The sequence below is a fragment of the Mesoplodon mirus genome (assembly GCF_964341445.2).
Source record: "Mesoplodon mirus genome assembly, chromosome: 15".
Lineage (NCBI taxonomy): Eukaryota > Metazoa > Chordata > Mammalia > Artiodactyla > Ziphiidae > Mesoplodon > Mesoplodon mirus.
This window is the reverse complement of record NC_138991.1, coordinates 61,532,586-61,777,184: the sequence shown is the minus strand read 5'-3', so window position 1 is coordinate 61,777,184 and position 244,599 is coordinate 61,532,586. Positions and strand designations below refer to the sequence as shown.

General features: G+C 47.2%; 5 protein-coding genes and 1 pseudogene across 8 annotated transcripts; 2 read left to right on the top strand and 4 right to left on the bottom strand.

Moving 5' to 3' along the window:
* Window positions 1-3,463: 3,463 nt before the first annotated feature.
* SEC14L5 (SEC14 like lipid binding 5) lies at window positions 3,464-40,271 on the top strand. The gene is made up of 16 exons (XM_082644061.1): window positions 3,464-3,521; window positions 4,232-4,346; window positions 19,117-19,266; window positions 19,685-19,816; window positions 22,183-22,311; window positions 22,888-23,080; window positions 26,664-26,776; window positions 28,919-29,108; window positions 30,665-30,753; window positions 30,847-30,917; window positions 32,511-32,682; window positions 34,013-34,147; window positions 34,920-35,054; window positions 35,512-35,739; window positions 37,091-37,269; window positions 39,558-40,271. Exons 2-16 carry the CDS (start codon window positions 4,284-4,286, stop codon window positions 39,661-39,663), a joined length of 2,085 nt encoding a protein of 694 aa, XP_082500187.1. The 5' UTR covers window positions 3,464-3,521; window positions 4,232-4,283; the 3' UTR covers window positions 39,664-40,271.
* A 5,646-nt stretch (window positions 40,272-45,917) lies between these two features.
* On the bottom strand, window positions 45,918-54,845 carry NAGPA (N-acetylglucosamine-1-phosphodiester alpha-N-acetylglucosaminidase). 2 transcript variants are annotated; one of them, XM_082643473.1, is made up of 11 exons: window positions 54,749-54,845; window positions 54,203-54,661; window positions 53,064-53,203; window positions 51,987-52,095; window positions 50,788-50,916; window positions 50,097-50,302; window positions 49,945-49,992; window positions 48,775-48,903; window positions 48,483-48,614; window positions 48,334-48,397; window positions 45,918-46,704 (listed from the first exon to the last, which is right to left on the bottom strand). In XM_082643473.1, exons 1-11 carry the CDS (start codon window positions 54,832-54,834, stop codon window positions 46,494-46,496), a joined length of 1,713 nt encoding a protein of 570 aa, XP_082499599.1. In that variant the 5' UTR covers window positions 54,835-54,845; the 3' UTR covers window positions 45,918-46,493. The 2 variants fall into 2 exon arrangements, with proteins under 2 accessions (XP_082499599.1, XP_082499600.1); XM_082643474.1 differs by having other exon boundaries at window positions 54,203-54,658.
* Window positions 54,846-66,311: 11,466 nt separating this feature from the next.
* On the bottom strand, window positions 66,312-71,179 carry LOC309816444 (UPF0764 protein C16orf89 homolog). Its single transcript, XM_082643938.1, has 5 exons — window positions 70,992-71,179; window positions 69,649-69,784; window positions 68,885-68,989; window positions 67,334-67,420; window positions 66,312-66,569 (listed from the first exon to the last, which is right to left on the bottom strand). Exons 2-5 carry the CDS (start codon window positions 69,782-69,784, stop codon window positions 66,481-66,483), a joined length of 417 nt encoding a protein of 138 aa, XP_082500064.1. The 5' UTR covers window positions 70,992-71,179; the 3' UTR covers window positions 66,312-66,480.
* A 346-nt stretch (window positions 71,180-71,525) lies between these two features.
* Window positions 71,526-83,635, top strand: ALG1 (ALG1 chitobiosyldiphosphodolichol beta-mannosyltransferase). The gene is made up of 13 exons (XM_082643935.1): window positions 71,526-71,798; window positions 72,734-72,811; window positions 72,947-73,050; window positions 74,685-74,833; window positions 76,316-76,405; window positions 76,742-76,852; window positions 77,603-77,724; window positions 77,907-77,945; window positions 78,267-78,326; window positions 79,077-79,187; window positions 80,297-80,411; window positions 81,748-81,823; window positions 82,938-83,635. The coding sequence occupies exons 1-13, from the start codon at window positions 71,594-71,596 to the stop codon at window positions 83,067-83,069; spliced, it is 1,392 nt and encodes a 463-aa protein (XP_082500061.1). The 5' UTR covers window positions 71,526-71,593; the 3' UTR covers window positions 83,070-83,635.
* A 117-nt stretch (window positions 83,636-83,752) lies between these two features.
* Window positions 83,753-96,763, bottom strand: EEF2KMT (eukaryotic elongation factor 2 lysine methyltransferase). 2 transcript variants are annotated; one of them, XM_082643936.1, is made up of 8 exons: window positions 96,620-96,762; window positions 94,684-94,746; window positions 92,711-92,791; window positions 92,000-92,101; window positions 87,450-87,583; window positions 87,071-87,366; window positions 85,730-85,879; window positions 83,753-84,010 (listed from the first exon to the last, which is right to left on the bottom strand). In XM_082643936.1, exons 1-8 carry the CDS (start codon window positions 96,713-96,715, stop codon window positions 83,910-83,912), a joined length of 1,023 nt encoding a protein of 340 aa, XP_082500062.1. In that variant the 5' UTR covers window positions 96,716-96,762; the 3' UTR covers window positions 83,753-83,909. The 2 variants fall into 2 exon arrangements, with proteins under 2 accessions (XP_082500062.1, XP_082500063.1); XM_082643937.1 differs by lacking the exons at window positions 92,000-92,101; window positions 92,711-92,791 and having other exon boundaries at window positions 96,620-96,763.
* Window positions 96,764-101,663: 4,900 nt separating this feature from the next.
* On the bottom strand, window positions 101,664-132,356 carry LOC309816757 (ectonucleotide pyrophosphatase/phosphodiesterase family member 7-like; annotated as a pseudogene). The gene is made up of 6 exons: window positions 132,108-132,356; window positions 114,737-114,883; window positions 105,641-106,267; window positions 104,401-104,426; window positions 102,973-103,189; window positions 101,664-101,851 (listed from the first exon to the last, which is right to left on the bottom strand). The product of its transcript is annotated as an ectonucleotide pyrophosphatase/phosphodiesterase family member 7-like (transcript).
* Between the last annotated feature and the right edge of the window lie 112,243 nt (window positions 132,357-244,599).

Below are 244,599 nucleotides of genomic sequence, written 5' to 3'. Positions count from 1 at the left end.
GCCTTAAAAGGTTTTTTGCTTTATTTTAATTTAGGTATAGTTATATAACATAAAATTAGCCATTTTAGGGGCTTCCCTGGTGGCACAGTGGTTGAGAGTCTGCCTGCCGATGCAGGGGACATGGGTTCGTGCCCCAGTCCGGGAAGATCCCACATTCCGCGGAGCGGCTGGGCCCATGAGCCATGGCCGTTGAGCCTGTGTGTCCGGAGCCTGTGCTCCGCAACGGGAGAGGCCACAGCAGTGAGAGACCTGGGTACTGCAAAAAAAAAAAAAAAAAATTAGCCATTTTAATGTGTACAATTTAGTGGCATTTAGTGCATTCGCAGTGTTGTGCAACCACCACCTCTGTGGAGTGTAAAAACATTTTCATCACTACAGGGGTTATTTTTGAGGATTAAATGTGTGAATGTTTGTAAAGCCTTCGAACTGTGCCTGATACAGCACGTGCCAAGTAAGTGCTCAATAAACTGTAGGAGTGATTGATAGGAAAACGGAATAGGAAGCACGTGGCAGGTGGTGCTATTACTAATTCGCTTCCCTTGGCTGGAGGAGGAGGGAGTTAGGCTCTCACTCCCTTCTAGGCCCCATTTTCCACTTTGAGCTCTCTGTACCCACGCAGCGGTCGCACCCCTTTCCCCCCACCCAGTGGCCTCCTCACCGGTTGCGGGCAGGGGCGGCGCTGACGGTAGCCGGGAGACCTGGAGCCTCCCCACAGTCTCAGGGCCTCTCCTCTGCTCCTCGTGACTTTTCTTGCCCCCAACCCCTGCATCTCCCACGCCAGCTCCTACTCCCCCAAGCTGCCACCTTCTGTGGCCAAGAAGACACGAGTGTGGTGGTCAGGATGATTCAGCCTGGGTGGAAGAGAATAATAGGAGCGTGAGCACGCCCACAACTGGGAGGAGCTCTTGCGAGCGGACCTCCCCCACTTACGAGCGTACCGGCTCCCTCCCCAGGGCTGGCATTTACTCCGAGCATCCTGGGATCCCCAGGCGCTAGGAATGACCTCCAAGATCCCCCCTACACTGCCAGGCCTGTCCGCTTAGAAGAACCACTTGGGGAGCTTGTTAAACAAGCACGTTCCCAGGTTCTTCGAGCAGTGCACGGGACTCTGCATTTCAACATGCACCCTGCTGAGGGAAGTCTTAGGAGCTGGAGATTTTGGGATAGATTGCTCCGCCCCACCTTTCCAGGTGTAAACATCCCAGTTTGTGGTTACTTTGCGCCAACTCAATGCCTTTCGAGCTGTAACAACAGCCAACAGTGTGAATGCTCACTACGCGTCCTGCACTGACGCCCAGGAGGAGCATGAGTTCCCCTAATGAACCCCGGGTCCAGCGATACACCCCGGACTCCCATCTTCCGCGACAATTCCCCTTGGTGGCGACCCCAGGAGCCATGGACTGTCGTTTGCTGCCACCTTGTGGCAGGGATGGGAACCGTGTGCTCCGTTTCCATTCTTGATAACCTTAACCAAGAAAACGCACTGAGTACTTACTGTGTGCCATGCCTCCAGTAAGATCCCGCGGATGCAAACAATATCCTGACTCAATCAGGTTCAAAGGAAGAATCTTCTCCTCTCTCATTTCTCCTTCACCCACTTTGTCTGCTGACCTCCCTTCAGGAATGGAAAACATAGCCAACTCCTAGCTGTGAGGGAGGCTGAAAAAGTGGATATCTGGCACTTACAACTTCTGTTGTGGTTGGTAGATTGGCGAGGGGAAAAAAATAGGTGGAGAACTGTCTGTTGGTAGCAGGTCAACACTGTCACCATCTTGTTTTGTTTTGTTTTTAATTGGGGTATAGCTGTTTTACAATGTTGTGTTAGTTCCTACTGTACAGCAAAGTGAAGTTGAGTTCCCTGTGCTATACAGCAAGTTCCTATTAGTTATCTATTTTATACATATTAGTGTATCGCCATCTTGTTTTTATTGTTGTTATAATTCAGTGTCATGGAAATGAAACCATATAAATTAAAAAAAAAAAAAAAAAAAGATCCCGCGGATGTGGGGCAGATGAATAAGACAGACACGGTCTCTTGCCCTTGCGGAGCTCACAGTCTCCTGGGTCAGACCAACAAATAAATAAAATGAATGAATAAATAAGGTGATTACAGAGTGTGACACACGCTAGGAAGGAAGCAAACGGGCTCTTTATCACAAGGTGCAACGATATATTTGCTAAACAGAGCGCTGTCTCCCTGTACACACTCTCCCTGCCCAGAACTGTGGGCCACGCAAGGGCAGGCAGCTTGTCTGACTCCCTCTTGCAAATGGGTGAAGTCACACAGTGCTGGCACATAGTAGGTGCTTAGTAAATGTCAAGTGAATGAATACACGGATGACAAGGCTGTCCAGAGTCAGCTTCTTGGCTCCTCCAGGACAAACAGATGGGGAGAGGGAAGGGAGGGCTATGGAAGGAAGGCTGGGTCCCCGGGATCCTGGGAGGGCCGGGAGGGTTTACGTGTGCGCTAAAGTGAGAAGGATGGGAAATCGTCACCCTGCCGGGGAAGCCCCAGTCCACCCTGTTTTAAATTGTACCCTCACTCCGCTCGCTTCTTGAATCCCTTCCCTGGTTTTTTTTCACCTTGGTATTTTCCCCCATCTCACATAGTACTATATATTTTCCTTATTTATTTAATGTCTGTCTCCCCCACTGAAATGTAAACTCTACGAGGGCAAGGATTTTTTACCTGTTCTGTTCACTGATGACTCTCCAGCGCCTAGAAAGTCCTGACACTTTAGCAGGAGCTCTGTAAAAGCAAGCATGTGAATGAAAGATGCACGTTGGCGGCTTAAGGCAAGGCCAAAAGGGCTCTGGGGCGTAGCCAGTGGAGGGAGCCGACTCAGAGCCCAGGCGGAGGGGGTTGACCCGAGTTAGGGAAGGGGCCAAAGGTGAACTGTACTAGGGCCAGCGGGGCTGGGCGGGGCAAGGGTTCGCCTGGGAGCAGAGCTAGACTGGGGTTGGAGCCATGGGGCGGGGTTTTCCTGGGGCTGAGCCTCCCCCGAGGCTGCGTGCTTTAGGGGCGGGACCCTATGGAAGCGTGGCCTGCATGAGGAGTGGCCAGCCTGGAGAAAGGGCCGGGGTGGGGGCGTGGTCAAACAAGGATGTATAAAGTGAAGGGAGGGGCTAAGGCTGGGGTGGGGCCAGTCTGGGGCGGGGCCTGTCCAGGGGGTAAATTTGGGCGGGGCCGGGGCTGAGCGGAGTGGGAGGGCGAGGGCGAGGGCGAGGGCGAGGGCGAGGGCGAGGGCGGGGGCGGGGCCAGGCCAGGCCGGGATCTCCGCTGTCCTGGGTCCTGGAGGGCTCCCCCCTCCCGCAGGCCCCTCCCTGACCGGCCCGGACGCAGGGTGTGCAGGTCAGGACGCCCCACGCTCGGCGATCGCCGGCCCGGACTGCAGGGTCCAGCGATCGCGGTTGCGCCCCGCCCCAGGTGCTGCGCTCTGAGCCAGGCGACCGCGGGGGATCCCGGCGGGCTCAGCTCCGTGCTGCCGCGGGGCTGCGTCTCGGAGACTCCGAGGGCTAGGGTGAGTGGGGCTTCGGGGGACCTGTGCGTGCATGCGTGTGGGCGCATGCATCAGTGTGTGTGCGTGTGTTTGAACCTCTATGCGCATCCTAGAGGGGATGCTGTGTGCGAGCATGGAGTTGAGTAGGTGCGTGCTCCAGGGAGCTGGGCGTGTGTGCAAAGTTGAGTGCGTATGCAAGGGCGGTCCCGTGTGGGAGGGGAGTTATGCATGTGTGCGCGTGTGTGGCAGAGACAGTGCGTGTGAAATTTGGTGAAGACTGTGTGCGTATGTTAGGGTGTCTTGGAGGAAAATGGGAGGGCAGGTGCAATGATTCTTTGGGGGACTGCAGGGTCGGGACGCCCATGGTAAGCTGTGGGGTGCAGTGGGTGAATGAATTGTGGGAGTGTAAGAATTGCAAATGTGTGTGTTTCCAGGTGGGTGGCTTTATGGGGTTTTCCGGGGGCCCTCAGCATGAGGATGGAGGAACGTTTGGGGGTACTGATTGCTCCTGAGGAGTGAGTGTGGTCCGGGGCATCGAGTAATGGACAGGGCAAGTGTTTGGGGCATAGCCCAAAGTAATTTGGGGATCACATCGGCCCCTTTGCTTTGAGGGCTGGGGAGATGTGCGAATGAGGCCAGAGGGATGGGCCTGCCCCTTGCTGGGGGAGCAGTGGGCAGGGTTCCTGCTTCCCGTGGAGGGAGCTGCTCCCTCACCAGATGCCCTCACCCAGGCTCTGTGCCCATTCCTGCCTGGCTGGCTTCCGCTGGTGGTCCTGCGAGAACATGGTGCAGAAGTACCAGTCTCCCGTCTGCGTCTACAAGTACCCATTTGAGTTGGTCATGGCGGTGAGTGACCCCTGACCCTGGGACCCCTTGTGTAACAGTTGGAGGGAAACAAGAGGTCAGCTATGATGGGAGGGAGACGGAGACCCTTGGATCCCCAGATCAGAAGGAATTAATGAGCTACTCCACTAACCTGGTGGGTCCAGCTTCTAACCAGGCCATCCCACCTTTCCCCACAACTTCTAGAACCCTTGCCCACTGACCCAAACACAAGGTCTTTCTTTCTTTTCCTTAATGAAGCTTATCTGTTTGCATCTTGGTCTCCTTTGTCAGAAAACAAGGATATCAGGGGCCAAGCTGTTTGCTGGCTGTCGTTTTGTGTACTGATAGTAATAATAATAATAATAATAATAATAATAATAGTACATATTCTAATGAGGATGATGACAGCAGCCATTCACTGAGGGTTTGCTAAGTTTACATACGTTGTTTTGTTTAATTCCCAGAAGCTCTTCTTATTCTCATTTTACCTCCATTAAACCAAAGCTCGGACAGGTGAAGGAATGGCCTTAAGTTCTGTGGCCAGGAAGAGGTAGAGCCGGGCTTGGATCCGCACGGGGGCGGCAGGGGGGATTCCAGGGCCACAACACCCCCCATGTCCTCCCTCTGCTCACACCCCCTCCCCTCCCCTTCAAGGAAGCTGAGACCAGGGGAAGAGGGGGCGCGTGTGGGCAGGAAGGGTCTGGGAGCAGTTGTCTAACTATGCAACATAGGATTGTCTCCCAGGCCCTCCTGGACCAGTAGTCTGTGCACCGTGGGGCAGGCGCTGGGGACAGGCAGACGTGGCTTTCCTTCTCGGTGCCAATCACTCTGCCTCTCAGAGCTTTCCTCCCCAGTAAAACAGAGGCAATGCTATGGGTTGTGGTGAGGAGTGAATGAAATAGTGCCCGGTGCCTCTGGCTCAGTGCCTGGCACACAGTAGGTGCTCACTACATGCAGCTGTCCCTGTTATTACACCACATGGTGTTTTAAGTGATTGTACTGAAAGTGTAAGAAATACCAGAATCCACCCCCATTGTCCTCATCCCACCCTTGGTTGCTTAATCCCAGCCTTCTTTCCCAGGACTTTCATATCAGCTGACGGCTCTGTGTGTGTGTCCTCCCCTAACCTAGTCTATGAACCTACCTACGTATGTGTTTACAGTCGCATAAAAGATGAAAAAGCATCATTGCAGTAATCCATACACGTCGTGCTGTAATGTGTAGACGGTTTCAGGTCAGGAAAGAAGCAGGAGCAGGCCTGGGCTTGTACTGACAAGCTGGGTGACCTTGGGCAAGTTACTTAACCTCTCTGAGCCTGCACTTTCCGCCTCTAACATGAGGATTACGTGGTTTCCAGATCTGGGGGTCTGTTGTGGATTAATTGAGTCGACACACGTAAAGCTCCCGGTACAGAGTCTGGCACAGACCAAATGCTGTTACTGTTATTGTTACTGTTACTGCGTTGTTGTCTGTGGCTGTGTGACTTTCCTTCATTTGTAATGGGGGTGGGACACCCCAGAGACTTAGGGATGTGCAGTCAGAAGGGCTGCGTCCCTGCCGTTGCCTGGCTGTGCTCTGGCTGTGTGTCTTTAGAAAGTCACTGAATTTCTCTGAGCCCCATTTCTTCCTTTGTGAAATAGGACTGGTTATATGCACCTCATAAGGTTGTAATTAGGATTGAAGGCGATTATAGTGCATGTGTGGCGGGGGGGGTGGGGGAGGGGAGGTGGCCAGCACAGGGCCTGGTCTATACTTAGTGGACAATAAATGGCAGCTAAATATAAATAATCATCCTCTGTCTAAGGCTCCAGACAGCTCACGTATTCTGACCCTAGGATTCATTCATTCATTCATTCATTCACTCAATAGAAGAGAGACACTGTCCCCACTTTTCTGGGATAACCTATGGCCCAGAAAGCCATGAAGCCAAGAAGCTGAGACAAACGACTATAGAATGGAAAACTAGCAAATTTTTATTATTGCATGGGCTTAATAAATGTAAATTTAATTTAGTATGTTTAGGATTCTCAAAAAAATATTTACAATCATTGCATTTTAAAATAAAAATGTCCGCTAAGACTTAAGACTTAGCACTTAAGACTGTATTAATAGGACTGTTGGAATATGTGAAGTGTATTTTGTCAGCTTTGAGTTCCATAATTGACTCAGTTTACTCCCCTAGCTGTTAACAATCTCTAGGGGCTGATGGATAAATGCTTGTGGGTACAACAGGAAACAAAAGTTTTCAGATATTTATTATCTGTATTGTACTAATTTGTCATTTGTATTTTTCAAATACTATGTCGCCTTATCTCCATACAGTCCTTGTTGGTGAAAGGGCCCCAAACTGCCCCAACATTGTCGACAAAGCCACTTTGCCGACTGTTTACAAAACATCATTGTCCCCAGAATAGCTGCATAACTCAACATAACTTGCTCGCTGTGCGGGCACAAAAGGGTTTTTCTGCACTTAATGTCGGTCTTTGTTTCTCAGCTAAACACTTGCCCTCAGTTTGGGTCAGATGCCAGGGAAGTTTCGGATGAACTCAGCTATTTTGACCACATCCGAGTGACCAGACAAGCTGGCCTTTTGGTTTTTCTGTTTAACAAAACTGACTTGAGAATCAAAGCATCCCTTCACTTCTTCAGAAATCCACCAAACCACCGAAGTTCACAAACCACTGAAACTGGGTTTGTGGAATTGGTTATAAAATAGTACTAAGGCAACCTTTCTAGATCCAGCTTAAAATTTTTAAAAAATGATTTCTCTCTTTCATTTCAAACATGTAACTAATCCACTGAATGGGTATCTCTCTCCTTGGGCCAAATTCCTTGACATGAGTTCTGTTTCTGAAGGATGGAATTCTAGGGACCTTTGCTTTCTCCTTTTTTTTTTTTTTTTTTTTTTTTTTTTGCGCGGTACGCAGGCCTCTCACTGCTGTGGCCTCTTCCGTTTCGGAGCACACACAGGCTCCGGGTGCGCAGGCTCAGCGGCCATGGCTCACGGGCCCAGCCGCTCCGCGGCATGTGGGATCTTCCCGGACCGGGGCACGAACCCGTGTCCCCTGCATCGGCAGGCGGACTCTCAACCACTGCGCCACCAGGGAAGCCCGCTTTCTCCTTTCTTGATAGTATTCTGTATTATTGGGTTCAAAACAATGAGCTTGTATTATCTTGGTAAGCAGAGGAATACAATTAAGACAATGGAGGCAGCTGCCTATCCAGGGTTGGAGAGAATCCCTTGTCCCTTTGAATGTGGGGTCCCCGAAGGTGGGGGGTCTTTGTGGAGATACCAGTATGTAGAACACAAAGACCATGTTTTGGACTGTGGACTGTGGTTACTTGAGCCCTGAAGGCCACTCTCTGGTCAGCCTACAGCCCATTGTGAATGATTTCCAGCTCATCTGGGCTCTTCTCCTGAATGGGTGGAGGTTACGAGCCAGATCCTCCAGGCTGGGTCCCTGCTCCAATTTCTTACCTGTGAAATGGAGATAAAAAGGCCTCTGCTCATCAGACAGCTGAAGTGAGGATTAAGTGAAGGGACATGTGTACCCGGACAGAGCCTGGCACGTTGTTTAATGCTCATGAAATATCCCTTAAGTGTATTATTATCATTTATGGTTTTAACAGCTTTTTTGAGTTATAACTCACCTGCCATACAATTCACCCATTTAAAGGGTCCAAATCAAAGGTCTTTAGTATATTCATAGAGTTGTGCAACCATCACCACTGTCAGTTTTAGAACATTTTCATCACCCCAGAAAGAAACCCCATACCCTTTAATCATTATCTCCTAAACTTCCCCATTCCGCCAGGCCCTTGACAACCACTAATCTACTCTCTGTCTATGGTTTAGCCTATTTTGGATACTTCATATAAATGAAATCATACGCTATGTGGCCTTTTGTGACTGACTTCTCTCAGTTAGCATAGTGTTTTCAAGGTTCATCCAGGTTGTAGAATCTATCAGTATTTCAACCCTTTTTGTGGCTGAATAATATTCACATTATGTGGATAGACCACATTTGTTTATCCATTCACAAGCCTATGGACATTTAGATTGTTTCAAGTTTGGGGCTATTATGAATAACGTTGCTGTGAAAACTGATGCACAAGTTTTGGGTGGACCTATTCCTTCCAAAGAAACCCCTGCTGTGAATGGTGGTTGTTATTCAGAATATTTAGGCAGATTCTATTTTAAATTTTATTTAACAAACATGTACACAGCACCTACTAGTTTTGAGTCCATTCAAATATTAACTCATGTGCTTCTCAGAACTACCCCATGAGCTAGGTTCGGTGGGTAACCCCATTTTACAGTTGAGGAGACTGAGGCACAGAAAGGATGAGTGGATTATCCAAGGTCACACAGCGAACACATGGCAGGTGTGGACTTAGCTGCAGGCAGTTTGGCTCCAGAGTTTACATTTCAAACCATGAGCTCTGCTGTTTCTCAGGGCTGAGGATCTGAAGTTATTGGGGTGGCCTCTGGGGCGAGTAAGCCGTCCCATGGGGCAGTTACCATCAGGACTGTGTCTGGAATGTCCACACCCCATCAGAACCCTGCAAAGGAGAGCAGAGCCAAAACCTACAGTCCCTGGCTTCTTGGAGGGCAGCTGATCACAACAGCCCAGAAAGGTTTAATGAACACTCTGTGTGCCCACCCCCTCAGGCCAGCTCAGAGGCAAGTACTTTAGTAGCAGCCTCAGCTGCAGCAGAAGAGGAAACTGAGGCTTAGAGAGGTTAAGAAGACTGTCCCTGTGTCAGTGTATTTGTTTGCTAAGGCGGCGTAACAAAGCATCACAACTGGGTGGCTTAGAACAACGGAAATGTATTGCCTCCCAGTCCTCGAGGCCAGAAGTCCAAGATCCAGGTGTCAGCAGGGTCGTGTTCCCTCTGAAGGCGCTTGGGAAGGATCTGCACCAGGCTTCTCTCCTGGCTTCTGGAGCTCCTTGGCTTGTGGTGGCATAACTCCAGCTTTCACATGGTATGTTCCCTGTGTGTGTGCACTTCTATGTTCAAATTTCTTCTTTTTTTTTTTTGTTTGTTTTTTGTTTGGCCACGCCGTGCAGCTAGTGGGAGCCTAGTTCCCCGACCAAGGACTGAACCTGGGCCCGCAGCAGTGAGAGTGCAAAGTCCTAACCTCTGGACCGCCAGGGAATTCCCTAAATTTCCCCTTTTTACAAGGACAGCAGTCATCTTGGATTTATAAGGACATCCTAATGACCTCATTTTAACTTGATTACCTATATAAAGACCGTATTTCTAAATGAGGCCACATTCTGATGTACCCAGGGTTAGATATCCAACATAGCTTTTTTGGGGGACACAATTCAGCCCATAACTCTCAGTCAATGGCATAATTAGTAAATGGCAGAGATTTGTTTTGTTTTGTTTTGTTTGCGGTACGTGGGCCTCTCACTGCTGTGGCCTCTCCCGTTGCGGAGCACAGGCTCTGGACGTGCAGGCTCAGAGGCCATGGCTCACAGGCCTAGCCGCTCCGCGGCATGTGGGATCTTCCCGGACTGGGGCATGAACCCGTGACCCCTGCATCGGCAGGCAGACTCTCAACCACTGTGCCACCAGGGAAGCCCCAGTGGCAGAGATTTGAATTTAGGGAATCTGACCCCATAGCCTGAGCTTGCAGCCAGACATCCTGGATTCTGTCTCTGAAGTTCAGTAAACATCTGTGTGCCAGTGGCTGAGGTGGCTTCAGAAATGACCTGACTGCCTCTTGTCCGTCCACTGCCCAGGGGTCCCTGTGGGGCTCAAAGCCCTGTGGTTTCAGGTCATCTCAGATTCTGCAAACCTAAAGAAGGAAGATGGCATGGAGTAGAATTTCCTAAGCAATAGTCTGGCTGTGCATCCGGAAGAAAGGTTATAGAGGTGAGGGCTGTTGGTGGCAATTAAGTGTTAAAATATTTAAAGACCTGGACTTTGTATTGATAAACAGCTTGTAATTTAGCAAATGGGTTATTAAGAAGGAGCAGCCTCTGAAGGTAAATCCTTGCAGCCCAGACCAATGGCAGGCAGTTAAAGTTGGAATCGTTGTTATGGATGTAGTTTTAATAAAGCAGCTGGGGCCTTATTTAAATGAGTTTAAATTAGTTCCCTGGAGCCTGTCATCTGATCCCGTTGCTAACAGATTAAGGGAAGCAACATTTTCCACCCTGGATTTCTTACAGGGCCCTGACAGGCTCTGATCTGGGCTGGGAGAACAGAGGTGATCCACTGCCCAGCAAAGTAATCTGATTTCAGAGGGCCCTGAAATCAACTTTAGGCCCTCATTCATTAGTTTATGCATGCGTTAATTCTTGCACGTATGCATTCCACAAATATTTATTGAGTTTCCACTGTATGCCAAGCACCGTGCCAGGTTGCAGGGGCTACAGACTAGGTGATTCTTAGCACTTTTTGAAATGCGTCATTATTCTGTTAATTTGCTTGCCTACTGGTTTATATGGAATTTGCTTGTTTATTTGTTTATATGGGTCTTTTCATTACATTAAGCTTCAGAAAAGGGGAGACCTGGTCTGTCTTCTTCTCATTCTGTCTTGACCTGGTTCTCCTGACATGACCCCTTCCTGCCCTCATAGACCTTGCAGTGTGTGTGTGTGTGTGTGTGTGTGTGTGTGTGTGTGTGTGTGAGAGAGAGAGAGAGAGAGAGAGAGAGAGAGAGAGAGAGAGAGAGAGGGTGTCCAGGCAATGTCATGTAGCAGAATTTGTAATTGGGGCAGAACTCGTTTCTTTGAAGAAATGAATGTGGCTTAGTTGGGCCCCTGTGATTTAGAAAGTGGCTGGCGGGGTCAGTTCATTTTTTCAAGGACTTTGGGAGCTTGGGAAGGTGTGGAAAGTGGATTGGAGGGGGGATTTCCATCCCAGAGGTGGGGAGAGCTTGGGGAAGCAGAGCTGACCAAGGCTGGGTGCATTTCTGAGACACTTAGAAAACCTAAAATAGCATTTCGGGACTTCCCTGGTGGCGCAGTGGTTAAGAATCCACCTGCCAATGCAGGGGACATGGGTTCGAGCCCTGGTCCGGGGAGATCCCACATGCCTCGGAGCAACTAAGCCCGTGTGCCACAACTACTGAGCCCACGTGCCACAACTACTGATGTCCACGCACCTAGAGCAGGTGCTCCTGCAACAAGAGAAGCCACCGCAGTGAGAAGCCCATGCACCTCAGTGAAGAGTAGCCCCTGCTCTCCGCTTTCTAGACCCAATGCAGCCATAAATAAATAAATAAACAAACAAATAAATAAATAAATTTATATAAAAATAAAATAGCATTTCCCTCCCATCATGACCCTGACACAGCACTAACTGTCAAGACACTCTGGGTTGGCCTCGCTGCCGCCCTGCCTCTCCCTGAACCATCAGGGGTACCAGCTGATCCCGGAAGTCCGTGGGTGCAGAGCATGTTCAGAGGAGGATTGTTCCCCACTCCGCTCCCCACGAGTGGGTAAGAAGCCACAGCAGGCTTTTGTGCAGTGCCCTGGCCCAGCGGAGGGGCTTCACATTCCCGCAGGGCCAGAGAGGGCAGACGTTCCCCTGGCATGACCTCACGAGGAGGACACCAGGTCCCAGCCAGGCAAAGGGAGGCTGGCTTCCTTCCTTCCTCCCTTCCTTCCTTCCTTCCTTCCTTCCCTCCTTCAGCAAATATTGGCTGGGTGTCTGTGGTGTCCCAGGTGTGCTACGAGGCCACTGGGGAATCCAGTGGGGAAGGAAACAGACCTAGAGACAGAGGCATTGACTGTAAACAAATAAACACAGACATGATACCCTAATCCAAATCACAATCTGGTAGGGCTATAAACCATCCAGAAGATGGCTCACCCTCTTAAAAAATTGTGGTAAAATATACATAACACAAAATTAACCATTTTTAGGGGCACAGTTCAGTGGCATTAAGTGCATTCACATTGTTGTGCAACCATCACCACCATCCATCGCCACAGCTTTTTCATCCTCCCGTACTGAAACTCTGTCCCCATTCAACACTCACTCCCTGTTCTCTCCCTCCCCCAGTCCCTGGCAACCACCATTCTACTTTCTCTCTCGATGAATTTGATGACTCTAGGGACCTCGTATAAGTGGAATCATACAGTATTTGTCCTTTTGTGTCTGGCTTCTTTCACTGAGTATTATGTTTTCGAGGTTCATCCATGTTGTAGCGTGTGTCAGTGCTTCATTCCTTTTTATGGCTGCATAATAGTCTGCTATATGGCTGGACCATATTTTGTTTTTCCCTTCATTTGTCAATGGATATTGGGGTTGTTTCCACTTTTCTGACTACTGTGAATAATGCTGCTGTGAACATGGGTGTACAAATATCAATTCAAGAACCTCGTGGTTTACCCTTGTCCATTAAAAAAAAGAAATCTACTATATGGTGACTGGCACTGTGCTAAATGCCTTACACACCTTATCTCCCTTTAATCTTTGCAGCAACCCTTACAGAGTCGGTGTCATTGTCATCATCATCATCCTTTTCTTTCTGAGGAAACTGAGTCTCAGAGAAGCTAAGTTGAGGTCACCCTGCTGGCAGGTGGCAGAGGCAGTGTCTAAACCCCATGCGTTGTCTCTGCCACTTCACCATATCCCAGCCTTGCCCCCTGCAGGGTCCTTCTGACTCTTTGTCTTCATCGTTTTGTCTCCTGAGCTGCCTTTGACTAGAGTAGCAGCAGGTTTCTCAGCTACAGGGCCATCTGGGTACAGCTGTTTCTATAGACTGTATACAGCAGTCATTTCAAAATGTTCCAAAGTGATGTTGCCCTGGTTCACCCATGTCCGCTTGCCTTCATCAGCGGGGATGTAACTGCTGCCATCGGGTGTCTGATGGCTCCCTCAGCAACTCTGAGCAACTCTGCCAAGAGCTGGGGGATCCACACAATGAAATATTATTCAGCTGTGAAAAGGAATAAAGCACTGACACAGGCTACAACATGGATGAACCTCAGAAACATAATGCTCAGTGAAAGAAGCCAGACACAAATGGCCACGTATTGTATGATTCCATCTGCATGAAATGTCCAGAAAAGGCAAATCCATAGAGACAGAAAGTGGATTAGTGGATGCCTAGGGCTGGGGTGGGGGGAAAGGGGAGTGACTGTGATGGGTGTGATGAGACGTTTTGATATTAGAGAGTGGTGATGGTTGCAAAACTTTGTGAATGTTCTAAAATCCACTGAACTGTACATTTTAATTTTTTTTAAAAATATTTATTTATTTTGGTTGTGCCAGGTCTTAGTTGAGGCACACAGGATCTTTGTTGCGGCATGCGGGATCTTTAGTTGTGGCATGCGGCCTCTTAGGTGCGGCATGTGGGATCTAGTTCCCTGACCAGGGTCGAACCTGGGCCCCCTGCATTGGGAGCGCAGAGTCTTACCCACTGGACCACCAAGGAAGTCCCTGAACTGTACACTTTTTAAGAGTGCATTTTATGGTATGAGAATTATATCGCAATTTAAAAAAAGAGTTGGGGGAGCTGAGAGGATTGATACTTCTGCCCTGGGGTCTCCCAGGCTTGCGGGGGAAGCTGGGGGTGGACAAGAAAGTCCCCTGAGGAGTGTGACAGGGAGGGTACACTTTGTGCAATGGTCACGGTTGTCAGTGCTGACTAGCCTGCAGCACGGAAAAAGAAGGTGAAGTGTTGGGCTAGAATATGTTGGTGTGGTTTGGATATTCTTTTCCCACTTTTGGCGGAAGGTTTGGGGTAAGCAGCATTCCAGCTTCCTTTGAATTTGCATGAGGAAGAGCAGGAAGGAAGGAGGGAGGGGAGGGGAGGAGGGAGCAGCTGTCAAGTGATTAGCAGAAATAGCTTTTCTGTACTTTATAGAATCTCACTCTTTTTTAAAATTTAAATTTATTGAACAAATGCTTATGTAGAACGAACCATGTGCCAGGCACTGTTCTCAGCACTTAACCAAAACAGACTCCTTTATTCCCCTGATGGCTCAGTAAGGGAGCTACTTTTCTTATTCTCCTTTTAACAAATGAAGGAAGGAGGGAACTGAGAGCTTGATGACTTGTTCAAGGCTACAGAGCTGGTAGTAAGCAGAGTAGAGATTTGAACCCAAGCCCCAGAGTCCACACCCTTCATGGCTAAGCTACACTGTCATTCACTCCTTTATCATGTAATGTCTATTGAGTGTCGACTGCATGCTAGGCATTTTGCTAAGCACTAGGGATTCAGGGCTGATGACTTTTTACTTCAGCAGTTGTGACACGGGAAAGAAGGAAAGAGGCACAGCTGAGCACTCATTGGGAGGTTTCATGATTACTCCCCTTTATAGAGTAATCATGTTACAGACTAATCATGTTCTCAGGGAGAAACGGGAAGTACTGTGCTCCAGGTTACCCAGCCTGGAGATGGGCAAGTCTGGCTAGGAATCCAGGCTCCCCTTTCCACATGCTTAGTGTGTTGACGTGGATTTTTGCAGGATGGGCAGCTCATAGGAGACCTTCAATAGAAGTTTCCACTGGCCTCTGCCTGCCCCAGCCCTGTCCCTGCCTGGGCAGGTTCTGGGCCTTGGACCAGCTCCCTTTCTGAGCTGGCACATGTGGGTGTCCTTCTCCAGTCACTTGACGGAAGGGCTGAAACCAAATCCTTCTGCTACCCTGTGTCCCTGAGGAGGCCACAGCATGTGTTTGTCCAGCTGGGAGAAGCTCAGGCCTGATTTGTGGGGATAGCAGTCAGCGTCTGAGGCTCTCAGGTAGGGATAAAACTAGCTGTGTGAGCTGGTTTCCAACACAGGGAGGGGCCTGTGAACTACCTGATCCTGTAAGACCCTGTCACCTGCCAAAGCCAAAGGGCCCCTGATCTGAGGGTTTTGGGCCAGCAGGATTCAGAATTTCCAAAACACTGACATTTGTGATGTAGCCAATGTCCCCTGAGAGGCAGGACTGGGAGGTTCAGGGCTGGGGGCTGGGTCAGATGGGCCTGCAATCCAACCCCACCACTTACTGGCCCTGTGATGTCAGAGGCAAATCACTCTGCCTTCTCGAGCCTCAACTTGCTCATCGGTAAAATGGGGAAATACTAGTTTCCATCCCAACAGGATGTCATGAGGACAAAATGGTGCAGTCAGTCCTCTGTAAATGTCACCATAACAACGGTGTCCAACACCAGCCCTTACAACCCCAGGGAATCTCTGGCTGACAGCCTCTGACTCTGGAGAATTAGCACTGGGTTAGACTCCTTATTTTGGGGCCCCCTGCCTTCCAGATGGAGCCTGGGCTCTGGGGTCGCCCCAGTGCTTGGGGTGGCACCATTGTTGAAACAGCAGTGCCTTCCCCCACACAGTCAGGGAAAGCTGTGTCCAAGAGCCCGTCTGCTGCTGATCAGCTCCGCCGTTATCTGGGGGTGCCAGACGAGGTTCTTCCAACAAGAGGTTTGTAACAACAGGAAGTTGGTTAAGCTCGGTTGGCTGTGTGCACTGAGCTAACAGTCTGTCATTCTTTTCCCTGGACCCCTTTCTTGGGGCTTTTTGGGCCCTTGGCAAGTTTGCATTCTTTCTTTCCTTGCCTGTCGGCTTTTCTTTGTTAGCCCTAGTTAGCCCAAGAACTGAGATGGGCACAGGTCTGAGTTCAGTGTCGCAAAAATCACGTAGCCCAGGCCTTGGGTATGCCATGTGCAAGCAAGTATATGGTTAGAAGGTGCCATAAGTGTTACCAAGAAAATGACCAGGACAGAGAACAGTACAGGAGGCAGCCTTGCAGGGATGAAGGTAGGGGAGGATGTCCCAGGAAGGGGGGCTGGCACAGATGAGTCCCTGAAGCCAGAACATCTCTTGAGCCTACAATCCAGGTCTCCTACCTTCTGGAAGCCCCTGTGACTCAAACCTCTCTCCCCCTTTGATGTCAAGTGGATTGATTAGTGTTCCAAGAAGAGGGAGCAGCAAGTGCAAAGGCCCTGTGGCAGGAACAAGCTTGGTGGGTATATTGGATTCCTGTGGCTGCCATAACAAAGTACCACAAACTGGGTGGCTTAAACAGCAGACATTTTTTACCTCATAGTCCTGGAGGCTGGAAGCCTGAGATTAAGGTGTCGGTAGAGCTGGTTCCTATTGAGGGCTGCAAGGGAGAATCTGTTCCATGCCTCTCCCCTAGCTTCTGGTGTGGCTGGAAATCCTTGGTGTTCCTTGGCTTCACCCCAACCTGTGCCTTCATCTTCACATGGCATTCTCTCTGTCTGTGTGTTTGTGTCCAAATTTCCCTGTTTTAAAAGGATGCCAGTCCTATTGGATTAGGGGCCTCCCCGCTACTCCAATATGACTTCATCTTAATTAATTACATCCACAACAAACCTATTTCCAAATAAGGTCACATCTTGAGGTACTGGGTGGGTTAGGATTTCAACCTATGAATTTTGTTAGGTGTGGATGACACACAGTTCAACCTATGACAGCATGTTCCAAAAACAGCAAGGCTGGAGCAGAGAAAAGGAGGCTGCAGTGGGAGGTGGGATGGTGGAACAGAGTAAGGAGTGTAAGAGTAAGAGTGGGATTTGTCCCGGGCACCCAGGCCTGTTCTGAGTATGTCGTTCCATCTGGGGAGCAGGAGAGAGACTGCAGAACAGAGGAATTGGAGATGCTCAAGGGCAGTGTGGCCACTGCTTGGCAGGAGTTGAAGGACTGAGGGTAGAGAAATCAAGACACATGGCCCCGGGGGAAAATGCCTGGGCTGTTTCCAAGCTGCTGAGCAAGGGGTTCCTGAGGTAGCAGGGGCTGGCCGGCTTGGGATTTAAATCCAGGTTCACCATTTTGCACTGTGTGACATTGGGTAAGTTACTTAGTGTCTCTGGGCTCCAATTTCCTCATTTGTCAAATGAGGGCGCCATTCAGAGGACTAAATGGAAGAAGGCACACAGCTGGAGGAGCAGAGTCGAGGCCTCACTGTGTGCCAACTGCTCTGAGATGTGATCTAGTGACATCCTTACCACCAGCCCATGTTATAGATGATGAGACGGAGGCTCAGAGAGGGCAAGTGACTTGCCTAAGGTCACACAGTGAGAAGGTAGCAGGAACTCAAACTGAGCCTGACCAGTTCTGACACATGCACCCCTTTCCCTCCATAAACTTTCAAGAAAAGGTCAGCATCCCTCTGCCCATCACGGAGGTGGGGCAGAGCCCAGCTCCTCTGGCTCTCCCTCTGCTCAGAAGGGGCTGGGAGGGTGTTGTTTGCAGTTCTTGCAAATGTGCACTGTGCCACCATTTGAGTCCTGTTGCCTGGAGAATAAAAACCCTGGGTGCCTACTATGCTCCAGGCTCTGCGTGAGACACTCAACCTGATATATACCCATTTTCCAGATGATGAAATGGCTAAGAGCAAAGAAGGGACTTGCTTCTCCTGGAGGTGGAGCTGGGCTTCATGCCAGGCGCCTGACCCCACCCCAAGCTCTGCTTACTTTGCTATGCAGCTCCTTCCTCAGTGGAGAAACGCCTTCCTTTGAAAGAGGGTTCAAGGCGGCCTGAGATGTGTAGGGGAGACACACTTCTCAGGGGTCCTCCCTTGCCAACCCTGAGGCTAGACCCCCAGGAGTGCCATTGTGCATTCTCCCCTGAGGAGAGTTATTCTAACCCTGGTGTGTTTGTACAAAGCAACCAGCCTCTACACATGGAGGCAGCCCTGTCCTCCTGACCCTGGCGGACGATGCACTGGGCTGGCCTCGTGGGGCCTTGAGTGACACCAAGAGCACCAAGCATCTCTTCTTGTCCGTCCCGCGCCTCTGCCCTTCTGAGCTGAGTGGTCCCGCCTCCCTGCCAGGAGCCAGGAGGGATGGGAAGGAGGTGTGTGTCCTCAGATGACGGCACTATTTTTGGAGCTCACTTTGATCCTTGATTCTGGGACACGTGGCCGTGACAGGCTCTTGGAGCAAACCCTGCTTGAATACAGTCAGCCACGGATGCTGGTATGCCCCCCCGGCGGCTCTGACCCTGGCAATTCTGGAATTGAGCTCTCCAATCTGGATGTTTTTTCTTGCTTTTACTTGCCTAACTGCCCTGGCTAGAACCTCCAGGACAATGCTGCATGGAAGCAGCCAGAGCAGACATCCCTGCCTAGTTCCTAATCTTAGGGGGAAAATGTCAGTCTTTCACCATTGAGTATGATGTTAGCTGGGGTTTTTGTAGGTGCCCTTTATCAGGCTGAGAAAGTTCCCTTCTATTCCGAGTTTGTTGAGTGTTGTTTTTTATTTTTTTTAATCATGAAGGGGTGTTGGTTTTGTCGATTGTTTTTTTTCTAAAAGATATCTTCTTTTAAAATGCCCCAAGCCATATTTAAAATAGATAACCAACAAGGAGCTACGGTATAGCACAAGGTACTCTGCTCAATATTCTGTGATAACCTAAATGGGAAAAGAATTTGAAAAAGAATAGATACATGTATATGTATAACTGAATCACTTTGCTGTACACCTGAAACTAACACACTTTGTTAATCAACTATACTCCAATATAAAATAAAAAATAAAAGACAAAAAAGTAAATAAAATGCCCCAAGCTAGCCCACTCTACCTTCCCAGGGCAAAAACTCAAATGTAGAGTCAAAACGTGATTTGCCAAGTCATAGCTCAGGCACTCCTGTGTCACTGCTCTAGAACAGGTGTTAAGACGGTGGTCTTGGTAATACAGGCAGTGGTCACTGCTCTTTCCACAGGCCAGGACACTCTTCTCTTCTTTGGATACCCCCTCTCGGAATTGAGACAAGAGCCCAGTGAGGGCTGGAGGGAGAAGGGTTGTGCTCTGGCTGCCCCCAGCCCCCTTGGCGCTCACCCCCGCCCCTCTGTCCCCAGGCCTATGAGAAGCGCTTCCCCACCTGCCCGCAGATTCCGGTCTTCCTGGGCAGCGAGGTCCTAAGCGAGTCCCGCAGCGCCGACGGGGCGGTGCACTTGGTGGAGCGGAGCTGTCGGCTGCGCATAGAAGCCCCGCGGCTGTTGCGGAAGGTGGGCACGGAGGGGGTCCTGAAGAACCAGGGACCCCGCAGAGGAGGGGACCGGACGGATGGTGGGAGATGGCGGGCGGGGGACCTGGGACCAGGGGGTGGGTTCAGGCGTTGGGGTGAGTGTGTACTGGTACCCGGAGGGCGTTCTGGGCTGGGGGCCTCCCGTGTCCAGGAGAGACGAAGGCCGGGAGGCTGGGCTGAGACTGTAGGAGGACCAGGGCCAAGAGGGAGTCCCGGGGTCTGGGAAGTCGGGGGAAGGGGGAAAAGTCGGGGATCCGGGCTCTGGCTGGTGGGCAGGCGCGGGGCGGGGGGCCGGGGGTCCCGGGGTCCGAGGGTGACAGGCGCCAACCCTCCGGGTTCGCGCCCCTAGCCGCCACCTCACGTCCAGCACGCACGTCCCTGCTGCCCTTTCCCTGCAGATTGCAGGCGTCGAGCACGTGGTCTTCGTGCAAAGAAACGTCTTGAACTGGAAGGAGAGGACTCTCCTCATCGAAGCGCACAACGAGACCTTCGCCAGCCGCGTGGTGGTCAAGGAGAACTGCAGCTACACGGTGAGCAGCGGGCTGGAAGCCCCGATATGTATGTATTAGTTTAAGCAGTCTCAAAAACTGCTTGGGACATACTTACTAAAATATTATTCGTGTTTATCTGAAATTCAAGTGTGACTGGGCATCTTGTATTTTATTGGCTAAACCTGGCAACCCTGCCTCCCCACCCCCTTCATGAAACTGTGCCTCAGTTTCTTCACCTGTAAAATGGGGTTAATGATTGTACCTACCACATAGGTTGTGGTGAGGATTAAATGAAGTAAAATATCTGAACCCCTTAGAACAGTGCCTGGCACATACTAAGTCCTGCATACGTGTTAACTTTTTATAAAAATTTTTATTGGAGTATAGTTGATTTACAATGTTGTGTTAGTTTCAGGTGTACAGCAAAGTGAATCAGTTATACATATATCCACTTTTTTTTTTAGACTCTTTCCCATATAGGCCATTACAGAGTAATGAGTAGAGTTCATGTTAACTTTTAATATAATTAATGATAATTATTATTCTCCAGTACATACTGATTGAGCACCTACTATATGTCAGGCAACCTGACAAGTCCTGGGCACCCAGCAGTGGACCAATCTGCCTGACCATTGCCTTCATGGGACTTCCATTCCAGTGGGAGACACAGATGAGAAAAAAAAATCAATATATACTTACAACTTTGTCACAGTGCTAAGAAGGGATCCAGAATTACAGAAAATAAGAGGAGGTGACAGTGTCTTAGGTAACAGTGTCCCCCAGGCCTCTCTGAGGACATGCCGCTGAAGCTGAGATCGGAAGGATGAGAGGGCTGGGAACAGAGTTCTGGAGGAGGAAACAGCATGTGTGAAGACCCTGAGGTGGATGAGTGAGGTCTGAGAATGGGGGCTGTGGGGGCTGAGTACTGCTGGCCTCGGGGCTGCAGTGAGGAGTTTGGAGGCATTTGCTGGGATGAACCCAGCTCTGCCACTTTCTTGCTGAGTGACACTGGGCAATTGCTTCCCCTCCCCGGGCCACCCTTCCATATCTGTAAAATGGAGACAGCAGAAGAACCCACCTCACTGGGCACTGGGAGAAGCAAATGAGGTAATGTAGGTAAAGCCCCTTAGCTGATGCTACATCCCAGATGGTTAGCTCAAGGTGGTAACTCCAGGGTAAAAAATGTGGCCCATTACAGGTGTTTTTTTTTTTCTTTTTTAATTGGTTGTGCCGCATGGCTTGCAGGATCTTAGTTCCCCAAACAGGGATCAAACCTGCACCCCCTGCAGTGGAAGCGTGGAGTTCTAACCACTGGACCGCCAGGGAAGTCCCCTGGGTGTTTTTGATGTGTCTTTGCCCAGCCTCCTGTTCGGGAGACCTTGCCTCATTCATCTGTCTGGTCCCTAGACACTTTGTGTGGTGCCTCGTATACAGCAGGCATCCAGTAAATGCTCACCGCTTTTTCCTTCCACATTTTCAGCTCCTCTTGGAGCCTACTGGAAACTGAGTCCAGGATGTTTACCTCTGGGGAGGTGTTGGTGGTAGTTTTTTTATGTCACTTTTAGTGTAGTGTTTCTTAGAGTGAGTTCTGCTAACAGCTGGTGAGCAGTATCACCAAGGCTGCTTGTAAATAGAGAGTCTAAGGCCCTACCTTGGACCTGTTCAGCCCAGGCATCTGCATATTTAACAGATGCCCTGCTAATGTTTCTGCCCACAGAAGTTTGAGAGGCACTAAGCCTGGGTCTGCACAGTAGCTCTGTCCATGAAATTTGTCTTTGCTTACATATATATGCATATTTACTTATAATAAAGATATGATAGGGCTTCCCTGGTGGTGCAGTGGTTGAGTCCGCCTGCCGATGCAGGGGACACGGGTTCGTGTCCTGGTCCGGGAAGATCCCACATGCCGCAGAGCGGCTGGGCCCGTGAGCCATGGTCACTGGGCCTGCATGTCCGGAGCCTGTGCTCCACAACGGGAGAGGCCACAACAGTGAGAGGCCCGTGTACCGCAAAAAAAAAAAAAAAAAAAAAAAAAAAAAGGTATGATATATAAATACATATTTTTAAAATATAAAATATAGTATTTATGTATAATTTATTTATAATGGTATATTAAATATGTTATTTAAATATATCACTATGTATGTACAATTTTTAAGGGACGGGAACATTGGTCTCACTTTCTTCTGGTCCCTCCTGAGAAGACTCTCTGTTCTCTAAGGCTTTAGACCTTGCATTGTTCTGGGCAGGGCCCTTTGGTACTGGTGCTGCCCTTGGGTGTTGCCAGGCTATGACGTGCTGTCCACTGCATGCTCTGGCTGGTCCAGATCTCCAAGAGAGCCCCCTGGGGAGGGCATGGCATCTCCCACACTGAGACCATGTCACTGCCCCTGCCTGGCTTTCAGGTCCACCCTGAGAATGAAGACTGGACATGCTTTGAGCAGTCTGCCTCGCTCGACATCCGGTCCTTCTTTGGCTTCGAAAGTGCCTTGGAGAAGATCGCCATGAAGCAGTACACAGCCAACGTCAAGAGGGTAAGAGACGGGTTCCATAGGCCATGCAGAGGAAGATGCACAGACCTCAGAGCCTGCGGATCCCGATCTGCCACCTCAAGACCCTTAACCTTCCTCAGCCTCAGCCTCCTCATCCATAGAATGGGTATTCTAATCAAAGTCATATCACATGAGATAATGGATGGAAAGCACCTGGTCCATAATGGGGTCACCATAGTCATTGTCCCAAAGTTCCTAGGCTTGGGCAGTGAACTCTCTGGACAGAGGGACATTGTGCGCTGCTTGGTTTAAAGATCTCAGACCCATCACTGAGTGGAGGCCTGTTAGTGTAGTGAAACAGGTGAACTTCATTTTAATAATAATATATTTTATCCACGTGTTATCAATATAAAACTTATTCGCGCGCTATTTTACATTCCTCGTTTGGTACTATGTCTTGGAAATCCGGTGTGTATTTAACACTCCCAGCACGTCCCTTTGAACTGGCTGAATTTCAGCTGCTCAGTAGCCACATGTCAGGCTGGCTGGGGCCGGAGCCGGGTGGGGGAGACTCCCAGGCTGAACTCCGCGGTACTGATGTGTCTCTCTGACCTCCAGGGGAAGGAGGTGATCGAGCATTACCTGAATGAGCTCATCTCCCAGGGCACCTCTCACATTCCCCGGTGGACACCTGCCCCAGTCCCAGAGGAGGACACCCACTCCCAGGCTGGGCTGAGGGATCCTGGCTCCCTGGAGGTCTGCGGGCCTGGCAGCGCCCAGGGCCCTGCTCCCGAGATGGTCAGTACTGACGGTAGGTCTCAGCCAGCCAGCCAGGTCTGTTCTGGGGTCTGCAGCGTGTTTGCTCACTCCTGGGGGGGAGGAGGTGGGGGTAGGGAGAGTTGCCAAGGGTCCCCTTGGTGTTGGGACTCAGCTTCCTCCCTCTCCCGACTGCTTTGCCTTCTCTGTGCTCTAGCCCAAGAGCCAGAAGTGACTTATTTCTAGATTAGGAATTGACTGATCTGGTGCCTCAGGGCTGCCCTTTCCTCTGTTTTATTAATATTCTATATTAAATGAGTAATGCATGATCATGGTAGAAAAAAATTGAAACTGCTCAGAAGATGTGAAGTAGGAAGTAAGACTCCTTTCTTCTCACTGGAGGCAACTACAGTTTTTCCTGAAATTATCTAGGCATATATACGTACATAATATGCACACACACGTGTATACACTCATACACACATGTGTAACCTACATTGAACAAATGAGAGCATATATACATTCCATTTGATATTTTGCTTTTTTTCACTTACTAATGTTGCTTGAACAGCTTTTTGTATCAGTGCATGTGTCTTGGCACTTTGCAGTATTTTGTGGTGTGGTTGCACCATTATTTATTTATTAATAAAGATTGATTATTTATTATTTTAGTTTTTTTTAGCTAGTCTCCTATTGATGGACATGTAGATTGTTTCCATTCTTTTTAAAAATGCAAATAATGTGGTACCTCTTTGTACTTAAGGTTTTAAAAAATATTTTCATGAGCATATATATATAGCATATAATTTTGAGTTGATTTCCTGAGTCAAATGTTATATGCAACTAAAATTTTGGTAGATTTACCAATTAATGTTCCCACCGAAAATGTGTAGCTGCATCTATTCCGGACTTTACCCCAGCTACTCTGAGACTATTAGTAAATGTTTTAAACTTCTGAAGGGCAAAGAGTGACCAATGGTAGATTAGTGGCCATTTCTTTCTTTATGAGTGAGGTCGTTTTATTTTTTCATGTTTGGTGACTGTTTTTTCTTTTCTTTTTTTTTTTTTTCTGTGAATTCCTGTTCTTGTCCTATGTCCATTCTCCTATTTTTCCATCAATTTTTTATTGCCTTGTAAGAGCTCTTTGCATATTAAGGCAATTAGCCCTTTGTCATATTTCAGACTCTCATCGACATGGAAAATGTTCACAATATAATGTTAAAGGAAAAAACCTAGGACACACAATTTCACATGCCCCATGAATCCAGTTTTAACCATGTGCACTAATGCCCGCAATGACTGTTTTCTCTTTGGGGCCACTGAAGTGTAAGCGCTTGCCTGACACAGAGATATGCCACAAAAATACATCTGGGGCTGTGTTTAGCGAGAACAAAATTCATTTGTTCAACAAATATTTATTCTGCACCAACTGTGTGCACTAGATGGTTGCTGTTATACGTGTGCTTTTAAAATATTAAAAAAAATTTTTTTTTTTTACTGCACTTCTGCCCTTTTCTGTGCGCACACTCTGCGTGTCATGCCCTGTGCCCTCCCCATTTGGCACTAGGCCTTCCCTTCCCTTTCTTTCTGTGCTGTCCACCAGCAGAGCCAGTACTCAGGATGGCTGGAGGGAGGCAGGATCATGCCCCTTCCACCCTGCTCTGTGTCACTGAGCCTTTGTGCTCAGAAGGAGAAAGGGGCCTCACATCTGCCTGGAGGCCGGAAGGAAGCTGGCGTCTACTGCCTCCCTCGTGTTTCCTCCCTCATTCCCTCCTTGCCCCGTCCCTGTCTTCAGCATCTCCGTTTCAGACCACTCTGAGGTGTTGCAGGGTCTGGGCGGTCCCTCCACAGCATTCCTCCTGACTCTGTTTACCCAGGTGGCTACTGGTGCAGTTGCCATGACCACCAGCCCTGGGCTTTTTTTGTTTTGGAGGGAAACGCTGGGTCCTGCTGCTGGATGTGCAGACATTCTGTTTGTTTTCTTATTGTGCCCTCTGCACACAAAGAACAGTCTATGCCCATGAAGGCTGCTCTTTGTGGACCATCTGCACCCAGGGCTGAGATGCTAAGATGCTGAGATGCCTCACCATGACAGCATCCGCCACCACAGCAGTTCAGAGTGGGCAACAGGACCTCAGCTCCGAGTCCTGCCTCTAAACGCTGGCACACGCTGACCTCAAACAGCCCAACTGTGCGAGACGGGATTGAACAGTGGGCATGATCCATGCAGCTCCCAGGCTGTATTTTGGGGTCAGGGCTTTGTCTACCCAAAGCCTCGAACCCCACAAGGGGGCTGGGAGGCACAGGGCAAAAAGAACTGGTACTTATCCGCTGCCTCCTTTATGCTGGGTACACCACAGGCATTTACCTGTTTGAGTTACGGAACCTCTCTTGGCCTCAGTTTTGTCTTCTCTAAAGTGGGAACAATAGTGACACCCGCCTCCCAGGGCTGTTGGGAGCTGGCTCAGATGATGCATGTCAGTAGACAAGAGCTCATATTGTCAATAATCTTCAGAGGGTGGGGCAGCTCCAGAGGGTTGGAATTTTTTTAAAAATTGGAGTATAGTTGATTTACAATGTTTTACAATGATTTTTTTTTAACAACAAAAAATGATTTATTTGCAACACAGCCCAGTCCCCATCATTTCAATACAGCACAGGAGTAGGAAAGAGTCACACTGCAATCATCACACTGCCAAGCTGCTGTACAGCAAAAATGACTCAGTTATACACATATGCATTCTTTTTTTAATAGTCTTTTCCATTGTGGTTTATCCTAGGAGACTGGATATATTTCCCTGTGCTGTACAGTAGGACCTTGTTGTTTATCCATTCTAAATTTAATAGTTTGCATCTACCAACCCCAAATTCCCAGTCTATCCCTCTCCCTTTCCCCCTCCCCCCGGCAACCACAAGTCTTTTCTCTATGTCTGTGAGTCTGTTTCTGTTTTGTAGATAGGTTCATTTGGGTCATATTTTAGATTCCACATATAAGTGATACCACATGGTATTTTTCTTTCTCTTTCTGACTCACTTCACTTAGTAAGATAATCTCTAGTTGCATCCATGCTGCTGCAAATGGCATTATTTTGTTCTTTTTTATGGCTGAGTAATATTCCATTGTATACATATACCACATCTTCTTTATCCAACCATCTATTGATGGACATTTAGGTTGTTTCCATGTCTTGGCTATTGTGAATAGTGCTGCTGTGAACATAGGGGTGGATGTATCTTTTTGAATCACAGTTTTGTCTGGGTATGTGCCCAGGAGTGGGATTGCTGGATCATATGGTAACTCTATTTTTAGTTTTCTGAGGAACCTCCATACTGTTTTTCATAGTGGCTATATCAACTTACATTCCCAGAGGGTAGGAATTACCTTGATTTCTGAGGGTCAAAGGGACACACCACTCAGCACAGTGAGATCCAGGCTTGCCCCAGCATGAGTTTTTAGAATCACCTTGGAAATGGGTTGGAAACACTAGAAGATCTGAAGACCAGTAGCTATTTGGTGAAAGGGTCACCGTGTGCTTGGAACTACGTTTTGGATTCAAGGTGGCCAGTAAGGCAAGGGTTTCAGAAAGGGTAGACCATGCAGCATCTCCTGCTGTCCTGAACCCCCTTTTCTCCTCCAGGGGACAAGCTGGATGCAGACTACATTGAGAGGTGCCTGGGCCATCTCACACCCATGCAGGAGAGCTGCCTGATCCAGCTGCGGCATTGGTTGCAGGAGACCCACAAAGGCAAGGTGGGTCAGGGCTGGGGCTGTAGTGACTCAGCCTCAGGCATGGGGGGAGGAAGGGCCAGGTAAGTAAGTCTGTGTAATTAGCAATGCTGGACACTTCTATTTGGCCTTCTTTTGTTATATCCTGTCTCATGCATTCTGTACGTAGCACTGACAGCATGGTTTCCCATCCTCGGCATAGTTGACATTTGAGGACGGACAGTTCTTTAGGGGGGGCTGTCCTGTGCACCATAGGGCATTGTGCAGTGTCCCTGGACCCCACCCATGAGAGGTCAGGAGCTCTTCTTCCCCAGCTGTGACAACCAAAAGTGGCTCCAGACATCGCCCATGTCTCCTGGGGAGCACAGTCACAGCACAGTCACTGTGTTCACAAAACCATGCATACTGTCCTTTTCTAAGAGATTTAATGATTTGCGAGGGTTGATTTTTGACTGCACATGGACTTTGCCTTTAGACTCTAAGCCCTACATGAGTGTCCACCATGCCTGTAGGTCTCAGTCACGGGCCTGACCTTTAGCTCTGTTGAATAAGAGCTTCCAGCCTAGTCGTGAGTTGCTTGCCCTTCCTCCCCTCCCCCCACTGGGGGGCAGACAAGGGAGTTACTTTAGTGTTGGGCTGGGATGTAACCTGTTTGCCTGTTTCCTCATCTGTAAAATGGGTACAATGTGAGCACACCCCTGCCCCCGGAGTGAATTACAAGGAACAATCCACTCCGTGTCTGGCTCAGCACAGCACTCAGGAAAGTGCACTTTTTATGGGGGCTGGCTTTCCCTTGACTGTTGATACTTGCCTGAGGGAAGGAAGAAGAGTGGTGGGCTTTAGCTTGTCACCTCTGCATGTTAGTTAGAGTCTGGGTTATATGTGTTAGGAACGCAGCTTGAATCAATCAGACAAAAAAAGCGGAGGTAGGGGTTTAATTGGCTCATATAACAAACTGTTAAGTGGGGTGTGTTAGTTTCCTGGGGCTGCTGAAACAAAATACCACAGACTGTGTGGCTCAAAGCAACAGAAAGTTATTCTCACGGTTCTGAAGGCCAGATGTCTGAAATCAACGTGTCGACAGGACTGGTTCCTTCTGGAGGCTGGGTGGGTTGGGGGGAATCCGTTCCATTCCTCTCTCCTGGCTTCTGATGGCTGCCAGCAGTCCTTGGTGTGTAGATACGTCACTTCCAGTCTCTGCCTTTGTATTCACGTGGTCTTCTCCCCTCTTTACATTCTGTGTCTGTGTCCAAATTTCCCTCTTATAATAAGGACAGCAGACATTGAAGTAGGGCACCCCCTAATAGAGTATGACCTCATCTTAACTAATTACTTCTACAAAGAGCCTATCTCCAAATAAAGTCACATTCCGAGGTTCTGGGTGGACATGATCTTGGTGGGGCACAATTCAACTGACCACGCAGCCTGTCTCAGGGATGTCCCGAACCAGGACTTTAAAAAATATATATATTTATTTATTTATTTGGCTGCGCTGGGTCTTGGTTGCAGCATGCAGGATCTTGTTAGTTGTGGCACGTGGGATCCTTAGTGTGTGGGATCTAGTTCCCTGACTAGGGATCGAACCCGGGCCCCCTGCATTGGGAGTGCGGAGTCTTAGCCACTTGACCACCAGGGAAGTCCCATGAAACCAGGACTTAAATGCTGTTGGAACCCCTTAGTTCTTGTATCCGTTTATGTCTGCTTCATCTCCTCAGACACGCTTCCTTGTTGAGCTTGGATCTGTGGCTGCTTACAGCTTTGAGTCTCCCCTTTGCCTCCGTAGAGAAAGGGATTCATGCCCGTTCTTCAGATTTAAAATTGTCTAAATGCTCTGATTCGCCTGGCATGGATTTTGTCCACCGGAGGCCGTGGGAGTGGGGTCCTGTGATTGGCAATGCTAACTAAAACCACCGTTGGTGTTGGGAAGCGGGCAGGAAAGGCAGTTCCCCAAGAGAAAAGAGATGTCACCCCCAGCACAGGAGGGGGAGGTTAGGAAGCCCAAACTCAGACATTCACTGCAGTCCACCTTTGGCTGCGTCGTGGTTGAGTGTAACGTCCTTTTCCCAGCTAACTGTTTGTCAGATAAGACAGGAGACTCATTTTCCAGTTTCACCGCCCGGCTTAGGGAATTCCATGCTAAAGGCTTTCTCCTCCTTCTCTTCTCAGATCCCCAAAGACGAGCACATCCTTAGGTTCCTGCGGGCTCGAGACTTCCACCTGGACAGGGCCCGGGAGATGCTGTGTCAGTCCTTGAGCTGGCGAAAGCAGCACCAGGTGGACCTCCTCCTTCAGACCTGGCGACCCCCTGCCCTCCTGGAGGAGTTCTACGCAGGGGGCTGGCACTACCAGGACATAGGTGCGTATCTTTACCTACATAACATGGAGTGTACACTTGGGTCACTGTCGAATGCACGTTGAATGCCCCTTTTCATCTTAGCATCTTATTATTTTTCCTTTTGGCTCTTCTGGGCATCTGGAGATGCCTTTGAGGTGACAACCCAGCCGTGAAGGCAGAGCTGGAATAGACGTTTGGGTGGGAGACAAGATGTTTCTCCCAGGGGCTGGGTCAGCCCACCATTACTTTTTGGCTCATGAATACTGACTGCATTAGTGTCCTGGGACTGCCTTAGCAGATTACCACAAACTGGGTGGCTTAAAGCAATAGCAATTATCCTCTCATTGTTCTGGAGGCTAGAAGTCCAAAATCAAAGTGTCAGCAAGGCGGTGCTCCCTCCGAAGGCCCTGGGGGAGATCCTTCCTGCCTCTTCCAGCTTCTGGTGGCCTCAGGTGTTCCTTGGCTTGTGGCCACATCACCCCAATCTCTGCGTCTGTCTTCACACAGCCTCCCCTCTCGGTATCTCTGTGTCCTCTCCTCATCTTTTAAAGACCCCGGGTCACTGGATTTAGGGCCCACACTGATCCAGCATGATTTCGTCTTGAGATCCTTAAGTAATCACATCAGCAAAGACCCTATTTCCAAATAAGGTCGCATTCTGAGGTTCTGGATGGACATGAACTTTGGGGAGGACACTGTCCAACCCACTACAAATATCATCTCTGGATTTTTTATTAATCTGCCTTTGACGCCAGTGCCTGTTATGCTTTTCAATGTCCTTTAGTTAAAAATTCATATGTATTGATTAGGGCAAGTGCTTGAGTCTCCTGAAGAACCAGTTGACACGCTTGCTTTCAATATACAGTCGGTCTGTGTTATTCATGGATTCTGTATTTGTGAATTTGCCTACTCACTAAAATTTATTTGTAACTTCCAAATCAATACTCAGGGCGCTTTCACTGTCCTTCACGGACAGAGTGACGAAAAACCTGAGTCACCCGACGTGCACATCCATCCCCAGCTGAGGTTGAACGAGTGTCCTTCTGCCTCCTTGTTTCAGCTCCTACTGTAAATGAGTATCCTTTCTGCAGCCTATTTAGTGCCTTTTTTCCCTCGCATTTTGTGCTTTTTTGCGTTGATTTCGCATCGTGCAGAAGCACTATGTTCCTAAGTGCAAGAAGGCTGTGATGCACCTTCTGGAGAAAATTCATGTGAGATAAACTCCATTCAGGCATGAGTTACAGTGCTGCTGGCCATGCGTTCAATGTTAATGAATCAACAATGTAAATTAAACAAGGTGTCCTCAAATAGAAACACACGCAGAACAAAGTTACATACTGACTGATCGACTGACAAAAATGTCACGACCAGAGGCTGGCAGAAACTTAACCTCCTATTCCCCCCTTAGAAGCAATGGTTCTGAGTTCCTTGATTCAGTGTTCGAGGTGACTTTATAGAAAGTAACTACTGCAAATAACAAGGATTGATTGTACATATATAATATATACGAAGGATTATGTAAAAGTATGTAATTCAGTTTCCCTTTTGTCCTCCACTTGCTCGGCCCCGCCCCAAAGATGGCCGCCCCCTGTACATCCTGCGTCTGGGCCACATGGACACCAAGGGCTTGATGAAGGCCGTGGGGGAGGAGGTGCTGCTGCAGCATGTGAGTTGGGGTCCCCGCTCCTGGGAGCCCCCGGGGTTGCCTGCGGCTGGAGCAGCCAAGTGAATATTCACCAGCACCTTCTCTGCTTTCCAGGTTCTTTGCGTCAATGAGGAAGGCCAGAAGCGGTGTGAAGGGAACACAAGACAGTTTGGCCGTCCCATCAGGCAAGAACCCAGGCAAACTTCCCCAAACAGTAACAACAGCCGAAGTTCACTGGGCATGGGTGCCGTGCCAGGCAGCCTGCTAGATGCTTTACGGAAATGTCCTCACCTAATTCTTACAGTGACCCTACGAGGCAGGGACTCTCAGCATCCCTGTTCTTTATGGAGGGGAAACTGAGGCTCAGAGTGCTGAGGTCATCCAAGGCTGCTGAGCAGGGAAGGGGCAGTGCTGGAGTTTGAACCCGGTCCTATCTGGCTCGGGCTCGCGGACTTTCTCCCCGTGCCATGCAGCCTCCTGGACTTGGCTTTTCGAGACCAGCGCTCCCACCCCAAGAGCCACCCTGCCAGTGTCCCAGGCAGGCAGACCTCGCAGGTGTCATGGCACATCCAGTGATCCACCGCCTCCTAGGGCTGCCCCAGACTCCTATTCCTGAGCGGAGTTTCCCACACCAGTCCTTACAGTGGCATTGCCCCCAAAGGCACTTAACCTTTCTGATCTGTGGCTTCCTCTTCTGTAAACCCTTCCTAGGGTTTATGGCTTATCAAAAACAATGACTTAATGGGAATTCCCTGGCAGTCTAGTGGTTAGCACTCTGCGCTTTCACTGCTGGGGCCTGGGTTCAATCCCTGGTCAGGGAACTAAGATCCCGTAAGCCATGACTTTAAGAGGTGATGCAAACACCACATAGCACTTCCTGTGTAGCAGGGACTCTTCCAAGCTCCTTGAGTCATGTCACCTGATCACAGCCTACAAGGGAGGGACAGGCAGGACCTGCTACTGAAGTTTTTATCCTGAAATATCCTGATCTTTGTGCAAATTAAGTTCCTTTGCTATTTAGAGCTTTCCTAAAGGGGTGTCCATTGGGGTTGGAGTGGGGAATCGATAATTCAGCATCCTGGCCAGAAGCGGAATGCCCCCCAGATGGCTCAGATGACAGGGTGTCATGAAGGCACTCCTAGGAGTGGGCGGGCAAGGTGAAGGGAATGAAGCTGGATTGACAGGCTCCCAGGGACCACTTGCTGCAGCCAAACAGTCATTTTCCTAATGAATTGGTTCTAATGAAATGGAGGCACAAAGAGGTTAAGTAACTTAGCCAAAGCCACACAGCACATGCCAGAGCTGGGACTTGAACCCAGGCCATCTGGCTCTGGAGTGTGTGCTCTATTTAGCAGTCATCATCTTTTCAGCAATTAGTAGTAAAAACTGGCTTTTAATGAGCATGTGCTATGTGCCTGTCCTTGCAGAGAACTTTACATAGACCATCTCATTTAATCCTGACAATGGATGAGATGGGGACTGTTACTGTGATTGCCACTGTCCTGATGAGGAAGTACCTGTGTCACACAGCTCTCAGGCACTTGAATTTGGGTGCTTAGCCTCGGTGTGCACACTCAGAACCTCTATGCCACGTGGCCTCCCCACGGTGGCAGGGTCCACAAGAGTGCCCTGTGGTCCCTGCCCCTTCTGCTCCCAGCGCTGCCTTACTGAGCCTCTCCCTCCATCCCTGTCTGTGGGCCCCCAGGTCCCTGAGGATGGTGTTGGGGGCCCTGGGAGGTGGCTGAGCGAGGTGGAGTGAGGGGGCATCTTTGCCGCAGCTCCTGGACCTGCCTGGTGGACCTGGAGGGTCTCAGCCTGAGGCACCTGTGGCGGCCGGGGATAAAGGCCTTGCTGCGCATGATCGAGGTGGTGGAGGACAATTATCCTGAGACCCTGGGCCGGCTGCTCATCGTTCGAGCCCCCCGCGTCTTCCCTGTGCTCTGGACGCTGGTAAGAAAGAGCAGGAGCCTGAGATGGGAGGGGGTCCCTCTGTGAGCTGCTCTGCCCAATTATCCTGCATTGTTTCCTCTAATTACCAGCTTTATTGAGATATACTTCATTTCCTATAAAGTTCACCCTTTTGGGAGTTCCCTGGTGGACTAGTGGTTAGGATTCCGGGCTTTCACTGCCATGACCCGGGTTCAGTCCCTGGTCGGGTAACTGAGGTTCTGTAAGCTACGTGGCACAGCCAAAAAAACCCCAAAAACAAAAAGTTCACCCTTTTAAAGTACAGAATTCAGTGGTTTTTAGTATACTCATAGAGTTGTGCAACCATCACCACCAGCTAGTTCTAGGACATTTTCATCACCCCAAAAAGGAAGCCCCGTCCCCATTAGCAGTTCCTCCAATGGCCATGTGACAATCTGCCAAGAAGCAGCAGCAGTGATAACAGAGCTCAGCTACAAACACGCATCCTGGTGTTTGAGATGGATCCTTGTCAGTTATTTGCGCAGTATTGCTGTGAATCTACATGCATTTTATTTCATTTTTATTTTTTAGATTAATGTTTTGGAGTATAGTTGGTTTATGATGTTGTGTTAGTTTCTGCTGTACAGCAAAGTGAATCAGTTACACATATACATATATCCATTCTTTTTAAGATTCTTTTCCCATATAGGTCATTACAGAGTATTGAGTAGAGTTCCCTGTGCTATACAGTAGGTCCTTACTAGTTATCTAGTTTATATATAGTAGTGTGTATATGTCAATCCCAATCTCCCAATTTATCCCCCCCCATTTCCCGCTTGGTAACCATAAGTTTGCTTTCTACATCTGTGACTCTGTTTCTGTTTTGTAAATAAGTTCATTTGTACCACATTTTTAGATTCCACATACAAGTGATATATTTGTCTTTCCCTCTGACTTACTTCACTCAGTATGACAATCTCTAGGTGAAAAGGGATTTCTGACTCACGCTACAACGTGGTTGAACCTTGAAAACATGACACTCAGTGAAAGAAGCCAGTCACAAAAGGCCACATGTTGTGTCATCCTATTTCTATGAAATCTCCAGAATAGGCAAAAAAAAAAAAAAAAAAAGCGTATTGGTGGTTTCCAGGGGCTGAGGGGAAAGGAAAGGGGAGTGACTGCTAACAGGTCTGAGGTTTCTTTCTGGGGGGAAGAAAATGTCTTGGAATTCAAGGTGATGGTTGCCCAACATAGTGAATGAACTAAAAGCCATCGAATTGTTCACTTTAAAATGGTTAACTCTATGTTCTGTGAATTACACTTCAATTAGAAAAAAAACAACATTCCGTCTTCCCCCATCTCCCCCTCTCAGATCAGCCCCTTCATCAATGAGAACACCAGGCAGAAGTTCCTCATCTACAGTGGCAGCAATTATCAGGGTCCCGGAGGCCTTGTCGACTACCTGGACAAAGAAGTGATCCCCGACTTCCTCGGGGGAGAGTGCCTGGTGAGGCCCTAGTGGGCCCTGCGCTTACAGCACGGGGAGGGGCTGTGGCCTCGGAGAGGCAGGGCTGTGGATGGAGGAGGCGGGAGGAGGGCAGGCCCTTTGTGTGTGCTCTGACCTGGGGAGGGCCTTGCTGGCTCTTTGGGGCAGAGCTTGTCCTCTCTGAAGGAGGGGCCTGACCTTGGTTCTTTCAAACATAGGGAGCGAAACAGAAGTTTCCCGAAAGCTCAGAGACCAGGACAGGCAAAGGCTTACCCCTCTGTATTCCCATCCAGGACGCTGCTAGGCAGCAGTTAGAGTTTAGCTGCTGGCTTTGCACACTCTGCTGCAAGGGGAGGGGACTCAAATGTCCCAGCGGCCTGAACCCCGAAGCTGGTGTACCCAGAGGGACTTATCCCCAACCCACAGCCTCATGGCAAGGGATGATCAGGAAACTGTTTCCAGGGGAGGTGGCCCCAGACCCCCTTTTTCCCCCCAGACCACTTTTATTGCCTGCCCTGGGGGGTGAGATGATAGGCAGGGGTGACCCTATCTCATGACGGTGGGAGGGCAGGCCTTTTCCTTTCTCCAACAGAAATCTCAAACAGCAAGCTTTCATGATTTCAGGGTAAAGAAAGATGTTTCCTAGGAATTTTGCCAAGCTTACCCAGGTCTCCCCAATTGTCAGGATATGTATGCATGTTATAAGGGTGGTTTCAGGGGTCACAGAGCACCTTTCTGTGGGTCAGCCAGGCCTGGCTGGGCCCTGACTGTCTCTGGTGTCTTTGTCCCCCAGTGTGACGTCCCTGAAGGAGGGCTGGTCCCCAAGTCCCTCTATCTGACAGAAGAGGATCAGGAGAACAAAGGCCAGCTGCAGCAGTGGAGAGACACCTACCAGTCGGCCAGTGTGCTCCGTGCGGCCCCCCATGAGGTGCCGGGGTCCCGGCCTGGGAGGGCCTGCTGGGCTGGATGTCGTCATAGGTCAGGGACCCCGAAGTGGAGTCTGAGACGAGGGTTCTTGTGCCAGTGATTTGTAGAGGATGAGGGCTCAGGAGAAACCTATAAGGAGGGCGGGGGCAGAAGCTAAGCCAACAGCTGGTTTGAGCCACGGTCTAGCCCAGCCTGATCCGTGAGGAGAGCATGGCAGGGGGCCAGCCTTTGTACCCTCACATCAGCCAGCCATTGGCTGGGGGTCACCCTGCTTCAGGGTGGATCCTCCCAGGCATTTCAGACAGAGGTGGGTCTGTCCAGAGCAGTTCTTGGACTTGGGGTTGAGGCTGAGGGAATGGAGACCGGGGTGGGCACCCACATCCCTGCAGCCGACTTCCCCACCCCAGCCCCCGCCAAGCTGGACGTTCAGACCTCACCTGTCACCTGTCCCCACGTAGGTCGCAGTGGAGATTCTGGAGAGGGAGTCAGTCATCACCTGGGACTTTGACATCCTGCAAGGGGACGTGATGTTCAGTCTGTACCACACCAAGCAGGCGCCCAAGCCGGGCCCCCGGGAGCCTGGGGCCAGGGCTGGCGGGCAGCTGACAGACAAAGGCTGGGCCCTGGGTGCAGATTACAACCGTGTGGAGGCCCCCCTCATCTGCCGGGAAGGGGAGAGCATCCAGGTTCTGTTTCTTTTCTTTTTTTTTTTTTTAATGTATTTATTTTTTTGCCCATGTTGGGTCTTCGTTGCTGTGCGCGGCTTGTCTCTACTTGCGGCGAGCGGGGGCTTACTCCTTCGTTGCGGTGCGCGGGCTTCTCATTGCGGTGGCTTCTCTTGTTACGGAGCACGGGCCCTAGAGTGCGTGGGCTTCAGTAGTTGCAGTGTGCAGGCTCTAGAGCACGTGGGCTTCATTAGCTGTGGCTCGCAGGCTCTAGAGTGCAGGCTCAGTAGTTGTGGAGCACGGGCTTAGTTGCTCCGAGGCATGTGGGATCTTCTCGGAACAGGGATCGAGCCCGTGTCCCCTGCATTGGCATGTGGATTCTTAACCACTGCGCCACCAGGGAAGTCCCCAGGTTCTGTTTTTTCGTTCATTTATTCATTCATCACTCAGGACTGAGTGTCCACTGTGTGCTGGGTTCTGGGGATACAGCAATGGACAAACTGGACCTGGTCTCCAGTCTCAGAGACCCTGCGGGACAGCTGCGGGGAAAGACAGATTCTGGCAGGGCCCCATCCTCAGAATTCCGAGACTCTTGTCAAAGATGCAGGGTGCTGGGGCCCACGGCAGGAGGGCCGGCTCAGAACCTCTGGGCGTGGGGCCTGGTGTCTGTATCCCTCACCTCACCGTGATTCCTTATGCACAGTCAAGTTTTCAGAATCCAGGCAACAGAGAAACTGTAGGTCTGGGAACAGCACTCGGACATGTCACCAGAACATGAGCCACCCCTGCTGACCCCCACATTCTCCATGAGGCCAGTGCTTGCAGGTCAAACATCACCGGCCTCAAACACACATGCAGGCACGCACGCACTGGCGAGCAGTGCAGATCTTACTGGAGGTCTCCTAAGGGAATTGAGCAGACAGCTGTCACATCATACACCAGCACCCCCGCCCCAGGGTCCCACCGAACACCGCAGCCCTTTTTCAAAGTTGCTCTTCTTATAAAAACTAACACCCTCCTTTCTTGCTGTCCCTCTGCCCTCAACAAACTCTAAGCACATTTAAGCTCCCTTTTCAGGTCTCCTCAATTTGCAAATCCCACTCAGCAGGACAAGAGCTCAACAAAATCCAGGTGTTTAACCAAACCACACCTCTGTTGTCCTATAGCCGCACCCCCTAGGCCTCGACCCCCACCCCCCATCCCGATTAAGAGGAAGGCTCTCAGCTGCCAGGGATAGGGGGTAACAGCAGAGGGGAAGCAAAGGTGGCTTTGGGACACCCCAAAAGGAAGGATTTGCTGGTGGACTGGTTTAGAAAGGGTCTCCTGTCCCCTGGTGGACCAGGGCCTCAGGCGTGTGGCTGCTGTGTTTCAGGGCTCCCACGTGACCCAGTGGCCTGGCGTCTATCTGCTCCAGTGGCAAATGCACATGGCCCCTGGCCACATGGCCTGTGGCCTCCCCGGCGTGGAGGATGTCCTGATGGCCCTGCACAGCCCTGGCCCCAGGTGCAAACTCCTCTACTACTACGAGGTGCTGGCGTCTGAGGACTTCAGGTACGAGGGGCCCCGGACTCCCCTCCAGACCAGGCCCACAGCATGCCTGAGGCCACTTTCTTCTGGGCTAGGGATGCTGGATTCACCTCCTCTACTTGCCCTCAAGCTTCTCCAGGGGTGGGGCCCTGGCATGGGTGTTGTTAAACTTGCCAGTGGCTCAGCACCTTTTCGTGAGCGATCAGATCACTATGCTGCTTCAGCCTCAGCTGCAGAGCCTTCCCTTCAAATGAAACCATGGACAGAAGCCTAACATACCAGATTGATTGGTGGGGGGAGAAGGGGAGCCTGAGCCCTCCTATTTGTACCTCCCCTCACTCCTAGAATTCCATAAAACTGGGTTTGGACTGCTCTAGAACATTCTAGAATAATGCCTCACAGACAACTCTCCCCAAGTGTTGCTGTCAGAGAGACAGGGATGTGTAGTGGTTAAGACCTCTAGCACTTCCTGGTTGCTCTGTGACCTCAGGCAAGTCACTTTAGTTCTCTGAGCCCCAACTGTTAAATAGGAGCCCCTACGTCATGGGGTTGTCCTGAGGATGAGATGGTTGGCGGAAGCCTGCCCTTCACCTGAGCGTACAGTAAGCACCCAATAGTGGTTTCTGCCATACCTTGTGTTTTATCTTTTAAAAACAAGTGTGATTTTGCATCCTGCTTCGTGATATATCTGTGTAGTTTCCTTCTAAAAATGATGCTTTAAATGGTTTACCAATGAGTAAACTTGAGGCTCCAAGAGGGTATTGAGTCTGGACCCATATCCAAAGCAGAGCTCCAGGGATCCTAGGGGCACATGCAGCTGGCACAGGAAATGCTGGGCCTGGGAATTCCCTGGCGGTCCAGTGGTTAGGACTCCGCGCTTTCACTGCCGAGGACGTGGGTTCAATCCTTGGTCGAGGAACTAAGATCCCACAAGCCGTAAGCACACCCCCCAAAAAAAGAAAAGAGATGCTGGGCCAGCATCTTTACTCCAAAGGGAGACCCCACAGGGTGTCAAGAGGGTGGTGATTCTCTTTGGGAAGCAGCCTGTTCTGGCCATCGGGGCTCAGTGTGGGAGAGAGAGACTGAGGTGCAGGGGGACTCAGACACACAGACACCTGCATCTGGGGGCTGCTGCCTTCGGAAGGGCAGGTGGAGGCTGAGGGGTGGGCTGGATGCTGCTTGCCAGCCTGTCTTGTCTGGTCAGTGTGGGGGAACCTTGCTGCCCTGACCTTCAATAGTGTCAGGAGAGAAGCAGTTCAAGGCTGCTCTCAGTGGGCAACCGGTGGCCCTGGGGGGACCAGACAGATAGTGTCTGCCATCATGGAGCAGGAGACCATGTATCCACACCTGAGCACCGATAGATGCCATGAAGTTATTCCAGCCTGGGGTCTTTGCTCAAGGTCACACTCCAGGAGGTGCTAGAAGCCTTAACATAGGGCGCTGTCAGAGCCCAAGACCAGGCCCGGCACAGGGTGGGCAGGGGTGCGGGGGTGTGGGGGAGGTGTCTGGGAAGTGACATTGGAGTTGAGATCTAGGCATTGTGCACACGATCACCTGGAGGGCTCGTCAAAATGCAGACTCTGATTGTGTAGCTCTGGGGCGGGCCGGAGAGTCTGCGGCTCTGACAAGCTCCAGGAGACGCTGGTGCTGCTGGTCCCCGGACCACACTTTGAGTAGCTGGGCCCTAAGGCTGCACTCTCCAACCCGGTAGCTCCTAGCCAAAGGTAACAATTTAAACATAGCGATTAGAACTAAATAAAATTAAAAGTTTGGTTCCTGGTCACACTAGCCACATGTAGAATGCCCAGCAGCCCCACGTGGCCAATGGCAGCCGTGTTGGACGGCGCAGATATGGGACATCTGTTATTTGTCATAGCAGAAAGGTCTCCTGGACAGTGCTGCTCCGTAGTCTGGAGTGGGATTTGACTGGACAAATTGGGCAGGAGAAAAAGGCTTCTGGCAGCAGGTGCAGACACACAAGGCCCCAAGATGGGAGGCAGGTGTCAGAGGAGCTAAAAGGAGGCAGAGAGGGGAGGCTGGAGATAACGGGGTCCCCTCTGGGCCATGCTAGGCCCCCGGGTCAGGGAAGCCCCTGAATGGTAGGTGGAAGGCTGGGCTCTTCTTGGGGGGAAGAGGGTGCCAGGGAAATGGGCTGGGCTTCGTTTCTCATCACAGCTTCACTTGCTTTTCCCTCTGCACTTGCCCTCTGTGCCTGGGGCGGTTACCAGCCTTGTGGAAAGGGCCCTGGGGCCTCATTTGCACCCAGGGCTGTGTCACCACCAGAAGGCAACGTGTGTGTGCTTCCTCCCCAGGGGCTCCATGTCCAGCCTGGAATCCTGCACCAGCCGCTTCTCCCAGCTCAGCGCCACCACCTCCTCCTCCAGCCAGTCCCACAGCAGCTCCCTGGTCTCCAGATAGTCAGGACTGAGCCCTGCGGGGCAGCCTGCTCGCCTCCCACATCCACAAGTATCCACGAGGGCTGGGACCATGTGGGCTGCAGCCCTGGATCTGGACATAGCCAAAGTCGGGTTGGCTGGAGCCCCGTGGGCTCTTGAAGTGGTGAGAACAGAATCATCTCCGATGGGGCTTCGTGTACAAAAAGCCAAGGGGTGGGCTAACCACGTTCAGGTCTCGGGGCTCAGGGATGTCATCAGGCTCAGTGCCCCCCACCCCCGGTCACCTCTGGCTCTGCTTCCCTGGGGTGGCCTCCTTCTCAGGGGCCTCCTAAGACTATTGGGGTTCCCCCCATAAGCAGGAATGTTGGGTGTTCACCATAGCATCTAAACCCGTAGCTATGCCCTGGGTCCCAGGATATGCTGGTGAGCAGTTATATGAGTTACAGGCTCCATTTTGTGGGGGAGCCACCTACCCTGGACCTGAAATTCATTTTGCCAGCACATGACTGGGCAGGCCTAACCCTGACCACCCCTGACTTGAAGAGGGTGGGAAGGCCCAGCTTTTCTGCTGAGTTCCAGGCAGTGATAAAGCGGCTCTGGCTATCTTTATACTCTCTGGAGTTCCCTTTCTCTCCTGGAAATCTGTTTAATTGTAACTTTTTTGGTTGTAAGTCACCTCCCAGTGGCTTAAACAAAAAAGGGTGACCATCCATGGGTGCATGTAACTGGCCAGTGTAGGAGGACTTGCTTCAGGTAAGGCTGGATCCAGGCTCTCAATGTGTCATCAGGACTCCCCTGTGGGGTGGGGGCTATGACTTTGTTGCAGCTGCCCTGGGGCAAATCTGACCCCCAGAACCAGCTCCAGTATTGAAAGACTTTCCCCGAGTTCCTGCATGGGAGGGGCGTGGGTCTCCTCGGGGGTCTGAGGACATTTCTCCTTTCATTTCCTGGGCCCCGCAAAAAGGCAACAGGTCAGAGGTCACCATTGGCAGCCTGCAGTCTGATCTGGCCTGCTTTTAGTGTTTTTGTTTTTTGCCTAAACAAAAGGTTTAAAAATTGGGGCATTTCACACCGAAATCAGGATTTACAGCTTCACTTAAGCATATAGGAGTGTTGGCCAAACAGAGCCACTATTGCTGTGTAAAGACAACACAGCTGGGCTTCCCTGCTGGCGCAGTAGTTGAGAGTCCGCCTGCTGATGCAGGGGACGCAGGTTCGTGCCCTGGTCCGGGAAGATCCCACATGCCGCGGAGCGGCTGGGCCCGTGAGCCATGGCCGCCGAGCCTGCGCGTCCGGAGCCTGTGCTCCGCAACGGAGAGGCCACAACAGTGAGAGGCCCGCGTACCACAAAAAAAAAAAAAAAAAGACAACACAGCTGTGCCCCTGGATGGGGCCACCCCAGTCCCCACCCCTCTCTATCAACCCACCCCTAGCCCACATCACTCACTTGCATTATCTGCCTGGGAGGGACTTCACTGAAATAGCTCCACAGTCTGGGGCGAGAGACTCAGCATTACTCTCATCTCACAGCTTTGCTTACAGTTGGGGTCGTCTCTGGCTGACACCCAGAGTCGCTGGGCCTTGCCCAAGGGGTGAGTTCACAACTAAGGGGATGTCACCTCCATGCAAGCTCGACATGACAGGGCAAGGACCTACTTGCATGCCACCCTCAACCCCATACCTGGAGTAGGGGAAGGAGCTGTCCTCAGAGACCCCCTTCTCCCTGCAGAGAGGGAGCCTTGCCCACCTTTAAGGTTTTCAGTTCACTTCTCAGATATAGGAACAAAATCCCAAACTCCACATCCTGCATTAAGGTGTATGTGTACATGCATGAGGGAGAGAGAGAGGGAGGAAGACTGGAGACATTCTTAAAACTAATTGCTCCCATGTCACCAGGCGTTTATCGCTGGGAGCAATCTGCGATATTTTCAACTATCTTTAGGTGAATTTCTAGCTTGTCTCTACAAACTAGAAGCATTTTGGGGTAAGCTGCCCTGGCACTCCCCGCACACTTAGTGTCTAGGACTAGCCCCCAGTGAAGGACGGAGAAGCCTTTCCTTCACTTGAGGTTATAAGTGGCTTTTGACAAGTGGGAACCTGGATCTGCTGATTCCAGAGAGGAAGGTCGGCTATCAGCTGTCCAGACTTAGCAGCAGGAGCCTCAGCCCTCTCTTTTTGAGAGCTTGCTCTCCTCCCTCCCTCGGGAAAGCCCCAGCTCAAACAGGTTTAAGCAACAAAGGGAATTCCCTGGCTCCTGTAACTGGGATGGCCGAGGGTGGTGCTTGCTTGCTCCAGGTACGGCTGCATCCAGGAGCCCAGTGTCCTCAGGCTCGTGTGCTGATCCTCAGCCTCACCCAGGCCTCTTGGTTCTGCATCACTTTGCATGCTGGCCTGTCCTCTCCTCCACCTGCAGGGGAAGGTGGCTGCCAGCAGCCCCTAGCCTACAATCACAGGGCTCTCATCTCTAAGCCAGAAAGAGACTCTTCCCATCTCAAATCGCAGAGAAGGCTCTGACTGGCCCTGGGCAAGTCACGTGCTCACTCTTGTGGACATACTGGCCAAGAGGCTGGGAGTCCTGTGATCGACATTCCCTCCAGAAGCAACAGTGGAGTAGGGGAGGGCCAGTCACCCAACGGACAAAGGGAGCTGGGCCACAGGAGCAGCAGGTGACCACAGTGGCATCTGCTATTGTTCTTCTGTGCTGGAGGTCTCTGGGGCCCATGTTGGAGCATCATCAATCAGTAGCCACTCTTCTTACCTTTGCGAGGCTTGGGGTTAAAAATCCAAGGGAGCGCTGCCAAGCTCTTGGCTTCTAAATTTCCCCAGACCTCAGGGCTGGAAGCTCCTTGGCTTGGTTTCTTTCTCCATCTTGTTCATTAACCTATTGTGGCCAGGACAGAAATGGCCCATTAGCAATAGGACCTGCCCAGGCACTGGGTTTAGGAGCCTGGGTCGTAAAATCTCCACAAAGTGGGGTTCAAACCCCAGCCATCCTTTCACTAGCTGTGTGACCTCCAGCAGGTGACTTAACCTCTCTTTGCCTAAATATCCTCATCTGTAAAATAGGGATAGCAGTGCCTACCTCATTCACTGGGTTGTAGTGGGATGAAACAAGAGTGGCTGTGAAGTCCTCAGCCTGGCACATGGAAAGCTCCTGATAAAAGTCAGTGGTTATTCTGATTATTTAATGCTTCTCATCCAAAGACTCCAGACTTCCTGTGAGGACACCCGTCACTGTTTTACACACTGTGCATCTGGAGAAAAGTGGGAGATTAGGATACTAGTTACTTCTGACTTTCCCTTTTTAGAAACTGCTTGTGTTCTCTGGGCACATCCACTCATCTGTAAGAGCATCATTCCAAGTGGTGTTTCCCTCAACAAGCTACAGAATGTTCTCCCCACGGGTTGAGACTTTTTTTCCTACCCTGCGTCTGGAATTTCTCCTCCTGTAAAATGAACCGATCACACAGTCGGTTTCAGCCAGGAAAACACGATGTTTCTTGTTCACCTGATCGTTTGCTCCAACCAGAAGCATTAAACATTTTAGATTTGGATATACCTCTGTTGTCTACCTCCTAGAACCCTGAAGGTTTCCCTGGGTTTGTTCAAGAATTACTCAGCTGTTGTTTAAAAGACTCAAGAGCATGTTCAACAGGGGTGACATCACCCTCAAGGGGTTGCAGACTGGTTCTTGGAGGGAAGAGGGTGGCACAAAAAAATCATGTTTTTAACATATAAAGCACAAATATAGTGTATTAGTTTCCTAGGGCTGCCGTACCAAATTACCACAAAGTTGTAGCTTAAAACAGTAGAGGGCTTCCCTGGTGGCGCAGTGGTTGAGAGTCTGCCTGCCGATGCAGGGGACACGGGTTCGTGCCCCGGTCCGGGAGGATCCCGCGTGCCGCGGAGCGGCTGGGCCCGTGAGCCATGGCCGCTGAGCCTGTGCGTCCGGAGCCTGTGCTCCGCAATGGGAGAGGCCACAACAGTGAGAGGCCTGCGTACCGCAAAAAAAAAAAAAAGTAAATAAAACCAAAATACAAAACTAAACTTCCAGGTGGAGATGAAACACAAGGTCCCTGGAGGAACACGTGAACTTGGTTGTTTATATTTCTGTGAGGAATAAAAACCTGCAGCATTTTCCTGGATCTTTGGACAAGTGGCAGTCAAGTTCCTGGACATGCTGTGAAAACCATTCCCCTCCTTCCTCCAACCTGGTCACAAACTCAGGACGGGGGCTGAGTGAGAAGGGAGAACTTTTGGTGGCTTGGTGGTGGGTATTGTGGGCTGTGGGCTGATGGGTCCAATAGGTGCTTGATGAGATGTGCCCCAGGACACCGACAGACCCTGGCCTGTGGCACCTACTGTAGGACCCAAACATCCTGTTCCCTGTAGGGAATGTCGCAGGCTGGCACGGCAGCTCTCCACGCCCTGTCTCCAGGGGAGACAAAGACATACAGACCCACAGATGCATCCCTGCAGGAACTTGGAGGCTGGGAGCTGGCCTGTGACATTTCACTTCTCTGAACCAAATACTTCCTTTCTAAAGTGAAACTAGACCCGTGTTACAGTAGCTCAGCTGCAGTGATGGGTTCAGTCAGCCTCCTGCATTCCTCTTCCTTTGCAGCTTTTCATCAAGGGGTGAAGCTTCAAGAGGCTTCACATTTCTCCCTGGATCCCCATCTCCACATTCATCCCAAGCCTAAGCCAGCCTCCTGGAGGATGACACCACGCAGACCAGAGCTGTGTGTTCAGCTGTGGCCACCCCAGACCAGGCCCCAGCTAGCCCATTAGCTGATGGTAGATACATAAGTGAGCCCACCTGGACTCACTGATCCTAGCCCAGATCAACAGAATCACCCAGCTGACCTTAGAAGCAGAAGAAACAATTATTTTTCATGAGAAGCAATGACTGGTTGTTTAAAGCCACCAGTTTTGGGCTCGTTTTCTGCACAGCACTAGGTAACCACTACAGTTACAGTCCAAGATCAAGGTGTTGGCAGATTCCATTCTTGGTGAGGGCCCGCTTCCTGGCTTGTAGACAGCCATCCTCTCACCGTGTGTTCTCACAGCCTTGTCCTTTTGTGTGCTCGCGGAGACGGTGCTCTCCTGTCTCCTCCTCTTCTTATAAGGGCACCACCCTCATGACCGCATCTAAGCCTAATTTAATTAAACCAAAGGCCCCACCTCCAAATACCATCACATTGGGAGTTAGGGCTTCAACATACAAACCTTGGGGGGACGCAAACATTCAGTCCATCACATGCCTGGATCTATTTGAGGACCTGCTGGAAACAGCAGCACCTCCCCTCCCCCCAAAGCTGCTAAGCACACAGTGATATATATTCATGGGGCAGGGTGTCGCCAGGCACTTCCTAAAGACACTTCGAGGCCACAAGTTGCAAACTCATACTCGCAGGGATGCAGGTCACAGGCGAGGGAAGCCAGCTGCTGGGGCTGTTATGAGCTGGAGAGGACAGATCCAGACGGCACCAGCCATTCTCAGCTCGGACAAGTCATTGCCTCCTTGCTGCGGCGGGAGGGCATCAGCTGGGGCTTCGAGCTCTTTCTTTTAAAGAGAAACCAGAGGACTTCCCTCGTGGTGCAGGGATTAAGAATCCGCCTGCCAATGCAGGGGACACAGGTTTGAGCCCTGGTCTGGGCAGATCCCACATGCTGCGGAGCAAATAAGCCCGTGCGCCATAACTCCTGAGCCTGCACTCTAGAGCCTGCGAGCCACAGCTACTGAAGCCCACGTGCCTAGAGCCCGTGCTCCGCAACAAGAGAAGCCACTGCAGTGAGAAGCCTGCGCACCACAACAAAGCGTAGCCCCCGCTTGCCACAACAAGAGAAAGCCTGTGTGCAGCAACAAAGACCCAGTGCTGCCAAAAATAAATAAATAAATTTATAAAAAAGAAAAAGAGAGAAACCAGAAAACTGGAGTTAATCTCTTGACTTCTAAGCGTTGGTAACTAATTTAAATTCTACTAAAACACGGTGCGGACTAAACTTTCCTCTTTCAAAGTCTGGTCCAGACACCTGCAGCCTTCACCTGGGAGGTCAGTGAGACCTGCAGACTCTGAGGCTCCAGCCCAGGCCAGAATCTGCATTTTTAGCGAGCTCTTCCAGGTGATTTGAGTACACTTTAAAGTGAGAACCCCTGGATTAAACAAAATAGATAAGGGAGCTGGACATGCCCCTGACTCAGGTTAAGCAGCTCCACCTGTCAAAATCTAGGGGTTCCTCAATTCCACGATTCCGCAGATGCCGCTCCAGGGGTCCTTTTATTATATCAATTTATTCAAGTGGTAGAAAAACCCTTTTGGCAGCAGGACAAAATAGCCTGTAAACATGATTTCACCCCTCTTCCCTTTAAGGAGCTTCCCATAACAGGAAATAGAATTCTAGTTGGCAAGTTCAGTGATGAGGTCTGTAAAAAGGGGTCCCCCTTGATGTGGCCATAGTCTCTTCACCCCATCCGAGGGGGCTGGCTGGACCCTGCCACTTGGCCACAGTTCGGTCATCATGAGTTCCACTGGCAGCGGCCCCTGCCCCAGGAGGCCGGAGGCTCTTTGGCAGCAGCGGGGCAGGCCCTTGGGGGACAGGCCTCGTGAGCGGCAGGCACAGGCAGGCAGGGAAGGAGGCAGTCTCTCCAGGGCGCGCTGTACTGCTAGGGTTGCACGTGCCACGGCAGGCGGCCAGGTGAGGGGCTGAGGCACAGGTGCTGTCAGAGGCCTGGCTTGGCACGTGGGTCGAGACCTCCCAGATGGTCAGTGGCCTTGGAATTACCCCTGCAGAAGCCAGAGCTCATGGCAACGAGCCTCCAGAACAGGTCATGACGGGCAGCTGGAGGTGTCAGTCCTTGAAGGGGTTACAGGTGTCACCCGGTTGCTCCTTCTCAGCAGCCAGGACCTCCCCGTTCATCTCCTGCAGTGGGTGGTAGACGTAGGCCCCATCCAGGTGCCGGCTCCGCGCTGCCCTTGACCCGAGGAATAAGGACACGTTTGCCACCGTGCTGATCAGCAGAAGGAAAACCAGGGCCAAGGTGATGGCCAGCCAGGTGGTCCTGGGGGCAGGAGAGAAACCCCGGACGGGGACACTGTTGGGCGATTCGGGCTGGGGGTGTGCTGGAGGGGCTCCCTCCATCCCCTCACTTGGCTCCTCCACCCAGAACAGGGACACAGGGTCGGGGGCCTCCAGGGACCGCACAGGAACTGTCGAGGAACAAACGGGCCTGGTGGGGTGGAGGGCACACTCCACGCATGTTCAGGAGCAGTGGGGACAGTTGTCATGTGGGACTAAGGCCGGTGCGGCCACATCTCCTGATATTTCAAGAGCAGCCATGGAAAAAGAAGATTTTTACGTGAACGTTACTGAGTTTCAGATGTTGCTAATAAGTGTAAGTTTCAACGGGTACAGGCCACATATAACACAGCTGGGGACCTAATCTGCCCCGGGAGGCAGAAGTTTGCATTCTGTGCTTCCGGGGATGTTGACAACAGAGGCTGGGTTCTCTCCAGGGTCCTCAAAGCACACAGAGCAGGGAGGACCCGCACCCCTTCCTCCAAGGCAGGGAGCTGGCGGGGATGGGTGGGGTCCTTCAATGATCTTTTTTCCTTCACGTGAGTCTTTGTCTGAAGCCCTCAACGCAAAAGCAGACTGCTCGGGCGGCAGGGCCTGCAGCCGTGCCCCTCAGCACCCCATGGCTCCCCTTCCCTCACTGCAGGACCATGTGGTCTCACACCCGAGGCGGCTGAGCTTGGGGTGCAGGGCTCCCGGGAACCACGGTCCCTGCTCAGCTGCATTTCCCAGCACACTTCCAGGATTTTCCTCCAGGCCCCACCCGACTCACAGGATCAGGACCTCCAGGAGGGATCTGGGATCTGCGTTTGTGATGAGCTCCCAGGTGCTGCCTCCAGGACAAGGCCAAGGGGCTTTTCATTCACACCTACACCTGGCTTCCCACTTTGAGGGGACGGGGCTGGGACGGGCACCCAGGGGGTTATGGGACGTGAGAACCATGAGAAGAGAGGTTCTCCAAGTGGGGCTCCCAGACCGACAGCATTGGTTCTTGAACCCAGATTTTTTTTTTTTTTTGCGGTACGCGGGCCTCTCACTGTTGTGGCCTCTCCCGTTGCGGAGCACAGGCTCCGGACGCGCAGGCTCAGCGGCCACGGCTCATAGGCCCAGCCGCTCCACGGCATGTGGAATCTTCCCAGACCAGGGCACGAACCCGTGTCCCCTGCATCAGCAGGCGGACTCTCAACCACTGCGCCACCAGGGAAGCCCAGCTCTCTCTTTTAATACACTCCCTTGGAGGTCAAGTTGAAGACCCCCTGCACTAGAAAATAAAGACCCAACACGAGGGGTGAACACCCCCAGGTGTCAGAGAAATGACGTGAACTGCTCAGGGCTTCATACTTCTTGCACCGGAAGCTGAGAAAAAAAGCCCACACCCTGCCCCCTAGATTCCACTGGGGTGTTGGCCAGGGTCCTTCTCAGCATCTCCCTGGACAGCACAGGTGGCTGCGAGCACCACCTAGGACTCTCCCTGTGCTTATGTCAGAGAATTGTCATCTGGTGCCCAGCTGCCACTTCCTAGCCTTGCCCAGACCCTGAGCAGAGGCCACGCCTCGAAGGCAGAGGGAGGGGGGATTCCTCCCACCCCTGCCCCAGCTCCCAGCAAAGCACCTACCTGGTGAAAAGGGAGAGTTCTCCTGTCTGCAGGGTGTCCTCGGGTGGCGGGAGACACTGCTTCACTGCAAGATGCCAGAGAGAGGCTGAAGGTTGGGAGAGGAGGGGTCTGCCCCCTGCTGTCCCCGGGGAGCGTGGGAGGGGCCGTACCTTGGGAGAGGATGCTGTTCAAGGTGCGTGACCCAGCGAGGCTGCAGTTGCCGGTCTGGGGGTCGCAGGGACACTGGTGCTCACACTTGCAAGGGCTCTGGCAGCCTGGCCCGTACCAGCCGAGGGGACACTCTGCAGGGAGGAGCCAGGAGGACAGAGGTGGAGGCCTCGGTGGCAGGGCCTCTCTCTGCACTGCCGGGATGGGCCCAGGGGTGTGCTGAACTGAGCTGATGCACAAGCATCCCCTGGGCGGGGCTCCCTCCTGGCTGAGTCAGGGGCCCTTCCAGCTTACCCTGCACACAGATGTCTCCAGTGAAACCAGGGGGACAGGCGCAGGTCCCCCGAACTGGGTCACAGGTGGCTCCATTATGACACTGACACTTCTTGGCACAGTCCTCCCCGAAGGAGCCGCTGGTGCACGCTGGGATGGGGGAAGCAGGGCCTTTGCAAAATCTGGTCCTGCCCCCCAACCCCACCCCAGGCGGGGGCCAAAAGGATTGCAAACGCAACTCTCTCGCCCCAAGTGGCCCTGTAGGTTCACATGTTCTACCAACAGATTGTTCTGGAGAACTTGGTACGCGGCAGGCCCTGAGGCTGTGATCTCATGGAGGGCAGGCAGCCAGCAAGCCAGAAAGCAGGTGTCAAAGGACAAGGGAGGACACACGCTGGAGGGAAGGGACCGATTGTGGCAGCAGCCAAGCACTGAGGAGGTGGGGTGGGGAGGCCTCTGAGGACCTGACATTGAGGCTTGGAGAGCAGGGCGTGGCTGGAGCCCCCGGGGCCTGGCAGGTCACGCTGAGGAGTTCAAATTTTTCACTCAGAGCCAAAGAAAGCCACTAAGGATTTAAGCTATGGAGGGTTATAAGTGCGTTGAGCTGTGTCCTCCCAAAGATACGTTCTAATCCCCAGAAGCTGTGAATGTGAACTTATTTGGAAATAGGATCTTTGCAGATGCAATTAAGTTAAGGATCTTGAAATGAAAACATCCTGCATTTAAGGTGGACCGAAGTCCAGTGGCCTGGGGTCCTTGTAAGAGGACAGAGCGGGAGACTGGAGACAGGGGAGAAGGCTGTGCCTGTGAAGTCTGAGGCAGAGACGGGGGTGATGCAGCCACCAGCCCAGGAATGCATGGGGCCCCCAGAAGCTGGAAGAGGCAGGAAGCCCCCTCCCCCAGACCTTTCAGAGCCAGTGCAGCCCTACTGACCCCTTGATTATGGAGTTCTGGCCTCCAGAACTGTGAGAGAATAAAGTAATGTTTTAAGCCTGAGTTGGTGGAATCTCTTGCAGCAACCCCAGGACACTAATACAGTGATTTACACGTGAGGCAAAAGCATGAGACAAGAGGGAAGCGGCTTGCAGACCAGGAGGCAGGGATAAAGGCAGCTGAGGCTCACAGCTGCCAGGCTCACCCTCTCCCGTGTGCCCAGGGGGCCGGGAAGGAGGCTGGCCTGGTGGCTTTTACCTTCACTGCAGTTGGACCCTGTCCATCCAGCTTCGCAGCGGCAGCCGGCTGCCAAGACAAGACCGAGAAGGTCAGGTGAGGGCCCAGGCAGGGCTGGGGCAGTGAGAGCGGGGAGCCCGGGCTGGAGCTGCCTCCCAAAGAGCCCCACTCACTCTCCGTGCAGAGCCCATGCTGGCTGCAGTTGGCGGGGCCACAGTCCAGCTCGCTGCAGGCGGCGCCCTGCCAGAAGCGCCCCGTGCACTGGCAGCGCCCCTCCACGCAAGTCCCGTGGCCGTTGCAGTCAGACGGCTGGCAGCGGGGCTCGTGCACACACACCACGGTGGACACGCGGCGAGGACAGCGCCACATGTTGTCCTGGCTGCAGAGGAAACAGGAGTGTGAAGAGAGGCTGAAGTGCTGGCCACCCCAGCAAACCCTCAAACCGCCCCCCCCCTGCAGCCCCTGAGGGCTGCCTTTCCCTGCCTCTCTTCATTGTCCCTTCTCCAGCCTTTTACAGGTTCTTCCCATCCCTGACAATCCCTTCCACCCCAGGACCTTTGCACATGCTCTTCTGTGCCCAGAAGGCTCTCCCATGCCCACCTAGCCCCTCATCCTCCAGATCTCAGCTCATGCTTCACTATCCTCAGGTCTCTCCTGACCAATCACCCCCTTCCATTGGCCTGGGCAGTGCTGGTATGCTACATATACTTCCTGTAAGCAGCGAGAAGCAGGGATCTTGGCTCCTCCTGCTCTCTGCTGAATCCCCAGAGCTGGGCACAGAGCAGGTACTCAATATTTGTTGAATGAGACAGTCGGGGACAAGCTTGGCCTTGGACCTCAACAAGGGGGCTCTGGTATGCTTACCAGTGATCGGACGGGTAACTGGCCAAGGTCCCGTTGAGCACGAAGGTGGCAGAGCCCCCTCCGTCCAGGTTGATGGCATTGACCACTTTCTGTTTCAGCAGGAACTCCGCCATCTCCCACAGGTTAATGCTGTGGCACAAGACCAGTGCTGCTGACCTTGCCACAACTGTTTCTGGGTTAATGCATCTTACTTTCCACAGTGGACAGTATCACACACCCGCTACGGCAGGCAAATTTCTAAGTGCCCCCCCAAAAGTGTCCTGTCCCAATCCCGGGAAGCTATGACTATAACAAGAGATCACTCTCCTGATCATGTTATGATACATGGCACAGCTGTCTGCAAATGGGCACACTGTCCTGGATTATCTGGGTGGCCCCGATGGAATCACAGGAGCCCTTAAAAGCAGAGAGCTTTCTATGGCTGAGGCAGAAGAGGAAGTGAGAGAGATTGGAAATACAAGGAGATTAGATGGATTTGACACACCTTTTGCAGCTTGAAGATATACAAGAGGAGGGGGAATGTGGGCAGCCTCATGAGTGGAGAGGCCCCCAGCCAGCAATGACACAAAGACCTCAGTCCTACAACCCCAAGGAACTGTATTCTGCCAACAACCTGAAGGAGCTGGGAAGAGGATTCTTCCCCAGAAGCTCCAGATAAGCACCCTGCCTGGCCAACAGCTGGATTTTGTCTGTGGGGCATCCTGAACAGAGAACTCAGTTGGGCCCCCCTACCCACTGACTCCTGACCTACAAAGGTTTGATCTAACAAATCAGTGCTGCCTGCGCTAATTTGTTACACAGCAACAGCAGACTAGCACACTCACTTTACAGAGGAGGAAACAGCAGCTCAGAGAGGTCAAATGACTTGTCTATGGCCACAGAGCCAGCACATGGCCAAGCTAGGATTGGAACTGAGGTCTACTCCCAGCTAACTTTGTAATAATTTCCTTTCAACCCAAGCAGAGCTCAGGAGAGATGAGGCCCTAAGCTGGCGAGACTGAGAGCAAGTGTGTGGAAGATGATGAGTTCTTGGAAGTGGGACAGATCTAGGGACCCTCTGCCTGTGGGAAGACAGGGAACAGATGGGTGTGAACATCCCCAGGGAACAGCTGGAGGTCAGAAGGGCAGCTGCTGGTGGGCTGAAGTTCCTCAGAGCAGGACTCAGCCCAGGCCTAGAGGCCCTGGCTCACAGCACTCACCCCCGCTGCTCCGTCTGCCCGTCCACGTGGAAGAGCACCAGCTGCCCCTCCCGGTCGTGGCCCACGGCTGTCCTGGCTGACATCACGTTCACAAATTTGCTGAAGGAACCTGAAGGAGAGGCAGCCTGGCTGATCACTTGGCCCTTCGGGAGGCTGACTAAGCTCTACCTGCCACTTCCTGCCAGTCACTCTCCACAGAGACATCACTCTCTACCTCCAGGTCTATGCATGCAACATCTCTCTTCCTGTGCCCCGCCCCACTCAGTCTCCAAAGAGTAGCCAAAGGGCTGTTCTTCAATGTAAATCAAGATCAAACTCCAGATGAAAATGCTCCAACGGCCTCCACTGTCCTTGGAACAAAATCCAAATGCCTTACCAAGGCCTGGCATGACCTCCTTAGCCTGCTTCTTCTACCTCATCTCCTGGGGGCCCACCCCTCTGAACACCCTGCAGCCACTTTCTACTTCTGGCTGGACTGCACTTCTCCCCAGCTCTTCCCATGGCTTGCGCCTTCTGATCTAAGTCACCTCCTCCATGAGGCCTTCCCTGACTGCACAGTCTAAAACAGCCCATTTCCATATCAGGGCCATGAGGAACCTTCCCTGTCCCAGTATTCCATATCCCAGTGGTTCTCAAAATCGAATGTCAATCAGAATCACACCGGGGGCTCCTTAGAACACACTCTTGGGCCTCACCCCCAGGGATTCTGATTCTGTAGCACCGAGGCACAGGGGTAGGGGCTGAAGTTCTGCATTTATAACAGGTTCCTCGGTGATGCTGCTGATCCACAAACATTTTAGGAACACTTCTCTATTCTCTTGTTCATAGCTCCTTTCCTCTAACTTTTTCTTTCTTAGCATTTACCACTTCTTTTCAGTATACTTAATATCTATTTCCTTTCTTATATATTCCACAATGCAGGGATCTTATCTGCTTTAATCCCCACTGATCCCCAATACCTAGAATAGTACTTGTTGAAAGACGTCCCCCGCCACTCCACCGGTCCTGGTAAGAGGCTTGTTGCCAACACCCCCACTCATCACCCACATCTCATCATACTCATTGCCCCTCCCCCACCTGTTTCCTGTGTCTCATCGCACTCAGCCGCCTGACTCTCGTTAATGTAGATGCTTCCGTTGCGAATCAGCCACACGACCCCGCTCAGCAGCTGCACAAACGGATTCTCAGTGTCCAGCACCTCCTCTTCAGACAGGTACCTGGACACAGGGAAGGCATGAGATTCAGTCAACAGCAGTGGCAGCTGCAGGGAGTGCCCTCCCCCCCCACTACCCCCGCCCACCCCGCCGCCTGGCTACTTGATTCCTCCTCATGCCCAGTAACCTGCCTGGTCCTGGAAGCAATCTTTGCAAACAGTCTACGCATCCCAATCTACACTTCATTTAACAGAAACAACCATCCTCAACAGATCACAAGTCCACCTATGGCCCTCAATCTCTCAGGCCGTCACCCCAGCCAAACTACCATCTGATGCCTGCAACCTCCTCTTAATTGGTCTCCTTGCTTCTACTACGGCCCAACCAGCCTAGTATCCAGCAGGGTCAGAGCAAGCTTTTAAATGACGAAAGTCAAAATAAATAAATAAATGACCAAAGTTGGTCCTGTCCTCCTCTGATACTTTGCTCCTTCCTTCAGTCCCTCACACACACCAAGCCCCTCTGCACCTCTGAGCCTTAGTGCTTGCTGTTCCTTCTGACTGCAATGCTCTTCCTCCAGTTCTGACTCTGGCTGACTTGTGATTAATTTTCATGTCTCAACTCAAAGGTCACCTCCTCAGTCTTTCCTGATAACCTTCCCGAAACTCAACACTCTATTTACAATCTGTTCAACCTGTTTATTGCTTCACTGCACATACACAATTTGAATTAACTTAATTATCTCCCTGGGTTTTGTTTATTTTTCCTAGTAATGGTGGTGGGGGGGGGTAGTGTCCTTTTTTGAAGGTAAAGACTGTGCTTGTTCACAGCTATATCCCCAGTACGCAGCACATTGACCGACACAAAGCAAGCGCTACACGATACTGGAAAACGAATAAACTCTACAAGGAAGGCATTACTTTCCCCATCCTGAAGATGAGAAAACGGAGGCTCAGTTTGGTTAGGGGACTTGAGCACGGCGGCACGGCTACACCTCAACTCTCAGGACCTCTGCTCTAGAATCTAGGGCCTAGACAGTCACGGGACTCCCTGCCTCCTCACCCGGTGACCAGGGTTCCGTCGCGGCGGATCCCGAACTGGGCGTTCTGCAGCCCCCCGGCGCTGCTCACCCGCCGCCCGTCGCTCACAACGTTCCCCAGGCACTCGCCCGTGTCCATGCGGAAGAAGCCGCCATTCTGGGCGACGCTGCAGCCGGCCGCCCGCGCCGTCTCCTCCACGGTGGCGCGGCGCCTTGAAGCGCAGCCGCCGGGCCCGCCGGGCTCCAGCACCGAGAAGGTGCGCAGGGGCTCGGCGGCCCGCGTCAGGTGGCCGGGCACCGCGCGGTCTGCGAAGTGCGAGACGAAGATGCGTACGGCGGGGCCGCGTGCGCCGGGGTTTGAGAGGGACGGCGGCCAACTCTCGTGCTCGCGGCTGCCGGCGCGCACCCTTGTGCAGTCCCGGGCAGAGCGCGCCCGCGCGCGGGAGTAAGGCAGCAGCAAGTCATCGTCGCGGGAGGCCCTGCTGGGATGGGGCAGACCTGAGCTCGGAGTGCTGTGCGGGGGTCTGGGGGACCCCCCAACGAGGCTTGCCCCCGGCAGCTGTACTCACCCCGAGCCGAGGTCGCCGGACGCCTCACCGAGGAAGCCGCGCAGTGAAATGAAGAAGAGAAGGAAACGACCAATGGAGGCCGCCATGTTGGACTCGGGCCTCCGGTCACGTGGGCCCACCCCACATGACTCAGGACTTCTGGTGGCAGCTTTTAACTCTGAATTGCTTATACTTTTTTGGATATCCCGAGATCTCTTACTGTAATTTACCGTGTTATTTTAGAAGGGGCGGGCGCTGGGGCGGCGGGAAGTTTTCACGTTGAAAACTGCTTTATATCCAGGTGCCAAAAATCATCAGCAAACAAGCCAAAGTCTGCCACCAACTTCCCTGCCCCTGGAAGTCCTCTGTTCTCAGTCAACTAGGAGTTGCAGGTGGCAGGCAGTCTATGGCAAGTTCTGACCTTTATTCTTCTCCCTACTTAGATGTTTTTCACTCCTTTGCCAAGTTGTTGTAAGTGTAAGAGGGAGAACAAATCTGACTCCACATTAGATCTGTTTCTTTAACTTTTGTATTCTGTTGCTTTTGCTACAAGTTAAGAATGTTGCCTATAGCCTGAAATATACAGGATAGCCCATTCTCAAGCCTCTAACATTTAAAGGTATAACACGTTTCCATTCATATAGAGATAAAAAGTTGCAGAACAGAGGATAACATTTGTCCTGTTGGAGGTTTACATGAACATTGTAACCTGACCTTTGTGGGCAGCTTCAAGAACAAAGGATTCTGGCACCAAGAAGTCTGCAACAACCAACAACACCCCTTTCCCTTTTTAGTATAAAAGAGGCCTGAATTCTAATTTGGGTAAGATGGGTCTTTGGGACACTGTGTAATAGGGAAGAACCTTTTGTATTCTATTACAACTTAACCACTAAAGGCATGTTGCCTATAAGCTTAAATTATACGTAATAGCCCATCTCTGGGAACCCTGCCTCCCAGGTAATGAGCATTAAGCTAAAATACCTTTGTTTAGTTCACAGAAAACATCCTGACCAGGCCCACCTGTGAATGACTGCAGGGAGGAAGAAATTAACACATCCCCTCCGGAGGCTGATGCAAGCCAGGAAGTGTTTGACTTTGCTCCCTCTTTTTAAAAATTAATTAATTAATTAATTGGCTGTGCCAGTTCTTAGTTGCAGCACACAGGATCTTTGTTGCGGCATGTGGGATCTTTTAGTTGAGGCATGTGGGATCTAGTTCCCTGACCAGGGATCAAACCCAGGCCCCCTGCATTGGGAGTGAGAGTTTTAACCACTGGACCACCAGGGAAGTCCCTCTCCCTTTTAGTTTTTTTTTCTATTTTTAAAAATAGATTTGTTTATTTATTTAGGCTGCATTGGGTCTTCATTGCTGCACGTGGGCTTTCTCTAGTTACGGCGAATGGGGGCTACTCTTCGTTGCAGTGTGAGGGCTTTTCATTGTGGTGGCTTCTCGTTGCAGAGCACAGGCTGTAGGTGTGCAGGCTTCAGTAGATGTGGCGCACAGGCTTAGTGGCTCTGCAGCATGTGGGATCCTCCAGGACCAGGGATTGAACCCTTGTCCTCTGCGTTGGCAGGCAGACTCCCAACCACTGCACCAGCGGGGAAGTCCCTCAGTTTGTCTTTTAAAAAGTCCCAAAATACAGTTCTAGCCAAACCAGCTAACTCAGGACTTCTCCTTTGCTCACACCTACTCTTTTTTTTTAAAAAATAGATCTTTATTGGAGGATAATTGCTTCACAATACTGTGTTAGTTTCTGTTGCACAACAAAGCAAATTAGCCATATGCATACACATGTCCCCATATCCCCTCCCTCTTGAGCCTCCCTCCCCTCCTCCCTATCCCACCCCTCTAGGTCATCACAAAGCACCAAGCAGATCTCCCTGTGCTATGCTGCTGCTTCCCACAAGCCAACTATTTTACGTTCAATAGTGTATATATGTCGATGCTACTCTCACTTCACCCCAGCTTCCCCCTCCCACCCCATGTCCTCAAGTCCATTTTCTATGTCTGTCTCTTTATTCTTGCCCAGCAACTAGGTTCATCAGTACCATTTTTTTTGGCTCCATATATATGCGTTAGCATACAGTATTTGTTTTTCTCTTTCTGAGTTACTTCACTGTGTATGACAGTCTCTAGGTCCATCCACCTCACTACAAATAACTAAATTTCGTTTCTTTTTATGGCTGAGTAATAGTCCATTGTATATATGTGCCATATCTTCTTTATCCACTCATCTGTCAATGGACATTTAGGTTGGTTCCATGTCCTGGCTATTGTAAATAGAGCTGCAATGAACATTGTGGTACATGACTCTTTTTGAATTATGGTTTTCTCAGGGTATATGTCCAGTAGTGGGATTGCTGGGTCATATGGTAGTTCTATTTTTAGTTTTTTAAGGGACTTCCGTACTATTTTCCATAGTGGTTGTATCAATTTACATTCCCACCAACAGTGCAGGAGGGTTCCCTTTTCACCACACCCTTTCTAGCATTTATTGTTTCTAGATTTTTTGATAATGGCCATTCTGACCGGCATGAGGTGATACCTCATTGTAGTTTTGATTTGCATTTCTCTAATAATTAGCGACGTTGAGCATCTTTTCATGTGCCTTTTGGCCATGTGTATGTCTTCCTTGGTGAAATGTCTGTTTAGTTCTTCTGCCCATTTTTTAACTGGAATGTTTGTTTTTTTGATATTGAGCTCCATGAGCTGTTTGTATATTTTGGAGATTAATCCTTTGTCTGTTGTTTCATTTGCAAATATTTTCTCCCATTCTGAGTGTTGTCTTTTTGTCTTCTTTATGGTTTCCTCTGCTGTGCAAAAGCTTTTAAGTTTAATTAAGTCCCATTTGTTTATTTTTGTTTTTATTTCTGTTACTCTAGGAGGTGGGTCAAAAAAGATCTGGCTGTGGTTTATGTTAAAGGGTGTTTTTCCTATGTTTTCCTCTAGGAGTTTTATAGTGTCTGATCTTATATTTAAGTCTTTAATCCATTTGGAGTTTATTTTTAGTGTATGGTGTTAGGTAGTCTTCTAATTTCATTCTTTTACATGTAGCTGTACAGTTTTCCCAGCACCACTTATTGAAGAGGCTGTCTTTTCTCCATTGTATGTTCTTGCCTCCTTTGTCATAAATAAGGTGCCCATATGTGTGTGGGTTTATCTCTGGGTATTCTATCTTGTACCGTTGATCTATATTTCTGTTTTTGTGCCAGTCCCATACTGTCTTGATTACTGTAGCTTTGTGGTATAATCTGAAGTCAGGGAGCTTGATTCCTCCAACTCCATTTTTCTTTCTTGAGATTGAATTGGTTATTCGGGGTCATTTGTGTTTCTTATGAATTGTAAAATTTTTTGTTCTAATTCTGTGAAGAATACCATTGGTAGTTTGATAGGGATTGCATTCAGTTTGTAGATTGTTTTGGGTAGTATGGTCATTTTCACAATATTGATTCTTTTAATTCAAGAATATGGTATATTTCTCCATCTGTTTATGTCATCTTTGATTTCTTTCATCAGTGTTTTATAGTTTTCTGAGTACAAGTATTTCACCTCTTCAGGCAGGTTTATTCCTAGGTATTTTATTCTTTTTGTTGCAGTGGTAAATGGGAGTGTTTCCTTAATTTCTCTTTCCGATCTTTTGTTGTTGGTGTATAGGAATGCAAGAGATTTCTGTGTGTTAATTTTGTATCCTGTAACCTTACCAGATTCATTGATTAGCTCTAGTAGTTTTCTGGTGGCATCTTTAGGATTCTCTATGTATAGTATCATGTCATCCACAAACAGTGACAGTTTTACTTCTTCTTTTCCAATTTGTATTCCTTTTATTTCTTTTCTTCTCTGATTGCTGTGGCTAGGACTTCCAAAACTATGTTGAATAAGAGTGGTGAGAGTGGACATCCTTGTCTTGTTCCTGATCTTAGTGGAAATGCTTTCAGTTTTTCACCATTGAGAACAATGCTGGCTGTGGGTTTGTCATATATGGCCTTTATTATGTTGAGGTAAGTTCCCTCTATGGCCATTTTCTGGAGAGTTTTTATCATAAATAGGTGTTGAATTTTGTCAAAAGGTTTTTCTGCATCTATTGAGATGATCATATGGTTTTTATTCCTTAATTTGTTATTGTGGTGTATCACATTGATTGATTTGCATATATTGAAGAATCCTTGCATCCCTGGGATAAATCCCACTTGATCATGGTGTATGATCCTTTTAACGTGCTGTTGGATTCTGTTTGCTAGTATTTTGTTCAGGATTTTTGCATCTATGTTCATCAGTGATATTGGTCTAAACTTTTTTTTTGATATCTTTTTCTGGTTTTGGTGTCAGGGTGATGGTGGCTTTGTAGAATGAATTTGGGAGTGTTTCTCCCTCTGCAATTTTTTGGAAGAATTTGAGAAGGATCGATGTTAGCTCTTCTCTAAATGTTTGATAGAATTTGTACCTGTGAAGCCATCTGGTCCTGGACTTTTGTTTGTTGGAAGATTTTAAATTACAGTTTCAATTTCATTACTTGTGATAGGTCTGTTTATATTTTCTAATTCTTCCTGGTTCAGTCTTGGAAAAGTGTACCTTTTCAAGAATTTGTCCATTTCTTCATGGTTGTCCCTTTCATTGGCATATAGTTGTTTGTAGTAGTCTCATAATCCTTTGTATTTCTGCAGTGTCAGTTGTGATATCTCCTTTTTCATTTCTAATTTTATTGATTTGCATCCTCTCCCTTTTTTTTGATGAGTCTGCCTAAGGGTTTATCAATTTTATTTATCTTCTCAAAGAATCAGCTTTTAGTTTTATTGATCTTTGCTATTGTTTTCTTCATTTCTATTTCATTTATTTCTGCTCTTATCTTTATGATTTCTTTCCTTCTACTGACTTTGGGTTTTCTTTGTTTTTCTTCCTCTAGTGGTTTTAAGTGTAGCATTAGATTATTTGAGATTTTTCTTGTTTCTTGAGGTAAGGTTGTATTGCTATAAACTTCCCTCTTAGAACTGCTTTTGCTGCGTCACATAGGTTTTGGGTCATCGTGTTTTCATTGTCATTTGTTCTATGTATTTTTTCATTTCTTCTTTGATTTCTTCAGTGATCTCTTGGTTATTTAGTGGTGCACTGTTTAGCCTCCATGTATTTGTGTTTTTTACAGTTTTTTTCCCTGTAATTGATTACCAATCTGATAGCATTGTGGTCAGAAAAGATGCTTGATATGATTTCAATTTTCTTAAATTTTTGAGGCTTGATTTGTGACCCAAGGTGTGATCTATCTTGGAGAGTGTTCCATGTGCACTTGAGAAGAAAGTGTATTCTGCCACTTTTGGGTGGAATATTCTATAAATATCAATTAGATCTATCCTGTCTATTGTGTCATTTAAAGCTTGTATTTCCTTATTTATTTTCTGTTTGGATGATATGTCCATTGGTGTAAGTGGGGTGTTAAAGTCCCTTACTATTATTGTGTTACTGTTGATTTCTCCATTCATGGTTGTTAGCATTTGCCTTATGTATTGAGGTGCTCCTATGTTGGATGCATAAACATTTATAATTGTTATATCTTCTTCTTGGATTGATCCTTTGATCATTATGTAGTGTCCCTCCTTATCTTTTGTAACAGTCTTTATTTTAAAGTCTATTTTATCTTATAAGAGTATTGCTAATCCAGCTTTCTTTCATTTTCCATTTGCATGGAATATCTTTCTCCATCCCTTCACTTTCAGTCTGTATGTGTCCCTAGGTCTGAAGTGGGTCTCTTGTGGACAGCATATATATGGGTCTTGTTGTTGTATCTATTCAGCCAGTCTGTGTCTTTTGGTTGGGGCATTTAATCCATTTACATTCAAGGTTATTATTGATATGTGTGTTGCTATTACCATTTTCTTAATTGTTTTGGGTTTATTTTTGTGGGTCTTTTTCTTCTCTTGTGTTTCCTGCTTAGAGAAGTTTCTTTAGCATTTGTTGTAAAGCTGGTTTGGTGGTGCTGAATTCTCTTAGCTTTTGCTTGTCTGCAAAGCTTTTGACTTCCTTGCTGAGTAGAGTAATCTTGGTTGTAGGTGTTTCTCTTTCATCACTTTAAGTATAACCTGCCACTCCCTTCTGGCCTGCAGAGTTTCCGCTGAAAAAATCAGCTGATAACATTATGGGGATTCCTTTGTATGTTATTTTTTGGTTTTCCCCTGCTGCTTTTAATATTTTTCCTTTGAATTTAATTTTTGTTAGTCTGATTAATATGTATCTTGGTGTGTTTTTCCTAGGGTTTATCCTGTATGGGACTCTCTGTGTTTCCTGGACTTAGGTGACTATTTCCTTTCCCACGTTAGGGAAGTTTTCAAGTATAATCCCTTCAAATATTTTCTCAGACCCTTTCTTTTTCTCTTCTTCTTCTGGGACCCCTGTAATTTGAATGTTGGTGCATTTATTGTTGTCCCAGATGTCTCTGAGATTGTCTTAAATTCTTTTCTTTCTTTTTTCTTTATTCTGCTCCTTGGCAGTTATTTCCACCATTTTGTCTTCCAGCTCACTTATTCGTTCTTTTGTCTCAGTTATTGTTATTGATTCCTTCTAGTGTATTTTTCATTTCAGTTATTATGTTGTTCATCTCTGTTTGTTGTTCTTCTAGATCTTTGTTAAACATTTCTTGTATTTTCTCAATCCATGCCTCCATTCTATTTCCGACTTTCTGGATCATCTTTACTATCATTACTTTGAATTCTTTTTCAGGTAGATTGCCTATTTCCTCTTCATTTATTTGGTCTTGTAGGTTTTTACCTTGCTCCTTCATCTGTGACATATTTTTTTGCTGTCTCTCTTTTTTTTTTTTTTTTTTCCTAATGAGTGAGATTGTATTCCTGTCTCACTGGTTGTTTGGCCTGAGGTTTCCAACTCTGGGGTTTGTAGGCTATTGGGTAGAGCTGGGTCTTGATGCTGAGATGAGGAATTCCGTGAGACCTCACTCCAGTGAATATTCCCTGGGGCCTGAGGTTCTCTGTTATTCCAGTGGTTCGGACTCAGAGCTCCCACCACAGGAGCTTCGGCCGACTCCAGGCTTGTGAACCAAGATCCTGCAAGCCGCTGGGGTGGCCAAAAAAAAAAAAAAAAAAAGGTGGGGGGGAAAGGCCTTGGCTGTGGAGGGCGGGGCCTAAGTAAGGGTGAGGTTTAGGCAGTGGGCGGGGCCAATGCTCAGGACCCACAGGGCTGGAAAAGCCCCTGGGGTCTGTGGGGGGTGGGGCTTAGGCTCAAGGAACAGAAGGTGCCCAGGCATGACCCCCACCCCTGGTCTCAGAGGGCAGGGGACCTCACCTGGGAGCCCAGCAGGCTTCCTGGGCTTGAGTGGGCAGGGCAATCACCCTCTGCTCCTCTCCCGCTCCTCCTGGAGGGGCCCTCCCGCCTGCCTCTCCTGATCTCCCAGCCTCCCTCCTATGGCCCCAGGACCTACGCGGCCTGGATGGGGCTTTGGAGGGTGGGTACTGGCCTGGGAGCTCAGCAGGCTCCCCGGGCCGAGTGGACCAGGTGATTGCCCTCCGCTCCTCTCCCACTTTTCCTGAAGAGTCCCTCCCACCTGCCTCTCCTGATCTCCCCAGCCTCAGGGGCACTGATCCTGTCTTGTCTCCACTTCTCCTCCCCTCCGGTCCCCCTATGTCCTACCAGTTCACTGTGGGGTTCCTTCCGTCTCCTTGGGGATTAGAGTCCCCCACCAGCGGCTGGCAGGCGCCCTAGTTGTGGGGAGATGCTAATTCCGCATCTTCCCACACCGCCATCTTGAGTCTGCCTCCACACCTACTCTTCTTTTTGAAAACCTTGGTCCCCTCTTAGCATCCTTATCTGGGCTCTACAATCATTTGTGGATATGGCAGATTGAGCACCTCCTCTGTGCTAGATGCTGATGAAACAGGAGGACCGACCTGGACCTCATGGAGCTTAAATGTGAATGAGACAGTACACAGTGCAGGCGTGGTGAAAGCCATGAAGCAGCAGGACAGAGAGAGAATGATGTTGCAGGCGTGGCAGACAAGGCCTCTGTAAGCCCATTTAGACAGAGACATAAGGATAGGGAAGCAGGGACAGCTGTGTGGAGATGGGAGCCAGAGCCTTGCAGGCAGAGGGCACTGCAGAACCTGGAGGGCGGACAGAGCTTGGGGAGAAGAGGAGGATCAGGCATCCAGTAGGGCAAAAGCTGGGAGGGTGGAGATGGGAGAGCCAGGCCAGTGCCAGATCCTTCAGCACTCCAGGGAAATGACTTTGGATTTCAGCCCAAGTGAAACAGGAAACCGTTGGAAGTTTGTTGTTGTTTTTTAAGTTTTATTGAGGTATAATTTACATAACATAAAATGTACCTGTTTTAAGTGTACAGGTCATGATTTTTAGTAAATGTACAGAGATATCACAGCATCACTTTAATCTACTTTAGGACATTTAATCACCCCTGAAAGTCCTGAATGTGACTCCATTTGTATTGAACATCCAATCTGGAGAGATAGCAAGATTAGTGGTTGCCTGAGGACCGGGGTGGGGTGTGTGTGTGGAAACAGGGAGTGATTGCAAAGGACCCCAGAGGGCTTTAAGATAAAGCTGACAGGATGGGGGTTGGGGGTGTGGCCTCTCCTTGGAGTCCTCAGTCCATAGCGTGTGACAGTTTATGGTGTATGTGGTTTACATGTACTTTTCAGCTCTGAGTCATACATCTCCTGAAGATGCCTCTTTCGTTGCTGTTACCTTGTTCACACATTTGAGCAGGCTCTCTGGCTGGGAGCTCTGAGCCCCAGCAGGGCATGAAATAGAGCAAATATGTTTTCCCCACTAAGAACACGAACAACGTTTATGCATTGGTATACGTTAATCCATCGAGGGAAAGAAGAAAGTTTAAGCAGTGTACCCAGTCTTTGCCTACCATAAACTCAACTGCTTGATTACGATTGTTTCCTATGCTTGTCTCCTCACCTGACTGTCATCTCTATGAGGGCATAAACCACTGATAACACCCCAGAGGTGGTGTGGATGTTGGGTTTTCTGAGGAAACTCACAGCTAACAGTCCCCCAGCTCATCTAAGCCTCAGGCAGTGTGCAAGGGGCTTAACCTGCCCCACTTTATCAAATCCCTTCGTGAATCCTAGAAGGTGGGTATCATTATGCTATCCATTGTACAGAAAAGGAAATGGAGGCACAGAGAGGGCAAGCTACTGGCCCAAGGTCACACAGCTGTTAGCAGAGGAGGCAGCTGGCTCTGAAGCATGAGCCCTTGGGCCCCCTGCTCTCCTGCCCAGGAGGAACTTCTTTCTGGGGGGTGGGGGGCAGGGATGCATGTTTGTTTTGGAGTCTGGGAAACCAAACTTGCTCTTATAAAACCCTTTTCGAATTATAAACCAGGATCAATTTCTTCTGTCTGCACTGTGTTCTGTATCTCTTATGTAAAGTGCTATGAGGGTATTTACAATATGCTAGAGCCTGGCTTTGAGGTTTCCAGAGGCAGGAGGTTCTGTCATACGCTCCATGTGTGTGGGTGACGTTAGGGGCCCTCATCCTGCTGGGACTTGCCAGACCAGGCTTAACAATGCTGAAAGCCCAAGCCCTCTTCCACCAGCTAAGACTTGGACACACATCCTAAAGAGCCTGGTTTTTCTTTTCTTTTTTCCTATTTAATTCTGCGAACATTTATTAAATACTTCTCTGCTCCAGGCAGTACAGTAGGAGCTGGGCACACAAAGAGAGCACTATATCACCCATGCCCTAAGGTGGTTTAGCATCTGATGATAGAATCCACAAGTGCACAAGTGTCAGAATAAGGTGCCTAAAGTGCCGTGTAAAAAAAGGGAGGCGGGTGGGAGAATGGGAGAAGACTTCATGGGACAAGTGACGTTCTAGGTGAATTTTAAAGGACAAATAAAATCTTAACTGAACTGGGGGATGGGATCAGGATGGGTAATCCAGATGGAAGAAAGGGAAGAGTGAAGACCTGGGAAACACAGAGTGTCTTGGTGAAACGTTGCCGGGTTCAGTCTCCCTGACCACTGGTGTGGGAGGAGAGCGGAGGCACAGTCGCTGAGGGACAGAGAACCCAGGGACAGAGAATGGGACATGGTGACTTCAAGCTAATCTAGCTCTCGCTGTCACATGGGTTCCCTCCTGGTGGCTGGATGAGAATCCAGCCTGCATGTTTAACAGGAGACCTCAGGTGGTTCTGATGCAGGCAGCCACAGGCCACAAGTTGAGGAGCTCTTCTAGGGAGGTAGTGAGCAGTGACAGGTTGAGAAACTCTTCTAGGGAGGTCATGAGCAGTGACAGAACAAGGGAAATGAAGCCCCACCTCCACACCATGGTAAATGCTCACAGGATCCATCTTCAGTGAGGAGAAGCTGAGGTGAAAAGACTCATCCACTGTTTTCACCTCTTTTCAGGGCCCACGGCAACAGAAATCCAAAGAAGTGATTCAGGTGGGGTTTGCCTTGTAAATTTTTCTTCCCTGTTTCGATTAGGATTCCCTTTCCTTGAAAGTGACTTGTAAACTCAGGTTTCTCCTAGATCATTCCATCCTGGTTTGGTAACTCAGGCCTTCCAAAAATGAATCAGTGTCAGCCTCCATCAACGAATCCATCACAAATTCATATTAATCTTATATTACCCCCCGCCCCCCGTCCTGGCCTACCCGGCCCAACCCTATCTGATTCTGTGCCTCTCTTCGTAAATTTTGTTTGAGAGGTAATGTGGAAGAAATCCCTGAAGAATACAAAGTGCCGAGTGGGTATTAAATTCTGGCTCCTGGTTTCCCAAGGAAACTACAATCTCAAAAGCAAGTAACACTTGCCAACAAAATCCAGGAATGTTCCTTTGGGCCCGACAGTTTAAGAGCACTTTCGGGAAGGCATCCGGGGCAGCAGCAAAGAGGAATAGATAGAGGAGACCAACTCCCAAAGGACAGATTTAGAACTATTCCTCCCACTGGATTATTCAGTTGGGCACAGAAAGAGCAAAGGGTATTTTAATTCAGATTCTCAAATATGTTTAAATTGTCACATAAATATGATCATCAGCCACTAAGAGCCTTCCAGTCCGAAGACTGGGTTTTTAGCTTTTATTTTTTTTAACGCCCACGTGCACGTATCCTGAAATCAGCACCACAGACACACCTGGGCCTATAATGAGTTTCCAGGTCTTTTCCCGGACATGAGATTAGTGTCAGGGCTCCACCTGACACATTTAGATAGGCTCACACTGAAGCAGAACAGGAGGGAAGAGAAGCAAGCTGGGAATGAGAGAAACGTTGATGAGCTAGCCCCCCCCTCCCCCACCCCCCACCCCCGGCCCCCCGCCAACTGCCTCGGGACAAGCTCCCACGGAATGCGACATCATCACTATGCAGGAACAGGTAACATTTACCTGGCAGCTACTACATTACAGGTACTGTTCTCAGTACTCTACAGACATAACTGTCACAGTTGTGGAGGTAATATTGGGATAGGTGCTATAATTACCCCAAGTGAAGTTGTCTGAAAGGCTGAGGAACAAGACCCAACTCCCCACTCAACTGCACTCTAAATTTATTCATCTGCTCCGAGCCTGGGTCCATCCCAGCCCCACCTCCCCAGCCCTGCTCCCCGAGGGGATGACACTGGATTGCTTTGCTTCGGCTGCCTCCTTCTCAGGGTGTGACCCAGGCCCCAGGACTAAGGAAGGAAGGACGAAAGGAGTGCGTTTCACCTTCCTGGCGGGTGGCAGGCGTGGAACCATCCTTGTCAGTGGCTGCTGGGTGGTGTCGGTGTGGGCGGCCGCAGCTCTCAGTCTGCTGGCGGGAGTTCCGCCAGGACGTAGATGAAGCCACCCAGGGCCGTGACAGCCATGGCCATGTTGTGGGAAGAGCAGCCATCTGGGGAGGCAGAGGCCCTGCTGTGAGTGCTGGGGGGTGGCCACTGTTCCATTGGGAGTACTTTTCAGATGTTCCCTCGGCCAGCCTGGGGACGTGCGGCCACCAGAACTGTGTTCATCACTTGTCCCCTGGCTCAAAGATGCCCTCTCTGCCCTTCTTTGCTCCAAACCCCAGTGCACCAACCCCTCCAAACTACATTTCCCAGACTGCCTTGCCCACCACAGGCAGGCACAGGTGGGATGAGGGGGGAAGCCAGGGTATTTCTCCCCTTGCCCCTCTCTGTCTCCTCTGCGTCCAGCCTCTGCAGGCTCCGCTCACCCCATCTCCTCTCACGGTCCCTCCAGCTCTGCCTCCAGGGAGGACGGGGGCTTCCTGCAGTGGTTAATGTCTGTGTTTTCTCATCTTTCCTGTTTTCAACTCTTGCAGCACCTCTGAGCTCCCTATATTCAATTCTCTCTGCTGAAGTTCCTGATGCAGGTTCTGTTTTCCTGACTGGACTTTGACTGAGAGGGGTTATCTCTGTGACTTTCAGTGTGTAATACACTGAAACTTCTCTTTTATGTTCCCTTCACTGAAGACAGCATCTCTGGACTCCCCACTTTAAAAGAGGAGGGCATCAGAGACTCCTACCCTTCCCTCTAGCTCCCAAACACAAAGGCCTCCCATCCTGGCTCCTGGGTGATGCTGGGAGCCTGTTTTCCTTGAGGGCAAGCTATGTGTATCCTTTCTAGGTTTTGGTTTCATGTCTTGGGTATTTTCATTACCTGTAAATTGTTTTTCTCGCCTCTTCACTCTTCTCAAAAGATGCTGTTGGTACTGAATGGCTTTGGGTAATTCTTCATCTTCAGCACCTGAGAGAAGAATGAAAGGTGAACTTCTCAAGATGGATTTTTAAATATTACTGGCTAAGCCCCCTACTCTTCACAACACCTCAAGCAACTCAAGTATTTTCTTGAATCTGGAGGCTCTTCCGGAAGTTTCCTCTTGCCCCTGGATAGAGATACTTCCACACCACCTCAATCTGCATCTACTGATGTTTCCCAAATTGTGGTCCCCCAATCACCCACATCAGAATGGCCAGAGGAGCTCATTGAAAATGGGGGTCCGCAGCCCCTCCACCTGCTGAATCTATAGGTCTGGAGGCCTGAGAATCCTCATTTTATAAGCGCCTGTTTCAAAACAGACTATCTTATTTCAAAAGCTTTGGTCTTTGAGCATCCTAAGCTTCTCATTTGAGAAGCCAGCATTTACTGGGAGCCTTGCCTGTACCTGGCAAAAGCTAGGTGGTTTCATATGTATTATGTCTACTCCTCACAGCTCAGGAAGGTGGAGATTATTTTGCTCATTTATTTATAGACAGGAAAATTGAGGCTCAGAGAGGTGAAGCGAATTACTCCAAAGAGGACCAGCTGTCTGGTGTCACATGGCTGGAAAGGGGCTGCATCCTCTGCCTTTCCACCCTCTGCTTCTTCTTCTTCTTCTTTTTCTCTATTTCTTGTTTTTATTCTTTATTTTTTTTAATATTTGGTCACGACTCGCGGCATGTGGGAATCTTAGTTCCCGGACCAGGGATCAAACCCTGAACCTGCGCCCCCTGCAGTGGAAGCATGGAGTCTTAACCACTGGACCGGTGGGGAAGTCCCAGCTTCTTCTTTTAAAAAAAATTTTATTGAAGTACAGTTTACAATGTTGTGTTTAATTTCTGCTGTACAGCAAAGTGACTCAGTTATATATATACATATTCTTTTTCATATTCTTTTCCGTTATGGTTTATCATAGAATATTGAATATAGCTCCCTCCACCCCTGCTTCTATGTCACCACCTCTCAGACACCTCCCCTGACTATTCTGCCTAAAGAAGCTTCTCCAATGTTCTTTTCTCTCTCAGCCTGATGTATCCTTCACAACCATTATCAGAACTCGCATTTCACTTACTGGTTTGTGTAGGTGGTTTCTGTCTCTTTTCCTCTTTCCTCTTTTCCCTGCCTAGTTTCTCCAGAGCCTAGAACTGGGTCTGGCATATAGTAGGTGGTCAGGGAATACTTGATGAAGAAATGAATTTGTTAACACAGGTGCAGGGGTCCGATATCTTCCAACAAGACTGCCCCTCATCCTGCAAAGTTTTGGCTTCCAAAACTCTGAGCCTATTTCCACGTGTGTGTGCGTGCATGCATGTGTGTGCATGGACATGCATGTTGCACATCTCTCTCTGAACCCCCCACCCCAACACCAGTGCATCCTTTCCCCAACTGGCATAGAAGCCCAGCGCCTCCACCCCCACCCCTGCTCCCAGCCAGGGAGGAAGTACAGCTCACCTGGCTTCCCAAAGCATCCGTCCTGTGGCTTCTGCCAGCTGAGAATGGCCTCCAGCCACTGGAGTTTGTAGAAGTCGGAGAAGCCACCGATTCCACAGAACATGACTGGAAGCAAAGACAGGGGACCCTCTGCAGGCCCACCTCTTCCCCCTCCCCAAGGCCACCATGGTGCCACCTGCTAGAGAGAGACGGCACGAGGATGTGGGCACTCAGCACAGTGGCTGCAAGGAGGCAGCCCTGAGGGTCTGCCTTAGTAAGCAGGGGCCCCCAAACCCGGGTCCTGCCTTGTTCAGTCTGTCCAGAGCTCCGTCACTGGGTCAGATTTTGGGGGCAGGAAGCAGTCAAAACAGTGGCAGATAAAATACAGGATTCCCACTTAAATTTATTTCCAATAAACGATGAATAAAAAATTGTTAAGTAGGATTTCCCTGGTGGTCCAGTGGTTAAGACTAAGTGCTTCCACTCTTCCACTGCAGGGGACGCAGGTTTGATCCCTGATTGGGGAACTAAGATCCAGCATGCCACACGGTGTGGCAAAAAAATTAAAAAAAAGAAAAAAATTGTTAAGTATAGCCCATGCAATGTTTGGGATACATTTATACTAAAAGTGTATTCATTGTTTATCTGAAGTTCAAGTTTGTTTGGGCCTTTTATATTTTCATTTGCTAAACCTGGCAGCCCTAGTGTGTGTGTGTGTTTGTGTGTGTGGCCAGAATCAGGGACACCCTGCTGCTTTGTTCCTAGAGCAGAACGTGGGGGCCCACTGTTTTCCATGAAGAGGTCCCGGGTGGGGTAGGCATATCCGATGGCCTCAGCTCTCCGGTTCAGGTCCATCATGTTGGCACAGAAGAGGTTCACGTAGCGCTGGCTCTGGCGGAACAGCCCCTTCGTGCATTCCATCTGGGGGAACAAACACCAAGAGACAAGGAAGTTGGTGGTCTGAGCGATTCATGCGCGCTGTTACAGGAAAAGACCTGCTGTTCTGAAACGGTTTTTTAAGTGGCTGCCTTTGGGGCAGGTCCTTTCCCTTTTCCCAAAATTTCTTCCCTATCCACACTCCCAGCCTGGTGGGGCTTAGTCACTGGGGGACAGAGAGAGATGAGTTCGAGCCCCGGCTCTGCAGCTTAGGAGCTGTGCGACTTCCACCCCCTAAGTTAACCTTTGTGAGCCTCAAGGATTTTCACGGGGAAAGGGCGATGCCGATGGGAGCTGCACCCGAGGGACGCTTGTTGGGGGCGGGGGGGTGGTACCATAACCTGGAAGTGCCTGACACGACGCCCAACACTAGGGGGCGCTCTAAAGCGCTCTGTCACCGCATTCTGATTCCAGCCTAACCCCGCAAGCCGGCAGCTACAGTGCAGCTCAAAGCCTGGGCCGCGGAGTGGTTGCACGGAGACAAGGACAGGGGATGAGAACAGGCTTTGGAAACTTCTATAGCAATATGTCAGAGCAAGTTTCTATCTGCTGAATCTAGTAATCACAATAACTTTCCTTGTAACTTGGCTTTTATTGTACTTACAAAAACACTGGGCTGTGACAGCTTACAAATAAATAATAATAAAAAAATCTATTAAACAAAATCAGCAAGTCCTTTCTTGGCTAACAATTTCTGGACATTGAGTAACATTTTTGAATAGAGATAGCAAGCCCTACTTTGTATATAAATAAATATATGTTTAAAATGAGTATTTAGCGGGAATTCCCTGGTGGTCTAGTGGTTAGGATTCGGTGCTTTCACTGCCATGGCCCGGGTTCATTCCCTGGTCGGAAAACTGAGATCCCACAAGCCCCACGGTCAGGCCAAAATAAAATAAAATAAAATGTGTATCTAGCAAATCTTGTGCTTGGAAGAGTGTTTGGGCACAGAAGTGATGGTGGGGCTGTTTTGGACTTGGTTTGGTTTTCTGGAAGCAGCTAGCTACTGACTTTGTTCTAAGACCTTTTTCCATCTGTTGTTTACTGAGTTCTTTCTGCTGCTTCCCTCTCTCTTTTTCTAATGCCCTATGATCCAGTTCAGCATGCAAAGCTCTCTGTGCAACAGAATCTCACCCCCCACCCCCCACCATTGTGATTGGATTTCATGGCTGAACAATGACAGGCTACTCACTTCCGCCTCCTGAGGTCTGAAGCAGGGGTTTAAAACCTGCTTATTGGGCTTCCCTGGTGGCGCCGTGGTTGAGAGTCCGCCTGCCGATGCAGGGGATGAGGGTTCGTGCCCTGGTCCGGGAAGATTCCAAATACCGTGGAGCGGCTGGGCCCGTGGGCCCGTGGGCCATGGCCGCTGAGCCTGTGCGTCCGGAGCCTGTGCTCCGCAACGGGAGAGGCCACAACAGTGAGAGGCCCGCGTATCGCAAAAAAAAGAGTAGTTTTGATTTTATACAATGGAACCAGCCAGTATGTACTCTGGCTGGTCTCTTTCTCAACATTATGCTTATGCGTTTCATCCAAATTGTTATCTCGCTATATTTTAAATTATCTTAGAACTTTGAAGAAAAAAATGTTCCCAGACCCCTACATAGTAACAACTTTACCTTAGTACCACTAAACCTCCGCTCCCAGGTTGGAGGTTCGCGGGCCCCGGTTTAGGGAACGGGGAACCACGTCCCCGCCTACCTTCTCTCCGCCCACCTAGGAGGCTCGGTCTGCGGCTGCGGACAGCTGGCCCAGCCGGCGGGAGCGCGGTCACGTGACGGTTGCCGGCCCGCCAAGATGGCGGCTTCCTGTGCGGCCCTGCTGGCGCTGGCCCTGCTGCTGCTGCTGCTGCTGGTGGCGTGGAAGCGCTGGCGGTGGGGGCGCGCGGCCCGCCACGTGATTGTCGTGGTGCTGGGCGACGTGGGCCGCAGTCCCCGCATGCAGTATCACGCACTGTCGTTGGCCAAGCGCGGCTTCTCCGTGACCTTCTTGGGGTTCTGCAGTGAGTGCCCGGGGGCCTGGGAGGGAGGCTGCTCTCTCAGACTTTGACCCTCGGCTTTGACCGCCCCACGGGGGCCGAGGCGGGTACGCCCCTTTTCCCTCTCCTCCGTCGGGCAGCTCTCCGAGATTGGACGAGCCGGGTTGTGGCCTGGACAGCGGTTGCCAGGTTTCTGCCCAGCCTCTGCTGGGTGGGTCTCTAGGAACAGTCAGCATTAATCGAGCGCCTGCCATATGCCAGTACTGTGCTAAGCTAAATGAACTCAGTGCATAGTCTCACTTATTCCTAGTAAGTGGAAAGATGGACTGGAACCCGGGAGGGTGTGACCCCAGGGCAAGTGCTGGTAGGCACATCTCTGAGGCTTCTTTTGTCAGGCAGTGTCTGAGCCGACAGGCAACTTGTCTCCTCTCCGTTCCTCACCCTCAGCGCAGAACTCTGCAGGCAGGAGATGTTTCATTTTCGCAGGATGTCCAGCGTTTTACCCTCAGTGTGCGGGGTCAGGGGTGTCTGCTCCTCCATCTTCCCCCACTTTGACATCTTTAGAAGGTAGCTGTATCCCATATCAGGGGAAAAAAGGAATAGCACTGGTTGCCTCTGGTCCCTGTTTAGAGTCTGCTACCCCAGGGTGAGGGGCTGGAGTGAGACTTCCTAGGAGTCTCCCTATGGTGTGATAATTCCACCATCCAGGGAATCTAGGTCAGCTTGAGTGCCTACTATGTGCCGGGCATTGTGCTAAGTAAAAATGGATAAGATTCCAGCGCTCCCTCTGTGGGTGGTCTAGTGGAATCTGGACAAGAACTGGCCTCATTCTCTGTTCTGGCTACTGAGGAACAGAGAGGTTCCAAAATACTCTCCCCTATTCAGCCTGTGGGGCGGGGATCATCTGACTTTAACTTAGATCATCTTCTCCAGCACATTAAAAGGGACGTTCTTTTCAGCCTCCAAACCCCACGATGAGCTCTTGCAGAGCGACAGAATTCGGATTGTGAGTCTGACAGAACTTCAGAGACTTGCAGGTAGGAAGCAGTCAACTCCCGATATCTCTGAATCTGTGTGTGTGTGTGGGGGGGAGGGCGGGGAGCGCGGGGTGGGGGGGATCTGCAAATTGCCAAGAACTCCTTTACTAGTGATGGCTGTTTTCTGACTTGCAGTTGGGCCCCACATTCTCCAGTATGGAGTCAAAGTTGTGTTTCAGGCAGTGCACTTGCTGTGGAAGTTGATGTGCGGGAAGCCAGCAGCTTACATCTTTCTCCAGGTACGTGTCCTGGAGGTTCTCCAGCTCCACCTCCCGCTGTGAGAACCACTGTTTTAACAGTTTTCTTTACTTTCCAGTTTAAAAAAATGTACAGATTGGTAAATGCATATTCACATGTGTGTGTTTAAACTTTTAAAAACATGAGTAGGAGCCTATGGTATGTGTCCATTCTATTTATGGTACTCATCCCTTCTGTTTTTCAGTGTTTTACAGATAGTCTTATTTTGTACTTGTTACATATCTAAGTGTTTTACATGCATTATCTCGTTTAATTCTTCACAACAATCCTGAGAAGTAGGTTCTTGTGTTACCTACACTTAGAGATGAGGGAACCTAGACCCAGAGAGATTCTGTAAGTAACCCATTGTCACACAGCTAGGAAGTGCTGGAGTCAGGATTTGAACCAGGTTGTCGCTCTAGTTCTGCAGTTCCACTCTTAGCCTCTTACCTTCACTGCTTTTTAACGTAGAGAAGCTCCTTTTTTTTTTTTTTTTTTTTTTTTTTTTTTGCGGTACGCGGTCCTCTCACTTTTGCGGCCTCTCCTGTTGTGGAGCACAGGCTCCGGACGCGCAGGCTCAGCGGCCATGGCTCACGGGCCTAGCCGCTCTGCGGCATGTGGGATCTTCCCAGACCGGGGCACGAACCCGTGTCCCCTGCATCGGCAGGTGGACTCTCAACCACTGTGCCACCAGGGAAGCCCTCCTTCTTTTAATTGACTGTATTGTATCCTGATATGAGATGTATCCTAATGTATTCATTCAGTCTCATCTTAATGAGCACTCAGATTCTTCCTGATTTTTTTACTTAAAAATTAAAAAAAAATTAATTTATTTATATTTATTTATTTATTTTTGGCTGCATTGGGTCTTCACTGCTGCTCGTAGGCTTTCCCTAGTTGCGGCGAGTGGAGGCTACTCTTCGTTGCAGTGTGTGGGCTTCTCATCGCAGTGGCTTCTCTTGTTGTGGAGCATGGGCTCTATGGGCTCTAGAGCGCAGGCTCAGTAGTTGTGGTGCACGGGCTTAGTTGCTCCGTGGCATGTGGGATCTTCCTGGACCAGGGCTCGAACCCGTGTCCCCTCCATTGGCAGGTGGATTCTCAACCACTGCACCACCAGGGAAGCCCTTTACTTTTAAAATTGTATGGTGAAGAGCATCAGTGAACATATGTCTTTTGGATGGGTTCAGTTTCTTCCTTGGGGTAAATTCCTAGGACGGGAAGTGCTTGGTCAGAGTCCATGCACTTTTAAAATGTTGTGATGTGTTACTGGATAGTCCTATAGTAAGGTTGGGTCAATTTATCCCCCACTTAACAGGGAAACCTCTTCCCTCCGTCCTCAGCACCACCAGATATCATTAGGTGTTTTAGAGTTTCCATTCTGATAGGTGAAAAATGGTACTTCCTTGTTCCATTTTTTGTTTCCTTGAGTATCAGTGATCTTGGACTTCTCAGGTTGGTCAATTTTCTTTTATGACTGTTTATACCTCTTGGTGAGGAAGAGGGTCTTTCTTCTGCTTATCGATTATCAAGAGCTCTGTAAAGATAATTGACTCTTTGCCACGTACGTTATTTTTACTTGGTTTATTCTCGACTGTGGTCTGGTTTCCTTCTCTTCCTTCAAGTCTCTCTTTCCCAGAACCCTCCGGGCCTGCCTGCCATTGCCGTGTGCTGGTTTGCAGGCTGCCTCTGTGGGAGCAAGCTCGTCATTGACTGGCACAACTACGGCTACTCCATTATGGGTCTGGTGCACGGCCCCGGCCACCCCCTTGTTCTGCTGGCCAAGTGGTGAGAGTCTGGGATGAGGGTGCCGACATCGTCCCCAAACTGTGGTGGGAAGAAGAGCCAGTGTGGAGACCCGGGGAAGCTGATTCCCGTGTGCCCTGTGGGGGTGAGGGCAAGGCTGGGGAGTTGGGCTGACGCTGGTGACAAGTGATAGAAACAGGCCTGAGCAAAGGAGGGCATTTGTTGGCCCATGAAACGGAAAAGTCCTGAGAAATGGCTGACTTTGAGCTCAAAAAAGGTGTCATCAGGACCCCTCTTACGTCTCTCCACACTTCCTCCTAGAGGTGTTTCTCAGGCTCCGGGAGCCCCTCGCTCTCATCCCCACCCCACCAGGCTCAGTGGAGAGAGCAGGCCTGTGGTTGGCTCCTGCTCACCTGGCGTCCTCTGACCCCCTCTGAGCCTGGGGGGCTTCAGTACCCCGTTGTCTCAGGCTTGGGACAAGTGCTCCACTGGAGAGCTGGGGTCCCAGGTGCACTCATACCAGATACCCAAATGGAAACTGGGGACTGCTGCTGGCAGACGGGGACGTGGGTCACAGTCTGCTGCAGCTGATGAGACAGGGAGAGGGAAGAAGGGCCTTGGGAGCAGGTTGGACCTGGAGGAGGAAGCAATGTTGTGTTCTGAGGCCGAGTTATACCATCTGCCTCGGTGTGGACTTGCAGCCTCAAGCCATTGCCGGCTGTGGCGTTTCCCCTGATGAGTCATTCGTGGGTGGTGGTCACAGCAGCAATCAGTGAGCGCTTGCTGCATGCCAGGCCTCAGGCCAAGCCTTTATTCCATTCAGACTCCAGTGCTGCCCAGCAAGGGTGTTCTGTGATCGCTGTCTTTTTACAAACCAGGAAACCGAGGCTGAGAGCCCTCATGTCACTTGCCACACAGCTAATACATGTGAGCTCCAAAATTCCATCCCAGGCAGTCCAGCTCCAGAGCTTTCTCTGCATCCTGAGTGAGGAACAGGCAGTGGCACCTACACACGTGAAATAACTCTGTTCATTTCCAGTTCTTTTTCAGTCCTGCCCTGTCACCAGGGCTCAAGTCTCCGTTTGGAGCTAATCTGTTGATAACGCCTTTCTAGCATTTGCTAAACTCCCTTTGTAACACATTGGGAGCGAGCCTCAGCCCCACAGCCTTTGCAGGGAATAGTGCAGTGTGGCTGAGATTTAATAACAAGATTTTATTGTATTTCTCCTTCATTTTATGGCAAGAGAGACTGGATTTTCCATTCTGTAGTGGTACATGGTTTCTCTTGAAAGTAATTGTATTTAAGCTGAAAAGCAATCTGATTTAAAGAAAGGTGTGAGGGAAGTAATAGTACAGGTGGTAGAACTCAGTGCAAACACGGGGAAGGTGCCTTGCCAGTGACCTGATTTGGGAGATCCCAGCTCTGCGGCCTCTTCTGTATCAGAAGGTGTTGAGTCCCGTGGGGTTGGGGTGGTGGTTCCTGGCCCAGAGAGCTCTGGGCTGACCACTGATACGTCTTTTCAGGTATGAGAAGCTCTGCGGACGCCTGTCCCACCTGAACCTGTGTGTGAGCAATGCGATGCGGGAAGACCTGGCAGAGAACTGGGGCATCAAGTAGGGGCCTTGGGAGGCGAGGGGTCCCTCCCAGCACCGCTGACTCCCAGCTGCTGTGTCATGTTGCAAGGCATTGGGAGCTCCCAGGGTTCCGGGAGGTGGTTACTGGTTTGGGGAGACTGAGGGAGGAGGAAGCTAGAGTTTCTTTCCCAGCCAGCCAGATGGTCCAGGAAGTGTTCATGTTAGAAATTCTCTCTGTGCTTCTCCAAGTAATTCTAAAGCTTATTGTTGAGACTTGGATACCTAAGCACCCTTCTTCTTCTGGATACTTCTGGGTCTCATGTTCCTTAGGCCTTTCTTTGCCCCTCCGTAGAGCCCCCAATGATCTCATTGCAGAGCTGTGACTGTCTACGACAAGCCAGCATCTTTCTTTAAAGAGACGCCTTTGGACCTGCAACACCAGCTCTTTATGAAGCTGAGCCTCGCCTACTCTGCATTCAGGGCCTGGTAAGTCTGCTGTCTTCAGCTTTCAGCTGCCTTGTTTTATGCTCGCTGCTGACCTGGAGACCTAATCCAGGGGATGGCAAACTATGGCTGTAGGCCTGCTGCCTGTTTCTATAAATAAAATTTTATTGGAACACAACATGTTCATTCATTTACATGTTGTCTGTGGCTGGTTCCACACTATAAGAGCAGAGCTGGGCTTTGCAATGGAGACTGTATGGCTCCCCAAAGCCTACAGTGTTTACTCTTTGGCCCTTTAAGGAAGTGTTTGCCCTGTACTAGGCTGTGGGTGTCCTTACCCTGCTGCCAGTGGTTCCTGACCGCATGGCGGGGTCTGTGCACCTGTGTGTTCTCTGGGCGTCTCCCTTCTGAGAGCCGCTCCCTTCTGAGCCACTCTCCATACAGCTGGTCTTTGTTCCTCTCAGTAACGTGGGGGCAGTTGGAGGGGTCACAGCATCCTCATCTTAAGTCTAGGGGATGATTAGAACAGTAAGCCCCGTGAAGGCAGGGGCTGAGTCGGCGTTGTCTGCCTTGCGACCTCAGCACCTAGCAACACATAAATACAGATAAGAGAGAAAGCAAGGTGCAGGTCTGTGCCCAAGGCCTTGGGTGGTAGGGCCACCTGGTGGCTCTGACGTGGCTGCACCCCAACAACTGGGAGCCTGCGGGCCTCACTCTGGCGGGAGAGTGGCCGTTCTCGGGCCCAAGGGCCTGCTCTGTGGCAGCTCATGGGCTCTCTCTCTGCTCCTTCAGTTCAGAACCCTCGGACCCGGGCATGGAGAGGTCGGCCTTCACAGAGCGGGACGCCCAGAGTGCAACAGTGACCTGCCTTCCTGGGCGGCCAGCCCTTTTGGTCAGCAGCACGAGCTGGACAGGTCTCAGGACCCGCCTGGGCACTTGGGGCTCGTATGGGCACCTGGCTGAGCCTGTGTTCTCGCCGCTGCCAGGCGTGCACACCACACGTATTCGGGGCCTTGATGAGAAAGGGGAGCACATTGAGCTGGGTGGGGAGGCATCTAGAAACTGGCCTGTGACACTCGGTTCTCTTTTCCCGTAGAGGATGAAGACTTCTCCATCTTGTTGGCAGCATTAGAAAGTAGGTGTATGGCTGTGATCAGGAGCTGGGCTTGTTGGGGGCTGCTGAGCTGCAGGATGCTCACCTGGCCTTGCGTGATGTCCTCGGCAGAGTGTTCCTGACCCCAGGGCCAGGGCCACTGGGTGGAGGTGGCAGGCGTGAGTCCCCTTTTGGGTCAGTGAGTGACCAGCCTAGCTCTGAATTGCCACCTCCAGGAGAAGGGATCGCATGGTTGGGAGCAGTGCTCCCTCCTCCTCTCCCTTCCCCCACCCCCTCGCATCAGCCCCTCACTCTCCTGACTACATGATCTTGGTTATCATATATTTATTTTCCTAAACACAGAGTTCGAACAGCTGATCGACGATGGAGAAAGCCTCCCTCCTCTGGTCTGTGTTATAACAGGTACCCACCTGGGACCATCCCTGTTCTTGTATTAAATGGGGCAGTGGAGGCATGTCAGGCCTGTGATGTTTGTTGTCTCATTAATTCTCACCCCAACTCTGTGATGTATGGTTTTCTACACCAGCTTGACAGGGGGAGGCTGAGGCTCAGAAGGGCTTCATGGCAGGGCATGGAGTCTAGAGTTCAATCTCAGATAGCGTGACCTCAGAGATACTGAGCTTTCTACTTCACAGTGGTTTCCAAGTATCTTTTTTTTTTAAAATGAGAGTCTGCTGTCCAATGTCAAACTGTTTCCAAAGGAGCCCAGTGAAGAGAGAGAGGCAGAGGAGATTTGGTTGGAGGAGGAGGGTCCTCAGCCAGCTGCCCCACCTTGGACACTCCTCTCTTCCAGGCCCTTGGACGCCCAGGGGTGGCAGGAGCCCACTGCTCATGCTGTGCCACCTGGGGATCTGGGCAGGGCACAGGGGCAGTCTGTGTGAGAAGCTGTATTGGTGGGCACTCTGGTGCCCGGCCAGAGTTTGTCCTGGCTGTGTTCCCAGCCCAAGGCCTGCGGGGGGAACGGCCATGGCCTCAGCAGTCAAGGTGCACACCCCTTGGGGGTCGTTTCTGGAAGGGGCCTGGACGGGGGCCTGATTGGAGCTGCTGCCTGTGGGCCTTCTGCTCACGCCCTTGCAGGGGCGTCTCAGGCCTGGGGCTGGGGGACAGGGCCAGACGTGGGCCCAGTGCAGTGACTCCAGTTTTCTCTGTAAGGCAAAGGGCCTCTGAAGGAGTATTACAGCCGCCTCATCTGCCAGAAGCATTTCCAGCACATCCAGGTCTGTACCCCATGGCTGGAGGCCGAGGACTACCCCTTGCTTCTAGGTAAGAGGCCTGCAGGGGGAGGGCTGGGGTTTATAAGGGAATACCTGAGGGCAGGGGACAGAGTTTTTCTGAAGAGGGCCAGATAGTGAGTGTTTTACCAGGTTCTTTTGTGTATTCTTTGTTTTTTTAACCCTTTAATGATTTCAAGCCATTGCTCAGGGGCCCTACACATGTAGGTCTCAGGCTGGGATGGGCCCTGGCTGGACTCCTGGAGAACTAGGCTGTTTCCTGGTGTGCCACCTCCTCCCTGCCTGTTTGCCAAGGTTACGTCCAAGTGCTCTTGGCCTCCACGCCCTCCACTCATCCTGCTCTTCCAGTGGGCAGAAGGGCTGGGCGGGGCTTGGGTTGGGGCCAATTCCCAAGTCTGGGAGGTACAGAGACCACGAGGTAAACAGTGTGGACTCTCCCAGTGAGAAGGGGCCGCCCTCCCTTCTCTTGGCGTTGTTGATCCCTCGGGGAGGGCTTATTGGCTCGGTGCCTATAGGTCTCAGCAGCCACTAAGCTGTCTCCAGGAGTGGGAGGCGGGGAGCCTTTGTAGGCAGGAGCTCCAGTGGCACTGAGTGATGTGAGGTTGCTTCCTTGGCTTTATCTTCACAGCGACAGCTGGTCTGCTTTGGGTTCTTTTTCCAATTATTGTGATAAAATACACATAACAAAATTTGCCATTTTAACCATTTTTCCATTTTTAAGTGTATGCAATTCAGTGGCATTAATTACACTCACAGTGTTTTGCAGTCACCGCCACTGTCTCTTGCCAAAACATTTTCATCACCCCAAGCAGAAACTCAGAACCCATTAAGCAATCATTGCTGCGGCTTCTTTTAAAATACAGCGTGGTTAAGGAGAAAAAGGGGGTCAGTTTAAAGAAAAACATTGGTGACGGGCAGGTCGTTTTCAGAAAGAGCCGAGAGGCCAGGAGCGGCAGGTGGGAAGCACCTCCGTGTCCCTGCCTCCTGCCAGGCTGCTTGGCCAACCCCAGGCAGTCGTGCGCGGGGTTGGGGCCTTTATCACCCCCTTTCCACTCCTCCCCGCAGTCCTCGGTCCGCAGTCCTGCAGGATGTGTGGTTACTGGGCACACAGCCGGAGCTGATGGCCCCCTCCCCCTCCAGGGTCTGCGGACCTGGGCGTCTGCCTGCACCGGTCCTCCAGCGGCCTGGACCTGCCCATGAAGGTGGTAGACATGTTTGGGTGCTGCCTGCCTGTGTGCGCCGTGAACTTCCAGTGGTAGGAGCGGAAACCCAGTCCTCCCAGGGTTAGGTTCTCAAACCAGCAGCTGGGGGGGAACCAGCAGAATTGCGCGGGAAGGCTCCCTGGAGGGCTCTACCTACCCATCTGTGCGGCTCTACCACCCAGAGGGAGCAGGAGCCCTCCGGTCCCTGTGGGCGGGCTGTGCCCCACCAGACAGGGTGGCTTCCAGTTAGAGCTTGTGTTGAATAAAAATTGGAGTCTTGGGCTTCCCTGGTGGCGCAGTGCTTGGGAGTCCGCCTGCCGATGCAGGGGACGCGGGTTCGTGCCCCGGTCTGGGAAGATCCCCCATTGGGCCCGTGAGCCATGGCCGCTGAGCCTGCGCATCCGGAGCCTGTGCTCCGCAACGGGAGAGGCCACAACAGTGAGAGGCCCGTGTACCGCAAAAAAAACCCCCAAAAAACAAAAAAACAAAAAACTGGAGTCTTAGGTACTCGGGGGCTTGTGCTCACAGGATGCAATGGTGGCTGGAATTGCCCACACAGCTCACATGGACTTATTTCTCTCTCTGTCCCTTTAGTCTGAGTTCATGTAGTTGGGTTCGAATCAGTTGAATGAGTGTATTTCTGTCTCCGCTCTTCCTGGCAAAGATGGGCAGGAGAGGACATTTGGAGACGGTAGTGTTAGAAAAGATTCTAGAAACAGTGGCCCCACCATGAGCTGAGGAGCCAGCTTCTGAATGGGAAATCCAGGATGTTGGAGCCCGGGTTCAGATCGTGTTGGGATCAACCTCCTGATCACCTCTGAGCCTGCCTCCAGCAGGGTTGCCTTTTACCTGGCTTCTCTGCTGTGGAATTAAGAAAAAAAAGGCAGAACTTACTAAGAACGTTCTCACTGAAGACAGCATGTAGCACAAAAAGTCCACATACCCCTTTACTGTCCCTCCTTCCCCAAATTGGTTTGGATTTTTTTTTTTTTTGCGGTACGTGGGCCTCTCACTGTTGTGGCCTCTCCCGTTGCGGAGCACAGGCTCTGGACGCGCAGGCTCAGTGGCCATGGCTCAAGGGCCCAGCCGCTCCGCGGCTTGTGGGATCTTCCTGGACCAGGGCACGAACCCACGTCCCCTGCATTGGCAGGTGGACTCTCAACCACTGTGCCACCAGGGAAGCCCGGTTTGGATTTTTAATGTGTATCCTGCCAGGTCTTTTTTCTATTCAGGCGCCAAATCTAAGAACAGGCTTCCTGAAACCAGACTGACTGTTCCTGCCTCCAGCTTAGCCTGCGGGTGGGGTGGAGTTGGGGGGGAGCAGGTGGGCACCTTGGGTTCTGTATCTCCTCCAGGCAGCTCTCAGACCTCCCCCGATTCTCTCTGCAGCTTACACGAGCTTGTGAAACACGAGGAAAACGGCCTGGTCTTTGAGGACTCAGAGGAGCTGGCAGCTCAGCTGCAGGTAGCGTGTCTGCTCCACACTGCAGCTTGCAGGGTTTTGGAGATTCCTTGTTCCTGCAGCTGGGTGGGTGGCCCTGGGCTGTGTCTGGGTGAGCAAGCAGCGGTCTCAGAGGCTGGGCCCCATTGGGCCCCGGAGGGATCAGGGTTCGCCCCACCTGCCATCAGGGTTTATGGAGCTCACACCACACAGTGATGCTAGAGCCAGGTGGACTGTGTGCCATTTAGGGGGTGATTGGATCTGAGAAGGGAGAGTGAGGAGTGAGGGAGCTTCCTGGAGCGGCCTTATGAGATGGGTGGGCATCTTCAAAGGATACCTCTTTCTTACTACAAATTACAAAAAGTAACACATCATCATTCTTGATCACTGAGACCAAGGGCAACAGACTTTGGAAAGGCCCAGAAAAAAAACATTTTAGACTTTGCCATAGTCTCTGTCAGAACTACTCAACTCGGTTGTAACATGAAAGCATCCACAGTCTGTGGATGAAGGGGTGTGGCTGTGTTCCAATAAAACTTTATTTACAAAGACAGGCGGAGGGCCGCATGTAGCCCACAGGCTGGCGTCTGCAGACACCTTAGTTTAGCAGAGCTGGAAAGAACGCAGGCATCACCTAGTTCTTAGCACGTGGGCAGGACAGTGCTGGGTAGAGGCCAGCTTTTGGTGGAAGGAACAGCAGAGCATTGCAGAGGCAGAGGCGGGGGGCTGCTGGCAGAGCATGGGGTGTGGATGGTGAACACTGCAGCTTGGCTGTGTTGTCAGGTCGGAGCAGAGCAGGAGATAGAGCGTAGCTGGGCCATGAAGGCTCCCCTGCGCCTGGTGAGGGAGGGGGCTTGCTGGGTCAGGGACATTGGGGTCAGGGCTGTTGAGAAGGGTTAGTTAGCCAGGCCTGGTGTGGAAGCTGGGCCAGAGCGGGAGTCCTGCTGGAGACCCCAGGACACCGGTGGTGCTTCTGGAAGTGCGGTGAAGGAGGGAGGGTTTCGGCAGAATGACTGGCCTGGCAGCTGGGCTTGGGGTGCAGCGGGAGCCTGGGCTGCTGGGAAGGAGGAGGGGAAGCTTGGGGTGGAACCTGGGGTGGGGGCAGGAAGCAGTGATGAGGTAAGTTCTGGTCTTCTAGATGCTTTTCTCAAAGTTTCCTGATCCTGCTGGCAAACTGAACCAGTTCTGTAAGAACCTCCGGGAGTCAGAGCAGCTTCGATGGGATGAGAGCTGGAAGCGGACAGTGCTCCCTTTGATTACGGACACGTGACCCCTCGGGCCAACGACTGAAACTCCTGAGGTGTCCTGTGCTGGTCATCATGGAGACCCTCACGCTGACACCCCTCCTTACCTTTCATCTTCCTCCCCAGGAGCTGGCCCACACTCCCCTCCTCACAGCTGCCACTGCTGGCCAGTCCCTGGGCAAACTCTTTAGATCAGCGCCTCCTGGTGGATGGAAGCTGAAAGGCTGACAGTGGGCACTGCCTGGGGAATGAAGTTACTTTGAATAATCAGGAGTTTTTGTTGCCCAGGAAGCTGGCTCAGCCTGCTTTCATCTTTGGAGGCTCTGAATCCCTTCTCTCTTTTCTGTTCCTGTCTTATGAGTCTTTCTTTCCCCCAGTTTATGACTTTTCTGTTATTTGTGTCGTTTTGAACATCTCTGCATCCTTGTCTCCTGGTGTCTGCCTTTCCCAGCATTGCTTGGTTGTGTCCCTAATATTTTGATTCCTGCCTTGAAAACAGACTTTGCAGCCCACCGCCCTGCGAGGGCAGTCAGATGTGCCACGTGTGCAGCGGGCTTGGCTCCACGAGGGATGTGCGTTCAGGTTGGGGGGAACATATTTGGTATGTGTTTTTATTTGCACAAATGAAATGCTTATCTCTGAGCCAAAAATTTCATTTCTGATTTATGGTGATTTTCTTAAGAACTAAGCCAGCTGGCAGAGAGGGGTCTACATGCTTGAACAGTTTATGTTTTATTCACACAGTTTGTGGTTCCCGATTCAGAATTTAACATTCTTCAAACATTCAAGTCCAGTGGAAGTTTTATCAGATTCTTTCCAGGACAGTGATTTAATTTTCACATTGTTCTTTAAAACCATTTATAAATCTACAGCATTAGTTTCAGAATTGCCATCTCCGAGTGCTCTTCGTAGGGAAACAGTTTCTGGTCGTGACGAGGCACTTCTTCCCACGGGATTCCAGCCCGGCCTGGAGACAGAACATATGCGTCTCAGGATGTGGGGTGTGGGGATGGGACACCACCCTATCAGTGTGGGGCTTTGGGACAGGCTTGGGGGTGTGGGGTACAGACTACAGATTTCCAGGCCCCATCCAGACACCTGGAATCAGCCTCCAGGGGTGGGACCAGGAATCCCATTTGTAGGCAGCTCACAGCAGCCATGTTTGCTGCGTCTGCCCACTGGGCCGTGTGCATCCCTGGAAAGTCACGGTCCCGTCTGGGTCCTCCATCCCGTTACCAGGCACAGCTCAGTAGGAGCTGAGGTTTGAACCCACGTCTGCCTGACAGCTCAGCCTGGTGCCTTCAGAGGCTGGACCTGCATCAGAGGGGCTCACGTCCTCTGTGTAAGCACAGATGTCTGACGAGCCCCTGGCAAGAATTTTGTCATCAGTTTTTTAGGAATGAAAAATTAGTATTTATAAGAATGAAATACTAGATATACAGTGTGTAAGTGTCATGATACTGCCGTCCGGGTATAACATGTTAATAATAACGTTAATTGGTGTGTGTGGAGTTTCCCCATATGTGTATTAACATGACAATTATTTTTTTTTTAATAAAAATGAGCTTAAAAATGAGTTTATACTGTATATGCTGTTTAGCACTCAGCTTTCTTAAAATACGGCGTGGATATTTTTTTACATAAGCATCTGAAGGACTTGGTTATTTCTTGAGGCCAAACACTCCCTGTCAGTGGGACACGCTGTACAGGGGTGGGCGCTGGTCCTCTCTGTCAGCAGAGGCAGCTGTGGGAGAGCTTTGCTTGGGGGGTGGGGGATTGGGGCAAGCACAGGGCTCTGCACTGCTGCCTGGTCATGTGTGGGAAACCTTGATCAGGCCTGGCTCGTGGTGGGGACTGCAGGGTGGGGGTCATGGGGTGGGGGGTGGAGAGTGGGAGCTGGCTGCCTGGCTTCAGTCCATGGGTGCCTGGGTGATTACTCAGCTGCCCTGCACCCCGGTGTCTTCACGGGTGGGACAGAGGATGGCAGCACCCCGCCCCCCCAACCCCAGGTGCTAGAGGGGCTGACGCGGGTCAGGTCTGAGAACAGTGCCCGCCTGCAGCAGTGCCAACTCAGGCAGACCCCACCCCCTTCTCTAAAGCATCCCTCATTCTTCCATTTCCTGTGCGCTTGATCTAGTAACAGCAGCTGCCGTTTTCCCGAGCACACCCTTCGTGCCAGCCCTGTTCCAACTCTGAGGTGGATGTTTCTGCTGTACAATGAATGAAGACCTGGAGAGGGGTGGCCCAGCTCCACCGGGGACCCACCTCCAGAGCCTGCACCTGACTGCTGTGTGGCCAGAACTCATCTACCCTGATACCAGCTGGCATCCACCATCCTTTCCGTTTTACAGGCAAGAAAACAGGCTGGAAGCCTCTCAAAACCTGCCCTAAACACACAGTAGGACTGCTGGTCTCAAACTTCCGAGATCACTGCGTCAGCCGTCTCCTCCCCAGAGCACCAACTCCCTGGCCCTGGCTCCTCTGCTGACCTCCTGGGCGGAGGGTGGGGGGTCGTTGGCCCAGCACATTGTGGTCTGGGGCTTCCTGGCTAGTCTCCAGGGCCCCATTCTTTTAATTTCCTGATTTCTGCCTCCCTGGAGTCCTGTGTGTGGCCAGTGCAGTGGCCCTGCAGGCCTGGGTGGCATCCCCTCAGAGTCAGCAGCCCACCCAGGGGCCCGGGGCTCACCCAGCTCCGTGGTGAACAGCTGACACGTCTCTGGGTTGCGGATGGTGAAGGCAACGTAGGCATCAGGAGCCCGCTGGTCCTTCTGGCAGGCAGAGAGCTTCTGCAGGACCCCGACCAGGGAGAGGACAGTTTCTGGGCAATACAGCACATCTGCGATGAAAACCCCAGGTTACTGGAAGGGGCTCCTCCAGGACCCCAGGATGGGGGCCTCTGGGTTGTGCCGACATGGGCAGCAGGGTGAAGGCCTGCAAAGCAGCAGTTCTATTAGGTTTGTGCTGTTGGACGGTAAGAAAATTACAGGGGTAAAAAGAAAAACCCTTAGCAGAGAAAAAACTGCTGAAAGACACTGCAACACGTGAAAAATATCCAGGACTCACTGGTGTTCCTTTAAAAGAAAAAATCAATTCTCTGCCTATGGCCTGTTTAGAAGATGCTTAATGAAGCAAACCCTGAGTGCCTCAGACTTCTCGTTTCCTTCCTGTGGGGGACAAGCCCCCTCCCGCCCACCAGCCGGGCCTGCAGGGGTGAGCTGCTTAGCCTCTGTGCTCCAGCCACTCTGGACCTGGGTCTCAGGGCCATGGCCAGGCCAGAGCACAGTACCATCAGCCAGATGGGGCTGGGTGAGCACCGTGGACGGCAATGGTCCCGTTGGTGCCCACACCATATGCCCCTTCCCTCAAGGGTCCCATCCTTGCACCAGAGTGGGTGGTCCCTCCTTGTGGGACTCGTTTTGAGGACCTAGGACAGAGATGCACAGGCAGAGCCCTCGGCCTCAGGGACACACAAGTGTGCACGGAGAAGGAAGCAGGTGCTGACAGAGGTAGGGGCACCCAGAGCTCCTTCCCTGACCCTCGGCCTGGCCCAGGGCACGCAGAGGAATCAGGATCATGCCGTTCTTTGTGGTCCTGAAAGGACAAGGCTGCTGTGGCCACTTCCGCCCCCATCTGAAGACAGAGGGTGTAGGTGGGGCCAGCTCGGCTCCCTTGCTTTGTGGGGCTGCTCTGGCATATTCATTTAGGTTCTGGATGGCAACTGAGAGGCCTCCCTCAGGCTGCTGGAGAGGGACGTGAAGTCTGTCCCAGCCTTGCTGGGAAGAGCTGGTTCCTTTATAGGATGGACCATTAGCGTGGCAGTAGGCGTGGCCACTGTCTCAAATGGGAGGGCTGTGGCTTTAGGGCACCCAAGAAGCACGCTCTGTGCTTCAATGTCACCCTGGAGGCCCACACGACCCAAATCCCATCATTCCTCCCACCAGGCAGCGCTCACCGTCCCCTTCCCAGCACTGAAAGCCAGGTGGAGCTTTAGGGAGGCCACACTCCAGTGGCCTGAGCTGGGCGGTACCTGCGGCAATGACGATGTCCGGCTGGAAGGCAGCAAGCTGAGGGACCGTCACAACGTCCCAGTCCACCCGGGCCACCGTCACCCTGGGGCTCTCTGCATCGGCGGTGTCGTGTCCTGGGTGCTGGGCCAGGGCGGTGACATTTGGCTCCAGTGAGAGGCCATTGAGAAGGATGTTCCCTTGGAGCTGCTCAAGGACATGGCTGTGACAGTCGCTGAAGACGTATGCTCTGGGCCGGCACATCTTGCAAATGGCCAGGCCCGTGAGGCCGGCTCCACTGCCAAGCTCTAAGACAGTCCTGCATGATGGGGAGAAGCGGCCGTGTCTGTGATCCCCCTGTGGCAAACCTCCCTGGTGCCCAGCCCTGCACCCCCAGGTCACCTGTGTGCAAAGCCCGCTGGGTTTTCCATGGCCCACTCCGCCAGGTAAAGTGCGGCGTTCCACGTGACCAGGCCCGTGGTGCCATGGGAAATGATGGCCGTGCTCTCGGAGAGCGTGACAGAGTCCCCGGAGGGCTAGGCAGAAACAGGGAGAGAGGATTAATCTGGCAACCAGGGCAGGCGTGGATCACATAAGGAATTAGAATTTGAGTCTAAATGTGATGGGGAGCCACTGGCGGGTTCTGAGCAGGTGACACAACCCTCGTGAGCTCAACGTGTCAGTGGAGACAGAAGAGGGAAGCAACAGGGCACGTGGTAGACCCAAGGACAGTGACCCCAGAGCCCACCTAGGAGGGAACCTGCCTGCTCCGGTAGTGGGGGTGTGAGGGCCCCGAGGCAAGGCCTGAATGGCTACTAGAAACACTTAGAAATGTGTGACAATAACAGAAAACATCATTTCAGAAATAAAGGCTACTCAAAAAAGCATGAGCATAACAACAAACCAAAACATAAAAACAGATAAACCTTAAAGAGAAACAGGAAGTGAAAAGGAGCGAAATTTTAAAAATCAAAAAGAAATTAAGAGATTGTCATGGGTTCAATTGTTGCCCCCCAAAATTCATATGCTGAAGTCCTAAGCCCCAGCAACTCAAAATGTGACCTTTTTTGGAGATGAGGTCTTTTTTTCCTCTTTTTTTGGCTGCACCGTGCAGCTTGGGGGATCTTAGTTCCCTGACCAGAGATTGAACCCCTGCCTTTGGCAGTAAAAGAACAGAGTCCTAACCATTGGACCGCCAAGGAATTCCTGAGGATGGGATCTTTACAGAGGGAATCAAGTTAAAATAAGGACATAAGGGGACCCTAATCCAATCAGACCGTGTCCTTATAAGAAGAGGACATTAGGACACACACACAGGGAGAAGATGGCCATCTGCAGGCTGAGGAGAGAGGCCCGGAGCACATCATTTCCTCGCAGCCTCAGAAAGAAACAACTCTGTCAACACCTTGATTTTGCACTTATAGCTTCCAGAACTGTGAGATGATAAATTTCTGTTGTTTAAGCCACAAATTTTTAGGTACTTTTAATGAAACGAAAGCAAAGAACAAATACTAAAAATTATAATTCAAGAAAGGATTCCTGAGAAAACAGATTTGAAATGAATATTGAAAGAGTATACACTGCACCCGAGGTCACTGACTCAGAACGATCACAACCTCGAGACGTAGTCTAATAGAATTACTGGACTTTAAAGAAAAAAAATGCTTTGGCTATCTAAGAGAAAAGGGCATGTGACATAAAAGGGAAAGAAAATTAAATTATCATCAGGCTTTTGCACAATGATGCTTTATGCCAAAGAAAGTGGAGAAATATATTTAAGAGACTCAGGGAGAGAAGGTGTGAGTCAAGATTCAAGTAAAAATGGCTCAATCTGTTATCAACATGCAAGATGTCCGGGAAGGTCCATCTGACGAGCCCTTCTTCAAGAACCTCCTAGAAAATGAACTTGAGACAACCAAAATGGCTACAGAGACATCAATATACGGACCAATACAGAGACTGAAGAGAGACTACGGTATGTGCCTGAGGTCGGTAATGTTTCTGCCCGTATCCCTGGACCCTGTGATTGTGCTGTGCTTCTTGGCAAATGGACTCTGAAGATGCATTTAAGGTTACAGAACGTGACATGGGGAAATGATCCTGGATTATCCAGGTGGGCCCGATTTAATCATCAGGGCTGATGTTTGGGAGATGCAGAAGAAAAAGAGGCAGGAGGGATTTGAAGTGGTTGCTGGCTTTGGAATCAAGGGGCCATGAGTCAGGGGGGACAGGGCAGCTCCTAGAAGCTGAGAACCGAACCACCCCAGGCCAAGAGCCAGGAAGGAAACGGAATCTCATTCCTGCAGCTGCAGAAATCGCAATTGTGCCAATGACCTGAAGGGCCTGGAATGGTCCTCCCCCTGGGCCCAGTCCTAGACACCCTGATTTTAGCTCTGTGAGACTCAAAGAGGAGTAAGCAGCTGAGCCCAGCAGACTTCTGACCTACAGAACTGGAAGACAGCACATTTATGTTGCTTTGAGCTGCTAAGTTTGTGGTAATACTATGTAACGGCTCTATGATGACTATGTAGGGAGAATGAGGGTGGCACATATAAAAATTTATGCTGTTTTCAGTAACCACAGTTGGTGTGAGGGATTAGTGCTGTTGTTCTGAGATCGCTGCGTGCACGAACAATACGGGATAAGCCAAAGGCAGTTGGGGGATATCCTAACATCATCCCCATGCTCTTGAGAACCAAAATTTCCAGAGCAGAGCAGAAGAAAGGAGATAGGGATCCAATGCAGAAGAGGCTGAGTGAAAACCATTCTGATCCTGAATCAGAAACATCAATATGGACTCATGAGGTATTTTCTCTTAAAAAGTATGGATATGTATCTCCACCCATTATCCTAGCTCTGTCCACAGAAAGGCCTAGACAGCAGCAATGATCATCCCTAATGCCCAGACTGTGGTCTCTAAATATCATTTCCCACTAAAAGAAACTAGGGCTTCTTGAAGACATGGCTGATTCCAGGTCTGGGGCAGGAAACATACAAGATGAGTCTGGAAAAACTTGACATAAACTAAAGTAAGAAAACTATGAGGTGATGTCAAAGGACTCAGAAGCCTATTTGAGGGGACTTCCCTGGTGGCGCAATGGTTAAGAATCTGCCTGCCAGTGCAGGGGATACTGGTTTGAGCCGTGGTCCGGGAAGATCCCACATGCCGTGGAGCAACTAAGCGCATGCGCCACAACTGCTGAGCCTGCGCTCTAAAGCCCGCAGGCCACAGCTACTGAGCCCGCGTGCCACAACTACTGAAGCCTGTGCACCTAGAGCCCGTGATCCACAAGAGAAGCCACTGCAATGAGAAGCCTGTGCACCGCAATGAAGAGTAGCCCCCGCTCGCCGCAACTACAGAAAGCCCATGCGCAGCAGTGAAGACCCAAAGAAGCCAAAAATAAATAAAATAAAATTACTTTAAAAAAAAGAAGCCTACTTGAAGTGACTCAAAATAGCACATTTTGAGCTTCAGTAACGACACGATTTGCAATGGTTTGAACCCCTACTGGGAATGATAGGAAACCAATTCACTATCTTGAAAAGGAAAGAAGTCTATATTCTGCCTTTCCTCTACTAGCTGTACCAATAGGTAACCAAATACGGATGAAAGGAGGCATTTCCTTATAAAATTTCTCCAGCTAATGAATGAAAACAAAATGATAGAAAAATTACTGGGACTTCCCTGATTGCGCAGTGGTTAGGAATCTGCCTGCCAATGCAGGGGACACGGTTCAAGCCCTGGTCTGGGAAGACCCCACATGCCATGGATCAACTGAGACTGTGTGCCACAACTACTGAGCCCACGTGCCACAACTACTGAAGCCCATGTGCCTAGAGCCTGTGCTCCGTAACAAGAGAAGCCACCGCAATGAGAAGACCGCGCACTGCAACGAAGAGTAGCCCCTGCTTGCTGCAACTAGAGAAAAGCCCGTGAGCAGCAACGAAGACCCAACACAGCCATAAACAAACAAACAAACAAACAAATAAATAAGAAAAATCACCTCTTTGCATCCTTCAGTGAATTAATGAGTCTAAGCTTTAAGCACCCACAAGTGCTACCATGAAGAGGATAAAAAATAGATGATGTGCCTTCTAGGACCCAGGTTGTTTTCTTGCCAAAGGGGTCAAACAGACAAGAGTCCGAGTGGGCCTGTGAATCCAGCCGCCGATTTTCGGGGAACAGAGGACAGAGGAACAAGCTGAACAGCACCACGTGTGTGCGACCAAAAGCCAGCCTGTGGAAAGCTGTCCAGGCCAAACTGCCAGGAAGAGAAGGAGCTGGGGGGACCTGCGGATGAAGGGAAATTTTGAGCCAGACCTAGTTAATGGGCAAGACTATGTCCAGAGGTGCACATGGCAGTGGTACGACCTCAGAGTGCTTACTCTGAAAGAGAGGGAGGGCTGGGATGGGTCAAATAAGGGCTTTGTGGGCTGGCTGCCAAAGTCCTTGGCTAGATTGGCAGTTACCATGGTGGCTGCCTTGTGACAATTCGATAATCTAATTCTTTTGCATGGTTTTCTGTATCTTTGTTTTAAAAGGTTAAAGGAGAAAGAAAACAAAAACTGTTGTGTGTAGAATGGACTTCTGTGGGGTAAGAAGCCAGGTGACCAGTGAGAAGGCCAAGCACCAGGTCAGCCTGGTGATGGTGGCAGTGGACAGCGGGGAGAGACTGCTGTCCTGTAACATCCATCCATCAAATATTTATTGAGGTCTGAGCGCCAGGTCGCTGCTGTGCAATTCATGTGTGTTACCTAATTTAACGCCAGTCACCCCATAAGACAGGTGTTATCTGTTGAAGTGCTTGGTTTACAGGTGGGGAAACCGAGGCTCAGGAAGGTTAACTGACCTCGTCTAAGACTACAGAGCTGAGGAGTCAGGATTGAAGCCACGTGAGGCTGACTGAAGCCTGAATCAACTGTGTGTGTGGAGGAGGGCGCATGTCTCCTACCAGCAGGTAGCTCCGGTGGCACCGGGTGGGCTCCTCGGCTGTCAGGATCTCCGCCAACGCCTCGTACAGCTCGTCCAAAGGCTCCGTGTGGGTAGCCTCGTGCTGGGGGCGGGCAGGGCGAGAGCTTCAGCAAGAGGATTAAGTTGATCCTCGTGAATCAAACCAAGGTTCCACCTGCTTGCTTTTACTATGACTTGTAAAAATGGCTGGAGGATTTTCACCAAATTTGGAGGGGAGACTTGGGATGTGATTGACTTAATACAGATCACTTGGTGGGGGGACCTGGGGGGCCTCAAAGAGAGGTGTAGAGAGGGTGAGGGTGAGGTGTAGTGTAGGGCAGGAGAAATGGGATATGTGAGAGCTGGCAGGACAGAGGGAGAAGGTGACATTTCCCACACTCAGGGGCTCCTGGTAGGAGTGGGAAGGTTCCATGGGGGACCAGGACAACAGAGGAGATGCAGCCACTCCTGGAGACCCCTCAAAGCACAGAGGAAGTACCCTGGCCCCTCCTTTTCTCCCCCCCTCCATGGCTTCTCATTGGCGGAACCCAGCTGGGAGCAGTTGCCCAGGGAGCTCCCTGCTATATGGGGATCTGTAGAGCAGGCAGAGTATGGGATGGATCTGAGCTCCAACAGGCAAAGCCCACGTTTGGAGAGCCAGCCAAGTCCTAGATGCTGCCTGGTTACCAGATGGACAGTGCCCATCACTGACCTTTCTGATGAGCTCTGAGAGAAAGCTCCAGGCATACTTCACTGACGGTGGATGCTTCCTGCACAGAGGATGCTTCACGGTCTGTGACGAGGAACACAGTGTGGGTTGCTGGAGAGACTCCGCCTTAAGTCTCCCATGAGCTTCAAGTGAATACAGGGCAAACCCCAGTTATCGGATTCCTGGAATTCTGGCCCTGGGTGACCCTTATGCATCTGAAAGAGTTTAAGATATAAGCCCTTTCCTAAAAACATTTCTCAACTACAGTGGCACAGACCATGGCAGTGTTTCTAATGCCCTTTCTGGGCAGGAACATAGGGCATACGGACTCAAGCTAACACCCTGCTGTAGACTGAATATTTGTGTCCACCCTACATTCACATGTTGACTCTAACACCCACTGAGATATCAGGAGGTGGGGCCTTTGGGGCGTGATTAGGTTATGAGGGTAAAGCCCCCATAAATGGGATTAGTGTCCTTATAAAAGAGACCCCCGAGAGCTCCCTTGCCCCTTCTGTCATCTGAGGACACAGCCAAGAAGACAGCGTCTTTGGACCAGGAAGTGGGCCCACACAAGACACTGAATCTCCTGTCACCTTTATCTTGGACTTCACAGCCTCCAGAACTGTGAGAAATAAATTCCTGTTGTTCACAAGCCACTCAGTCTGTGGGGTTCTGTTATAGCAGGACTAAGACATGCCCCTTCCCAGAGCAGCCAGCAGGAACTCGAGTTTGTAGTGAGGACAAATATGGGACTGTCTGGCTCCATGGAAGGGGTGAGAGCTCCAAATGGTATATGACAAGGCAGATTCAGCACCTGCCCTCCTGGAGCTCACACCTCCGGCTGGAGTGCTGCGCTGGCCAGGACAGAGGAAGGTGGGGGCTCTGCCTGGGATGTAGTGGAGAGGGAAGGGGGCTCTGAGGGCAACACTTCGGCTGAAGCTGAGAGAAGCAGAGAGCAGGGGAACGAGTTGCAGGCAGCTGAGTAGCTTGTGCAGGCCCCCACCTGGCATTTTGGGAGGGAGGGCAGGGGACGGGAACAGTGAGAGTAGGGCCTGTGTCACATGGGACCTGCTGGCTGGAGGGACGTGATTTTACTCAAGGGCAACAAAATGCCCACACAACTCTTCAGGGGCTTGGCGGGTATTAGGTTTTAACCTTGGGGTGAAAAATCAGAGCAGACTGCATGACAACGGCCTCAGAGACGTCTGAGCTCGCAGTCCTGAACTGCTGGATCTCCTGGGAATCTTCCCTAGCTTGGCTGCATCTTCTCGACACGGTGGTCAGATGGATACTCTTGGTTCACCCTCCAGACAGGAATTCTGACCTTGGGCTCTTTGGACAGGACCAGTGGTTGGAGGGGTGTGTATGATTCCCATGCATTTGTACACAAAATGTACTCTTCCGGAGCGTTTTTTCCTTGGGGTAGTGTCCACAACTTTGGGTTTTCAGAAGGATTCATGATCCTTAAGAGGGTAGAGAGCCCGGATGCAGTGTGATGTACACCTGACCCACATGGCCAGGGGCAGGCAGAGTGGGACAGGCCAGGCAGTGGTGGTCCCTCCTCTACCCGCACCCAGATGCACCTTGGAGTCCAAACCCCACCTACAAAAAGCAGGGGCCCATCCACAACTACAAAAGACACACGGGTGGGCAAGACTTGCCTGCTTCTTTTCCCCTTAAACATAAAGAAAAAAAGTCTCTGAGCAGCTAGCAAATGCTAGAAGATGTTCCTACAGCTGTCATCTCCACTTTCTCTGCGGATGGTTTAGAAAAACATCCCCCAGGTTCCCTCCTCTCATGCAGCTTGTTGTATATTCTGATGTCTTTATCTAAGAAAACAAAAGAGCTGGAGCTGTCTGAGGTGCTCACACCCAGATGCAGCATCTTTCTTTTTAAAGGATACGTGTGCACCTGTTACATCTTCATGGGCAAATCAGGCCACTGATGCGTTCCAGTGATTCTGTGATTCTTACCTTCTGCAAAATATCCAGCAGCAGCTCAGAGCCTGAAGAGTCCCTTAATTTCTCTTCTAGGCTCTATCCAAAGAGAGAGGGGGAAGAGAAAGAAATCTCAAGGGCATTATCACAGGAACATTAAACATGCAATGGGACATGCTGGCAAAGTGCTAAGTGATTTCTCCCCAGGGACCTGGGGCCAAATGATGTGGAAGGCACAGGCAGCTGAAAGCCTGACCTTGAGAAGTTCCGGGTTACACCTGGATGAGTCAGAGAAAGAACATCAGAAGACAGACTCTTGGTTTGCATTAGCCCTGGCAGCTTAGCCTTGCCTGGGTCACAGACCAGCTCTGTGGCTGAATTGGAATTACAGGGGGAGCCAAAGCATTAACACCTGGTGGGCAACCTGAAACCTTTCCACGGCAGGTTGGCTGCTTCACTGTTCAGGTCCCGGCTCTATGTCACCTCCTTGGAAGGCCTTCCCAACTCTCCTAAATTGATACATTTCTTTGTTTTATTGACTTTCCAGCCACCATCATCTCCCCGTGTTTTCTTGCTTATTCATTTACTTTTATTTTATTATTTTATTATTTTATTCTCTGGCTCTCCCATCTAATCAGGGCTTTGTCTGTATTCTGCTGATCCTGGTGCCTGGCTTGTGGAAGGCATTCTGTAAACATTTGTTGACAGAATAAAAAATACTAGCTAACACATATTCATGTAATCCTGACAACAGCCCTATGAGGTTAAGCATCATTATACTCCCATTTTACTAATAAGAATATGAAGGCACAGAGAGACGAAGTCACTTGCCCAAGGTCACACAGCTTGTGTGGGGTGGGGCAGGGCCAGAATTCAAAGCAGGTTGTCTGTCTCCCAGGTCTGAGTGCTCCAATGCTGCTCTCAACTTCTTTTCTAGTCAAACCAATGGTAAGAATAGTTCTCACCACATGGGTGCTGTGGGTGAGCCTAAGTGAGCACTTAGCATGGGACTGGTGCAGAGTAAGCACTCACTCATGAACAATTATAGTCGATATGAATTGGGCCCACTGGATGCTGTCATGAAGGTTTAAATCTGGGGTTAAAAAATGTACACATTCCTTTCTGACGGGAAATGATCTCCCAGAATGCTAAATGGTTTATGTCAATGAAACACAAATGACTAACCTCCACTCTTAAGATGGGGCAGACCTGGGGAGGAATATATGTCCAAACTGAGTCATCCCAGTGAGTTCACCGCACTTGAATTATGGATTATAAAGGACGCAGTGTCATTAGAGCCCTGGCCTTGGCAGAAAGAAGCTGCTGCCTCGGCCATGCGCCTCTGTGTGAATGGCAGGTCCCCAGGGCAGGGAAGTGAGCTCTTTCTTCTCTTTCCTGGACTGTTTTGTACCTCCCTGTCTCTTCCATCAGCTGCCTCTGAGAGGGCTTTGTCCAATGCTGCTGACACAGATGAGAACACCCAGGCCCGAGGGGTCTGTGATCTGGTCGCTGAGTTCAACGCAGCGTGGTCTCCCGCTGCCCCGAGGACGTGGGCTGTTTAAATGAGCAGCAGCAGCTGTTACCCAATGGCCAGGATAATAACTGGCTAAAAAAAGGCACAAACTGTCCATGACCCTAAAAACCCAGCGGAAAAAGGAGTTGGGAGGAAACCCCGCATTCTTTCAATTCGTGGGACTCGGTCTGCAGAGACAGCGCAGGGCGGGAAGGGACCAGGGGAGGAGGGAGCTGGGGGCTGAGCGCAGGGTGGGCCCAAGGGTGCTTAGGTGGACCTCCTGCTCCCCGCCGCCAGCCCGCGCGGGCCCCAGCGATGCCCGGGGAACCGGACGTGATGCCGGGGCCCGCGAGGGAGCAGAGACCGCCGCGTGGCGGGGCGAGCAGGGGTGAGGCCGGAGCCCCGCCCCACCGCGCCCCCACCGCCCCCCACCCGCCTTCCGCGCTCCCCACCGCCCACCTGCCAGGGGAAAGAGCTCAGGGCGCGCGCCGCCAAGAAGCGGCGCTCGAAACTTCGCAGCACGGGCGCAGCCTCAGCGCTCTCCTCAGGCGCCATGGCGGGGCGGGGCCGGGCCGCCGCGTTGCCCGAGAGACGGGGGGAGCGGGGCTACGCCGGGAGGCGGCCCGAGGCAACGCGCGGAGCCGGGGTGGGGCTTGGGGCAGGGCCAGGCGCTGCTCGGATCCTGGGAGGCGGGGCTTAGGGAGGGAGCCAGGGTTCAGGAGGCGGTGCCAGCCGGAGGTGCGTGTGGAGGTGGGCGGGGGTGGGGTGGGTGGGGGTGGGTCGAGGCGTTGCAGGGGTCCTGGGAGGAGGGACTTGGGAAAATTGGAGGCGGGCCCTGAAGGCGGGCTCTGGGGCAGATTTGGGGCCTGGGAGGCGGGGCCAGGGTTTCGGTGGGGTGGAGTCAGGGTTTGGCGCCAGGTTCCGCTGGGCGAGGCAGCGAGAGCTTCCAGTCAGTCCAAGGGCCACGTAACCATTCTCGCTGTTCCAGCACCTTCTCGAGGGTCTTTTTTGGCAGGAGCCCTCTGGGCAGACGCGTTGTCCCTTGGGCTTACTCCTAGCCCTCCCCCGACCCCTCTGGGACTGCGCCCTCAAGCTCAGCCTCGTGTGCGGGCGTCTCCTCAGGTCTGTGGGCCGGTGGGCTCAGGCTTTCGCAGACTTTTCTCGCCTTGGTAAAAGGCACTGAGGCAAAGGTGTTGGTTGGCAAACTGCCGCGTACACGGGGGCAAGGAGAGACCGAAGAAAGCAGCAGGCCCCTCCAGGTTGGTAGGTGGCAGTTTTAATAAGTGAGGGAACTTACGAGGCATGTCGTGGGCACCGCAAGGAGAATAGGTCGGTGGGTCGGTGGTCCTAACCAGTCTTAACCAGCTTGAGCTAGAGACAGCTGATTCCAAGTTCCTGGAAAACAACTCTGGCAAACATCTTATTGTTTAGGCTACATCTTATTGTTTAGGCTACGTCTTATTGTTTAGGCTTAGAGGACCTGCCAGTCTTTTATAGCAAAAACTAAAGCGAGCTTGAGTGGTGAAGGCAGGCTACAGGTGTGATGGATTTAACAATGATTACCCTCGATTTCATTGACCTCTCAATGACGTCCTGCCTCTCCACACCCTCCTGCCAGAATCTTAACAGTTTATAGCGAGGCCTTAACGGAGTCCAGTCAGTACACCGTCCAGTATCTCCACAGAACATTGCTCTCTCAAGGATGCATTTTTGTTTTCTTTCTTTTTGGCCGAGCTGTGCGGCATGCAGGATCTTAGTTCCCCCGCCAGGGATTGAACCCAGGGCCCAGCAGTGAAAGAGCCAAGCCCTAACCACTGGACTGCCAGGGAATTCCCCAGGCTGCATTCTTTGTTTTTTTTTTTTTTTTTGCTGTACGCGGGCCTCTCACTGTTGTGGCCTCTCCCGTTGCGGAGCACAGGCTCCGGATGCGCAGGCTCAGCGGCCATGGCTCCCGGGCCCAGCCGCTCCATGGCGTGTGGGATCTGCCCGGACCGGGGCACGAACCCGTGTTCCCTGCATCGGCAGGCGGACTCTCAACCACTGCGCCACCAGGGAAGCCCCAGGCTGCATTCTTGAAACAACTTCTGTTGTGGGAACAGGGGGCAGAATGTACTTCTGAGGGCGTGGTGGGGTGAGGAGACCTTGGTTGACCGGGACCAGCTCGGAGGGTCAACCGGTCACTTCGTTATCCAACAGGTTCGTTTGCTAGAGGCGCAGCAAGCCAAGCGCTGAGGCGCTGACGTTTGCAGCAGAGAAAGGGTTTATTCACAAGGCAGCCACGTGAGGAGACGAGAAAACAAATCTCAAACCTGCTTCCCTGTGGGTGAGGGGCTGGGGTATTTATGGGCTAAAGAAGCAGGGTAGTCTAGGACATGGAGGGCGTGGGGTAAGGCGATTGGAAATAGGAAAAATGTGAGGTAATGGTCGTTTCATGCAGGTGCAAATGAGCTACAGGCATCTTCATGGGACGCTTGTCCAGAAAATGGTTAGCAGGTTCTGAGGGTGGGGTTTTTGGCCCTCTGACGTCAAAGGTCAACGAACGGACACTCCCGCATGCCCAGTTGGAGGGTCGGTGGTCCTAACCAATCTTAACCAGCTTGAACTAGAGACAGCTGATTCCAAGTTCCTGGAAAACAACTCTGGCAAACATCTTATTGTTTAGGCTACATCTTATTGTTTAGGCTTAGAGGACCTGCCAGTCTTTTATAGCAAAAACTAAAGCGAGCTTGAGCGGTAAAGGCAGGCTACAGGTGTGATGGATTTAACAATGATTACCCTCGATTTCATTGACCTCTCAATGATGTCCTCCAACACAAGGTAGGAGCCCCTGATCCCCCAACCCCAGACCCCAGTTAGGGTCTGTTTCTAACCCATAAGAGTCTTTCGTTCACCAAATACTTATTAAGCGCCAACTATGTGCCTGGCACTATCAGGCATTGAGGATGCAACAGTGAGAAGAACCAGGAGTGGTTCCTGCTCTCCAGGGGCCCAGGGTCTCGTGCGGGAAGTAGGTATTGAACTAATTATCACACAAACAAGTACAATGGCAATATGTACTGCGCCGGTGAGCACATGGAACTATGAGGGCTTAGAGTAGTAGCTTTGACTTTGCAGGGAAAGGAATCCGGAAGAAGAGTAAGAGTGGTACAGAGGTGGGGATGGGGAAGAAAAGAAAAAAATTTACTTTCATTTGACCTTATTATGTCTTGAGTGAAAAGCAGAACAGGGAAAGGCACTGGTGCTGCCTCTGGAGTTTGAACTGTGTTCAAAGTCTAATACATTTACCTTCACAAATCTCTCATAAAACTCCATTTGGAAGTGTCTTGGGAGCTAATTTGTTAAATGTGCTTGCACAAGGTAGATGAGGGGGACAGATGAAGTCTTATTACCCCTTTCGGATGAGAAACACTTGAGCCCTGCTCAGCTATGAGAATGAGAGAGGAGAATTAATTCTAATTGAATGCATTTATTCTCTTATATCTGTTCTTCCATCAGAATCACGTGAGCACAGCATCTGACACAAAAATTGTTTGCCTTATTCTGTCAACACTTGATTTATAAAGAGGGTGGACTGTGGTTATTGCTGTGTTTTTACACGGAATTAAAGGTTTCCGGGTCTGAGATGTTGCATAAATCCTTTGAGTCACAGCGTCTTGGGGTAGAAACACCTGACATATGATATGGTTGCATCTTGTCCTGAAGGAACGATGTCAGAGCTTGGTCAGGCGTACTGGTTCACCTGTGCTGTTTTGATCAGCTTTCTGCCTGCAGTAGACAGTGAACACCAAGAGGAGTGGGTCAGTTAAACTCATAAATACCACACTTTCTATTAACACACATAATAGCTATTAATTACCTTTCCTCTGAGGAGCAAAAGGGCATGTACAGTTAACAGCAGAGTAAGTGATACTGCATGATGTTATACTAAGATATTAATAAATCTAGGCTAGTCCAGCCTTCCTGATGCCATAGATGGCTAGCAGATTGGGGAAGAACACTGAGTGGGCCACACCACTGACCTGCACACAGAAGATACCTTTATCTTTGTGTGCGGGCTCTTGGTGTGGGGACAAAGATCATAAGGTAATACATCTCAGATCTGAACTTGGAAGGATCAAGGCACTGAAGGGATTTGTAATGTCCCATGGACCTCACAGGTGTGGTGTGTTCTGGTGTAAGTGAAGGTTAGGACTGCTGTTTAACATAAAATGAAAATTCCAGGTGGTGTTGATGTTTCAAGAAGCATTAGGGTATATCCAATCAGTCCTGTCAGTGGCAGAGGATATGTGTATGTGCGCATGTTATAGTAAAGATTCAGCCTCTGGATTTGAGGCTTTCTTTAATGATGATGATAAAAAGCTAATGCATTTTAACTGTATGGAATGGTTGCCTTTTAGAAATTATGCTGTGGGACTGGCCATTCACTCAGTACCTTGAGGTTTTTCCTTTATCCCTCCTATGGCTAATGGTTTCTGTAGAAAAGGACCAACTGATTTCTTTCTAAAATGTTGCTTCAGGGTGTAGAGACCTTTATAGGTCATGTTTCAACTTATAGGAAAATTTTATAGTTCAAATATAAATTACGTTAAATGTGGGCTTTGTGATGGAGTTAAGGTTAAGTAAAGTTCTGACTTTCCTTAGGCTGTTTACAGTGTTCAGGAGGCCCCCTTGCTGTTGAGTCAGGGGCTCTTTGAACGTAGAGGAATGGTCAGGATTGGGTGTGATAAGGGTTGCGGGAGGCTCAATCTCCTTATATAACTTTGGAAACGTAGAAAAAGGTGCAACAGGTCCATAGAATGCTTTGGTTGGTGGCAGGACCAGTGTTATGGGTTGAACTGTGTTCCCCCAAAAGGATATGTTGGAAGTCCTGACCCCGGGTACATAGGAGTGTGACCTTATTTGGAAATAAGGTCTCTGCAGGTATTATTAAGATGGGAGGAGGTCATACTGGAATACAGGGGGCCATAAATCCCATGACTGGTGTCCTTATAAGAGGAGAGAACACCATGTGAAGACACAGACACAGGGAGAAGTTGGCCATGTGACGGTGGAGGCAGAGATTGTGTCTACAAGCCAAGGAATGCTGAGGATCGCTGGCAACCACCAGAAGCTAGGAGAAGCAAGGAAGGATTCTCTCCTACAGATTTCAGAGGGATCATGTGGCTACCTTGATCTCAGACTTCTAGCCGCCAGTTCTGTGAAACAACAAATTTCTGTTGTTATAAGCCACCCAGTGTGTGGTATTTTGTTACAGCAGCCCTGGGAAACGCATGCAACCGGAACATAATTTTTGGGGCCCAGTGCAAAATGAAAATGGGGCCTTTGTTAAAAAAATCAAGATTTTTGAGATCAGACCAAGCTGGGGGCTGTTCTGAGTCCTGGGCCCTGTATGACTGTCCAGGATGCAAGCCCACGAGGATATCCCTGGTTACTGGGTTGTCAAAGTGCTGGACCCCTAGGCACTCAGGAAGTGGTTGAAATGGATTATTACTATGTGCACTGATCAACCACAGAAAACCCGCAGAGACTCCTCACTTTTTTTCCAACCAAAGGCCGTGAATGTCACACCAGCAACAAACAGAACCATAAGAACTCCTACGACAATCCCGAGACCGATAGCTGTGTTTTGGAGAGCAGATGCCCTCTTCATGTCTGCTCCTGTTAATAAAAAATCAGATGGTTTTAAATGATCTGATTAAGAGGCTGCTCCTGGGTCCCTGGGAAGTTTCCCATCGAGGTGCTAGTGAATATTAATTATGGAAACAAAATGTACATTTAACCCAAGAAAGTACTCACTGTAGAGAAATCTCTTAAGGCAAGTCGTTGAAAGCCTATTTACTAAACAACCTATTCACCAAATGACCCATTTGCCTAGTGACCACTTTGCCAAAAGCCAATTCGCTGAAAATCAGCTGGTGGGATGTCCTGCTTATCATAACTGGTGGTCAAACACACCTTGCCTCAGGCTCCCAGGACTATGGGGCAGGCAGTAGGGGCCAAAGAGTTGTAGCAAAACTCTAAAACGTAAAAAAAAATTCTCAATAACTTAGAGAATTGCCATCCATTCACTTAGTTTTCTGCAAAACAGCCTGCTTCCAGTAAATTCACAAGAAGATTGTGGGCAGTGGCTTGGAAGAAAGGAAAAGGGTGCAGGAAGCTGTTCTTTGTACTCCATTTCAATTAAGTGTGGTTGCTCTAAGCATCTGATAAACCATCCGGCCGTGTTCTAAGTCTCTCCCCGCAAGAGAAAAGCTGGCCAGTGTTTGTAAACAAATGAATTCCCAGAGACGCTTCCTTTCTTCCTTTATATCACCCAGATTTAGGATTTTGAAGTCTTCAGAATTCTCAACCTCATTTACAGGAACCCCTGCCCCTCTTTTTAGCCATGAGTAGAGTGCTAAGGCTTCGTTCCTCCCCTGTGAGCAGCTTTCTTTCCTCCAGGCACCCGCATGCACAGAGTTGCTGAAGGAAGGCTGCTATTCAGAATCTACAAGGGGTATCTGGGGGGCAGACTACGCATGCTTGCTGAGGCTCAGAAGGATTATCACCTGACTTCCTCTATGGAGAGCCTTCCTTTTTGCCCCAAAGGCACTATATAAAATGTCACCAACACAGCGAGGGATTTCCTACTTCTTCTGCTACCTGTTCAGAGCTGCTGATGATAATCTTGTGCTGGGGGCACTGAAGCTGCCAGGAAACAGGATTATTCTGCTTGACTTTCCCCCCATTCAGGAAACCCCCTTTTGAATCTTTTCTGTCTCAGGACACACTACCAGTCTCTTAGTGGTGGCTTTTTAATCTAACCTGGCTACTGGTCATATAAGCATTTCCTGGGTGACTGCCAGGGAGCCGTTGTCGGGCACAGGGGTAACCCCCAGGAGCTTCCACATGAAGGGGTACATGTGGATGCTGTCAAAAGGCTCAGCCAGGTGATTCTTCTTGAGATCTGGCCCAAAAGCTCTGAATATGATCTTCCTGTCCATGTAGACATTATCAAAGCCATGATCTCCTTTGTTGAAATATAATTTGCTCAAAAATAATAATAACAAAAGAGCCATTTTAGATTCCAGTCCCCTGAAAGAAAACTGCCCTTTAGTTAATGTCATGCTTGTTGGATCCAGGAAATCTTTGAAAACTTAAATGACAAGGAAGGACACTGCTGTTTGCAGTGGCAGAGAGAGGAAGGAATGGAAGATCTTTAAGGAAGAGAATAAAGAAAAACATATCCATTAGAAACAGCATTAAGATAGTAATACTGACAGTTATAATAGGCTTAAACATAGAGGGCTTACTGTGTACTGTGAATTGTTCTGAATGCTTTATAAAGTGAGGGCACTATCATTATCATCCCCATTTTACAGCTGAGGAAACTGCCCTGAGTCATGTAGTAGCCAGTGTTGGAGCAGGTATCTGAACCCAGACTGGTTCTAGAGCCAGGTATGTTTCTTAAGGCACAGAAGTGCATCTATCTATCTACATCATTTTGGGGTCAGGGAGAGGATTAGAGAGGAGGGAGTAAGGACTGTAGGTAATTGTTTAATGAATGCTGGGTAGGTTTTTGTCTGTCCTCCTTTTCAAATGACTAGGTAACATCAGTCACAGCATAGCACTGTTTATATTTTCTTAGGACCAACATATATTCTGGCATGTAAGACATGTGATGCTCTGTATATTGAAAAGTTGGTCTCCTATTTGGCTTGTTCAGTATAGAAAGCGCTTGTCTGTTCAGCTTAAGCTCCCTCACCTGTCTAAAGAAAGTGGTCCAATGGCCTTTGAGGCCATGGAGCAGCCTGTTAAGAACTGTTAAGTGCCCCCCAGTGACGGCCTCATGTTCTTTGCAAGCTCCTCAGTCCTGAAGTGAGAAGAGTCACGCCCATCAAGGCAGGCAGGTGGGTGGGAATCTGAGAAGTGGGTTCAACGAGAGCATTGAGGCCCAAAGGATTTTCTGTCTAATGGTCAGTTTTCTGGAAGATTAAACTGATCACAGCATCCTGTCCCTCAGACTGTCTGGTTGGTCACTCTGGGAATATGACTGTTTGATTAAATGTCTTAACATCCCTCTCAACCTGTTACATCATGAACCAGGTTTAAAAAGAGGCCAGTGACTATGGAATCTTTTCTTGGCAAGGCCTTATTAGCTCCAGGCCACTTGAAGTATTACACAATACCAATAAAGTGTTGCATTTTACTGTGAATGTTTCCACTAACAATAAACAATAAGCTTATGAGTTTTCCCATACCTGTTATACTCTGGACTTGTAGCAAGCTGAGTATACAGATTGCAAACATAATGTTTGACTCCTGTTCATAGCCTTAGACAAGGATTCTTCAAACTGTACCGGGGATGGTCTTCTGTCATGTGATGTTTAAACATCACCTGAACTTTGTTCTGCCATGAATTATTGGTTAGTAGTTAAAAAAAAAAAAAGACCTCACTTATGTCTCACAATTAGTATTGATTTTGGTACTTTCTTCTCTAGGCTTCCTTATTTTTTTCATAATGGCTTTGTTGAGATATAATTCATAAATGATGCAATATACCCATTTAAAGTATACAATTCAGTGATGTCTGATGTATTCACAGAGTTGTGAAACTATCATCACAACCAATTTTAGAACACTTACATCCCCCCAAAAGAAAGCCTGTACCCTTCAGCTGTTACTCCCCATTCACTCCAACTTCCCCTGGCCCTAGACAAACACAAGTCTATGCCCTGTGTCTATAGATTTGTGTATTCTGGACATTTCATTTAAATGGAATCATACAATATGTGGTCTTTTGCATCTGACTTCTTTCACGGAGCATAATGTTCTCAAGGTTCATTCAAATTATAACATGTATTGTACTTCGTTTCCTTTTAGTTGTTACATAATATTCCACTGTATGGATAGACCCTAATTTGTTTACACATTCATCAGTTGATGGGCATTTGGGTTGTTTCCACCTTTTGTTTATTATGAATAATGCTGCTGTGGGCATCTGTGTATAAATTTTTAAGGATTGCCTTTTTCTGGATATATGCAAATGGGAACCAGAAGGTGTTTTTTTGGGTCAATCTCCTGGTGATCTGTGCATAATGATCAAACACATAGGCTTGGGTTCAGACATCAGCCTTACACTTCTAATCCCAAATCACTTCTCTCTAGCTTTAGTTTCTTCCTCATTAAAATGGGGAGATAAGAGTACCTATCTTTAGGGTTGTTGGGAAGACAAAAATGAAATAACTCATGTTAAATTTTTAACATAGCCCTGGACACTTAACCTTGGTCAGGGATGTGTGTCATTATCATTGCATAATGGTAACGTGGGACAGGATGGGTTGTCTGGGATGTGGGGTGGGGGGTGGGGAACACTTGGAAAACAGTGGGTTGTGACTCATCATGCATGAACTTATGTGTTAATTTTTTTCAGAACGGTCCTTCCCTAGTGACTGCCTTCCAAATTCAAGATGGAATTTATTCATTTTAGAATCTACTCACCCCATTGATGTTATAACCAGAGTCGGCATACATCACAATTGGCAAGACCTGCTCGTGTTTGGCAAAATGGAAGCGTTCTGGAAATTCCTCCCTCTTGTAGACATTGAGGTGAAGGTGTGCATTTTTCAGCGCTTGGTAAACGGCTTCCTCTTGCCCTGGTTTGGGCAGGAGCATTCCAAAGCTGCCATAGTCTACAATATCAAACTTGACCAAGTCCCTGAAGCTGATGTAGTTTGTCAGGAGGATCTCGGTGACTTTGGGCTTCTTTTTCACAGTGGTCATGCCGTGGTCAGATGTGATGATGACATTGAGGTGCTCAGTCAAGCTGTGCCTCTCAGTGGCTTCCAACAGGTACCCGATGGTTCTGTCGATTTGCTGAGTCATTACCCTCCTGTTCTCTGTCTCGGGCCCAAAGCGGTGTCCCACATTATCTGGCTCTCCGTAGTACAGAGTCACGAAGTCAAAGTCTTCCTTACTGAACCAGTTCATGATGGTATCGATGTTCTCCCTCCACTCCGTCTCGTTGCTATCTGGGTCGGTGTACGGCTCCACCAGGGACCGCTGGACGGCCTCCCCTTTGTACTTGGCGCCTCCCTCGGGATAGTGGAATGACGCTGTTTTCCTCCCCTGCAAGTGCAAGAAGAAAAGTCTATCAGGGCCATTTCTCCTATCTTTCTCATAATGTGCAAAGTCCAACGTGTCAGCATCCCTGCCCCAGTCCAAAGGTATGGAAAACATGTGGCTTCAGAGTCAGACAGGATTGGGCTTCGTTCCTGGCATCACCAGGATCTCATGGAATCTAAAACACCGTTAACTGTGAGAAGTGCCGTTATGTTATGTGCTCCTACGAAGAAAAATGCTGCCTATGAAACCATGACACTCCAGTGACTGGCGTATGCGTTCCAATTTGGGACTGCAAAATGAAAAAAACAGTGCCTTAGAATGGAAGAAAAATGGCACTTTCTAAGCTGGTGATGGTGAGTAAGTTTAATCTCTTAGTGCTTCAATGTTCCTACCTGTAAAATGCCAAAAAATTGATGGGATTTTTGTGAGGGTTAATCCAGGTAACTTTAAGATAAAGTATTGGGCATTGTGTTTTGGCCATAGTAGGCACTCTTTTCTTTGTCTCTAGACCTAAGAAGCCACCACAAGCCTTCCCCGGTGTGTGCAGTGGACAGCTATTATGATTGCCTGCCCAGCACCCCCTCCCCTGTCTGCTGGTTTGGAGCATCTGACATCCCCTGGTGGCTCTCCTCCCTACTCTTGCTCCGTGCAAGTTGTGTTGGGTCCACATCAGGCTCCAGAGGTGGGATGTGGCTCTGGCCTGGCCAGTCAGAGGATGCTGCATCCCCTGGCCACAGCAATTGGTTCAGCCTTGGGCCCAGGTCTCAGTCAGAGCCCATGAGATAAGATCTGTGGATTTCCTCTGGGGCTGTTGGAGAGGGGAGAATCTGCCTAATTGGTTCCCATGTATAATGTTTATAAAATTGGAGGGTGTTTGTATGAAGGGGAGACTGTCATCTTGTTCCCTCTGCAGATGTCTGCTCAGCCACTGGGCTTGACGCCCAACCCAGAGGCAGACAATAGGGCAGTTAAAGGTGTGCTCGATGCTGGATTGCCTGGGTTTATCTTTTCTCTCCCACTTGGATGCATGTCACTCAGATGCTCTCCACCTCTGTTTCCTCATCTGTAAAACGGGGATGTTAATGCCACCTCGTGGGGTGGTTGTGAGGACTAAATGCATGTGGAGCATGTTAGTTAGTGTTCAATGAGCTCAGCTTTTAGTTTCCTGGAGAGGAACAAAGAGCAATGGGCCAGACTGCATGGTCAGACGAAGAGGGGGCAATGATTATCTCCTCCAGTTCCTGTCTCCTGAGGGGTCCTGAAGGTGGATCTGAAATGTGCCTGTAGACCCTAAGGTTGGGGTCTGCAGAAGGAAGATGAGATTGGAGCCTCCAGTCATGGCAGAAATGGCTGCAGCATGGGGCATGGGATTCCTTACGTCAGAGGAATGGGGTGGGTCAGCCATGAAATGCAGCTGAGTCTTATAAGGCCTGGGCAGGGCCTGGGGTTGCTGCTTGACCCTGAAGCCCTTGTCATTGGGGCCCAGTGACCTTTACCTTCTATGTCAGGCCATGGGCAACTACACAGGGCAGTAGATAACAGCCAACAGGAAAAGGGCCCTGGCCTACCACCAAGCCATCACGGGAGGAGCTGCCATCTCTTCCCTCTCCTTGTCACCAGTGCGTAAGCCAGGGAAAGAGGTATGGGGGGGCCTGAGAGGAGTAGACCATACTCCTTCTACCCCAGGCTGCTGGGGCCACCAGAGGGTTTACAGTGAGGGTAGGGAGCATGCGGGGGAGCAGAGCTTTGTCTTGGTTACAGATGAAGGATTTATTCTGAGCCAAACTGAGTCTTCAGACCGAAAGTGAGGCTGTGTTAACAACACAAGTGATTTCAAAGTCATGAAAATATTAAGTGATTTGCTCCCCAGCAGATAGCTAGATTTTGACATAGCTTGGTAAAATTGTTAGGAAAATAAAATAATTTTATGTACACTCACCAACAAGTTAACAATAAGATGGACCCATCTCACTAAATAGTTTCTGTTTTAAAGCAGCTCCTCAACCAGGACTGGCACATAGTATGAGCTTGATAGATTTCTGGTTCCATGAAAGACTGACCTGCTTATTTGGGGAGCAAGTATTTTCCTTCATCTTGGCTATTAACTTGAGGGCTGTTCTGAGACACTTCTTGTATCACCCAAGATTTGGATGTTCTGAAAAACACTGTACAGTTCATTGGCTTTAAAAAACCAAGAGAAGGGGGCTTCCCTGGTGGCGCAGTGGTTGAGAGTCCGCCTGCCGATGCAGGGGACACGGGTTCGTGCCCCGATCCCGGAAGATCCCACATGCCGCGGAGTGGCTGGGCCCGCGAGCCATGGCCGCGGAGCCTGTGTGTCCGGAGCCTGTGCTCTGCAACGGGAGAGGCCACAGCAGTGAGAGGCCCGCGTACAGCAAAAAAAAAAAAACAAAACAAAACAAAACAAAAAAAAAACCAAGAGAAGGCGCTGGTGTAACGGTGTCAATTTGGTATGGAGAACAAATTACAGGGAAGAATTGTGGGATAGTGGCACCTGGGTTGTGGCTATCTGGTCTACAAATGGGCAGAAAATTATAACTAAGCATAATGCCAAAACTTCCCATGTACCATTTGAGAGAGAGAAGCAGGAAACGAATTTGGAAGTTGTAGGGGATGCTGTTGGTACCCCACCCAGATCCCCTTACTGGGCCTGCACCCACACCCATTTCCATGAGGGTGGCTGCTAATGTCTCTCAGTTCCCTCATGTTCTGGAAAATTCCCTTGCCAAGTGGCCAAGTCCTGCCTCACCTGGGCAGGTAGGTATCCTGTACTGCTCCTCTATCCCCAGCAGCTCATGGCCAGTGACTGACATCAGGACATAAAGCCAGCTCCCTGGCTTCAGGGTGGGATGACTTGGGGGTGCAATTCATGTTCCAGTGCTCCCTGTGAGATCAGGCTGAAGCTGGTCTCCAGCTGAGGCCACATCTCACTTAGGTCCTCCTCCTGCCCTGTCAGTTTTCCTCACTCCCATCTCCTGAGAACTCTCCCTTAATACATTATGAGCACCACATCCCTGCCTCAGGCTCTGCTTTTAGGAAGCTTGACTTAAGACAGAAGTCTTAATACTAAGTACTTTGCAAGGTTCCAGAAGCTCTGCTATCCATAGCTGTAGGTGAAATATTGTCCCCTCTGCCCTCCAGATTCATTACTTATTTTGAGATCCAGTTTTATTTTCTCTAAAGCACTTTCCCCAACCTGAAATTACCTTAATTTGCTTACTTTTTTACTATCTAGTTCCCTCCTCTAGAATGTGAGCTCTGGGAAATCAGGGGCTGTGCTGATCTTGTTGAACATACTTTTCCTGGGACCTAGAACAGGCCTGGCTCAGAGTAAGTGCTGACTGCTGATTAAATGTGTGTTGAATGAATGCATGAATCATGTCTCCTTTTAGGGGTGGAAAACCCATCCTGTTCTCACTCTTGATTAACTTATGGAAATAGTTACAGAAATGCTTTCGCTTTTGGGTTCTAGCATCTTATTTGTAACCTCTACAGGTAACTCATTTTCCTTTCTGATAATAGAATTTTTATGGTTGCTTTAACTTGCAAATCCTCTAATATTTATTGCATTTCTGATTGGCATTAGACATAATTCTCAGTTTTTAGCGACGGTACTTTAACATCCATGTAAATTGACTTTGCTGTCAAGTATGGAATTGACTGGAAGGATGAAGCTTCTAACGTTTTGTAGAACATAGTTTGACTGGCTATTTTATTATTTAGAATAAGCTGACATTGACATTGTGAGGGTCTTAGGCAGCCCTGCATATCCAGTTAAGTATTTGCATGTTAAATCTCAGATGTTCCTAACTTGAAATTGTTTTCTTGTGCTGTGTTCTCAACACATATTGTTTCTTTCTTTCTTTTATTTTTATTTTTATTTTATTTTTTATTTATTTATTTTTTTTGTGGTACACGGGCCTCTCACTGTTGTGGTCTCTCCCGTTGCGGAGCACAGGCCCCGGACGCGCAGGCTCAGCGGCCATGGCTCACGGGCCCAGCCGCTCCGCGGCATGTGGGATCTTCCTGGACTGGGGCACGAACCCGCATCCCTTGCATCAGCAGGTGGACTCTCCACCACTGCGCCACCAGGGAAGCCCTCTTTTTTTTTTTTTTTTTAATTTATTTATTTGGCTGAGTTGGGTCTCCGCTGCTGCATGTGGGCTTTCTCTAGTTGCAGCGAGCGGGGCCTGCTCTTGGCTGAGGTGTGCGGGCTTCTCACTGCGGTGGCTTCTCATTTCGGGGCATGGGCTCTAGGCACATGGGCTTCAGTAGTTGTAGCACGTGCGCTCAGTAGTTGTGGCTTGCGGGCTCTAGAGCACAGGCTCAGTAGTTGTGGCGCATGGACCCAGTTGTTCCGTGGCATGTGGGATCCTCCCGGACCAGGGGTTGAACCAGTGTCCCCTGAATTGGCAGGTGGATTCTTAACCACTGCGCCACCAGGGAAGTCCCTCAACACGTACTCTTTCTTTAAAGATATCCCAAGCTGTAGTCTTAGGAAACTATGATTTTTCTCACTTGGTCCCATAGGAATTTGAGGATGTATGCTGCTTTGTGAAATGAGCTTCAGAGAGAAATGTGTGTGTGAGCATGTGTACACACAGACACAGACACACACACACACACACACAACATTTGACTCTGTTTATTTGGGACCTGTGATAAGCAAAAGTGCTATTTTCTACAGATACTTCTGAGAAACAATCTCAGCACTTAATTGGATGCAAAAGAGTGGGTATTTACTATTCTACCCTTTAATTAGCATAATCAGTGTTTCCAGTAGCAATAACAGTTGGAAAATCGCTAGTTTTACTGGGTGCATTATCCTTCCTTAGTGTAATGTTGCATCAGTGTGGCTATTACTCTTAAGTTGCTGGTTTAAAACAAGAGTTGGGGGCTTCCCTGGTGGCACAGTGGTTGAGAGTCCACCTGTGGATGCAGGGGACACGGGTTCGTGCCACGGTCTGGGAAGATCCCACATGCCGCGGAGCGGCTGGGCCCGTGAGCCATGGCCGCTGAGCCTGCGCGTCCAGAGCCTGTGCTCCACAACGGGAGAGGCCACAACAGTGAGAGGCCCGCGTACTGCAAAAAAAACCCCCCCAAAACCCGCCAAGAGTTGGTACTTCTTATGGCAAAGCCTGACTGTTGGGTTTTGTACAGAATCTACCAAAACTCTTCAGAACCAATCATTAAGGAAGGAGTTTTAGTTTGGTTTTTTCTGTCTTGTCTCCTAGTTTGGGTTTTTCTGTCTTGTCTCCTTTTTTAGGGGACTGAATTAATGTCAAAAAGCGCACGGGTTTTAGGAAGGCCTGTGAAGTGTTCATCACAGTTGTGCTTTGGTGGAGAGTATGTTTAATGGTTAAGGGAAAGGAGTTGGTTACTTGTTCTAGGGAATGGCTGAGAGGAAAGAGATGGACTCCATGTTTTTGAAATTCAGAAGTTGAGGTTGGTTCTGAGTGTTTTCATTGCTTTTCTGTATTCTGGAGGCGTCACTGAACAGAAGGAAGCTAGATGGCCAAGATTCTGTGTTTTCTCCCCCTCCCACACGTTTTTGGAGGTCGGATTATTATTCTCAGAATCTTTATGATGTGTGATAGACACGGCTTGAGCCAATACTGGGATGCATTATGTTTCTATTAATACTTTTCTAAGCAGAAGCTGACGGCACCCTCTTTCTCACACTTCTTCCAAGTTTGGAAGCTATTGTCTGGAGACCTGGCTGACACCGAGAACTGTAGCTGCCCTCCCCACCCTCTCTCCAAATCCCCTCCTGGTGGTAGCCTACCATGGTCCTGTCTTGGAAGACATGAGAATCTCACCCACATCATCCCTCTGCCATTTCACATCTTAATATGCTCTGTGGCTTTTCCATAGAGAGGAGAAACATGCTCCTAGGTTTTTATGGTTTTCCTGGGTCTCACAGTCATGGCTGTCCGCCTTTCTCTGAGAATTAGGGCTTACTGAACTTGGTGAAACATCTCAGCCATTGATCAGGTTCAGTTATCCCAGGAGCTCATTTAAAATCCCAGCCTGCTCTCATTGGAGCCTCTCTGTTCATAGCCTGACCATTAGGGAAGTCCTGATGGAGTGGATACACTCGTGGACCGTGGATGGTGGAGACAAAGGTGGTTGGGAATCCCGTCTCCTAGGCATCGTCTGCCAAGGGACACTGATTCTCATGAATCATGATGGACTCTGGCAGTATTAATGTCACTGATGGAAAACATTTTAGTCCTATTAAAGGTTAATGCATCAGTCTCCACAAAGCCTGCCTGGAAGAGACTCAGAAGAAGGAAGGAATTTTCCAATGATGGGTACAGGGCAGGCCGCCCTCCTGCAGCCCCGCCCGACAATGCAGATGTGCCCCCGAATGGCATTTGGCATTTGTCCCCCTGTTTCCGGGACGGGAAGGGTTGACCTGGGGCCGCAGGTTTGCTCTGATTACAGGAGCTTTTGCACCACCTCCTCAGGGAGCTGGCTGATGGCCCTGTCCCAGGCAGGAGCTGCTAATGGCAGAATGTGATGCACCAACTTGACATTCGCTTGCCAAACAAGTGATGTGTTGTCAGTCGCCTGGCCCTGCACCAGACCCTCTTTTTGCACAACTGCTTATGAATTCAGCAAAGAAGAAAAGCACTGATTATGAATTGAGCAGGAGGAAACAAAGTCCTGCAAATAAACGACAAGGAGACAAGAACCATGTATAAGAAAACACCAGGAAGGGAGAATGCCACCAGAAGCCTCATGCCAGTGAACAAATTCCTTAGCAAGAGAGGCCCTGGGTTTTGAATAGTGAATTAAGGAAGACTATCCAGACCTTCTTAGCAGCTAGGCAGATACAAGATTCACTCTGAAATCAATGACTAAATGCTTTGGCCACTGAAGTAATATTATGTCATGGTTAAAAGTTAAGAGCTGAACTCAGAGTGAGTTCAAATCCCGGCTCTGCCTCTCACTAACTCTGTGACTGTGAGAAGTTATGGTATCACCTGGTGCCTCAGTTTACTCATCTGTTAAAGGGGCATAACCTTACACCCACCTCAGGGTTGTGATAAATTAATATACGTAAAGCACTTAAATCAGGGCCTGGTGCATAGTGAGTGTTATGGTTGTTATTTTTCTTGTATGGACAGAGTTTATTTGCATGGTCTATGCCTCAAAGTTTAAAAATGTGACAGAAGAGGAAGGACTCTAGAGCCCAATACTTAGGGGGAGAAAATGAACCTGAGGTAGAGTAGGGTCATTGACAGGCCCCTGTGATTCTTCTAGAGCTGTGTTGTCCAATATGGTAGCCCCTTGCCTGTGTAGTATTTAGATTTAAATTGAAATTAATTAAAATGAAATACAATTAAACATTCACTTCCTCAGTCTTACCAGTCACATTTCAAGGGCTCAGTTACCACCTGTGGCTTGTGTCTTCCACATTGGACCATGCAGAATAGAACATGTCCATTATCACAGAATGTTCCATTGGATAGTTCTGGCCTAGAGCTATAGTGACCTGTAGCTGAAGTCCTGCTAAAATGGTTCAGTCTCCATTCATAGGAATGACTGATCATTTCGAGCATTTAGTGCCAAACAACTTACATGCGTTATCACAGTTAATCCTCCCAACAAGCCTATGAAGCAGGGATTCTGGCCATCCTCATTCTACAGGTGGGGCAAATCAAGCACAGAGTGGAGGTCATTGCTGAAGGTCACATAGCTGGAGAAAGGTGGAGCTGGTTGGACCCTGCTCTGGGAGTGTAAGTCCACAGACTGTTCTGAGCTGCTGCAATTACACCCCCTTTCAATGTAATGTGCACGGCATGGGCTGGGAGCACAGAGATGAAGTGTCAGGGCCCGAGGAAGCTTTGGAGCCAAGGCTGGTGTCTTGGAGGAAGAGGAGGAGGATCTGTTCTGAAGTGATGACTCTGGAAGCTCATTGAGAAAATGCAAAAGCTGGCAACAGGTTTGGGGCTGGAAGTTCAACGCACAAATCTGATTTCTGCCTTTTCAAAGCAATAATGAATGGCTGCTGGGATACTTTCAAGCAAATGTTCTCATCAGAGCTTTTCATGCCTTGAGTGGTCAACTTTGTTCCTGAGGGCTTTTATGCCTAAGTCAGAGGCAAGTGTATGAAGAGATATTTATTAAAGAGCTGCTGGGTCCAGACCCTATGATGAGCCCTGGAGGTACAATCATGATTAAGCCAACTCTGCCCTCATGGAGCCTCATCCATCCATAACAGCTAAAACTTACTGAGATATGCATTAAGTGCACATCTTATTTAATCCTTACATGAACTCTATTAAATGAGAGCATCATCATGATCCCTATACCACATTTAGGGAAACAGATGCCTAGAGAGGTTAAGTCATTTGCCCAAGGCCACACAACGTCTAACCCCCCACCCACATGCCTAGGAATGAGAGATGATGTCCCAGGAAGTCAGCCCAGGGTTTCTGGTGGTACCTGTCTCTGGGCTGTGATCCAGAGGGGGAGAATGCCATTGTCCAACCACTCAGTCTTGTTCTGTGTGGTCTTGAAGGAATACTTCCAGAGTGTCTCTTTGTTAAACATCATGTTGTGAATGACTCTGTGATCTTCGATCCAGCGACCTTGGGAATAAAGGAGAGAAGGTACTGGTAAGTTCTGTGAACGGATGCTGCCAGGGGTGTCCATGTGTTCTTAAGACCACCTCCCCCAGCATCCTTCCGGTTGGCCTACTTAATCCTGGGGCTGTCCCTCTGGGCTTCAGACTTGTTTCTCTGGGATGCAAACATTGGCAGCCACAAAGGAAGGGTCATCACATCTCACACCTGTCAGATTAGATCTGCTCCCTGGAACAGACCTGTCAGCCCTGGGAGAAGTTGGTGTTGGCTGTGGAAGCTGATGAGGGAGGGGGGAAGGCAGGGGGTGGGGAGGCCAAGTTCCTTGGGTTATTCTGTGTCCAGAAGCTGAGGACCTGGGATTTGGACACTTCCTGTGGGATGAGTTTCCTCATTTGCTCGTGACGATATAATTCTATATGGAACATCCAGTGGACCTGATTCTCAGCAAACATCCCAGGGTTTCTCCTAGGACTCCCACGGGCTGCGCTGTTTGAGGGAATGAGGAAGGATTTCCTTCTTTGTTTCTTTTTTTTTGCCATGTGGCATGTGGGATCCTCATTCCCTGACAAGGGATCAAACCTGCCCCCCCTGCCCCCGCCTCACGTTGGAAGTGTGGAGTCTTAACCACTGGACCACCAGGGAAGTCCCAGGAAGGATTTCTAGACATAGATGGGTGCAGACTTATTTCTTTCTGCTTAGGGAAAGAAGACAGATACTGGGGGAATGTAAGCTAGATTGTTCTTCAGAACATAGCAATTGAACCAGATATGGAAAAAACCCCTGTGATCTTACATTGCACCAGGGAAAGGGGACTGCACGTGGAGGCCAGTCTAAAGAGGGAGCTGAAAGATCCAAGGAGAGAGCTGAGTGTCCACTCCCTCGCCTCCTGGGAGATGAAGCCTCTGGGTGACCCTACTGACTGTAATAAGATAGTGATGATGTCTCCAATGTCCATGGTAAGAGGGACATTCTGTGACTAGAACTTGATGGTCATGGGCACAGAGAAGGGAAAAGCTCTCCATTGGGTCAGAGTCGCTGCCAGACTGCTGGTGGGTAAAGTCCCCCTAGGGTGGCCAAAGCTTTCAATGGGGAAGAAGCAAGCACAGTTGTGGTTTTATTGTTTCTGCCTTGCCGGCAGGCCTGACAGCCAACCACGAGTGGGGTCACCAGAAAGAAGTTGTGCTGCTGCCAGGGATTGGGACCTCGAGGTGTCAAGATTTGGTCAGGGATCAAGTCAGACGGTTGACAGGGGAAGAGCATGGACTTCGAGTCCATGAGAGCTGGGCGCCAACCCTGACTTGGCTTCTGAACTTGCTGTGTGAACTTGAACAAGCCTTGGTTTGCATGTGTAATGGGGGGTAGGGTCTGTGTGATGGAATCATGGTACACATTTACCATCATGCCATACGCCAGCACCTTTTTCCGAGTTACTTTGGGAACATTAACTCATCTAAAGCTCCCAATAGCCCTGTAAGGTGGGAACTATTATAGCCCCCTTAGAGCTTTCCCTCTATGCAGGAAACGGAGGCACAGAGTTTACTCAAAGGTCATGAGGCAGAGTTGGGTGTGGAACCTGGGAAATTTGATTACAGCCCCTGCTCCTCCCCACCCCAGGTAAAATTAACATAAAATTAACCATTACCTTTGTTTTTTTTGGGCCACATGGCACGGCATGTGGGATCTTAGTCCCCGACCAGGGATTGAACCTGCACCCCCTACAGTGGAATTAAGAAGTCTTAACCACTGGACCTCCAGGGAAGTCCCAACCATTAACATTTTATTTTTAAAAAATTTTATTTATTTAGTTTTTGGGCTGCGTTGGGTCTTTGTTGCTGCGCGTGGGCTTTTCTCTGGTTGCGGCGAGTGGGAGCTACTCTTCGTTGCGCTGAGCGGGCTTCTCATTGCGGTGGCTTCTCTTGTTGCAGAGCATGGACTCTAGGTGTGCAGTCTTCAGTAGTTGTGGCACGTGGTCTCAGTAGTTGTGGCTCGTGGGCTCTTGAGCACAGACTCAGTAGTTGTGGTGCACAAACTTAGTTGCTTCGCAGCACGTGGGATCTTCCCAGACCAGGGCTCGAACCCATGTCCCCTGCATTGGCAGGTGGATTCTTAACCACTGTGCCACCAGGGAAACCCCATTAACATTTTAAAGTGAACAATTCTGTGACATTTAGTACATTCACAATGTTGTGCAACCTCTTTCTCATTCTAGTACATTTTCATCACCCCCAAAAGAGACTCTACCTGCTAGCAGTCACTCCATAGCCTTCCGTTCCCATGGCCTCTGGCAGCCACTAATCTGCTGTCTCTATGGATTTACTTATTCTGGACATTTCATAGAAATGGACTCATACAATATGTGGCCTTTTGTGTCTGGCTTCTTTCACTGAGAATCATGTTTCCTAGCTTCATCCCCATCATAGCATGAATCTATACTTCATTCCTTTTTATGGCTGCATAATATTCCATTGTCTGGTTGGACCAGAATTTGTTTATCCATCCATCAATTGATAGACATTTGGGTTGTTCCCATTTCTTGGCTGCTATGGATAATGCTGCTATGAACATTCATGTGCAAGTAACTGTTTGAGTCCCTGCTTTCAATTCTCTTGGGTCTAAACCTAGGAGTAGAATTGCTGGGTCATATGGTAACTCTGTTTAACTTTTTGAGGAACTACCAAACTACTTTCCACAGTGGCTGCATCACTTTACATTCCCACTACCAATGTTCAAGGGTTCCAGTTTCCCCACATCCTTGCCAGCACTTGCTATTTTCCTTTTTTTGATTATGGGCAACTTAGCAGGTGTCAGTATCTCATTGTGGTTTTTAGTTGCATTTCCCGAATGCCTGATGATGTTGAGCATTGCACCCTGTGAATACCATGAGTGAGAGTACTCTGTTAGGGGTAGGTAGGAGCCAAATGGGCAAGAATCTTTGGAGCCTCACAAATGAATAATGGAAGGCTCTTGAAATCTACAAGAAACCCTCTTGTTGTTACAGCTTCCTGATGGCTGAGCCATGCCATCGCAGCAGACAACATGGAAGCACAGAGATAATTCACCCAGGGAGTGCTCCTTTGCCTTTTTATTTATTTATTTATTTATTTATTTTTTAAACCTGTAGTATCCTGAATCCCGGTCTGTGTGAGTCTCCACCCAGTAAAGAGAAAAATCCCTCCAGAATTATGAACACCTGCCATTTCACCTGTTCTAGTGTTTCTCCATGGTATTTTCTACCACCAACATTACAATCAATTGCGTAGCTTGTTAAAAACACAGATTCCCGGGTCCCCACTGTAGCCCTTGCTGAATTTACAGTCATGGGGTGGGGTCCAGGAGTCTGCATTTTAACAACCTCTCCAGGTGGTTTTAGTGCCCGCTGACATGTCAGAACCACTGGTTCAGGGGCTGTTTGTCATTCACACTTGCACGTGGATTAGTTCCAGCAGACTGCCCCTTGCTCCAAAATCTGGGTTGACAGTAGCCCACTGCCCCCCTCCTTAAGGGACCAGGGGGAGGGCAGGCAGCCATCAGAACCTGGATCACTCTGGTATCTGGCGAAATATGGGGGTCCAGAGCCACTGGGAGGACGTGGCAGGAGGGATTGGAGGAAGCCACGGGCAAAGAAACTTCCTCTTCCTGCAACCTATGGATTCTGGCTTCCATGCCCTGGGACCCAGAGGTCAATTATAACATCAGTTAAGTAGGCTACCCTGGGAACCAATCATAGAATCCATTTTCCCCTCAAAGCAATATTACACAAGTTTCAAACAACTAACCTAAAATGAGCTCAGGGAGCATGACCCTTCCATTCTGTGGCATGGCTCGTCCCAGAAATTGTACAAAGGGAATTGTCTCCATGGTGTTTGGGTTATTTCCACCCTGACACTTAAAGGCATGTTCTAAATCCAACTGTTGGCTGGGGACCACTCATGAGACCCAGCAGAGCTTCCACTGCCCTGTCGGTTCCTCCTTCCCGCCTCTCAGGCCTCTTTATCCTGGTCAAGGGCCAGTTATGGAACGTGGGCAAAACAAGACAGAGGAGAGGGGAAGCTAAGAAACAAGCAGCTGCAGGGAGCAGCTATCATGGTTTTACTTGAATTGCATTTTCTATTCTGGAGACCATGGGGGGACCTGGCTGGAAAAACTACGTGAAGGCGATAGTGTTGGCTGTGCCTGGAGTTCCAGAGACTGCAGAGGAGCTGGTTTCACTTGGGTCACGTGATGCTGCACAGGTGGGGCTGGGCTTGGAGGCAGGACACCTGGCCTTGGCTCTTGTAAGCCCTTGCTCTCTCTCTGGGCCTCAGTTTCCCCGTATGTAGAATGAGTGTGGTTAATGGTTTCCAAGGGCCTTTCTGGCTGTATCATTCTGAGAGTCTGTCATTACTGTCATTTCAGTGTCTGGTGACATGGGTAATTGTGCAAGTGAAACAGGAAGTAGGATGAGCTCTCCTAGTGAATGGGATTCCTGCTGCTTGCTAATTATGCTTTAATCAGGGTACAATGCATACTCCCACACTGTATCAGTTATGGCAAGGTACAGGTATTTCACCCAGCCGAGCATTTCAGGTCTGGGAAAGAACCCAGCTAGATTCAGCTCCTGATATTTATTTATTTCCAAATACTTGCACAGTGAATTTAGGAAACCAGCAAGTCTAGAGTTTGATCCAACCCCTTCCATTCCCCCTCCCTTTCTCAGATACTTTGAGCCAAGTACTGTCGTAAACTGTCTCATGGTATTTACACTCTAGGGGGCGGGAGAGAGTTAAAAAATAGAGTGTGTTGGTGCCTGCAGTACCCACAGGTATTTTCTCTTGGAATTCCCCTACTCATAGGCCCTGCTGAAAGGCAGGTTTAGGCACCGTATTTGTACCAAGTCTCTTCCCTATGTTCAGTTGGTTGGCCGGAAACCCAATTCTGTCTTTCTCAGCACTTGAACCAAGAGACACAGTAACTAACCAGCTGGTAGTGGGCTCTGCTGTCTCCCATGAGGAACCAGTAGCGAAAGGAGAAAGGTGGTCACAAACGAGGGAAGCAGAGACAAGAAAGCCCATGGGGCTGATAAGAAAGACCACAGGGCTTCTGAGAGACAGAGGAGGAAGTTTGGTTTCTATAATTGCAGTTTCTATTCCCTGATTCCCTCTAATTTGGTTCCCATGCTCATGAGTTTGCCTGTTAGAGCCTTGCCTTCTGTTTCTTACAACTGTTGCTCCCTGATGTGGCTGAGAGTAGGGCTGTGCCTTATTTATTTTGGTGTCTCCCTGGCACAAAGCAGAGATCTTTGCCCTTAGTAGGTATTCAACAAATGTTTGTTGGATTTAATTGAACAAATTCCATCCCATCCTCTGCCCCATATGTAGGCGGCCAGGTACAAACTGAACAAGTAGGAAGCAGACTTTGATTTAGTCCAAAGTCAACTTGGGAAAACAATGCTGTAGTGGGATGAAAATAAACCTATACATAATAGTTAAATCATTAAATAAACCTATAAAATAAAACTTTAGTGGAATTAAAATAAAATGCATAACCTAATATACTCAATAAGAGCATCTCCCTTCCCCCCCCAAACATTTGCTCAATTCCTACCTACTAATTTTCAGGTGGAACAGTAACTGTTTGCCAATAGACCATTTGGGCATAGACACACTTTATCATGCATTCAGTTGTTTAACAATATTTTAAGGACCTACTTGTTTCATTCAGTATTTCCTTTGAACCAACCTACCATATTAAACTGTAAACATGTCTTCATTTTCCTCCCAATTTGTGGGGTCCAGTGCTTCATTAAGTTCACATTCCCCAAACCAAAGAAGAAAGGTCTTATTAACCAGCTAGTATGAAATCAGTGAGGAAGAACAGCTGCTAAATCAAGTCAACCAACCACCTTATATCAACCCAGTGCTCCAACCTCAAGCAGACAAGCTCATTCAGACCTACAACCAAGACACTGGTGGAAAAACAGCCCCCACTGGGGCTCAAAACCACACTTAACCAAGTCTACACATCCAGAGTCCCACCCACTGATGATCCCCTAGACCTGTAATAAAAGTGCTGGGGATGAGAACAGGTGGCTCCGTGCACCAGTTGAAATTTAAAACCTTATCAACTCCTGCTGCAGACACGAGGCTTGACCCCAACACGACACCCCACGATGGGAGCCCTTTTCTGGACGGGGAAATAAGACCCTAGTGCCCATTTTACCAAACCGCTCTTGCTCATGTGTAAGTGCAGATGTAAAGTGCTGACTGCTTCTTTTTTGGCATTGCTTTTTAATTATGGCCATCAATAAATCATTCTATCCTTGAACAAGACTTGAGAATGGCCCGAAGGCAGAGGCACGATTCCTCAGGAACTAGGCCAACAGAGAATGGCTTCCTCACTCCTCACCTCTTCCTTTAATCCGCTGTCAGAAACAGAAACGTTCTCTCTTCTAGAAGCCTTGGAAGCAGACGGAAGGAGACAGCTGCACTTGCGTTCCATCTGGGAAGTCTGTTAACACACAGTTCTACCCTTGGCCTGCCTTACTGGCCACTGTCACAGAAACGGGATCTCCCCTCTCTTCTGCATTTTTTTCTCACTTCATTTCCCCCTCTTACTGGTGTAGTGGGCTGAATGGTGCCCCCCACCCCTCCCCAAGGATATGTCCATATTCTTATTCTCAGAACCTGAGAGTGTTGCCTTATTTGGAAACCGGGTCTTTGCAGTTGTAATTCAGTTAAGGATTTTGAGATGAGGAGATTATCCTAGATTATCTGTGTGGGCTCTAAGTGCAAAGATAAGTGTCCTTACAAGAGGCAGAAGAGGAGAAGGCACAGACAGAGAAGGCAACGTGACCACAGAAGCAGAGATTGGAGTGATGTGGCCACAAGCCCAGGAATGCTGGCAGCCATCAGAATTGGAAGAGGCAAGGAAGGCTTCTTCCCTGGAGCCTCTGGAGGGAACACAGCCCAATGACACCTTGATTTTGAACTACTGGCCTCCAGACTTTTTGTTGCTTTAAGCCACCCAGTTTATGGTACTTTGTTACAGCAGCCACAAGAAACGAATACACCTGAGCCCTCAGTCTCCAGTGGTTTGAGTTTCTCCTCTCATTCAAGGCCTTGGAATCCTGAGCAGTCATGATTTTTTGCTCCACTGCTCTGGTGTTTTGGGCCAACCGTTCCTCTGTGTGACGCATGGACCTGCAGCACTGGTATCACCTGGGAGCTTGTTGGAAATGCAGACTCTCAGGCCCCACCCCAGACCCACTGAACCGGAGTCTGCATTTTACCCAGATACCCGGGTGATTCATATACACGTTCAAATTTGAAAAGCACTAGTAGGAGAAACTCTAAGGTGTCAATCAGATCTTTTCTCCAAGTATCCTAGTTTCTTCATGTCAAATCTGTTAAATATGACATGGAGGTTTTGTAAAAACAGACCAAACTCTTAGGTTAGAACTGCATGCTGATGTGTTATGCATAATATGACATGATGTCTGAAATTTGCTGTAAAAGATTCAAGGAAGGAAAGAAGGAAGGAAGGAAGGAAAGGAAGGAGGAAAGACAGGGCCTTGGGTGAGGACAGTGGAACAAGACTGGCAAAATGTGGACACATTTTTGCAGCTCAGTGCTAGGTACACGGGGCTTCATTGTGCAATTTTCTCTGCTTTTTTTCTGCAAGGTGGAAATTTCCGTAGTGAAAAGTTAGGGAATATCCTGGTTTCCCAGCCTTCCTTATTTTCAGTTTTTTTCCATGAATCCATTTTTATCCCTTCGTGGAAATGGCTGGTGTTGGAGGGACAGCTTTTCTATCTCAGTCTGTGGTTTTCTTTGCTCTGTTTGTTCATGTTTATGGTTTTGCTGGCTTTCAGGACTTTTTCAGCAGAAAGTTGTTTCTGGGGGAGCAGGATGGGAGCTGATTAAGGTTTATGGCATCTTCTAACTGGGTTTCCAACAACACCTGCTGGGCTTGTGTTGTTACCGGCAGCAGGAATTTAATTTCCTTTCTCTTTCCCTACCTCTCTTACCTCTTTCAGATTTTTTGTTCACTGGCTAGAGTATCATGTATGTGACCTTTGGCTCTCTGATTTACATGTGATTTGCATATTACACATCTAGTCCAGAGGTTCTCAATTAGGGGGCGATTTTTACCTCCCAAGGAACATGGGGCAGCGTCTGCAGACATTTTTTTTTTTTTTGCACGGTACGCGGGCCTCTCACTGTTGTGGCCTCTCCCGTTGCGGAGCACAGCTTCCGGACGCGCAGGCTCAGTGGCCATGGCTCACGGGCCTAGCCGCTCCGCGGCATGTGGGATCTTCCCGGACCGGGGCACGAACCCATGTCCCCTGCATCGGCAGGCGGACTCTCAACCACTGCACCACCAGGGAAGCCTTGGAGACATTTTTTTTTTTTTTTGCGGTATGCGGGCCTCTCACTGTTGTGGCCTCTCCCGTTGCGGAGCACAGGCTCCGGACGCGCAGGCTCAGCGGCCATGGCTCACAGGCCCAGCTGCTCCGCGGCATGTGGGATCCTCCCGGACCGGGGCACGAACCTGCGTCCCCTGCATCGGCAGGCGGACTCTCAACCACTACACCACCAGGGAAGCCCTGGAGACATTTTTGATAGGCACAGCTAGGAGAGGGATGCTGCTGGAACCTAGTGAGTAGAGGCCAGGGATGCTGCTAAATACTCCACAACACACAGGGCAGCCCCCCCAGGCAAAGAAGGATCTGGCCCCAAATATCAATAGCGGGATGTTGAGAAATTGTGATCTAGTCTTTAAGATCATCCAGGCGTATTTCGCCACACTTCCTTTGCTCTGTCCCCTGAAGGAGAGGTGGACTCATGACTGATTACAACATCTTTGAGGAATTTTTACTTCTTGTAAGTTGATTTTGGGATAGAATATAAGTGACTGCTCATTTGTGCAAGTTGTGCCCTGCACACCTTCAGGGGACACCATCCACATAGTATTCATGAAAACAACCCTTTCAGAATTGCGCAGCACATGGTCTACACAGCTATAAGTGGTTGCTCCAATTTTGGGGTTGCCCTGGGGGTTCTGGAACTGGGAGAGACTTTATTTCTGGCCACCATGAGCCCTGAGCATGTCAGCGAGTGTCCTTTCAAGAAAAGAGGAAATGTGGAACTGTGAGGATGTCACTTGCATTATTCTAGGCCATCGCCTCATCATGGAACGCCTCCTCTTCACCCTGGGCCATATCCATTTGACTAGGTCTAAAATTGTCAGATTATAATATCATGGCTTTTGTTTGAAACGTGGTGGTGATGGCTTCTTATTTTCAATCAGTTCCTTGGGGGAGGAAATACAAGCTGCTGCCATAAGACTTCCTATCCACCCACTATTGGCTTGGCGGGATTTCCATAGTTTCAGCAGCATAACTTATTCTTGCTGGTCTTCAATCACTTTGCAATAAAAACTGTGATTGCAAAAATGTTCATTGTCATTACCAGTGATGGAGCAGTAAGTACAGGCTTCTGGAGAGGGAGAGGGAACTGTGTGACTTAAACTAGCAGAATGAGCTGCTCACCCCCAGAGAATGGCTTTTCATTTCTGCAAGGTCTGAGGGAAATTATGACAGAGTTCAGGGACACAGAGGGACAGTGCTGGGAGGTGTGGTCGCTGAATCCACTGGGAGCCCCTGCCCTGTGGGCAGCCTCATGGATGGAGTTAGGGTTTCCTGGGACTCAGTAGTACTCTGGGTCATCGACTGCAACTCACCCCATCCCCACGCTGTTGGGCTCAGGCTGGGTGGTAGACCACTGTGCTTTCTGCCAGTCCTTCTCCCATTGTTCCTCCCTCTGATAACAGTCCCTGACTTTCCACTTGGGACCCACTACCATCCCCCCACAATGGGTGACGTGGTTTGTGTGGGACTTGCCATTCCCCACCCTGACCTGTGGGTGGGCATGTGGTCCCAGCTTGGGTGGTCAGCATCATTCCACCCCCCACAGAGATTTGTTCTGAGAAGCAAATTGGTCCAATGAGAGTCAATCTTGGGAATTTTGTGGTCACTTTTAGGAAAGAGAAATAGAGAGAAGGAGAGGGAGAACTAAAGAGAGAGCTCGATCGTTCTGATGATATAATTTGAGGATCTGGATGGAGCCATGCCTGTAACTATCAATTAATTACGTGCTGTGGTTTGAACTGTGCTCCTCAAAAAAGATATGTTGGAGTCCTAAACCCTAGAGCCTCAGAATGTGACCTTATTTGGAAACAGGGTCACTGTAGAGGTGAGGTCCTACTAGAGTAGGGTGGGCCCCTAATCTGAGTGACTGGTGTTCTTATAATAAGATGGTCATGTGAAGACAGAGACACAGGAAGAACCCCATGGTTTGGATGGAGGGTTGGAGGGATGCATCTACAAGCCAAGGAATGCCAAAGATCACCAGCGAACCACAAGAAGCTAGGAAGAGACAAAGGATTCCCTACAGCTTTCAGAGGGAGTATTGCTCTATCAACACCTTGATTTCAAACTTCTGGCCTCTAGACTGTGAGACAATAAATTTCTGTTGTTTTAAGCCACATAGTTTGTGGCACTTTGTTATGGCAGCCCTAGGAGATTAGTATAAGTACTTTCAAATTAATAATCTTCCTCTTCCTCCTCCTTCTTCAAAATCATCATCATTATCATTGCCTTTGTCTAAGCAATAGAGAGGGTCTCCTATGGATGTGGAGACTGTGATGTGGGGTGTCCAGCCTCCATGGTCAGTCAGTGCCCCTCTTGCATCGGCCCCTAGGCCTCCAGGGTTAGACCATAATTCTGGGGCTTTCTGGAGCTCCATGCTGGGGCATCATCCTGTTATCTGTTGCCTTTACACAAAGACTGATGCTCACCCCCTGGTTGTCTGAGCCCCATCCAAGACCTATTCATGATAGGCAGAATTAAGATGGCCCCAAGATTCCTGCCTTGGATATATACGCCTTGTATAATTCCCTCCCCTTGCACATGGGTGGACCTGTGGCTGGCTTCTAACCAGTAGACATGGAAAAGTTGAAGGGATTTTGCAGATGTAACTAAGGGCCCTAAACAGTTCACTTTGAGTTAATCCAAAGGGAGATTATCCCAGGTGGGCCTGACCTCCTCAGGTGTGCTCTTAGCAGAGGGTCTGGACCCAAGCTGCCATGGGTTCTACAGCTGCAAGGAAATGAAGTCTTCCAACAATTGCATGAGCTTGGGAGAGGACCCCGAGCCTCAGATGAGACACCACCTCAGCCGGCACCTTGACTGCAGCCTTGTGAGACCCTGAGCAGAGGACTAAATTCAGCTATGCTCGGACTCCTGATGACAGAGAGATAATAAATGGGTGTTGTTCTAAGTTGCGAAGTTTGTGGTTAATTTTTATGCAGCTGTAGAAAATGAATATGGCATTCCATTTTAAGGAACTACCAGGTGCTGTGGCCAAGACCCCTGTGTGTGTGTGTACATGGAGGTGGGGGATGATGAAGGGTGGGGGATGGAGCCAGGTGGGAAGAAGAAAACTACCTTGGAGGAAGTAATTGCCCTTCTTATGAGAGAGAAGAGCAGTTTGAGCAACATGCAGACCTGCCCAGTGCCCAGCCCTGGAAGCTAGAGGGAGAACATCTCTCCCAGTGTCAGGTCTTGGGAGCCTCCACCCTAGACAGAGGCCCCACTTCCACTGTCTTGCAGGTGGTGCTGGGGACCAAATACTTGGAGGAAAACACACCCTTTATAAAGATGCAAAGATTTTCTCACGTGAAGAGATGATGAGGTGGGATATTTTGAATTAATAGTCAGCTTTATTTTTAAAATCCTCTCTCCTGTATTCTTTCCTTCATTCAAACAGTCAGGATTTTTGTTTTTCATGCTCCGAGGAAAGGATGCCATGGGAGAAAGTGGAGAAAGCAGAGACTCCTTCTGGCTTTGGGGTGTCACACGCTCAGCACATTGTGGGAGCCATGGAGGAGTTCGGGTGTAGAGGAAGGTTTGGGGGGGACCCAGGGGAGTAAGAGCAAATCTCCCCTGTCTGATTCCCTGAGAGAGGAAGCAAAGAGGTGGAAGGATCCCCAAGAAAGGGGCTGTTTGTCCTTTACTCTGGTGGAACTCCAGAGAGAAGGAAACAACCCCCCCAAAAGATCTGTGGGATTTGGGAGCAGAAAGGGCAGGAGCCTGAGCTGTGCGTCAAGCCCTAGAAAGATGACCAGACCCTGGAGACATGTAAGTGTGTAGCTGGCCATCGTCTACACTGCTTGGCCCAACAGAGATGCTCAAACAGTATTCGTCAACTGAAAGGATGAATACATTGTAAGCCCTCTACAAATTCTCCGGGAAGACTTTCTTCACCAGCATCAGGAAAGCCGATGAGGGTCCATGTGATTCTAGCTCTGGGGTGAGGGCTCAGCTGTTCACACACCTGACAGCCCCCAGGCATGGAGAGGCCCTGCTGCCCAGATGTGGACCCAGGGGGCCCAGAGTTCTGACCCTACGAGCCAAGTCAGCTAAGTCTTATGCCCAGGGCATGGCCTCTCCCTGCTGTGCTCCCTGTCTGGGACCACCTGGTCCCTGGCCCCTTGGACTCTTTCTAGGAAGCTTGGAGGGGTGGTTACGTGGCTTCTCAGTCCTGAGCCCTTATGGGAGCTGCCTCCTTGTGCAGCTGAGCTGAGAATCAGGGAAGCAGCATCATTTCCTCACCTCTCCTCCGAGTTAACTTGCCCTGAGGTGTTTGTAAGAACGCCATTTAATTAGTCGTTGGGCCCAGAGAGCCCCTTTTATCATACTTTGTGTCAGGCCTACCCCTGGAATCTGAAGAGGCCTTTGGGTGCTGGCAGCACCAATTTTTATCCATTATTTTTTCTATTACGGATGGTGTTTTTCCACACTGGAGTCAGACAGAGGTCAGCTTGAGCCCAGCTCATGAAGACAAGTGCTGGTGCTTTTGCTGGTTCTAGGGTGGCATCTGTGTCATTAATACAACATATTCAGTGTGTCTACCCGCTGCCTGAGAGCTCTGAGGATGTGCAACATTTAAAGGTATTTGGAATATCTTTGGACTACTTAATTAGAAGGAAGGACACTGGAGGGCTGTAGGCATGCTAGAGGCAAGGATTGAGGACCACTGTCTGGAACCGTCCAGGGCTGAGTTCAAATCCTGCTTCTGACCCTCAGCTGCTGTGGGACCTCGGGAGAGATTTGTACATTCATGGACCTTGTATATCTCAACTGTTCTGACTTCTTATCACTGTTACGAGAATCGAAGGATATGATGATCGTGGTACTTGCTGAGCATTTTTGTAAGCCAGGTAGTGGTTCAACCACTCGAGACAGGGGTTTTCAGGACTTCCCTGATGGTGCAGTGGTTAAGAATCTGCCTGCCAATGCAGGAGACACAGGTTCAAGCCCTGGTCTGGAAGGATCCCACATGCTGCAGAGCAACTAAGCTTGTGCACCACAACTACTGAGTCTGTGCTCAAGAGCCCACGAGCCACAACTACTGAGCCCTCATGCCACAACTACTGAAGCCCACTCTCCTAGAGCCCGTGCTCCACAACAAGAGAAGCCACTGCAATGAGAAGCATGCTCATTGCAATGAAGAGTAGCCCCCGCATTCCTCAACTAGAGAAAGCCTGAGTGCAGCAACGAAGACCCAATGCAGCCAATAAAATATATACATATATATATATATATATATATATATATAAACAAAAGACGGGTTTTCATCTGGGGGCCAATTTGTCTCCCAGGCGGCTTTGGGCAATATCTGGGGACATTCTTGGTTGTCACCGTGGGAGGAGGGTGCACTCCTGGCACCTAGAGGATAGAGGCCAGGGATGCTGTCCAACATCCCACAGTGCACAGGATGGCCCCCATCACAGAGAACCACCTGGTCCCAAATGTCAGTAGTGCTGAGGCTGCAAAACCCGTTTTAAAGCAGTGACTCTTCACCAACTCAATAAATGGCAGGTCGGTTATAAATAAGAGGGACAGAGGAACCTGTTTTTTCTATAAGGGGTGAATTAAAAAGAGGACCTTATGTACATAAATTTTGTTATTTATAGGCAATACATCCACATGGTCCAAGATCTAAAAGGATGTACAATCCAAAGTTTCCCTTCTACCTCATCCTCTTCCTGGAGGAATCAGTGTTACCAATTTCTTCTTTATTTCTTTAGAGGTCCTCTGTGCATCTATAAGCAATTGTATGCACATATATACACACATGTTATACACACACACATATGCATGCTACACATATTCTTTGCATCTTGCTTTTGTCACTTAATCCATCTTGGAGATAACTTCCTACTGGACACAAAGAGCTTCCTCAGTTTTTCTTTTAAAGGTGACAGAGTATGCCATTCTATGCATGTCCAGTATTTTACTTAACCACTCCCCTCTGGATGGATAGTCATGTTTCTATTTTCTTTTGCTCTTACAAACACTAATGTAATGAATATCTTTGTATGTACATCATTTTCCACCAAGCAAGTATGTAATGGTAGGATAGAGTCCTACAAGTGGAATTGCCAAATAAGAAAGTTTGTGCCTTTGTAATTGTATGGGATGTTGCCAAATTACGCTCCACTGAAGCTGTACCTGTTTCCATTCCCTGCTGGCGGTGAATGTAGGAGAGGTGTTGGGGGGATTTTGTAATTAAAAAAATTTGCTCTCACTGTTTGTATCTTCTCATCAGAAGCCTTCTGGGAATAAATAAAAGGTGAGTGCGCCTTACCTTACAATATTTTGTGCCCATTGTATTTTCAGCATTCAGGGACCCAGAGTCTGCCCATGGGAGATCTTTTAAGTGTTATGAAGTTAACGCCGCTGGGAAGTGGCGTTCGCCTTCTCCAGAAAAGGGCTCTTTAGTTCCTGCTTGCTGGTGCTAATAGTTCCCGAATGACTTGCCTCTCGAAGAATTTACATGTAGGAAAATCTCTCTCAGCAAATCTCTCTCTGAGCGGTTGCTCAGCTTTATTTTTTGAGTTTCTGATTCAAATGCACCTTTGAGAGTCAGGTGGAAGTGATGAAAACCTCTTCCAGCAAAAAGGCACCAGCAGTTTGCCCATGATGTCAGAGGTTCCCAGAGCTGCCCTCGGACCCCAGTTAGTGGCTCTCTGGGTGGGGGTGAGGTTCATGCTACCAGCACCCCTCCTTGCCCTGCGAGAGGGGTCTGCAGATTCCCAGCTCAGAACTGGGCAGAGCCAGTTCTGTGTGGCCAGGGGGACCCTTGTTCCTAGCCTGGGTTCTCCTTTCCCACTTTCTGACCGAGTGACTGACTGGTCAGTCACTCAGCCTTGCTGAGTCATCGTTTTCTCACCCGTGGACCGGGGACAATGCTTGCTTTGCAGTATCGTACTGGTAATAATGGAGGCAAAGCACCTGGCACAGAGCCCTGCATCAGGCTCACATTTGAGAAATGGAAGCTAATGTTAGTCTTATTATAGTGGAATCCTTTGCATCCTGACTGCCTCCTTTTCTTATTTCTTTTTCCTTTTCTTCCCCCATCCTCAAAGATTTTTATTTAATTGTTATGTGGTAGGGCCAAGTATTTTTATTTAAAAAAAATTAATTTGTTTTTTGGCTGCGTTGGGTCTTTTTTGCTGTGCACAGGCTTTCTCTAGTTGCAACGAGCCGCGGCTACTCTTCCTTGAAGTGCGTGGGCTTCTCATTGTGGTGGCTTCTTTTGTTGCAGAACACGGGGTCCAGGTGCGCGGGCTCAGCAGTTGTGGCTCGAGGGCTCTAGAGCGCGGGCTCAGTAGTTGTGACGCACGGGCTTAGTTGCTCTGAGGTATGTTGGATCTTCCCGGGCCAGGGCTTGAACCCATGTCCCCTGCATTGGCAGGCGGATTCTTAACCACTGCACCACCAGGGAAGTCCCTATTCTCAAATTTTTATTGGAGTGCAGTTGATTTGCAATGTTGTGTTAGTTTCAGGTGTAGAGCAAAGTGAATCAATTATACATATACATGTATCCACTCTTTTTTTTTTTTTTGCGGTACGCGGGCCTCTCACTGTTGTGGCCTCTCCCTTTGCGGAGCACAGGCTCCGGACGTGCAGGCTCAGCGGCCATGGCTCACGGGCCCAGCCGCTCCACGGCATGTGGGATCTTCCCAGGCCGGGGCACGAACCCGTATCCCCTGCGTCGACAGGCGGACTCCCAACCACTGCGCCACCAGGGAAGCCCTTTTTTTTTTTTTTTTTAAAGATTCTTTTCCCATATAGGCCATTATAGAGTATTGAGTAGAGTTCCCTGTGCTATACAGCAGGTTCTTATTAGTTATCTGTTTTATGTATAATAACGTGTAAATGTCTTTCTGCCTCTCTTTTAGATTGGAATCTCTTTATTTGCTTAGTGGCAACTGAGATTCTGGAACAATCATGTTCCTTCCTGTCACAAAGACCTCGTACATGCTGTTCCCTCTGCCTGGAATGCTTTTCCTTCCTCTGGACTCCTGAGGTCTCTTTCACTCGCAGCTCAACTGCCCCTTCCTCAGAGAACCCTTCCCTGCCCCTCCGAGTTCAAGTGAATTTGCCCTTGCTGTCTTCTCCTGGAGGAGCTCTTCTCTTCCTTCTTGGTGCCTCTCTGACTTGTAATGACACCTGTTGGTGTGTTTACGTATCTAATGTCTGTCTCCCCTGTTGGACCACATGCTCTAGGTGAGCTGGAGGGACCAGCTTAGGCAAAGGCCCTGAGGCCGGTGGGAGCTGGTTGGAGACCCAGGCAGGGAACCTTTGTGATCTGGAGGGAAGCTTGTGAGGGGAAGAGAGATGAGAGAGGTCAGGAGAGAGAAGGTCGGGGGCCAGGCCATGGGGACCTTCTGGATCACTGAAAGACAAAATTTGAATTCTCTTCAAAGATCATACGTGTCCCTCCAATGCACCAGTATTAAGCAGGGGAGTAACCTGATCTAACTGATTACTTTAAACTTTAACGTTTTATTTTTTTAATAAAATTCTTTTAATGAGTTACTTTTTAAAAAGATCACTGGCCACGATGTGAAAGGCGGGGTGGAGGGTAGGGTGGGCCCAGGCATTGAGGAGATCCCTTAGGAGGCTGCAGCCGTGGTCCCCATTCTGCCTGCAGGCCATGGGTTCTAGAAACGGCCCTGTGCATCCCTTAGTATTCTAAGCTAGTGCTTCTTCCAGGGGGTGACCCCAAGTGGCATTGGCTGCCTCAGTCTCCCCAGAGATGACTGAGAATCAGCTCTGTTTCAGGAACTATGGATGCGGGGTTTCCGCCCACATCATGGCCTGGCTGCAGGGCGGAGCTTACCTGGGTGGTGGTGAAGTGAGACGGGGAGGTCACTGTCACGAAGGGCAGTGTGAGGTACTTGGCCTTCATGCCCTCCCGGCCAGGTGGTTCATGTTGGGGGTGTCCACGTCCTGGTCGTAGTCCTAGCGGAACCCATCAAAGGAGATCTCAGCAGCAGCTTGTGGAAACTCTTCCTCCTGGGACGGGGTGGCCGCCGGCCCAGCCCAACAGGATGGGCAACAGCAGCGCGAGGGCCCTGGGCCCCGTCATGTCCCCAGTGCCTCACACACTCACATCGCTGAGTTCACGGCCCGCTTCCATTTTCTCCCTTTTTTAAAATCTGCAGTTGATCAAAGTCCACATTGATAATTCTGCCCCAGCTCTGCTGTGGATCAGAGCACCTGGAGCGTAATGAGTTGGCGCATTCGACGTGATGGAAAAGTTCTGGAGGTGGATGGTGGTGGCGGCTGCACAGCACTGTGAAAGCACTTAATGCTGCTGCACTGTGCACTTTAAAACAGTAAAAAATGCTAAATATTATGTGTATTTTACCACGATAAAAGAAGACAAACATTGTGAAATATTTTGGACTCTTACACGAATTCCACTGTTGTGAACATTTGGAGAACAAATTAGATTGGAGCTTTCCTTTACTCAATACAGCTTGTTTTTATAGGGAGAACAAATTACTGTTCATTATGACTATGGAAACAGCCACTGTGGATTGAGTGCCCAGAGGGCTGGGAACTGTATATACATCATCTATCCTATCCCATTTAATTTTTTTGAAATCCTAGAAAGGTTATTAGTTGAAAATTCCCTATAAGAATTACAAAAAATCGAGGGACTTCCGGGTAAGATGGCGGAAGAGTAAGACGCGGAGATCACCTTCCTCCCCACGAATACACCAGAAATACAGCTACACGTGGAACAACTCCTACAGAACATGTACTGAACGCTGGCAGAAGACCCCAGACCTCCCAAAAGGCAAGAAACTCCCCACATACCTGGGTAGGGCAAAGTGGAGAGATTCCCGCACAGAGGATCGGTGCCGAGCGGCACTCTCCAGCCCGAGAGGCTTGTCTGCTCGCCCGCCGGGGCGGGCGGCGCTGGAAGCTGAGGCTCGGGCTTCAGTCAGAGCGCAGGGAGAGGACTGGGGCTGGCGGCGAGAACTCAGCCTGAAGGGGGCTAATGTGCCACAGCTAGCCGGCAGGGAGTCCGGGAAAACTCTGGAGCTGCTGAAGAGGCAAGAGACTTTTTCTTCCCTCTTGGTTTCCTGGTGCGCGAGGAGAGGGGATTAAGAGCGCTGCTTAAAGGAGCCCCACAGACGGGCGCGAGTCACGGCTGAAGGCGCGGAGCCCAGTGACGGGCGTGGGACGCTGGGGCTGCTGCTGCCAACGCCAAGAAGCCTGTGTGTGAGCGCAGGTCACTGTCCACACCGCCCTTCCGGGAGCCTGTGCAGCCCGCCACTGCCGGGGTCCCGGGATCCAGGGGTGGCTTCCCTGGGAGAACGCACGGCGCGCCTCGGGCTGGTGCAACGTCACGCCGACCTCTGCCGCTGCAGGCTCGCCCCGCACTCCATGCCCCTCCCTCCCGCCCGGCCTGAGTGAGTCAGAGTCCCTGAAGAGGCTGCTCCTTTATCCCTGTCCTGCCTGAGCGAAGAACAGACGCCCTCCGGCGACCTACACGCAGAGGCGGGGCCAAATCCAAAGCTGAGACCCAGGAGCTGTGAGAACAAAGAAGAGAAAGGGAAACCTCTCCCAGCAGCCTCAGAAGCAGCGGATTAAAGCTCCACAATCAACTTGATGTACCCTGCATCTGTGGAATACATGAATAGACAACAAATCATCCCAAATTGAGGAGCCAGGAGTCAGTGCTGTGCCTTTGAGGTGGGAGAGCCAACTTCAGGACACTGGTCCACAAGAGACCTCCCAGCTCCACATAATATCAAACGGCGAAAATCTTCCAGAGATCTCCATCTCAACACCAGCACCCAGCTTCACTCAACGACCAGCAAGCTACAGTGCTGGACACCCTATGCCAAACAACTAGCAAGACAGGAACACAATGCCACCCATTAGCAGAGAGGTGGCCTAAAATCATAAAAAGTCCGCAGACACCCCAAAACATACCACCAGACGTGGACCTGCCCACCAGAAAGACAAGATCCAGCCTCACCCACCAGAACACAGGCACTAGTCCCCTCCACCAGGAAGCCTACACAACCCACTAAACCAACCTTAGCCACTGGGGACAGACACCAAAAACAACGGGAACTACGAACCTGCAGCCTGCAAAAAGGAGACCCCAAACAGAGTAACATAAGCAAAATGAGAAGACAGAAAAACACACAGCAGGAGAAGGAGCAAGATAAAACCCCACCAGACCTAACAAATGAAGAGGTAATAGGCAGTCTACCTGAAAAAGAATTCAGAATAATGATGGTAAAGATGATCCAAGATTCTATTTCCAAGATCCAAAATCTTGGAAATAGAATAGACAAAATGCAAGAAACAGTTAACAAGGACCTAGAAGAACTAATGATGAATCAAGCATCGATTAAAAACACAATAAATGAAATAAAAAATACTCTAGATGGGATCAATAGCAGAATAACTGAGGCAGAAGAATGGATAAGTGAGGTGGAAGATAAAATAGTGGAAATAACTGCTGCAGAACAAAATAAAGAAAAAGAATGAAAAGAACAGAGGACAGTCTCAGAGACCTCTGGGACAACATTAAACGCACCAACATTCGAATTATAGGGGTTCCAGAAGAAGAAGAGAAAAAGAAAGGGACTGAGAAAATATTTGAAGAGATTATAGTTGAAAACTTCCCTAATATGGGAAAGGAAATAGTTAATCAAGTCCAGGAGGCACAGAGAGTCCCATACAGAATAAATCCAAGGAGAAATACACCAAGACGCATATTAATCAAACTGTCAAAAATTAAACACAAAGAAATCATATTAAAAGCAGCAAGGCAAAAACAACAAATAACACACAAGGGAATCCCCATCAGGATAACAGCTGATCTCTCAGCAGAAACTCTACAAGCCAGAAGGGAGTGGCAGGACATAATTAAAGTGATGAAGGAGAAAAACCTGCAACCAAGATTACTCTACCCAGCAAGGATCTCATTCAGATTTGATGGAGAAATTAAAACGTTTACAGACAAGCAAAAGCTGAGAGAGTTCAGCACTACCAAACCAGCTTTACAACAAATGCTAAAGGAACTTCTCTAGGTAAGAAACACAACAGAAGGAAAAGACCTACAATAACAAACCCAAAACAATTACGAAAATGGTAATAGGAACATACATATCGATAATTACCTTAAATGTAAATGGACTAAATGCTCCCACCAAAAGACACAGATTGGCTGAATGGATACAAAAACAAGACCCATATATATGCTGTCTACAAGAGACCCACTTCAGACCTAGAGACACATACAGACTGAAAGTAAGGGGATGGAAAAAGATATTCCATGCAAATGGAAACCAAAACAAAGCTGGAGTAGCAATTCTCATATCAGACAAAATAGACTTTAAAATAAAGACTACTAGAAGAGACAAAGAAGGACACTACCTAATGATCAAGGGATCAATCCAAGAAGAAGATATAACAATTGTAAATATTTATGCACCCAACATAGGAGCACCTCAATACATAAGGCAAATACTAACAGCCATAAAAGGAGAAATCGACAGTAACACAATCATAGTAGGGGACTTTAACACGCCACTTTCACCAATGGACAGATCATCCAAAATGAAAATAAATAAGGAAACACAAGCTTTAAATGATACATTAAACAAGATGGACTTAATTGATATTTATAGGACATTCCATCCAAAAACAACAGAATACACATTTTTCTCAAGTGCTCATGGAACATTCTCCAGGATAGATCATATCTTGGGTCACAAATCAAGCCTTGGTAAATTTAAGAAAATTGAAATTGTATCAAGTATCTTTTCCGACCACAATGCTATGAGACTAGATATCAATTACAGGAAAAGATCTGTAAAAAATACAAACACATGGAGGCTAAACAATACACTACTTAATAACGAAGTGATCACTGAAGAAATCAAAGAGGAAATTAAAAAATACCTAGAAACAAATGACAGTGGAGACACGACGACCCAAAACCTATGGGATGCAGCAAAAGCAGTTCTAAGAGGGAAGTTTATAGCAATACAATCCCACCTTAAGAAACAGGAAACATCTCGAATAAACAACCTAACCTTGCACCTAAAGCAATTAGAGGAAGAAGAACAAAAACATCCCAAAGTTAGCAGAAGGAAAGAAATCATAAAAATCAGATCAGAAATAAATGAAAAAGAAATGAAGGAAACGATAGCAAAGATCAATAAAACTAAAAGCTGGTTCTTTGAGAAGATAAACAAAATTGATAAACCATTAGCCAGACTCATCAAGAAAAAAAGGGAGAAGACTCAAATCAATAGAATTAGAAATGAAAAAGGAGAAGTAACAACTGACACTGCAGAAATACAAAAGATCATGAGAGATTACTACAAGCAACTCTATGCCAATAAAATGGATAACCTGGAAGAAATGGACAAATTCTTAGAAATGCACAACCTGCCAAGACTGAATCAGGAAGAAATAGAAAATATGAACAGACCAATCACAAGCACTGAAATTGAAACTGTGATAAAAAATCTTCCAACAAACAAAAGCCCAGGACCAGATGGCTTCACAGGCGAATTCTATCAAGCATTTAGAGAAGAGCTAACACCTATCCTTCTGAAACTCTTCCAAAATATAGCAGAGGGAGGAACACTCCCAAACTCATTCTACGAGGCCACCATCACCTTGATACCAAAACCAGACAAGGATGTCACAAAGAAAGAAAACTACAGGCCAATATCACTGATGAACATAGATGCAAAAATCCTCAACAAAATACTAGCAAACAGAATCCAACAGCACATTAAAAGGATCATACACCATGATCAAGTGGGGTTTATTCCAGGAATGCAAGGATTCTTCAATATACGCAAATCAACCTATGTGATACACCATATTAACAAATTGAAGGAGAAAAACCATATGATTATCTCAATAGATGCAGAGAAAGCTTTCGACAAAATTCAACACCCATTTATGATAAAAACCCTGCAGAAAGTAGGCATAGAGGGAACTTTCCTCAACATAATAAAGGCCATATATGACAAACCCACAGCCAGCATCGTCCTCAATGGTGAAAAACTGAAACCATTTCCACTAAGATCAGGAACAAGACAAGGTTGCCCACTCTCACCACTCTTATTCAACATAGTTTTGGAAGTTTTAGCCACAGCAATCAGAGAAGAAAAGGAAATAAAAGGAATCCAAATCGGAAAAGAAGAAGTAAAGCTGTCACTGTTTGCAGATGACATGATACTATACATAGAGAATCCTAAAGATGCTACCAGAAAACTACTAGAGCTAATCAATGAATTTGGTAAAGTTGCAGGATACAAAATTAATGCACAGAAATCTCTGGCATTCCTATACACTAATGATGAAAAATCTGAAAGTGAAATCAAGGAAACACTCCCATTTACCATTGCAACAAAAAGAATAAAATATCTAGGAATAAACCTACCTAAGGAGACAAAAGACCTGTATGCAGAAAATTATAAGACACTGATGAAAGAAATTCAAGATGATACAAATAGGTGGAGAGATGTACCATATTCTTGGATTGGAAGAATCAACATTGTGAAAATGACTCTACTACCCAAAGCAATCTACAGATTCAATGCAATCCCTATCAAACTACCACTGGCATTTTTCACAGAACTAGAACAAAAAATTTCACAATTTGTATGGAAACACAAAAGACCCCGGATAGCCAAAGCAATCTTGAGAACGAAAAATGGAGCTGGAGGAATCAGGCTCCCTGACTTCAGACTATACTACAAAGCTACAGTAATCAAGACAGTATGGTACTGGCACAAAAACAGAAAGATAGATCAATGGAACAGGATAGAAAGCCCAGAGATAAACCCACGGACATATGGTCACCTTATCTTTGATAAAGGAGGCAGGAATGTACAGTGGAGAAAGGACAGCCTCTTCAATAAGTGGTGCTGGGGAAACTGGATAGGGACATGTAAAAGTATGAGATTAGATCACTCCCTAACACCATACACAAAAATAAGCTCAAAATGGATTAAAGACCTAAATGTAAGGCCAGACACTATCAAACTCTTAGAGGAAAACATAGGCAGAACACTCTATGACATAAATCACAGCAAGATCCTTTTTGACCCACCTCCTAGAGAAATGGCAATAAAGACAAAAATAAACACATGGGACCTAATGAAACTTAAAAGCTTTTGCACAGCAAAGGAAACCATAAAGAAGACCAAAAGACAACCCTCAGAATGGGAGAAAATATTTGCAAATGAAGCAACTGACAAAGGATTAATCTCCAAAATTTATAAGCAGCTCATGCAACTCAATAACAAAAAAACAAACAACCCACTCCAAAAATGGGCAGAAGACCTAAATAGACATTTCTCCACAGAAGATATACAGACTGCCAACAAACACATGAAAGGATGCTCAACATCTTTACTCATTAGAGAAATGCAAATCAAAACTACAATGAGATATCATCTCACACCAGTCAGAATGGCCATCATCAAAAAATCTAGAAACAATAAATGCTGGAGAGGGTGTGGAAAAAAAGGAACACTCTTGCACTGCTGGTGGGAATGTGAATTGGTACAGCCACTATGGAGAACGGTATGGAGGTTCCTTAAAAAACTACAAATAGAACTACCATATGACCCAGCAATCCCACTACTGGGCATATACCCTGAGAAAACCATAATTCAAAAAGAGACATGTACCAAAATGTTCATAGCAGCCCTATTTACAATAGCCCGGAGATGGAAACAACCTAAGTGTCCATCATCGGATGAATGGATAAAGAAGATGTGGCACATATATACAATGGAATATTACTCAGCCATAAAAAGAAATGAAATTGAGCTATTTGTAATGAGGTGGATGGACCTAGAGTCTGTCATACAGAGTGAAGTAAGTCAGAAAGAGAAAGACAAATACTGTATGCTGACACATATATATGGAATTTAAGAAAAAAAAATGTCATGAAGAACATAGGGGTAAGACAGGAATAAAGACACAGACCTACTAAAGAATGGAGTTGAGGATATGGGGAGGGGGAAGGGTAAGCTGTGACAAAGTGAAAGAGCGGCATGGACATATATACACTACCAAACGTAAGGTAGATAGCTAGTGGGAAGCAGCCGCATAGCACAGGGAGATCAGCTTGGTGCTTTGTGACCGCCTGGAGGGGTGGGATAGGGAGGGCGGGAGGGAGACGCAAAAGGGAGGGGATATGGGATCATATGTATATGTATAACTGATTAAATTTGTTATAAAACAAAAAAAAATTACAAAAAATCATTGTGGTCCAATAATAATAAAATTTACCATTTTTTATAGGTCAGAAACTTGGTTCTGTATAAAGAAAGGAAGAACATCAAAGAAGGAATAAGTAAAGGTAAATGTAAAATTAAAATGTTTGTTTTCCTTCTTTTTAGTTGATCTAACAGGTAATAGTTTGTTCACACTAGTAATAACAACAATGTATTTAATTATGTATATATCATATATATGTGTGTATATGTAAGTAGAGAAATACTTAACCTAAATCTAACAAAATATGTATGAGATCTATATGAGGAAAACTAGAAAACTCTGTTGAATGCAATCAAAGCACTAAGTAAATGGAGAGATGTTTCATGTTCAAGGATGGGTAGGCTTAGTATCATCAGAATGTCAGTTCTTCCCAACTTAATCTATAGATTCAATGCAGTCCCAATCAAAATTCCAACAAGTTATTTCATGGCTATTAACAAACTGATTCTAAAGTTTATATGGGGAGGCAAAAGACCATTCTACTCTTGTTTGTATGAGTTCAACTTGCCATTTCTTTTTTCAGGTTCCACATATAATTGATATCATGCAGTATTTGTCTTTATCTGGTTTATTTCATTTAGCATAATGCCCTCCATGTTCATTTGTGTTGTTGCAAGTGACAAGATTTCCTTCTTTTTTAAGGCTGAATCATATTTCAGTGGTGTGTGTGTGTGTGTGTGTGAGAGAGAGAGAGAGAGAGAGAGAAAGAGAGAGTATCACATTTTCTTTATCTGTTCATCCATTGACAGGCCCTTAGGTTGTTTCCATACCTTAGCTATTGTGAATAATGCTGCAATAAACATGGGAGTTCAGATCTCTCTTTGAGATTAGAAAAAAATTACCATTTTAATCATTTGCAAGTGGACAAATTTAGTGACATTTAGTACATTCACAGTGCTTTGCAACCATTACCACTATCTAGTTTCAGACTGTTTCCATCACCCAAAAGGAAACTTCATACCCATTAGCAGTCACTTCTCATTCCTCCCTCCCCCAGCCCCTAGCAACCACTAATCTGCTTTCTGTCTGTTTGGATTTACCTATTCTGGACATTTCATATAAATGGAATCACATAATATTTGGCCTTTTGTGTCTGGCTTCTTATACTGAGCACCATGTTTTCAGGGTTCATTCATGTTGTAGCCTGTGTCAGCACTTCATTCCATTTCATGGCCGAATAATATTTTTATATATCCATTCACCGGCTGATGGACATTTGGGTTGTTTCCACCTTTTGGCTATTGTGAATAATCTGGCTGTGAACATTTGTGTATGAGCTTTTGTTTCAATACCCTCTGCTTTCCACTTAAGTTTTTCAACATATTTATGAGGTGGTTTTTACTTTGTAGCTGAATAAACAGCTCAGAGAGGCTATAGAACCTCTCCAAGGCCATACAGAAGAAGTGAGGCTGGGACTGTAAGTTTAATACTTGGCTACACATTTGCTGCACACAGGGGTTTAAATTCCCCAAGGGAACAGGCTTAAGCATCCACCCATCCACCCCACATTTATTGAACACATACTATGTGTCAGGTGCCAGAGGCACAGAAGTATAGATGCCGAGGTTGCCTGTGGGTGGCTCAGAGTCCAGGGGACTGGCAGACAAATAAGGGGGGTCCTGCCAGAGGTGTGAATGGGAGGTGACACAGGAGAACAGGAAGAGGGTCCTAACTCGGAGAAGCCAGGAAGAGGAGGGCTCCCTGGAGGAGGTAGTGCTAGAATTGAGTTTTGCAGGCTGGGAAGAATTAGCCTGTTGGAAGCATCTTCACTCAGCCGCTCATCCAGATATGACAACAGTCTCCTAACAGATCTTCCTGTGGCTGCTTTCTACAGGTACATGGATGACATTTACCTTTGCAGCTTTGGAAAGATCTGTGAATTGTATAAAGATGTCACCAGTGGGTTTTCTAGTGACAGGAGGTGACAGTCTGCCTAGGTTTTAAGGTGAAGTTTTCAGAAGGTTTTTATCTTGATGTGGGTGGACTGTGGGCTGGATATCAGACCCAGATGAGATGACCCATTTCCCTCTTCCTGAAATTGCCTGAGAATTCTGTTCCAAGTATTTGCTTAGGTTGAATTTTTGGGGTGAGGAGGTGGTGTGTCAGGGGTGCTCCATTTTGTATTTGCATAACTTGGCCTCTCATTAATTAGCATGGTGTTTTGCTATACAAGGGAATTTTGTAGAATTTTGTGATGAGTATGCAGCGAAGCAGTTGAGGGTATTTTGCAGCTTGCAGGCCTGGGCTCACATCTCTGCTCTGGGCTTACATTTTACACTTGGGGCAAATCTCATAACCTCTCTGTGCCTCTGTTTCTTTCTCTGTAAAAAGGAATAATGGTATATTTCCTGAGGTTGTGAGGCTCCAATGATATGATGCCTGTTAACAGGAATGCTTACTGCTCATGGGATATCCACATGCACCCCCTAACTTCCCAGTCCCCTTGTAATCATGGGCCATGTGTTTTGAGTGGAAGCCACATCTATGACTTCCAGCCTGAAGCTTTCAAGGGCTGGTGCATAACCATCTCACCCTCTCATCCCCTGCCACAGTAAGTGTGGAAGCCTTGCATTGAGATAGTAGAGTCTCCATCATTCTGGGTCTCTGAGTGACCAAATAGAGCATAGTCCCCAGCTAACCTGTGGTGGACGTGGAATGTGAGAAGTCCGCCTCTGTTGCCAAGCCACTGAGATTTTGGGGTTAATTTGTTATTGTGGCATAACCTAGTCTATCCTGGCTAATGCAGCAGGTAAGCACTTACATGGGTCCTTAGTACTGGTAAGTGCTCAACAAATGTTAGTTACTTTCAGTACAATAATAAATTGCTACCGATAGTTTCTTTATCTGATCTAATGATGCCAATATGCTATTTTGTGCTTGGATGAATTGGACTTGGCACTCCTTCGGACACGTGGAAAAGGCAGATGATTGAGGGCCAGTGAAGCATCATTATCTTTAGTTTGCGTCCCTGGATACCCTTGGTGGCAAAGAACAACGTATGCTACTCTGGGGAAACCAGGCCTGGAAGGGAGCTGTTGTTACCAGGATCAGGACTGTCCGAGGCCAGGCGTTCTTTGGTCAGGAGAGAACTCTGAGTCCCTGGTATGTAGATTCTCCAAGGGAATGTGAATACTGGTACTAAGTAGTTTGGCTCTTTGGGAATTGTATATTAATCACTTAGGCCCTTTTAGGGACAACACATATATATCTCAATGTTCTGGAAAAACATAAAAACACATGAAACATAAAAAACAGCCAGCAGTCATGCAGCAATCCACCATGTCCACTGAAACTTCCCCAAAGTGCAACATTTTGTGTAATCAGCAGAGCTTAGTGGAGGTGGCTGGCTAGAGAGAATTCTAATTGTAGTCACTATGATGCTTATGGTCACAGCATTGCAGTGTATCTTGGTTTCTCTTTGGTGAGCTCTGGTTTGGAAGGTATAAATCCACATCTGTTTTAGCAAATATTTATTGAGCACTTTGGATGTGGTGGAAGATGAAATATGGAGGAGAGAGTAAATCTCTTCCTGGCCACTATGTTTTCAAGCTGTCCTAGTACTCAGCTGTGGGTCATGCAGGCTTGAGGGTCCCACAGTTCCAGAAGCATCTCCCACCCATGCCATTCTGGACTAGATTCTTCTTTGCCAGCCCAGTAGAGCCATCTCTGACTCTTATTTTCTTTTGCATGGCAGTTATATCAGTCACTGGGAATTGTTACAGAAGTGCAGTGCATTTTGTGAAACTTACGGTTGATCAAGAATCCCATTAAACTTTGTTAAGAACTCTACATATTTATGACATAGTTACTGGAGTGGAGATGGAGAAATTTCCAAACACATTATAGGAATCATCCCAACAGAAGGTAATAGTCAGAACTCTTGGTTGCAAGTGACAGAAACTCACATCTTACTAGTGTAGGTAACAAAGGGACTATGCTTTAGTCTGGTTTTCCCTCAAAGCAGACCTGAGGGACTTCCCTGGTGGCACAGTGGTTAAGAATCCGCCTGCCAATGCAGGGGACACAGGTTCGATGCCTGGTCTGGGAAGATCCCACATGCCATGGAGCAACTAAGCCCGTGCGCCACAACTACTCAGCCTGCACTCTAGAGCCTGCGAGCCACAACTACTGAAGCCCACGTGCCTAGAGCCCGTGCTCCGCAACAAGAGAAGCCACCGCAATGAGAAGCCCGCGCACTGCAACGAAGAGTAGCCCCCGCTCACCACAGCTAGAGAAAGCCCGCGTGCAGCAATGACGATCCAACACAGCCAAAAATAAATAAATAAAACATAAATTTATATATATTAAAAAAGCAGACCCTGAAACAAGGATGGGAGTGCAAGTGGTTTATTTGAGAGGTGACTCCAGGGAGCACCCATAAGGGAGTGGGGAAGTGATTCAAGGAAGGGAAGAAGGCCAACATGGTGATTTTTAGTTTGGGGTGCATGCAGTACTAGAATGGTGAGTACCAATGGGCTATGGGCGTGGCATCTGCAAGAGGCCTTTTGAGGCATGATTTCCCATGTCACTGAAGTCATTCTGCAGAAAGGCAGGGGTGCAGCTGGGCTGTAGGAACCAGGGACTCACACATTACCAGATCTCTCTCTCCATCTCTGTGTCTGCCTTTGTCTGCATATCACCTCAGTTTTCTCTCACTGGGGACTGGCTTTCTCCATAAGGTGAGGAGTGTGGCCACAAACGCTCCTCTTTGTCTCACTCCAAAGTTCCTGTCATCACAGAGCATGTCTATATTTTCCCAGTTCCAGTAGGAAAAACAAACCTGAGGGAAGAACTCTGATTGGCCTGTTTGGGTTAGATGCCCATCCCTGAACCAATCAACTGTGGACAGGGGGGCAGAGTCGTGTAAGAACATGGCAGCCCCCACCAGAGCCATGTGACTGGGGTAGGAAAAGGAGCAAGTTTCAACAGAAGGGAGGGGCCCATAGGCTTAAAAAAAAAGAAGAGATGTCTGTGATGAAAGGAAAGGATTAGGAGATGCATCCTGTTAAACCTGTTACTGATTGGGGCTTTGAACATTTTTTTGAATATAAAGTTTCACTGTGGTTCTTTCAGCATGATTTAGCAGAAAGGGAAAATCCTAGCATGAGCTGAACATTTCCTATGGGCAGGCTGTTGCTGTGGATTCAAATACTTATTGATTGATCCACAGATCAATTACAATGCTTCTCAAGGGATGTAAACTCTGATAGGGTCTGCTTATGATGGGGCTGAAGTCAAGCAAGAGGAGAACTGGCATGTAGGACAGTCTAATTTCTTTCTTCCATTGAGTACTGTTAAGTTTAGGTTCTTGCTGGCAGTGGATACACCTGGAGGGATGGTTGCATATAAAGGGTTGTGTGTGTGTTCATGTGTATGTATGTTAGGTATTTTCCAAAGATGAGAGCAGCATCCCACAAATGCCCTTTTGCAGTGTGATTGCAAACTCTTCGTTAAGAGGTGGAGTTTATTTCCCTCCTCTTGAACCTGGGCTGGCCTATGACTTGCTTGGACCAATAGAATGTGGCTGAAGTGAGGGTGTCTGATGTTTGGTCCTAGGCCTTGAGAGCCCTTGTAGCTTCTCTTATTTTTGCTTTCTTGGAAGCCAGCACCAAGTAAGCCCTGGATCTTCTGCTCAAGGGGCCATGTGGAGAAGGGCTCGGGAGGACGAGAGGGCACATGAAGAAAAACCAAGCTCCCAGCCACCAGCAGCACCATCTGCCAAGCATGTGCGTGAGGCCATGTTGACCTTCCAGCCCAGCTGAGCCTCCAGCTGCATGTAGACACACAAGTGAGACCAGCAGAGGAAATGCCCAGCCATCGCACAGAATCATGAGAAATAACAAATTATTGTGGTTCAAAGCTACTAAGTTTTGAGTGTAATAGAAATAGCCCACGAGGGTGTGAGCATGTGGGGTACACAATTCCCATCTGCTGAAGATCCATGAGTTCCTAGGATCCAACCCAGAGCCAACTTATGTCCTCAATGTCCTTCTTGTTTAAACTTTTATGAAAATTTTCTTTAAAGGCAATATTTTTAGAGCAGCTTTAGGTTCACAGCAAAATCAAAAGAAGGTACAGAGATTTCCCATATATCCTCTGCCCTGCACATGCACAGCCTCCCCCATTATCAACATCCCCACCAGAGTGGGACATTTGTTACAACTGATGGACCTAACACTGGCACATCATAGTCACCCAAAGTCCATAGTTTTACAGTTCACTCTTAGGGTTGTACATTTTATGGGTTTGGAGAATTCCTATGAAATTTTCACAGATTTGGACCATCCTCAGGGAAATCCCAAAGCTCAGAAATTATTTTGCCTCCTGGAATCTTCCACATGTGGTTGAGCCTTAGCAATTCTTAAGAAGGATCTGAAATGAAAGAAAAATTTAAAAAATGTATTCCTGTGGCTTCACTTTGGCAGGATTCATGTTGAGTGTTCAGCTAAGTGCTCATGTTAATAAGCCATATAATGTTTTCAAAGACTGCTATCGCCTCAGGGTTGGCAGGATTCGAATGGCCTCCCAGCATCTCTGACATACCTATAAGGGTTGGATTCAGCTGGAATGGACCCAGGTCTCTCTCTTTGGGCTAATATGCTATTTCCTTAAGGCAATGCCACATCACATCCCCTCTTAGAAATCTCCACAAATACAACCCCTGAAGCATTGACAGAATATTGCTTTAACTGAAGATTTCAGGAGAACATAGAAGAGGTAATGTCACACATCACATGGTTAAACCTCCGTCTTTTGTAAAGTTCCTCACTATATGGCCACGTCACTCTGTCCTTCCTCCCATAATTTCTCCTCTCTGCTCTCTTTAGCCACAGCCCTTTCTCCAACCACACCGTGCCTTTCAAAACCTCTTCAACTTGCATGCTTCCTTTAGCAAAATCTTTAGCAAACCTGCATGTCTCTGGGGGACCTCAGTCCACTTGACACATGTGGACATCCAGCGTCATCATCTTCACTGCTCCAGGCAGCCCTTCTGGTGCGGATTCCATGCCTGCTTTAGAGCTCATCCTATCTTCAGCTGAGCTCTTGTCTTGTAACTTCAAATCTGTTGCTCCTTGTTTGATATCCTGGGCCATGCTAAACAAATCGAATTCCTCTTTCTTACAATAGATATTTGGAATACAGCCATATTTCCTCTCTTCTCCTCTTTCCCTCCCTTCCTCCCTCCCTCATTCCCTTTTCTTTCCAGAGCAGGGGTTGGCAGACCTTTTCTATCATGAGCCAGATAGACCTTGTGTCCCTGACTGTCTCTGTCACAACTACTCAGCTCTGCCACTGTAGCATGATAAGCAGCCATAGACAATATGTAAACAAATGGACATGGCTGAGTTCCAATAAAACTTTATTTGCAAAAACACACTGCAGGTCTCGTTTTTCCTGACCCCTTGCACTGGCATATTCTCTCTAGACTGAATATCTCTAACTCTTTTGACCATTGCTTATTTGTTGTGGCTTTCATTTTCTTCTCCATTGTGGCAACCATTTTCTGAATGCCTGTTAGTTTGTCTATCTCTCTTAAAGTGTGGCCCTGAGAACAAGATGCATACTCTGCAAATGTGATAATGTAACACTCTCTCCTGCTGCATTTTGAGCAGGAGAAAGAGAGCAGGAGTGACTGTCACACTTGGAAACTCCAACTTCGTGAAAATTTGGTGGGACATCTCTGTGAAGGATGTAAACCTATTCATCCACAGGCTGGCAGGAATGAAACCAGAAGCGTGATCTGTCGAGCATGAATTTAATATTTGATGTACAGAGATCTCTGGCTTGTCTGATTGAGATTAGAAGGGGAGGTCTTGTCCACAGAAAATAATTTCTATCCCCAGGTGAGGAACCAGCAGATAATTGTGTGAGCAGAACTTCCTGAGAACAAAGATGAGGGGAAACAGTGGCGTTAGAAGAGTGAAAAGGTCAATAATTAAGGCTACGACTGTGCTGGGAGAGGAGAAAGAAGAAAATTAGACTGCCAGGTGTGAATAATGAGAAATCTGATGGAATTAGCAGTACAGGACAGACACTGAAGGCTTCTTTATTCCTCTCATAGTCAAAAGTTTTTGCTTAGACTGGGTGGGGGAGGAAAAGGCACGTATGTTGAGAATCCTGTTTCACTAAGTATGGAAAGAGGATTTTGGAAAAGGTCTCAGAAGAAAGAGAGACACATGGGAGTTCATTGGAAGTCCCCAGAGGCTGAGCCCCCTCTTGGCATGATGCAGGGTTGGGAGGGAGGGGGATGGCATTCAATCAGGTCTTTGCTTGTCCAACACAATGACCTCTTAAACGTTGGCTGTTTTCACAGCCTAGTCCAGACACTGTCCTCTGCTGTCTCTGGACTTGCTCCTAGGTTGGCCCTTCCATTTCCATAGCTTTAGCTGCCGCTCCTTGGCTGATGACCCTCAAAGGTCCATCTCTGTCTCCTTTGAACACCAGCTTACACACCCAATGTTTTTCTTTCTTTTTTCCGCTTGTCAGCAACGTCAACATCTCACGCTTAACACGTCCAAAGCCAGCAAAGGCGAACTCTTTCTTTTTGTCCTCCTCCCTCTCTGTGCCCCAGCCATGCCTTCCCCATTCCTTAAATAGCACACTGGCTACCCAGCTGTTCAAGGCAGTAAACCAGACATTGTCCTCTTTTCCCCTCTCCCATCAGCAAGTCCTATGATTCTGAACTTTATCTCAACTTGTCTGTTTTCTCCATCTTTGCTGCCAGGACGGGACATCATATCTCAGCCGGGCTACAGCAGTGGTCTCCTAACCAGTTTTCCTGCGTCTGCTCTCAACCCTTAGCAACCTGTTTCCCGCCTGGAAGCTAAAGGGATCTTAGGATCCCTGCTTTGGCTTCCCACTGCACAGAGAAAAAAATCCAGACCTTGGGTCTCCTTCAGGCTCCTGCCCACCTCTCCACCTCCTTCCTGCTTCCTCTTCTTTGCCTACTCTGCTTCAGTCACCCTGGCCTCCTTTTGGGTCCTTGGACTCAGCAATCTTTTTCCCACACCAGGACCTGTTATTCTAGCCTGGAATGATTTTCCTCTGCTCCTCCCCAAACTAGCCTCTGATCATCCTTTAAGTGTTAGCTTAAATGTCCACTCCACAGAGAGGTCTTTCCTGACCCCTTTTATAAAGAGGACTCTTTGTTATTTTCCACTTCAGCCTCTTGCTACTCTCTTCATGGACTTTATTATTTTTTCTTTGTCTCCCCCAATAGCAATAAGCTCCTCAAGGGCCAAGGCACACCTACCTTTTTCATTGTTGTGTCACCAGCACCCAGCCCAGTGCCTGACACATTTCTGGATAAATAAGTCCAGAGTGAAGGGGTAAAAAAATGGAGAGTTACTTCTCTGAACTATAGATGATGACATTAAACACCTTGTGTTTTCCTTAGTCAGAAATTATGTGCAATTAGGCATACAATAAATGATGATGATGACAACATCTGTGTCTTGCCTGATGTTCATCGCCAATCGCTACATTAGTCAGTTGTGCCTCTTTTGACAGTTCTGCTTTAATATAATGATTTGTTTCTTTTAACTTATGTCTGTTGGCTTTGTTTGGGCTCGTTAGCCTAACAAAGTGGCAGATTGTGTTGATATTTGCTCTATTATTTACAATGTCATTAACTTTAAAAATGCCTTTGCTTTGGGGAAGAAGCCCTAGTTAGGACAGTGTATTAGTCAGGATGGTTTGGGTTAGCTGTTCTAACAACAATCCCCAAATCATAGTGGCTCAATACAGCAAGGTTTATTCTTGGTCATGTTATGTGCCTAGTGTATGTCTGGGCATTTTGGGGGTAGTGTGCCCATTCTTAGTCACTCAGGAGTCCAGGCTTTTGAAAGTTCCATCTGCATGTGTCTCCTTGATAACCAGCACAGGGGAATCTCACAGTCTCTTAAGTGTTCTACCTGGAAATGACATGAGTTACCTCTGCTCATGTTTCATTGGACAAAATAGATCACATGGTCATGCCTAACTTCCATGTGCCTGGAAGGAGAGCCAAAATATTTGTGAACAGCCTCATTGGCTGCTCCCATCAGTTACCAAGAAGAACTCACTTAAATACAGTTACTTATTTGTGATTCCTCCCAAGTTCTGAAGCGAATTCTAATCCATTAGCCTTCAGAAGATATGTTCATTTCCAAGCTCTTATTGGGCACTGTTTTGTTTCAGAATGTCAGACTTAAGACTGTTCTTGGAGGACAGTATGGTGTAATGGTTAAAAGCAGGGATCTGATGTTAGTTTGCTTGGGTTCAAGTGCTACTTCTACTGCTTGTTGGTTGTGTGATCTTTGGAAAGTTTCTTTACCTTTTTATGCTTCATCAGTAAAATGGAGACAACAAGAACAACAACAACACTATGATCATCTATCCCTATGTGGGTAGCCCAGTGATGGAAACATATGGGTTCAAAGTACTATTTATTATTATTATTGGTTTGCGGGGTTAGTTACTAAATTTTGCCAAAATTAAGAGTTCAACAACTTTGAACACTTGGTTGGGATTTATCAAAGGAACAGGTTTCTGAAGAGTAAGGATTAGGGAGAGGGGCAAAACTTAGTTGGTGTTTTAAAGATTGTGGATTTTATTTGTACAGACTTGGGGCTGAGTTCTATCTCAAGTGCCAGATAGTGAGGCAGCCTTTGCTAAATTCCATTGCTTTCCTGGGCTTCAGCCTCATCTATAACAAATGGAGTTAAGAGCATCCATTTTTCAGAGTGGAGATAAAGATGATTAAGTCAGAGGGAATGGAAGTAACTTCCATCGATGATCAAAAGTGTTAGTTTACTTCCATATTAAATTTCTATTACTGGGTAACAAATTACCACAAACGTAACTGCTTAAAATAGCACCTGTTTACTATCTCACTGTTTCCATGGGTCAAGAGTCTGGGCAGAGCTTAGCTGGGTCTCACAGACTGTAATCAAGGTGTCAGTCAGGGCTGGGGTCTCATATGAGGCTTGGGGTATTCCTCCAAGCTTATTCAGTTTGTTGGCCAAATTCAGTTTCTTGTGGTTGTGGGGCTGAGGCTCTCAACTCCTAGAGGCTGCCCCTCTCCACAGGTGGCTCACAGCATCACCCTCTGTTTCTCCTTGGAGGCCAAGGGGTGAATCTCTCTGAAACTTCACTTTCTTTAAAGGACTCCCCTGATTAGGTCAGGCCCACCCCGGATGATCTGTCTTTTAACTCCTGGTAGACTGATTAGGGACCTTAATTGCATCAGAAAATCCCTTCCCCTTTGCCACATAACCTAATCACAGATTCTGACCACACTCAAGGAGAGATTATACAGGACATGGACAACAGAGGGTGGGAATCTTGGGGGTCATCTTAGAATTCTGCCTACTGAAACTTCCTTCCTCCCAGATGAGCAGATATTGGTGGGGGAGGAGGGGTTATCACAGATGAGCACGTCCCAGAGGTTGAGAGAGCCTGGTGTTGGCCTAGGATGGAGGAGGCTGAGAGGTAAGTGTGAAAAACTTTGTCCAATTTGTGCTTTGTTGGGGCCATGCTTTCCTAACCAGCCACATCCAAGGTAAGACCCGGTTGTTTAGATTCCTTTTCTCTCTTCCTCTCGAGGCAGTGTCTGCAGTCCCCTAGCCCTCCCCCTCCCAACCTAAGACCCATGAGCCATGAGCTGGAATCACGAGGTGCCATGATCAGAGATGCAGGTGAGCAACAGGTGGGACCACAGGAACAGAGCAACACCCTTGATGCTTCTTCCCAATGGCTCCGCAGACTACCAGCCAAGGAAAACAAGTCTCGGATGAAATAAAATCCAGAGGGAAGACGAATTTTAAGTGGTGATTTTTTTTGGAATCTACCAGATGTCAGAGGCTCTTTGAAACAACACAAATGCTGTCTCAGTTCCGCAGAAGGAGGCCCAGAGAAGCTGGTGTGAGGTTCCGAGAACCAAATTACCAATCACCTGTGCAGAAAAAGTCTCTTCGTGCTCACGGGGCCATGGGGTACACTTGATAACAAGTGATATAAAAGTCAAGGTCGGCTAGACGTAAAAAGCCACTAACCCTGAGGTCTCTAGGTTCTTCTCAGCCAAAGCTTGAGTGTAACGAGGTCATTGCCAGGGAGCAAGCTGAGAGGGTCACTTCGAGACCGCTTTGGGCTGGCCTGTGACAGATGCCCACAGCTCCCCTAATGGAACTGCAGGGAAGGAAACACCTGGTGACATCTTGATCAGCCCCAGAGCCCCCTTCCCTCACTCTGCAAATGCAGCTCCTTCTGGGCTTTGAAACACACTCAGTACTTGTCAATAGCTGCCCCACAGAAGGGACGGAAATTACTTGCTTGTACATCACTGCCAGGCAGGATGGGGAAGGACCCTCCTCTCTCAACAAAAAGGGTGGCATGATAGAGTAAGGTGGAAGGTCAGTTTGGATTATGAAGTATTCTTAGAATTGATGCAGCTCCAAAGGAGGAGGCAGGTCTCCAGCCAGCCTGGGTTGGGAATGACATTGATAAAGCCGCTGTCACCCGTGGGATACAGATTAGAAGAAGCCTTTGTCCTCACCCGATGCTAAATGGGCTGCCTGTGTGATGCACTAGTATTCAGAGTGGGGAAACAATTGCAAAAGCCCACGTATCATCAAGCTTGTTGATAAATGTTAACGAGACAGGAGCAAGCACCGAGATGGGGCAGTATTGATTAAGAAAGGAAATAAAAAGTGCCGAGCAGTTCCTGACATTTTGTTTAAAGTGTCTCTTGCCACAGCATACAATCCTTGTAAACCTTTGCTGTGATACATGTTATTGTCTCCCCCTCTTCTTCCCCGTTCTCTGCCTTCCATTCATTCTGTTGCTCATTCATTCATTCATTTAACAAATATCTGAGTTCCTACATACATATCCACATATCCACATAGTGCTACATACTAGAGTTAAAATAGTGGACAAACTCCCTCTGGGAGTTTATGGACAGTGATAGGAGAGATACTCTAAAAGGCAACTTCAAGGCATGGCATATAGCTTGGGAAAAGACAAGGGCCCCTTAATGGGGGACTTGGGGTGAGAAGGCTTCCCAGGGGAAGTGATGGCTGGGCTGAGACTGAGAAGGGGGCCTGGAGGAAGAATGCTGAAAAGCATCCCTGCAAAGGGTCAGGGGACAGAGCTTCCCAAGGTTATGGTGGGCAGCTGGGATGGGCAGGGAGAAGGGCAAGAAATGAGGCAGAGGGAAGCGTGGTTAATGTTGTGCATAGTGGGTTAAATTGTGTCCTCTGAAAAGATATGTCCGAGTCCTAACATCCGGCACCCCTGAATGTGGCCTTATTTGGAAATGGGGTCTTTGCAGATGCAATCAAGTTAAGGTGAGATCATACTGGATTGGGAGCAGGGAGTTCTAATCCAATGACTAGAGTCTTCACAAGACAAAGAAGAGGGAGATGTAGATCTAGAGACACAAAGATACAGGGAGAAGGGAATGTGTGATAAAGGCAGAGACTGGAGTGATGCAGCTACAAGCCAAGGATGTCAAGGCTCGCCAGGAGCCACCAGCAGCTGGAAGAGGGAGGAAGCAGTCTTTCCTAGCGTCTTCAGAGGGAGCACAGCCCTGTTGGCACCTTGATTTTGGACTTCTGCATCCAGAACTGTGATAGAATTAATTTCTGTTGTCTTAAGCCAACTTGTTTTCTATAGCAGCCACGGGAAACCAACACAGAGGGGTGGAACGTGTGTGGGGAACATACCTGTTACTCCAGTTTCTACGAGGAGGAAAGCCGTGTAAACACCAGAAATGTGATACTGGGAGGTGCCAACTCCATTGCCCACAGGGCTGGATGGGGCTGGGGGCAAACAGAGGCCCCACCAGGAGGTACAGCCACCCCTCTACTCCGGTTGACTGTGCCGTGTGGTATGATTTTTTAGTAGAAGTTAGAAATCAGATTTTTAAAAATATGTGGAAATTCTCATTTAAAAATATTGGCAGCTAGTTAACAAAATAAAAACAGTGTTCAGGCAAACAGGTGTGCAGCTCTGATTTGGACTGTGGTCTAACCATCTGAGACCTCATGAGAGAAGTTTAAAAGTAAGTGAAATTATCTATGTAAATTGCCAAACACAATTCTGTTTGTTTCAGGACAGTATAAAATTGACCAATTTCCCATTAATATGGAAAAAAACATATACTGGAGAAGAGCTGGGTGCTATCTCCAGGGAGACCTGAAATGAACCTCACAGAGACAGCAGAGGTCTATTATCCCCCCACCCCCAAACTTTCTGAGGCAGGGTCCCTCCATATGAAGAGAATTTCAGGCCCTATTCTGAGGACAATGGGACCTCAGACTTTAATGTGTACATACAAATCACATAAGGATCTTACTAAAATGCAGATTCCGATTCAGTGGGTCTGTGGGGGCGGGGGAGGGGGGCTGAGGTTCTGCATTTCTGACGAGATCCTGAGTAGGTGCTGATGACTGTGCTGCTGGCCAGAGGACCTCGCTTTGAGCAATAAAGTTTTCAAGGCACTGTGCACATCAGAGGAGAAATTCCTCAGCTCTGGCATGCATTGAATGTAGCCTGTCTGCCCACTGTCTGGAGACAGATGGGGGGATAAGCAGATAAGGTGGGAACTACCTTCACTTTCAGATGCAGCGGGTAGGGAGAATCGCTCAAGGTGACAGAAAGGTTTGAGAGAGGTTCTTCTTGCTGCCTTTGGCTCAGGAGATGGAGCGGGAAAAGAATGAGTCTGATAGAGAGGAAGCAAACGCATCTGGGGAACCAGCTGCCCTCCCCGGACCAAATTCTGAGTTCGTCCTGGTGGAACACTGCTCTCTCTCTTTCTCACCCAGGCCTGTGGCGTCTGGCCTCTCTTCTCGTGCAAACATTTTTCTTTGCATTCCTGGAAAAATTGGACCCACACACTGAATCCACCTTCGGGCAGTTTAACTTGCATGACCAGCACTTACTCAGCAGATAATCACCAGCCTCATTAACCTTGGCTCATTCTCAAGAGGGTTTTTTTTTTTTTTTTTTTTTTTTTATCGGGGGGAGAGTTGGTGGTAGTTGTGGTGGTGGTGGAACTTATGAATTATTCTTGGATAATTTCTGGAGTATGTCGGGAGCAGGGTCATTAATTTTGTTGAGTCAACACAGCTGGTGTTCCAAGACCTGTTTGTTGGTGTTGTTGATGTGTGCATGTATGTGTCTCATGTGAGGTCACATGTACACATTTGTTTTAAAGGCTGACTAGTGACCTCTCCCTGGAGGCGTCTCTTACCCACCTGGTGTTGCCAGGAGATACGAAAACTAATGCCTTGGGTTTTATTAGCATTGTGTTTCTCAAAACAGGGTACTTTGTCCACCTGCATCAAATCACCTGGAGAGTGTGCTAAGGTGCAGATTCCTGGGCACCATGAGGGACCTGCTATATTAGAATCTCTGGTGCTGGAGCCCAGGAATCTGCATTTTCCCCAACCCTCCCTGGTAACTCTGATGTACAGAATCTGGAGAATCACTGCTATAGGTGAGACTCACAGGGTTCTTTCTGCATGTCTGCTGGGCCATCCCACCTACCTTTGGGTGGTTGTCTTGATTATACTTGTACTTTATATTACAAAGCACTTGTGTTTCTCCCGGATCACTGGGTTGATGTTCTAAATGAACACTGTGGCCCAGTGGAGTGACCTTTGCTGCTCACATTCATGTCCTCATGTTCTGTCGACAGCCCTGGTTATCAGCTGGGTGGGTACTCCCTCAAGGCGCCAAAGCTTGTAGGTGGTGGAGTCAGGATTCCACCCCTGGCAGCCTGGCTTCGAAGTCTGCTCTCTTGTCCACTATAGCATATGGCTGTTGCAGATACTCCTGTGTACACAGATCTTCTTCTTGCACCCATGACCACCTGCTTGCTTAGCTGTACGGGGGGTAGACCAGATGTACCAGGAAGTTACAACACCGGGAACATCCTCAGCCAACCACAACACCGGGAACATCCTCAGCCAACCACAAGCAGCTTCCTTCCAGAACCCATCTTCCTTCCACTTCAGGAGACAAGGTTCTGAGACTTGCTCCAGGTCGTTTCCCTGAGTTTCCCAGTGTGACTGAACCCCAGTTGCCCATAGTAGGGACCTGCTCATCACACCTCCTGTATTGGCTTCCTCACTGTCTCACGTCCCTACTCCCCAGTTGTGCTTCTTAGGGTCACCTCCCAGATCAACTACTTGTACCCAAACCCTTATCTCAAGGGGTCTGCTTCTGGGACATCGTCTGCTTAAACTGCCTTAAACATATCATCTCATTTAATCTTCACATCAGCCTTGCCCAGTAGGAACCATCATGCCCCACTTTATAGATGAAGAAATGGGGGCTTAGTGAATTGAAGCCACTTGGCCAAGCCAGGACTGGAACCCAGGTCTGTTGGCACCAATGCCCAAACTCTCAGCCTGTACTTTGTACGGTGTTTTTAGGTAAGTGGTGGGTGGTATGTGGCGTGTGTTGGGTTGGGCGAGTTCTGATCTTCTCTTGCCACACCCACCCCCCTCCGAGCCAAGAGGGCATTCATGGTGCACCTCTTTAAACTTACAGTATGGATAGAGGAGGCAAGAATCCTGACATCAGGCACCACACCCCGTGTTGAGCCAGTGTGCCTACCTTGGGCCCAGCTTACTTGTGTCCAAGCCTTTTGATAACTATGTGGGCTGAACTTGGCAGAGCGAACCCCAGGCAAGATAGACTTTCTGGTGGAGCCCCCCGCTCCCCACTGCCCTTGGCCTAACCACTGCCGCCAACCCCCAACCCCTGTGAGCAGACCTCTGGGACCCAGCAAAATCCTTCTGTCAAAACCGACTTTTCCTGGTTGGAAGGCTTGCAGGGTTTTTGTGTTGATCGATTTCAAGTCTGTGATCTTGTTTGTGGCTGCCTGGGTGCTTCCCAAGGTCTACCTTCATGTTATAATTTTGCTTTCGAGCCCACAGGCTATTCTGCCAAGAGCAGAATTTCTATTTTAAAAAAAGTAAATAGTAAACCACTCTGGAATGGTAATAAACTTCCAGAGTCTCCTGGGGTCCAGTCTCTCACTTGCTCATTTGTTGAATTCAGCAAGTTCTCGGGCACCAGAGGTATGAGGCAGTGAAGTCACACAATCACTGGGCAAATATCTATGGAGTACTAATATTTGTGGGCCTGTGAATGTGTAATCACATTGGCGAGAAGTGCTATTGTGGAAAAGAATTGGTGATTAGAGAGAGAATAAGAGTGGGCCAAATTTTATCACTGTTACTGGGTTTGTTGTATAGATTATTACAGAATTTATAGATTTCATAATTAAATCATTATAGATCTTGTAATTATTATGCATAATAATAAGTATAGATGGTTCCCCATGCTTAGTAATATAAAGCATGCATACACATACAAATAAGTGGGATTATACTGTATATATTATTCTTCAATTTGCTGCTTCTTTTAATCTAGAATATATCATGAACATCTTTCCAAGACAGTGCAGAAAGACTGCCTCATTAAAAAAAACTCCTGGTGACAGAAACTTTCAAACATAAACAAAAGTAGAATAGTAAGATGAATCCCCCTTTACCCAACTCAACAGTGATCAACTCTTGACCAAACATGTTTCATCTAGATGCCCCCTCCATCCGCTTCCCCCCTTCCCACATTATTTTAAAGAAAATCCCAAATGTTGTATCACTGAATTTATAAATATCTCAGTATACCTTATTCCTCTTTAACTATTATTTAATATTCACTGATAAACATACCATAACTTATTTATCCTGTCTCATCTCGATGGGCATTTCAGCTGTGTTTAATCTAGGTAAAGACACATTTTCTAGTTGCAAAGTGAATTAAATGAAAGTATTTTTTCCTCCTCTGAAGGGGACCTTACACTGAGGACGCAGACTGCCTAGACGTGTAAAATGACAGCTCACTTCGTTGTTGCCTCTTGCCATTGCCATCCCAGACCCAGTGGAGAGGAAGGAACAGGTCTCTGAGCCAGGAAGGAAGGGAGGAGGTGTGCTGGCCATGGTGTGGGGGTGAGGTGGTCATCCCCACAGCCTGGTCAGGGAGGCACAGCAGTTTCACCAGTGGGTCCCAGCAAGTGTTAGGGCCATGGAATAGACTTGAGTGTTGTAGATTCCTGAGGCTGCTGCAACAAATCACCGTAACTGGGTGGCTTAAAACAACAGAAATCTATTCTCTCACAGTTCTGAAGTCCAGAAGTACAGAATTAAGGTGTTGGCATGGTCATGCTCCCTTGGAAGGCTCTGGGGAGAATCCTTTCTTGCCTCTTCCAGATTCTGATGGCTCCTGGCAATCCATGGCTTGTGGCTGCATCACCTCAATTCCTGCCTCTGTCTTCATATGGCCTTCCTCCCTACATATCTCTATGTCCTTTTCTTATAAGGACACTGTCATTGGACTTAGGGCCCACCCTAATAATCTCATCTCAATTCTTAATTATATCTGCAAAGACCCTATTTCCAAATAAGGTCATATTCTGAGGTTGGGGGTAAATGTGATTATTTTGGGAGGATACTCTTCAACCTATCACAGGAATTGTCCTGGTATTTCCAAGTGCCCAGGCAAAAGGCCAAGACTTTTCTGAGGCTGAATGGGTGCTACAGGCCAGGCCACAGAACAGTTAGGGCGCATTCACCTGCAAGCAACCAAGAACCCACCTCTTGGCACATGATTGGGAAGATCCACAAGAAGCCTAGAGGTTGGTGTTTCTGGGGATGGTTCAGAAGCTTCATGATGTCAGGGCTCTGGGATGGGGATTCGGCCATTCTCTTGGCTTTTCCCGCATGTTTATAAGATGGCTGCTGTGGCTCAAGCAGGAAATCTTTACAGAGCTCCATGCAAAGGTCTGGAGAGAGAGGGAGGGAGGAAGGGAGGGAAGAAGGAGGAGGAGGGGGAAGAGGAGGAGGAGGGGGAGGAGGAGAGAAGAAGAAGAAATGAGATTAGTCTTTCTATGAAGGAGTGGACATCTTCCCAGGAGACATCCCTTTGCATCCCATTGGTCAAGACTGGGTCACGTGGCTGCCCCTAGCTGCAAGGGAGGCTGGGAAAGCAAGCATCTCTTTTGTTCAACCTCTGTAGATGGAGCTAAGAGAGAAAGAAAGAACGGAGGAGGGACCTCTACCCATGGATGGACAACTCCCCCCCAACTCTTCCAAATAAATTTCCAGCTAATGCATTGTGCTCTTCTATTTCACTACATTCAGTCTCCCCACTGCAAGAAAGTCCTATCATCTTGTTATCTCTCAAGATCTACGTGCATGAACTCATTCGATGTGATACACCATATTAACAAATTGAAGGATAAAAAACATATGATAATCTCAATAGATGCAGAAAAAGCTTTTGACAAAATTCAACACCCATTTATGATAAAAACTCTCCAGAAATTGGGCATAGAGGGAACCTATCTCAACATAATAAAAACCATATATGACAAACCCACAGCCAGCGTCATTCCCAATGGTGAAAAACTGAAAGCATTTCCTCTAAGATCAGGAACAAGACAAGGGTGTCCACTCTCACCACTATTATTCAACATAGTTTTGGAAGTTTTAGCCACAACAATCAGAGAAGAAAAAGGAATAAAAGGAATCCAAATCGGAAAAGAAGGAGTAAAATTGTCACTGTTTGCAAATGACATGATACTATACATAGAAAATCCTAAAGATGTCACCAGAAAACTACTAGAGCTAATCAATGAATTTGGTAGAGTAGCAGGATACAAAATTAATGCACAGAAATCTCTTGCATTCCTATACACTAATGATGAAAAATCTGAAAGAGAAATTAAGGAATCACTCCCATTTACCATTACAACAAAGAGAATAAAATACCTAGGAATAAACCTACCTAAGGAGACAAAAGACCTGTACTCAGAAAACTATAAGACACTGATGAAAGAAATCAAAGACGATACAAACAGATGGAAAGATATACTATGTTCTTGGATTGAAAGAATCAACATTGTGAAAATGACTATACTACCCAAAGCAATCTACAGATTCAATGCAATCCCTATCAAATTACCAATGGCATTTTTTCACAGAACTAGAACAGAAAATTTCACAGTTTGTGTGGAAGCACAAAAGACCCTGAATAGCCAAAGCAATCTTGAGAAAAAAAGAAAGGAGCTGGAGGAATCAGGTTCCCTGACTTCAGATTATACTACAAAGCTACAGTGATCAAGACAGTATGGTACTGGCACAAAAACAGAAATATAGATCAATGGAACAGGATAGAAAGCCCAGAGATAAACCCACACACACATGGTCACCTTATCTTTGACAAAGGAGGCAAGAATATACAATGGAGAAAAGACAGCCTCTTCAATAAGCTGTGCTGGGAAAACTGGACAGCTACACGTAAAAGAATGAAATTAGAATACTTCCTAACACCATACACAAAAATAAACTCAAAATGGATTAAAGACATAAATGTAAAGCGAGACACTATCAAACTCAGAGGAAAACATAGGCAGAACACTCTATGACATAAATCACAGCAAGATATTTTTTGACCCACCTCCTAGAGTAAGGGAAATAAAAACAAAAATAAACAAATGAAACAACGAAAACTAATGAAACTTAAAAGTTTTGCACAGCAAAAGAAACCATAAACAGAATGAAAAGACAATGCTCAGAATGGGAGAAAATATTTGCAAATGAAGCAACTGACAAAGGATTAATCTCCAAAATATACAAGTAGCCCATGCAGCTCAATATCAAAAAAACAAACAACCCAATCCAAAAATGGGCAGAAGACCTAAACAGACATTTCTCCAAAGTAGACATACAGATTGCCAGCAAACACATGAAAAGTTGCTCAACATCACTAATCATTAGAGAAATGCAAATCAAAACCACAATGAGGTATCACCTCACACCGGTCAGAATGGCCATCATCAAAAAATCTACAAACAGTAAATGCTGGAGAGGCTGTGGAGAAAAGGGAACCTTCCTGCACTGTTGGTGGGAGTGTAAATTGATACAGCCACTATGGGGAACAGTATGGCAGTTCCTTAAAAATCTAAAAATAGAACTACCATACGACCCAGCAATCCCACTACTGGGCATATACCCTGAGAAAACCATAATTCAAAGAGTCATGTACCACAATGTTCATTGCTGCACTATTTACAATAGCCAGGAGATGGAAGCAACCTAAAATGTCCATCGACAGATGAATGGATAAAGAAGATGTGGCATATATACAGAATGGAATATTACTCAGCCATAAAAAGAAACGAAATTTAGTTATTTGTAGTGAGGTGGATGGACCTAGAGTCTGTCATACCGAGTGATTAAGTCAGAAAGAGAAAAACAAATACTGTTTGCTAATGCACATATATGGAGTCTAATAAAAAGGTTCTGATGAACCTAGTGGCAGGGCAGGAATAAAGATGCAGATGTAGAGAACAGACTTGAGGACACAGAGTGGGAAGGGGAAGCTGGGATGAAGTGAGAGAGTTGCCTTGACATATATACACTACCAAAAGTAAAATGGATGGCTAGTGGGAAGCTGCGGCATAGCACAGGGAGATCAGCTCGATGCTTTGTGATGACCTAGAGGGGTGGAATACGGAGAGTGGAGGGAGGCTCAAGAGGGAGGGGATATGGTGATATATGTATACATATAGCTGATTCACTTTGTTGTACAGCAGAAACTAATTCAACATTGTAAAGCAATTATACTCCAATAAAGATATTAAAAAAAAGATCTACATGCATCAACACATGTCAGGGATTGTCTCATTACGAGGTAGCTTCTGTTTGGGGGGCTACTGCCCCAAGAGGGGGACTTTCTGGAGAAACCCTATTATATCAGTAGCTTTAGTTTCTTTCCCCCCACAATTCAGACTGTGCTGAAATGAACATCTTTGTCCATAAATATTTGTACATCCGTGATTGTATTTTAGTGGATTGCATTTCTGGATGTGGGATTGCTGTGTTGGAATACATACCTTGTGCATTCTTTTTAAAAAAATAAATTTATTTATTTATTTTTGGCTGCGTTGGGTCTTCATTGCTGTGTATGGGCTGTCTCTAGTTGCGGTGAGCGGGGGCTACTCATTGTGGTGGCTTCTCTTTGTTGTGGAGCACAGGCTCTAGGCACACGGGCTGCAGTAGTTGTGGCACGCGGGCTTAGTAGTTGTGGCTCTTGGGCTCTAGAGCACAGGCTCAGTAGTTGTGGCACACGGGCTTAGTTGCTCCGCGGCATGTGGGATCTTCCTGGACCAGGGCTCGAACCCCTGTCCCCTGCATTGGCAGGCAGATTCTTAACCACTGTGCCACCAGGGAAATCTCATACCCTGTGCATTTTTTTTTTTTTCCGGTACCCGGGCCTCTCACTGTTGTGGCCTCTCCCGTTGCGGAGCACAGGCTCCAGACGCGCAGGCCCAGCGGCCATGGCTCACGGGCCCAGCCGCTCCGTGGCACGTGGGATCCTCCCAGACCTGGGCACGAACCCGCGCCCCCTGCATCGGCAGGCGGACTCCGAACCACTGCGTCACCAGAGAAGCCCCCCCTGTGCATTCTTTTTTTTTTTTGTGGTATGCGGGCCTCTCACTGTTGCGGCCTCCCCCGTTGCGGAGCACAGGCTCCGGACGCGCAGGCTCCGCGGCCATGGCTCACGGGCCCAGCCGCTCCGCGGCATATGGGATCCTCCCAGACCGGGGCACGAACCCGTATCCCCCGCATCGGCAGGCGGACTCTCAACCACTGCGCCACCAGGGAGGCCCCCCCCTGTGCATTCTTGATGGGAGCTTTCTCTAGGGCCGGATGCAGATCCTACTTGCTCATCTTCAAGCTGACAGTAGCCCACGGTTTTCAGGGAAAGCTGAGCAGGAATATGCATGTCCCTTGCTTCCCTCTCAAATCCATTATCTCTGCCCGCCGTGCCTTCCCTGTTTTGGCAGCTAGGTTCTCTGATGACTCTGGAGCTGTTGTATACATTATTCATACATCTTTTTATATCACCTACTGTGGCACCAGCTGGGGACAGCAAATACTACAAACATGGCACCAATAAAAAAGAATGTGTAATCAGTCTTTAAAAATTCCTTCTTGTCTGCCAAGGGCAGCATGTAGGGTGGAAAGTGAACAGCTGGCTGGTCCTTGCTAATTTTGAGGCGGCTTCACTCCGAAAATGATTTCTGCTTCACCATCATTCTCTCCCTGACCTCTGGAAGAGGCAGATCCCAGGAACCCAGCAGATTTTATGGGGGGAGTGTACATGTCTGATCCCATGAGGGGAAAAAGAATTTTTAAAAACACATTATACCTTCACCATAATTGGGGGGTATTATTACTGGCTCTGTCTCTCAGATGCTGACAGAGAAGTGGGGCTTTTTGGTTATTGCTTATTTATTTTTTTCCTTCCATTTTGTTTTATCGAGACATAATATTTACACAGTAAAGTGCACTCATCTTAAATGTGCAATTTGATGATTTTTTTTTACACATGTGTACACCGTTGTTGTGGGTTGAATTGTGTCCCCACAAAAGCTATGTTGAAATCCTAACCCACAGGACCTCAGCATGTGACTTGATTTGGTAGCAGGGTTGTTGCAGATATAATTAGTTAGGGTGAGGTTATAGTGGATTGGGGTGGGCCCTTAGTCCAATATGACTGGTGTTCCTGTAAGAAGAGAGAAATTTGGGCACACACACAAACACAGACACACACACACACACACACACACAGGGAGAAGGCTATGTGAAGATGAAAGCACAGATTGAGATGATGCCTCTGTGAACTAAGAAGTCAAGATTGCTGGCAACCACCAGAAGCTTGAAGGGAGGCATAGAAAGATTTCTCCCCTAGGGCCACTGGAGAGAGAGCACGGCCCTGCTGACATCTTTGTCTCAGACTTCTGGCCTCCAGAACTCTGAGACCACAAATTTCTCTTGTCTTAAGCTGCCCGCTTTGCGGTACTTTGTTGTGGTAGCTTAGCAAACTGATATCCCTTGTAACCACCAGGGAGATGCAGATACAGTATCTTTTCAGCACTCAGACATTTCTCTTGGGCTCCTGCCCAGATCATCACCTCCTACTCCACTGAGGTAACCATCTATTCTGATTTCTATGGTCATTGATCTGTTTTGCCTATTCTTAAACTTTGTATAACTGAAATCATCCAGTAGTAACTTTTCTGTGTCTGGCTTCTTTCACTCAACGTCATGTCTGCGAGATTCCTCGTCCTGCTATATGTGGAGATTACTGCTGATTCTTTCCATAAACATTTACTAATCACCTACAATGTGCTGGGTGCTGTGTTGGGCCCTGAGGATAGGTGGACCATAGGGCCTCCTTGTCCAGTTTGGAAGAGAGAATTAGAATTGTAAACCACTCACCATGAGATGGTATGGATGCTCGCTGATTGGGGGTATGGGCTAGGAGAGCCTGCAGAGCACAGGGAAGCCAGGCAAGTATCCACAAAAGAGGTAGGATGCTCATGCTGGACATTCTGGGATTGTGGAATGGCTGGAGTGGAGGCATGGAGTAGGGGTGCAGCGTTGTGGGCAGGGAGCTGTGAGGAGTCCGGTGTGGCTCAGGAATAAAGTGTTGTAGGAGAACGAGAGAGATTTATCGACTGGCAAACTACAGTCCAAACAGGCTGACAACTTTCTTTTGTAAATATAGTTTTATTGGAACACAGTCACGTCCATTCCTTTACATATGGTGTTTGGTTGCTTTTGTGCTATAAGTGAAGGCTTGAGTAATTGTGATAGGCTGTGTGGCCCACAAAACGTAAAATATTTACCATTTGGTCCTTTACAAAAAAAAATACGTGAGCTCTGGCCTAGTGTATGTCAGGAGCCATACAGTTTCACTTCAATTATATCCCTGTTTAATAACCACAGCAGCTCTGCAAGGGAGCCACTGTTGCTCCCTTATCTTAAAGATGAGGATCCTTTGGCTCAGAGAGGTAAAGTGATTAAAAAAAAAATGTTTTCATTGAAGTATAGTTGATTTACAATGTTGTGTTAGTTTCTGCTGTACAGCAAAGTGATTCAGTTATACATATATATATATCCACTATTTTTAAGATTCTTTTCCCATATAGGTCATTAGAGAGTATTGAGTAGAATTCCCTATGCTATACAGTAGGTCCTTATTGGTTATCTATTTTATATATAGTAGTGTGTATATGTCAGTCCTAATCTCCCAATTTATCCCTCCCCTCCCTTTTCCCCCCTGGTAACCATAAGTTTGTTTTCTACATAATATCTGTGACTCTATTTCTGTTTTGTAAGTAAGTTCTTTTGTATAATTTTTTTTAGATTCCACATATAAGTGATATCGTATGGTATTTGTCTTTCTCTGTCTGACTTCACTTAGTATGATAATCTCTAGGTCCATCCATGTTGCTGCAAATGGCATTATTTCATTCCTTTTTATGGCTGAGTAATATTTCATTGTATATAAGCACCACATCTTCTTTAGGTAAAGTGATTTTTTTAAGGTCACAAATGAGCAATAGGAGGAACCTGAGTTCAAAGGAGCTTTTCCAGAGTAACTGGAATCTCTCCAACATTCAGCGATCATTGGAGGAAGTAGGTGGAGGCCAGATCATGGAGAGTCAGGCATGCATTTTTTATCTTTGGAGAATGGGGAGACACTGAAGGTTCTTAAGGAAGGGAATGGTGTGATCAGACAGTCTGAGACTGTCACATCCAAACCCTTTGCCGGGTGTGGGGTCCAGGACTCATCAGGCAGGGTTTGCACTCATCCATAAAAGTCTTCTCAGGCGGGTCATTCATTTGGGAAAGGAGAGAATGTGCTGACCAGTATCCCGCATTTCTGAGTTAGGCCTTGGAGCTGGGGGTCTCTCTTGACACAGCCTTGATGATGGCGGGTAGAGAGGAGAGGCATTTACCAGCCTAGTGCCTGGATTTAGATTTCAGCATATGTTGTATGCCATTCACTGCACAGTGTGTTACTACACACCACCTCATCGCATCCTTATCACAGACCAATAGGCAGGTGCTGTTACCAGCCCTTCTGTGCAGATGGAGAGGAAGAGAGTCTGGTCCCTCAGAACCTAGATTAGTGGCTTCAGGGCCTGCAGGGAGAAGGGCATGGGGAGTGACTGCTAATAGGTATGGGGTTTCTTTTGAGGTGAAGAAAATGTTCTGGAATTAGATAGGGGCGATGGTTGCATAACTTTGTGAATATACGAAAAACCACTGAAGTGTACACTTTAAGAGGGTGAATTTTCACTACTATATTTAAAATAGATAACTAACAAGGACCTACTGTATAGCACAGGGAACTCAGCTCAATATTCTGTAATTGCCTAAATGGGAAAAGAATTTGAAAAAGAATGGATACTTGCATGGATATAACTGAATCACTTTGCTGTAACTAACACATCATTGTTAATCAACTACACTCCAGTGTCAACTATACTCCAATGTAAAATAAAAATTAAAAAAAAAGAAAACTACTTATAAAACAAGAGGGTGATTATTACAGTAAGAGTCATATCTTAATATTAATAATAATAATAAGAACAGCAACACTAATAAAAGACTCTCAACCGTGATGACACAAGGAGTATTGTCAGGGCCAAGGTTGAACTCAGGCTGTTTTCAGGGTCCAATACCGTCCTTTCCAGATCCTTGTCCACTCATGTCATACTTAAGAAACCCCAAATTACTAGTTTTATATGCTTCAGAGGGGAAACATACATGGAACCAGGAGATGGTGGGGCAGAGTGGGTTGAATCGCTGGATGGAAGCCCAGCTCTGCCATGCATCAGCGGTGCCTCGGTTTCCCCATTTGGCAAGGGGTTTGGTAGTAACAATACCGATCTCATAGGGTTGCTGAGAGGAGTAAATGAGTTAATACAAGTGATATATTCTGAAGTGTGTCTGGCTGGTAGCAAGTGCTGAGTAAATGTTCTCCTGTCTCTTTCTGGGTTGTCAGGAATCTCAGTCTGGACCTGACTCACAGTCTTTGAGCTTGGGCGTGCCTGCAGCTGCCTCCTCTCCGTTGTCCAAGAGATCAGGCTGATGCTGTGGTCCAGGTACAAAGGTGAGGGGAGAGACGAGACACCCCCCCCCCCCCGCCCCGTCCCAGGACTGATAACACTAGACCAACCTTTGTTCTTGGGTCAGTTCTCCATGATTTTGAGCACGATAGAAGTAAGGCTTAAAAAATCTGATGGTACGGGTGTGTGTGTGTGTGTGGGGTCACATAATAATTGTAGTGAGTTTTAATATTCAAATTAGAATTTGAGTGAACTTGGATAATCAAAAACTTTTGAATTCATCTCGACTCCCCATTCTCTTCTAGGTCTTTGCAAGGCTGAATAGCTTTGAAATGGCCATACATTTGCATAATAGCTCCCATAAAGCTAATCATTTTAGGTCTGGAAGCACTTTTGCCTGGGGCTATTACAGTCTGCCACTGGTTCCCTAGCTGATATATAAAATCAGGGGAATTGAGGATTTTTTTAGGTGGAGCAAGGGGTGTGAAGGGCCTAGCTGTGGCCCATGTGGAGCATGGAAGGACAGACCAGGCTCCAGGAAAGGTGGCATTGGCTGTGTTCCTTTCGCCGTTTTGGGGTGTGTTCAGGGAGGGAGAAGAACCCAGCGGAGACTGGAGAAGGTCTATAGTATCGGCTTATTATTTGGGAGAAACTTCCCAAGTCAGTCCTGAAAGGGGCCACTGCCCAACTCCCTTTGAGTTGATGAATGCCATGTAGGCAATGAAATCTGGTAAGATTTTCCTCCCATTTTTGTCTCTGCTTCCCAGATACCCAGGAGCCCCAGCCACTGGGTAGTGATCACTCTGTTTCCGTGCTTCTTGAGTTTACACGTTTAAAATAATCTGAACCTTGAAAATCTGTACATCATGGTAATGGAGGGAGGTTTATTTTAATTGAAATTTTATTGTTTTTTCTAGACAAACCATTCAAATGGTACAAAACTCAAAAGGTACAAAGGCCTCCTACAGACTGAATGTCTGTGTCCCCTGCCCCCCAACCCTGACCCCCTCAAATTCATAAGTTGAAATTCTACCCCGCAATGAGATGGTATTAGGAGGTGGGGCCTTTGAGAGGTGATTAGGTCATGAGGGTGGAGCCCTCATGAATGGGATTAGTTAGTGCTGTTATGAAAGAGACCCCAGAGAGCTCCCTCACCCCTTCTGCCATGTGAGGACACAGCAAGAAGACACTGTCTGTGAACCAGGAAACACCAGATCTGCTGACACCTTGATCATGGACTTTCTAGCCTCCAGAATTGTGAGGAAGAAATTTCTGTTGTTTGTAAGCCACCCAATCTATGATATTCTGTTATAGCAGCCCGAATGGACTAAGACAGGGATACACATGGAAAAGTCACCCCTCCATCCCTTTCCTCTGCCTCCAGTTCTCCCCACAGGCAATCAGTGTTATCAGTTTCTTGTCTCCTTCTAGAAAGTATACTTATATCTATAACTATATCTATACCTATACCTACCCATCTCCTATAAATGATAGCTTACTATAAACACTGTTTTTCATCTTATTTTTTCCATTTAAATGATATATTGGTTCCCTATTTGCTGCTATAACAAATTACCACAAACTTAGTACTTAAAACAGCACTAATTAATTTTTGTACCATCTGGAGGTCAGAAATCCCAAATGGGTCTCTCTGGGCTAAAACCAAGTTTGCTACCTTGCCTTGTCTAGCGTCTAAAGGCTGCCTGTAGTCCTTGGCTTGTGGCCGCTTCCTCCCTCCATCTTCAAAGCCAGCAGTGTAACATCTTCAAATCCCTCTCTGACTCTGACCCTCCTTCCTCCCTATTATAATTATTGTGATTGCACTGGACCCACCTGGATAATCCAGAATAATCTCCTGATTGCAAAATCCTTAACTTAATCCTACCTGTAAAGTCCCTTTTGCCATGTGAGGGGACATATTCTCAGGTTTCAGGGATAAAACATAGACCCTTTTGGGGTCATTATTCTGCCCATTATATTTTATCTTAGAGTTTGTCCCATGTTAGGGCATAGAGTGTTCTTTTCCTTTTATCGGCTTCACAGATCTATTCCATTGTTTGATGTGCCATAATTTATTTAACCAATCCCCTCTGGATGAACACTTAGCTTGTTTCCAGCCTCTTGCTCTTAGAACTGGTACTGCAAGGAATAACACTTTATTTGGCACTTTTGCTAGTATATCTGATGAATTTCAAGAGGTGGAATTGCTGTGTGAAAGGGAATGTAATTTTATTAGATATTGCCAAATTGCTCTAAGGTGGTTAAAAATTTATTACAGAAAATTTCAAATATATTAAAAGTAGAGAGAGTAGTTTAATGCATGCTGTGTACCCATGATGCCATTCAACAATTCCCAGCTCATGGCCAATCTTGTTTCATCTACACCCCTCATACACTCTCCACCCCCTCCCCTAACGCCTCTGTACTAAAGAACCAAAATCCAGACATTGCATATTCCGAAGGAGAGACTTTAACGTTTTAAACACAGTAGCATCTGTTAATGAGATTCTTGTGGTGGGACTGAACAGAGAGGAGAATCCTTCACAGATGTTACATTTGGAACACCTGTGTTCCTAGGACAGTGACCACCCCACCCCCAACCTGGGAAAGCCTGGGCATCTGCCATCTGCTATCATTGCTGCTTGTTCTGGAGACAGTGGCCCGTCCCACCCAACCTCCCCAGAGGATGATCTCAGAAATCAGCATTGCACTGCAGATTTGCAGAGATGATGTTCTGGAAGGTTGAGTGGCTGGGAATGAGCTGACTCAGCCCGCTGCTTTGGAACTCTGATACTGAGCAGCCCCAGAGCAATAAAAGAGTACTTCTGACCTGCCGTGTCTGCACGTCATCAGCAAGTGAGAGCCCTCTCTGTCACACACCAGAACTTTGGTATTTTGCCTAATCAAATTTTTGCACCATTTTTCTGAGAGTGATAAAAGAGGATCTCAGTGGGGATGGGCTTTTGGGGAGACTGGATCTCTGTGTGTGGGGTGTGGTTTTCTCCACCACTCCTATCTTGACGGAGGATGGACTCTAGCTTGGCGAGTTCGAGGGTGTTACATTTATGACAGCATACCTGGGAAGGTAAGTTATCCTCCCGTCAGTGTCATGAGTGTTGGTTCCTTTCTGAGTCACCGAATCTAACGAAACATCCCAGGGAAGCAGGCAAGGTGATGTTATGCCCAATTTCAAGATGGGGAAAAATAAGGCACAGAAATGTGAAAGGACATAGAAATAAAATCACTCCCGAGATTTGCATCCCCCTCCCATTCCAGCAGCGATTCCCAGCAGCGATTCCCAAGGGCTTCTCCCTGCCTCTGCCTCCATAGCTGCCTCCCTGCTCCAGGCCCACTGCATCTCTCCTCTTGGTCATTAAAGTGCCTCTGACTGGCTCTTCGGCTCCTGTCCTTCCTCCTGCAGCAGCCAGAATATGTCACCCCCATGCTCACATCACCTCCTGCAGCTCCATCTCACTGGGCAAAGCCAAGCCCCCCACCTCCTGCTGCTCTATGCATGCCCTCCTCACCTGCTCTGGGTGATTCCTGCAACCAACCAAGTTGCAGGTCACTCATTCTTGCTGTGCTCTCCACCTGGAATGCTCTTCTCATAAGAGAGCTGCAGGACTTGACCCTGGCCTTCAGGGTCATTTTCCCTGGCCACTCAGCTGAGGCTGCAACCCACGCCCTGTACTTATTCTCTTTCTTGCTTTACTTTACCCTTTAGCACTTAGAACTCAGTTACTTGCTTTCTAATTCTACCTGTATATGTATATGTAATGTGCATGTATTACACATGTAATGTCTTAATATATAGTTATATATACATATATTATCACATTACTATATATTAATTAGCTATAACTCTATATTAATACATTCCATACATGATATATTAATAACACATTTAAAAAATTTATTTATTTTATTTATTTATTTTTGGCTCTGTTGGGTCTTCATTGCTGCGCACGGGCTTTCTCTGGTTGCAGTGAGTGGTGACTACTCTTCGTTGCAGTGCGCAGGTTTCTCATTGCGGTGGCTTCTCTCGTTGTGGAGCACAGGCTCTAGGCGCGTGGGCTTCAGCAGTTGCGGCACGCGGGCTCGGTAGTTGTGGCTCACGGGCTCTAGAGCACGGGCTCAGTAGTTGTGGTGCATGGGCTTAGTTGCTCCACGGCATGTGGGATCTTCCTGGACCAGGGCTCGAACCCCTGTCCCCTGAATTGGCAGGCGGATTCTTAACCACTGCGCCACCAGGGAAGCCCCAATAACACATGTTAATATATTAATTTTTTTACTGGCTGTCTCCCTCACCTAGATTGTCGGCCCCATGAGATCCATGATTTTTGTCCATCTTGCTCACTGCTATACCCTCAGTGTCTGAAGCAGTGCCTGGCACACAGTAGGTGCTCAATAACCATTTTTTGAGTGATGACTGGATCCAAGGCTGATCAGGGAGCTCTGATTACAGCAACTCTGTCTTGGAGTGGACAGGCTGTCCATTATCTAGAGAGCAGTGGTTTAATTTTTTTTTTTTTTTAGGTGTGCAGTAGTACAGTAGTATTGTAGAGTTTAGAAGAATTTTTGTTTCCTTGATTGACAAGATTTTCTTGGTTGTTGCATCTGGGGCCTCAGCCTTAAACTTTTTGTTTCTTCTCCCACCCCCTGAGCCCTGGGCAGTATAGGGAGGGTTTGGCTGCCCCGCTGCTGGGCCCTGAACCAGGCACCACCATTGTAAGGAAACTTCATCAGAAATTCAACTGGTACCTAAAAGACAAAAACAAACAAACAAATAAACAAAGTGTAAGTGAATGACTGTTTTTAGGCTAGAATTTAATTATAAAACCTGCAGAGAAACTTTCCAATTTAGGCTGAAATTTGTGATGAACTTTGGTGTTTCAGATGTGGGAGGGGAAAGCGCTTAACCATTTGGGGTCTGCTGGTGCCCCAGATGGATCTGAAAATGTTCCAGGATCATTCCTAGAGCCTTGAAGGGTTCATGCAAGATGGGGCTAAAGGCACCCTTCCCCCAAATCAGGGCAGAGAATGAGTGGGTGTAGGGGGTGCCAGGAGGCCTCCATTTGAGGGCACGTGGGTGTGCTGCTGCGGCATCCCTCAGTGAGGGAAGTGGGGCTGCTGTCCTGCTCCTTCCAGGACCACATTTTATATCCCATCTGCTGTTACATCTGTGGTTATAACATCAACCTTGGAGTTCACAAAGGCACATCAAGCCAGACACTCAGGAATCAAACTCCATTCTAGTATTTAGCTCTTGGGCAGATGTGGGACTCTTAGGCGCTGGGTGAACCTGCAGTGGGACAGGCGGGGTCGCATAAGACGTCTCCTTGGGAGACCCTCCTTTGAGGCTTTCTCAGACCAATTCTCAGTCACTTTTCCAGCTAGGTCTGCTTGTAGCTTTTCAGCAACTTCAAGTCAGTTGGGATGTTGCCTCAAAGGAGGTTTAGGTGTTCCCTAAGTTCTTTTTTCTTGTAATTTATTATTTTCTTTTAAACTGTGCAACGTTTCCAACATGCAGAAAAAAATAGACAACAAGGAAATAATACCCCCATTAACAACATAACTTTGCGATATAGGCTTCGGACCTTTTTGGTCTTAAGAAACAACATCACAGATACAGCCAAGCCACCCCACCCAATCCCATATCCCTCCTTCCCAGAGGGAAGCACCATCTGAAGCTCCTTCCTACACATGATTCCCCGAGTGCACACTTGTCCCACATGCTAATCTGCACTGTGGCTCCTGGAAAGGGCCTCATGTGTCTGGGACACTACCCCAGGAAAAAGTTTGTAGGTGGCCGCCTAGTATATGATGAGACAAATGGCCTGAAGAGGTAAAGAGAGATAAATATACAATTGGTTTCATCATTTTCTTTTACACATGTGTGTACATTATTTTACACTCTTGTCACTTTTCTTTCTCTCAATTGCAACCTGCTGCCAAAAGTTAAAATGAGTGTTGAGATGGCTCAGTGATTGGCTTTTAGTTTCTGCCTAGATGCTCAACATGGCAGAAGAGGGATGCCCAGGGGATTACTTGTGTTTGTCACTGCACAGGTTTGCAAGTGTGTGCATGCTCACCATCCCTTGCGCCCACTGTCTGCCCCACCAGTAACACATAGTTGCTCCTACCATGGTTGTGTTGCTGCACAATTCAGCTCAGTGTTTAGCTCTCGGGAAGAAAGAAGTATGTTCTTATCAAGTACAGGTCGCCATAAAAGTAGGTAGGGGGTGGAATAAGCAACCACTGCTTTCTAGAATAACACATTGAAAGTGAAAGCCAAGTAGCTGAATGAGTCCATGTGAAAAAAAGGCATAAAATATACAGTTTTAGGGCTTCCCTGGTGGCGCAGTGATGAGAGTCCGCCTGCCGATGCAGGGGACACGGGTTCGTGCCCCGGTCCGGGAAGATCCCACATGGTGCGGAGCAGCTGGGCCCGTGAGCCATGGCCGCTGAGCCTGCGTGTCCAGAGCCTGTGCTCCGCAACGGGAGAGGCCACAACAGTGAGAAGCCCGCGTACCGCAAAAACAAAAACAAAAACAAAAAAATACAGTTTTGTTGTCGTTCAGTTGTAAATATTTAGTAATTTCTATTGTGATTTCTCCTTTAACTCATGGATTGTTCAGAAGGATATGTTTCATTTTCCAAATGTATGCTTGTGTTTAGCTGTCTTTTTACTGTCAATTTCTAATTTTGCTGCATTATAGTGAGAAAATGTCATCTGTATAATGACAGTTATGTGGATTTTGTTGAGATTTTCCTTATGGCCTATATATGTGGTCAATATTTTGCATTCGTGCCATGTATGCTTAAAAGGAATGTGGATGATCTGCTTTGTAGGATGATGTTTAATTTTTAAATATATAATCAAAATTAGCAGTGTAATTGAAGTCTAATTTCTTTCTCTGTCTGCTAGATGTCTCAGAACCTTATATGTTAATCAGGGTAACACTAGACAGTGCTGTTGTGACAAAGAAACCCTGGAATCTCAGAGGTTTCACACAATAACCATTTACTTATCACCCACATAACAGTCCAGTGCAAGTCAGGAGCTCTCTTGGTGGCCCTCCTCCATCAGTGTTTCAGAGGTCTTGGAGGTTTCCATCTTGTAATTCTGCCATCTCCTGTAGCCATGTGGATGGGAAAGAGAGGAAGCATGGAGAACCCACACTTGCTTTTAATTACCTTGGACCAGAAGTGACATGTGATTTCTTATATTCCTATTGGTGGAAATGTAGTCACATGGTAACCACAAGAGAGGCTGGAAAATTTAGTCTTCCTACATGTTCAGGATGTGCTCATGGAATGGTAGTACTTTGAGGGGGCCTTGAAGACCCTTTTACTACTCCATTTCACAGACAAGAACAGCTGAGTTCTAGAGCGGGAAGTCATTGGTCCCACCGATTAGTGGCAAGATTGAGATCAACACTGTAATATCTTTGCCTCTCCACCATCATGTTCTTCCTCTGTCTCCACTCTACTGATTTCTTCACTTTCTCTCTACAAACCTCTCAGTGCTGAGTACGTAAAAGATAGTGATTAATCTGAGCTTCTCAAGAAAGTGCTTTCCTGGTTGGCATTGGGAACAAGAAATCTCAGTGGATAAAAAACATCAAGTAGTAGCACTTCTGTGAATGGCTCCCAAATTAGTCCCTTTACTGTTTTTCCCCCACGAAGTGCAGTTGCAGGAAACACATGTAACCTGAGATGAAGCACATATTAGAGCAAGGTTCTCTCCATAGCATTATCTATTACTCTAATGAGCACAAAAAAGGGGAGAGAGGATGCTCTCTCTCTAGCTATTATTACCTCCACTATAGAGTTGACATACACAAGCTCATAATTGCATTATGTTTTATTCAACAAAATAACTTTAATGTTGTAGCTTAAATTGAATTCGCTAAAACATCTTCATCTCCAGCATAATGTGCCTCAAGTGTCTTCTTGGTGCCTGCGTTTTCTTCAGAATTATAGTGCTGAAGCTATGGAAATGGAGAGATTATATGCAATCTGCAAAACAATGTGGCTATAACGTGGTAATTGGCCTTCCACATAATTAAAGGAACACTTCCTCATCAGAGCTGTACCATCAGAGATCCAAAGGCTATCGTTGTAAAAATCATCCACTTAGGAAACCTTTATTCCCAGTAGCCTATAAAAATCTGGTTATGCAAACAGATTTGCTTACTCCGTAACATTAATGGCTACTCACAGTTAAAAAATAAGCAAGGTGATTGACCTATAATCTGCCTCCTTCGTGACCGACTGTCATTTTTATTTTGATGGTCCAGAGCTTTTTGACTCTGTGAAAATTATTCACAGGTGGCATCAAGACCCAGGGAAGGAATCTCAAAAACCAACAATCTGTATTCCCAGCCTGTTAATCAATAGAAAATCACTTCAACTGGATTAGGGTTTTGTACCTGGCAGAAGACCCTTATAGACAACGGAATTGGATTCTTACACTTGATGTGACACCCTCTTGAGTCAGATCAGATTTTTGTTTGATAGACACTTGCTGGAAAATTGCTTTAGGGTCTGTGTAATAATGGAAGTCCTGTTTTTTAGATTTAATCTTAAAAAAGCAATATTAAATGTTTTGAGTTATTTTGAATATGATCTTTAAGTATGGTCCTGAATAACGCATACTGAAGAAACCACCAATCAGTGTTTTTTGGGAAGATGTCTGAGGGTTGGAAGATCTCTTCCTTTTATCTGTCCCCCGGGTTCTATTCTTATTCCTCTGAACCTTCTTTTGGGGGATCACCTACTCCCAGGATCCTTCTGTTGCAGGAAGGGGGACCCCTTCCAAGTCCTGAGAGTGGGCTCTTGTCTAACACTCGGAAATGAATTGTCTGAGGAGACACATGTACTGACAAAGCAAAAGACTTTATCGGGAAGGGGTACCCGGGCGGAGAGCAGCAGGGTAAGAAAACCCAGGAGAACTGCTCTGTGACGTAGCTTGCAGTCTCAGGTTTTATGGTAATGGGGTTAGTTTCTGGGTTGTCTCTGGCCAGTTATCTTGCTTGGCCCATATTTGGGCTGACTCAGGGTCCTTCCTGGTGGCATGTGCAATCTCTCAGCCAATATGGATTCCAGTGAGGAGGATTCTGGAAAGTTGGTAGGACATATGGACTGGCATCTCCTCCCTCCTTTTGTCCCTTTCCGAATTCTCCTGGTTAGTTTTCACGGCAGCACCATGTTCCTTATCTGGATCTCTCGCAAGACAACTCATGTAAGTGGTTATCATCGTGCCTGGCCAAGGTGGGTGGTTTCAGTCAATGGTTCCCTAACACTTCAATCTTCATTTACATTCCAGAACTCTCTGCATGACTCCACTCTGACGTATCAAACTGTACACGGGTCACTTCCACTTGTATGTCCCTCTTGCACTGACCTCAGCTTACCCTTCCTTTCCTGACTTCTTCTTCTGCTTGGGTTCATCAGGTCCAACTCACCCCACCATCCATCATGCTTCCAAAAAACTTAGATGCCATCCTGCATTCTCCCCCCGCCCCCACCTCAATCATGTTAGTCCACCTTCTCCCCTCCATCCACATAGCCACAACCTTGGTTCAGACAACTATCTTGTCTCACTTGGCTTATAGCAGCCTCCCACCTGGTATCCTGCCCTCCCATCCATCCTCCAGAGCCAGATTTCTCTTTTTATAGCACAAAGAGGATTGTTACTCCTCTGCTTAAAGACACCTACTGGTTCCCTTTGTCCACACGATAAACATGGCTGATGAAAAACTTTATGGTTTGGCTCCAACTTACTTCTACATTCCTCACCCCTTACTCTAATGATTAAATGAACTTCTTTCAGCTCCTTGAACACACTTTCTTTTTCTTTTTTTTTTAAAGGATGAGAGGACTTTCTAAATCCACTCATTTTATTTTATTTTAATTATTTTTTAAATTAAATTTTTATTTTTGGCTGTGTTGGGTCTTTGTTGCTGGGTGTGGGCTTTCTCTAGTTGCAGCGAGCAGGGGCTACTCTTCGTTATGGTGAGCAGGCTTCTCATTGCGGTGGCTTCTCTTGTTGCAGAGCACAGGCTCTAGGTGTGTGGGCTTCAGTAGTTGTGGTGCGTGGGCTCAGTAGTTGTGGCTTGCGGGCTCTAGAGTACAGGCTCAGTAGTTGTGGTGCACTGGCTTAGTTGCTCCGTGGCATGTGGGATCTTCCTGGTCCAGGGATCGAACCCATGTCCCCTGCATTGGCAGGCGGATTCTTAACCACTGAGCCACCAGGGAAGTCCCATCCTATGGATTCTTTTAGAAACCCGTCACATCCCCACGGAGAGCCAGACTATGATTCCGCTCCCTTTGAATCTGACTGTTTCCACAAATAGGATGCAGCGGCAGTAGCTCTCTGTGACTTTGGAGGCTAAGTTCTCTTTGCAAACTTATTCTTTGAATCCGCCACCATGCTGTGAGGAAGCCTAAGCAGCCCGTGGCAAGGCCCACATGGAGGAATTGCCTCTGGCTCACAGCCCTGGCTGGGATCTCAGCTGACACTGACATCAACTCTCTAGCCACGGAATAGGCTGTCTTGAGGGATGGTCCCTCGAGCTCTCACTGAAGTCACCCCAGCTGATACTGCGAAGAGCAGAAATAAGCCTTTCCTGTGGAGCTCTGAACAAATTATGTACTTTTTTAGCCACTAAGTTTTGGAGCAGTTTGTTATATGGCAAAAGATAATCAGAACATCTACTTTGCATAAAGCTCTGTGGGGATAATTAAGAGGACATTGGAGTCAGAATGGCTGGGTTCAAATCCCCTCACCACCCTACATCATCTAGGTGACTTATAGCAAATTCCTTAACCTCCTTGTTTCTCAGATTCCTCACCTGTAACATAGGGATGATAATAACATCTACCTCATGGATGTCATGAAGGTTTAATAATAACAACAACAATAATAATAATAATAATTTGGATGGGTGATTCTATCCCATGAATGTGAATTCCTTCACACACATTTTTGGAATGCCTATTAGATGCCACACTTTGCTACGCACTGGGAAGAGAGTGATGAGAAAAATAGCCTTGGTCTCTCCCTCCTGGAGCTTACAGTCTAGTGGGGCACATGGACCCTAAACAGATAAACAACAAGGCAACATATTATGGCCAATTATGATAGCTTTTCTGAGGAAGTGACATTTAGACTGAGGCTTTGATGAGGTGTGGGTGTTAGAAGATGGGAATCCCAGGGAAGAGCATGTACAAAGGCCCTGAGGCTCTAAAGGAAGGACCTCCCCCAATTTGGGCCTCATTCAGTACATCACTATCATGCACATTTCCTCAAGCATCTGTAGGTGCTTCTTCCTGACAAGTATCTAAGTAGTTTCTGGCTCCTTTTTATAGAATTGCACCAATGCCCATGATTTGAAATATCCTCAAGGCTGCTGGCTCCAAAACCCAAACCCAATGAACACAATGAAGTGTGCATCAGTCAGGATTCTTGGCTGCAAACACCAGCAACTAACCTCGTCTATGAAGCAAGAGGAGAGTTTACTGTAAGGTTCTTGGGCGCTCGCAGAATCCACAGGTAGCTGCAGGACCAGGCTTGGGGAATGGGCAGGAATGCTGTGTGTGTGTGTGTGTGTGTGTGTGGCCGTTGGAGCCAGCCAGCTGGAGCTACCTATTGGGATAGAACTGACCCCTGTCTTTGCAGTCCTTTATCAAGAGTCAAAGTCCTGGTAGGAAGCATCATGGGTGTTCGGGAAGGGGGTTGGCAGTGGGAAATGGGCTTTGGGATTTACCTCCTGCCAAGGCTGTACACAGTGAGGACTTCTCCCCAAAGACAGATCAGGATGCTAATGGGGGTGTTGGCACAGACCGACAAAAGTCCACTCTCACATCTTTCTTGGAATGCTTTTCATGGAGAAGGAGATGGTGGCTGTGTTCCCTGGCCACCCTGGCTTCCTTGAGAAAAGTAGTGACTCCAGAATTCATTTTGGATTCGTTTCTGCCTTTTCCTCACCTTCTCCTGATGGGAGGCACCATCGGGGTCTGAGAACTTGTCTGACCAGGAGGTGAGCGCCAGCCTCGTTGCAAGGCAGCAGCGCTACATAAAGATGTTCTCACATGACATCACTGCTTTGGACTCCTTCCTTATTCACTTGTGGCTTTTATAGCCTTGGCTTCCTGACATGAGTGTACAGCGTTTGTCATTATGGGACTCGGTGCAGCTTCAGGGCTGGTCTTCCTCATTTCTCCTCTTCTCTGTGCTTTCATTTCATTGGAAATTATCCAAAGCATTCTCTCCTTTGTGCCCAGTGCACAGACCTTGGCTCTGAAATTGAGATGGAAAATTGTGACCCTTTGTCAATACGTGGGTGGATTTGACCATGAGGCATTCTGGGCCTCCCTGGGTTGGGTTGATGGGGAAGGGCAGGGAGACTGAGCAGAGTGGGGCTGGAGGAACCGAGTCAGCTTTAATGAGGGGATGGTGAACCCCAGCATTCTCATTACTATGTAAAGAAGGGGTGGAGAATGTAGGCAGGCTTTGGTGGGGGTTGATGCTATCCAAGGTGGTCCAGCCATGGGCATAGAGCCAGAAACTGCAATTCTGAACCAGTGCTGATCCTTGATCCAATTTTGGTGGCCTGAGAATTGGAGAAAAGGTGCTACCCAGTGCCTGAAGGTGTGGATGTCAGTGATAGAGTCCACTATCCTGGAGGAGAACCGGGAGGGTCTAGGCGGAAGTGCACCCTGGCATTGTGGCTTTGGAGTCAGAAAGAGCTCATTTGGAAGCCTGGCTGTGCCATTGACTTGGTGAAACTGACTTAATTTCTCTGAATTATAAGACTATAAATTCTCCTCATCTGTAATATGGAGAAAAAAATGGAATCCATGCCTCATAGGGTTATTTCAAGAAATAATTGATACGATGCCTGGTAAACTCTTACCATAATTCCTGGCACCTAGAAAGTGCTCAAAACATGTTAACTATTGTTAATAAAGACTAGGGAGGCTGTGGCTAGCTGGGTATATCCCCGACTTATCCCAGGACTACTACAAATAACTCCATAGCTGCAAGGTGGCTTCCAGGAACCACTGCTGGTGACCTGAGCCAGGTTGTCCAAACTGGGTTGACATGTTTAATGCCCATTTCTGAGGCTGCAGGCTTCCTCTAAAATGGCTACAGCCACCATCTCACCTCCATAGACAGTCCCCTCTGACCCTCCCATTTCTCTCTGATACTCCCCTCCCCTGGGATCCCCAGATCCCATCCTTCTGCCTAGACTCTTTGGATACCCAATTTGCTTCCTTGTCTCCCAGGATTCCACTTCTCTTTAGGTAGCCCAGTGGCTAATGGTGCCCACCAAGTGCCAAGTTCATGTTCTTGAAAATCCAACCCCAGGCAGTCCAAGAGGAGGGTCAGGTGCCCCTGATTGCTGGGTTCCTGGGTAGGGGTTGGTTTATAAAAAGGAGGAATTGCGTCTTCCCCAGTTCCTGCAACTGAGGAGGATGGAGGGGCAGGAACCAACAGCCTTTACTCTTGGCTGGTGAGATTCTTGGTCTTTTGTGTTCTGTCAGCTAAGTTGGGTATTGAGGATCAGTTAAAATATGTAAACATTGACTTCAGTAAAGGTCAGAGGTTGGGTGTCTTGTCTTTATCTCTTCATGGGGTATCTTTCCAGGCTTCAGCATCTATCCCACTGAAGCAGAAAAGGGAATGTGTTGGTTGACATAACCAGATCACGGAACAGCTTTCTCTTGCCCATTTCCTCTCCATCTCTCACTTCTATATCTTAGTTTCTTTCCTCCTACAGTAGGTGGAATTTTTGTATATGGTGGAGATCTTGGCAAATGTGTCTTGACCATTCATCTTTATGGCTTTGCCACCAGGAAAAAAATTGATTTCTCTTTCCTAGCTCCAGTATGAAAACTCCCAGAAAAGTGTTGTGATGGGCCCTCCTGGGCCACTTGTCCACCTGTAGACCAGGGGTTTGAGATACTATGATTGGCTCAACCTGAGTCCAGGGCCAGGGTTGGATGCATCTGTTACCAGAAGAAGGCTGCTGGTGATGGGGACACAGACAAGACCATTGGGAGAAATCACTTGTTAAATCAATGTGTGACTTGAGTCTACTGCAATGCGTGATTCTGGCAAAGCTATTTCCGCTGCACTGTTTTCTTAGCCACTTCAGTCCCCCTTTGGAATAAGGCAGGGCACCAGTACATTCATCAAAAAAATATATGATTCTGGGACTTCCCTGGTGGTCTAGTGGTTAAGACTCTGCACTTCCACTACAGGGGATGCAGTTTCGATCCCTGGTCAGGGAACTAAGATCCTGCATGCCGTGAGGTGTGGCCAAAAAATATATATATAACTTAAAAAATATGTATGATTTTGTTATGGAAGAAAGGAGTGTGAAGTTAAAAACAAAGAAATCCACAAAGAATTACCAGTAACCAGGAAATGACAAATAAATCAGTTCTGCCTTATTGTTCTTGATTATTTGTAGCTTTGAAGGTGTGGGTGAATATGAGATCAGGGTGAGGGTGAGTTCTTAGGCTCTCAGCCTGGAGACAATTTGAAAATGGAAAGCCAGTGCTTTAAATCACCATGGGAGCATCTTTACAAACCTTGACTATGCAGAGGATACAGGCTGCATGGCCATATAAGAAAATGATTCCAAGACTTAGGAAGCTCTGCAGACCACCCAAGGCAGCTTCTATGGGATGCCTCAAATTGTAAGTACAGCCAAAAGATTACATTTGAGGCCCCTGTGTAGAAATATTTTGGAAATATGTTTATTTTCTTGTATGTACAATTCTATATTGCCCTAGAGGGTGGCCTGCATGGCTTTTAGCTTCATAATATACAAGGTGGGTAGTGTTTGCTGAGGGATGAGGTAACTTAACTACAGAAGCAGTGCCACATTTTTAATTAACTATTGATTTGTAGGATTTGTGTATTGAGGTTAATCAGGTACAACAAGAACAGATAACTTTACTTGGCTTCCTTTAAACTCAAGTATATAAATCTGATGTGGGGTGACTGTATATTAGAAACAGAACTCTTTTTTTTTTCTAGAAGTAATCAATGCAGCCTCGAAGCTGAGACTAACAAACACAATTCAACCTTCTCCTATTTGTGAGAATCTGTGTTTTATTTTCTTCTCGGGTTATGGAGCAAAGGGGACATATTTCTTTCTTGGGTTTGGAAAAACCTCACTACATATGGTGAGCAACAGCCCTTCCTATGGAAGGGACAAATGCAGTACTTTCCCAACGAAGAGTCACCTTGCCTTCCCGGAGATCACTGGAGCTGAAGGGCAAAGATTTGTCAGGAAAGAAATAATGCTGAGCTTCCTACTAACTCAGGAGTATCTTTGAGTTAACTTTGAAGTTCTAGTGACAAGGCTGAGAAAAATACACCAAGTAAGATTTCAAACTTGCTGAAAGAGTACTGTCTCTTGATGCCAGCCATATAGAACCATGATTGCATTTGTCGTGAGTGTGGGCTCCAAGAGTGACTTTTAACCACATGGTTCTTAAACTGGAAGCCTCCCAAGAGATCCTGGAGCTCACGTCTTTCTTTATTGAATCAAAACCAACCAACAAACAAGCAGCTCACCCAGTTGTCCTTTTGGAATGGGAACAGCTGTAGTTTTGGGGTCCTAGAGCATTACTTGATACTGTAGAGCCCTTTGTGATTCCCTCACTTCTTCAGATCATGCTTGTTGACCACTGGGTATAAAGGACAGGTCAGCACCTCTACCTTAGGTGGACCACTCTCTCCCACTTTCAGAATAATCTTGTTTAGTTCCTGTGGTTCAGGGTAGTCATGTGACTCAAGCTCATCCAACTGGAAGGCTTGATCCCAGTGGCTATTGACTGGTTCAGGAATGGCATATTATAAGAATGGGACCCATCATGGTTTTCCACAAATCTTTTCTTAGAGGTTTTGGGAAAGATGGTTCTTCATAAATTGGCATTGAGAGCTGTGTCTAGGACGTAGTCTTGAGGCTCTGAATTACCATCTTGTGTCCACCTGGGTAAAGCTTGTCTGATAATAAAGCAGAGCTGAGATGAGGGATAAAAAGAGAGAGAGAGATACAGAGAGCCCTGATGACACTATTTGAACCTGGATCCAGCTGAGCTTGAAGCTAGGACCATTCCCTCAAGCTTCCTGGGTATATAAGTCAACAGCATTTTACTACAAACTAGTTTGAATTGTTTTTCTGCTGTTTGCAAGTCAAAGAGTCTTAATGAATGTATTGGTTGAGTCTGGAATGTTGCAAACATATTACTCCATCCAGAGAGAGGTGGTGTCAACAAATAAGGCAAAAATATGGGACTTCCCTGGTGGCGCAGTGGTTAAGACCCTGTGCTCCCAATGTGGGGCCTGGGTTTGATCCCTGGTCAGGGAACTAAATCCCACATGCATGCCACAACTAAGAGTTCACATGCCACAACTAAGGAGCCCGTGTGCCCCAACTAAGGAGCCCGCCTGCCACAACTAAGACCCAGCACAACCAAATTAAAAAAAATGTATAGTGCTGAGCTGTTTTTATTAAAACAAGAATATCCAATGGCTCCAGTTAGAATGGTTCTGACCAACACCCCTCCCACTGAGAAGTGGGACCTCTGTTCCCTCCCCTTGAATCTGGGCACATGACTATGGTGGGAATGGCAGTTTGTGACTTCTGAGGCTATGTCATAAAAGGCAATACAGCTTCCTCTTCCTCCTGTCTACTGGGACACTTGATCACGGAACCTAGCCACCATGTCATGAGGAAGCCCAACTAGCCCACTGAGAGGACCGCATGGAGAGGAACTGAGGCCCAAAGCTCACAGCTTTCACTGAGCTCCCAGCCAACAGCAAGCACCTGTTTGCCGTCTTGAAAGTAAACGGTTCCATTAACCAGGGTGAGGCTGCATGGAACGGAGGTGAGCTGCCCGGCTGAGCCCTGCCAAGACTGCAGATTTGTGAGCAGAATAAATAGTTGTTGTTGTTTTAAGCCACTGAGTTTTGGGGTCATTTGTTATGCAATGATAGACAACTGATACAGGCCCTAAAGGAAAAGTGGGGGTGACCTCACTAAGAGAAAGGGGAATGTATGCTTGGTGGGCGGTAACATCAGATGTCCATCACAATGCTGCCACTTGGCTGCTGGCTTGGCTATTTACTCCAGACCTCATGTGCATTCTGTTATATCAGTTTGCTCACAAACACTAAATCCTGGATTGAAAGAACTTAATGAGGGACTTCCCTGGTGGTCCAGTGGTAAAGAATCCGCCTTGCAATGCAGGGGATGTGGGTTCGATCCCTGGTCAGGGAACTAAGATCCCACATGCTGCGGGGCAATGAAGCCTGTGTGCCACAACTACTGAGCTTGCACGCCTCAATGAGAGAGCCCGGGTGCCACAAACTACAGAGCCCACGTGCCCTGGAGCCTGCATGCTACGACTAAAGAGAGAAAAGAACCCTGCATGCCACAACTAGAGAGAAGCCCGTGCGCCACAAGGAAGAGCCCATGCTGCAAGGAAAGATCCCACACGCCTCAACAAAGACCCCTTGTGCCGCAACTAAGACCCCATGCAGCCAACAAATAAATAAATAAATAAAAGAACTTAATGACAGTCCTTGTGGTTTAAAAGGAAAGAGACAAGAGCATACAAAAGTTAGTACTATTTTACCCAGTGGGTGATAAACTAAAATAAAACCTTGTTGGTCCAAGAGGTAATGTTGACTGAAGCTAATAAACAGGGGTGTGGTGGGCATTGGAGTTGACTGCCCAATGGCCTTTATATCTCATCTGGCCAGTTAATCCAGGGGCCAGTAAACTCTTTCCGTAAAGGGCCGGATAGTAACGATTTTAGGCTTTGTAGGTTATGTGGTCTGTTGCAACTATTCAACTGTGCCACTGTAGAGAGAAAGTAGTTATGGGCAGTATATGAATGAATGGGCATAGCTGTGTTCCAATAAAACTTCATTTACAAAACCAAATGGTGGGCCAGGTTTGACCTGCAGATTGTAGTTTGCTGACCCCCTGAGTTAGCCTAATTAATGTGTGTCATTACCCTGGTGACTATTTTTTATTTTCTTCATTATAGTCAGGCTATAGTTTATTACAGCAAAGTGATAAAAAGCAGGATCAATAAAGGAGAAAGGTACATCAGGCAGAAGCTGGAGGATACCAGCTCTAAGCTTCCAAGAGTCCCCTCCCAGGGGAGTCACACCGAACATACTAAATCCCCCAGCAATGAACTGCAGAAACACATGCAAAATGTTTTCTGCCAGGGAAGTTTGCTTGCACCTAAAAATCCAGGGTTTTTATTGGGGTAACTGCAGTGCTGATTGCAGTTACTGAAACTTCAGACCCCCAAGAAGGAAAGCAGGTGCTCACCATATATCACATTTTTTACACAAACTATCCACACAAGCTGGTATAGTGTGGTTCAAGACCTCAATGCACAGTGCCCTAATCAGTTTGTAGCATAGGGAACATTCTAAGACCTCAGTTCCTAGGAGCCAGCCAAAGGCTAGTCATATAAGTAGGCCCTTCTGAGAATGTACAAGATTTGAGTAACTCAAGGCTTTTGGGTTAACTCTTTACTTCACAGATAGGTATCAAATTATCGTGAATTTAATGTACTGTATATACATATATGATAAAGCAGTACATTATAAAATACATAAAATTATTAAATTATAATTAAATGTAAATAAATATATCATAAATGTTATATGACATATCATATATATGATAAGCAGAACATTAAATGCAAGGTATTATTATTATTACAAATGAGTAATGAGGGCTAGAGCTGTCCTGGGGTGTGACTGAGCAGAGTAATAATGGACATTTGCAAGGCAACTCCTCAGAGCAGTGAATGGGAGGCTGTGAAAAAATCCCACTGAAGAGTTTTTCTCTCTGATAGAGATAATTTTGTCACTAGAACCATTTTGTCCCTCTCCAGTTTGACACCGTATATTCTTATCATTAGCTACATATTTCTTGTACCTTGGTGACTATTATCTGTCTGGTCAATGTGTCCTCAAGTTAACCTAGTTTTGCTGAAGGGAAGTTGCATTTCCTGAGTGACAGAGAGAGTTTCCCTGCATCCTCCTGGACATGAAAGTAGAGCATGAAGCCCCAAATACCATCCCACCCATCCTGTGACCAGGAGGGGAACCAGCCTCAGGATGGAGTGCAGGTTGAGGTTGGCAGAGGAGAGAAATGGAAAGAGCCAAGGTCTTGATGGAATTATCCAGATGCATAAGGCACCTGGACCCTGCCCTCCCTCTGGCCTGCCACTTGTATGAGAAAATACATTTCTTTACTGGGTGAGCCAGCTTGAGTCCAGATTTTTTGTTACTTGACTCCAAAAGCATCCTAACCAATACAAGCTTCAAGTAGATTTGGATGAGTCTGTGCATCACCAGTCATTGAGTGAACCTGAGTGGTTTGAGGACATGGCCTTAAACTTTTGAGAATGATGTCATGAGGGGAAGCCACACATCCTTCAAACCACACAAAACCAGGACCAATTACCAGGGTGGAAATTCCTGTTAGGTGGAAAATGTGCTCACAGCAGGAGAGTGTGAATTTGGGACCCCTGAATGTTGTCATGGAGCCACCATCTGGTCTTCTGACTAAATTTGAAAGTAATTTATAATTGTCATGGATCTATTGATTTAGGATGAGATATTTTCTCAAAGAAAATCAAAACAAAAGGTTTCAACCAACTGCTTTAGGTTGAAGGCAGGAGGTAGGGCAGAGGCACCTGGGGTGAGGGGTGGGTGGTACTCACAGCTGAGCCACTGTCGCCAACCCTGATCCCATTCATCTCCCTCAGGTTTTTTCTACATGGATTTCCATGGATTTTCTATGTGGTTTAGGAGAATAGCGTATTTTTAAAAACTTTTTTTTTTTGGAGGTAAAATAGATGTAACATAAAATTTACCATTTTAACCAATTTTAAGCGTACAGTTGAGTGGCATTAAGTACATTCACATTGTTGTATAGCCCCCTCCACCAACCATCTCCAGAACTTTTTCATTTTCCCAAACTGAAGCTCCTTACCCATTAAACACTCATTCCCATTCTCCCCTCCCCCCACCATCATTCTACTTTCTGTCTCTACAAATTTGACTGCTCTAAGAACCTCATATAAGTGTATTCATGCAACATTTGTCCTCTTGTGTCTGACTTATGTCACTGCAAAATGTCCTCAAGTTTCATCCATGTTGTAGCATGTGTCAATTCTATTTTCTTTTTAAGACTGAATAATATTCCATGTGTGCATATACTACATTTTGTTTATTTTTTATTTTTACCTTTTTATTTTATTGATTTATTTTATGGAGGATGGCACGTTTTTAGAAAGTGTTATCCTAAATGCTGAAGTCCGAAAGAGAGAGACAAAACAAGACATTGGAACTAGCAGAGAAAAAAGAGCCAGTTCATACTCCCAGGCTCTGCTCAATGTCAGCACTTTTGGCTGTTTTAGCTTCTCTTTATCTGTTACCAGGATGGCTCCTCGGAGCTGTGCTCTGATCTCCACTGTGTCTCCCTGTGCTGAGATCCTGTCACAAGGCAGAGTGGGTAAGAGTGTAGGTTGTCATTTTCTAGCTGTGGGATCTTAGGGTTCTGAGCCTCAGTTTCTTCATCTTTAAAATGTGCATAATGACTGTGGTGTGTGTGTGTGTGCGTGCCTGTGTATTTAGAGGCACAAATGAAGTCATGCTCTCTACAACATTCTGCAACTTTTTTTTCATAAACCGTATATCTTAGAGATCTTTCCATGTCAATGCATAAAACTTTGCTCCATTTTTAGTAGCAGCATACATCCTGCTTTAGGCTACACCATAAATTCATTTAGCCAATCTTCCATGCATGGACATGTAGATTGTTTCCGGCTGTTTGCTTTCTCAAATGATGCTGCAGTGAATTTCCTTTTACGCCACCTTGGTTCACTCATGTGAGCGTATCTCTAAAATCAATCCCTAGAAGTGAGATTTCTGGGGCAGAGAGTATGAGCATTTAACATTTCGAAAGATATTACCAAATTAGACAGTTTAATTTACACGTGTGTCTTATTAGTAGAAAATCTGTTAGATTAAGTCCAGCCTGTAAATGTTACATTTGAGTAGTTCATTTATTAAATTGATTTGTGTTCTGCCTCTTCCCCAAAAGGGCTCAAGGAAGCTTATAGCAAGAGGCAAATCAAATAAAGGCTGAAAATAATAAACATACAGAGAAAAGCCAGTACGGTAACGGTGACAGCTAACACTTATTTTCAGCGCTTGCTGTGTGCCAGACACTGTTCCAAGTGCTTTGCATGTATGAATTCATCTAAACCTCGCAGTCTCACTAGGAAGGGACTATTAACACCCTCATTTCATAGATGGGGAAGCTGAAGCACAGAGGGGCTAGATTACTTGTTAAGTGTCACAGGGTTAGTAAGTGGTAGAGCTGGGATTTGAACCCTAGCAGTTTCACAGTACGCCCTCTTAGCCATTATGAGTCTCTACCTCCCCAAATCAGGAGTTAGAGAGAGGAGGGAGGAAGCTGGACAAATAAGGGCTGTCGTTGTTGCTGCGATTCACTGATTTATTCAATCATCAGTTTATTTACTCACTCATTCAACAAATATTTATCAACGGCAGCTCTTTGCCAAGAGTGCTGGGGATTTCAGTGAACAAAAGAATATGTGGTCCGTACCTCTGCTTGATTTTGAAGATCAATCCGCTTTGTGAGTGTGCTCCCCTCTTCGACGTGTTCATTTGAGATTGAGGACCCTCTGAGCCCTGGGTCCTCAGTCCCTGTATCGTGGCCTCTGCCCACCTCTTGTACCATCAGGCAGAGCCCTGGGCCTGATCATTGCAGCTCATCAGGATCCCCTGGGAGGGGCAGGTGGGGCAAGATTGCGGCAGCCCTGTAAGCCTATTCCCTGGGCCTGGAACTGAGCTATGACTTCCTTTTTGCTGAAGGTGTGGTGGTCTCAGGTCCCAGAGGGAGAGGGGCAGCCCCAGGTTTCTGCTTCCTGCCCTCTGGTGGGAAATGTGCTGGCCACACAGCTTTTGCCTTGCTTGGACACCTGATTGGACAGGCTTGGATAAATCGAGGTTTTCAGCCTTAGTTTTCTATTTGTAAAATAGTAAAAATCAGTGCCATTTCTCTTTGTCTCTCTAAGCCTGTGTGAGGTGAACATAAAACAAACAAACAAAATTTCCATTCATTTGACAAGTATTTAGTATCCAGGTGTGCTGGGCCCTGAACTCGGCGGCGGGGCTCTTATGAGAAACAGGATGACCAAGCTCTGTGCTCTTGGAGCACACAGGCAGGTGGGGGGACAGACATGCATCAGACAGTCACAACACAAGTAGCAGCAAACATTGATGGAGTGGTTACCTCCTGCCAGGCGCATTTCTAAACACCTTACAGATGTCAGCTCAGTTAATCTTGACAGCCGCTCCAAGAAGGGGGCACTTTTATAACCCCTACTTTACAGGTGAGGAAACTGAGGCTGAGAGTGATTAAGTCACTTTCTCCAAGTCAGCATCTAATAAGAGGAGAAGTGAGGAATCATTCTCAGGTCCCTGGCTCCCAAACCTGCATCCTTAGACAAGATGGTGTTTTGCTTCTATGCTATAAAGTGATGTGGGGAAAAAGAGTAGGATGGTCCATGAGAGAATATCATTTGTACCAGTGTGTTTTGGGAACACCCCTAGGATGAGGTGGCATTGGGGAAAAGAGATGAAGGAAGAGAAAGGGCCAGCCTTGCAGGGCTGGGTGTGTGTGGGAATTGGAGAGAGGCAGAGGGACAGCACATGCAAAGGTCCTGAGGTAGGCAAGACCTTGGGGGCATTTGCAGAACAGAAAGAAAGCCCTCGTCACTGTCATTGAACTAGAGGTGCCTTTGAGACTTGATGCAGTGCCTGGCCTGTTGGCAGGACTCAGTGGAGGTTAGCTCTTGCTGTGTCCTTTATGAGAGAAATCAGAAGAACCAGGAAAACAGGAGATTTCAGGGAAGGCTTTCTTCCTCAAGCCTCTGACTGAGCACAGCAGGTATCATATATCAAGGTATTAGCATCAGGAGCAGATAAACCCCATTTAGTTACCTCTGACCTCCTTCTCCAGGTGTGAATCCTGCAGGGGACCCCCTTGCTAGGGAATCCTGGGAGGGTTTTGGGTCCCCACTTTTTGAGGAATCCTCCTTTGTCAAATTTAATGTGTGTGCTTCCTTTTTTTCCATCAGCCCTGGAATGGGAAGAAGAAAGCTCCAACAGACTTTCGAAGCTGAGCAAATAAAGCTTTTTTACAATTGGTTCCATTGTAGAGAGAGCATTAGACTGATTTATTCAAATCAATTCTGGGTAAAAGCCATAAAAGAGAGCTTAAGAATGAGTTCTGTTTCCCCAGGAAACCTAGCTGATGGATTAGCACCTGAAGGGGGGTGGGTGTGTGACTGGTTTCAGAGGGGACTGGGAGGCAGCTGGCACTCCAGGCAGACTCAGCAAACATTTTTCTGGGGGACTGAGGTCAGATGTGGGCCCCACTGGTGGCCGGGGATGTCCTGCTCCTTAATCCTTAATCTCCTCGGTGGGGAGAGAGTGTCCAGTGCTGCTATTTTTTTTTGTTGTTGTTTGTTGTTGTTTTTTTCTGCTCTTGAAAAGAAGGAGGCCTTGTCATGAAGCATCTTTTGGGAACATAAGCACTACCGTAGCTGGGTGGATCAGATAACCTGGTTGGAGCCCCTCCTTTTTGGTAGCTGGAGGGTGGGTGGAGTGGAGGGAGGCTAAGACCCAGAGGACTGAGCAAACTATCAGAATAGCCAGAATTCAAATTCAAGCCTCCCAGTTCCCTTGCCCAGTGCTGTTTGCATCACAGCATTAATGTCCTGGCTTAAAAAAAAAAAAAAACACCCTGACAGTAAGGTCTATCATTTATCCAGCTAAAAACAATTATGCTTTGATTTGTCACTTTTCTTTTCTTTGGTATCCCACACACATGGAGAAGAACTCATCAGCATTGTCTTTATAAAATAAATTCTTTGTTGAGATTGGAAGACAGGGGAAAAGATAATCTCCAAGCTTGTGAAACCCTAATTCACTGAACTTCTCTGCGTAGGACTAGTTTCTGCCCTTTAAACCAGATTGCTCTTGCCTTTTTTATGCTCACGCTTATGTCTGTCTGTCACTTACTAGCTGTGTGACTCTGATCAAGTTACTCAGCCTCTCCGAGCCTTAGTGTTCTCATCTGTATAACGGGAATAGTGCCTACCTCATAGAGTTGTCATGATTGGATGGCATGATTCATATCAAGCAGTTATCAGTGCCTAGCTGTGTCAATTGCTCAAAAATGTTAGCTATTTTAAGATTATTTGCACAGGGTAATGAACCTCTCCCCAGGTAGTTAACATCTTTTTTTTTTTTTTTTTTTTTTCTGTTCTCGGATTGATCTGGACTGCATCCGATCATCCTATTACTAGGGTTGTTCATGGACACCTCCCTCTCTCCCTAATCCTCCCTGCCTACCCCACAGCATATATGTACATACAGAGCCAATTACACACACACTTGGGTATACATAGCACACACTGTCCTTTCTTAGCTGCAGGTAGGAGAGGGTAGCAAGTGTGGGCAGTGAGGAAGAACCTGAGTGCTCACTTCTTAGCCCATTTATTCCTCAATATTTTCCCTGCTCCGGACTGGGATGGAAATGTCATGTTTGGAGTGAGTGCATCCTAGGACTGGTAAATGCAGTGTGGTTCTCAGTATTTACCCTTTTGACCCCTAGTCCCTTCTACAGGGGCTCAGTGCCCAAATGATTCAGACGTCAGAGCCAAGTCATGGTATCTCTAGGTGGTGCTCATGCCTGGGAAACTGTTTTCTTGGCCAGCTGGATTGTGTCTCTGTATCTGTCATAGCAACTTCTCTCCTTGGGCAAAACTTTGACATCACCGCAACAGCATTAGGTAGAGGGGAAGAGCAGTAGAGCATAGGAGGGAGGATGAGAAGGGGAGGGAGGGGGTAGAGAGAAGGAGAGCAAGAGGGAGTGAGAGGGATGGATGGGGACAGAGTGAGTCAGAAATTTAGTCATCCACTGCCCTGAAGGAAAGGGAGAGATTTGCTCTGGCCTTGGTGCTGAAGCACAGGTCCAGCTTCGAGGGATTGGAAAGCAGGGAGCCAGCCAGCAAGAAAAGGGGTATGTGACTAGGGTTATCAGGGTTTATGTACTGATAAAGCCTAGGAGGAAGAGAGATAATAGGAGAGAGAGAGAGAGAGGGAGAGGGAGAGGGAGAGGGAGAGGGAGAGATGAATCCTACCTAGGTGTAGATGAGGGGTAAGATGCCACAGGTCCATGGTAGGGAGATAACACATATCTTTTTTGCAAGTGTTCACTCCCTCAGGATCATTAAATTTTGTCTGTGTATGTATGAATATGTGTGCTTGTGCGTGCATGTGTGTAAGAACAGTGGTAATTATTAATGTATGAATTCTACTCAGCATTGGAGGCATTGCTTGGAAACTGATTTTACTCATGCTCATAACATAGTACAGTGGCATAGCTGGGATGCAAACATAGGTAGCCTTACCCACTGGGACTCTTGCTGAGTGTTGTCAGCAGTGTGAGAGGAAAGATGAAAGCCACTTCTGATATGTCTTAGGAGACTCTTTTCTCTGCCCAAGGGATGGGGAATTTCCTCCTCTATCTGGTTAATCAAGGGTGTCTTCCAACTTACATGGTTGGTATTTGGTCTTCTCAGGTATAATCTTCTGGAGGTGACCAGGGGTTTGCCGTCTACCTTCTGTGCCTCACATGGACCTTCCAGGGACCTCACTGCCTTCCATCAAGCCAGGGCTTTCTGTGCAGGAAGGTAAGATGTTGGGCAGGTGGCTGCATTGTGGCTAAGAGCTCAGGCTCACAAGACAGACATACCTGCCTTCAAACCTTATTTCCATCACTCACTGTGGTCTTGGGTGAGCTCTCTTCACCTCTTGTTTTTTTACTAGCATGGATGTGCAGGCTTCTGGGTGTCAAGTGGTGTTTGAACTAAGGATGAGACTTGCTCATGTTAAACCTGGAATGATTACAGAACACATTGTGATCTTTGCTGGTTCTAAACAGTCAAGTCAGCCTGATCTTACAGTGATCACCAGAAAGTTCTGGGAGGTGGTGTCATTGAGAGGTTAAGAGCATGGGCTCAAGGCAGATAATGGAGATGCACATTTCAGCTCTCTCCTTCAGCTTCCTCATCTATGAAATGGTGATAGTAATAATAATAATAATCACCTCAATGGGCTGTAGTGAGGATTTAATTAGTTAACATACATAAAGTGTTTAGAACAGTGCCTGAGACATAGTAAGGTCTCAGGAACATCAGCAATTATTATCTTGCTGATATTATTACCATAGCTCTTATCAACTGGATGGCATGTGGAAGTAACTTGTACTCTCTGTCCTCCGTCTCCTTATCTAAAAAATGGGGCTGTTGATAATAAGTACTTCATAGAGTTAATGTAAAAAAGAAATGAGATGTTTCACATTAGTGCCTCATGTAGTGGAGGCATCCAGACAATGACATTTCCCCTTTTCTTCTTTCCTTGGTCATATTCAAGATCAAGGTATTTTAAATATTGAAGTGAATGCACAGTTTGGTTGTTCTTGCCTTGGGTGTCACGGAACCCTTTGTGATTTTGAATTCAGAATCTTTCTCTGGGAAAAAGGGAAACACACGCATATAATCTCAGTGGGTTCAGTAGTTCATGAACTATTATGGGTTTTTATCCCATGGCCCATAGAAACTCATTTTAATCTCCCCTTCACGCAAAGCATTACATAGAGTTTTCTGGAAAAAAAAAGGGACACACAGAAATGAGCCCTTAAACATCAAGATGGTGATGGTGAGATACTGAGAGTCCTAGAGCCACAGAGGGCTTGGCTTTGGTTCTGTCCAGAAGCTCTGAGCTCAGGGCCTCTGCCTGCCCCAGGACTCACTGTGCTCACTCCCTCTGCTGTCCCATGACCCTGTCTGGGCCGCTCATGGCTCAAGATGAGGGTGCTGGGGATGGGGCTGCTTCCCTCCTCTCCCAGGGCTGTCTCTCACGAGCACAGGCCGTGTGGGCGATGCCTCTGATGCTCTCTTCTCTAAACTCTGCAATTTATGGTACAGTCGTGCCAGAGAAAAGGCAGGAATTCGTCTTTGTTCTAAGTGTTGTATGTGTATTAAAAGGCTCTTGCAGCAATCAGTACCTCATGGCAGAAAACAGTGGGACACAGTGCGTACCCACTTAGTAAGAACAAGAGGAGGGGAGATTTGGATAATCAAGACAAATATCCACGTGCCCAGGACGCCTTTAGGAAGGGCTGGCAGGAATGGTTTATATAAACGCTGATGTCTGGTGTTTGCGTTCTCATCCTGGCAGATGCCTGCTCACCAGTTTGGTTCAGAGCTGAGGAGGGAAAAATTTGGGTGCTGGGGGCTTAGACGAGACCCTCAGAAATTCTGTGTGTGAACTGCTCAAGTAGATGAAGAGTTGGATTGTGATGATCCTTGGGAGGAGGGGAAGAAAAACACGGGATTCCAGTCACATCCCAGAATTAAAGGTGAGATGTGACAAAGGCAAAAAGTGACATTTTTGAACCTGGAGTCTGGTGACTTGTTGGACTGTCATTTGCACCTTGATAATATAAAACATTTAACAAAAACATTAAAGTTAAGAATAAACCCAGCAAGATTATGCCCTCATAGTTGGGCTGATGGAAAGCTCATTGATGACCCTGGTAGGAACTGTGAGTTCTTGTGTAATTATAGGTGCAGGACACACAGGTACATGTGCATTCCAAATGAAGTAGAAGCCGAGAGACTCTGAGCAAAGATGCACAGTGACCTGGGGTACAGTGTGGAGGAGAAAATTACCTAACCCCAGTGACTGCTGATGGCAGTTAGATGGGATTTATGGGATTCTCAGGAACAGTGCAGAACAGCACAAATCCTGACTTTCAGTTCAGTACACTGGGGGTCCTGGCTGACATTGGGGGTCCTGGCTAGCATTGGGGGGTCCATTGGGGGTCTGTACAGGGAATGGACATGCTGTGGGTGATGTGTAGGTGGCACCAGGAGATACATGGCTTGTGGGTCAGTTGCCTGAAGAAGTTATGGGTTTAGAGGGGTCAATACCCCTGTTGGGATTTCTCACTGGAGAGGAAACAGCAATTCCTTGGGATCAGGGGTCTGTCCTTATGGGAGGATCAGTGCCCAGACAACCTGGATGGATGGGAGCTTGGGGAGAGTGTTTGTCTCATCTTGATGGAGCCCTGTCCCTCAGTTAACAACCTAAGGCAGGTGTTAGTGGGAAGAGGGTGGTCCCAACCACTGGATTCCTCCCTACACCTCCCCGATAGCTAGATATTTGCAAGAAGGATTTCAGCAGGGAAGCAATGGGGTTTACGTTCCTCATGCCCCAATTTATGACCAGCTTAAGATGTCAGATGCACAGCTTCTCGTGGCTGACCTGGCTCCAGTGTGGGATGCTGCTGTCCCCCTGGCCCTTGCTCTGACTTCCTGACTTTGGCTGTCAGTCTCATCCTTATTCAGTCTCTCTCCTTCTCTCCACCACTGCATCTGGAAGCCTCAGGGCCTGCCAACTTCAGGGCCAGACTTGCCTTCCTTGTAAGAAAAGCACGAGTTAACGATTTTATTAAATACACTTAAAAATTTTTTTTTCTCCCCTCTACTTATTTATTTTCTTTTTTTGGCCATACTGTGCAGCTTGTGGGGTCTTAGTTCCCCGACCAGGGATTGAACCCCGGCCCCAGCAGTGAAAGCGCCGAGCTCTAACCACTGGACTGCCAGGGAATTCCCAATAAATACACTTTCTTTTTGAGCCCTTATTATATGTTAGGCTAAGAGCTTTATATTCAGAATTATATTCACTTCTTACAATAATCCACAAGGTACTATTACACTCATTTTACAGGTGAGAAAACTGAAGCTCCTAAAGGTCCGTTTCCTGCCTGAGGTTGTGTGGTTAAGAGTAAAACCAGAACCCCACTGAGCTCTGCCCCCACAGCCCCAGCTGAGCTAACCTGCTCTCTAAGCCCCACCGTGGACGGGTGAGAATTCAGGTACCTTTGGGACCTGCCAAAGGATGGGGTTCGGCTTTGCAGCAGATGTTGTTGGTGCCCTTACCCCCATCCCTTGCCCTCACCACTTCTGCACATGCTGACTTGCCTTTGCCTGAGGTACGCTATGGCCACCAATACCCACTTTGCCAGAATCATACGGGAATTAGGACCCTCCAGGGAGTAGCTGTCAGTCAAGACTGAGTGAATACCCAGCTCCCACACCCCTAGTTGGGATAACTCTGAGGTGCACCATCTATACTTTCTCCCAGTTGGATAAGCTCTAGGTCCACAGTGGTAACTTGGCTGCCAATAAACCCCTTATAAGCTGCCTTCCCTGCTCCATCCCATGTCCTCAATCTATCATGAGTTTCCTGGAATCACCTCCAAAATAAACTACTTTTATTTAAATCCTTGTGTTGGAATCTGCTTTTCCAGGCTCTCTTCGGGATCAGGTGCATCTTTTTTGTGGGTGTGTGGGTTAGGATGGCAATCCAAAGACCCCACCAATGCAGAGGGCGTGTATCTTCTTTCAAACGGTCCATAAGCTCTTTCACGGTTTCTGTTACTGTAGCTTGTTGTTTTATTTATTACTTGTTTATTCTATATCTGAGAGGCCTCCCAAACAATTTACAGACCTTTTCCCAGGTGAGAGTAAAAGGGCTTACCTTTGTTCTGGGCTTTCCCCCACCTTGAACATCAGATCTAGTCAAACTCCCGGGAAGGTGAGGAATGGTCCCGGGGGATCTAGCCCCGCTGGCATAGTAAACTCATGTCCTTTCTTTTGATGTCAGGCACTATGACCTTTTTTTTTTTTTTTTTTTTTTGCGGTACGCAGGCCTCTCACTGTTGTGGCCTCTCCTGTTGCGGAGCACAGGCTCAGTGGCCATGGCTCACGGGCCCAGCTGCTCCACGGCATGTGGGATCTTCCCGGACCGGGGCACGAACCCGTGTCCCCTGCATCAGCAGGCAGACTCTCAACCACTGCGCCACCAGGGAAGCCCCCCTATGACCTTTTGATTGTCTCTAATTTTCTTGCCTAGTTTCAAGAAAATAGGGTTGACACCATGACCTTGGGCTGGGCTTGGGGCATGGGGACCGAAACCCTGAATGATACTTTCTTCCTAGAGATGTCAGACTGTTTTGTGGTTAAGAGCACAGCCTGGACATCCTGGGTTTGAATCCCAGCTCTGCCACTGTGTTAATAACCACTGGATGGGTTTGGGGACCCAATGGGCCCACTGTGAGATGGTGGAGCTAAAACTCCACTGATCATCTGACCCACATAAGCCCTACTCTGACTGCTGGACCCCAATGATGTTTTGGGTCTCCTGGAATTAGTGTCAGTTCAGAGCCTGTGTTCAGTGATCCTGGAAATGTCTGATTTTTCCCCTTTTTCCCAATGCAGTCACTCTGATAAAAGGCGTAGGTCCCTTTAGGGAAAGCTGGGAAAAGGTTAAGAGCATACGTTTTTGGCAGTATATCAAGGTCCTTCCTCAAGGGGACCCAGCCTCCTCCCTGGGTCTGTAAACTGGTCAAGTCTGGGAATTGATTGAGGGGTCCTGACCATCTGTTTTTTTTTTTTTTTTTTTAACATCTTTGTCAGCGTATAATTGCTTTACAATGGTGAGTTAGTTTCTGCTGTATAACAAAGTGAATCAGCTATACCTATACATATATCCCCATATCCTCTCCCTCTTGTGCCTCCCTCCCACCCTCCCTATCCCACCCCTCTAGATGGTCACAAAGCACGGAGCTAACCTCCCTGTGCTATGTGGCTGCTTCCCACTAGCTATCTGTATTACATTTGGTAATGTATATATGTCCATGCCACTCTCTCACTTCATCCCAGCTTACCCTTCCCCCAACCCCGTGTCCTCAAGTCCATTCTCTACGTCTGCGCCTTTATTCCTGTACTGCCCCTAAGTTCTTCAGATCCATTTTTTTCTAGATTCCATATATATGTGTTAGCATACGGTATTTGTTTATCCCTTTCTGACTTACTTCACTCTGTATGACAGACTCTAGGTCCATCCACCTCACTACAAATAACTCAATTTCGTTTCTTTTTATGGCTGAGTAATAGTCCATTGTATATATGTGCCACATCATCATCTTCCATTCATATGTCGATGGACACTTAGGTTGCTTCCATGTCCTGGCTATTGTAAATAGTGCTGCAGTGAACATTGTGGTACGTCTCTTTTTGAATTATGGTTTTCTCAGGGTATATGCCCAGTAGTGGGATTGCTGGGTCATATGATAGTTCTATTTTTAGTTTTTTAAGGAACCTCCATACTGTTCTCTATAGTGGCTGTGTCAGTTTACATTCCCACCAACAGTTCAGGAGGGTTCCCTTTTCTCCACACCCTCTCCAGCATTTATTGTTTGTAGATTTTTTGATGATGGCCATTCTGACCGGTGTGAGGTGATACCTCATTGTGGTTTTGATTTGCATTTCTCTAATGATTAGTGATGTTGAGCAACTTTTCATGTGTTTGCTGGCAATCTGTATGTCTACTTTGGAGAAATGTCTGTTTAGGTCTTCTGCCCATTTTTGGATTGGGTTGTTTGTTTTTTTGATATTGAGCTGCATGAGCTACTTGTATATTTTGGAGATTAATCCTTTGTCAGTTGCCTCATTTGCAAATATTTTCTCCCATTCTGGGGGTTGTCTTTCTTCTTGTTTATGGTTTCCTTTGCTGTGCAAAAGCTTTTAATCCTCATTAGGTCCCATTTGTTTATTTTTGTTTTATTTCCATTTCTCTAGGAGGTGGGTCAAAAAGGATCTTGCTGTTATTTATATCATAGAGTGTTCTGCCTATGTTTTCCTCTAAGAGTTTGATAGTGTCTGGCCTTCCATTTAGGTCTTTAATCCATTTTGAGTTTATTTTTGTGTATGGTGTTAGGGAGTGTTCTAATTCCATTCTTTTACATGCAGCTGTCCAGTTTTCCCAGCACCACTTATTGAAGAGGCTGTCTTTTCTCCATTGTATATTCTTGCCTCCTTTATCAAATATAAGGTGACCGTATGTGTGTGGGCTTATCTCTGGGCTTTCTCTCCTGTTCCATTGATCTATATTTCTGTTTTTGTGCCAGTACCATACTGTCTTGATTACTGTAGCTTTGTAGTGTAGTCTGAAATCAGGGAGCCTGATTCCTCCAGCTTTTTTTTTTTTTCTCCAGATTGCTTTGGATATTTGGGGTCTTTTGTGTTTCCATACAAATTGTGAAATCTTTTGTTCTAGTTCTCTGAAAAATGCCATTGGTAGTTTGATAGGGATTGCATTGAATCTGTAGATTGCTTTGGGTAGTATAGTCATTTTCACAATGTTGATTCTTCCAATCCAAGATCATGGTATATCTCTCCATCTGTTTGTATCATCTTTAATTTCTTTCATCAGTGTCTTACAGTTTTCTGCATACAGGTCTTTTGTCTCCTTAGGTAGGTTTATTCCTAGGTATTTTATTCTTTTTGTTGCAATGGAAAATGGGAGTGTTTTCTTAATTTCTTTTTCAGATTTTTTATCATTAGTGTATAGGAATGCAAGAGATTTCTGTACATTAATTTTGTATCCTGCTACTTCACCAAATTCATTGATTAGCTCTAGTAGTTTTCTGGTGGTGTCTTTAGGATTCTCTATGTATAGTAACATGTTATCTGCAAACAGTGACAGCTTTACTTCTTCTTTTCCGATTTGGATTGCTTTTTTTTCTTTTTCTTCTCTGACTGCTGTGTCTAAAACTTCCAAAACTGTGTTGAATAATAGTGGTGAGAGTGGACAACCTTGTTCCTGATCTTAGTGGAAATGGTTTCAGTTTTTCACCATTGAGAACGATATTGGCTGTGGGTTTGTCATATATGGTCTTTATTATGTTGAGGTAAGTTCCCTGTATGCCTACTTTCTGGAGGGTTTTTATCCTAAATGGGTGTTGAAAATTTTTGAAAGTTTTTTTTCTGCATCTATTGAGATTATCATATGGTTTTTCTCCTTCAATTTGTTAATATGGTGTATCACATTGTTTGATTTGCATATATTGAAGAATCCTTGCATTCCTGGGATAAACCCCACTTGATCATGCTGTATGATCCTTTTAATGTGCTGTTGGATTCTGTTTGCTAGTATTTTGTTGAGGATTTTTACATCTATGTTCATCAGTGATATTGGCCTGTAGTTTTCTTTTTTTGTAACATCTTTTTCTGGTTTTGGTATCAGGGTTGGTGGCCTCGTAGAATGAGTTTGGGAGTGTTCCTCCCTCTGCTATATTTTGGAAGAGTTTGAGAAGGATAGGTGTTAGCTCTTCTCTAAATGCTTGTTAGAATTCGCCTGTGAAGCCATCTGGTCCTGGGCTTTTGTTTGCTAGAAGATTTTTAATCAGAGTTTCAATTTCAGTGCTTGTGATTGGTCTGTTTATATTTTCTATTTCTTCCTGGTACAGTCTCAGAAGTTTGTGCTTTTCTAAGAATTTGTCCATTTCTTCCAGATTGTCCATTTTATTGGCATATAATTGCTTGTAGTAATCTCTCATGATCCTTTGTATTGCTGCAGTGTCAGTTGTACTTCTCCTTTTTCTTTTCTAATTCTGTTTATTTGTGTCTTCTCCCTATTTTTCTTGATGAGCCTGGCTAATGGTTTATCAATTTTGTTTATCTTTTCAAAGAACCAGCTTTTAGTTTTATTGATCTTTGCTATTGTTTCCTTCATTTCTTTTTCATTTATTTCTGATCTGATCTTTATGATTTCTTTCCTTCTGCTAACTTTGGAGTTTTTTTGTTCTTCTTTCTCTAATTGCTTTAGGTGTAGCATTACGTTGTTTATTTGAGATGTTTCTTGTTTCTTGAGGTAGGATTGTATTGCTGTAAACTTCCCTCTTAGAACTGCTTTTGCTGCATCCCATAGGTTTTGGGTCATCGTGTTTTCATTGTCATATCTTTGTAGGTATTTTTTGATTTCATCTTTGATTTCTTTAGTGATCTCTTGGTTATTTAGTAGTGTATTGTTTAGCCTCCATGTGTTTGTATTTTTTACAGATTTTTTTCCTGTAATTGATATCTAGTCTCATAGCGTTGTGGTTGGAAAAGGTACTTGATTCGATTTCAGTTTTCTTAAATTTACGAAGGCTTGATGTGTGACCCAAGATATGATCTATCCTGGAGAATGTTCCATGAGCACTTGAGAAGAAAGTGTATTCTGTTGTTTTGGGATGGTTGTCCTATAAATATAAATTAAGTCCATCTCGTTTAATGTATCATTTAAAGCTTGTGTTTTGTTATTTGTATTCATTTTCGATGATTTGTCCATAGGTGAAAGTGGGGTGTTAAAGTCCCCTACTATGATTGTGTTACTGTCAGTTTCCCCTTTTATGGCTGTTAGCATTTGCCTTATGTATTGAGGTGCTCCTATGTTGGGTGCATAAACATTTACAATTGTTATACCTTCTTCTTGGATTGATCCCTTGATCATTATGTAGTGTCCTTCTTTGTCTCTTGTCATAGTCTTTATTTTAAAGTCTATTTTGTCTGATATGAGAGTTGTTACTCCAACTTTCTTTTGATTTCCATTTGCCTGGAATATCTTTTTCCATCCCCTCACTTTCAATCTGTATGTGTCCCTAAGTCTGAAGGTGGTCTCCTGTAGACAGCATATATATATATATGGGTCTTGTTCTTGTATCCATTCAGCCAGTCTATGTCTTTTGGTTGGAGCATTTAATCCATTTACATTTAAGGTAGTTATCGATATGTATGTTCCTATTACCCTTTTCGTAATTGTTTTGGGTTTGTTATTGTAGGTCTTTTCCTTCTCTTGTGTTTTCTGCCTAGAGAAGTTCCTTTAGCATTTGTTGTAAAGCTGGTTTTGTGGTGCTGAATTCTCTTAGCTTTTGCTTGTCTGTAAAGCTTTTAATTTCTCCGTCGAATCTGAATGAGACCCTTGCTGGGTAGAGCAATCTTGGTTGTAGGTTTTTCTCTTTCATCACTTTAAATATGTCCTGCCACTCCCTTCTGGCTTGCAGAATTTCTGCTGAAAGATCAGCTGTTAACATTATGGGGATTCCATTGTATATTATTTGTTGTTTTTTGCTGCTTTTAATATTTTTTCTTTGTATTTAACTTTTGAAGTTTGATTAATATATGTCTTGGTGTGTTTCTCCTTGGATTATCCTGTGGATTTATTTTTGGGACTCTGCACTTCCTGGACTTGATTGACTATTTCCTTTCCCATGTTAGTGAAGTTTTCAACTCTAATCTCTTTAAATATTTTCTCAGACCCTTTCTTTTTCTCTTCATCTTCTGGGACCCCTATAATTCGAATAGTGATGTGTTTAATGTTGTCCCAGAGGTCTCTGAGACTGTCCTCAATTCTTTTCATTCTTTTTTCTTTATTCTGCTCTGCGGTAGTTATTTCCACTATTTTATCTTACAGGTCACTTATCCGTTCTTCTGCCTCAGTTTTTCTACTATTGATTCCTTCTAGAGAATTTTAAATTTCACTTATTGTGTTGTTCATCATTGTTTGTTTGCTCTTTAGTTCTTCTAGGTCCATTTAAATGTTTCTTGTATTTTCTCTATTCTATTTCCAAGATTTTGGATCATCTTTACTATCATTACTCTGAATTCTTTTTCAGGTAGACTGCCTATTTCCTCTTCATTTGTTTGGTCTGGTGGGTTTTTACCTTGCTCCTTCATCTGCTCTGTGTTTCTCTGTCTTCTTATTTTGCTTAACTTACGGTGTTTGGGGTCTCCTTTTCCTAGGTTTCAGGTTCCCGTATTTTTTAGTGTCTGCCCCCAATGGCTAAGGTTGGTTCAGTGGGTTGTGTAGACTTCCTGGTGGAGGGGACTGGTGCCTGTGTTCTGGTGGATGAGGCTGGATCTTGTCTTTCTGGTGGGCAGGTCCATGTCTGGTGGTGTGTTTTGGGGTGTCTGTGGACTTATTATGATTTTAGGCAGCCTCTCTGCTAATGGGTGGGGTTGTGTTCCTGTCTTGCTAGTTGTTTGGCATGGGGTGTCCAGCACTGGAGTTTGCTGGTCATTGAGTGGAGCTGGGTCTTAGCCTTGGATGGAGATCTCTGGGAGAGCTCTCGCTAATTGACATTACATAGGGCCGGGAGGTCTCTGGTGGACCAATGTCCTGAACTCGGCTCTCCCACCTCAGAGGCTCAGGCCTGACACCCAGCCGGAGCTCCAGGACCCTGTCAGCCACACGGCTCGTCTGGTGGTGCCTGGCAGCGTGCTCCCGGTGTTGAAAGTGGTGCCATCTGTGAGGTTGCTCGCAGGCTGCGTGAGATGCCTGCCATTGTTTCCGCCGAGAGCCCCTGACCATCTGTTTTTATAATTCAAGTTAGAGTTTCTTTCACTTGACCTAGAACTCTTTTACTTATACAGATCAAGTAAGAATTCAGTATGCTTGCCATCTACTTCATTTCTAGGAACACTGTGCTTCAACTGGCCACTGCTACAGTTCTGTGTGAGTCGGACTTTGCTGACTTCTGCTTTGACTCTGCCCATGACCTTGGTGGTTGAGAGCCACCACTTGACCCCTGCCACCCTGGGATCCAGTGCCCCCCCCCCCCACTGCATTTAGGTTTCCCAATTCAGTGGCAGCAGTTCTCGCCATAGGGTGCCTTGGGCACATTGCTTGCCTTCTTTACGCCGCTGTCTCCTCCTCTGTATAGTGGGGATAATAACAGGGTTTTATTTGTGCTGGAGCAGAGGGAAGAGATGGAGAAGAGAGGAAGGGGCTGAAGGGGCTGAAGCAAGAAGGGGAACATGTAGGATGCAGAGAGCCCTGGGCAGGAGCAGATCCGTTTACTCATCCAACAAATGTTTCTTGAGTACCTACTGTGTGCCACCCACCATGATAGCTTTTAAGGATAAAATCACAAACAAGGCAGAGGCAGCGAGTGTCTGCTGGGGCTTAGCGGCAGAAAAAATTTAACAAGCAATTGCAGCATGGTCTCAGCTCTTGGTTGGGGAAGCTCAGGACATATAGGAGCCTGGCGCTCATTGAGGCTGCCCTGGACACTAGGTTTAACCCTTAAATGTCCAGAATATACCTCCTGGCTCAACTCATTACACAGCCGAGGAGGGAGCCCCATCTTGGTGCTAAGGGCATGTGCAGGGCACACTCAGAGTTATCAACCCATCACTGCAAAGTAGTTCTCAATGTCTCTTCCCTTTGTCCATTTGCACTGCTGCTGTGCTGAGTCCCTGCAGTGGTCCTCTATCTGGTCCTGCCCTGCATGCCTGGTCCCCGACAACCTCTCCACCCACCACACCACTCTCCACTCACCCACCCTGCTGCAGCCACACAGGCTTCTTGCTGCCTCCCTCTCAGCCTCTGGGCTTTTGCGTGTGTTCCCTCTGCCTGAACACCCTTCACCTGGCTGAGAACTACTCATCTTGTACACCTCCATTCAGTGTTCACTTCCTCTGCCTTTCTCCCAGCCCCAGACCTTCTGAGGCTCTTCTGTTTTAGGTTCCTGCATCCCCAGCACATTCCTCTGCAGCCCTTTGCCCCGTTGGCAATGTCAATCAATCATCACCTTCCCCCCCAGGCGCTGGGCTCCACCGGGCAAAGACAATGCCTGCCATGGTCACCATTGTAACCCCCTCCCGCATTGCCATGCCTGGTTCATAGCGATGCTCAATAAACATCCTTGATAGCTAAGCACAGCTTCGAAAGATGGTGCCTTTGTATTAAGCACATCATTCCTCAGGCCGAATTCTCCTTGTGTTTTGAGCAGCTTCTGTTTTCCAGCCACATCCAAACCATTCAAGATGCAGAACAGTACTGAGGGACCAGGGTGTCCATCCTCGCAGGACGTTGGAGAAGTGGACGTCTGCTTGTCCCTACTCCCCTCCCTTCCTTGGTCAGGGAGACCGTCTGTGTGCGAGCTGCGGGCCAGGATTTGCCTGAGCGGGCCTCTTCCACGCGTGCCCGCGGTGCACGCGAGCAGCCAGCAGGTGGCGGCAGAGAGACAGGAGTGGTCCACAGAAGAGCCCAGCTCAGAGCCGAGCCGCGCGAACCCACCGAGCCCGCGCTCAGAAGCCAGATCTCCTACCGACAGGCCGCTGGCTTCGTAAGGCTGCTGGGTCCTTCCTCTCTCCCAAGTGCAGGCAGAGCCCCCCTGGAGCTATGGCCAGCCCTTCCGGCAGCCCCGAGGACACGGGCAAGCTCAGAGGCAGGGATGGCCGGCAGAGGCGGGAGGAGGAGGATGCCCCTCCGGAGGAGAAGAGGTTGAGGCTGGGGCTGGAAGGAGGAAGCGTAGCGAAGGAGGAAGGGGAAGACGCGCCACGACTGGGCAGGGAAGAGACCGGCATCCAGACAGGTGTTGAAGACAGAGGTGTAAGTGAGCGGGGGGCGCAGGAGGGACGGGGGCTGGGGGGTGGGCAGGGATGCTCCCCGTCGGCGATCAGGTCTAAGTTGATAATTGGGCAGCAACTCCTGCGGGTGGGCGGGCGCGGTGTGACAGCTTGTGGGGACCTCCTGAGAAACTAGATGCTCCGACGTTGGTGGCAACTCCCTTCTTGTTTATGTAGGATCGACTTGCTGATTCTCCCACGACGTCGTCGCTGGCTGGGAGACCCGTGGGCTCTGCGGTTGTCCAAAAAGGGAGGGGGAGCTCTGTGTCCTGGGGGCGTCCAGAAGGGAAAGGAGGCGGGGGTTTACCCCGAGCAGCCCTCACTCTGCACACCCCATCCTGGGCAGAGCTGTTTTAGGCGGCTCTCTGGGACCTTGCTTGTTGACTTCCATCTGGTAAGGGGCTTGGGTAGGAAGTGCCGGGCACAGGCTCTGCAAACCCTGCCCTGTCAGCGTGTGTGCCGGCGGCAGCTCACCAAGCCCCTCACCTGCCCCTCATCTTCCTGTCACTGCTCCCCAGGCTGGCTGGGCAGGGAGAGTTGAGAGAGAAGGCAGGTGGCTTCCAACCCTGAAGTCACTCTTCTCTCCCCATCCCTCCAGAGAAGGACAGTGAAGCAAAGTTCTGTGCATCCCCTTGGGTGCCGCCTAGCTCTGGTCCCCGCTAGCTGAGGGTACGTGTGCGGGTGATTTGTAGCATATGTGCGTGGGTATGTGAGTCACCAGGTGTGTGTGGGATGGAGCTCCATGGCCAGCTTGACCTCCCCGGCCACTGCTTTCTGCTTCCTCTTCTGAATCTTCCAGTTTTGACCTGGCTGACCTTACATTTGGGGGTCACAAGTGTCTGGAGAACAGATGAGGGCTGGCTGGACAGCTGTCCCCATGGTGAAGGCTGCCACCTTGAGAGTTTTAAATTGATAATGGGTTTGACCTTTTTGTTTCTTCCAAACGTTTTTATTCTTGACCATTTGCTTGGCTGAGCTCGTCTTAAAAATTTGATTTGTGACTAGTGAGCCCCACAAGGGAGAGGTCCCCTTGTTTCTCCTGAATCCACGCAGGCGGCAGCAGCCTGCCTCCCATTCACTAGGCTGCATCAAAGCCCGGCTGACTCCCAGGCGCTGCTTCAGAGCCCTCACCTACCCGTGGCTGTGACTGTTCAGATCATGGGCCACCTGGACACCAGAACCAGGAGAATTTCTCTCTGAGATGCCAGGGGAAGGATAACATTTATGGAAGGTTTATTGGGACACATCGTGGAAAGGGTGGGAAGGGATGTGTCCCAGTGTGGTGAGAGGCGAGGTCCCAGGTCTGAGACACAATTATGTGGGCCGTGCAATGTTGTGAAACTTCCATTGTCAGAAGCCCTCCCCTCCTCCTATCACCTCCCTCTTTTACGTGGAACTTTGCCAAAGACCAGGACCCCAGAATGGAATGATGTGACTAAGTGCAGTGGGATGCTTAGGAATGTGGGTTTGGAGCTAGTCTACTCGGGTGTGAATCCTGGTTGTGGCCTTCCTTAACTGGGTGACTGGGGGCAAGTGACTTAACCTCTCTGAGTCTTAGTGTTCTCAGTGGTGCAAAGGACATGTCAACAGGCCTTGTTTCATGGGGTTATTGTTCCTGAGGTTAAGTGAAGATTATCCATAGAAAGCACTTAGCATTGCACCTGGTGTGTAGTATGTGCTCAATGAATGTGATTTAGTGCTGAGATTCTCTCTATGTACCTTGCTTGCAGCCATTTTTGGTTCTGGGGGTTCATTACAAGAGATAAGGATCTTAGGCAAGAATCTCCATGGTAAATGCCTTTTGGAGGTTAAAGGATTTATGTCCAGAGGATGACATTTTTAAAAGGCAGAAACCCCACTGAACTTTTTGGTTTATGAAGGGAAGTGGGGATCCCATGGTTTGAAGGGTTATGTCATAACTGGACAGAAATCGTCCTTGTTTTCTGAAACTGAATACGATTCTCTCCTTTTGGGACACCTGGATCTTCTGGGGACAGTGGTTCCTCACGGAGCTGGTGTCTTGGTTTTCAAATTTAAAGGCTGGCCAAAGCACAGGCTGCCCAGAATGCCCACCAGACAGATTTCTTTTCTTTTTTAGTTTCTATAGGAATATTCTCTTTAAAGAACCTAGAAGCAGTTTCAGGCTGGTGCCAGGAGCAGCAGCTATTTCTTTAAGGAGGAGAGCCATTTCTTCATTCACAGACCACATTCAGATGCATCAAGAAAAACAGAATGCTTCTTCATAGGACTTTGTATGTTTAGACCATTAGCTTGGCTGAAATGTCAAAATCATCTTTATTCTTTAATAGCAGATTATTTTTGGATGTAGATCATTTTGGGCTTTTCTCTGCAGAAGCTGCATGGGCAACACCTCCCTGTCCATGTTGTATCTAGATGTTTTTAAGGATAAAATACCCTTTCCCATTACTGTATCCGGTGCTCTGGATGGTTGAGGTTTACATGTGACTGGTTGTCCCTCAGAGTGGCTCCTGGGCTCAGCTCTTGTCTTTAAGCAGGGTGTTGCTTCCTCTTCTGGCTGCTAGGGGATGCTTTTAGGAGCTAAACTGGAGCCCCAGGATACCTCTCAGCACCCGAGTCCTGCTGGATGTGCGGTGGAAGGACAGTGTGTGACTAGTGAGGGCTGACCCTCCACCAGGGATCAGAAGTTTTACAGAGTCTTTTTTGCCCCCTCCAGGACCAGTGATGCTGAGAGGGTATTGAAGAACTGGTCCTCCCAGAGCCTTTATTGATTCCTTTAGAGAGACCCCAGGGTGAATCTGACCCACAGCTCTTCCTAGAAGGAGAGAAAAGTCTTTCCTGTAGGTAATTGGTTATCAACCTCAGGTGTTTGTTCAGCTTTTCCCAAGATCAGGCAGCTTGGCATAGATTTCTGAGTTGTTGCTGAGCAGAGTTGAGCTTTCAAGGATAATAACTCATCGGAATCCCCGAAATCCCCTGATGGACTCTCCACTCAAGAGTCCCTGAGGTTGAGACTAGAGCAGAAGGTTGTTGTCAGCATGGGGCTCCCTGTAGGGGTGAATCCAGACTGTAGGTCTTTCCCCTTCTTGCTGGTGATGGTCTGCACCTGGGCATCTCAACTTTGGCACTGTTGATATCTGGGACCAGATCATTCTCTGTTATGGGCAGTTGTCCTGTGTATCGTAGGGATGCTTAGCATCATCCCTGGCCCCTACCCACTAGATACCCTACCCCCAGTTGCGACAACCCAAAGGGTCCTCAGACGTTGCCTGTGGTAGCAGGAGCAGGCAGTCAAAATCACCTTGGCTTAGAGCCACCAGTCTACACTTGCAAAAAGTATTTCAGAGTATGGGTGTTGAGTTTGGGTCCCTGCTGTACCACTTATGAGCTATGTGGCCTTGGGAAGTTTATACAACCTCCAAGGGCCTCAATTTCCTCATCTATAAAATGGAGATAATCTCAGTGACAGGTTGTGTATGCGTTCAACAAGACAACAAGATAATAAATAGAAAATGCTTGGAATAGCATTTAGACACAGAAAAAGCACAAAACAAATGGTCATCTCCGTTTTTAATTATTTGGGTGAACCAGACTCCATCCTCCATCCCCTTATCCATTGGTGACATGTAACAGGGGATACCATCCACCTAAAGCTCAGATTGGATTCGTGTAGCACCTCAGCTTTCCGCATGGAACTCATTGGCATCCCCCACTTTCCTCCTTGGTTCTGGGGGTGCAGGATTCCAGGGAGCAGGGGTGTGGGTAGGCAGGCCAGATGGCAGGAGGGGTTCACTCCCACAGTGGAGAGTTCCAAAGCTGGCTGCCGAGGCAGGGCGTTTGGACCAACATCTGGGTTTCAGGATTCCCATTTGAGCACAGCTGGACTCCACAGGGTGGAAGCTCTCTCTGCTGAGATATAGATATTTCCCTGGTAACGATCTCTGAAGCTGACATGAAGACATGACCACCCACCGGAGTGCGGTGTGTCTGCCACAGCTCTTCTGTAATTTATGAGGCAAGCATCTGTGGAATGCTGTGCTGGAGAGGGAAATGGCAGGAGGTTTCCTCGTCCTCCAAGGGCCAAGAGTGGGGTGCAGGATGGTGGAGGGTCCTTGGAGGAGGAAGAAGGCATGGAGGGTATTCCTTTCAGCAGGAACAGAGAGGCACAGGCTGCATACTGGACAGTTCAGACCCCTCAGCCCCTGGGTAGGTGGATGCCTTTGTGTCTGGAGTAGTTTTAGCTGTGTTGCCCTTGGCTTTAATCATTTTAGAAATATTTAACCCCAGTGCTGGCAAACTGGAGCTTGATTTGGGCTTCTCAGCTGGAAAGAGTTGGACTGCAAGCCAGTGTCTTCCTAATTTAAAAAATTTCAGCAAGATGGTCGTTGTCCCTTTGGGTCCTCTAGAACATGACTTGGAGCTCAGGGAACACGAGGGAGACCATTTTGGGGGCTGGGACAGGAGTCTTTGCCAAGGATGCTTGTGGCCTGGATGATGGTGGTGGTGGAGTTGTGTACCTGAATTGAGGACCTTGAGTTGTGTACCTTATGAGATACATTTCAAAGGATTTAGGATCTATTGGGTATTGGGAATGAGCAAGATGCAGAGTCAAGTCGACCTCCAGAAAGGCAGGGAAGACCATAAATTTGATTCTGGACTCTGGCTGCCATTGCTCTGAGACCCAGGTGGCAACATCTAATGGATAAATGGGTCGGGTTGGAGATTCAGACTTGAGGGTCATCAGTGTTGATGGTAGTTGAGGCCAAGAGGACACCCGAGATTGACTGGGGAAAGAGAGGAGTGGCAAGAGAAGGGGCTTTACTATAAGCCTGGAAAGTCTTTTTTTTTTTGCAGTACGTGGGCCTCTCACTGCTGTGGCCTCTCCCGTTGCTGAGCACAGGCTCCGGACGCGCAGGCTCAGCGGCCATGGCTCACGGGCCCAGCCGCTCCGCGGCATGTGGGATCTTCCCGGACCAGGGCGCGAACCCATGTCCCCTGCATCGGCAGGCGGACTCTCAACCACTGCGCCACCAGGGAAGCCCAAGCCTGGAAAGTCTTAATGATGAGAGGAGAAGAATCCATGAGAAAGGTCGGAGGACCAGCAGGCAGAGATTGTGTGGCTCCACAGACAGGAGAGGGAGAAAGACAGGGGTCATTTGTGTTGAAGAGAGAGAGCCCATTGGATTTAATATGTTCATTGGCTCTTGCTGGAATTTTAATAGAGGCCAACTGGGGGATGGAGTACAAAGATTCACCCTAAATCTAAGTCACTCTAGCACCCAACCATGGTGTGTGCAATGAAACAAAGGACACTCCATGGTCTTGACACTCTTGCAAAACTATAGTTTGTGTGTGTGACTCCAAAGCTTCTGTCCTCTTAAAACAGTCAGCTGTCACTTTCCCATGCTACCTTGGAAAAGGACCCAGCCTTGGTGGAGAGCCCTGCCCTGGCTGTGTTCCTTGGCACAAGACGGTGTCATGGGGGAGACCTCACCTCTCTACATTGGGGGCCACTGGCCTTTTTCATTCCTTCTCCAAGTATTTGAGCAGCTCCTATGGTGCCAGGTGCCAGGCTAGGTGCTCTTCTACAGGATGGATCAGTCCCTGTTCTCCTGGAGACCCTACTCTAGTGGAGGAGACAGATTCTGGTCCATGGGCCTAATCCATCCCCCACCTGTGTTTGTAAATAAAGTTTTATTGACACACAGCCGCACCCATTTACGTGCATATTGTCTGTGGCCACTTTCCTGCTACAGTGGGAGAGTTGAATAGTTGGAGCAGAGACTGTATTGCCCACAAAGCTGAAAACATTTACACTGAGAATCTCGGTTGCAGGGTTTTGCACCCCCATGGTATCCCATGGGGGCATGAGTACAGCGGCCCTTGAAATGCACACAGTTCTGAGCTGGGTTTGCTACAAGTATCCACCTTGTAGGACCCCAGAGGAGATGGAGTCAGCTCCCCTACTCTCAACTTTTTGGGTCTTTGGTGTCAGGGGAAGAACTGAGATTCTGAGTGGGCTTTCCTTATCCCTGTGGCCGGCCACCAGGTTAGTGCTGTCTGACTTTTGGATGGGGGCGAGAAAGGAGGGAGGGAATGGTGACTTTGTGGCCCCCTCCTAAGCATCTCTCTAAGATTGGTCCACAGTGAGTGTTCAGGGTCCCACTTTGCACAGCTGCCAAAATCTGGTGAGGTCAACCTTCTTGGCGCTGCGACTCTGGGGTACAGAGCCTCCAAATCACTAAGAAGAGAGAGAAAAGAATGGTGTTTTTTTTGCAAGCACAAGAACTTGGATTATTGAAATTAACATTTACCCCAAAGTTTTATAATGTCTGGGCATGCATATTTAAGCATCTGCCTCAAAATCTCTCGCTAATAAGCAGATGGTGCATTTAATTCCCCCCCTTTTTTTTGTTCTCTGAGCAATACATGGCTTCCTGCACTGCATTCCTTGCAGGCAAACTGCACATGGAGGTGACAGTACTTCTGACCATCAGCACAGATCCCCGGAGAGGCCACTGAGAGCCCTGTATTTGTGGGCTGCTGTGAGGGGGAGCTGGTCTTTTCCCTTATCAGCTCCAGCGGGAAGTTGTCAGGTTACTCACAAGTCCACAAGGTTCCTGCCTTTGCTTCTCCAGAGAGTCTCAGCTGCATCTGAACCCTAGACCTCACCGGCCAGAGAGCCAATGTCCCAGGCAGGGTGCAGTCTGAAGGGGGAGGGGCCCTGGGAAAAGCTGCAGGGGAGGAACTCCAAAGAGTGGGTAGAGGCGAACAGGCAGAGAGAAGAGCCGGCACGCAGAAGCAGGGACCTTGAAGGCACAAAGGAGAAAGGTGGATTTCCAGAAACAGAGAGAAGAGTAGACACTATTAGCATGCTCCAAGTGTGGCTGGGTCTTGTGAATTTTGCTTGTTTCCTTCCCCCTGGCTCGTCTCACTGTGTTCCAGGGTGTCATAGAAACAGGCTCTCAGGGGCTCTGTGCAGCTCCCGGTTCCGAGGGTCTTTGGGGAACGAAGGGGCTGCCCAGTGGGCTCCCTTGGCTCTGTGGCCCCTCCTGCCTGGTCCCTCCACCCTTGACTGTGTCCGGACCTTCCTTGCCTCGCCTGTCAGACCTCCTTCTGGGAGAAACCTGGGCAGGGCTTGTGTCTTTGCTGTGGGGCTCTGTCTTGCATCTCTGCATAAGGAAGACTTTGTGACTTGGAAATGTGTTGGCTTAAATTGGAAGGCGTGTGATGCCTGGGAGGGAAAATCTACTGCCCTTTTCATTTTTCGTTTTGATTCCGTGTTCTGTGTTGTCCTGATGGAGTGGTAAGCCCTGGCCTCTAGGAATCGGGCTGGATGAAAGCACCTACATGGTCTGAGTATAATTCCTTGGCTTTTGTTCTGCTTATTAACAATATACATTACTATTTGCTCATTGTAAAGAATTTTAGTAATACAAATATATATAAAACAAAAAGCAAACAACTCTTTTATCTGCCTCTCTTCAACCTTGCTTCTCAGAGGTGACACCAGCAGGGGAGGGGTTGACATATACCCTTCCACACCTTTCTCTTTGTGTTCAAGCATATATAGTTGCACATAAATAGTTTAATCTTTTTTTTTTTTTTTTTTTTTTTGCGGTATGTGGGCCTCTCACTGTTGTGGCCTCTCCCGTTGCGGAGCACAGGCTCCGGACGCACAGGCTCAACGGCCATGTCTCAAGGGCCCAGCCGCTCTGCGGCATGTGGGCTCTTCCCGGACTGGGACACAAACCCGTGTCCCCTGCATCAGCAGGCGGACTCTCAACCACTGCGCCACCAGGGAAGCCCATAGTTTAATCTTTTTAAAATAAAAATGGCATAATGCTCCATTTACTGTCTGGAAAAGCTTCCTTTTCACTCAATGATGTGTCTTTGGCATCATCTCGTGGTGAAACCTGGGCTCCATCTTGCTAGTAAGGCAGTTATTCTGCTGTGTGGATGCACTGTAATTTATTTGGCCGACCCTAGATTGATGGGTCTTTGAATGGTTCCTGCTTCCTCCCTGTTGCAGATGGCGTTGTGGTGAATATCCTGGCACACATGGCTTGGGGTTCTGTGCCTGTGCTTCTCTAGGAAGTTTCTAGGGCCAGGATATCCAGGGGCAGAGGGGGATCTGTGCTGAATTTGCATCCTGGTTAAATATCTCCCTGCCTCCCCAGCCCCACAAGACTCACACGTACCATCCTCTATAGGGGTCATCCTCTGAAGCCTGAAAGGCACTGGTCAGATGGCATTGCCCACCTCACTTCCACCAGGGTCAGTCTACACCCTGCTGCCCCTGGAGGCCCAGCTATCTCACCAGCTCCTCCTGGCAGGACCCGGCTTCTAACTGTGGCAGGTGGCCTCACCCGAGGGAAAGTTCACTTTCCCAAACATTCTTGGTTATGTTACTGCAAGTTTTAAGGTTGGCATGTGCCTCCTCCAGACCTTGCTGCTTCCCACCTGTGTGCCCTTGAGCAAGCCATTTCAGCTCTCTGATCTCAGTTTCCTCAAATGTAAAATGGGGATAATACAACAATGATGGCTGCCTCCTTGGCTGTTGGGAGGATTCAAGGAAATGACCACCACTTCTGCGATGTTTGGCTTGTTGTGCACGTCCAGCCAGTGCTGGGCAGGTCATTGCTGAGTTTTCGGCATGCTGGTCTGTGGCTTTACCAGGGGTATGTTTTTTTGTGTCGAGTCCAATGCCAGGCCCTTAGTAGCTGCTCAGTAAACACTTAGTGAGTGATTGGCAGGGACGGAGATTGGGGCAGAGGCAGCAGGAGCAGACGAAAGGCAACGGGCTCATTAGTGAGCCGCCAGCTAGTGGGCTCCAAGACGAACCTCCGTCCTCAGAGCCCCTTGCCCCTTGCTATACTTGCCAAGCAGACAGGGCTCTGCTGTGTCTTCCAGGCCAGAGTCCAGGCAGGTGCCAGTCAGTGTCCTGGTGCATCAGGGCACCTCCAGCCCCAGCTTGGTCCTGGATGCCAAGTGGCCCCAAGGTGGCCGGGACTCTGCTGGCTCTGAGCCCAGACACAGAAGACAGGGAAGTCGGTGGGGCAGCACCCACAATTTGGCCCTTTCTTTCCCCTTTGCTTTGGATCCTGCGAGGCACGTGGGCTTGTATGTGTGCATGTACGTGTGTGTGCCTGTATGTTGGTGTTCTTGTGCGTGTGTGACCTTCTCTGTGAGTTTCCAAGTCTTGGGTTGTTTGTGCAGGACTAGGGTTGCCAGATTACATGCAGGAGGTCCAGTTAAATTTGACTTTCAATTTAACATTTTTTAAAAAAATAAGTGTATCCCAAAGCAATATTTGGGACATATTTACACTAAAAAATAATCCCTTGTTTATCTGAAATTCAAGTTCGAACGGCATCTTGTCTTTTTACTTGCTATGTCTGGCAATCCTGTGGGGGGGTTGTGGGTATGTGTTGGTGTATCGCCACATGAGGGACTGTCTGTAGGCACCAGGATAGGGATGGAATGGGAAGACCATCCAGGGCCGCTTAGTGGCCCAAAGTCTGTGGGGTTGGATGCTCTGGTCCCTGGGCCTGGGCAGTGCTCCCCAGCACCCGCCTCCCCCTGCCACCTCCATTGGTTTCTCTCCCATCCCTCTCTAAACACAGGGCAAAAGCTGCCCCATCCACCCTTGTTTGGAACACAGCCGCCCAGCCAGACGAGATGCAGTGTGCCAGATGGCTGCAAAGCTTTCCCCAGCTCCCTCTGCGAGGGGCCTGCAGATGAAACGGAAGCCCTCGTCTGCATGGCTCCCCCTTCCAGAAAAGCCGGGCCGACAGACACTCCTCCTTCCTGGCGATTAAACTGCCCATGTTTTGCCAAACAAATAAAGCCCCTCATTTCCACCATAAACTTGTTCACACGCGTGGGCTGATTGATCCACCAGTGTGCCTGATTCATCAGGTCTCTCGCTGGTTGGGACGAGAGGCTCTTCTCTCAGGCCCCAGTGAAGAGCTGCCTAATTTCCATTTGAAAGACTCCGTAGAAACCAACCACAGCATTGGAAGAAAGCTGCCTCTTTCCCCTTGGCAGGTTCCTCGTTTTTCTTGATATTTGACTGTGATTGAGGGGGCATTTGCATCTGACTGGCTGGGGGCTGTCGAGGAGGACGTTGGACTTGGCCTCTGAGTCCACTGCAGCCCTTCATGGGAAAAGCCAGGAAGGAAACTTGTCCTGTGTTGCTGTTAAGTCTTTTACTGAACTCGTTATAGACAAGGTCTCTGTTTCCTTGCGGCTCCTCTGTGAGGCAGGTGCTATGATCATCTGATCTGCACGCTCACTTGCTCTCTCTAGTGTCTTTCAAGCTCCTGTACACATGCTATGCTCTTTTCTGCCACAGGGACTTTGCACATCCTGCTCTCTCTGCCTGGAGAGCACTTTCCCTCCCCCCTTCACCTGGTAAACATCTCATCTGCCAGCTAAGTCACCACTGCCTCAGGGCAGCCTGGCCACACTAAGTCACAGCAACTCCTGTTACCTGTTCTTATAGCACCAGCTGTCTCTCTATTTAGATTTGGCCCAACTAGAGATAACTGTTTCTTTGGGCATGACTCTTTGATGAATATCTGCCTCCTTCTACACTATGATCACCATGAGGGTAGGGACCATGCTTGTTCTTGATTCCCATTGTGTTTCTGGTGTTTAGCATAAGTCCAGGTAGAATTTGATTAATGAATGAGGCATACCCATTTTACAGATGAGGAAACTGAGGCTCAGGAAAATTACACAATTTGCCTGGTGTTATGTAGTCACTCAGAGTTGGGGCTGGATTTGAACCCACCTGGTTGGTCTCTGGGTGCATGCTATTAACCACTTAACTGTGGTAGCTCTCCAACTGCAGAAGTGAGAGAGATTATGCAGGACATGTGTTACCAGAATCCTCGGGGTCCTCTAGAAGGTGATGTAGGAACATATCTGCCTATGGGCCTTTTTGCTGTTGCATAGAATGCCCCATTAGGCATTGCATAGAATGCCCCATCTTTCTGTCTTACCCTTAGCAAAGGCCTTTGTAATATTTGAAGAGCAGTTTTTGGTGTGGGAGGATGGACCCTATATCATATTTAGATCTCGTCGTCTGCCATGGCCCCCTGATCTTCTTTAGCTTTAGTTATGCAAAATCCACACTGTCTCTTTTGGTAGATGTTCAGTTTCTTTCCCCTCTTCAAGTTTGCTTAAAACTTGATTCCACAACTGAGGCCTGCTCCCTATCCCCATCCATTACCCAGGTTGACTTGGATTTTGTCAACAACTACTCCAGCCTTTGGTGAAGGCCAGATTGAAGGAAAGCCTTAAAAAAGAGGATGTGTGAAGAAGGTGAAGCTACCTGATGGGTGGGCAGTCACTAGGGTCAATCCAAAGGCTGGAAGAAGGGCTGACTTGGAGGATTGGAGGAGTCTCAGGGCTGAGGGTCAGGTCCAGGTTGACTAAAGGGGCTGAGTCTGCCGGGGGGAACTTCGAGTATTTAATAAACCCCTCCTTCTCCTCATGGGTGGGGAATAATTGTTGAGACTGCTAAATTTGATGGGGATTAAAGATCCTTTGGTGGAATTTACCTAGAATGCCAGCAGTGTGACACCGCCAAGTCATTGATTATTGATTGCCCAGATGTCATCAGTTCATCAGCCTTCAGTTCTAGCCATAATTTGCATTAATTATCAATGCAAGTTTTTACTTTCCTAGTCAATAAAGGGGGTGTTCAGAGAGCAGTGACCGAGGCTGGGCACTACCCAAAATGATGTGTATTTCCTGGGCAAGCCTCTTGCCTGCTCAGCCACAGGTGGAAATACATCCTAAATAACGCATTTGGTTCTTTAGAGGGCTCTGAATAAACGGCAAACAGCTCGAGTCCATTCCTCTACCCATCCACCTACCCACTCACCCATCCATCCATCCATCCATTCATCCACCCAACCCTCCCTCCCTTCCTCCCTCCCTCCATTCCTCCATCCGTCCGTCTGCTTGTACCTGTGTTCATTTATTTCAGTAAAGACTCATTAACCACCTAGTAGATTCTGGGAAGGCACCTACTCTAGTGGTTGAGAACACAGGCTAGTAACCAGGGCCTGGCGGGGTTGGGTTCTGGTCCCCACTGGCAGAGTTGAGTGACACAGCCTTTTTGTCCCTTCTGCCAAAAGTCCACCAGATCTGGGAGTGGCTCTGTTGGGAGGGGGCTGGTAATGACGGTTGGCCTTTACCCTTCATCACACTCCCTGTGTGGCATCTGGAAAGCCTGTGCCTCAGTCTCCTGTCTGGGGAGTGGGGTTAGGAATACCAAGCCTGCTTCCCTCCCAGGACTCTTAGGAGGATAAATGAGATGGTGAGGGCCCTTTGAAAATGAAAACATTCTATTTGAATGCAAAGTATTCTGTGACTGATATTTTTTATCCTGTGAAATCATTGTTTACCCCGAAAATGTCTATTCAAAAACTGAACGGAGGGCTTCCCTGGTGGCGCAGTGGTTGAGAGTCTGCCTGCCGATGCAGGAGACATGGGTTCGTGCCCCGGTCTGGGAAGATCCCACATGCCACAGAGCGGCTAGGCCCGTGAGCCACGGCCGCTGAGCCTGCGCGTCCGGAGCCTGTGCTCCGCAACGGGAGAGGCCACAACAATGAGAGGCCCGTGTACCACAAAAAAAAACAAAAAAAAAAACAAACCTGAACGGAGTAGGGACTTCCCTGGTGGCGCAGTGGTCCAATGCAGGGGACGCGGGTTTGGGCCCTGGTATGGGAAGATCCCACATGTCACAGAGCAACTAAGCCCATGTGCCACAACTATTGAGCCCATGTGCCACAACTACTGAAGTCCACACACCTAGAGCCTGTGCTCCGCAACAAGAGAAGCCACCTCAATGAGAAGCCAGTGCACCGCAACAAAGAGTAGCCCCCGCTCACCGCGACTAGAGAAAGCCCGTGCACAGCAACGAAGACCCAACACAGCCAAAGATAAATAAATAAATAAACAAATAAAAAAACCTGAATGGAGTTAACCCTTCCTCCCTATCTACACTCGGGGAGGGAATCTGTCAAAGATTGTTGTTGCTATTTTACACACGGGGAAAACTAAGGAAGGTGCAGAAATGGGACCAAGACCCTGGACTCCTGACTCTGTCTGTGTAGGGTCTTAAATGGGTGAACTGCTTCGTATTCCTTCTACAGGGTTGCTCTGTAAGAAATATCCCTCATCTAATATTCAAAGGGAGACCTGAGACAGTTTCTAAAAACAAAAGTGGCTGTTGGGTGGGTTCAATTATCTCTACAACTGGGACAGCTCTGGGGATGAAGCAAGAGGAAACATCTTTGGAGTCAGAGGGATTTGGGTTTGAACCCTAGATTTTGACAGTTACAAGCTGGGAGAACTTGGGCAGGTTATTCAACATCTCGGAGCCCCAGTGACCTTGGAAAATAGGATGCATTGTATTAAAACTTGTAGGAAAACTCCCACCTGGCCCCTGTAGGCGGAGGGGTGACCAGCAGGGCAGGGTTTGAGTCTCACAGGTGCTCTGACCGACAACACCCAGTCATTCCTACAAATGCTTCCCTGGCAGAGTTTTCTACATATCAGGGATCATGCAGATGAGATGTTAACTCAGTAGTCAGCACAGAAATCAACACTTGTGGGTTTATTTTAGCGCCTTTTTTGTTGTTCTCCATATTTCCGTATTTCCCCAACCCTTAGGAGCATCAGAAACACATGGGAGAGGGTGTTTATTAAATATACGAATTCCTGGGGCTCATGCCCAGAGATTCTGATGCTTAGGGCCTCACCCCGGATGTATGGTTACAGAAGCTCCCAGGTGAGTCTCCTGTAGCAGGGCTGGCTCTGCCTCGGGGACCCAGTTTGGGAACCAGTCCTTGGCGCTACTTTGTTTAAATGTCAGGGTGGGCTCTTCTACTCCATCTCGTATTATCCTCATTTATATTCAAGCCTGTATCTTCCCCCTGGACTGTAAGCTCCTTGATGTCAGGATTATCTGTCATATTTGCATCAGTGAACCAAGGTTTCCACAGGTGCTCCGTGGAACAGCATTGCTTGCTGAATGGGGTCAGGCTCTAGGGAGGCGTGTGTGTATGTGTATGTGTGTGTGTGTGTGATGTGAATCTTTGTTAAAAGAACCTTTTTGTTTTTCATCTGCATTTGCTGTGAGTCAGTGTGATTTACTCTAATGGCAGCCAGTGCAGCTTAAGCAAGGCTTTGCCCTGAAATGGAGCAAGGTTATGGATGGGCAGGGCAGCCAAAAGCAATTCCTTGGAAAAGCTTCAGTGTCATCCTCACTAATTGAACTCAAATTTTCACTTCCGTTTAACACCGCCATTAGGGCCATGTTGATTCTCCTGTGGAGTGGGTACTATCAAATTGCCTGTACAAGTGTATGTGAGTAACTGGGATTGGGTTTGGGGATGGATGCACTTCATCTGTGAACAAAAACAATGGGATAGGTGTCATCATTGGTTACCACTGTGTGTGAGATGGGACTTGGCATCCAAAGGGGGAGCCTCCTTTACATAGTCAACCTTGATCAAACTGTTTCTGAATTCCTCACACACACAGTCAGTACCATGATTGGTTCTGATTGGATAATACTTCAGTTTCTTCCTATGCTGGGTAGGAAAATAAACTGTAGAAACAACTTCTCGAGGGTCCTTTCCTTTGTATCAGGGCTTCTCAGAATGCTGGCCTTAGAACACCTGTGAGGGAATATCTGAGGTGGTTTCTAGACCTACAGTTTCCAAGGTCCCACCTTTTTGAATCAGAATCTCTGATGCTGGGACCACAAAATGAACTGATAAGTCAGGAAGTTTGTAATCAAGTAGGGAGATCAGAAGTGTATATGAATAAGTATAATACAGAGTAGATTAAAAAAAAATACCTTGATTTTTAAATTTTTTATTATTTAAAAATTTTTTTGGCCATGCTACATGGCGTGCGGGATCTTAGTTCCCTGACCAGGGATTGAACCCATGCCCACTGCAGTGGAAGCATGGAGCCTTTTTTTTTTTTTTTTTTTTGTGGTACGCGGGCCTCTCACTGTTGTGGCCTCTCCCGTTGCGGAGCACAGGCTCCGGACGCGCAGGCTCAGCGGCCATGGCTCACGGGCCCAGCCGCTCCGCGGCATGTGGGATCCTCCTGGACCGGGACACGAACCTGTGTCCTCTGCATCGGCAGGCAGACTCTCAACCACTGCGCCACCAGGGAAGCCCAAAGCACGGAGTCTTAACCACTGGACCACCAGGGAAGTCCCTACCTTCGTTATTTTTAACGAAATAGGTGTTTAAAAAATTCAAGGCATACAGAAAAGTATAAGAGAGAAAGAAAAATCACCTCAAATCTTACCACCCCAAGAAATAAACCTCCTTACTATAAAGTGAACATCATCCCAGACTCAGTCTGTATACAGATGGAAGGGTGGCTAGAGAGATGGACAGACACTTCTGATCAGACAAAATGGGATTTTTTAAAAGAAAAAGTACTACATTTACTGTTGCATAATGTAATTGAAGAAAAAGAAACTGAAGTGAAACTGAGGTACCTGGAGATGAGTGTAGGGTCCAGGCTGATGAGGAAGGCAAAGCAAGAAGGGTGGTGGGGTTGTGAAGAGCAGATTTAGAAGGGAGGAGGGGGTGAGGGAGGTGGGAGACAAGCAAACATAGCTAGAGTGGGAATTTTAGATCTTGAGACCAGATGGCTTTACAGTGATGATGAAGATCAAAGCGGGGGCATTAGAATGAAGCTTTAAAGCCCCTGTTTGAGGCTGGGATGCATAGATGCTCCCTGTGAATGTCTGCTCATTGATGGTGAGAAATGTAAGCATCCTGGCCCTGCCAGATCTTTCCTAGGGACTCTGTGCTCTATTCTTGGGACGTTTTTATCACCTGGCTCAGAGCAGTGGTCCCCAAAATGGTGTTCCTTGTACCATGACCATTCTACGTAAAATGTTCATGGGTCAAGGATGAAATGAAAAACAACTGGGAAAATGTAGTGGGAATGTGCACATTGGTGAAAAATTGCTCTTTATCCTTTCTGGGGGATTGTTCTTTATTTTGAAGTGATGTCTGTTCTGTTCAATTTTATTTGGCACTTTTGGATCTTTTTTCTTTTCTGAAATGCTATGGGATAGAAATGTCTAATACTTACTCATATCCAGTTCTTGTCTCCTTGGTAGTGGGAGGATGACACCCCCTTCCTCCATGTCCCTTGGTGGGGCGGGGGGAGGGACGTGACTAGTATTGGCCAATGGGCTGGGGCAGAGGTGCGCTGTGTCGGTTCTAGGCTGGAGCATTAACACCTGGTGCGTGGTCTTCTGGCTCTGTCTTCCTTCTGCTGCCCTGACGGGTGATGGAACCTCTGTTAAGTTCAACGTGGAAACAGAATCCCTTCCACCCTGCTCCTTGACATGGAATGCACATGAAGCGTGAGTGAGAAAAGCAACTCCTAAATGTCCTAAGGCACTGACACTTGGGGGTGGTTTGTTATTGCACCAAAACCTAATCCAGGTTGATTGATTATGGTAGTATTTTTTTTTGGGGGGGATGAAATTGGTAGCTTAAAAATGTCCTTTCTTAACCTCACCAACCCTCCAAAAAAGGGGGAATATTATGTTGGTTCCCAAAACTAAAAAAGTATTTTTTGGCTTATGAAGTAGAACAATCTGGGAGTCAAGTGTAGAGAACCACAGTGTGGAGTATCTAGAAGCCCAGGTTATTTCCCTTAGCCAAGTTGTGGAGAATTTCTGTCTTTCCTATTCCACATTCCAGGGACTCTTTTTCTTTTAATAACATATTTGTGTTATTATATTTTTGGCTGCATTGGGTCTTCGTTGCTGCGCGTGGGCTTTCTCTAGTTGTGGTGAGCGGGGTCTACTCTTTGTTGCGGTGCGTGGGCTTCTTATTGTGGTGGCTTCTCTTGTTGCAGAGCACAGGCTCTGGGTGTGCGGGCTTCAGTAGTTGTGGCACGTGAGCTCAGTAGCTGTGGTTTGCGGGCTCTAAAGCGCAGGCTCAGTAATTGTGGCACATGGGTTTATTTGCTCCATGGCATGTGGGATCTTCCTGGACCAGGGCTTGAACCCCTGTGCCCCTGCATTGGCAGGAGGATTCTTAACCACTGCGCCACCAGGGAAGTCCCTCCAGGGACGCTTGAAGAGACTTTGGTAAAATGTTAAGCTTAAATGGCGCTGGGAGCCGCGGACCACCCTGACTCAGTTCCAGGGGTAGAATCCCTTCCTGCTTCGGAAGGAGCTTCGTGCCCTTGTGATAGTTCAACCCTTCAGAGGGATTCTGTATTAATTACATTAAAACATGGCCATGGCTTCTGCTTCGTTGTCCCCCAAATTAAACACCTCAGTCACACAAACACACCCTGTCAGATTTAGTGCAACTGATTCCCAACTATCACTAAGGACAAAATTAGATTATATTTTTTTCCAGTTCAACTGAAAGAAAATTGACAATAGAATGCTGATCAATATGTGCAGCTCAGGAAGTACAGCCTGCTTTGAGATGCAGAAGTGTTTGTTTTAAACATCTATACTCTTGAGTAAAGAAAAAAAAATCCATCTCTCTTTCCTAGAGGGGGAAGACTGAGAGCTGGGCTTAGCAACAGCTTGACCGTCGGAGTCTGAATTAAACCAATAAAATAGATGTTCCCCTGGATAGAAGGGTGCATTTCTGCTTTTCTGGGGGACCATGCTTTTATGGTGAAGTTTGCTCTCTGTCTTTGGTGGTGTGTGTGTCTCCGTGTGTGTGTGTGTCTGTGGGTGGATGTCTGCATGCAAATGACAGTGTGTACCTGTGTGGGTGTGTGCAAAATTCCCATGTGAACCTCAGCTTTGCGGGAATCTTAGGGCCTTGAGTCCAGTGGATGCCATTTTAAGAAAAATCACTCAAAAACGAGACAGAAAGAATTGAAATCAAATCCCAGCTTTAAAAGCCCAGGTTTGTGGGCAGCTCTGGATTTTCTTTGTTTGGGATTCTACCTGCCTCCATATGACATTTTTGCTTCTTTTTTAAATGATCAGAATCAAAGGGTTAAAACTGATCATGAGCACAAAAGAGTAGATAGTGTATGATTCTCTTTACATGAGGGTTTCTCAACTGAGAGAGAGACAATTGACATCTTATGTTGGATATTTCCCTGTTGGGGGCTGCCCTGTGCAGGAGTTCTGTAACAAGGGGCATGCATGAGGTTGGAGTTGAGATGGAGAATCTCAGTGAGACTGAGGAATTTGGCCATAGTGTTTTGAAGATACCCACAGTTTCTGGAGTCCTGGCTGCACCTCTGTGTAATCAGGACTGGGTGGAATTCCCAGTTGCCACCTGTCTCCTATTCATTCAACAAACATGCAGGGAACCACTATGTGCCTAGAACTTGCCAGGAGAGGAGAAGAAAAAGATGGTTGAGACATGGATCCATCAGAGGTCACTCTACCCTAACACAAATCAGATAAGAACACAGGGTCTTGCGGGGTAAGTGCCTTGATAGACCTCGTCCTGCAGGCTATGTGAGAATGGAGGACTTTAAAAAAAATTACACATGAAAATGTATTGTACTTCATATATACAAATGTGATTTGTGTTAACTCTGTAGTATAATTATGCCCATATTCTTAGTATTATTTTTTGAAAGAGATTTGTTTCATAGCAAATCATCTCTAGACTATGCTGAACTGGAAATTTACTTAGAAGCAATAAAAAACACAGGAATGCCAGGACTTACACAGGAGATTCTAAAGTCAGTGGGCAAGGCAAAAAATTCAATACAGTTCACGTTACTCTTGAAAATCCCCTCCATCTTTCATAAAGTACAGAGGTCAGACTGACCACAGCTCACCAGCTTCCACCCAGCACGTCTTCCTCCAGGTTGGAACAAACAGTGGTTTCTTTGGTGAGCAGCCGATGAAGTCATTGAAGGGTCACCTTTTATGGATATTTGTGTCTTCAACCCCAAAATCATTCATCAAAGTGAGATGTTCTCACCAAGGAAAGCAAGCACAAGCTCCTGCATGAAGCCTTTGCTCACAACTCCTACTTCTCTCTCTTTCCCCCCTCTTTGTTCTTGCCAAGTACTGATGGTTCATTTCCCACAGATTAAAAGAGCCCAAGTGGATCTATACCTATGAGTGGAATTGCTGGGTCATGTGGTAACTCTATATTTAATTGTTTGAAGGACTGCCAGACTGTTTTCCAAAGTGGCTGAACCATTTGACATTCCCACCAGCAGTGTGTGAGTGTTCCAATTTCTCCACATCCTCACCAACCCTTGTTACTGGCAGTCTTTTTTTTTTTTGCGGTACGCGGGCCCCTCACTGTTGTGGTCTCTCCCGTTGCGGAGCACAGGCTCCGGACGCGCAGGCTCAGTGGCCATGGCTCACGGGCCCAGCCACTCTGCGGCATGTGGGACCTTCCCGGACTGGGGCACGAACCCGTGTCCCCTGCATCGGCAGGCGGACTGCCAACCACTGCGCCACCAGGGAAGCCCCTGGCAGTCTTTTTGATTCTAGCCATCCTATGGGTGTGAAGTGGGATCTCATTGTGGTTTTGATTTGTATTTCTCCAATGGCTAAGGATGCTGAGTGCTTTTCATGTACCTATTGGCCATTTGTATATCTTACTTGGAGATAGGTCTATTCAGAAATGAAAACATAGGTCCACACCAAAACTTATACATGAATATTTACAGTAGCATCATTCATAATAGCCAAAAGGTGGAAATAGCCCAAATGCCCTTCAACAGATGAATAGATAAACAAAATGTGGCATAGCCACACAATGGAATATTATTTGTCCATAAAAGGAGTGAACTTCTGATACCTGCTATAATATTGATGAATCATGAAAACATTATGCTGAGTGATAGAAGCTAGACACAAAAGGTCACATATTATATGATTATATGATTCCATTAATATGAAAGGGCAGAACAGGGAAATCTACAGAGACAGAAAGTAGATTAGTGGTTGTCTAGGCCTGGGGTGCAGGGCTGGGGGTGGGGGGTGAGAGCTAAAGGATATGGGACTGCTTTTCGAGGCGGTGAGATGTTCTCAAATTGACTGTGGTGATTGTTGTATGTATCTATGAATATATTTAAAATGATTGAAATGAAAAAAGTGTAAAAGAAATGTAAAAAACCAAAAGAAGGCAAGTTGCAATTCTATTGATCACTTGATGGGCTTAAAAATACAGATTCCTGGGCCCTACCTCCAGTGGTGATTCTGACTCAGTCGATCTTGGGTAGGGCTTGGGTATTCCTGAGGGATTCTGCCATTCAGCCTGACTTGGGGCCTACTGTGTCCATGGGGAACCCTCTGTCCTCTGAGATCTAGAGGTCACGGTGATGGTGGCTTATATTTATGGAGAGCTTGCCATGTTCTAGGTACTGTGCTGATCACCTTCATCTCCTCTTAATCACACAATAACTTCCTTATAAGGTAGATGATATGTCCTTTGCTTTAGAGATAAGAAATTGAGGTTTTAGACACTTGAGTAACTTGTTCATAGCCCCAGTAGGAAGTGGTGGAGCTGGAAGATGTACTGGGAGCATCTACTCAGGAACCACTGCTTTCAAGGCCACAAATTTTGTGGTCCATGGATGCCTGAAGCCCTACCTGAGATTTCTGCTGAGACTGGGGTGTGGCTCAATATCTTGCAACCTTCCCAAGGTCCTGGGCATCTGAGTCCAAGTCTGCTGTCTTTATCTCCCAGTCTGCTTAGATTTCCAAAGCATAAACCATTTGCACCAAACATGAATGGATTTTGTTGACTTGTTGAGATTTGGGGCCAAGGACAGGGTCACATTGCTCCCTGCTTGGTCTTGGCCGACTCACTGACTTCTCTCACTTTGCTTCACTCCTGCATTTTTCCACATACCTCCTCCATCCTAGATTGCTCTGAGAACTCTGAGTTCTTGTCTCTTTATTTTACAGAGCACCTTCACCATTCTCTGCAAAAATCCCCAAAGTATGTAGTTGAGCCATGTCAGCGTTCGACCTGCAGAAAATTCCACAGACAGGATCTGCCCTCTGGAAAGTGGTGATACTTACAGATTGATGAGGTGTTATTTTGTTTTACTCTCTAAAATATACTGCTTAGCTATCAAACCTTTGGCGCCTGGCTGCAGTCCTCAGCTGGAGGCAAGTGGGGTGAATACTGCTCCTTTGCAACCTGAGGAGGAATGCTGCCACTTAAAGAAGGAGAAACTGGCTCTTTTTGAGAGGCAGAGGGAGGCTTCCGGAGCTGATGCCAGTTTGTTTGGAGGCAAAATGGTTGTTGTATTAAAATTGCCCAAACTTGGGCTGGTGCCCTGTGTGTTCAGAGCTCAAAGCCATGATTACTTGAATTATTATTATTATTATTTTTTATTGGTTGGTTTTCCATCCTGTTGCTTGGCTGTTTTCTGCTAATAGCTTCAGTCTCAAGGTTCAGTTCAACAGACACTAACTGAACCTACTATGTGCCGTCCTTATAGCACCTACTCTGTGCCAGGCCCTGGGGATATAGTGGCAAGCAAGGTAAACACAGCACTTGAACAGGAGACTGTGGTTCCCACTGTCACCCCCCTGCCCCCCACCAAAGAGAGAGGCCACCATTGGGCTTCTGAAGATCTCAGATCACCTTGCATCTTCTCCCTAAAGAGGGAAGGTGAGGAGCTTTGGTGTCCAAGGGCCCTTGAGGAGGATTTAGCTGAGTTGCCACCAAAGTTTGGAGTGATGGGGAGGAGCTAGCATTTGTGTTTAGAGGTGAGAAAGTGAGGGCAGCTTGATTTTAGATGCAGTTTAGATTAATAGGAGGCTTTTTGGGATTTCCATGTGTAGTGGAGACCTGCTACAGTGAGGGTCCCTGTGGCTGAGCTTGTGGTCAGTGGAGTGACCATATGAGGGTCCCCAGATATTATCAGGAGCAGCTGCAACAATGGTGACAGCTCATGGAGACCCATGGAGAAGGAAAAGAAGCCCTGATAATGACAAGATCGAATTCCCCACCTGCCAGGCGTATGGGTACTCAGAGCAGATTTAACCGGAGTTACAGAAATAGGAATGTGCCATTTCTTACACCCGGGAGGGGTGGAACAAAATATATTCCCTCTGGCTTGGAGGGAAGGAGAACGCCAGCAGACATGACTCCACCTCTCCGTTCTTAAACCCCGTGTCTAGAAATGCAGTTCCTACTGGGTCCACAGACCAAAGCTCCATAAACACTACTGCCACTCCTGCATTTCTCCTGCCTGGCTCTCTCCGCAGTTTCCCCTCTTTGGTAGATAGAGGGAGGAGGTTCCAGCATCACTTTTGAGGATGAGCTGGGAGGGAAGTTTCCACATCTCTTTCCGCCCCTTTTGTGAGAGGACACATTAATCTGGTTGGCGAGACAGAGGAAATGCTGACTCTATCTGACAACGTTCACATATTAGTGGATGGGTTACTTTGCCTAAACTGTGGCAACGGGGTTCACCTCCTTGGTCCCTCACACAGACCCCAGGCTTTTTGGGGCAAGTAAGACAGACAAGACCTGTCTGGCAGAGCCAGCCAGCAAGTGACTATCCACCTGTCTTGAACAACAGGGGTTTATTGTCTCAAACAGTAAGACCAGAGGTCGTTGACTCCAGGGTTTGCAGAATGAATAGCTCGAGATAACGGATTTCTTGTTTGCCTTTTCTGTGATGCTCTTGCCTTTCTCCCCCATCACGGAGGGATGGAGGAGGCTGCCACAATCCAAATATGAAGTCCTTATGTGACAACAGACAAAGGCAAGAAGGAAGGGACACAGCATTTCTCTGCGCATTTCTATATTAAAACCTCTCCTGGAAAATCCCAGCAGACTTCCTACATCTCAGCCACATCAGCCCTCAATAGAGCAGGTAGAATGGAGTCTTGGGACCAGTCCTAAACCAATCACTGGCTAAGGGGGGTTTGAGTAACATTACTTTAGGATCTAAGCCTCAGACTAGGGAACGACAAACTTTTTCTGTTAAAAAAATGGTAATATATTTTAGGCTTTTTGGTTCAGACACCCTCTGTTGCAACTTCTCAACTCTACCATTGTAGCATGAAAGCAGCCACAGACAACGCATAAATGAATGGGCATGGCTTTGCTCCAATAAAACTTTATTTACAAAAACAGTCCATGGGCCAGATTTGGCCCTTGGGCTGTACTTTGCCAAACCCTGCTTAAACTAATCGTGATCATTCTCTGAGGCCAACACTTCTAAGAAACAAGGCTGCCCCATACCTGAGTGAAATAGGAGTTCTGTGAACAAGGAAGAAGAAAGGAATAACCAGTTTCTGGGTAGATGGGTCCTCTCCTCTGGGTCTCACAAGGCTGCAATGCAAGGTGTTGGCTAGGCTGTGTCCTCATCTGGAGGCGCCAGTGATGATGGGTCTGCTTCCAAGCTCCCGTGATTGTTGGTGGCATTCAGTTCCTTGCAGCCTGCCAGACTCAGGGCCTTCGTTTCTCATTGGTTGGGTTTCTGTGAAGATTAAATGAGAGGATTATTTATTATTATTTATTATTATCATCACTGTTACCAATGTTAATATTATCAGGTCGTACTGGTCTTTGGTCTCCTGGATATGAAAGGCTCCCTCTTTGGCCCCAAATTTCCTCCTGAGATCTTCCTATGCTGTTCTCACAGAATCTCCTTCATCTCACCTTGGAGATCCAACCCTGGACCCTGTATCCTTTCCCCAGTTTGACTTGTCTGGAACATGAACTAAATTAACTGGGTGTTAAAGTTGGGTGTGACGTTTTATAAAAAGCAGCATCTTTACCTGAGTTCAAGATATCTTTGAGGAACTCTGTCCCTGGTAGTATCTGTAACTCTGGTTTCTTCCCTGCTTTGAGTTCTTTACTAGAAGAGCAGGAGGGAGCTCCCGTCCTGGTTTAAAAGTCTGCCTCTCCACTGCGTTCCAGTTCCCCGCTTGAGAGAGGTTTATGTACCCAGTGCCCATTGAGTCCATTTAATGAAAAAATATGTTGATGCTCTGGGCCAGATATTGTGCTTGGTTCCAGGGATGTAAAAATCAATACGATATATCCCTGTTCCTCGAGGAGCTTAGAGTTCAGTGGAGGAATTTAGACTTGCGGTAGTGTTTCTCATTTCAGGACTGATGTTAGTGTTTGCATACAAAGAGATTTTTAGGTGGACTGAGAGCTGAGTGTAGGTGCTACACAGACTTGGTATTAAATAATGTTTCAGTTACAATATGATAAAGTTATTTACTTTTAAATTCTCTCTCATCTTTATGACTGTGTCAAGAACAAACTCTATAGGTGCTAAAATGTCTTAAACACTTTATATTCTCCCTTTTAAACATAAAGAGCAGGGTATAGCTCAGACTCTTCTGTAGCCAACAGTATCCAGCTAGAACTGAATAATATTATGTTGCCATTGACTTTATTTTTTGCAGGCATAGCAGTAAATGAGTCCTTTAAAAAGAAATGTATTTAAGTTAAAAAAGCGATCAGCTGCCCTTTGAAAAGAGCGTTGCCATATTTTAGCACCAGTTGATTATTGCTGGATCTACTGATGGTTTAAACAAATCTGGAAGTCTGGACTTTGTGTGAAAAGGTCTAATTATTGTATGTTGGCTCAAATAAGAAATGCTGTGTGGTTCAAACAAAATACACTGTAGGCAGCTGGTTTGTAACCTTGGTAGTGAGAGGTGTAACACAGGCAGTGTATTAATTTTTTTTAAGAAATTAATTTATTTATTTATCTTTGGCTGCTTTGGGTCTTCTTTGCTGCACGTGGCCTTTCTCTAATTGCAGCGAGTGGGGGCTACTCTTCGTTGTGGTGCACAGGTTTCTCATTGCGGTGGCTTTTTTTGTTGTGGAGCATGGGCTGTAGGTGCGCAGGCTTCAGTAGTTGTGGCTCTCGGGCTAGAGAGCAGGTTCAGTAGTTGTGGCACACAGGCTTAGTTGTTCCGAGGCATGTGGGATCTTCCCGGACCAGGGCTCGAACCCATGTCCCCGGCATTGGCAGGTGTATGCTTAACCACTGTGCCACCAGGGAAGTCCTAGTGTATTTAATTTTGAAGTAATAGTAAGATCAAATCTTGGGGGAGTGTTAACAGTAAATAAGTCTCAAAATCATGGAGTTGGATTTCTAGAGTGCTCCAAAGTAAATATATGTGAGAGGTTGGTCCTATATAGCTTGGCTGGAAACATTCAGGAAGACTAGATGGTATGCCAGGGCTTGGCTTGTTGGGAAAAAGTCAGAAATCAAGACGCATAAAAGAAATGAAAGTGACACTGAGAGTGTTGAAAAATTCAATATTCTGCAGAGTGCAGACTGCACTGTTTGAAAAATCTGGAGTTGTGTGTTCTACTTGATTTTCAAAAAACACAATAAAACACACAGATCTTAAGTGTTCAATTTGATGAGTTTTGACAGTTGTGTACATCCATGTAACCATCATGCCAAACAAGATGTAGAATGTTTCCATAGCCCTAGAAAGTCCCCTGGTGACCCTGTTCATACAATCCTATCACCTCCTAGGGGAAATCACTGTTCTGATCTCCATCACCATAGATTAAGTTTGTGAATTCTTGGGCTTCATATAAATGGAATCGTATAATATATTCTCCTTTTGCCTGGCTTTTTCCCCACAACAAAATGTTTTAGAGATTGATCCATGTTTTGTGTATCAGTAGTCCTTCCCTTTTTATCTTTTATTGGTGAGTAGTAGTCCATTCTATGAATAGTCCATAATTTGTTTATTCATCCACCACTAGATGGGCATTTGTTTCTAGTTTTTTTTGTTGTTGTTGTAGTTGTTATTCTGAATAAAACTCCTATGAATAATTATTTGCAAATCTTTGTGTGGACATATATTTGCATTCAGTAAATACTTAGGAGTGGAATTGCTGGGTCATAGGATAGGTGTGTATTTAACTTTGTAAGAAATTGCCAACTCATTTTCCAAAGCGGTTGTACCATTTTACATTCTCATAAGCAATGAAGGAGAGTTCCAGTTATTCAAAATCCTCACCAACATTTGCTATTGTCATTATTTTTGATTACAGCTATATCAACCAATATGAAATGGTATTTCATCATGGTTTCAATTTGCATTTCCCTGATGACTAAATAATGTTGAGAAGATTTTCATGTGCTTCTTGGCCATTTACTTATCTTCTTTTGGAAAGTTTATGTTCAAGTCTATGTCCATTTTTCAGTTGGGTTGTTTATCTTTTTATTATTGATTTGTAAGGGTTCTTTAGACATTCAGGATAACAGTCCATTGTCAGATGCACATGTTGCAAACATTTTCTTTCAGTCTGTGGCTTGCCTCGTCATTTTCTTAATGGTGATCTTTGATGAGCAGGCACTTAAAATTTTGATGGATTCCAATTTATCATTTTTTTCTTTTTTGCCTAGTGCTTTTTGTGTTTGTCTAAGAAACTTTGCTAACCCCAAGGTTATGAGGATATTCCCCTGTATTTTTTTTCATAGCAGTTTTATGGTTTCAACTTTGTGTTTAAGTCTCTGATCCATCTCAAATGAATTTTTGTGTATGGTGTGAAGTAGAGGTCAAAGTTTCTTTTATTCCCATGTGGATGTATAGTTGTTTTGCCACCAGTTGTTAAGAAAGCATTCCTCTCCTCATTGAACTGATTTGGCATCTTTATAAAAGGTCAATTGACCATATATGTGTGGGTCTATTTTTGAATTCTCTAATTTGTTCCATTGATCTATTATCCTTCCTTACACCAATACCACACTATCTTGGTTACTATGGCTTTATATTAAGTCTTGAAATCAGGATGTGTAAGCTTTCCAATCTTGTTTTCCTTTTTCAAGATTGTTTTGGCTATTTTAGGTTGCTTGCATTTCCATATACATTTTAGGGTCAGATTATTGAGTTTCATGAGAAATGCTTTTGAGATTATGTTTGGGATTGCACTGAATCTATAGATCAGTTTGGGGAGGACTGATGTTTTAATAATATTGAACCTTCTAATCCATGAACATGTTCTGTCTATCCATTTTATTTTGGTCGTCTTTAAGAAATCTTCAGTGTAGAGGTCTTGTAAATCTTTCTTTCAGATTTACTCCTAGTTATTTGAGTTCTTTTGATACTATTTTAAGTGGTATTGTTTTAAAATGTTATTTTCCAATTGTTCATTGCCAGTATATAAAAATTTAATTGACATTTATATATTGACCTTATATCTAGAAATATTGCTAAGCTCCTTAATTATGGTGAAATTTTTATAGATTTTGTAGGTTTTTCTATGTACACAATCATGTCATTTGCAAATAATGATAGTTTTACTTCTTTCTCTTGTAATCTTTATGCCTTTTGTTTTTCTTGCCTTATTGCACTAGTAGGAATTCCAGCAAAATGTTGAGTAGAAGAGGGATAATGGACATCCTTGCCTTATTGCTTATCTTAAGGGAAAAGCATTTATCGTTTTACCATTAAATGTGATGTTAGCTGTAAGTCTTAAAATAATGCTCTAGCATATTGAGGAAGTTTCCTTCTATTCCTAGTTTGCTGAGGTTTTTTTTTTTTTTTTAATAATGAATGGGTGTTAAATTTTGTCAAGTGTTTTTCCTACATCTTTTGAGAAAAATCATGATTTTCCTCCTTTTTTTCTTAAAGTGATGAATTACACTAATTACCTTTTGAATGTTGAGCCAACTTTGCATTCCTGAGATAAACCTCATTTATTCATGTTGTATTATCCTTTTTATCTATTGCTGGATTTGATTTGCGAATATTTAATTAAGGATGTTTACATTAATGTTCATGAAGAATATTAGTATGTGGTTTTTGTTGTTGCTGTTTGTATGTGGCTGGCCTCATAAAATTAATTGGAAATGTTTTCTCATTTTCTGAGTGTGGGTATATTTATATCATTTATTTCTTAGGTGCTTGATAGAATTTTCCGGTGAAGACACCTGGGACTGGGGTTGTTCTTTGTGGGAAAATATTAAATTATGGATTCAATTTGTTTACTAGCTATAGGGCTATTCATATTTTATATTTCTTCTTTTTTTATGTTTTGGTACTGTGTCTTTCAAAGAATTTGTCCATTTTATCTAGGTTGAAGTCATTGACATGATTTTGTTCATTGTTTCTCCTTATTATCCTTTGAGTATCTATGTGATCTGTACTGATGTCAACTCTAATTCCTGATACTGGTATTTTGTGTTTTCTCTTTTTTTTCCCCTTGATCACTCTCACTAGATTTGTTTGATAGCCTCTAAAATGGTTCCAGTTATCTCTGCCTCTTGGTGTTCACACCCTTGTGTAATCTCCATCACTTGAGTGTGAGCTGAACCTTGTGAATCACTTTTAGTGAATAGAATATGGAAAAGGTGATAGGATGTTACTTTGTAGTTTAGCTGACAAAGTTAAGGAAGCTAATCCTTGAGGAAGACTCTGGCTTCCGTTTTGCAAATCCTTTCTTGCTCTTTTGCTTGTATTTCTTATAAATAGATGTATAATTGTTGTTGCTTTTTAGTTCAGTCTATCAATCTGTGCCTTTACAAGGAGTGTTTAGCCCATTTACATTTAATGCAATTACTGATATTGTTGGATTTAAATCTACTATCTTGGGTTTTATTTTTAATTTGTATCTTCTGTCTCTTGTTCCTCCATTTCTCCTTCCCCACCTTCTTTAAGGTTAATCAAGTATTTTTTAGTATTCTCTGTGTGCTTTGAAGTGTCCTTTTGTTTAATAAGAAAACTTCAAATTGGAAAACATCTTTATTATTTTTGATCAGAAAAAAAATTGCCATAAGCTTATACTCAGAGAGGCTGTTGGTCTGGACTAGAGAGGATGCTTCACTAGTTTCATTAGTATGATCATCATGGTGTTGATGGATCCATACAGCACAGGGCACATTGGATATCACCCCTGTTTCCTCTGGGATTTGCTGCCAGGACGTAGCACACAAACCACAGTGGCAGAGTATTCTATGCAGACAGTCCACACAGGGCTCAGTCTGTGGTAAATGCTTTCTTTTGGAGTGTGCATTTCAGTTCCATGGTCAAGCTGTCTCTCTCCAGGGGCTTCCAGACTTCTGCTTGCTGTCACCTCTCTTTCCATCATAGCTTCTTCTCTCAGTTTGATAAGTGGCAGGGAATATTCTGAAACCCTAGAGAAAAACTGTTTGTGGGAGTCACAGCTGCCAGTGTTTTAGATGAACTTCAGACATGCTTCTGACTTTGAGGAGCTTGAATCCAAACAGTGCTTTCGTCCCCTCCCCTACCCCACACCATGGTGCATATTTTAGGAAAAAAGAACCATGCCTTATAGGTGTTGAATTATCATTCACTCCATTCCTCTCCATTTTTGCTTTGTTTATGACTTAGATTAATTCTGAATCTCTTGTACCTGGACTCCTATGAAAATTCCAATAAAGTAAAAATGATTAAAATTGGATTGCTCATAGAAACTGAGATGCCGTTTTTCCCCTGGAGCTAAGTTCAGCATCTAAATAAGGGGGGGGAGGCCCAAACTCTGCATATCAGCTTTTAAACAAGGCACAGTGGGAATACCTCCATTTGGATCCATAAATACAAAACAGGAAATCTTAAATGGGACTTTTCTCTACAGCTTAAAAAAAAATCCAATATGAGATTATAGCTTTGATCATAACTTAATTTTTCATTTCCATTTGAACTTTAATTTTACTTAAATTTTCTTCTGACAAATCTCCAAAGGAATATTTAAGTGACACAGCATAATGCTGACAGATTATTCATATACCAGCCCTTAGGCTACCAAGAAAGCCTTCATCATCTCAGAGAGAGTTTTATTGGAATCCGTGGCTCACAAAATATTGCTTTATGACAACCCTTGTGCAGTAGAATTTAAAGGCTTAAGTTTTGGGAGAATTTACACTTTGGTAGCATCCTCTGCTACACCTTTTAGGAACATTAAATCAGCAGGCTCCCCAGTGATACTCCTGTGGAAAGGTGTTAGGCAATCCTCTTGCATTTTTCTCCAGACAGGTGTGGGGGGCTGGGAACAGCCCTTGTGCCTCTCACTCTTTGGGGCAGTATGAGTGGAAGGCAACAGCTGTGCCCTTCAGTTCAGTGTACTTTCCAAGGGGAGATTGGTCTATCTTGGTGATGTGAACATGGATGCAAATCCTGTCCCAGAGCTGCTGCAAAGAGCTAATTGTAGTTCATTCATTCATTCATTGAACAAATATTTATTAAGCACCTACTTTCGCCAGACATTCTTCTAAGTCTTGAGGACATACCGGTGAGTAAGTCAGACATTGTTGCTCCCTTCATGGAACTCGTGGGCTGGTAGGGAAGACAGAAATTAAACTAAAACACACACACACATACATGCATCATAACTGGTGATGAGAGCTATGAAGAAAATAACATCTCCATGGAAGAGGAATTTCAGCTGAGATCTGGAGGATGGGTGGAAGTTAGCCAGATGAAGGGATTTTTCTCAGATAATATAGAGAAATGTTTTCATTCGCATTTCCCCTGTTCCCGGTGAGATTGAACCTCTTTGTGCAGTTATTGGCAACTTGGATCTAGCTTCATGAAACTTGCCTCTTCATGTCCTTTCTCTTTTTTTCAGTGAGTCGTCTTTTGCTTATTGATTTGGAGGAATTTTGCTTTTCCCAGGGAGGTTTCAATCCACCTGCACTTTGTGTGGTATTCTCCAGGTGGGCTTGCATGTGGGTGGAGACTGAGTGGTGACTGCACTGCATGGAGCAGTCTGAACTGGTGGCCTCATAGAATGCTGGTTTACTAGGATCAGTCTGGGACCAGGTGGGTGCAATGTGTTGAGTCTGCGTGGGGCCCATTTTATCTGCTACACTGGATTACAGAAACCAGGGCTTGTATTGAAGAGAAATCAAGGTTTCTTATTCTGAGCCCAGCACTGCACTGGCTTCTATTGTGAGCAGCAAAATCCTGGCAGGGATTTTTCCCATGGAGCCTCTAAAACACCTGCTTCCTGTCTTTCACCAGGGGGGCTCTTACATCTCTGGAAGGTAACTGATTCGGTGGGGGCTGGTGGTAAACAGTGGGGTGCTATTTTTCTCCTCAATGCTGTATCTTTTTTTTTTTTTTTTTTTTTTTGTCTGGGTGGTGACAGAATAAAAGCCCAATTTTGTAGGACTGGGAGAAGTATACTGACTTTGTCATTTAATTCCTTTTTTTTTTTCAATTAAAGATGCTCCTTTTTTTTCTTTAACAGCAGATTTTTATTAGTTATCTATTTTATACATATTAGTGTATATATGTCAATTCCAATCTCCCATTCATCCCACCACCACGCCTGCTCCACTTTCCCCCCTTGGTGTCCATACGTTTGTTCTCTACATCTGTGTCTCTATTTCTGCCTTGCAAACGGTTCTTCTGTACCATTTTTCTAGATTCCACATATATGCATTAATATATGATATTTGTTTTACTCTTTCTGACTTCACTCTGTATGACAGTCTCTAGGTCCATCCATGTCTCTACAAATGACCCAATTTCGTTCCTTTTTATGGCGGAGTAATATTCCATTGTATATACGTACCACATCTTTTTTATCCATTCATCTGTCGATGGGCATTTAGGTTGCTTCCATGACCTGGCTATTGTAAATAGTGTTGCAATGAACATTGGGGTGCATGTGTATCTTTGAATTATGGTTCCCTCTGGGTATATGCCCAGTAGTGGGATTGCTAGGTCATATGGTAATTCTATTTTTAGTTTTCTAAGGAACCTCCATACTGTTCTCTATAGTGGCTGTATCAATTTACATTCCCACCAACAATGCAAGAGGGTTCCCTTTCCTCCACACCCTCTCCAGCATTTGTTGTTTGTAGGTTTTCTGACGATGCCCATTCTAATCAGTGTGAGGTGATAGCTCATTGTAGTTTTGATTTACATTTCTCTAACAAATAGCAATGCTGAGCAGCTTTTCATGTCCCTCTTGGCCATCTGTATGTCTTCTTTGGAGAAATGTCTCTTTAGGTCTTCTGCCCATTTTTTAATTTGGTTGTTTGTTTTTTTAATATTGAGCTGCATGAGCTGATTATATATTTTGGAGATGAATACTTTGTCCATTGATTCGTTTGCAAATATTTTCTCCCATTCTGAGGGCTGTCTTTTCATCTTGTTTATGGTTTCCTTTGCTGTGCAAAAGCTTTTAAGTTTCATTAGGTCCCATTTGTTTATTTTTATTTTTATTTCCATTACTCTAGGAGGTGGGTCAAAAAGGATCTTGGTATGATTTATGTCGAAGAGTGTTCTTCCTATGTTTTCCTCTAAGTGTTTTATAGTGTCCAGTCTTACATTTAGGTCTTTAATCCATTTTGAGTTTATTTTTGTGTATGGTGTTAGAGAGTGTTCTAATTTCATTCTTTTACAAGTAACTGTCCAGTTTTCCCAGTACCACTTACTGAAGGGACTGTCTTATCCATTGTATATCCTTGCCTCCTTTATCATAGACTAGTTGAACATAGGTGCATAGGTTTATCTCTGGGCTTTCTATCCTGTTCCACTGATCTATATTTCTGTTTTTGTGCCAGTACCATATTGTCTTAATTACTGTAGCTTTGTAGTATAGTCTGAAGTCAGAGAGTCTGATTCCTCCAGCTCTGTTTTTTTCCCTCAAGATTGCTTTGACTACTTGGAGTCTTTTGTGTCTCCATACAAATTTTAAGATTTTTTGTTCTAGTTCTGTAAAAAAATGCCATTGGTAATATGATAGGGATTGCACTGAATCTGTAGATTGCTTTGGGTAGTACAGTCATTTTCAAATATTGATTCTTCCCATCCAAGAACATGGTATATCTCTCCATCTGTTTGTGTCATCTTTGATTTCTTTCATCAGTGTCTTATAATTTTCTGAGTACAGGTCTTTTACCTCCTTAGGTAGGTTTATTCTTAGGTATTTTATTCTTTTTGTTGCAGTGGTGAATGGGATTGTTTCCTTAATTTCTCTTTCTGATCTTTCATTGCTAGTGTATAGGAATACAAGAGATTTCTGTGCATTAATTTTGGATCCTGCAACTTCACCAAATTCATTGATTAGCTCTAGTAGTTTTCTGGTGGCCTCTTCAGGATTATCTATGTATAGTGTCATGTCATCAGCAAACAGTGACAGTTTTACTTCTTTTCCAATTTGGATTCCGTTTATTTCTTTTTCTTCTCTAATTGCCATGGCTAGGACTTGCAAAACTATGCTGAGTAATAGTGGTAAGAGTAGACATCCTTGTCTTGTTCCTGATCTTAGAGGAACTGCTTTCAGTTTTTCACCATTGAGAATGATGTTGGCTGTGGGTTTGTCCTATGTGGCCTTTATTATGTTGAGGTAGGTTCCCTCTATGCCCACTTTCTGGAGAGTTTTTATCATAAATGTTGAATTTTGTCAGAAGCTTTTTCTGAATCTATTGAGATGATCATATGGTTTTTATTCTTCAAGTTGTTAATACAGTGTATCACACAGATTGATTTGCATGTATTGAAGAAACCTTGCAGCCCCTGGGAAAAATCCCACTTGATCATGGTGTATGATCCTTTTAATGTCTTGTTGGATTCTGTTTGCTAGTATTTTATTGAGGATTTTTGCATCTATATTCATCAGTGATATTGGTCTGTAGTTTTCTTTTTTTTGTAGCGTCTCTCTCTGGTTTTGGTATCAGGGTGATGGTGGCCGTGTAGGATGAGTTTGGAAGTGTTCCTTCCTCTGCAATTTTTTGGAAGAGTTTGAAAAGGATGGGTGTTAGCTCTTCTCTAAATGTTTGATAGAATTCGCCTGTGAAGCCATCTGGTCCTGGGCTTTTGTTTGTTGGAAGATTTTATTTATTTATTTATTTTTTGAGGTACGTGGGCCTCTCACTGTTGTGGCCTCTCCGATTGTGGAGCACAGGCTCCGGACGCGCAGGCTCAGTGGCCATGGCTCACGGGCCTAGCCGCTCCGCGGCATGTGGGATCTTCCCAGACCGGGGCATGAACCTGTGTCCCCTGCATCGGCAGGCAGACTCTCAAGCACTGCGCCACCAGGGAAGCCCTGTTAGAACATTTTTAATCAGTTTCAGTTTCAGTGCTCGTGATTGTTCTGTTCATATTTTCTATTTCTTCCTGGTTCAGTGTTGGAAGGTTATACCTTTCTAAGAATTTGTCCATTTCTTCCAGGTTGTCCATGTTATTGGCATAGAGTTGCTTGTAGTAGTCTCTAATGATGCTTTGTATTTCTGTGGTGTCCCTTATAACTTCTCCTTTTTCATTTCTAATTTTATTGATCTGAGTCCTCTCCCTCTTTTTCTTGATGAGTCTGGCTAAAGGTTTATCAACTTTGTTTATCTTCTCAAAGAACCAGCTTTTAGTTTTACTGATCTTTGCTATTGTTTTCTTTGTTTCTATTTCATTTTTTTCTGCTCTGATCTTTACAATTTCTTTCCTTCTACTAAATTTGGGTTTTGTTTATTCTTCTTTCTCTAGTTCCTTTAGGTGTAAGGTTAGATTCTTTATTTGAGATGTTTCTTGTTTCTTGAGGTAGGATTGTATTGTTATAAACTTCCCTTTTAGAACTGCTTTTGCGTCATCCCATAGGTTTTGGATCATTGTGTTTTCTTGTCATTTGTCTCTAGGTATTTTTTGATTTCCTCTTTGATTTCTTCGGTGATCTCTTGGTTATTTAGTAACCTGTTGTTTAACCTCCATGTATTTATGTTTTTTACGTTTTTTTCCTCTGTAATTGATATCTAATCTCATAGCACTGTGGTCAGAAAAGATGCTTGATATGATTTCAATTTTCTTAAATATACCGAAGCTTGATTTGTGACCTCTCCTGGAGAATGTTCCATGTGCACTTCAGAAGAAAGTGTAATCTTCTGTTTTTGGATGGAATGTCCTATAAATATCAATTAAATCTATCTGGTCTATTGTGTCATTTAAAGCTTGTGTTTCCTTATTAATTTTCTGTCTGGCTGATCTGTCTATTGGTGTAAGTGAGGTGTTAAAGTCCTCCACTAATGTTGTGTTACTGTCGATTTCCTCTTTTTTTTTTTTTTTTTTTTTTGCGTTACGCGGGCCTCTCACCATTGTGGCCTCCCCTGTTGCGGAGCACAGGCTCTGGTCCGTCAGGCTCAGCAGCCACAGGCTCCGGGCGCGCAGGCTCGGCGGCCATGGCTCATGGGCCCAGCCGCTCCGCGGCATATGGGATCTTCCCGGACCGGGGCATGAACCCGTGTCCCCTGCATTGGCAGGCGGACTCTCAACCGCTGTGCCACCAGGGAAACCCGATTTCCTCTTTTATAGCTGTTAGCATTTGCCTTATGTACTGAGGTGCTCCTATGTTGGGTGCATATATATTTATAATTGTTATATCTTTTTCTTGGATTGATCCTTTGATCATTATGCAGTGTCCTTCCTTGTCTCTCTTTTTTTAACATCTTTATTGGAGTATCATTGCTTTACAATGGTGTGTTAGTTTCCGGTTTATAACAAAGTGAATCAGTTATATACAGACATATGTCCCCATATCTCTTCCCTCGTGTATCTCCCTCCCTCCCACCCTCCATATCCCACCCCTCTAGGTGGTCACAAAGCACTGAGCTGATCTCCCTGTGCTATGCGGCTGCTTCCCACTAGCTGTCTGTTTTACATTTGATAGTGTATATATGCCCATGGCACGGTCTCACTTTGTCCCAGCTTACCCTTCCCCCTCCCCATATCCTCAGGTCCATTCTCTAGTAGATCTGTATCTTTATTCCCATCTTGCCCCTAGGTTCTTCTGACCATTTTTTTTTTTTTTTTAGCTTCCATATATGTGTGTTAGCATACGGTATTTGTTTTTCCTTTCTGACTTACTTCACTCTGTATGACAGTCTCTAGGTCCATCCACCTCACTACAAATAACTCAGTTTTGTTCCTTTTTATGGCTGAGGAATATTCCATTGTATATATGTGCCACATCTTCTTTATCCATTCATCTGTCGATGGACACTTAGGTTGCTTCCATGTCCTGGCTATTGTAAATAGAGCTGCAATGAACATTGTGGTACATGACTCTTTTTGAATTATGGTTTTCTCAGGGTATATGCCCAGTAATGGGATTGCTTGGTCGTATGGTAGATCTATTTTTAGTTTTTTAAGGAACCTCCATACTGTTCTCCATAGTGCTGTATCATTTTACATTCCCACCAACAGTGCAAGAGGGTTCCCTTTTCTCCACGCCCTCTCCAGCATTTATTGTTTGTAAATTTTTTTATTAGTTTCTGCTTTATAACAAAGTGAATCAGTCACACATATACATCTGTTCCCACATCCCTTCCCTCTTGCGTCTCCCTCCCTCCCACCCTCCCTATCCCACCCCTCCAGGCAGTCACTAAGCACCGAGCTGATCTCCCTGTGCTATGCGGCCGCTTCCCATTATCTATCTACCTTACATTTGGTACTGTATATATGTCCATGCCTCTCTCTCGCTTTGTCACAGCTTACCCTTCCCCCTCCCCATATCCTCAAGTCCATTCTCAAGTAGGTCTGTGTCTTTATTCCTGTTTTACCCCTAGGTTCTTCATGACATTTTTTTCCTTAAATTCCATATATATGTGTTAGCATACGGTATTTGTCTTTCTCTTTGTGAGTTACTTCACTCTGTATGACGGACTCTAGGTCTATCCATCTCATTACAAACAGCTCAGTTTCGTTTCTTTTTATGGCTGAGTAATATTCCATTGTATATATGTGCCACATCTTCTTTATTCATTCATCCGATGATGGACACTTAGGTTGTTTCCATCTCCGGGCTATTGTGAATAGAGCTGCAATGAACATTTTGGTACATGTCTCTTTTTGAATTATGGTTTTCTCAGGGTATATGCCTAATAGTGGGATTGCTGGGTCATATGGTAGTTCTATTTTTAGTTTTTTAAGGAACCTCCATACTGTTCTGCATAGTGGCTGTACGAATTCACATTCCCACCAGCAGTGCAAGAGTGTTCCCTTTTCTCCACACCCTCTCCAGCATTTATTGTTTCTAGATTTTTTGATGATGGCCATTGTGACCGGTGTGAGATGATATCTCATTGTAGTTTTGATTTGCATTTCTCTAATGATTAATGGTGTTGAGCATTCTTTCATGTGTTTGTTGGCAATCTGTATATGTTCTTTGGAGAAATGTCTATTTAGGTCTTCTGCCCATTTTTGGATTTGATTGTTTGTTTTTTTGATATTCAGCTGCATAAGTTGCTTGTATGTTTTGGAGATTAATCCTTTTTCAGTTGCTTCATTTGCAAATATTTTCTCCCATTCTGAGGGTTGTCTTTTCATGTTGTTTATGGTTTCCTTTGCTGTGCAAAAGCTTTGAAGTTTCATTAGGTCCCGTTTGTTTAGTTTTGTTTTTATTTCCATTTCTCTAGGAGGTGGGTCAAAAAGGATCGTGCTGTGATTTATGTCACAGAGTGTTCTGCTTATGTTTTCCTCTAAGAGTTTGATGATGTCTGGCCTTACATTTATGTCTTTAATCCATTTTGGGTTTATTTTTGTGTATGGTGTTAGGGAGTGTTCTAATTTCATTCTTTTACATGTAGCTGTCCAGTTTTCCCAGCACCACTTATTGAAGAGGTTGTCTTTTCTCCACTGTATATTCTTGCCTCTTTATCAAAGATAAGGTGACCATATGTGCGTGGGTTTATCTCTGGGCTTTCTCTCCTGTTCCATTGATCTATATTTCTGTTTTTGTGCCAGTACTATACCGTCTTGATCACTGTAGCTTTGTAGTATAGTCTGAAGTCAGGGAGCCTGATTCCTCCAGTTCCATTTTTCTTTCTCAAGATTGCTTTGGTTATTTGGGGTCTTTGTGTTTCCATACAAATTGTGGATTTTTTTGTTCATGTTCTGTGAAAAAGGCCAGTGGTAGTTTGATAGGGATTGCATTGAATCTGCAGATTGCTTTGGGTAGTAGGGTCATTTTCACAATGTTGATTCTTCCATCCAAGAACATGGTGTGTCTCTCTATCTATTTGTATCATCTTTAATTTCTTTCATCAGTGTCTCATAATTTTATGCATACAGGTCTTTTGTCTCCTTAGGTAGGTTTATTCCTAGATATTTTATTCTTTTTGTTGCAGTGGTAAATGGGAGTGTTTTTTTAATTTCACTTTCAGATTTTTCATCATTAGTGTATAGGAATGCAAGAGATTTCTGTGCATTAATTTTGTATTCTGCTACTTTACCAAATTCATTGATTAGCTCTAGTAGTTTTCTGGTAGCATCTTTAGGATTCTCTATGTATAGTATCATGTTATTTGCAAACAGTGACACCTTTATTTCTTCTTTTCCAATTTGGATTCCTTTTATTTCTTTTTCTTCTCTGAGTGCTGTGGCTAAAACTTCCAAAACTATGTTGAATAATAGTGGTTAGAGTGAGCAACCTTGTCTTGTTCCTGATCTTAGTGGAAATGGTTTCAGTTTTTCACCATTGAGGACGCTGTTGGCTGTGGGTTTGTCATATATGGCTATTATTATGTTGAGGAAAGTTCCCTCTATGCCTACTTTCTGGAGGGTTTTTATCATAAATCATTGTTGAATTTTGTCAAAAGCTTTCTCTGCATCTACTGAGATGATCTTCCTTGTCTCTTGTAACATTCTTTATTTTAACGTCTATTGTATTTTTTATGAGTATTGCTACTCCAGCTTTCTTTTGATTTCCATTTGCATGGAATATCTTTTTCCATCCCCTCCTTTCAGTCTGTATGTGTCCCTGGGTCTGAAGTGGGTCTCTTGTAGACAGCATATATGTGGGTCTTGTTTTTGTATCCATTCAGTGAGCCTCTGTCTTTTGGTCGGAGCATTTAATATATTCACGTTTAAGGTAATTATAGATATGTATGTTACTATTACCATTTTCTTAATTGTTTTGGGCTTGTTATTGTAGGTGTTTTTCTTCTCTTGTGTTTCCTGCCTAGAGAAGTTCCTTTAGCATTTGTTGTAGAGCTGGTTTGGTGGTGCTGAATTCTCTTAGCTTTTGCTTGTCTTTAAAGCTTTTGATTTCTCTGTGGAATCTGAATGAGATCCCTGGTGGGTAGAGTAATCTTGGTTGTAGGTTCTTCCCTTTCATCACTTTAAATATATTGTGCCACTCCCTTCTGGCTTATAGAGTTTCTGCTGAGAAATCAGCTGTTAACCTTATGGGAGTTTCCTTGTATGTTATTTGTTGTTTTTCCCTTGTTGGTTTTAATAATTCTTCTTTGTCTTTAATTTTTGTCCATTTGATTACTATGCATCTCAGCATGTTTCTCCTTGGTTTATCCTGTCTGGGACTCTCTGCGCTTCCTGGACTTGGGTGGCTATTTCCTTTCCCATGTTAGGAAAGTTTTTGACTATAATCTCTTCAAATAGTTTCTCAGGTCTTTTCTCTCTCTCTTCTCCTTCTGGGACCCCTATAATGTAAATGTTGGTGTGTTTAATGTTGTCCCAGATGTCTCTTAAGCTGTCTTCATTTCTTTTCATTCTTTTTACTTTATTCTGTTCCATGGCAGTGAATTCCACTCTTCTCTATTCCAGGTTACTGATCCGTTCTTCTGCCTCAGTTATTCTGCTATTGATTCCTTCTACTGTATTTTTCATTTCAGTTATTGTGTTGTTCATCTCTATTTGTTTGTTCTTTAATTCTTCTAGATG

What these genes read in the sequence shown, in the direction of transcription:
- SEC14L5 (XM_082644061.1), top strand. Translation starts at nt 4,284, where the DNA reads ATGGTGCAGAAGTACCAGTCTCCCGTCTGCGTCTACAAGTACCCATTT. An exon ending in AGGAGACCCACAAAGGCAAG is followed by an intron (nt 26,777 to 28,918) that starts GTGGGTCAGGGC and finishes TTCTCTTCTCAG; the next exon opens with ATCCCCAAAGACGAGCACAT. An exon ending in TCCCTGTGCTCTGGACGCTG is followed by an intron (nt 32,683 to 34,012) that starts GTAAGAAAGAGC and finishes TCCCCCTCTCAG; the next exon opens with ATCAGCCCCTTCATCAATGA.
- NAGPA (XM_082643473.1), bottom strand. Translation starts at nt 54,834, where the DNA reads ATGGCGGCCTCCATTGGTCGTTTCCTTCTCTTCTTCATTTCACTGCGC. An exon ending in AGGGTCCAACTGCAGTGAAG is followed by an intron (nt 48,904 to 49,944) that starts GTAAAAGCCACC and finishes CCCCCATCCCAG; the next exon opens with CGTGCACCAGCGGCTCCTTC. An exon ending in GAACAGCATCCTCTCCCAAG is followed by an intron (nt 48,398 to 48,482) that starts GTACGGCCCCTC and finishes GGCATCTTGCAG; the next exon opens with TGAAGCAGTGTCTCCCGCCA.
- LOC309816444 (XM_082643938.1), bottom strand. Translation starts at nt 69,784, where the DNA reads ATGGAATGCACGAAGGGGCTGTTCCGCCAGAGCCAGCGCTACGTGAAC. An exon ending in GGACCTCTTCATGGAAAACA is followed by an intron (nt 68,990 to 69,648) that starts GTGGGCCCCCAC and finishes CTTTGCTTCCAG; the next exon opens with TCATGTTCTGTGGAATCGGT. An exon ending in GCGAGAAAAACAATTTACAG is followed by an intron (nt 66,570 to 67,333) that starts GTAATGAAAATA and finishes CTGCCTCCCCAG; the next exon opens with ATGGCTGCTCTTCCCACAAC.
- ALG1 (XM_082643935.1), top strand. Translation starts at nt 71,594, where the DNA reads ATGGCGGCTTCCTGTGCGGCCCTGCTGGCGCTGGCCCTGCTGCTGCTG. An exon ending in CAGCTTACATCTTTCTCCAG is followed by an intron (nt 73,051 to 74,684) that starts GTACGTGTCCTG and finishes TCTCTTTCCCAG; the next exon opens with AACCCTCCGGGCCTGCCTGC. An exon ending in TCTGGTCTGTGTTATAACAG is followed by an intron (nt 78,327 to 79,076) that starts GTACCCACCTGG and finishes TTTCTCTGTAAG; the next exon opens with GCAAAGGGCCTCTGAAGGAG.
- EEF2KMT (XM_082643936.1), bottom strand. Translation starts at nt 96,715, where the DNA reads ATGGCGCCTGAGGAGAGCGCTGAGGCTGCGCCCGTGCTGCGAAGTTTC. An exon ending in GCCACCGGAGCTACCTGCTG is followed by an intron (nt 87,584 to 91,999) that starts GTAGGAGACATG and finishes GTTTCTGCCTAG; the next exon opens with CCCTCCGGGGACTCTGTCAC. An exon ending in GGACATCGTCATTGCCGCAG is followed by an intron (nt 85,880 to 87,070) that starts GTACCGCCCAGC and finishes TTTTCATCGCAG; the next exon opens with ATGTGCTGTATTGCCCAGAA.